Source organism: Heterocephalus glaber, unplaced genomic scaffold (genome assembly GCF_053883595.1).
Source record: "Heterocephalus glaber isolate CG9 unplaced genomic scaffold, H.glaber_assembly_v1.0 deba00000331, whole genome shotgun sequence".
Taxonomy (NCBI): domain Eukaryota; kingdom Metazoa; phylum Chordata; class Mammalia; order Rodentia; family Bathyergidae; genus Heterocephalus; species Heterocephalus glaber.
In genome coordinates, this window is record NW_028258142.1 from 51,617,820 (window position 1) to 51,901,403 (window position 283,584).

The window sequence follows — 283,584 nt, forward strand, 5'->3', positions numbered from 1 at the left end:
TTTTGAAAGTCTCATTGATCCCTGAGCTGAGATCCTAGGTTTAGTAATAAAATATGACATGATTTCTCACTCTAACACAGGGTAATTTACTGCAAAGAAAGAAATGCAAAGTCTTGCCTACTGCAGGGCTGAGACCTATTCAGGGAATTCATGAAGCTCATCACATCTGCCTTTTGTAACTCAGAACACTCTATTTTCAATTTCATTGTGACATGAGGCTAACAGAGTGCAGTTTAGTGGTTACAGAGCTGGAGAAGTAATGCAGTTGACAAGTGAAGCAAGTCTGCATAGGCATAGTGCAAGATGTAACTCTCTCTCTCTTTCTCTCTCTCTCTCCCTCTCCCTCTCTCCCTCTCCCTCTCCCTCTCTCTCCCTTTCTCTCTTTCTCTATCTCACATCATACATACACTCACAAGGTAGATTTCTCTTCATTCTATTATCAGCCTTGCTTCTACGTTAAATTGCACTGCACACAACACAGCTTGTGCACGGCCCAGTGCAAAGAACTTTCCCAAGCAGCACGTCTAGCAAAGTTCCTTGTCTGTTTTGCTTCTTCTAAAATTCAGCTGAACTTGGCCCTATCAGTAAAAACAAATGGTAATATTTTAAAAGGTGTAAAAGAAAAATATTCCAGACCAACTAAATGTAGCAACTGTTGTAATGTTAGAAAAATGTGCCAATGAATTGATTGCTAGAAGACAGAGAATAATAAAGAAAATCTCCACTAGACATAAACTACTGAGATTCTGAACTGGAGGAAAATTGCTACACATTGTTCATGGCTACATATGTGTGACATTTAAGGAGGCAGATTTCACTGTTGTGATAGAGAAAAAGTGGCTGTTGCTTTGGTACTAACACATCTGCTTCACTGGGTCATTCTATGTCACTTCCTCTTAGCTCACTGTGTGAGCAGTTGCATTATTGTGATCAGCTCTGCCAACATGATTTGGGGATGAAGAAGCTCATGGCTTGCTGCTCTGCCTTGTGTCATTACCAAACATTGTCGGGTAAGGAGGTAAGGGCATTGCTGCTCAGCATCTATCAATGATGGCTCACTAAGAATTCTACATTTATAAAAAAATTCTACATTTTTCTCACTCTTTCTCAGAGCCCCAAACCACAGCTAATTCCTCAGGTGTTAAGCTTAATGCAGAAACAGAATTATGAGAAAATCATACAATGTGTTTCTAGATAAGCCAACTCCAAATGGGAATTGCTGACAATGAAACATTTTGGGTCACTAAGATATTTCCAGATTCCCCTTATACTTTATAAAAGGCAAAAATAGTGAATGAATATCTGAGTCTTGAGATATTCTGGTACCTACCAAACTTCTAATCTGTAAAACAAACATGTTCATTTTCCTCCAGTCATTCACAACCAACTTTATACCAGTGATGTATGGGTTCCAACTTGGTATCCCATGACCCATCCCTCTGACACTTGACAAGTAGAATTTTTGTTTACTTTTGCTCTTTCCTTCTGGGGAATCTACAATAAAATATAAATTAGAAGGAGAGAAAAATGAGACTTTATGAAATATCCAATATTGCTTCTGAAATTTTGTCATCTTTTCAAGTGACAAGAAGGTAGCCTCCTTTTTCAATCCCCTGCTTTGCTGGCAGCTTTCCTAGGGCAGAGGCCAATGGATTCAAAGGAGACTGACTGTACATGAAATACAGACATCTTCAACCCCTGGGAGAAATGATCACTTATTTAATGGTACGACAGGAAGTATGCCCTAGCAGCCAGAGAAGCTTCTGGCTTTACTAATACAGACACTCAACCAACAGTAAGACTTTGTGCTTATAATTTCTACTTCAATTCTAACCGCTATACAAGCAGCTGTATGTACAGGGCCATTCCATTCTCTGAGATTATTTAGCGTGGATTTGGCAAAGTAAGCATTAATATAATAGGAGATATAAGGTGTCAGAAGATGTAACTCTCCGGTGTTAGATGAGCAGGTGTTTCTTTTCTACTCTTGCCCTCCCATAATAAGCTGCCATGGTCTCAGTTGGTTTCTCAGAAAGGAGGAAAAATTGGGAAACTGAGTGGTTCCCAGGAGCTCAGAGGTGCACTACGGGTTTCTCTGCTTTTCAGCTGCCACGTCCAGCATTGCCACCGATGCTGAGGGCACCCGTGTGGCATAAGGTTTTGCTCTGAGCTGTCGAAAGAGTTCATTGTTTTCTAAAATCTCTCAAGGGATAAAGCACCCTTACATCAATAGTACGGATTTTGACCACGTTGACCTCAAAGGGGTAGAGGTGGCTTGCAGAGGTGAAGAATGTGAAATTTGGTGACTTGATTCAAGCAAGTATTTTCCACATTTAGACAGAATGCTTGGATAAAATACCGACAAATCTGCCATATGTGACATTCTGTGTTGTCATTTTACCTGTCTCCTCTCTTATTTATGAAATTATAGACCAACTAGAAAAACTATAATGTAATTCTTTCAAAGTTAATGAAATAATCTTTAGAAATGTTGTAAGAAGCCTAATGACACAGAGAAATTTGTTATGTCTCCAGGAAGATTTCTCAAGGGTGGAAGTTAAAGGGTAACTCTAATTTTCCAAGAAGGGTGTACTCAATTACATTTGTCATCAACACTATACATAAATGCACATGTGTACATGTTGGCATATTAAATATATAGAAAGAGATATATAGGAATATTAAATATATTTATTACCACAGCAATCAGATACTAGCAATTTAAAAATATGTGTAATTTAACAGTTATAAACAGCATCTTATTTGATTCAATTTGTATTAATAGACAACTAAAATTCATCTTCTTAGTATGTTCATATCTTTTGCTATGAGTTATTACCTTATGCCTTTGATCCACTTGGCTCCCTTCTTACTGATTTTTGGTTTTCAGTTGTAAGGGTACACAAAGTACTCTACATTACAACTTCTAGATCCAGGGAAAATATTGCAAAAACTGGGGAAAATGTTCCAACACTTTTCCCTGAAGTTCAATAGCTATTTCCATATCACAGGCATAGCTTTTAAAATACACAAATTCACCGAAACTAATTGATAACATCTATCACTATATTTATTAATATCATACTGGCCGGGAAGAGGTAAATGCCCTTCTAGGGATCCCTAGCAAGTAATTTGGATGCTGAGATAATTGGGGTAATTATATATTTTTGCACAATGGAATTTTTGGTAGAAAATAAAATCAATTCAAGGTATTTTAGTCATTTGGGTGGTTTTTGTTACCAACTCATCTTAAATGCTCTTTCCTGAAGTTCCAATAGCTAAAATTCCGGGACAATGTTAAAATGAGTGAGGTATTCTCATTAAATGTTATGCAGTAGATATATAGCAATTGTATTATTATTATTATTATTATTATTATTATTATTATTTTGAGCAGGTCTCACCAAATTCCTCAGGTTGGCCTCAAACTTGTAATCCTACTGGCTCAGCCTCCCCAGAAGGTGAGATTACATATACACCCCAACAAGCTTCACACTATACTGATCTTGAAATTTATTGCTTTACTGTATTGGCAAGTGTCTATGCAATTCTCATAGAACCAGGATTTTCTTATCTTAATTTCCTTCAATATTGATTCTGAATATGTTTGGGCAGAATTATTTAAAATTTTTATCTCATAATACTGTCAGAGAAACACACATGTGTACACATACACACATTTATATTGTTATAGAGTTATTACACCATGAATTTATAAATATTAGCATTATTTTCAATAACAAAACCTAAAATAATTTTAACTATTTTTTAATCTACCAGAATAGGCAATACCACACATTTCCTTTCCAGTTTCTACAGATCAACTCCTAATTCAAGATTCAAGTTATAGGTATGAGTATATTTTGCTTCCATGAGAATTTGGTTTGAATGTTTTAATAATTACTGTGTCTCCATTAGTGATTATCATTTTACCTATATACTTCAGACAGGCTTATGTCATTTGAAGCTTAATTACAATTTGCACTTACAAAAACATGCCACCTCGTTTTTTGTAGAGCCAACCACCATGCATTTAATACCAAATTTAAATCTGCTTTGAAGGGAAAAATTAAATGTTCAGTATGGACTGTAAGAAAATCTATTTCTGATGGTGAATTTATATCAGTCCACAGGGAAGCTTATCAAGGCACCACTGACTAATGACAATCATTTCAGTTGATTTCATTAGTATTTAAGTTATATGTAAAGTACATTCCCTTTGGTGATCTGAAAGTCAATGATTTACATACTTTGGGGTGAAGTTTTGCTTGGGATAGTGCTTGAGATTTAGTAGCTGAGTTAAGGTTTTTCCTATGTCTACCTAGACCCATTTATTCAAAAATAAATATTAGTTTTTAATAAAATAGCTTTTAATGCATTATTGCCATCCATTAAAATAAAGCTAATGATGCTGTCATTTGATAGTCTTCATGCCCAGGTAACACTCTATTACAACCTTCTTTTTGTTGGAAGCATTTGGTAATTTTCCACCAAGAGTGTACTTTGTATGAGTTATATGCACTTTACTTATAAGTAAGCTGTTGGTACTCTGATCTACAGATTAAAGTAAACAGATGTTATGCAAATAAGAATAGATATCCTTCCCAACAGTTTCACATAAAAGAGATCTTTTTATTCTCTGGGTTTCAAAACAAAGGAAAAATTTGCAATACTTGGAATTTTGACCTCATATATGGCTCCAATTGTGATATATGAATTTTGTTTCTAAAAGATATTAAAGGTGGAAAGAGCAAGTTGTAGGATCAACTATTGCACACTAGATGCCTTTCTGTGTTATGAGGGTTCCAGAAGAATAAAATTTTTGTTCTTGGAATCAAGAAGGAGAACAGATAAAGCCTGAGTGTCTCCATAGGCAGGAATACAGGCTGGCTCAGGCCACAGGCCAAACAGCTAACACAATGAATCAGCATTGTAGGGTGGAGGGTGTTTAGAAAAGGTTATGCTTTAGTCACAGAAAAAAACAATGGATAAAATCAGAAGATTATATCAGATACTATCACACAGATTCTTTGAATATAAACATTCGTATGTGCAAAATTCTTGGTAAGAATTCTAAAAAATATTCAATATGCTTTTGAAAACATTTAAGTTTGCCCTCTAAGATCAATTACAAAGAAAAAATCAGTATGCTTCACTTTCTAAGTACTTGATACTTCTACCATCTTGTTTACTCCGGTGGAGATTTTTTTTTTCACAAAATTCCTCAAATGTAAAATTAATCCTATAAAACAGCCATTACTAATACTCAATCAAAATAATTTTATTTGGAAAAAATGTTTCACTTTAAATAGGTCATCCTCACTTTGTTTTCAGCCTAGAAGGTAACAGACAAGAAACTAACAAGTGCATAAAAACAGTCACCTAAATCAGTCACAAAACACTAAATGTTAGTCTCTATCTTTATTCTTCATGCAAATAAAAAATGAATTGGCCCAATTTGCTTTAATTTTCCTTTAATATCAACAACAACAACAACACACACACACACACACACACACACACACCAGACAGCATAGGATGTCACTATTTAAGTTCATTATTCATCCTCATCATAAGATGAGGATGAAACTTTACTAATCTCACTTCCTGGCTAGAGTGTAATTTGCTGATTTAAGTCCTTTCTGGACTAGCCTTTAAATACCTGTGTTTGTTTACAGTTTGTAATCAGATCCCTGGGGTAAAGTAGTTTTCTGTGAGAATTACCAAGGAAAACAATGGGCAAATTCTTTAGATGAAGAGAAAACTTAATTCAAAATTTAAGACATGAGAAGAACTTCTGTGATGAACTTGCCTTAGGATGCTTATATAAAGCTGTAAAGAATTTCTTACTATTCCTCCAATTAACTATCAATCAGTCTTATTCTATAATTCAAACATTTCTATAAGGCTACTCACTGTAAATGTCCTGAAACACGTACTCATAACTTTTCCCAAACTGTTTCAGAATAACACCTGCATCTAAAGTCACCACAAGTCAGAGTAAACTGGTTTGTATAACTTTGCAATAACAGAAGTGAACAATGTCTTTTGTGCTGCTGTTATCTATTAAACCCTCTCCAATTGAACCTTCAGCTCTGACTTGTCTAATGCAATCCACCTTTGTTCTGAACTACAGACAAATGCGCCTTCCAAAGAACAATTTTTAATCTGTTTTGCATGTAAAATTGATTGACTCCATACTGATTGAAATGTGGTTTAAATGCATGTTGTTCCTAGCCAGGAGAATATTGATGAATGCCTATTGGCATCCCACTTTATCACTTAGTCCAAATGTTTAAAGGCAAGAACAACAAGTATCTTTATTTCTGTCTAAACACAGGCGAATAGATAAAATTTTATTGAGTTTCTGATTAAATTAAGGTTTGAACTAGGAAAGAATTATTCACTGACTATAAAAATATAGACAACCAGGTTCTCAATACCACAAAATAAAAAATAAAAATAGTTTTAAAGTCTACAGTGGACTCTTGACTTATAAACTCAATTTGTTCATGAGGACTGGTTGTAACTCAAGTAGGTCATAAGCCAAGACTATTTTTCTGATAAGAAATAATGGAGACAGCAATTTAGCTCAGTGGTTCTACCTCCTGCCTGGCAAGCGCAAGGTCCCAAGTTCGATCCCCGGTACCAAAAAGAAAAGAAATAATGGAATATTTCTTTCTATTTCACAGTATCTATTGTATGTTTTGGTCATTATTTACACTTTCAGTTTCTCAGACCAGAGAGGCAATGTGATATTTACATATGTGTGTTCAATTTATTTCACTTAAGAGTATGGTCTCAAGGTACATCCATTCATCCATAAATGTCCTTCTTTATGACACCTAGGTATATAATAGTCAACATTCCAGAATTGCAACACAAGAACAAAATATTAAAACAGTTAGAGAAAAGAAACAAATCACATACAAAGGAAAGCCCATCAGAATCACAGCAGACTTCTCAACACAAACCCTCAAGTCAAGGAGAGCCTAGAGTGAAGAATTTCAAGCCCTAAAAGAAAAGAACCTCCAACCAAGATTGATGTATCCTGGAAAACTCTCCTTCAAAATTGATGGAGAAATAAGACACTTTCACAACAAAGAACACCTGAGGAACTTCATGAATATGAAACCAGCACTCAAAAATTTTCTAAACAATATACTAGAAAAAGACAATGAGGATTACAACTCCATGAACCCCAAAAGAATGAAGCCATCTGGCAAGGGAAGAAATTAAATGGAAAGGGAGAAAAAAAGAGCCAACAGCAGGAAAATATCATGACAAGGATAAGTCAATATATATCAGTTATAACCATTGATGTTAATGGTCTCAATTCACCAATCAAAAAGTATACTGGTAGAATGGATCAAGAAGTAAGATCCTACAAAATATTGCATACAAGAAACACACTTAATGCAAAAAGAAACTCATAGACTGAAAGTCAAAGGATGGAAAACAATACTCCATGTGACAGGAACCTGGAAAAAAGCAGGGGTAGCTATTCTATTTGCAGACAAAGTGGATTTCAAACCAAGACTGATTAAGAGAGACAAAGAAGGTCACTACATACTTGTAAGGGGACAATCCAAGAGGAAGAGATGACAATCCTAAATATCTATGCACCAAATACTAGTGAACCCAACTATATAAAACAATATTGATGGACATAAAAACTCAAATAAGCACTAGTATAATTGTAGTAGGGGAATTCAATATCCCACTGTCACAAATAGATCAACTAGACAAAAAATCCACAATGAATTACTAGGACTAAACCAAACTGTTGAACAAATGGACTTAATAGATGTCTACAGAATGTTTTACCCCACAAAATCAGAATATACTTTCTTCTCATCTGTACATGGTTCATTCTCCAAAATAGATTACATGCTAGCTCATAAACCATGCTTAAGTAAATGGAAAGCAATTGAAGTTATTCCCTGTGTATTACCAGAACATAGAGCAGTGAAATTAGAGATCAATAGCAAAAGAAACTACAAAAACTTCATAAACATATGGAAACTGAATAACACTCTCCTGAACAACAAATGAGTCACAGAGGAAATTAAAGAAGAAATTAGACCTCTTCTATAATCTAATGATAATGCCAGTACAGCATACCAGAATTTATGGGACACAGTGAAAGCAGTCCTAACAAGAAAATTCATAGCAGTGAATGTCCATATTAGGAAAAGAGAGAGAACTCAAATAAACAACCGAATGCCAATCCTCAAGTTTCTAGAAAAAGAAGAGCAAGACAAACCCAAAGGTCATAGAAGAGAGGAAATTATAAAGATTAGAGCAGAAATCAATGCAATGGAGACTAAGAGAACAATACAAAGAATCAACAAATCAAAGAGCTGATTCTTTGAAAGAATGAATAAAATTGACAAATTCTTAGCCAACCTTATCAAAAAAGGGAAGAAAAGGATCAAATCCATGAAATTAGGAATGGAAAGGGTAAAATTACAACAGATCCAGCAGAAATCCAGAGGTTCATCAATATTTACTTTGAAAATCTGTATTCCAATAAGATGGAATACAGAGAAGAAATGGAAATATTCCTAGATAAAAGTTGAATCAGGAAGATATAAAAATTTTAAACAACCCAATATCAATCAATGAAATTGAAAACATAATTAAAAACTTACTAACAAAGAAAAGCCCAGATCCTGATGGCTTCACTGTTGAATTCTACAAGAAATGTAGAGAAGCGTTAATGCCACTCATTCTCAAACTGTTTAATGAAATTGAAAAGGAAGCAATACTCCCAAATTCATTCCTGGGAGCACATATTACCTTGATTCCAAAGGCAGAGAAAGACCCAGTCAAAAAAGAGAACTACACACCAATCTCCCTGATGAACATAGATGCAACAATCTTCAATAAGATACTGGCAAACAGAATCCAGAAGAACATAAAGAAGATCATACACCCTGACAAAGTGAGATTCATGCCAGGGATGCAAGGATGTTTCAAAATATGTAAATCAATAAATGTAATACACTATATTAACAGAGTCAAGGACAAAAACCTACAGTCTCTCAATAGATTCAGAAAAATTGTTTGACAAAATGCAACACCCATTCATGATAAAAACTCTACAGAAAATTGGAATAGATGGTCTTTATGTCAACCTGATAGAAGCTATCTGTGAAAAACCAACAGCCAACATCATACTAAATGGTCAAAAACTGAGATCTTTCATGTTAAAACCATAAATGAGACACTGATGTCCACTATCATCACTCCTGTTCAATATAATTCTGGAAACATTAGCCAGAGCAATAAGACAAAAGAAAGACATAAAAGGAATAAAGATAAGAAACAAACAAATTAAACTGTCATTATTTTCAGATGACATGATTCTCCATGTAGAAGACCCCCAAAACCCCCATCAAAAGACATTTAGTCTTAATAACCAAATTCAGTAAAGTAGGTCAACACTTAAAAATCAATAGCTTTCCTTTACACAAATAACAGACTCAGTGAGAGAGGAATTGGAGAAACAACTCCTTTCACAATAGGATCCAAAAAATGGAATACCTAGGAATCAATGTAACAAAGGAAGTAGAAGACTTCTACTTCCTAAATTACAACACTCTGATAAAAGAGATTGAAGATGATATCAGAACATGGAAAGATATCCTTGGTTCTTGGGTAGGCAGAACTAATATAGTGACCATGGCCATACTTCCAGAACTGCTGTATAGATTCAATGCAATTCCAATTGAAATTCCAACAGCATATTTCCAGAACTAGAGAAAACAATCCAAAAATTCATTTGGAACCAGAAGAGGCCTAGAATAGCAAAAGAAATTCTAGGTAATAAAGACAAAGCAGGGGATGTCACAATTCCCAACTTGAAACTACATAAAAGCAGCATGATGCTGGCAAAAAACAGACCCAGGGGTCAGGGGAACAGATTAGAAGATGCGGAAACAATTCCAGATATACTCAGCCACCTCATCTTTGAAAAAGAAGTCAAACACCCTCACTGCACGAGAGATAGCCTCTTGAATAAATGGTGCAGAAAAACCGGATTTCAACTTGACGGAGATTAAAACTAGACCCACACCTTTCACATGCATTAAATTAAAATGGACAAAATGAATCAAAGATCTAAATTTTTTTTAAAGATCTAAATATTAAAATAGAAACTTTAAACCTGCTGGAAGATAGGTTAGGTGGAACTCTTGAAGACACTAGCATAGGAAAAGACTTTATGAACAAAATCTCAGTTGCATGTGAACTAGCACAAAGAATCAACAATTAGGATCTCATCTTATTAAAAAGCTTTTGCACAGCAAGAGAAATCACCAACAGACTGAAGAAACAACCCACAATGTGGGAAAATATTTTAGCAGCTATTCCTCAGACAAAGGACTACTACCTAGAATATATAAAGAACTTTAAAAAAAATCAAACCTCCCAAATTAAAGACCCAGTCCAAAAATGGGCATCTGGAATCAAAAGATATTTTTCAGATGAAGAAGTAAGAGTAGCAAATAAACATAGGAAAAAAGTTCAACATCACTGGTCATTCAAGAGATGCAAATGAAAACAATGCTGAGATTCTATCTCCAGAAAGAATGGCTGCTATCAAGAAATCACCCAATAACAAATGCTGGTGGGGTTGTCGGGGGAAAAGGAACCCTTCTCCACTGTTGGTGGGAGTGTAGACTGCTACAACCACTGTGGAAATCTGTGTGGAGATTCCTCAGAAAACTAGGATTAGAGGTCCCATTTGACCCAGCTATTCTCTTTCTGGGTATCTTCCCAAAATTATTGAAAGCATCATATGACAGGAAGATATTCACACCCATGTTTATAATGGCACAATTTGTAATAGCTAAATCTTTGAAACAGCAATTGGATTAAGATGTGATTTTTTTATAAAATGGAGTACTTCTCAGCCATAAAGAAAGATAAACTGGACATTTATAACTAAATAGGTGCACCTTGAGGCTATACATTTAAGCGAAATAAATAGGATATGCATGTGTAAATACCAAATTGTTTCTCTGGTGTGAGAAACTGAAAGTGTAAATGAGGACCAAAATATATAATAGATATCGTGAAATATGAGGGAAATGTTCAAAGAAGAAGGGGAACAAGGAAGGGGGAACAGGGGAAAGGAAGGAAGAGAAAGAAAATGTGAGTACAAAAGGAAAAAACCCCAGAAACAAAGCTTTTGTAAACAGTGAGGTGTGGAGAGGTTAAAAGGAGGGAACGGGGATGGGAAAAAAATAAGAATCAAGATATATCATGTACAGGTACAAATTCCCAAGGATGAATGTGAGCACAATGTATACCTAAAATGTACCAATAAACTTAATGAATAAAAAAAAGACCAAAATGTATAATAGATACTGTGAAATAGGAAGAAATTGTTCAAAAGGAAAGCAGAACTATGGAGGGGAGAGGAGGAAAGGAAGGAAGGAAAAAGAAAAAATGAGAAAAGAAAGTTAAAATGGAAACAAAGCTTTCTGAATAGGAGGGGAAAAGGGGTTGAGGGGACAGTAGGGGAAAGGGAAATAAATAGGACCCGAGATTATCATGAACAGGTACAAATCCTCTATGGTGAATGTAGACGTGTATACCTAAATGGTACCAGAGAATAATTACAAAAGAAACAAAGGAAATACCCTAATGCATTCTGAACCTCCAAAGAACCCCTTAACTAACCATTTCATAATAAAAAGAGTTGTTTAATGTGTGTAATATTCCAGAAACACCAATAATTTTCCTGCTGTGTTCACCAAAAAGTTATGAAATGTGCCTAGTTTATCAGAAACAACAATTTCATACTGTACTCACCATTGAAGTTGACATCTTTGGATTGCAGGAAAGGAGGATGAAATGGAAGGTGTTAAGTGTTTGGAAGGAGAGTCTCTTCCATAAGAACATCAGGAATCTTGCTCCCTGATGTCCTTTCTTGGGAGAGTCTGTAGCCCATGAGGACCAACTTCTGACTCACTAGGTCTCGACCTTTTCAGAACTAAAAACTTGTCTAAGGGTGTCTGTTTCTGTCTTTTCTCTAACACTATTCTGTAGTATGACACGACGTTGTCATTAAGCAAGTGAATGCAACGATTGGTATTTTTCTCTGGGTGAGTCTTTTTCTCTACAAATGTTTGTAGTTCTGTCTATTTTTTTCAGGATTTCCTTTATCTCAGAAGAACTTTGCTGCACTGATTGTTGATACTCCCCCTCCTCTTCAGAAAGCTCCTCAGCTGCCATTCTCTGTTGCTCAGCCAGAAGTTGCTCAAGTTCCTCTGTAGACAATTCCTGAGTGCTCCTCCACCAATTCCTCAACTTCACCACTGTCTACCTGCAAGCCTATGGACTCTGCTATAGTGACAGTGTCATCAACCACAGGGTCAATTGAAGGCTCAGACTCCTCTACACAGCCTTCAAAGTCTCTGTCCTGTATAATTACAGGCCACAGCTTCTTCCAGGCAGATTTTGCTGTCCTTAGAGAGATATTCATTGGTCCAGGATTTCTCAATTAACTCCACACAGTAAATATTGGCATTCCTGTCATAACTCAAGACTTTGGCTGTAAGTTAAAACTAAAATTCCGGTCATAACCCAAGTTGTTTGTAAGTGAGGCCCATCATAACTTGAGCGTCCAGTGTGTAGGATTTACAATAATAGTGAAAAATCCTAAGTAATTGCCTATGATCTTAACTAAGGTAACAAATTTTGTAAAAATAGATTTAATTTTATTTTTCTAATCCCCGCCATTTCTTCTAGTTCTATGATCTTCTAGGATCTCTGATATACAATGTTGTAATGATTTTGGTTTATTGAACAGAGTAGAAAAATTTATTTGTGGTTTTTTAAAAAACTTCAGATGATTTACATTAACTGTAAAAATTGTAGTTGGGCCAGGATTGATGCCATTTACAACAGACATAATGTGTTGATCTAAAATCACTTGGATTTAGTTAAGTAGTTCTGCCGCCTAGCTTGCAAGCATAAGGTCCTGAGTTCGATTCCAGTACCCTCTCCCCCCAAAAAACAATAAATAAAAATCACTTGGATGAAGTTATTTTGGATGAAGTAGTACCAAGGATGCTCATTTTTATAGAAACAACAACAAAAAATAAGAGATATGAAGAACTTACTTGGAAATGTCTTGAAATTGTTCAATTATATTCTAGCTAAAATCTTCAAGAGGTGAAGCAGCTGGAAGAACAAATAAAGGTATGTCATACAGAGGATTAAAATTAATGTTTAAAATTTCCTTTCAAGGGAACATCACAAATGATATTAAATTAAATACACTTCATGGTGCATCATTTTTCAGCTAATGAATTTCAAATTTAGGCATTTACTTCAATTTTTCCTCCATGACCTCCAAATATTTAATTCCTCTGAAAGTTCTCCCTTATTACTAAATGAAGTTGAAGATTTCGAAGGCAGTTATCATTTTGCAAAATTCACTTAACTGTCCATGGGAAATCTTTGGAATAGATATTAATTCAAGTAGCTATTAAAATTGATATTTTCCCATATGACACCTAAAAGTTCTCACAATAGTGAATAACAAAACTAGGATAATTGAAGACAGCATTTTGCTCTACCCATGCTGAAGAACATTTCATAAACCTGTGCAGTTAATATATGATGTTTTGAGAAAGAATATTAGTAATTGATTTCAAGCCATACTTTTCTATTGTTAGTTTTTTACTGTGATCATTTGGTTAGTTTTTATTGTGATCATTCTTCTAGGCCAATAAATGTTTTTAGAAAATATGGTCTAATGCACAGTTTTTTATTGAAAGGAGTATTGTATCTTAATTCATTATTCTACTATTGGTGGAAACAAATTCAGAGAAATAATTTTAATTAATTAATAAAACAAAGAGGAAATAGAAGAAAAACTTAGAAACAAAATATAAAATTATATCACTTCTAGTATGAATATGAAAGCTAATAAAATAGACTTCTGGTAGGGCAGTAAAAGTAATCAAAGTAATCGATGGTAGCATGAATATATATAAATGAGGATACTAAGTAATGTATCATGAACAAATTTATATGTTTTATCATAAAATTTTCAGTAGTTTTAAACACTTGTAAATCTCAGGGCTTCTCAACAATGATCACTTTGTTCTCAACATATAACAAAGAGTAGAATATATAATTTTTCTTTTAGCATTAAATCTAATAGAGCAATTGTGATCTTTCATTATTATATTTTATTCCTATAATGTAAATGTCAACTTTTAAGACTTAACAATTTGCCAGAAAAAGTAGAAAACAACAATCAAAGTAGGGCAAGAATGAGTTCAAAGAAGAGCACAACTGCTATAAAGCCATAGTTGACTTCAAGATTACTAATATCGAGTTCTTAGTGACATTTTAATATCTGAACTTTTAAAAAGTAAGACAGACAAATTATAAGTTTCAAAACTAAAATGAAAATTCAAGCCTAAAGGAGATGGTTGAAGTACCTTCTAAAAATTCTTTTAAATCTTGAGAGTGTATGATTTTATTAAAAATTTAACCAATAAGAAATTTGTATGCAATATTACTCAACTCCTACTATGTTGAAGCAAAGTTAAAAGAACGGAGGAAAGTACACCATCCCAGTAACACTTTCAATTGTGAGAAATAGAGCAAAAAAGTGGAGGAAAAGAATTTGCTAATTTTCTTTAAATCTAAATATTTTATACTGGCTAATGTTTCAACACAAAAATGGAGTCAAAAATGACCAAATTTACCCTCCTGCTTAAAACAACTAAAAAATCAGACAAAGTACATAAAACAATTGAAAAATCAGAAAAAATCTATGAATATAAAATATCAGGCCACAGATAGAAAAATACAGACATCAAGCAATAAAGGACAGTGATCATGAAAGATGAGGAGCAAATGAGACCGGCCCCAGGTCACCCCGGGGTGGGTCCGGGAGGAGGCTCTCAGCGTGTAGCCCCCAGAAGGGGAGGCTGGGTCCAGTCTGGTGATCACTCTCTTAGTCTTTTTCTACTTATTTTCACTATCTTAAGGGGATAGGTAAAAATCATTAATTTAAGGTTTGTCTTTTTATAGGGGTATTCACAGGTATCAATATTTTTTGATGTACTGTTTGAGCATAATTTTGCTCTATGTATCTTCATTTATATTCAACTCAAATATTTTCTAATTTCCCTTTTGGTTTCTTTCTTGATGGATAGTTTCCTAGAGGTGTGGTTAATTGCTGCATGTGTCAGGTTTTCCTGAATTTCTTCCTGTTACGGGTTTCTAATTTCATTCCTTTGGGGATTTCTTTATTTCTTTGAAGTTTTGTCCATTGACTCAATCATCTGTTTGTTCTCACAGGGATATTTTCTGTTGCCTGACTTTTCTTTCCCCATTGGATGGATCATACTTTCCTGTTTCTGTGAATGTCTGAGTCTTTTCTTAGAAACTGGATATTAATGTGATATGATGGCAATTTCAAGTGGTAGGACTCTTCCTCATCCCGTCACCCCTATCTTGTTACTGTTACCTGCTTGTAACATCATTAGTCATGGGGTGAATTATTTCAGCACAGTGTACTCCCTTTCACTTCTGTCTCCCACTTTGAAGCTAGCATTATCAATCCTCGGGATTATGCCAGAGTCATCCAAGCAAGAGGACATTCTTTGGCAGGACTCGTTCTGGTTTTTTATTATACTACAATCATCTAGTAACTCCAGTAACTTCAAACTGTTTGCTCTACAATTTTCATTCATTGGGACCTAAATTACTTCACTGACAAACTCAGTCAATCCTGGGCTCCTTTAAAGTGATGCTTCTATAGAGCTGTGTTTGAGATTTGTTCAGACTCCACTGAAATTCCTCCCCCCATTCACTCTGGCAAACTAGCCTGTATCTCCAACAAATCTGACCGTGTTTTTGCAATGTTTTCCCATTTTAAATTCTATTTTGGTTTTTGGATAGTTCCCTAGGGCTTCAAACTTCCCAAATTCTGTTGCAAAGTAAGTCATCAATTTCTGTGACTGTCAACTTGATTGGCATGACAATCAACCAGCGATTGGTAGAGCACGTTCTGCATGTGTCTGGGTGGTCATGGAGGTGTGACCTTGGGTACTATATCTAGTCCCTGACCTCTTCCTCTCTGGCACTGTTCCTCTGCCTCTCAGTCACCGTGAATGAAGTAGCTTTGCTCTGCCAAGTGTTACTCCCATGAAGTTTCTGCTTTGAAGTCAACTTATGATGGACTGAATCTCCTTAAAACATGAGCCAAATTAAACTTCTCCTCCTTAAATATGAGGTATTATGTACAGCAAAGAAAAAGTACAGTCCTGTAGGAGAGGGATTTGGAAGTCTCTCTCCTATGACAAACCTTCCCCCGACCAAAATCTCTGACCCATGGCTCTGGTGCTGAGACTGGAAAAACACTGAAATTCTGTCTGAGTGACATCCCAGTTTTAGGAGCTGAGCTCTCAGTAGGTGTGAGAAGGACAACATCAAATCTCTTTACTTGCGTCTCAACCATAAATAGACACAAGGGTGACAGTGACCCAGTATTATCTTTGGTACCCCATCCAAGGTAGCCTTGCCTCAATAGAGAAGTGTTAGTGAAGAGGAGCATCTCCTTCATCTCTCTGGTGCAACCACTCTGAACTTATCCTTGTAGAGCTAGGTGCACCCAACAAGAAAACACGTTGATGACCCTCCACTCTCAGCAGTACCTCCTCCCCGGGAAAGACGAGGAAAAGAGAAGAGTGCTTCTTCACTGTACCAATGAGAAGTAGACTTCCCACCTCAATGAGCTAGGAGGTCAGTGGTGGGAGAGTGTGTGCTTTGGCTCATACACCACAGACTTGTATTCCTTCATGAGCTGTGGTACATTTTCTCAATGCAGGCTTATTTGATTTCTGCAAATCATTTCCAAAAAAATTAAACGGTTATTTAAAAAAATAATAATTGTCAGCCTTTTCAAGATGAGAGAGTCTGAGAAGCTACACAAGCTTTCATGTCAGGAGTGGAACTCCCACCCTAGAATTCTACACCAGCAACAATGTCTTCAAAAATACAGAAATTTCCTGATGATCACCTATTTTGAACATCTTTTTATGTGCTTATTGGTACATATTCTGTACATATTCTTCAGAACTATTATTATTACTATCTATTCCATTCACTTGTCCATTTAAAATTTAGGTTGTCTTTTTAATTTTGATTTTTAAGTGTTATTTGTTTATTCTGAATACTAGACTTTTATTAAGTATGTAATTAACAAATTATTTTCTCCATTCTATAGTTTATCTTTTACTTTTCCTCCCTAAATTTATTGGTATATAGTTTTAGCCATATGCCTTTGTTTTCCAGTAATTACTCCAGAGTACATAATGGTCATATAATTTGCTTGAAATCACTGGAAAACTAATATTATACCACTCCAGCTGTAACATAAGAATTGTATGATATGAATATTCCCATTACTCCTCTCCATACTTCATGTTAATTTTGACATATACATTTCTTAAAACCACCCTAAAATAGTGGATATAATTTTGAATATTGTTTAAATAAATTCAGGGACAAGAAGAAACTTCTAAGAATAGATTTACCTTCATATTTACAATCTCTAGTGTTCCTCATTTCTTTATGTGTCTTCAAGTTCTTTTTTAGTATAATTTTCTTTAAGCTAAAGAACTTTAATATTTATTGTAGCACACATTTCCTAACAATATTTGGCTTATTAAAAATATTTTCTATTTAATGAAATTTTTGAAACATATTATGGCTAATTCTTTTTCAGTATTTGAAAATTCTGGTCCCATTGTCTTTTGGCACGCACTGTTTATGGTAACAAGTTAGCGATATTCATTATGATTTTCCCATTTTTAATATATTTTTAAAACTTTGTTTTTAAAATATCTTTCATTGCCTTATAAGCAATTGATTGTCACATTCTGAGCATAGTTTTCTTTATTCTTAATTGTGATTCATAGAACTTTGGATAATTTTTAAATCAAATTTGGAAAACATTTGACTCTTAGTCCTGTGTATGTGCATTTCCTTGTCCCCATCACTCTGTTCATTCCTGTGACATCATACTTGTGTGTTAGGCTTTCTGATCTTGCCCCAAAGTTTATTGAACCTTTTTTAACATCTTCTTCCTCTTTTTCATCCTAAATTTGTCTCTCTGTTGTTTTCTGCACAAAAGGATGATTTGACTTTGTTTTGGTTCTACTCCCTTGTGTTGAAGGCCACAAAGAGCTTTCGGCGAAAAATTAAAGTGCGGTGCACTTTGCTTCCTGATTTTCCTTCCTTCATGCATCACAGACAGGTACATCTCAATTTCATAACTAAAATTAAAAATTATACCTCACAGATAAATAAAAATTATGTATTATGATTATATATTATAATAAATATGTAACATGATGTGTATTATATGTGTTTTCAATTTAAAACCTATTTAGAGTCTGACAGTAATTTTTATGCCAGTTATACATTTATGGCCAAAAATTGAATTTCAGAGTGAAATTTTCTATTAAGAATATTCAAAATGTTTCACCACTATTTGTTTATTGGTGAACAAATTTATATTCCAAAAGTTAAAATAAAATTGTTTTTCATTCTTTGTCCTTTTGAAGCCTTGCATCATGTCAGTGTAGAAATAAAAATGCCAACTGAATTTCTTCAGCTTTGAGACTGAAATTACTCTCTACTGTAGTTTTTATTCCATAGCTTTAAATTCTACATCTACTCTGTTTTATCGTTAACTTCATTTAAAATCCTTTCTTCTCAAATACCCAAATAAATACAATTGGGACCATAATTTATAATCAAGTTTTACAAATAATATTTTAATATTAAAATAATACAGTGCCTTAATAGAATAGTGAGTAGAAATGTGAGACAATAAAATATAGTTTGAGCAGGAAAGGATAAAAAAAACCACATTTATGTGACAGGTTCAATAAATTAATTATTGCCACAATTAGCACATGGCAAGTTGGCTCTGTGATGTGTGGAAAGCATACAGATTTTGTTACACTGGCTAGCTTCTTCTTGAAAACTTACAATTAACCAGGGGAAGGCAAAAGAGTTCTGTTATTGCCACTGCTGGCCTAATTTTTACAGTGCAATAGGTTTTGGGGTCACTGAAAATTCGAGTTTAATGAGGGAGGATATCTCCCTTGTGACAATTTTTTCCTTCTCCAAAAAGATAAGTTTTTCCACATTTTCGGAACTTCTAAGAGAAATTACTAAAAGGACTAATAGCCTTGGGCCTTGGCTCCTTTGGTAGCAAAGCATATGGATTTTGTACCATGCTTTATATTTCTAGGCCTAAATAACTACACAATTATTTTGTAATTATAAGGCAATCATTTACTGGCAACTAGAAGTCTTTCATTTTTATGGTAATTCCAAGTATAACTACCATATAATTTGTAAGAAAGAAATAGCTGTGCAATTACTCTGTATTAACACAGTAATTACCAAACATGTCCAAGTTGATTTGTGTCTTATGAAATAGAGATTTTCACACCTGCATACTGCAGATTGCATAGCAGCTATCTATGCTTTTTTCATGTGATCTTTCATAAAACAAAAGGCTATAGGGTTGGCTTTTATCTCATTATATTGTATTAGGTTACCAATTGAACATTATTATTTGGTCACAGATGCTTCCCTGTAATTGCAATTGAATTGTTAAAAAGTAGAATTAGGGCTGGGGATTTAGCTCAGTGGTTCTGCCACCTGCCCTGCAAGCGCAAGGACCTGAGTTCGATTACTGGTACCAAAAAAAAAAATTGATTTCATAATTGCAAGAAAAAATGGCAGTTCCGCAGACAGAGCAGGAGTTTTGATGTCATACAGGTCTGTATTCAAATTCTATTTTTCCCCCTTTTTGGCAGAGTAATTTGAATATATTGCTTAATTTTCTTTGTAAAATAATATTTATGGATTTACAAATTTCTGGGATGCTGTAAGAATAGACAAGTAACATGTACAAACTATCTATCATGGTAGATATATTGACTCAACAATTCATTTCACAAATGTCTTTGAGCCAGGCATGTCTCAGTCAGAGGAGCTCTATCAGATAAATAAAGTGGCTTAAAACAGAATACATTTCTCATAGTTCTGGAGCTAGGAAGTCAGAAACCAGAATATCAGAGTGGTCAGGTTCTTGTGAAAGCCCTCTTCTTGGTAAGGGGATGGATGTTTACTTTTTGTGTCATCACATGGCAGAGAGCAGAGAAAGAGCTCTCTCATACCTCTTCTTAAAAGGAAACTAATCCCAACCATTAGGCCTCTACCTTCATGACTTTATTACCTCCCGAAGGCCCTAAATCCAGATACCATCACATGGGGGATTAAGCTGAGGCATATTAAATTGGCGTGAGAGGACTCCATCACTTCATAGCAGGACATTACATTAGACACTACAAGAACAGTGGTGATGGGGTTGGGGTTTCTCAGTGGCAAAGCTCTTGTCTAGCATGTGCAAGACCCTGGCTCCACCTCTTGTCCTTAAAAAAAAAAAAAGAAAGAAAGCAAAGCAATGATGAACAAAGCAGGCAGAATTTCTGGGCCTGTGAAACTTAAAATCTGGTGGAACATACTAACTGTGATTGAATTATCACATACATGTAAGTGTAAAATTTTAACCATGGTATATGTACCTTGAAGGAAGGATACACTGCCATGAAATCATAGTCTGCCTGCGAAGTAGGCCTTCTATGAAGAAGAGTTAAGAGTGGTCACCCAAAGACTTATACACAAATATTCACAGCAGCTGTATTTGCTGGAGCCAAAACTTGAGCAGGTCATGTGTCCTGCATACCATTCAATAATAAACATTGTTCAGCAATTAAAAAACATGAACTATTTGATACATGCCCAACCTTGAGGACTTCCCAATGAATTATTCTTCATGAAAAAGTCAATCCCAAAAGGTACTTACTATATGATTCTACTTATAGAATATTTTAAATAACAAAAAATATAGAAATTGAGAGATTTGGGGCTGTTAACAAAGAGGAGAAAGATGGCTGTGTTTTAAAACAGCAACAAAAAAGAAACCCATTGTTCGGGAAATATTCAGGATCTTGTCTGTGACAGCAGACACATGAACCTACACATGTAACACAACTAAGTACAAGTAAAACTAGGGAAGTATTAATAAGTAAGGTGAACTAACTAATATCAATTATTGGGTTATAGTTTACAAAATGTTATCATATGGGAAAAATGAGTACAGGGCACGGGACTCTCTGTATTGTTTCTATTACAACTCCATATAAATCTGTAATTATGTCAGCACAAATTTCAATTAAAAAGTAACTTTAAGCCTGGCATGGTGGTGCACATCTGTAATTTCAGCACTCAGGAGGCTGAGGTAGGAGGATTATCACAAGTCTGAGGCCAGCCTGGGCTACATAGTGAGTCCAAGACCAACCTGAACTTCACAGTGCGACTCTGTCTCAAAACACACACAAAAAAACTTTGCATTTGTAATGATTATTTTTGCCTCCCTTCACCAAATTGTGAATATAACACAAAAGTACTGGAAAATAAGAGCCATCTTCAGACAGAAAGATGCCTATCACAGGAGGAGAATAACATATTAAAGAGTCCCAAGACCTATGTGTGTGTGTGTGTGTAGTTTGTGTAAAATAAAGAGAATGAAGGATGGAAAGTTCTCAATGAGAGCAGAGATAACAACATTAAAAGACTCAGTAATTAACCTAAACAAATTGTCATCCATTTTCAGATTTGAGCTTTGAAAGCATTAGCACATAAGACTTACACTTGAAAGAAATTAAACATATAATTGTTCATCTCCTTTCTCTTCCAAAACTTCAAAATAATAAAAACAAAGGACTCCAAAAGGCACATATCCTTCAGAACTAACCAAGTTGGATAACAGACAGCAACCAATGGTATAGTTCACAGAATATTTGGAAAAACTGACTGATCACCAAAGCAATGAACAGAAGGAAGCTTTACCTTTAGGATCTTTCATACAGGTGCAGATCTGTTCTTCCTGAAAGGGTCATATCTTGTGTTTACCACAAGTCGTGAACCTGTACCTGGGTGGTAAGTGTGTATGCACAGTTATTGGCAAGAAATGCTTGGAAACTTGTATATAAAGAAATTGGTTGTATTGAATTCCATTTCCATCACACACAGCAAGGATGATTCTACACAGACAAAAGCCCATCTCCTTCAGAATACTCTTACTTTCTAACTTTTATCATAATTTCAATTGATTTTATTCCACTCATTGTCACTCCAGGATGATATTCAAAGAGCAAAATGGAGGTGTAAAAGGAGAGAAAGAAATGGTGGTGGTGGGGTGGGGAAGGGATTTGATTTAAAGCAACTTATAATAAAGAGAAGTAAATGATTTTAATTGAAATGAGTAAAATAAAGAGAAAATACACAAAATGCATATTATTCAAAGGATTTTTTGTGAAAATTTGAGAGGTGGTTGGTCAGGTTTCCTACTGCTGGAAGGAAGTACCTGACACTGACAAACAAAAGAAGAAGCAGTTTTAATTAATTTGGCTTACAGTCTCAGAGGTGTCAGTCCATGGTTAACTGGCTCCAAAGCAGAAACATCATGGAGGAATGTTGCTCGACTAGCAGCACCCAGGAAGCACAGACAGGAAAAGAGCACAGTGGGAGGGAGGCAGGGTTCAGGGACCAAAGAGAGTCTTCAAGGTCTCACTCACTAACCAGCCCAGAGATACAAAAATGTGCTTCACTCATTTCCCAGGTTTCTCTTAAACCAATCAAGTTAATAATCAAGAAAAACTGACATGGGGTAGGGATCAACTTAAAACTCTATTGGAAACATGCTCAAAGGGGAAGGAGAAGGGAAAGAGGGAGGGGTAGGGGAAAGGAAAGAAGGGAATGGAATTAATATGAGAAAAGGAAAAAATGGAAACAAAGTCTTTGTAAATAGGGAAAGATGGAGAGGTTGAAGGGAGGGCAGAAGAATGGGAAAAAAATAAGAACCAAGATATACTATGTAAAGGTACAAATCCCAAAGATGAATGGCATTATACCGTATACCTAAAATGTACCAATAAACATAATGAATGATAAAAAATACTCTATTGGAAACATTGATAGAAACAGCAAGAGAGAGAACATGAATTTTTGAAACACCACTTCGGTCATCTAAAATGCACAGAAACTACACATGCTGACTTTTTCTTCGGCTGAGCTGATTCCCACTGTAGCTAAATTACCACACTTGATTAGCATCCCTTTTACTTTCTATCTTTTTGGGTTAGATGATATACGATCATCAAAACTATGTTTCTAAAAATTCTTTAAATGTCATAAACATTCATATGACAATAAGATGAGTCCTCAACATATCTCAGTGAAATTATAATCTTTTATTGGCCAGAAACCAAATATTTATATGGACAATGTCAAATTATTAGCAAAAATGAATATAACATTTTAAATTTAAATTTTAATGATATTAATTTTTAAAATATATCTTGAAATATTGAATAAATCTGTTTTCCAGGATTTTCATAAAAAGGCCCAATAACAATGAAGATTTGAAAAACGTTTATTCAGTTTTCTCCTCTGTCTGTAACAACTCTGCTGAATGGGAAAAATGGGACTAATATTCAGATTTTAGAGATTTATTTTTAAAGCTCTCCACTCGTGCCTTTTATTGAGGTGTCAAGAGGTTTTTTTTGCCTAGCTGGCAGAATGAAGTCTCTCATAATTTATTGAAATTCACTTAATGCTCTGTCAATCATCAAAATTTACTGCAGTATTGTCCAGACAAGCCAGAATATAATAATAGGATACAATATGATATATTATAGAAAGAAAGAGCCTCAATTAGATGGAAAAAATAAATTGTTTTAGGGATATAAAACTAAAAATGTGTCTATGCTTTGTGACTTCTCAGCCCAAAGTAACCAGAAATTTTAAAAGAGAAGACAATAAATTCTTTAAACTATTCCATAATTTGGAGTCTGTTCTCATTTCCTTCAATAACTCAGTAATATTTGTTTCAAACTAATGAATTGATAAGTAGAAAGCATCGACTTCCTGGAGTGTAGGTTACTGTAACAATAATGTCATTCCATGGAGACCCATCACTATTAGCTAACCTTGCTAACCAGACTATTTCAAAAGTGATGTTGCGTTTTCAGAAGCATCTGAAAAATGTCAGTGCAGCCATAACAAGCATATTGTGGTGTCTAAAGCTTTTTTTTTGTCAGCTATAAATGGAAAAGGAAGACTCTGCCAGCTAGAAAAGTTAACTCATTTAAACAATAAGAAAAGTCACATTTTTGTAATTTGTTCAAAGGACACCTACAGGCAGTATCATGATACATTGTAGAGACTTTCCATTAGGGGTAACCTTATGTTACAAGAGATTTCCAGCCTAAAGAAAATTCAATTATCAGGATTATCCTCCCTTAAAACTTGTTCTTTGCCTTAAATATGATGAAATTAGTCTCATATTTCAAGTAATAAGAGGTGTAGAGGAAAATATATAGGAAAAGTTATTGATGTGTTAAAGAAAATTTTGAGTCATATGATAAATAATAATGACATTGTGAAAAGAACACTTTGGATATTATTCACTGAATGTAGAGTGATGTTTTTTATGTGTGTGTTTTTTGCCTAAAGACAAGTCCCTGAATCTGCATTTTGAGTGACATTTTTAGAAAGATAGTATATTAACAAACTCCCGATAAAATCCTTACATAGAACCTTGAGATAAATCATTTTGTATCATTACCAAATAAATGATTTGCTGAGTAAAAATACAGGTAATAATATTACAAAAAGAATAGGACTTTTATCATCTTACATCTGGACTCCAGATGTCATTCTTTAAAGTGGCAATTGAGTTTAGCTGTAGAGAAGAGTAAATGAATTTGCATACTTCAACATGTCCATCTGGGACCATGAAGTATTCAAAGCAGAAGCAAGAGTCACAAAAACGTGTTTCATAGAAAATGGCCTCTTCCTAGCAGATTTTCATCTCAACTTGTCTGTACATCCTCTAAAAATACACAGTGAAGTACTTCACTCAGAACACACCACTCCAGAATGTGTATTTCCCTGACAAACACAGTCTTATGCTTGGTCTTCCACTCCCACCTCACCTGTAAGGGTGTAATCTGGCTCTTTGATCATCTCTACACCTCAGCAATTTTACCACCCTCAGAATATAGCAGCTGCCTTCTTCAACTTGACTGCATTTCTCTGCTTCCAAGTTCAGAACTGAGTGTGGCCCTCATAATACCTTAAATGAAGATTATATTGGTGAAGGTGCTAAGAAACCTTTGTATTTTGAGAGTGAAGCTTTGAATAGCTTGATCAACATATGGAGAGGCAGACACTGGTGTGCACATCACCTCATCTCCACTGCTCAGATGCTATTTTCTGCTATTGCAATTACAGGACTCTGGGAGCTGTGAGTAATACCTATTGGCACCATAAAGTGCAGTTATTTGCAGATATTGTTGCAAGTTTTGGAATCATTTCTTGCCTGAATAGTAACTATATCTAAATTTATTTGATGAATGCAAAATCTTATTTCCACATATTCCTGGATTCGAGACTTGGTGTAGAAAGGAAACTTATTTAAAGTTGTAATATGAAAGCTATGATAACATTCATTGTTTTTCCATCCTATGAAGCTTTCCAATGGGATGGTTCAATAAAGGAAATTCAGGGAAAGAAAGAAAATTACACAACAGAAGCAGAGAAGCAGGAAAAAATGTTGAAAATGCAATAAATTCCTTAAGTCACCTTAATTCATTGTAGTGCAAACAGTAAGGTTCTTGTTTCCCCTAACATCTGCCTGAAACCTGCTGCTTCTGCTACTTCTTTATTTCACATTATATCCTGGCAGATATTATAGTTTTGTGATGATTTTTAGGTCCTGTTTTAGGGTTATCCAGAGGACTACAACCAATAAAATTCACACATAATTATAAAAGGAGATTTATTCTATTGGCTACCGCAATCAGAGGCTGGACTGTCCCACAATGGCCCTCTGCAAAGTGGAGAGCTGTCGTTGCCCCAGGCCAAGAAGATGGAAGCCTTGGAAAAAGGAAAAATGTCACAGCCCCAGTCTGAGGCTGAAGACTTGGAAGAGCTCTCTCTGCAGGGACACTGGTGTGAGAACACATTGGAAGATGGAATACTCTGGGCTCTGCTGTCTATGGGCATTGGCAGCAGCCAAACAATGCTGGAGAAGTGAGCTTCCTGTTTTCACTTTGTGTTCTGTTCAACCCTAGACTCTTGAACAGGGCTTCCCACATTCAGTGTCATTCTCCCCCTTCAATTTGCTGGCCCAAATGCTAATCTTTTCTGGAAAAAGCCTCACAGACACACCCAGAAAGGTGTTTAACCATTTTTGAAGAAGTTTCTCAGTTCTGTCAACAGAAAAGATTAACCATCAGAGCTCTTAAGATTAGCCCAATTTAAATTTTTAACCTCAAACTTTGTTACAATCATCTCTTTTCTGCCATTCTCTCAGTACAGCTGGAGTTGGAATCCTGAGCTCTTGGTGCAGAAAAGAACGAATTCATTTAATTTGGAGTAATGGGAAGTGGAAGAAGGTAGTTTCAGAAAAGCAACTAGCATCCTAAATCCCACATGCAAAAAATGAATCTACAGTAGGGGAATTTGAGGCATTCAAAAACACTCAATGTGCATGTGGGTCCTATATTTCCCCTCTCATTTGCCTTCTTTGTAACAATATGAATTTAAGAACACTTGTTTTTTAATTCTGCATTTTTAAACACAATGTTTTTGAAGCTACAGGTCAGTTTTGCAGTATTTCTCAACTTTTTAATTCAGTTTCCCACTAGGGAAACATTTCAAACATTTTTTTCCCATAATACTCCATCTGCATGAAATTTTAATGCTGGAATATACCTACTCATATGCGATGACCATTTGGAGGACCAGAAACCATTACACTAAGTTTTCTTTGCCCCCCTGTACCCATTTTTGCCCCCTGAACAACAATATCACCCTTATTGAAAATGCACAATTTAGAATATTTTTATTAGAATACTTTTTACATGAGTCTGAAAAAGAATAGAAAATATTAGGGTGTATCACAGTAGTACGTTTTGAAAATGTATTTCCAAAATTATATAATTCTGTATGTCTGTGTGTTTATATAAGTCACAATATAAAGTACATTTCTTACTTTGGGCTTCTGTCAGATGTTGAAAGTCACTGCTCCAGCAAATAACTGCTGAAATAAGAACATAAAATACATACCACACACACGCAGGCACACACATACAAACACAGCTGAAGTAATAAGTAGGAAAAGCTATTTTCCTAACAATTTTCAAAGCAGTGTTCTGGGTTGTTACTATAGGATAATGTTGCATAGCTATGCAGAACAGGAGTTAATTCCTGTCCTCTATTGCTTCAATTCCAGCTTGTTCCCCTGTAAGCCTAGTCAAGTTCTTAGAAGCAACACCTTTCCTGTCATGAATTTGTCACAGTTAACTCAAATCCTTAGTCAAGTGCCTTTGACCTCCTTAATAAATTTTTTAGTAAAAAAAGGGGTGATTTATTGTGCTTTTTATTTTTGTAGTGTTTTGCACATTAATCACTGACATAAATATTAAGTAATATTTTTATCATATTTATTTTGTCAAAATCTAGACTGCTACCTACTTGGTTATTATAGTTCTATAATGATTGAGCTGGAGCATTCTCTTAGAAAACCTGAAAAAGTGGGTGCAAACTCTATAACTTCTTTCCTGCCCTCTTAATAAGAGAGAATGAGCAGAAAATAATCCAGGCAGCAGCATCAGCTTCATGTCCTATGGCAGAAACAAAAAACCAGAGACACTTCACATGAAAAAGGGCTGCCATTTTTGTTGTTGATTTGTTGGTTGGTTATATTTGTTTGTGTATTTTGTTTGGGACAGGGATAATGGTGCAAAGAGATTATAAGGTAGATAAGAAGCAGTTCCCAATGATTCAGAAGGATTTCAAAAAACAAATGTTATAAAGGCAGCCAGTAATAAGAGCAGACAAGTAGACTGGATGGGTTGGGGCAACTGGTGGAATTTGAGCAATTTGGCAAGCTGCAGCCATGTGATCTTCCTAAAGGGAATGCTGAGACCTCTAGAAAATGACTGAGTTTTGCCAAATTTTTAAATAGCAACCAGACACTTAGATTTTTACTTGGAATAAGTGCACCATTGATAGACATTTTTGTAAACATAGAGTAGATCCCAGTGGAATGAGCTAAACATGACCTTAAATTTGTTACTTGGCAACTTCTAGAATAATGGAAACATTGTCTTTCTTTTTTCTTTTTTTTTTTTTTGGTACCGGGGATTGAACTTGGGAACTTGCGCTTTAGAGGCAGGCACCAGCACCACTGAGCTAAATCCCTGACCCAGGGAAGTAATGTCTTTAAAAAGAAAATAACCAAGAAATCATTTACACTTACTTCATAAACTATAAAATTACTAAATATACTATTTATTATATTGTATTGCAAGATTTTAATATAATTTTACAGTAGCATAAAAATAATCCAAAGCTATGGTTGGAGAACTAAGCTTAATGGGCTGGCTGCATGTTTTTGTAAATAAAGGTTTATAGGAACACAGCCTTGTCTATTCATGTACATATTGTCCATGGCAGTTTTTACATTACAATATCAGAATTGAATAGTTGTAATGAAGACTATGCAGCTTTCAAAACCTAAAATATTTAATACTTGGCCCTTTACAGAAAATGTTAGAAAAATCCCTAGATAACTAAAAATTTAAAAGTATTTTTATTAAAGGCTATATATATTTATTAATGTATAAAGTAAATGTGAAATATTAAGATTATTTTCAGACTTTTTAATCCAAAATATTGAAAATTATGATCAAAATTAAAAGTAAACAAATTCTTATGAATAATGTCAAAAATTAAAGAAACGTTTAATTAAAAGTGAATCATTCATTTTAAATGTTAATCTTACTGCGTATTTTTATTAAAATGAAATTGTTTGCATTTCTAGTTTTAAATGTCTGTTTGCCAGTGACTTTCATCATGTTAAATTTTGACTTTTGTATGCATATAAGTGTAAAAAAATGTGAATTTTTTAGTATCACAACTGTGTCTTCTATCACTTTGTGCAACCGTTAGGATTACTCCTATTCATGCTTAACACCAGAACTACAATTAGGTCACAGAAAGATTAAAAAGTAAAAAATATTCTCTATATTACTGCTGTGCAGTAATATTTTGGTTCGGGAACACCTCTGTTTGCAAACAATTCAGTTCTCAAATAGAAGCGTTTGACAAATCTTTGCTTCCGTTGGCACACTCCACATCCATGACAAAAAGGACCACTGCCATCTTCCCCACACAAACACAAATACAGCCATCTTCCCCCAGAGCACAAAACGAATTAAATTCGTAAACCAAGGTACCACTGTACTAGGAAAGGACTCTTCATTATGCAAATTACTCCTTCATAGCTGAGGAAAAAACTAGTGTTATTCTTTCCTCTTACCTATGCTTCTACCACTCCAATTCCTTCCTGATCTTAAAGTAGTACCTATCTCTCACATGTACACAAGCAAAACTACCAAGCTCCAAAAGGCTCAGACACAGGGCTATTGATTTCAGGACCACAGCAAAAATATAAAAATATATTTTCTGTGGACCTAACATTGGTAGTCATAGAGGAAGTACCTTACTGGTGATCACTGCTGAATTTGAAGTGACAGAAGTAGCAAGTATTATTTTTAATGACTATTTTTGTTACTTCTGTGTTTCTGGTAAATGGGACCTTTTTAAAGCACAGGTTCTGGAACAGGGCTCCTTTATACCTGGGTCTAAATGAAAGTACCTCTGCTGTTGGCAATCTGGTTCTCATTAGAGGATAAGGAAATCTGTGAGAGTGATAGATTTACTCAGATTTGTCTTCCAGGGTAAAGCAGTTGTATCTTCCTGCTATAGGCAAGTCCAGAAATCATGTTCAAATGGGGAAGTGGATAGTGCAGTAAAGAAACTATTTACAAAGGTATGAGCAAGATTCAGGGAAACCAACAAGAGCTGTGTAGAGAACCCTAGGGCCAGCATCATTGGAAAATAGTGGGAGACCATAGAAACTAGAACACATCAGCAGTTCTCAATTTAAAATGCAAGGAGAGGGAACAGTTTCCCAGTTATGAACAGAGCAGTAGTTGCCCTCTGTCCAGGATGGAGGGAGTTTGAGAACAAATTCTCCGCTATCACTCTTACCCCACTTCCAGGCTTTTCCCAATGCCTTTTATTAGGCAATTAAACAAACCCAGAGGGCAAAGGGCCCTTGATGTATTCCCAGCACACAAGGTGGAGAGAGGACCTGGGAGGGGGGCTGGACAGCTGATAGTGAATATCCAACACTAATTCCCTAGTTGTGCCCACAAGGATGAAGCAGCTAAAGCACTCACAGCCTGGATACCATCCCACCTTTAATCATTTGTTTTCCCCATTTTAATAGTCTGTTTCCCAGATTTTAAATGGATGTTTTTAGCCTTTATTTAAGGAACCCGCAATCCTGGCACAGTAATTATCATGCAGTCATTAATACCAATGATGATTATTTTTGAGATGTTATTTTATATTCTAAGTACATTCTTAATGGCTCTGCCTGCGACTTAAGGCTGCCATATCTGGATGGATGAGCTATTCAGCATCCCTTTTCACAATGAAATGAAGCTGATATACATGTATGGTTGATTGCCAGAAGTCACATCTCATTGTTGGATCAAATCATATGTACATATGTGCCTCTTTGCAGACTCTGCCCACTCTTTAACAGCTGCTTACTGCCCTGCCTGACTGCAATCATGCCCTGAATCTCTCTGGTGCAGTGGAGCACAGCAGAGCTGCGGCGAGGAGAGATGCTCACTGGAGATACAGGACTGTCATCAAATTCTGCTGCTTCAGTAACATACTCTCCAATTTGGAGCTGCCAAAGCAGATCACACAGGCAAACACAGGGCAGCAAAAGGAAACAGTCTATACATCCTCAAAAAGTCAGTGGGAAGAGAAAATAAATCAACGCTTGCCTGCTCCCAAAACAGTTGAAAATACTAATGGCACCCTGGATTCCCTACACCTCCCACCTCCGACATCACGGGAATTCTGGTAAAAACAGTAATAGGTATTTCAAAGTATCCTATTTAGAAGTAGAATTAACTTGTCTCAAAGGATGGCATTCAGGGCACTCTAAAAGCCAGCCTTGGCCCCATTGGCCCAAACTCCTTAGTGTGCCCTGCCTCCCTCTTCCAGTCCTGGCCTCAGTCTCCTCCCATCTCAAAGCTAGAAAGGCATATCTGTACTCCAAGACTATTCATGATCATTTGTGGCATTACCAACTTTAAGAATTTTTATGGAATCTTGGAAAATAAAATCTGTATTGCAAATCTACATAGTTTCATTTAAACCAGTATCTTTGTCAGTAGTCAATTTTCTGTCTACTAGATCCTATTGGGCTGTGTGTGTGTGTGTGTGTGTGTGTGTGTCTGTGTGTGTGTGTGTGTGTATCTTCTCTACCTTTGAAATACATTCATTTAAAGTTGCCTGTGAGATTCTATTCCTAGGCCTGTCCTCAGGCCACTAGAGCTGGTATCGCTGGGATCTGACAGCCCTTGGGTATGGAAACATGAATCCTACCTCTCTGACCTCAGGGTGGGTGACTTCCCCTTAAATATGGCACTGAGACTACAGTGACACTGGCAATTGTACCTTTGCTGATGTCTTAGTCAATTTGAGCTATTATAACAAAATCTCATAAATCAAGTAGTTTACAGACAGAAAAATCATTTTTAATAATTCTGGAGGCTAAGAAGTCTAAATTCAAGGCACTGGCAGGTTGGTGTCTGTTGAGGGTCCACTTCTGATTCACGTACAGTACTGAATCCCCAAGTGCTCTAATGGTGGACCTGAAAAGGGAGTCCACTGGGCTTCTTTTGCAAGGGCATGAATGTCATTCACGAGGGGAGAATCTTCATCATCTAATCACCTCCCAAAGATCCCATCCAAAAACCATCACATTGGGGATTAGTGTGCACTAAAAGTTTTGGGGGTACATAAATATTCATACATAGCATCCAGTCTGTCCTGTTTCAGCCTCACCATAGCCATGTCTCCAGGGAGGACATCTTCAATGTGTCCCTGTGGAATCCTCATCTCAAGATCTGTTTCTGAGGATCCCAACCTATGACACCATCTTCTACAGTGGTAAGCAACATCGCTAACGAGAACCTCCATTCATTCTTTCTATACTATTTTGTCTTACTGTTGTTGAACACCTACATAGGATTCAGCATGAGATGAAATGACAAATTTGCAGTAACAACACAAAATCGCATCTCTTTGGAGATAGGTCATGGGTATTATCTGCTTTATAATGTGGTTAGGAGAAGATAAAGTAGGGTAGGAACTGAACATTTAGTTCAAGCTGAAAACAAGCTCCCTGTTCCAGGCTGACATTGATGTGTTTTCACTATGGGGGCTTCTCAATGCTGCTCAGGCGGCTCTCTATCAGTGGTTAGCTGAGAGGACTACAGACAAAGGAAAGAAAATAACATTAATGCTCCGACCTCCTGCCTTGTCTGAAATTACTAGTAGTGAAGGCTGAGCTGGTAAGAGCTTTTAAAAGCATCTGTTCACCAAATCTTTTGAAAAGTTCTGTAGACTTCCAGCTCCGATCAACAAATGATCGCTCATTTGCACCCACTCCTAACATAAAATCCCTTGTGTGACTGCAGAAGCTTCTTCTCTTTGTACCCAGGCAGAGAGAAAGATTTTGTCAGCTCTGTCCTGAACGTGCTTTGTTTAACATCTTAATCTTCACAAATCTCACTTTTGATTGATTTCTGATTTCTCTTTTATTAAATAAAGGCTTGCGTATGGTGATATGCTTCCAGAAGGGAGCTCGCCACTTCCATCCAAATGTAATATGGCCTTTAATTACAGGAAGCTCTGTCAGTGCATAATAGACACAAGGAGCTCTAGGGAATTCCAAACTGCTTCTTATTCCTTGTCAGAGAGATAAGATAAATGAAGCATTCCCAGCTTGTGGCTTCCTCTTTAAAACTTTTCAGAGACCGAAGGGCAGTTTAAAAAATTAACTCTCAGACTCTGTCTTCATGATAGAAACTGCCTGGCTTCAGATATTTTACCATATTTGTCCTAGGTAATGAGGGCCTGTGGAAAGAATCCCAGAATTTGAGTCAGAAGATTAAGATTCAAGTTCTAGTTTTGTCATTTAATTGCTACGAAGGAAAAAAAACACAAAACTCAATTTTCTTACCTGTAAATGAACATAAAAAGAACCAGTTCTCCTTTAAAAAGGCATTTTGAGGAGAAAATAAAATGTGAAAAGAAAATTTATACTATAATAACTACAGAAATAGATGGTAGCAACAGAGCTGTTAATTTCAAAGGAATCAGAGACTAAATCCCTCCTTGCAGAGTTCAAGGCAGTTCCAATGTAACTTTACACTCATAAATTTTACCCCAGTATTTCAAACCTTTATACTTTTGTTTTGCCTGTTTCTTTTGATTTTCCTATTCTTGGCAGATAAGGAAAAATCACTTTCATGTTCACATAATAAGAAGCAATATAAAACAATGTGAGCACTTAAAGTAGATCCCGATCCCGTATCTCACTTAGTTGGCCCCAGTGCTCAGCATCCCAGGTAAATCTGACAGAGTATTCAGGAATTAAACTTTAAAGAAATACACTTCAGTTCACCCATTTTTTGAAACATCACAGCTATCTAAATCTTTTCTAATACATATATTTGCTTTTTCATCTATAAAGTATCAATAGTGTTCAAGTATCAGTTTTGTGGTGAGGGTTAAGTGTAAGCATATACATATCCAGAACTATTTTCAATACGATCATTACTTTGTCAGTAAGGAGCGCCTCATGGGGGATAATAAGAAAACATGTTTTTTAACCAAACACTCCTTTTCCTAAAAATCAGTAGCCCTCTCTTTAACTGTTCTTTCTTCTGGGACACCTATGCCTATATTTAATAAGTCATAAAATCCTTTTTGGTAACTGTCCTAGTTTTCTCTTTATTTTCTTTTCACTACCCTGGCCAGGCCTTCATAGTTTCTATTTTCTTTTCACATCTTTTCTTTCCTCTTCCCCAAGTTATCCTAATCTTTGCCAACTGTGTTCTTCATAAAGCATAGAATTGAACCCATCACTCTCCTTATAAACCTTTTATTAATTTGCATTTCCTGCATGATTAATTTCAAATCCCTTTAAATGGCTTGCTAACCCTCTGAATTCTGTGTCCCACATGATTTCATCCTTATAAGAGCTTGACTTGTCCAGCAAACTGGAATCACTTGCCATTTCCAATATCACACTTTTTCCTACTTTCATACACATATTCCTGTCATCTTTTCTCCCAGAATCCCTCCTTCCCCCTTCCCTGCCATTTAAGATCCTCCTGACTGCTTATGCAGAACATAAATGTGAGCTCCCCTCTGGATAGGGCACAATCCATCTGAGAGAGGATTGACCTCCTACTTCTTTGCTTATACACAAAACTTTGCTTAAATCTCTATGATGTCATTGCTAATATTTTTTGTATTACACATATATAGTATGAGTATATATAAATACATGTGGGCATGCATATCTATGTGTATATACATGTATATTTTAGCTATGTGTGTGTATCTCTATACATCAACCTATGTCTCTGAAGACAGCTTCCACAAATTAAATTATCTATTTTATCTCTTGTTACTACAAAATCTTGACTAGAGCAGACCATCAGTAAAGATATAGAAAGATGCCTGTAACATAGTTTAGTTACAAATAGAAGAAATGGAAAACTTATTTTCTATGTGCTCAGAAAGCTTTGCCTAAATTGGACCTCCCTAAAAAGGACATCATATTTCCATGGTCCTTTCATCTCCTAATCAAAACTTAATTTTTTTAGTGTCACTTTGTTACACTGGCAACCAGATAATGGGATAAATGGATTTATGTTTTGGTAGTGAGTATTAATTATCTGAGTAAAAATTAAGACATCAAGATAAAATGACCCCTAAAAAGGGGAACTAGAGGGGAAGAGAGGAGGAAATAGAAGAGATATTTGGAAAAGTAGGCTTTAAAGTTCCCTTATATGAGATGTTATTCAGCTAGTTACTCTGCTACTACTTAAAATATCCTGCTCTTGTGTACAGTGCAAGAAGAATGAGTCTGCAGAAGAAGAACTGAGCGATGGGAGATGTTAGTTTTCAGTGCCTGACTGACAGGCAGTATCTTCTAACTAAGAGTCAGAATATTTTTTACAAAAGCCGGTAATAGTCTATCCATCTGGACTGGGACTCCAGGGTGATGTAAAATTTGAATACAAAGATGAACTTTGACCTCAAGCTACCAAGGTATCACTTTTCTTTAGCACAACAGCCCACACCTAAATTGAGTCTATTTGCTAATAAGCTCTAACTCTTCAGTCCTGAATTTGCTATTACAAGTGAGTTATCTTCCACCTGAAAGGTTGCCCTTGCTGACCCTACTCTTGAATGAAGGTCAGTGGCATTATTTAAGAACATAAAATTCAAGCACCAAAGACTGGCCCTTGATGGTGGTACTTCCGACTCCTCACAGAGTTGAATGGGAGTTGTTAAAACAGGTTCAAAGGCAGATTTTTGGATTGCACTTTCAGGAATCCTTGATGTTTCTGGGCCTTTCTTCTAACCAGGGCTAACACTGCATTTAGATTTTCACATATACCCGCTGAGAAGGGACATTTTCCTCAAATGCACCTGGGACCAGTGTGAGACTTTTGAAATGCTGCTGAGCCAAGTCTCCAATTGATAGGTTTATTGAGACCATGTTATGTAGTAAGCTGCCACAGTCTGGCACTTTAAAACTCAATGATGTGTAAAGAATGCAAAGGCTGAGTGTCCTTTATATAAACCATTAGCAATCCCTGCTTGGAGGGCTCCTCAAGCTTGCTTCAAGTAGATGAAAGAAAACCCACTATAAATAGACTGCACAGAACACTTCAACAGGGGGTGCTTTCACTTGGGGAAATGTATGCACTGTGACTGTGCAGCAATGAAAATACCAATGGCAATGAGGCCACAGTAATAGTCAATATTACAGTGAGTCCCCACCTGTGCACAAAGATGCCTTCTAAGTACCTCCATCACCTGGACTCAATATCACCAAAACTTCTATTTCTTTCATCAGTAGAATGGATACGAATAATTGTCTTAGCTCAGGCTTCCATGGCAGAATATCATAGACTGGGTGGTTTATAAACAACAGAAATTTATTTCTCAGTCCTGAAGCCTAGGAAGTCCAAGATCAAGGCACCAGTAGATTTGAAGTCTGGATAGGACTATTTCCTGGTGCATACATGGCTGTCTTCTTTCTGTGTCCTCACATTAAACAAGAGGCTGTCTGTCTGACTGTCATCTGGCTGTCTGTCACCTCTTTTCTACTCTCACTCATGAGGGCTTGACTGTTGTGATTGAGTCACCTCCCAAGGACTCACCTCTGATGATAACACATTGAGGTTTAGGTTTCAGTATATGTATTTTGCAGAGATGTAAACATTCAGTCTATAGCAATAATACATTCCAGTTTTTCTCCAGAGAACATACATATGGCAATCATTTCTAAAAATTGTAAAAGTGGAGGATTGTGTTTACCTTAAGGGAACATTAATAATAACTTCTTTTCTAAGACAGCTTGTCACTGTGTCGCTATAACTGGCAGAAATAATAAGTGAACGAGGTGAACCAGCAACAACTATGACACCATGAGGCTGGGAGGAGGAAGAAAAGCACGAACCAGGAATTGGACAGGACTTTTGTTCACTTGATTTGTTATAACTTTTACAATTTATAAAACATTTTTCTTTTCTAGACTATAATGTTACCTTAAATGAAATGGGCCTAGCATTTCACAATTCCTAGAGATGTCTTGATAGCATTAGGACAGAATTTTGGTCTAGGTGGTTGAAAAACTGAACTTTGTGGTCTCTACAGAAGACAACTGCAGTAAATAGTTTTTCAACTCTTCTCTTGGCATGAGACCCCCTTTAGAAAATTACCTGAAAATTCTCACAAGCAGAAGAATTGTAAGTAAGTCACTTGAATAGTATCTTGGCTTTAGTCTACAGAAAATACAGAGTTTTACTGAAGGACACACACACACATATCCGATTCAGGCCAGAAAACTCAAATAAAAACAATTATCCACTCACAGTGACATACATTTTTCTTCTAGGTAGCCACTTTTGCAAGAGCTGTATTATTTTATTAATAACTAATGACACTGAGTAAATGACTTTCTTTCCTGAAATGAATGTGTTACATCATCGTACAAGTCCCCTCAATGTAACTCAACCATAAAAGGAAAACTGGAATCCACCTCTTCTCCCCATAGGACACAGGAATTTATAAACCCTTGGAGAATGTGTTCTGGGTAGTTCACCACTATTTTCAAACCAGAAGATGTGATACATCACGTGAGAAGGAGAAGGAGAATGAGAGCCTCCAGCCAGATGTGTTCCGGACAGGGTTTCCTCTATCCTATCAGCTCCATGCTGGGAGAGCTTGGTTGTCATAATTCTGTGCATCCTGTCCTGATACATCTGATTTCCTTCTTTAGAAAAATCAAACCAAACTGGACTGTTCCCAGCTTTCAAAATAGCACAATACAAAGCCTTTGATGTCCTTTATTATTGCTTTGGCTAGTTTGAATAATGTAATTTTTGAACATGGTTAATAACTCTTCTAAGACTAAGTACTTCTAGAAGCTCCTGGAAAGAATAAAAATACAAAGCACAAAAACTAAAGTAAAATGCCAGTGCAGTGATTTAAAATACATTAAATAAAACATAGGTGGCACTGTCATTTTGTTATGAATTCTTTTATATGAATACTATGTTGAAGAAACACAAAAGAGATGAATAATTATTTAATAAGAAAAATAAATATGATGTATTAAAATATGTAAATATTTGACATAAAATGAAAATATTTAGTAATATTACACATATTTGCTGATACCATGCATATTTAAATAGATTTATTTAATATGTGACCAGATTAAATATAGTTCATGTCCAGGTTAATTGCATTCTTCGAATTTTTATAAGCAGGCTGGAAATTTCTTAATTTTTTACAGTAGAAGTCTCCAGAGTTGTTAGGGTATTGTACTGCCACAATAGGCATAACACTGTCTGTTCCTGACTGTTAAATAGGTTCATTATAGTGTGATTTTGGAAATTCACAATTTGTGTTTCTGGTTACAAAAAACGAACAGTGTGAAGAAAAACAATTCAGTCACAGTGGTGAATACATGGAATCTCAGCTACTCTGGAAGCTGAGGCAGGAGCAACTTAGTTAGACCCTGTCTCAAAATAAAATGAAATGGGCTGGGGAAGTATTTTGCTCCCTGGGTTCAGTCCCCAGTATTCCACCCCATAAGAAAAGAAAAGAAAAATATATCATAGTAGTTATTTTGAAATAAAGTTTATTAAATTTATGTACGATAAATCTAATTAATGCAAAGTCTAACTAAAGAATTTGATTAATACAGAGCCAGTCAGTGCTTTTATGCTACAAAGTGTTTCAAATAATACCTTCCCTAAAAATTTTATAGATGTATAATAAATTTCATTTTAATGGATTTTGTTAATCAATAACTAAATAAACAAGAGCCTCTTCCTTCCTTCTTACTAGAAGGTGTTGATGGAAAAAAAATGAACTCTTCTATCTACATGTTCTGCTCTTCCAATTTTTTTATTAATTCTTATTATTCCTTCAAATATCCACTCACAATCTCACAAAAGAAGACTCTCTTAAAAGCCTTATTTCAAAAGTTCCTGGATGCCTCTCTTTCTCTATTCCTTATCCAATCTAACAGCCACCTCTGTTGCTGAGTCCTGAAATTGTACCCTGAACACAACTACTCATTACCACCAATATCTGAGAGTCCCCATTTGTGCGTAGATGTGGACTAGATGGCCCTTTGCTTTATGTGGCTCCATAAAGTCAGAGAGATCTTTCCAAGACACATCAGACTGTGTCACTTATCAAGCCTGCCATCACTGCTCATCTCAGTAGACTAAAAGCCAGTGCCTTTGAAACGGGCCACAGGATCCTACTTTTCGTGCCTGTTACCTCGACTCAGGATTGCTCTGATTGATCTTAAATGTTCCCATCCCTCACCACACATCAGACTGATACACTCTTCTCTAGAATGTATCTATTTCCTTATTACTTCTCCTAAAAGTAGAAAAATTTGCCTACTTCATTCAATAAAAACAAATTTTGGGGCCAGGGATTTAACTCAGTGGTTCCGGTGCCTGCCTCGCAAGCACAAGGTCCCAAGTTTGATCCCTGGTACCAAAAAAAAATAAAAATAAAAATAAAAATAAAAATAGAAACAAAATTTGCTCTATTTTGTTGACTGCTCCATGCCTCAAATGGGAAGAGGCACACAGAAGGTATTCAATAAACACTATTTGAGTAAATCAGTCATCATCCTTGTTTCTTGAGGCACTTGGCCAGGCATCCTGCTGCCTTCATAGTCCATGTGATTATTTGTTTAATGTTTGTATTCCTTGCACTATGGCTGACGTCATAGGCCACGGAGTTCAGGGTACATTTATTGTTATGTCTAGCTTGCATCCTCAACACCCAGGGCAAGTCAAAGCCATAACATATATAATGAATAAATGAACAGAAAAGAGTAGGCTATCTGCTTTTTTCAAATTTTCTAATGTGATATTATTTCAAAATAATATATTTCTATAATCAATAATGTACTTGCAATCTGATCTCTTTATAATACCTCCAGGAAATAATCCAAATTTTAAGTTCTCTCTCTTCCATATGTACCTTATTTAAAAGATAAGTATTTCTTCACAATAGATAAAAATCAATTCATTTATTTCTTACATAAGAGCAAAGTATAATTTCTTGTAATTTTGCAATCATATTAATCTGCTATGCCATACAGGCATCATATATGCAACACCTTCTTTTGTAGATTCAGATGACCAGCAAAAATGAAATGAGAGTAGTAGAATCAGTAAAAGAAGCAGGGACCATCTAGAAATTGGGAAAGTCAATGAAATCTGGCCTTGCCTAAATCTGTTCCCTTAGCAGCAGGTTTCTTACTCCAAACAATCAATTAAAAGAGAGTGTGTATTTTTTTCCTAACCCAAGGCAGATTCACTCAAGAGTATCTGATCAGGTCTGTGGTTGCCTGGATGAGGACTTTTTAACATGCATGGTCTTCTGCTATAGTACTACCATCCTTTCACTAATGATGTTTGGTTTAAGGGGACTCAAGGTGTCTCTTACGAAACTCCAGAAAGCAGCCTGCAGGTGCAAGAACAAGTGCAGTGATAACATAGAAGCAGGACATATTTTCAGATCTCTTCTACAGGAGCCCTGGGCTACATGTCTGCACGTGGTTATGGCCAATGCAGACAGCTGGTTTAGGCATATTCTTCTTGGCTTGCACTGGATAGGGCAAATGGGGAATTCTGTATTGTCTCCTTATACTGTGTAATTAAAATAGAGATTTTATGTTTCAGATTTGCTTACACTTTCAACTTCTGAATGTTTTAAGAAAGTCCATATTCAGTAGACCATCCTATTTCTGTGGATCATCAATTTGTATAAAAATTTTAGGACTGTCACCAAAATTAACACTATAGGTACACTGAGGAAGCTGTATGGAGACCCCAATATTCTTACTGAATTTTATCTTACAGGAATCAAGATTCTTAGTCTTAACCTTGATGCTTCCCTTAAAATGTGATTTTTTAATATGAAAGGTACAGCCATTTAACCTACATATGTCTCACTGAAATAATTGTGAAAACATATAAATTATCATTATAAAATCTATGGGCATAATGATAGGTTATTTTAATCACTAGTTGTTTCTTTGCTTCTTGAATCCTTCATTGGTTCTATGGTAACATTAATATCTTCTGAAATAACATTTGTACCCTAATAATTTATACCAGGTTACAAGATGATAGCTTTAAATAGATGCTTTTGTCAGACTTTCAACAAAAACATTTTGAATGAAAGAATAGTTGAATAAATTATTCAAAGAATTTAAGACATGTTTTTAGCCTTTATGCCTGAAACATGTAACTAAATATCTTTACCTTCCAATGCATACGTTCAGTCAACACATACTTTTGAAAATTTATTTTAAGCAACAAGGACACAGTAGTAAACAAGCAAATTTCATCCACTTATGTAAATCATATTAATAATGAGAAAGAAGTGCACACATACTCTTTTGTTTACTATAAAATAATAGGAATGGTAATAATAATAACACGCAGCACTTTGCCACATTTACACTATGTTAAAGATTTTAAGAGTTATGTGCTCTTTCTATGTATTATCTATTTTATGCTTCATCACAACCCTTTAAAGTTGCTCCGAGTGACCAATCTTACCTATGTGAAAATGCAGGCAAAAATAATTTATGTAAATTGCCCATGATTTTATTCTCTGTTGGTTGTAGACTTCAAATTTTAAATCAAACAGCTAGTCTCAGAGTTCATAGTCTTAATCTCATGTTATTGTCTCTTTAAAGAAATGCCATGAGTGATAAAGTGGCATAAAGATAAGCAGAATAGAGGGTTAGGCAGTTGTGGGAGGAGTTGTGTAGGGAGTAGTTTTCATTATGGCGTTTTAAAAAAAAAATGCTTTGATATTTCTTCTTTCAAAAAGGGGATCCTGATCCATCTCCTTTTGAATGGAGGTTGGGTTTTTTTATTCTAACAAATAAAGTTGTGCTGACTTGCATGATGAAGCTATCCATAGCACTAGCACTTCCTCTTTGTTCTCTCTTCAACCACTCATTCTAGGGAAAGCCAGCTGCCAGGCTGTAGACATCCAACCAGTCCTAGAGGGTTCCCTGAGAAGAGGAGACCTCCTCCAGACCAGCAGCATTTGCCTCCGAAGCCTGTGTTCGGGCCATCTTGGAAGTGCCTTCTCCAACACTAGACTGGGCTTCAGATGCTTACCTCCCTGGTCAGCAACTTGACTCCAATCTCCAACTGGCCAGAACCATCAAACTAAGCTGCTTTCAGTTTCTTGACCCACATAAATAGCATCATATAATAAGTGTTTATTGTTTTAAGGTACTTAGTTTAAGGGCACCCTTTACACAGAGCAGTAGAAAACAAATGTGGTAGTCAAGAAAAAGTTACTTGGTAAGGTGATGTTTGACCAGACACTTAAGGAACAGACAATGGGGGTGTTTTAGGGAAAAGAGATCCCTGAAGTGAGAAAAAAATTGTAAAAGAAAAAAAAGACAAAAAGAAGAACCAAGTTTGCTGTGCCCAAGGAACATTTTAACTGGCACAGAGACAGGAGAAGAATGGAGTGGTAGGGGCTAAGATGAGAAGCTAAGACTTCAATTATATGAAGCTTTACATGCTTCTACAGAAAAATTTCAATCTCTCAATATCTCTAATATGAATCTGTCAAATGGTTATAAGCAAGGAATGACTGATTTTCTGTGAAAAAATTACCATGGCTGTTGAGTGAAAATGGATGTTAGTAAGGCAAGGGTAGATTCTCTCAGAAAGAAAGCTGTTTTAATAATCCAGCTGAGACAGGGTGGTAGTGTGGATGAGGATAGTTGTGTGGGAAATGATAGAAGAGCAGATTGACAATTTGGAGGTGGAGATATCAGGCTAACACAGGGCTTAGATGAAGGTACACTACACAGATCTCTGGTAAATGAGCAATTTCAAGGTCCATAATCTCTGAGAGGAGAAAGTATTTTGGAGGGTCCAGAAAGTAGTAATCATATTTAAGATATGCTGGTGCCTTTTTTACCTTGGGCTTATCAGGAATAAAATTGGGTCATAAAGATAAATTGGAAGAAATGTGCATTTCATTTTCCTGTTCTATTCTTTCCAAGAATATAGTATTATATCTTTGGGTGAGATAAATGTCACTCTAAGTCATATTGTTATGAGATGTGAAATTAAAAGTCAAGAAAAAGATTGATAATAACATAAAATAATCCTCAGGGTGTTTATCCTATATAAAAAGTTGTAGAATTTTTCTTATGCCTTCTTCAGTGTCAGGAACTGTGGCACTGGCAATAGGACAGCCTTTGGAAAGGGACAGACACTATTTGGTGGTATTGAAGTTGTCTGGCCCAGGGGCATGAGCCCTTCCATTGCTCAGGTAACTGCAGATGATCACTGGAGAAGACCATGGCCACAGCTCGACTCTATGGCTGCTCACAACTACTTCATATGCAGTTAATTTTAAACAATTAACAATAATAAGAAAATTCCATCTAGCTAGACCAAAATAAGTGATGTTGAAAGGTAGTTCAGGAAAGTATTGCCTGAGCAAACATTTTAGATATTTTTGGAGAGCCTCTAGGAGCTTTGAGCAAGAAACATACACAGTCACCTGCCACCTGCTCCTTTGTTTAAGGAAGAGTCTGTAAAGTTGTCAATTTTTTAAAATATTACATATGGTTCTCAGGAACTTCATGATCCATATTCTTTGCTGTTAACCTGTCTTCTCCTAATTATTTAGAGAAGAGTACACTAGATGGTCAAAACTGACCCTTGGATGAGGTAGAGGAAGACTCTTAAAACAAACAAAAAAAAAGTATTTGGTTAGAAATCCAAGATGTCAGATTGTGGCTATTCCTCACTTCTTAGCATCTACCAGCTCTTCTAAGACTCCTATGTTTGTCCTCTCTTTTAGGACTATTGATACACATTCTGTTTCACATCTTTTTCCCATTCCACTTAAAATTTGTCAGTCACATAATTTCTTTTGGTGCATAAAAGGTAACTGCAAGTAACATTTGTTTATTCTAGACAGAAGTTTTATGAGCCAGTATATAATTACCACATTCTCTCTTCTATTCCTGGGCTGTATAAACTCATGTGTCAAGATAAAGGATCTTCCTTCAGCCTGAGTTCCTAGAGGATTATAAGTCTTCTAAACCCCTCTCTGCTGCACAAGTAACATTAAAAAAATACAAACTTTTATTGGGTTTAGCCTCTGAGAAGATCATTTGTTATTGTAGCAAAACACAGCTATAAGCTGACTGATATATTCAGACTTCATTAACAAATGCAAAGATGTAAGGAAAACTGTACAACTGGAGAAAGCCAACAGCAGGTTGTAAAATATCCAAAAATGAACCTCTGGAGACCAAGGACTCCAAGGAATAAAGAAGCAAGTTGTCTATTTTCTAAAATCCCTGTCTGGCCACATACAAGTATTTATCTCAAGAAGAGCTGCCTGGTATTTTAGGTTGCCAGAGCCGTCTCAGGAGAATTCCTTGAGAAATGAATTGCCACATATCTGAGTGTAAGTTAATGGGATCAGCAGGGCTCAGGAACAGGTTACCAAATAGAAATATCTTGATTGTTCTGACATGAAGCAGTTTCTACCATTTTTAAAAGAGGCAGAGAGAACATCATATGCTCTTTCATTCATCATTGTTAGAGTGATACACACTTTATACTATTCACATTGCTGGGTTTTGTCATTATGAAATACATACAGCTCCATAAACTAACCCTCCTCTCTCAAAGATTTAATTAACTAAATCACATGCCATGGCCCTCTTTCTATCTGCTTGATTAGTGTCCAGTGAAAAATTGATTGTTGTCATACCTCATGGTGATTTATTTTTCTCCAGGGTCTACAGAGTGCTCTATTTCCTCGTTCTCACTGTCTTTGTTGTTGGGGATGGTAGTATGTATTTGTGGAAGCAGAAATAAAGAATTTAAAATGTTTATCCCCAGTGATTTCCCTCTTGTTAAGCATCAGAATACATCATCTTACCTGTTACTAGCAGGAGTGTATCAAAACATATTTTTATTTTTCCTTTATTCCAAAGACACAACATGTGATAAGTAAACATACCAACTGCAAGGGTCAATTGTTTGGCACAACCACCCATAAGCTGTATAACTTTGGGCATGTTTCCTCGGCCTTTCTGTGTTCATTCATTGCATCAGTCCAAGCTTACTGGAGAAAGAGATTGAATGCAAGACATGCAAGTATATTTGTATTTATAAGCTTGGCTCACAATGGTTGCAGCAGTCAGGTGTGTAAAAGTGCACAAGTTCTGTTGGTTCACCAGATACCCGAAGGATCCAGTGGAAAGCCTGGAGCTCAGTGCTGTTTCCTGTGACAGTCTTATGAGAAAGCTGAAGGGTCTGCACTGGGAGGCTGAAGAGTGTGTGAAGAAGCCAGGAGACATGGCCAAGACAAAGGTGGAGCTTGTTTGAAAAAAACAGAAGGGAGCCTTCCCTCTACTTTTCCCTGTTATTCCATTCAGGCAACAAGCCTATTGGTTGGTGCCATTCATGCCCAGGGTAGGTCTTAGGTAAGTTTCTTTAGGTAAGTTTCTTAGGTAAATCCTTTCAGCTATACCCATAACTATGCTGATCCAATTTAGTTGGGTGTTTTTACTCAAGTTAACACAATCAATTAACTGTCACTTCATCTACTATAAAATGAGTGTAATGATAGTTTCTGTTTTCTAAGGTTGTTGTGAAGACTATATGTGATTACAAATAAAGTACTTAGTATAGGTGCCTTGAACAGCATGGGGACTTAATAAATGTTAACTCATTTTTAAATTTAACTTAATGTTTCCATATGAGGAATCTGTAAATTATATGAACTGTACTTCTCCTTAAAATAAGGTAGAAAAGAGAAAGAGTAGTTTGGGAATATTAATATACGCAGTTCATGGCTTTTCAAAAAGAAATAAATATGCACCATTTGATGCTTGAGGAAAAAATACACATCCATACAGCCCAATTTACATTATTATAGCCCTCTAGTGCTAACAAGAATACCTACTTGTGATCAGAAACCAGATTTTTTCAACTTTACATTCCCAGTAACAGACTAAATACTGTACTACATACATGGAAAAATAACTGTAAGTTGAACAAGCAGATGACTAGATAACTAAATAACTTCCCATGTACTATTCATCTCTTAAATTTTCATTACAGCATTGGACCTGATTGCCTGCAACTGAATTTTAATTTCCCAATTTAGCTGCTTGTCTCCTTGAAAGCTTGACAAACATATACACTTCCCAGCCAACCCTGCATTTTACTTAGAATCCAGGAATGAATGTATTCCCTGAACTCCCCATAAGATTCTGATCACCTTTTATGTTCAGAACCATTCTCACACTGTGTCCTCCAAATCCAACTCAGTATAAATCTAGGTTTAGCTGAATCTTGCCTCAAAAATGTGTGTGCAGGTTTTAAAAACTAACCAACTCATCAGTTTTATAAAGCTGCCCCAGCTGGTTAACATCAGAATTGGAAATTTAAACTACCTTCCATCTTTACAACTTTGAATTACAACACGTTGTTAGACCAGTGAGGAGTTAACTACAGAAGTCTCTCAGGCAGGCTTATTTTTTTCTTCCCAAAAAACTTTTAACAGATAGAACTATGTGTTCCACTTAATGAGCTCTCTATAAATTATCATCTGGCTAAAAATAGTTATAAAAATTCAGCAGCTCTTCCATATAGCAAGCAGAGAGAACAGTTTGAGTAGCAAAATGGCTGTTTAGATGACTTTCATCAAGAGTTTATTCTTTCACTAAAGAACAAATTAGTCCATAGATTCAGACATTTACCAGGATTCAGTATCTGAAAGGTTGTAACTTACAAAGTTGACATTTTCTTTGACACAAAATGTTGCTATGAATCACAGCAATCTATGACCAAGTCCCTTTTTCCCCCAACTTTTAAATATTTTACCTTTCCAAGCTGAATTAACTACTTAGTTTTGGACAAAGTCAAAGGCAAACTGACTCTAACATACATATGTATAAGTAGCAATGGACTATGTCATTGTAACTGAGCTATTAGAAATTTTTAACACAACAGCTACCATCCAAAGGCAAACAGCAGCTATGTCAGAATTGAAAGAAAAGGCAAAAACAAATCTATATTATTTTCCATACTACATTTAGAAAAATACTCCCTTAAATCTGTGTAATTCAGAAATAGTGACCTTTTGATAGCATGTGATAGAACCACCAAGCCAGCCTAAAACATACCACCTGCTGCCTCCGTCATAGCAGCTCTTCTGGTTGTCTTCATGAGATCATTACAGCTTATAACTATTTATATTCTCATTCTTTTTCCCAACCTTCCGACCACAACTGAGCTTGTACTTCTTTTCTGAAGAAAAATTTCCTTTTTGCTTTGCCCTCAACATTAAAAATAGCTCTTGACACATGCGAGCTATTCAAGAAATAGTCATTGGAAGAACATATACAAGTTTTATGAATGCAAATATGATCCTGGCACTGTACTAGGCATAGTAAGATATTTTATTATCCCAATGCATTTGTCAAATAGGCACTACCTTTATTTTGAAGGCATGGAAATTACATTCAAAACAATCATAATTTTTCCAATATATCCTGTCCTCCAAAATGGTGTCCTTTCCATTATTTCCCCCCTCTCCAATAAGAAAATTTGACATATGGCCTTTGCCTCAACTCTCAGAGAAGCACTTTCAAAGCACTTTCCTCCTCTTCTTATGAATCCATAATCCATTGTGAATTTAGCAGGCAGCAGTATTGCAAGCCAACACCATACCATAAAATTTAAACAGAAACAGATACTAATATAGTTAGTTTCTGTTTTATTAAATTACAAAATGACGATAGAAAAGCCCAGTATAAAAAATAGGAATAAACTCCTTATGTATTATTAACCCAGTGAGCATAAGACCTAGACACCTGGCTGAGATTCTGTTCCCAGCCCACCCTTCCAGGGTCACCCTGAGTGCACTCTCTAACTCTCACCCTCCAAAAGAGTCCTGCAAAGTCCTTGTGCTATGCTCACCCCAGGGACCCTGGGCTTGGTTTCTAGTTTCCACCTGGAAAGTAAGAGTGGGAAATCATTAAATTAAAATTGAAGAAAGGGTGTTAAAGTTTCTCAGTCATTTCCAGCCGTTTTCTCTACCCCATTAACAGCAATTCTTGTACCGCTCACGTTGTATGTCCTCCTCTGCTTGTACATTCCTTTTCATATCTAATTTAGACTTTCTTGCTTTCCTTTGTGGCGTTCTTTCTTCGTCTCTGCTCCTCTTCCAACCACTAGATGTTCCAACAATCCCAAAACAATAATAACCCTTCCCTACACTCGTCTCACATTTACCATGTGCCGGGTGCTATGCTCAGTGCTCTACATGAATGCTTTCCTAGGCTAAGCAGTCTCCGAGGTAGATATTCTAGCAACCCTATTTTACACAGGGGAAAGGTGTATTAGTCAAAGCTTACTAGAGTCAGATATAGAAGAGTGCAAGATGTCTGGAGACCCCAAGGATCCAGTGGAGGGCTTGGAGCCCCCTGCAATGTCCTGTGCAGCACGGTATCGGGCGAAGGATCCGTGATGGGAAACGAAGGATCTGCCCGAAAAGGCCCAAGGGCTGGGGCCGGAAGCGGAAGTGTCTGTGCTAAAAGGCCAAACTATCATCCCAGAAAGCTGAGCGATCTGCACCAGAAGCCAGGAAATGACCTCCAAGATGAAGGTGAAAATTGAAGCTCCTCTCAGAAAACAGCCAAAGCTCTTTAAAAGAAAACCGCTGAAAAAAAGCAGTTGCAACAAAGCTCCTCCAAGGAAGATTAGCTGAAATCCTTCCCTCCTTCTCCTTTTTATACCGGTCAGACAATGATCCTCCTTAAAGTTAGTCTTCCACACCCAGAACTACACTGACTCGATTCAGCTGCGCGCTCCCACTCAAGTTGACAATGAGTCAGTTAACCACTACGGAAGTAGACCCAGAAGGTAAGTTTGCCAAGTGCGCTACCATTCGGTGACTTTGTACCTCAAAAAGTGGGCTCTTCCTTGGAGGGAATCTGATGGAAACTAATAAAAATGTTATTTCTCATCCCAGGTAATACTTTACTTTTGCTTGCTAGCTTGGTTACGTTTCTAAACAAGACACCAGTAGAAAGATAATAACTGGCCTTGCAAAATCCAGCCCTATCCTCCTGAGAAGCCTCAGTGATTCAGTGCACACAGATACCACAGACAGAGCTCTGGTCTTGGCCTCTTCCTGTGTAAAATGAAGATTTCTAATTTCATTTCCCCTCTATGAACCTGTATCCCTCAAGAAGTACTGGATGTTCCAGCCACAGAAAGCTACTGAGCCTTTCACAACATTTAAGATTCACAAAGCCCTGGCTCTTCATATTGCTCATCTATCCTGAAACATTTTTGAACTCCTACATCTATTTGAAGCTCACCTTTGAAAATTCAACTTCCATATTACCAGTATCATATTTTCTTCCAGACATGTCTCAAATCTCTACATGCAAACTAACTTCTTCCTCCTGAGTCATCTAAATTGCTATTGTTTCATTTTTATTGGGCAACATTGTATTTGTTAATTGGTATGGCAGTATCTTCATAGAGGTTATAAACATTTTGGAAATAAAGACAATGCTTTACTCACTTCTCATTCCCACCTATTACAAAACTTCTAATTTGAACCTCAGAAGTATTTGATTCATTAAGAAAACATAAAAGGATGCCCTACTGAGGTCTTGAATCACACAGAACGTGCTGAATCAGCCCGCTGCAGACAGGCAGGTCTGCTCACGCCCTACCAAGGTCCTGAGTCCCATGGAAGACGACAAAACACCCTGCTGCAGACAGGCAGGTCTGCCCATGTCCTACCGACATCCTGAGTCTCACAGAACAGGCCGAATCACCCCACTGCAGACAGGCAGCCACCTGGTTCCACACTATAAAGACACAGAGGACACCACACCACCAGACCAAGGTACTGAGTCCCGCTGTTCCCGGCCCAGAGGTAGGGGCTTCTGAGCCGTCGTCCCACTGCTCCTGGGCCAGAGGAAGGGACTTCCCGGTCACCATCCCTCCTGCTGCTCCCAGCCCAGAGGAAAGGGCTTTTGGGCTACCTTCTGTCCCGCTGCTCCTAGCCCAGAGGGAGGGGCTTCCAGGCCACCATCCCTCCCACAGCTCCTGGCCCAGAGGGAGGGGCTTCTGAGCCACCATCCCACTGCTCCTGGTCAAGAGGAAGGGGCTTTTGGGTCACCATCCCTACCGCTGCTCCCGGCCGCTGTCCCAACTCATCCAGTTCAGAGGAGGTAATCTGTGCAGGTGCTAACAGCCGCCCGGCCCAGTCGAAATGAGAAAACATGTAAATAAATCTCAAAACCAGACTTCCAGATCACCTACAGCAACCACAAAGGGAAATGAGATGGACAATTCTGATACTCAACTGCCTGGACCCACTGAACTGGCAACAAAAGGGGATCTGGAAAAAATGAAATCAGAAATAATTTCTCAGATAACAGGAGAAATTGTGCTCCTAGTGCAAGATATGATTAATAAATCTAGAGAGGAGCTCAGGAACATGATGGAATCCCAACATAAGAAACAAATGGAATCCATAAAACAGATGCAAATAGATTTCCAGGACATGAAAAACTCTACTGAAAGTCTACACAGCAGAATGAGCCAATGTGAGGACAGAATTTCAGATAAAGAAGATAAGATTGCAATTAGTGACCAGGAAAAGAAAAATTGCTTTAAAATTATAAGGGAACATGAGAAATCAATCCAGCACCTGCTAGATGATGCAAAGAAGAATGACAGAAGACAGATTGGGCTCAATGAAGAAACAGGAGAGAGTGCAGATGACATAAAATACCTCTTCGCAGAAATAGTGGCAGAAAACTTCCCAAGCAAGGGAAAAGAGCTTGACATACAGATAAGTGAGGCATATAGGACTCCAAATAGCCTTGATCAAAAAAAGTCTACACATAGGCATATAATTGTTAAGATTCCAGAAACACAACAGAAGAACAAAGTTCTCCAAGCAGTCAGAGAAAAGAAGCAAATCACATACAAAGGAAAGCCCATCAGAATCACAGCAGACTTCTCAACACAAACTCTCAAGGCAAGAAGAGCTTGAAGTGACATATTCCAAGCCCTAAAAGAAAACAGCCTCCAACCCAGATTGATGTACCCTGCAAAACTAGCTTTCAAAATTGATGGAGAAATAAGATACTTTCATGACAAAGAGCACCTTAGGAACTTCGTGTATACCAAACCAGCACTCCAAAGAATTTTACACAATATCCTAGGAACAGACATTGAGGATCACAAACCCAGGAAGCAAAGCAGAATGAACCCACCTGGCATGATAAGAAATTTAATGTAAAGGGGGAGAACCCAACAAAAAGAAAAAGTCATGGCAATGACAAGTCAATACGTTTCAGTTATAACCATCAACAATAATGGTCTCAATTCACCAATCAAAAGAAATAGACTGGGAGAATGAGTCAAGAAGCAAAATCCAACAATATGCTGCATACAAGAAACACACTTGATTCAAAAGGAAACTCATAGACTGAAAGTTAAAGGGTGGAAAGCAATACTCCATGAGACAGGAACCCGAAAAAAAGCAGGAGTAGCTATCCTCTTTGCAGATCAAGTAGATTTCAAACCACACTGATGAAGAGAGATGAAGAAGGACACTACATAATTGTAAAGGGAAGAATCCAAGAGGAAGAGATGACAATCATAAATATCTATGCACCAAACACTAGTGCACCCAACTATATAAAAGAAATACTAACAGACATGAAAAGTCATATATGCACTAATACAATTGTAGTGGGGGACCTCAACACCCCACTGTCACAAATAAATAGATCAACTAGACTAAAAATAAGTAATGAAATGCAAGAACTCAATCAAACTCTTGAACAAATGAACTTAACAGATGTTTACAGAGTCTTCCACCCCACAACATCAGAATACACATTCTTCTCAGCTGCACATGGGTCATTCTCCAAAATAGACCACCTACTCACACATAGAACATGTTTAAGTGCAAAGGAATTGAAGTTATCCCCTGTATATTATCAGACCATAGTGCGATGAAATTGCAGATCCATAGCAAAAGAAACTCAAAGAATTTCATAAATAGGTGGAAATTGAACAACACACTTCTGAATAACCAATGAGTCACAGAGGAAATTAAAGAAGAAATCAGACAGTTCCTTTAATTAAACAACAATGAAAATACAACATATCAGAATCTATGGGACACAATGAAAGCAGTGTTACGAGGGAAATTTATAGCAGTGAATATGCATATTAGGAAAACAGAGTGAGCCCAATTAAACAACCTGATGCTGAACCTCAAGCTTCTAGAAAAAGAAGAGCAGGACAACCCCAAAGCTCATACAAGGGAGGAAATTATAAAGATCAGAGGAGAAATCAATGCAATGGAGACTAAGAGAATGATACAAAAAATCAATGAAGCCAAGAGTTGGTTCTTCGAAAGAATCAACAAAGTTGACAAAACTTTAGCCAACCTTGTCAGAAAAAAGGAAAGAAAAGGCCCAAATCCATGCAATTAGGAATGAAAAGGGTGAAAGTATAACAGACCTAGCAGAAATCCAGAGGATCATCAATGCTTATTTCCAGAACCTATATGCCAATAAGATGGACAACACAGAAGAAATGGACAGATTCCTAGATACATATAAATTACCAAAGTTGAACGAAGAAGACAAAAAATTCTGAACAACCAAATATCAACCAATGAAATTATAAATGTAACTAAAAACTTATCAACCAAGAAAATCCCGGGCCCTGATGGCTTCACTGCTGAATTCTACAAGACATTTAGAGAGGAACTGCTGCCACTACTGTTTAAACTCTTCAATGAAATTGAAAGGGAAGCAATACTCCCAAATTCATTCCTGGAAGCAAGCATCACCTTGATCCCCAAAGGAGAGAAAGACCCAACTGAAAAAGGGAACTTTGGGCCAATCTCACTAATGAACATAGATGCAAAAATCCTTAATAAGATAATGGCAAACAGAATGCAGAAGACCATCAAGAAGATCATACACCCTGATCAAGTGGGATTCATCTCAGGGATGCAGGGATGTTTCAATATACAAAAATCAATCAATGAAATACACTATATCAATAGAGCCAAGGACAAAAATCATGTGATTATCTCCATAGATGCAGAAAAAGCATTTGACAAAATCCAACATGCATTTATGATAAAAAACCTACAAAAAATTGGAATAGATGGTCTCTACCTCAAACTGATAGAAGCCATCTATGAAAAACCAACAGCCAATATCATACTAAATGGTCAAACACTGAAATCCTTCACACTCAAATCAGGAACAAGATAAGGATGTCCACTATCACCACTCCTGTGCAATATAGTTCTGGAAACATTAGCCACAACAATTAGACAAGAGAAAGAAATAAAAGGAATAAAGATAGGTAATGAAGAAGTCAAATTGTCATTATTTGCAGATGACATGATACTCTATGTAGAAGACCCCAAGAACTCCACCAAAAGTTCTAGACTTAATAACCAAATTCAGTCAAGTAGCTGGTTACAAGGTCAACACACAAAAGTCAATAGCTTTCCTCTACACAAATGACAGACTCACTGAGAGAGAAATAGGGCAAATAATTCCTTTCACAACAGCATCCAAAAAACTGAAATACCTAAGAATCAACCTAATGAAAGAAATCAAAGACCTCTTCTCTGAAAACTATGGCATTCTGAAAAGAGAGATTGAAGATGATATCAGAAAATGGACAGACATCCCCTGCTCCTGGCTAGGAAGGATTAATATAGTGAAAATGGCCATACTTCCAAAACTGCTATATAGATTTAATGCAATTCCAATTGAGATCCCAGCAGCATACTTCACAGACCTCGAAAAAGCAATCCAAAAATTCATTTGGAACAAGAAGAGACCCAGAATAGCAAAAGCAATTCTAGGTAACAGAGACATGGCAGGGGGCATCACATCTCCAACCTACAACTCTACTACAAAGCTACTGTGATGAAAACAGCATGGTACTGGCAAAGAAACAGATTGAGTACCAGTGGAACAGATTAGAAGATACAGAAATAACGCCAGACACACTCAGCCATCTTATCTTCGATAAAAGAGCCAAACACCCTCACTGGAGGAAAGATAGCCTCTTTAATAAATGGTGCTGGAAAAATTGGGCTTCAACTTGCCAAAGATTAAAACCTGAACTGTATCTCTCACCATGCACTAAACTAAAATCAAGATGGATTAAAGATCTAAATATTAAAATAGAAACTCTGAACCAGTTGGAACAGAGGTTAGGTGGAACTCTTGAAGACATCGGTGTAGGAAAAGATTTTATGAACAAAACCTCAGTTGCCCATGAAGTAGCACAAACAATCAACAAATGGAATCTCTTCTTATTAAAAGGCTTCTGCACAGGAAGAGAAACCACCAGCAGTGTGAAGAGACAACCCACCATGTGGGAAAAAGTCTTCACCTGCTCTTCCTCAGACAAAGGTCTACTCTCTCGAATCTATAAAGAACTTAAAAAGATCAGACCTGCCAAATTTAAAGACCCAATCCGAAAATGGGCATCTGAAATGAACAGACATTTCTCAGACAAAGAAGTAGAAATAGCAAATAAATACATGAAAAAATGTTCAACATCACTGGTCATTCGAGAGATGCAAATGAAAACAAAGCTGAGATTCCACCTCACTCCAGAAAGAATGGCTGCTATCATGAAATCAACCAATAACAAATGCTGGTGGGGCTGTGGGGAAAGAGGAACACTGCTCCACTGCTGGTGGAGTGTAGACTGGTGCAAGCACTGTGGAAATCAGTATGGAGATACCTCAAAGAACTAGGACTGGAAGTCCCATTTGACCCTGCTATTCCACTGCTGGGGATCTTCCCCAAAGAATTAAAAGAAACATACCACAGTGGTACATGTGCACCCATGTTCATAGCAGCACAGTTTGTAATAGCTAAAACTTGGAAACAGCCCAAATGCCATCAACTGGAGACTGGCTAAAGAAAATGTGGTTTTTAAATAAAATGGAGTACTACTCAGCCATAAAAAATGAGAAATTAGAGACATTTATAGCTAAGTTGATGTACATTGATGCAATACTCTTAAGTGAAATAAATAGGACACACATGTGTAAATACCAAATAGTTTCTCTGGTGTGAGAAACTGAAAGTGTAAATAAGGACTAAATGTATAACAGGTCATGTGAAATAGGAAGAAAAAGGGCAAAGGGGAAGGAAGTGGGAGGGCTAGGGGAAAGGATAGAAGGGAATGGGATTAATATGAGAAAATGGAAAAATAGGAACAAAATCTTTGTAAATAAGGAGGACTGGAGTGGTTGAAGGGAGGGCTGGGCAAGGATGAAAAGTAAGAACCAAGAGAGACTATGTAAAGGTGCAAATTTCCAATGATGAATGTCATTAGATTGTATACCTAAAATGTACCAATGATTAGAATGAATAATCGATAATGCAAAATAGGAAGAAAAGGTCCAAAGGGGTAGGGGTAGTGGGAGGGGCATGGGAAAGGAAAGAAGGGAAAGGAAAAATGCTGAGAAATGGAAAAAATGGAAATAAAGTCTTTGTAAATAGGGAAGGGTGGAGGGCGTGAAGGGAGGGCTAGGAATGGGGAAAAAATAAGAACCAAGATGCATTATGTAAAGGTACAATTCCCAATGAGAAATGTAATTGTGTTGTATACCTACAATGTACCAATAAAAGAATTTAATACATTTAAAAAAAAAAAAGGAAAAGAAACCATAAAAGGTTGTCTAGAAGCAGAATATATTTGTCTTCCTAATTTTTACATTTTAATATACAGAAATTCTACTGTTTATGCTAATTAAGGACAAAATATTCAGTTAGCTCAATGATTTCAAATCAACTGCTATTACAGGTGATTTTCTAGAAAAACCCCGAGTTAGGGCCTATGTCTATTAATTGAACCAAGGAAAGTGCTTTCTGCCAAATTGTTCTAACCGTTGTTTACCAATTATGAAAAAATGAATACTTGGTTCTTTTTGGTTAATTTTTTTCCATTTCCAATTGCATTTCATATATTTAAGATAGAATGCAAATTAAGAAATATTTAATTTGAATGACCTGTTGAGAGGATATAGATGTAAGCTCTTTTTTAAACCAACTTGTTTCAAGACACCTCCTGATTTATAGCTCTACAATTCTGCCTACAGCCGACAAATTAATCTAAGTTCACCACACTATTTCCTTTTTTACAAGCACACAGAAAGGCTACATTTACCAGTCTCCTTTGTAGTCAAGTGGGGATCTGTGACTAGATATGATCTATATAAGAAAGTGATGTAAATATCTTCTTTAAAAGTATCATAGGAAAATCTCTATCATCTTCCTTCTCTTTTTGCTGTTGTGATGTTGGAGGACATGGGCCCAAATGGTGTAGGGATGTTATCTGTCCTGAGTTGGACTTGATGTGATGAAGAAATTAACTTCTATTGTGTTGAAATTTGGACAAGTTTGGAATTCATATTGAACAATAGCCTAATACAGTCAGATGAATGGAAAAGTAAGGTAATGTCCTCTCTGGAGTAAGTCATGAGATTAGCTATGAAATCTAAAATCTTCCCATGGCACACATGGTTTCTGATGCTGTGAGTCTATATCTAAGGTGCTTCTTTGCTGTTCTTCATAGGGATAACGCGGAAGAATCCTGAGACTCGGAGCAGGTGTGTGGATCCAGAGATATTTTTCTTGACTTCATTTTGTGAATTAGATTCCCCTCTTACTTGTCCCCACAGGAAATTGTGCACTGTGCTTCTCATTAGTATAATTAGGTACTTGGGGGTACTTTGTGTGATTCTTATTTTCTATTCACCCACTTCTCCCAAAGTGTGAGGTCCTGGAAGACAGATAATGTGTGTTTTTATTCTTTTTTTCCCCAAATGCTTATCACAATGCTTGCCTCAATAAAACTTGTGGAAGAAAAGAAGAAAGAAAACATACTTAAACAAATATCCAAACATAAAGGTGTTTTCCCAGCAGGTCTATAGAGACTAATTCCCTTTCCCCAATCATATCCTTATAACAACACAGCCCACGTCTCCTCTTGCAGGAAAGGAAGGCTGATCCATTATCTTCCTGTTTCCACCTCTTACATCATTGTCTTAGCTTGAGGGTGTACAAGACTATGGGGAAATCAACAGGCAGGGCATACTGCAGCTCACAGAGACCACTGACACCCACACATAGGCAGGTGTGTGAGGAAGATGACAGCACAAAATTAGAGGGAATGGGTTGTGGATAAATAAGGCACACAAGCAGAGTTTAGTGTCACTTGAGTTATGTCCGCATGCTTTTAGGACATCAGTCATTAGTATAGGATATACAAAGTCCCAAAATGCAGTGTGAAACAAATTTCGATTTACAGAGAAAATATAACCATTTTATTAAAAGATTTAATCTCTCTAGCTCATTTTCATCACCTATAAAATTAGCAGAGCTAGTCCACTAAACTTCTAAAGTGTTATATAAAATTTCATTAAAATATATGTATTTTATACATAACTAATATACATTTTTAAAACAAGGAATTGAGAGAACTGTCCTGGCTATATTTGTTATGATGTTTATAATTTTAGGCAGATCATAAACGTTCCTATAATTGGTCAAAACATCATTTTCCCTAACTGTGTTATCATTCATCTCAAGGTTTAGATAGGTGAAATAGTTGTGAAAATCATATGATTTAGTAACTTTGATTGACAATTAAGTGCCCAAAACTATACCTGTCAAACATCCAAGATCAGGATCAATTTGCTCTTCAACTGATTATTTAGGATTCCTATATTTATCTATGAAAAGTAAAAATCTTATCAGTTCAAACAAGTGTTAATGCCTTGAAAATATGAGTATCCATCAGTACAGATCCATGCAAGATTTCAACAGCCATTATTGAAAGGAAATTGAAGTTGATGATAGTGTTAATACCAAGGAAAGGGACGTGGAAGGTTGATTTTCAAATAATAATTTGTGTGGTGGATGGAGGTAGGAGTAGAGGAGCAGAGCAGTGGTTCAGAAAATAAGCACCTGAACCATATCCTGGCTCAAGGGATGTGAAATAAAAACAAACCAACATCAACATAATGACAAAATGAAGGTATTTGACAATGATGTAATGTTTAAAGAATAAAAAAGCTATGAAGATAGGAAATAAAGAGGGTAAATGAGTAGTGACAGCCGTGGTTGCTGGATGTAGATGTGTGGAGCCAGCTGGCCCCTCTCACTGTAAATCTGTAAAATTGCTAAGAAGGCATTGGATAGTATGTGACTGGAGGCTGGCCAGAAACCAAAATGTTTGATTGACCCTCGAAAAATGTGTCACTTCCTGCTCCCAGACAATCTAAGATAAAACCCTTTGATGGAATAGATTGTGGGTCATATTTCCCTCCTTCTGCAGGCTTTAAGAGTGAGTATTATTGGCTTGGTATGCTTCAGTTTCTGTGATTTCATTGCAACTGTTAATCGTTCCCTGGAGATTTGGGTTTTGTGTGTGGAATTTTACTGATTTCCAACAAAGGTTTATATTAAATTTTCCAGTTAAGAATGCTATAAGGTTGATTTATACCACCATCTGTCATCACACTCCACGTGACAGAGTACTTTCACTTACATAATAGGTCTAATATCTCTTTTCTGATATAGCATTTCCTGCAGCTCTCTGTCACAAAGTTCTAATTTAATGCTAACAAGGAAAATCTATATTTTCTTTCTCTCTAAGTAACTACTGCTAGGTTTCTTTTTCCTTTCTGTAGGCACTTAAAAGGTAGCAGATGACGGATAAAATGTTTTCTTCCTTGACTTAAATTGCCATCCTGAAAAATCGTCCCATCTTCAAGTGCCTCCTTTCTTCACATATGTCTAAGTTATTCATTTATTTCTTTATCTCCTGCACATATATTAACACATTGTCCTCATTCCCAGGCATACTGAGGACCGACATACTGAGAATACTGGTAACCAAGCACCCTCAAAGTTGACAAGCAAGGACAAACAGATTAGACCTCTGTGGAGGTGATGCTCACCTAAAACTTCCAGGATGACAAGGATCAGCTATGAAAAAGAAAAGCTGAAAGGTTTCTGTGCCATTTTCATTCTCTGTACGTAGATGCAAAAAAATCCTTTAAATCTTATCAATTTTTTCTAGATGATGGTGCTTAAGTGGATTTAGATTAAATATATATTTAGATGAGTCAAAATATGGAATTATTTGTAGATCTTTCCTATAATTCCTGTCCCCATAAAATCATGCACAGCTATTATTTAATTCATGTCGTAAAATTGATTTTTCTTTAAATCTGTGATGAATATTATTCAATATATCTTGAGTACAATGAAATATCTTCAAATAATAAAAAGGTATTAAATGGTTGTCTTTCTGAAATAAGACCTTCTTCTTGTGTGATTGGTCACATATGTAATCTCTGTTGACAATGGCTATAGAGCCAGGATGATCTAAATTTTACCCGCAATCCATAGAACTATGGATTCAATTCAGGAAATTCATTGAAGAGGTACATAACTGAGTAGGTGAATAGTTCTATATTGTTTCATAACAACAATTTACTATGAATTATTCTTAGGCATATCATCATATCCACTAATAATAAGGCTGATTGAAAATCAACCTATCCTTTTGAAAAGCAATCATGGGCCTTGCAAAATAATAAGACCTTGACCTATGAAGACATTGTGTTCTACCAATTTTCCCTTAAAGTCTCCTGTACTGACCAACACAGATACCATGAAACAAACTTAGAAACAAAACAGAAACAAACTTATCTCCTCCATCTGCATCTCAGTCAAGTTGTCACTTTCCCTTCATTTACTCAGGGCTCTCTAACATATAAGCAGCCACTGACTGATGTCAATGCTCATCTCTACTTTGGATGACTTCTCTGGTATTCTAAGTGCTTCTCTGGTTTTGATTTGTTTTTGATAGCTCCAAAAAGTCTACTGAGAAAAGCGTTAGAATGGAAATCTGCTGGAAAGGGCTGCAGTCAGAGATGCCTTGAAGCTGCATTCATACAGGAGGCACAGGAAAACAAGCCCCAAGGGTACTTGCATCCTTTCTTTGCCTGGGGTGGAGGTTAGTGAATACTATTCCAGAAGACTCTATTCAGCAAAGCAGTTTCACTTTCTTCCTTTCTGAATCTGCTTTCTCTAATGACACCAAGTTGTTTTTCTGTAAAAACAGTTGGCAACTATTTTTCACTTTCTCGAAAATAGTGTCCAACATCCTTAAATGGTTGATATCCCTCCCAACATGTCTCCAGCTTGCCTTCCAGCTTACTGTCCACCACTCCCCCCTTGCTGCCCAGCATCTGAACCTTAGATGTTATAGCCCTGCTAAAACCCTGACAATTCCCGAGTAGCCCATCCTCTCTATTTTATTTCTGTAGGTCTGCCTTTAACTGAAGTACCTTTTACAGCCCTCAAATCTTGCAAACTGCTATTCACCTTCAAGATCATTTCGATGTCTCCTTGCTCTGTGAAGCCCCACACCTCCAATGTTCAGAGGTAGGGATGATCACAAATCTGCATTCCCATTGCACTGGCATCCATCTTTAAATAACACCTCTCCTAGGATTATGATTACTTCTATATTTTCTTGCCCCTTTAATTCTAAATTATTCAGTAGAATCATTCTTATTTACTTTTGGGTTTTCTATAATTCATCATACTGATTGTGGAACACATTGCATAGAAAATGAAAATACAACATTTAAATATGGCTACATAGTCACATGTTATAAATGGTACTGTGTTTTGTGAAGATGCATCTCTAAGTGAGCACTTCTTGCACAGTGGACACGAAGCAGAGCATTTAGCTGCTTGCCCATGTACAGCCTCTCTTGCGCACACGATGACCTCACTAGCAAGTGCCATGCCACCCTGACAAATACGCCCAATAGTGGCAGCCATCAGACCACTCTGTCTATCGATCATTTTGGTTTTTTGTTATCTCTGCTCATTTGTGATCTCTTTGAAAACTGTTCATTTTAAACTTTGGTGTCTGAGGTTAAGTATTTAAATCTGGAATTGTACTATAATAGCAGGAAGTATGGCTTTGAGAAGAACATTGTAGATGTTATAAAATGAATTTTGTTCTCTACCAAGTGTATTATATTTCATGGATGATATGTTCACAGAAGTACCTTCTATATTAACTAGTATTAAGTTGATGTTTATTGCTTCTCCCACTTTCATTAATTAACGTAGACTTTGTCCTACTAAATGTGGCAAATGGTAGCTATGAGGCTAGGATTCTGAAAATGTGGGTCATGACTTTATTTCTAAACAGAAGAAAATAATTTCATTTCTTTGCTTTACCACTTTTATAATAAAGGATTTTAATTGCAAAATCTTAACAATTGATTCCCACTGAAGAGAATTAAATACATTTTCCACAGAATTGTGTGTATATATGTCTGTACTTCACATGTTAATACATAGTTTCTTCTTCTGCCTTAATTATTCCTCTCTCTAATTTAACTTTTTATATCACTAGATTTTGGGTCCCTTGAGACATTATATCTCACACAACTCACTTTGCATAGTCCCTCCCTTTCTTCTAACTGTAGGCAATAATGTAAAGGCTTTTTAGAGGAAACTCTAAGATGATGCTTTAAAATATGCTTTGCAAGACAGATGTGTTTGTCTCACAGCAGAAACAACAAAGACATCAAGAATTTATTTCTATGAAATGTATTCAAACTACCCTGTTTCTGTAGCCCTCCATTATCAGAGACATGCTCCTGCTCCATCACCTTAGAAAATATATTTCATTTCAGAATCGAGCCCTTCCTGAGGGCCTTTTATTTTTATTTCTTTTTTTTTTTTTTTGGCTCACCTCAGAGACCTGCCCTCAATAAGTCTCTGCTCAATTCCCATTGCTGCCTGAGTGAACTCTGATTATCAATAAGCTTATAGATAATCGCTCAATTTGTTGATCAAATGAAGCAACACAGCATTCTCTTTGAAGAACAGCTCTATAAATGTGAGTGGTGTAAATAAAGATTTTCAGAAGAGAGCCATTGAATGATTCTCTGAATAACAAAACAACTATTGGATCTAAGTGGACATTTCTAGCTGTTGAGGATTCTACAAAGAATCAGAGGGACAGAAAAGTGTTCCTTCTTTAATTTTCTAAAAATTCTCAAAGTAGTATATCATATACACTAATAAAATGAGTGGCTAAATCCCCATAACATATTTTAAGAAGTAAAATTATGCATCCTCTAAGTCCCCATGAGTCTTCCCTCACTGCACATATCTTCTGACCAGCAATACATAGAGGTCAAAGAAGCAGACTCACTCAGCCAAAGTTAAAGATACAAATAGACAGAGGAACAAATACCACAGCTAGAAATAACAAAATAAGACCCGAGTTTTCAGATACCAGAATATCAGGCAAAATGCAAAACAAATACATTTGTTATGTTTAAATGAAAAACAGAAAGAATTAAAAATATATATGAGGGACAAGAGATTGTAAAATAGAGCTGAATAAAAGCCAAAGATATTATTTCATAGGAAAAAAATGCATAATAATCAAATTAAAAATTCACAGAGGGTTGGGAAGCAAATAAGATACAAATAAAAGATATAATGCATAAGAAGAATGATCAAAATACAGTATATAGAAACAGAGCAGTGGAATATATGAAAGAACCTGAGAGATTTAGAAATGGATTAGAAAGGTCTGGCATATATCTATTTGAAATTGCACATAAGACAAGGAGTATAATGGGAAAGGTCAAATATGGTCCAAGAAGACTTCTCTTTGTAATATCTAGGATCATGCGATGATTTCCTTAGGCAAGCAGCTACAAAATTTATGACACCATTTAAGCCTTGGTAGACTTTCTTTAATAAAAGCAGCACATCTGCAGTTATGTTGATGTTCTTCCTAAAGCTGAAATAGCTATGGCACATTGAAAAGCATGAAATCTTTCTCTATTATATTCTGTAGAAAGGCACTTCATTTTATACTAAATAACACCTACTTGCTAAAATTATTAATTTAGGAAGAATGTGATGGCACTAGCTTTGCTTTTATGAAGTCTAACCTGCAAGCCATATTAGTCTAGCATGCATCCCCAAAATAAAACAATATTTGGTGTGATTTCATAGCATTTATTCCAATGAAAAAAGTAGCCTAACAAAAATGCATTTCACTATTTTAGACATCAGCATCAAACCACTAACTGTAAGTAGTGTACAGAAGACTAATGTTTTGGCCACTAATGCTATTAGCAGGCTCAGATTTTCCTTTCCTGGGAATCTCAGCTCCAGAAAACTCCAGAGAAACATTCTGACCGAGAGTAAAAAGTACCCAGAGGACAGTAAGGAAATTGTAAGCTTAACTCATAAAGGCAAACATGGCTACCATGTGCCTCATCCAACTGCAGAGTATTATACCATTTTCAAATATGGAGAGAGTCTGTTCACTAAATCTTAAATGCTCTCTCTAATGGAAAGATGGCTTACAAATCCTTGGCTTTCACCCAGAATTTTATCACTTACAACTCTTCCGCTTAGCCCAGCACCTGGCCTAACTTTGGTAGCAATTCACATTGGTTAAACATGGCTCTCTGGAAGCCAGAAGCCCTCTTCCCTAGTTTCACTTGCCAGGATCTGCTTGCTCCTTAATTTCAACTCAAGGATGAACTCCTATGGGAAGATTTTCCTGATTATATCACATCATCTTGGCTAGAGTAAGTTTTCTTCATCTACGGTAAAATATCCATACCACTGTTAAGGCTGCTTACCACATTGTCCTGTAAGGGCTTGTTAGCATGTAGTTCCACCACTAATTTCAGATGTGAAATTGGGCTCTATTCATTCTATATTGACAGAACTAAGTTTACTTCCTGTCACCTAATAAACACCGAATATTGCACAAAAAGGCAAATGATATCTGAGTCATTCAATTAACATTGGTTGGCTAGATGAATAGAAGGATTAAGTGGATAGATGAATGTGTGGATAGATGGAAAGATAGAGAGAGAAACATGCATTCCTGTGTCTTTTTCAATGGAACATTTACAAAAAGAACAATCATGTTACCATTAGACTGGAGCCTGACGTAAAGCTCACTTGTTACTAGTTTACAAATTCTGTTAGAGTAATAAAAATGGCAATTGTTGGGATTTTTTTGAAGTTGAAATGATTAATGAAATTGTGGACCTCATCTCTGCCAAAGTTACTCCCTGGAAATACTTTAGGAACAGCAATGGGTTTTTCAAATCCTCATTTAGTTCTGCAGCTGGCTCATGCCAGGTCTGACACAATCACTTTCATCTGAGGAAGTAAAACCATCTTTTAAATTAGAGGACGCAGTGAACTGAACACCATACCCAGAGGACACAAATGGAAATCATTTAGAGTTGCCTGATCTTTTCCTTCACTCAAAACCAACAGAAAAACAAGCTAGTTCAGCAAATTGAGGCTATAAATAATGGGCAACACTTCATCATTTCAGTTACCTCTTCGTATAGCATCCAAGATGCCCACAGGCCTGGATAGAATAGCCTTATTAGAGCACCAAAGGGTGGAGTAGCCCTCACTGCCTAATCACAATACTGCCAAATTGCTATATCAAACAGCTATAATTCACTGAATAGGGCAGTTATTAAAATTCCAGACTCTCTCCATGATGTGACCAGAATGATAAGGGCAATACTTTATACTCTCTTGCAAACAGGGAAACACATTGGAAAAGGCATAGGGCCCACTATCTCCTCTATCAATTTCGTTAAAGCTACTCTCCAATAAATATAAACCACAATCAGTTCCTTGACTTCAGTGGTGTGACAGCATTTGTACAGAAAAAAATATCCCACTTCCACTGAAAGCACCAATAAAACTCAAATTCTTAATGTTCTGTAAATCGCAGCACAGAACTCTCCACTAAAATTACCTTTCACAATTAGGAAAAGCAACAGCAAATTGGCTAATTAGCATAAGGCTGTACAAACACTGTTGTCTCTTAAGTGCCATTATTAAGCATTCTAAATATAGTCATTTCAATTTTAAAATATACAAATTATGTTCCTTTTTCTTATAATAAATCTTGGCACCCTTGTGACAAATGCTATAATCCTCACTAGGCAGAAAAGCCCTAAGCTAAAATAAAATGGACTTTTTATGAAACCTATGACTCTAGAAGAGAAGCAATTGAATTAGTCTTGGCACCAGCCTAAAACACACTTAGATTAGAAAATTACCAAATTTAACCCAATGAAATTCTGTTATGGTTTAATAAAAAGCAGTTAAAACAAGTTTAGAATTAATCTTTCTTTCTGATTATGGAAGCAATACAATTACGGCAAACAGAAAACTCTATAACAATGATTAGAAAATTATTTTTTTCTGAAAACAAATTAGGTAGAATATTGCCACCTGAAACCACAATTTGTAACTTAATAATGATAAGTTAATAATGATGGTTTTCCATTCTGCATAGAAAGGCAGATTGCAAAATAAATAATCACAGTGCTGTGTTCATTCTTCCCTGTTCTAGCTACAAAAAAAAAGGCAATGATGTGAATTCTTGTTACTGAAAATATATCCAAACTGAATAAATTGAATGTCATTGCAAAAGTGGAAGTTGAATTTTCCTGTTTGTAAATTCTATAATATAGACAGATAGGCATTAGATATATGAAACATAAATACATATAAAGTAATTAACACCCAGATTTAGAAAGGCACTTTTCATTTAGAAATTCAAACAAGACTTGAGATAGATTAAACTATCCCCTAAACATGGCAAATCCTCCACCTCAGGTTCCTGGAGTTCTGAGATAACAGACATGTCCCACTCTGCCCAGCTTGACATTTTAACTTTTAATCGTCTTTTCCCAATGAAAAGGAGGTCAAGCCCTAGTTTTATTCTTCAAAGGATTTTAAAGAATTTTTTAGGTAGGTTGATAAAAAAAGAATGATTAAGAGAAAGCAATGAACTGTTCTTCTAAGTCAAAAGAGCTCATGGATGTAATTCTTCTTTCTGTAGAGCCAGGCGAGGCTCCCCCTACCACCATTTAACTGTATTCACAGCTCCACTTTCCTTTGAGGAATGTACTTGAAATGCAAGAAGTGAGAAGGGTACACATCTACAGGGATAAATCTTGTGGACACTGAGCAAAGGGTGGCATTTATGGACAAAAACATAAAAACAAAAATAAATAAATGCAGAAAAGAATAAAGAGAGGAAGAAAAGGTCAAATGGAAATTTATTTTGGTTAGCTGTTCTATGTATAACACACAAAGGTTGACACACAAAGATTTTATAAAACTTTATTCATTATATATTCTCTTTTGAAACGTGCTTTTTCACTTAAGGCAAAGAGGTACTGAAAGCTGATACTCACATATTACTCACAACATTCCCAAAGCTGAGCATTCATCTTTCACCACAAATCAGTCCCATTTCCTAACTCTGCTGTATCAATAATGGCCCAGCTTCTACTCAGTAGTACAAGCAAGAGAACTGGGTATCCTAATTGAGTTCTTTCTTCCTTAAATTCTGTTAATATCACTTTCTTAAAATTTCTGAACTTCATTCATTCATCACTATCACTTTAGATTAGGTCAGCAATGATCACTATCTATACTGAATGTAATTCACCTGGAACATTTGTCACTATCGATAGCTTGGTCCTTTGCTATCACTATTGAAATCTGAGTTGTACTTCTAAAATTTAAATCTCATTGTATTGATCAGCCTATTAATCCCTCAATGTTTGTGATATTTTACAAGCTCTATATTAGGATTTTAGAGCCCTTCATGATGTTGTCAGTCTGGTCTTCCTCCCTCCATGTTCCACACTCCAGTCAGACCAAATCACTAAGTATTCTCTCAATCACAGGCACTGATTTTTTTAAGAGTCTGCATTACTTATTCCCTCTGTTTAGAATGTGTTTCCCTCACTCACGATTCTAGGTTTCAGATTAGATGTCAGGGCCCCCATAAAGCATTTCTGACCCATTTTCCACTCTCTGTTTACAGAAATAGATGCCAGTATCATACATTTAATACAGTTGCCTGTTAGTTTTCCTGTCGTCTAAGGGCAAGTGTATGTTTTTAAGGGAGATATGGTATCTTTTCACAATTGTATGTTCCTAGAGTTTACTGAAATGTCTGGTTCCATGCTTAGGTACCCTATGAACAGTTGATGTTGTCCAGCTACCCAAAACGTTATGAGTAAAAGAAAAAAGACTTAAAATCTTAGGGGAAAGCATTAAGCCAGTCATGATAGATGTATAACAGAAAACTAATAACAAATCAAGAAGTGATGTTAGAAGAGATATTTGCATGTTTGGAGAGAGGTTATGCTGGAATCATCTAATTAACACAACTGGAAGTTTTTAACAGTGTTATAACTCATTATCATCACTATTCCCTATCAAATGGATAATGTTAGTGGCACTTTCTGCATGTATTCCCAGTAGTTTTGAAAAAAATGGAAAGAATAACCACATTTGTTTATAATGGTTTTGATTTTTCTTTAACTACCTAGTGGGTAATATAGCTTGAATATGTTCTGTTTACATTTAGTTTTGCAAAAGATTTAGAGCAGTGATTCTCAATTAAAGTTGGTATGTTACCAATTTGATTGGCTGAGAAAGGCAGCAGAATCATCTTCAAAAACCACCTTCCTAAGAAGAGATCTCATCCTTTACTACTGAGTATTTCTGTACAGAGAGACAATGTTAGGAGGGAAGCCACTAGATAACTAACATAAATGTCCGACTATACTGAGAATCACTTATTTAATTACATATGTTTATGGTCTGTAGCATGTGATGATTGCTAGTTATAGGAATCCAGAATATATTAACTTTTCTGCCTCTAAAATGTAAAAATAATACCCTCTAAAGTTCAAAATGTCAAAGAAAAATTATGATACAAAGCATATTATAAATTTTTCAAATTGTGGGTCCAGAATGTAGATAATAGTTATAATAATAACATCTAAATCTAATAAAGCACTTAGTATGAGCCAATCACAATTCTACAAGTTTTCCATATATTAATTTATTTCAATTTCAGGTCATCTCTAAGATCTAAGTTTTACATTTAGCCTCATTTTGCACACAGAAAGATCAGTCACAGAAATGTTATGCACAGATACACACTTAATAAGAGGCATAGTAAGGATTCATATCAGGAAACTTAGTACTGGCATCTCTGCCTTAACCAGTATTCTATTTTCTCCCCCATTTCCCATATGTTATATAATAAGAAACCAAAGTTGAGAAAATATAAGCAAATTCTTCAAGAACATTAATACCTGTGTTATTTATTTTATATATGTATGCCCTGTGCTTATTTTATTGGTTTATATTATTAACTCAAGATATGTTTCCAGTTTCTTTAGGGGCCCTTTAAAGGTGGATCAAAATAATGTGCATCTTAATATACATAAAGAGTTCAATCAAACCTAAACATAATATAGAACATAACAGTATGGCCTGGTATTTTGAGCTCTTTCCACAATTATGTGGAGAGCAATGGGAGGACTTTGTGATAATTCAATTTCTTTATGCAGCTAACCAAGCTTGCTAGGTTTCTATTTGTATTACAAAAGGAAAGATGACTGTTTTCTAGAATATGCTTTGGTAATTGAATTCCATAAAATCTATGTCAAGTGTCTTAATTTTATCCAGACTTCTGTTCTGGGTTAAAAAAGGCAACACTGAGAGGTCAGTTGCTAAGGTAGAAAGGTCACTGGGCAGAAAATGAAGAACCCAGGCCTGTAGGATCAACTCACTTATTAATAAACTCAGATGTGGCTTAAGCTCTTTTAGTTAGCTGAATCCTGGTTTTCTTGCTGGAAAAATGTGTGAGGCACTTGGAGTTCTATTAGAAGATTTAATAAACTCTGACCCTCCTCCTATTATGATGAGAGGTGAAGAGGACCACTGTCAGCTAATGCTACCATCACAAGGCCTACAGCACCTAGTGGAATTCCACATTAGGTCACAAGGTATCAATCCAACATCCAACACAGAAACTAAGTAACTGAGAGTAAAAGAAAGGTACGTACAAGGCTCCCCAAAGACTTGAACAGACATATAGGATAGAGACAGAGAGAGAGATAGACAGAGATAGGCAGAGATCTGCTGAATGGGTCCAAGGCCTATTCTGTAAGAAATCTTCACACTGCCCAGAGAAATTCTTTCTGTAGAAATTCTCTAGAGAGCCAAACCCGCTCTGCTAGAAGCTATTTCAGATGCACGAACCTGGTCTCCTTAGTCTTTCCTTCATCTTTTGTTTCAGAACTATGTGATTTTGGCAGTGATTTCATTTATCCCCTTGACATCTGCCACTTGCTTCAAATCAAACCTGCATTCTCTTCAACTTTATTACCTCAGCCTACTCTAATCCATATCTAGCTTCCCTTGACGAACTTCAAACTGCCCCATTCATCTCCATTCATATATTACCTGATCATTAAAATAACTGCACTCTTTCCCTGAATACCTGGCCTGATTTTGTATCTACCCTGACAAAGCAAAGCATTGAAATATATATATATATATATATATATATATATATATATATATACACACACAAATATATATGAGTCTATATAAAATATATATATATGAAAAGTGGATGTAGATTTAACAAAATATTGTTAATGTGAAAAGATACTATATAATTCATCAGTTCTTTAATAGCTAAACATGAAATTTAAATATGGATTCTTTCACGTGTCTTCTCCTTACTTTTTGAGAGTAATGTCTCAGCTAGTCCTCGTGGTTGTGTGATTGATTGTAACTTGTCTGTGGCCCTCTGGGACCTTCCTGGAAATGAAATCGACCATCTTTGAGTGATAATGTCAGTGGGATAGGATGTGTCACTGGATAATGGTCTCCTGCTGCTGCATAAATGCCAAAGCAAGCCAGAAGTATTTATGGGGGAAAAAGTTCATACTAAGATTTTTATGTTCAATGCAAAAGAAAATGAATCTCTGGCCAACTATTGCTATGATAGCTTATGCTGGATGTAAGTTAATGAATGCGCATAATGGATGTTGAAGGTAGATGATGATCAGATGATCAATTCTTATGTAAATCTAATCTGATCTGTTTAAAATTTTGAATTCCTGTGCATTTAAGCAAACTCCAAAAATGGAATACTTCTATAAATATGACTTTTGAACACTTACTTCTCCTATGTTATATTAGGCACTTTTGAAATCTATATATACATGACAGGAAGTTGGCTAGATAAAATTCAGACATCTAGAATCTATAATGGTAAATTCATCATTTAATGAAAGAAGGAAGAAATTAATATGCTATGGAATGCTACAATCTGTCAAACAAAATCTATATTACTTATGCTTTATCAAATGAAAGTACATATGTATTGCAAACATTTATTAGAAACTTTATATCTGTGATTTATTGAGAAGACATTCCAAATAAAAATATATTCAGAAGGAATATGTGTTATATGTAGGGTAGTGCAGTAGTGTTACCCAATTTTCTTTCCCTGAATCTGGCAAAAAACATTGTACTATTAGTTTTGCACTATACTACAACTTTCTAAGATTGGATTTGCTCTGTAGGGAAAGCAGTAAAATGAAATATAGATCTATAACATAGAATATATCAGCCAATGAGAAGTAATGCATAGGTCTTCGTAGCACATTTCTTCAGAACACCCCAGGAGAAGAAATTGCATTGAAATGAGTTGATATAGTAGCTCATTCTGGGTCTTTCACTGGTAGTAGTCATTAAAGAAATTGATATAATTTGTGAACAAAAATATATAGGCACATAGAACACTATTTTTTGAACTGTGTGAAATAGCTTAGTGGAAGTTAAAAATAATATTATCTATACACATGCACCCAGACCACTAAGTTGTTATATTTTAAACCACCAGAATTTTTGGTCTAGAAATTCAAGATATTTATCTTAACCCTCATGGTTTGAGGATGGTTAAAAATGTGAGAGTAAATGAAAGTTTCATTTTTGTTTGCAATTTTTTTTGGGGGGAAGGCCATTCTGTACGTGAATTCACTGATGCCTGAACAAAACACAAAACTCTCATTTAAAATATATTTTGCATACCTATCTCAATGTATTTGATGCTAAAGATTTCATTGACGTTTTAGATAAAGATACATCTCAATTTTTGAGCACAACTTTCAGAAAAGTTTTCAAATAATCCAAAATTATGGTAAAAATTGTCTAACACAGAGTGAATAAAAGTATTTTAACTTCAAATAACATAGAACTGTTAGGAGCTCTTTTACACTCTACCTTTCATTTTAGGCCAAAAGTAATTTAACATACTCCTCTAAAAAGCACAAAATTTCAATGCATTTTTAAAGCAAAAAACCAAAAGGTATGTTAAAACAACCTATCACCTGCTTTTGTCTTAGCTGAGCTGTCTTTCTGCAACACAGGACATGACTTGGACAGCATCCCAGCCTTCGCTGCCCCTTTTGAAAATGTCTTTGTCTTACTTTTCTAACACTCTGGTATCTTTTATTCTGAATATCAGAACTCCTAGTCATTACAAGTACATACTCTATTCTTTGACTGGTTATTACTTTGCTCTCAAGAAGGACTATTGGCATAAGAAAATTTCACAGAATCTGGATCAAAAATAATGTTACTGAGGAAAAGCTCTCTGCTTAATGCAGATAGAAACCAACATTTTGGCCAAAAAAAAAAAATGTTTATTGCATAGCCAACTTCTGAGGAGGCCAGAAGCTACAAGTTCAGACTTGCATCTCTGATCCATTGTTGGTGAGGTGGAGAAAGATTATAGAAAAAAAGAGAGGGAAGAGCTACTTGTTGGTTGGATGATAAGAAGGAACATCTTTATTTTCAGAGGGAGTTCTGGTCTGCCTAGGGGATTTTGAGCTAGTGACATCAATTGGAAAACTTGGCTCTTTCTGCCATTTCCATTCTTGATAAGCTAATTCCAAACCAAAGGAATCATTAGTGAATGACCTGGAGTCATTCTCTGAAAGGTAATTTAAGGAATTTATGTCCACGTGTGCCTAGACTGTAGCTGATATTTGTAGTCCATTAACTACGGTGGGGGAAGCTAGGGTTATAGTAGACCTAGTATTGATTCTAGTGACTCCAATGAGGAAAGCCCTTATTGGTAAGTTAACATAAGGAGATATAGGACTGTGGCATTTTAATAATACTGTGCTAAATTATCGACTTAGTGTGCAAAGCGGTAGAAAGGAAATAATTTGTCTGTGATTTAAATCTTATTTTATAGGATTGATATACCTAGAGCTGGTCTACCCAGTACCATCCCACCCTACCATTTATCTTTCATATCCAAATTGATCATTAATAATTGTTAGAGAGAAATCCTGTGAAGATGACTGTTTTTGCTAAATTTATTATATTGAAATTGTACCACTCTTTAATTTGAATGAGCAATTATTCATGTGAAACGAAGTGTCCAAATAGACAGTGAAAAGAATAATTATGTTTTTTTTTTTACAAACACCCACCCACTTTTATGGCACTGCACTATTAAATTATGAATCAAAATACACACATAATGTCAAAAGTACAGTTAACAACATAATCAAGTTCAATAGGATTCTGAAATAAGATGGAGTTTTATTGGTTTAAACAAAGATTTTCTGGTTGTAAGGTAAAGTTCTGAAAAGGTGCTTTGAAAGTAATATTTTAAAAGAATGAATGAGCAGACTTAAAGAATACACTATTTTATTGAAATGTACTGAATTATCATTCAGGTAACAGGGTTGGTATGAGGGCTACCACCCTGACTTAGCCGCAGGTAAAATAGTCACCAGTGTGAATGATATGAGTTGAAAAGTGTGGGGAGAAGCTCCACTGACCTGTTCCTGATGCTGGTGATTGATGAAGGCCAAACATTGCCCCTCTCTCCACATTTTTAAAAGCATACATAATCCTGTGGAGGGCAGTGTATTAAATTACTAAGGTTTCAGAACATTTTCAATTTCTCAGACATCTTATTTGTGGATATAAAAGATGGAGATAGCCCTAAAGTTTGATGTGGGAATTAGAAAGGAAATAAGCCAACAAAAAGAGCAGGATGGGTAAGGGTGGAAGAGGCATTGAGTAGCCAGGCAAGGTTCAAAGTTGAACCTCGCAACTGCAGACCTCACCTTAGCTGTCCTCTCAGATATTGAAGACACTCATTTTCAAACATGTACATATTGCAAAGAAAAAAAAAAAAGCACTCAAAAACTGCATTTAAGAATTGCTAGGTGCCACCCTCCTGAACAAACAATGGGTCACAGAGGAAATTAAAGAAGAAATTAGACAGTTTCTACAAGTAAATGATAATGCCAGTAAAACATACAGGAATCTGTGGGACACAATGAAAGCATTTCTATGCAGGAAATTCATAGCAGTGAATGCCCATATTAGGAAAACAGAGAGAACTCAGATAAATAATCTAATGCAGAACCTCAAACTCCTAGAAAAAGAAGAGAATAACAAACCCAAAGCCCATACAAGAGAGGAAATTATAAAGATCAGAGCAGAAATCAATGCAATGGAGACTAAGAGAACAATACAAAAAAATCAATGACTCGAAGAGCTGGTTTTTTTAAAGAATAAATAAAATCGATAAACCTTTAGCCAACCTTATCAAAAAAAGGAAAGAAATCCATGCAATTAAGAATGAAAAAGACAAGCACAAGGTCCCAAGTTCGATCCCCGGTACCAAAAAAAAAAAAAAAAAAAAAAGAATGAAAAAGGTGAAGCCACAACAGATCCAGCAGAAATTCAGAGGATCATCAATACCTACTTTGAGAACCTGTACTCTAATAAAATGGAAAACACAGAGGAAATGGACAGATTCCTAGATACATACAAATTGCCAAAGTTAAATGAAGAAGATATAGAAATTCTAAACACCCCAATAACAATGAGTGAAATTGAAAATGTAATAAAAAATTTACCAACAAAGAAAAGCCCAGGTCCTGATGGGTTCACTGCTGAATTCCAGAAGACACTTAAGGAGGAACTATCATCATTACTCTTTAAACTCATCAGTGGAATAGATTAGAAGATGCAGAAACAACTCCAGACATACTCAGCCACCTCATCTTTGACAAAGAAGCCAACCACCCTCATTGGAGAAAAGATAGCCTGTTCAATAAACGGTGTTGGAAAAACTGGATTTCAACCTGCCAAAGATTAAAACTAGACCCATACCTATCACCGTGCACTAAACTAAGATCAAAGTGGAATAAAGAGCTAAATATCAACACAGAAACAATAAACTTGCTGGAAAATAAGTTAGGATGAACTCTCAATGACATTGGCATAGGAAAAGACTTTATGAACAAGTCTTCAGTAGCATGGGAGCTAACACAAAGAATCAACAACTGGGATCTCATCGTATTAAAAAGCTTCTGCACTGCAAGAGAAACCACCAACAGAGCTAAGAGACAACCTATAATATGGGAAGAAATTTTTAGCAGCTGTACCTCAGACAAAGGTCTACTATCTAGAGTATATAAAGAATAGAAAAAAATCAGACCCCCCAAATTCAAAGACCCAATTCAAAAATGGGCATCCAAAATGAACAGACATTTCTCAGACAAAGAAGTAAAAACAGCAAATAAATATAAGAAAAACTGTTCAGCATCACTGGTCATTAGAGAGATGCAGATGAAAACAACACTGAGATTCCACCTCACCCCACAAAGAATGGCTGCTATCAAGAAATCAACCAATAACAAATGCTGGCAGGGATGTGGGGAGAAAGGAACCCTTCTCCATTGTTGGTGGGAGTGCAGACTGGTGCAACCACTGTGGAAATCCGTGTGGAGATACCTCAAAGAACTAGGACTAGAGGTCCCATTTGACCCAGCTAGTCCCCTGCTGGGTATCTTCCCCAAAGAATTAAAAGAATCATACCACAGTGATATGTGTGCACCTATGTTTATAGCGGCACAGTTTGTAATAGCTAAAGTTTGGAAACAGCCCAAGTGCCCATCAACTGGAAACTGGATAAAGAAGATGTGGGGTTTTTTTTTATGAAATGGAGTACTATTCAGCCATGAAGAACAAGAAACTAGAGTTATTTATAGCTAAATGGATGCATAGTGAGGCCATACTCTTAAGTGAAATAAATAGGACACACATGTGTAAATACCAAATAGTATCTCTAGTGTGAGAAACTGAAAGTGTAAATAAGGATGAAAATGATTAAAACAAATAATTGATAATTTGAAATAGGAAAAGGTCCAAAGGGGTAGGGGTGGTGGGAGGGGAAGGGGAAAGGGAAGAAGGGAAAGGAAAAATTATGAGAAAGAAAAAAAAAATGGAATCAAAGTCTATGTAAATAGAGAAGGTTGGTAAGGGTGAAGGGCGCAAGGTAATGGGGGAAAAAATAAGAACTAAGATACATCATGTTCAGGTACAAACACCCAATTATAAATGTAAATGTATTGTATACCTAAAATGTACCAATTAATATATAAATAAAAAAAAGAATTCCTAGGTGCTTTGTGTTTTCTAAAATTTCCTTATAAGAAAAACATGAGAGATAAATTCAAAATAATAACATTATACAGGACATCATTTCTAACAATAGAAATGATTATTCAGCAATTATTGTAGGATTTTTATTTTGCTCATCAAAAATAAAGAGCTCATTAGAATACGTCACACTGAAACATTTTTGGTGTCTATTCACAAAATACTTAATGTGCAATCATTTTTGCCTGGATAAAGAAATATTTAACTTATATATAATAAAAATAATAGCTAATGTTTAATATGCATTTTGTATCATGTATATTTTAAGTTATTTTTGTGTTTAAAATTATTTTCTTTTAAAAATTATTTTTATTAGTATACCTCTGTGCTGTATAATTAATATATTCACTGTGATATTGGTACATGTACAGATAGCATCTTGATTCTTTTTCCTTCCCCTCCCTAAAATGATTTTCTTGATGTATAAACAGCATTCTTTATTAATTTCATACAAAAATTATTTTGAAAATTAACACATCATGCCATAATTCCTCAATTACCTGGTGGAGGTACACTTGAAAGGTCTTTTACATGGTAAAAATTTTTTGTAGTTGAACCTTGTGGATTTCCACACTTAAGCTGCATATTCTAACACTTATGCTAAAGTCAAGCTGTTTCCATCTGTTTAGGCTACACATTGCATCACTTAGTGGTATAAAAAGAGCAGTTTTCTTACACTCCTGGGAAAAAAGCACACAGAATTCATAAGAGATCCTACACATAAAAACTCATTTCCTGATTGGAAGTACCACAATGCCATGTAGCAAAAAACTATTATTTCTCCATCCTGTTTATAATAAAGAAGTCAAACAACTATATCCTTCAGGACGTACACCTCGTCTCTTCAGTTGAGAGCCATCATAGTCAGCCAGAGCGTGTAGAGTTAAGTACTCTGGGCATTGTTCCACAGAGCACCAGGCGATCCTAGTTGTGACTCTGTCCATGTGCTATGCTGAAGTAAATCCTTTTCCTACATATACACTCAAGAGCTTTATGGGGAGCAGTGGTTCTGGCACAAGGAGGACAGCTATTCTGCCATCCCCCTGGGACACTTTGCTTCCCAGGAAACCTTCTTATGGGGGCTGACAGTAGTCACTCAGTTACTGTTATCCTTCCTGTTTAGTTGGCTTCAGAATCCAAAGGTTATGGCTCCAGCAAGAGTTTCAGCATTGTGATAGCTCCTCCAACACCTCATGGACTTGTCATCTATGAAGCTGGGTCATTCCAAGAGCAATTTCTACAAGAAATGTGCAGCCATGAGAACATGACTCTGTGCAGATCTGGATGCACAGCAATCCCAGGGACTCTTATCTGCTGCATTGCAGGAGCTCAGGCTTATTAAAATTCCCGGAAACCCTCACTGGCAAAGGGAACATTTAACTCTTTCAAAATCATTTTTCAAAACATAGTACTGTGATAAAATAATCTTTATGCTAAGACAGAATAAACACTATGGGAAGCTGAGGCGAAATATAAAGTAAGCAAAGTTTTTATTCGGCAAATTCTTTCTCTCACTTTTCCAGTCTCCATCTGATCCCTATTCTGGAATCATCTGCTATTGTTTCTGTGCCTCTGATCTCACAGAAGAGATAGTGTGAGGAACAAATTGACGTTCAAGTATCCATGATTTAATGTACCGTCAAGTATTAAGGGATATTATGTAACTATTTATAATGTTTGTGTCATTTGTTATTGAAAAATCTCTACTGTAATCAATAACTTATTTTTTTAAAGCAGAGAAGAAAGGAGAATAGGGCAAGAAGAAAATAAGAAAGGACTGGATCGAGGAAGGGAGAAGATAAGCAGTATACTATATGGGGCTAGTTATTTAGAACTAAAATGCCAGTTTGAGTTGTGCTTTGTTTTCTGCCTGTGGGCAAGTTACTTAATCTCGAAGACCTCAGTTCGTGTCCTTGTACATATAAATTTAAATGCTTATTCCAAATCTACTTGGAAAGCTTTTTGTCATATTCATTTGGAAAAATCTCAGCCAGGAGGACTGAGATTTTTATTTAGAAGGTAAATTTTATTATCTAGAAGGTAAATTTAATTTCCAAATAGAGCTTATTATAGATTATTCCAATTATATAACAAAAAAGGAAACTCATGCCTGCATTAGTATGTGATTTGGATTGCTATAACAATAATTATTTGTGATAATATTCGAAATTTGGAGAGAGTTAAATTAAAAATGATGACTTGCTTTTTTATTTTCAGTTATGCAAAAGGAATGACTAGGAAAATTAGAGAAGATAAATGTTAATATACATCCATTAAACCTAATACGATATAAGAACACAAAATATTTCATGTATTTTATAATTCATAATGACTAGTTATAAGAAGCTGCTTTAATCAAGAAGACATATAATTCAGTATCAGATTATGCAAGAGAAATGATTAGCAGGGCTTAAGGCACTTATTAAAACCATAAAGAATAATGGAGAAAGGAAGTGTATCAAGAAAGGGGTTGAGAAAAGGAAGATATATACTAATGCTTAGAATTTTCATCTCATGTCAACCAAAATTTTAGGATGTGAACTGTTACTATGGCGACCTCTGTTATTATCTGTCAACTACTCACCTCACCTCATTGGTAATGAACTTCATCATGTGGCTTCCTTTGGCCAGAGAACCTGTGTGTCATGTCCAAGGTTAAGCATAAGTACAACATCCCACCATCTGGGTAGGGATCTTGATTTTCAAATATTGAGAAGGCCTGAGGATTGTTTTCATTATATATCAATTAAGACAATCATGTCTGTATCTGAATATAACCTGGATTAATACATCAAATTTATGTTGAAATATAATCAGATCAGTTTTAGTGTCTTAGGAATGAGGAATAGTAAAGAAAACCCTCAGTGGGATATGTGGGAGGTGGAGATCCAATATGGTGAGTGCTTCTCCAAGTTCTTCTTTTTTCTGAACTGGGGATCAAACTCAGGACCTTGGGCTTCCCAGGCAGGTATGGAGTCACTGAGCTAAATCCCTAGCCTCCTCAAGGTTTGAGGAGTGAAAAGACAGACCTAGACACAGGATGTGTAATGAAATACAATTATCCTTATTTCATAGCATAGCTTTGCTATGATGTGATTTACTGGGCCAGAGAGATAAGCTACATATTAGTTATCTGTTACTATATAACAAATTGCTCCAAAATTTACTGGTTTTAAACAGTATCTTCTGATATATTATTGCAGCACATCTTTCAAGATCCATCTTCTTGTCAGGAAGGATTTATGCTGCTCAAATTCTTCCAATTGGCCTCAAATGATACATGCTTACTGTTGACTCCCATAGTTCACATGCACACATACACACAACAGTGTTGTTCTCCTTGTCATGCTCATCCTGGAAAGAACAACATTTAAAACACTGATAAGGTCTTGAGCAGTTCACTAACTATTGTCATTGTAGCTCTGAAAGAAAAATGAGTATCCAAACATAAAGTAAACAAGAAGAGGTCAGGCCTTGTTAGTCTGAAGAAGTCTTTTGGTAGAGTAATTTCCATAGGGGAAAGCAAAAATTGTGACTAGACCACTCCTACCTAATCCACAGGTCAAGTGACACAGGGATCAGTAATCATACTTTTCACTGCGGGTATTCAAACCAGATGCCTGCTACACAGCACCCATTATTTCCACGTCCTCAGGGAGCAATGAGCTAAACAATGTCAAGTTCAATTGTGTGGCAGATGTGTTCTCACTCATCAGAAGCTCTGTGGAACATTTTTTTTCAGCTTAACTATTTTTCTCTTTACTGCAATTTCAACTTTGCAACACCTCATGAGATTAGCAAGCTTTTTCTTAAGGGAAGAAAATTAACATGCTTACTGAGCAGGTTTTCTTGAGCTATCACAGAACTAAAAGGCAGCTGCCAACTCCCCTGAAATAAAGCAGCAGAATGAGGTAGAGAAAGTCACTTCAGAAAATCCTATGTTCTGCTAGCACCTTTCCTCTTAACCACAGAAACCTCAAGCATTGCCCCAGACAACCATGAAGGGGACACTTGAAGAAAACTAAAAGAGGTGAGATCTCAAGTAGTTTTGGTTCAATGGTCTGTTTAATCCACAGACTAAAAGGAAAATTACAAGTTACCCTGACACAATTTCCCAAGTTGCTTGAATTTAAGTTTTATATAGTGCTCAGCCATTTAAAAGGCAACTGTAATATTCAATATTTAACATTGGGATTAAAAGCATTATTTCTTACTAATCACGCAGCAAAAGAAAATAAAAACATATGTTTTGAAATAATGCCTCCTTTATTTTTACTCTTCAATCTTTCCTTAGTTGAGAAAGCTAAAGATTCAATACATTTATACTGGCATTTCTGTCTAAATATATTTTCTGGTCCTTTGTTTTCTCATAGTTTCCTAGACAAAGTAATTGTCATTAATCTCTCCAGACAGACGATCTGAAGGTCAGGTATAACTTCAATTAATATTGGTCACTATTTGCAAGACAGAAAATATATCTAGAACATTTATATCAATACATTTGCCCCAATTGATGACATAAATGGTAGAAGGAACTCTTTCATGTATTGTAGAGAACAGTTATAAGGCAAATTCTTTCAAGTACCTTTAAAGATTGAAATTTATCAATAATCTTTAAAAACCACACCATGTTCTGTGGTCACATGATATGCACACTAAATTCTCAGATATTCTGCCATGTGTAAAAATGACGTTTAAAAGCATAAACTTCCTTAACATGGTACTACTAATTCATTGACAAAGCTAAATTTTTCTTAATGTGGAGAAAATAAAACTAAAAATTTGAAAAATCTTCCATACTATTACTCTCTAAAACTATTATTTTCTTTACATACGCATGAGTGAAAATGTATTAGTGTGTTCATAAGCTTAACAAAAGCTGTTTGTACTTTTTTAACATGAGTGGACATTTTGTGCATGAGATCTGAAACTCCCTACAGAACTATTTCAATTTTTCTACACAGGACTACAAATGAGCATACTTTTTCTCTTTTCTCATAGGCAGGGGTTTATATGCAGTGTATTTTCAGCCAAAAAAATGAACACAACTTTAAAATAATCAAAACCAACTTGTTACTACTTTACTTTGAATGTCATTAAATGTTTTATTCGAAGCTAAATAGTTCAGGCTGTATATGATCATCCATACTTTATTTACAGTCATATTCTATAGGTATCCACGTTAAGACCACAAAGCATTATTGAGTTGAAATATTGTGATTCATAGCATGCTCAGCTGACAGTGAGTTTGACCTGATGTTATAACATGTAAGTATGGAAATATTTTTAAATATAGAGCAATTTACACTCATCTAACATTTAATATATAACTAATTTTGTCATATTTTTAAAAAGACTGAGTTTAACCCTGTTCCAGTTGTCTATTTATGCATAATAACTTATCTCTGAGCTAGTAACGTTTTTTGTACTGTTTTGTTGTTTTTGGTCCCGGGGATCAAACTCAGGACCTTGCACTTGCAAGGCAGGCACTGGAACCACTGAGCTAAATCCCTGGCCGCTGACCTAGTATCTTAATACAATGGAGAGAACTTATTTTGTTCACTAGTCTATAATTTGGGAAAGATTTACTGGGACAGTTCATCTGTGTTCCATCTTTGATCAACTAGATTAGCTGGAAGGCTGTGAACAAAATCATTGACTGGGATTAGAATGGTCTAATATATATACTGAAAAATTAGCAAATGTATGGCCAAATCTAGCCCATGGTCTGTTTATTGAGTAAAGTTTTATTGGAATACATTCTTGCTCATTTGATTATGTTTTATCATAAACACTTGTTTAAGTATAGCTACTTTTGCCCAACGGGAGAATTGAGTAATGTTGACAGAAAGTGTATAGTCCATAAGGAAAATATTTACTCTCTAGTTCCTTTTACAGGAAATAAAAGACAACTCACTGAATTCTGATATGAAGGTTTAATTCAGCTGTTTGGAGGTAAATGTTAGCTGGTAACTAGAACCTTAACTTTGTCTGGGATAAAGAATGCTACATGATCCTCGGAATGGAATAGTTGCTTTTCTCCTGATGTGGGTTAGTTTCCAAAAGTGAACATCCCAAGAAATAGGATCTGGAAATAGCTAGTTTCTGAATACCTAAATTAAAACGTAGATACAAGAAAGCACATAGAAACTCCATCTCTTGAAAGACCTGTGTCACTGACTTTAAATTGTGTTCGCAAATCACCACAAACTCATGTTCCAAACACTTATATCAAAGAAATGGCTTAAATATTCTTTGAATACTTACTAAGTCCTTATAATGTAGACTAAATATGTAAATAAAACAGATTTAGTCCATGTTTAAGGAGCATATATTTGTAGTATGAGTGAAACATGAACAGTAACCATGTAAACAAAAAAATGATAATGTTTTTGGAGAATAATAAATATCAAAACAAAGAAGGGCTGGGAATGGGACTACTTTTGGTCAGGGAAGACTTTGCTCTATAGATGACATTTTTGTTGACAAGAAATAGCTACCTATATCAGGGAGAAAGACAACAAATGCAACCGCTATTTTTTTTAAATTAAGTTTTTAATATTCAAAGGACAGAGGAAGATGAGAGTGACTACAACCTAATTGGTAAGGAACCAAAAAGACAGCCAGTCAGAAAGATGGATAAGACACAATTAAGAGCTTTATTAGGTAGCCTTACAGGGTCAGAATTGAAAGAGTCCACAAAGGCCATCTGCATGCTAGAAAGTCAGAGGGTCCTGTAGCTGCTCAATCCCAGAAGCTGGAAGCTGCAGAATAAGACAGATCAAGGATGTAGCACTGGTCCAAGGTTGCAAGTGTGGAAGCTCCCTGGAGATTTACTGGTATGAGTCCCCATTGGAAGCCTGAAGAAACTGGCATCTGATGTTCACAGCAGCAGCCAAAGATGCACTTGCTCAAGCAAAATAGAACTTCTAAAAATGTGCACCAACTTCCTCCTTCTTTTCCTTTTATTCTATCTAAGCTGTACGTTTATTGGATGATGCCAGCCACAATTTTGTTGGGTCTGTCTTTGTCACTTTGCTGGCCTATAGGCCAGTCATCTTGGTGAATACCCCACCCTACAGATCCACCCCAAAGAATGCTCTACTCATTGGCTAGGAATTTCTTAATCTGCCCAAGTTGACCTGTGATTATTGGTCACATTCTGATTTTATTCTAAGCCTAAAGGGAAGTCATTGCAGTTTTACAAGGAAATGGTGCTCTATGAACTTGTTTTTAAAATTTACACCACTATGGAGAAGGGATTATGGGATTAGAGTGGGACACGTGATGAGGGCAATTAATTGAGGCTGTGAAGATGGTGTCCAAGTAAAAGCAGAGTAATCAATTGAAAAGTAACTGCTGTAGCCAAGGAAAAAGAAAAGGAACTTCAGCAAGAATGTCAGCAGATGATATCCAAACAAATTGAAGTCTTTTTAAAGCAGAACCAGAAGGATTTAATGTGGGGGTAAGTCCCCTACAAGAGGAAATAATTAAGATTTTGTGGCCAATTACTACTGACACTCAGGTTTTCTTAGCTCTGACCTCCCCTGGAATTGAGGGCTATCTTTAGTAATTGGAATAGCGATGCTGATATGCACCTTCTTATTGGAAGGGACTTCCCGTCTCCAGCAATCCACATTCAGCAAAGCTGAACTGGTAGGCACAGGGGCACTTAGAACACTTCTTGATCCACTTGCATCTAAACTTATATTGTTTGGTGCCCAGACTCTGACTTTTATTTCTTACAAATGATGCTGTTCTCATGCTTGGCTCAGTGTATCATAGAAGAATGCAGGGGACCGTTATCTCAAAGTGGAATAATACTAGGACCATGGTGGCTTCTCAGTGAAATGGTGACAAATCAGAAGATTTTTTTAAAAACCTTTACCTTTAAATGTCTTCAATAAAATGTATCATTTATGGTATGACTCAGTGCTAACCTCACTAGGAACTGAAGAAAAGTGAGAAATCCAGGTATCTCCTTGGACAATTCCTGAGATGAAGAGGCAAAAGGTCAGCTGGTTTGATGTGCCTTTGAAGAGGGGGGAGGATGGTTATGATGAAGAATTCCACTGTGACAATGCCAAGTTTGAGGTAGTATTACCTATCAAAGTCGCTAATGGCAAGTAATACTGAATCACAGTGGCTTTAATATCATCACAAATTGTACAGTTAGTCATCAAATATCCTCTACTGATTGGAATAAGAATGAGTGGCTGGAATAGACAGGTGAAGTCAGCCAGAGGGAGCTCACTCCTGGACTTAGGCATTTCTGTTGGTCCCTGATAGAAAGGCAACAATGCTACCATTAAATTTTGAAAGTATAGCTGTGCAAAGTAAATAGATAAACAGAAAAGAATTAAGCTATTGGTCATGTTTTAATTATATTCTGCTCCAGAGACTGGGTTAGAGCATTTATCAATACGTGAAAGCTTTTTTTCTTTTTTAACCTTTGGTCCAGTTTGGTGACAAGCAGACTAACCTTGCAGACCTCAAGTTTGAAGGACAAAAATACAGAATTCCCTAAGAGCAGAAGCTGCTTCCAATCATTTCATGTTTTTCCAAGCATGGAAGGAAAGGCAATGAGGAAAGCCTGAAGAGACATTTGTCTTCTCCAGTGAATTCAGACTTAGCAAAAGGCAAGCCCAGCCAAGAATGAAAGAAACTGTGTTTTACTAAAACCTGCTCGGGAGAGTACAGAAAGGTGCTTTATAGCCCTTGTGTGGTTCCCTTCTGCTCATTATGGATTAAAAATCAGTGGGTAAATCCATGGCTTCTCCTAGGTTTCTCTTTCTTATGTCATAACAGAGTGGGGAGAATTATTGCAGAATGGGCATCCGAGTTCAAGTCCAGCAGTCTCTGAAATCCTCTCACCTTGAGCTAAGATAGTCATCTTCCTCAAAGGATAACCTCTAAGAAGTGAGACACACCTACCCATGGTGCAGAGTTTTATCAGTTTGTTATAAGATTAAAATGACTTAATGCATTGTCAGATGTTTGGAACAGTCCCAAGCACATAATCAATATGCAATAGCTGTTTGTTAATATTATTTCTATTTTAGAATTGCCAACATGCTTGCATTCTATTATCTTTTCTGTTAACTTTATTTCTTGACAATGAATTAAGTATTTACAATGTAAAATCTAGTCCCCTGGCCTGATAGAATGTAAGCTCTCCCTTCTACTTAAGAGCTGGACTAGCAAACTCTCACATTAAAAAAGTGCTCCAAGGCAAGGATTTATTTGGACAATGGAAGACAGTTTACACATTTCATTTCAGCTTTTCCTCATTTCACTAAAAATGGACACAAGTGCGGAAATAATGTGTTTGGAGCTTTACCCTGAATGCACTGTGAAAACATTTCAAGCATTTTCCAAAACACTCTTTTTCTGATTGAACATATAGCTCCAAATTTTGATGACAAACAGAAATGCCAGTTCACCTGCTAGAATTTTAGTCTTCACATTTGCTGAAACACAGATAAATGAGATTTAGGAAGACACAATACAAATAGCCTTGCTCTAAAGATTTCAAATCAAATGGCTCTGGTACCATATCCAGCTGTCTACATCTGTCTTTTTCCAGTTTTGTCAACTTCACTCTTCCTTTCATAAAAAGGAAGGGAGTTCAGCTGCCCTAATTGATAGTTTCTCATGCCTCACCCCAGGAATTTCTCTGCTCTGCCCAAGACAGAAAATGACTTCAGGGCCCTATAGGAGTAATCTATAAGCGTAAGTAATTACCTTGGAGATAACGTCTTCAGTAGCCCAGTGCCAGTAGGGCTTGCTTTACATGCAAGTGACATAGATGTTGGCACAGAGTATAGGATTTCAGAGAAAGTGCAAATTATCTTTTTAGAATTTATAAAATCTCCTCTACATATTTTTAGAACTTTGAGTTTTTTAAATAATTCTATATGGCTATTACAATATATTTGTTATTTAAATGGCCTCCAGTTTCTTCTACAAATTTTCTTTATTTTTTCTTTTTTATTCCCTACAGTACTAGAAATTGACCTGTAGCCTTCACAGTGAGCTACATCTCTAGTCCTTTTTGCAATTTTTATTTTAAGAAAAGGTGGCATTAAATTGCTAATTTAGCCAGGCTCAGCTAGAATTTTGGACCTCCTGCCTCAGCTGCCCAGTAGGCTAGGATTATATCTGTGTGCTACCATGCCTAGTTTCTTTTTTTTATATATTATTTTACTGGTACATTTCAAGTATACAATATAATGGCATTCATCATTGGAAATTTGCACCTTTACATAATCTCTCTTGGTTCTTATTTTTTTTTCCCCACTCCTTCCCCTCCCTTCAACCCCTCCATCCCTCCCTATTTACAAAGATTTTGTTTCCATTTTTCCATTTTCTCATATTAATTCCATTCCCTTCTTTCCTTTCCTTTACCCCTCCCACTTCCAATTCCCCTTTGCCCCTTTTCTTCCTATTTCACATTATCTATTATACCTTTTAGTCCTTATTTACACTTTCAGTTTCTCACACTAGAGAAACTATTTGGTATTTACACATGTGTGTCCTGTTTATTTCACTTAAGAGTATCACCTCAATATGCATCCATTTAGCTATAAATGTCTCTAAATTCACATCTTTTATAGCTGAGTAGTACTTCATTCTATTAAAAAACATTTTATTTATTCAGTCTCCAATTGATGGGTAATTGGGCTGCTTCCAAGTTTTAGCTATTACAAATTGTGCTGCTATGAACATGGGTGCACATATCACTGTGGTATGATTCTTTTAATTCTTTGGGGAAGATACCCAGCAGGGGAATAGCTGGGTCAAATGGGACTTCCAGTCCTAGTTCTTTGAGGTATCTCCATACTGATTTCCACAGTGCTTGCACCAGTCTACACTCCCACCAACAGTGGAGCAGTGTTCCTCTTTCCCCACTGCATTTGTTATTGGTTGATATCATGATAGCAGCCATTCTTTCTGGAGTGAGGTGGGTCCTTAGCGTTGTTTTCATTTGCATCTCTCGAATGACCAATGATGTTGAACATTTTTTCATATGTTTATTTGCTATTTCTACTCCTTTCAGAAATGTCTGTTCATTTCAGATGCCCATTTTCAGATTGGGTCTTTAAATGTGGGAGGTCTGATTTTTTAAAGTTATTTATAGATTTGAGATAGTAGACCTTTGTCTGAGGAAAAGCAAGTGAAGATTTTTACCCACATTTTGAATTGTCTCTTCACACTGCTGGTGGTTTCTCTTGCTGTGCAGAAGCTTTTTAATAAGAAGATATCCCACTTTTTGATTGTTTGTGCTAGTTCACGGGCAACTGAGCTTTTGTTCATAAAATCTTTTCATACACCAATGTTTGCAAGAGTTCTACCTCACCTCTGTTCCAGCTGGTTCAGTGTTTCTCTTTTAATATTTAGATCTTTAATCCATTTTGATTTTAGTTTAGTGCATGGTGAGAGATATAGGTCTAGTTTTAATCTTTGACAAGTTGAAACTCAATTTTTCCAGCACCATTTATTAAAGAGGCTATCTTTCCTCCAGTGAGGATGTTTGGCTCCTTTGTTGAAGATGAAGTGGCTGAGTGTGTCTGGAGTTGTTTCTGAATCTTCTAATCTGTTCCACTGGTCCTCAGGTGTGTTTCTTTGCCTGTACCATGCTGTTTTTATCACAGTAGCTTTGCAGTATAGTTTCAATTTGGGGATTGTGATACTGCCTACCTTGACTTTATTGCCTACTATTCCTTTTGGTATTCTAGGTCTCTTCTTGTTCCAAATGAATTTTTGGATTGTTTTCTCCAGGTCTGTGAAGTAGGCTGCTGGGATTTCAATTGGGATTGCACTGAATCTATATAGCAGTTTTGGAAGTATGGCCATTTTCACGATGTTGATCCTTCCTACCCAGGAGCAGGGGATGTCTTTCCATTTTCTGATATCATCTTCAATGTCTCTTTCCAGAGTGCTATAGTTTTCAGAGAAGAGGTCTTTGATTTCTTTTATTAGGTTGATTCCTAGGTATTTCAGTTTTTTGGATGCTATTGTGAAAGGAATTGTTTGCCCTATTTCTGTCTCAGTAAGACTGTTGTTCATGTAGAGGAAAGCTATTGATTTTTGTATGTTGATTTTGCATCCAGCTACTCGACTCAATTTGATTATTATTCCTAGAAGACTTTTGATGGCATTCCTGGGGTCTTCTATATAGAGTATCATGTCATCTGCAAATAATGACAATTTGACTTCTTCATTTCCTATCTTTATTTATTTTATTTCTTTCTTTTGTCTAATTGCTGTGGCTAATGTTTCCAAAACTATATTGCACAGGAGTGGTGATAGTGGACATCCTTGTCATGTTCCTGATTTTAGTGTGAAGGATTTCAGTTTTTGACCATTTAGTATCAAATTGGCTGTTGATTTTTCATAGATGGCTTTTATCAGATTGAGGTATAGACCATCTATTCCAATTTTTTGTAGGTTTTTTTTTTAATCATAAATGCATGTTGGATTTTGTCAAATGCTCTTTCTGCATCTGTGGAGATAATCATATGGTTTTTGTCCTTGGCTCTATGGATATAGTGTATTACATTGATTGATTTGCATATGCTGAACCATCCCTGCATCCCTGGGATGAATCCCACTTGGTCAGGGTGTATGATCTTCTTGATGATCTTCTGCATTCTATTTGCCAGTATCTTATTAAGGATTTTTGCATCTATGTTCATCAGTGAGATTGGCCTATAGTTCTCTTTTTTGGTTAGGTCTTTCTCTGCTTTGGGGATCAAGGTGATGCTTGCTTCCAGGAATGAATTTGGGAGTATTGCTTCCTTTTCAATTTGATTGAAGAGTTTAAACAGTAGTGGCAGTAGTAGAATTCAGCAGTGGAGCCATCAATTCCTGGGATTTTCTTTGTTGGTATGTTTTAAATTATGTTTTCAACTTCTTTGATTGATATTGGATCATTTAGAATTTTTAGGTCTTCTACATGCAATTTGCTAATTCATACATATCTAGGAATCTGTCCATTTCTTCTGTGTTTTCCATCTTATTGGCATATTGGTTCTGGAAGTAGGTATTGATGATCCTCTGGATTTCTGCTGGGTCTGTTGTCATTTCACCCTTTTCATTCCTAATTGCATGGATTTGGGCCTTTTCTTTCCTTTTTCTGACAAGGTTGGCTAAAGATTTGTCAATTTTGTTTATTCTTTCAAAGAACCACCTCTTGGCTTCATTGATTTTTTTTTTGTATTGTTCTCTTAGTCTGCATTGAAATGATTTCTGCTCTGATCTTTATAATTTCCTCCCTTGTATGAGCTTTGGGTTTGTTATGATCTTATTTTTCTAGAAGCTTGAGATTCAGTATCAGGTTGTTTAATTGGGCTTGCTCTGTTTTCCTAATATGTGTATTCACTTCTATGAATTTCCCTCATAAGACTGCTTTCATTGTGTTCCATAGATTCCCATATGTTGTATTATTGTTATCATTTAATTGAAGCAAATGTCTGATTTCTTCTTTAATTTCCTCTGTGACCCACTGGTTATTCAGAAGTGTGTTGTTCAATTTCCATGTGTTTATGAAATTTTTGCAGTTTCTTTTCCTATTGATCTCCAATTTCATTGCACTATGGTCTGATAATATACAGGGGATAACTTCAATTCTTTTGCAGTTACTTAAACAAGTTCTATCAATGAGTATGTGTTCTACTTTGGAGAATGACCTGTGTGCAGCTGAAAAGAATGTGTATTCTGACTTTGTGAGGTGGAACACACTGTAAACATCTGTTAAGCTCATTTGTTCAAGAGTTCGATTGAGTTCTAGTATTTCATTACCTACTTTTTGTCTTGTTGATCTGTTTGTGAAGGTGGGGTATTGAGATCCCCCACTACTTTTGTATTAGTGCATATATGACTTTTCATATCTGTTAGCATTTGTTTTATATAGTTGGGCACACTAGTGTTTGGTGCATAGATATTTATGATTGTCATCTCTTCCTCTTGTATTGTTCCCTTTACAATGATGTAGTGTCCTTCTTCATCTCTCTTAATCAGTATTTGTTTGAAATCTACTTGATCTGCAAAGGGGATAGCTACTCCTGCCTTTTTTCATGTTCCCATCACATGGACTATTGTTTTCCACCCTTTAACTTTCAAAGTATGAGTTTCTTTTTGAATTGTGTTTATTGTATGCAGCATATTGTTGGATTTTGCTTCTTGACCCATTCTTCCAGTCTATTTCTTTTGATTGGTGAATTGAGACCATTAACATTGATGGTAATAACTGATACATACTGACTTATCATTGTCATGACTTTTTTTGTTGTTGGGTTCTCTCCCTTTATGTTTAATTTATTGTCACACCTGATCTATTCATTCTGCTGTGCCTCTTGGGGTTGTGATCCTCATTGTCTTTTCCTAGGATATTTTCCAAAATGGTTTGGACTGCTGGTTTCATATTCATGAAGTTCCTAAGGTCCTCTTTGTCATGAAAGTATCTTATTTCTCCATCAATTTTGAAAGAGTTTGCAGGGTACATCGATCTGGGTTGGAGGCTGTTTTCCTTTAGGGCTAGAAATATGTCACTCCAAGCTCTTCTTGCCTTGAGGGTTTGCATTGAGAAGTCTGCTGTGATTCTGATGGGCTTTCCTTTGCATGTGATTTGTTTCTTTTCTCTAAGTGTTTGTAGAAGTTTGTTCTTCTGTTGGGTTTCAGGAGTCTTAACTACTTTGTGCCTATGTGAGGATTTTTTTCTGATCAAGGCTAGCTGGAGTCCTATATGCCTCACTTATCTGTATGTCAAGTTCTTTTCCCCTGCTTGGGAAGTTTTCTGCCATTACTTCTGTGAACAGTTTTTTATGTCATCTGTACTCTCTCCTGTTTCTTCATTGACTCCAATCAGTCTTACGTTATTCTTCTTTGCATCATCTAGAAGTTGCTGGATTGATTTGTCATGGTCCCTCACAATTTTGAAGCAATTTTTCGTTTCCTGGTCACTAATTGCAATCTTATCTTCTATATCTGAAATTCTGTCCTCACATTTGCTCATTCTGCTGTGTAGACTTTCAATGGAGTTTTTAATCTCCTGGAAATCTGTTTGTATTTGTTTTATGAATGTCATTTATTTCCTATGTTGGGATTCCATCATGCTCCTCAGCTTCTCTATTTTTTTTTATCTGTGTCCTCTCTAGATTTATTAATCATGTCTTGCACTACGGGGACAATCTCTGTTGTTACATGAGAAATTATTTCTGATTTCATTTTTTCCAGATCCTCTTTTTTTGCCAGTTCAGGAAATCCAGGTGGTTGAGTATCAGAGTGTTTCATCTCATTTCCCTTTGGGGTTGCTGTAGGTGATCTGGAAGTTTGGTTCTGAGACTTGTTTACGTGTCTTCTCATTTCCATGGGAGGAGGGGTCTGGTGGTGCCCTTGTGGCTCACCTCCTCTGTGCTAGGAGCAGTGGAGCAGTGGCCTGGAAACCCCTACCTCTGGGCTGGGAGTGGTGGAATAGTGGCCCCGAAACCCCTTCCTCTAGGCTCCATGCTTAGTTTCTTGTGCATATTTTCTGATCACAGAATTTTTTTCATAAATGAAGAGAAATTTAATGTTTATAACCAAGGAACTATGATGGGAAATAACCATACACTTAATTTCATATTATAGTCATATGGTAGTCGGCTTTTCATTATTGTGACAAAATACCTGACATAATAAACTTAACGAGGGAAAAGGTTTGTTGTAGTTCACAGTTTCAGAGGTGTCAGTCCATGGTAATTTGCCCCTATTTGCTTTGGACCTGTGGCGGTACAGTACATTATAGCGAGAGAGCATGTTGGAGGAGATCTGCTGTCACATAGCATCTGGCAGGCAAAAAGAGAGCCAGGAAGGATCTGGGGTCCCACAGTGCCCTTCAGGGGCACAGCCACAATAACCTAACTTCCTTGTGCAAGGCCCACTTGCAAAAGGTTGTACCACCTACCAGCAGTCCCACAAAATGACAGTTGAGTGTTTAACACATGGATCTTTGGGAAACATTCAAAAAATAAGCAATACAGTTTGTCATACATAAAATGTTATAAAAGTCTGCTATACATCACATGTGCTATACTGTATATTACGTTTCTTTAGTTGTGCTATTGTGGCTACATCAGTGTCCTGAATTGATTCAACACATTGTAATGTTTTTGTGAGCCTTCCTTTCCATTGGATGTCACTCAGCAGCACATATATATAAAGAAGCTATATGGAGGCTACTGGAAAATATATAGGCTCCCTCTGAAGAGTGTCCTGGTGGTAGAAATGGTGAAAAACATCTTGGAGCCAGGGCAAATGTGGGAAGAACAGCACATTCCACATTGCAGGCTGAGGAAAAGAAGAACAGAACACCAAGAGGAGCACTGGGGTCATAGAAAACAGACTTGAAATTGTCCTTTTTTTTTTTTACTAAAAGCAACTTTTATTGAGTGTCAGGCATTTTCATATCAGATATGCTATCTTAGATAATTTTCCTACAGTTCTATGAATTACGTGTATTATGCCTATTTTATGGAGTAGAAACTGAGGCACAAATGAATTGTTTTTATGGATCATAAATACAATATTTTCTGTCATTTATTTCATATTTTCATTGTATGAATGCTTTTCTACTACTTGCTAGGACAAATTCTGTGAGTGAGGAATTAAATTTTTATTTTCCTTGTGATCATACCAAAGCCTAAAATGTAAATAATTTTGCAAAGAAAAACTGCTAGTAAGTAGCAGATTTATGTTTATGCTCAAAGTTTGCTTGTGAATTGAATGTTCTTTCCTTTGTGGGAGAAACTCCTTTATACTCATCATATTTCCACAGAAGGAAATGCTCTTGCTTTTCAGTCCCTAGAAATGAGAATGACAGAGGAGAGCTGTCATGGTTTCTCCAGACTGGCTTCACTTCCTCTGGCAAGGAAAGGGGCTTCTGTTTAATGATCAGGGATAAAGGGCAAGAGCATAGTCAGGCCTTGGGACCTCTGTCTATATTTCAGAGCCAGGCTGAACCTTGTTTTCATGCCTTCTCTGCCTTCTTGCTCTAAGCTTACAGGGACAGAATCACTGGAGCAGAAGACTTGAGGGATTATGGTACAGGCCTATGTATGAGCTCCTCAGCTACAGGACAGAGAGGCAAACATCCCTTCTGACACTCATGGGTGGCTTAGTGCCCATGCAAACTGTGGCCCTTCTATATTGATATTGTTCCTTTAATGCAGAAGAAATCAGAAGAGAAAAATGTATACATTCTAAATAGACAAACATGTACAATGCAGAAGTTGCTATTTTACTTTCAGAGAGAAATAAAAATAGACGAGAAATCACTGCACTTAATCAATTCAACAAATTCAGAATCCACAAGAGAGGTGAATGTGTGGCTAATGTGCAATATATATCGATATGTTTACTCATTTTTACTCATTTGGATCTAGGTATAAAGCCATAAAGGAAACCTCACAATAAGAATAATAGTATCTATCAGAAGGGAGGCTCTTACTTTTTAAATCTTCCTCACCTGCAAAAGAGAAAGAAATTAACATCTTTGAAGATATCTAAAGATGTTTATAATATTTAGACCTGATCTAACATAAAGTATAATCTCAATATATATGGCTGAGTGCTATAACATTTCTTTCATAAATGATACCCTGATTGACAGGTCTCGGAAGTGGCTAGAGTGAAGGGAACTTGGAACAATGGAACCTCTAGACTATGGGTCACTTGAGGCAGATGAGAGTCAGCAGTGTGTCTCTGGTTCATGCTGTGGAAAAACCAACTTTACTCCCTCACTCCTTACCACTGGCAAAGGCAGACTTGGGTGCAATGGGCTCCAGTCCTCTGGTCTTAAAAAGAATCACTGTCACCAGGCATGCTGGTGCACACCTGTGATCTCAGCTACTTGCTTGGTTGAGGTGGGAGAACCACAAGTTCATTGTCTCTTTCAAAACTTATTCTGAGGGATCAAAAGCTCTTTTAATCAAGTGGTCATTCATTTCCCCTCATTGGCACAAAATACAACTGCCATATCTTTGAAAGATAAATTAGTGATTTCTTTTCTTTTCCCTTTCCTACTTGTAAATATAGATGCAACTAGATTATCACCATGACAAAGTTGAAGCCATATTAATCTCTCCCCCTAGCAAGGCATAAAATCTGGCTCACATCATTCATTTCACTGATACTTAATTGAAACATAAGCTGCTTGCTTCTGAGTAAATTCTCATTGTCAATTTCTTATGATATCAACAATAAAAACACATACAGTGGAACATATATAGTTAAACACAGACATACAAGGAAAATACAGTGGACCCTCAAGTTATGACTGGCCTGACATACGAACAACTTGGGTTACAACCAGAATTTCAGTTTTAACTGATGACCAAAGTCTTGAGTTATAACCCAAATGCTGCCTGTACTTCCAGATGGTCTCACATACAGATTTAACCCTTAAAGAGTTCAGAAAGGAACATTACAGCATCCTTTCCTGTGTGGGGTTCATTGAGAAAACCTGGTCCAGTGTCTCTCTAAGGACTACTGAGATCTGCCTGTGTTCAGGAGTGTCTTTGAAGGCTGTGTAGAGGAACCTGAGCCTTCATTGACCAACTTGAATTGCAACCAATCCTCACGAATGAATTGAGTTCATAAGTCAAGGGTCCACTGTAGTATTTTTGTTTTAAGAATTATTCCATCTACAAATCTCAAGTCACCATAGGCAATAAATTCCAAACAAATTGATGCCAAACTTGTTTGGACACTTACATTTTTAAAACAAACCTTCATTAGCTTGGCATTTCCTAAAGAATAGGGAATTCAGTGATTTTTCATTAATTTAAATGCTACCCTGTTAAATATTTCTGTGGCCCCTGTGAAACTTGAATGTATGCATTAGATCATAATGATTCTGGTGAACCACCAGCAAAACAGAATTGACCAAGAATTGTGTCATAGGTAAGAGAGTGACAAGCAGCCTCAGCCCCAGTACCGATCATGTTGAAGGGTGACTTGTAAAGCCAGGGACACAGCCCTGGCCCACAATGCATCTTTCACCATCTGTCAAAATAAGAGAATACACAAATCTCACTCTGAGATTAAGTTATTCAAGTTAACACCTATGATGATTTAATGTCTGCTTTTAAAAGGGCAAAAATAGAAAGCCTTACATTACACTTTAGGAAAAAAGAGTTTATTGAACACTGTCCTTTATGACATGAGAGACCCAGGTCAGCATATGGTCAACTGGCTGTCTCAGAAACATAAATAGATGTCAATAAAAGACAGTATAGCAACTGAGGATAAATTTTGCTAGATTCTCCATTTTCTCCAGGATAGTCCTATTCAGCGAAATTTGACTCTCAGTAAAAATCACAAACTATAAACTAAGTCTATTTTTCTTTCTTACAACCCTGTTCTGTCATGATTTCTGGACAACTTTATCTATGACTAAAAGTCCTAGTTGACTTTTAAATGTACCCTAGAGTTTGGGTCAGGCTAGAAAGATTTTTATACCAGCTTTGCTACCTGAAGATGGTGTGACTTTGAAAAAGGAATGTGGCCTTGCTGAACTCCAGTTTCCTTAGGGATAATAATATCATTCCCTCTGGATTGTTGTAAGGATTAAATCAAATGATGCCTATAAAGGGCTTACCAGAAGACCCAACTCAAAGCAAATGTTCACAAAGTGGATAATTACTACATTTGTCAAGGGTCCTGAACAGAGTTGGGAGCAAGACAATATAAGAGGTCAGGATGGTGACCTGTGAAATAAAGGAAAAGAAAGAAGTGGAAGAGATCCTTGAAAGGGCAGTAGCAACATAAATCAGACTTAATGTTTGTCTTGTCTGAGGTTCGTTTTCAGTACTGGAAATGTTCTGCCTGTCGTCAAATATCCAAGCATATCCCCGAAAATTCCTAACAATACAGAACATTAAAAAAGCTGACCTCAACATGACATGCAAGCTAATAGACCAACTGAAATGATTGTGTTACTGAGATATCTGTAGATACTGAAATAGTGTTTTCCTCACATCTTCTTCTTTTCACTATGGAAACAATTGTCCCAGAACAATAGATCCTCAACCCCTATCTCTCACCTCACTGCCAAAAGTATCATGCCAAACACCATTCTGAAATCACTTTTCCTGTAACTCAAAGAAAATGAATACAGAAGTAATTAGAAAGAAAAAACAAAAAACACCATGTCACAGCAAAGCCTTCACCCACTGAAATAATGAAATTCATTCATCTAAAATGCAGGAATTCAAACTTAAGGTAATCAAGATTAATTTATATTCATATGGATTAGAGATCTATGAACATAATACACTTCAAATCAACACATATTACACGTACTTATTTATATCAAACTAAAAATTTTAGTGAACCCACAGCATGGTGACCTAGTCATGCTGTTATTTCATATCTCTGGTTTGCTTTTTTAACATGTCAATACTAAAGAAAGATAATAAAACATTTTATGTAGATGGAATGAAATGAGTGATATCTGGTTTTGAGACTATAATGCATAACTCTAGAATAATAGTTTCCTGCCAGAAGCTGGAAAAGAGCTCATGGGATCAAGATGTATTCATTTCACAGGAAGATAATATCATAATTATGTATAAATTAACATTAATTGTGATGCTACTATTATTTTCCCTTGGACTTTATAATAACTTACTTCTTCCTTTCTCTACCTATTTAATGCCAACTTCACACCAAGACCATTTTATTTTTCTGAACAATGTATTTCAATTAATTTTATTTTCTCCTCAGAAAATCTTGAGTGTCATCTATGTAATATTATTTTGGTTTCAAATATCCAGCTATCAAAACAATTCAAATGACTCTTTTTTTTAATTGTGCCTCTTCATATTATAGGTTGCTCTCTCCAACTCCCACTTTCAGAGAGTAAAGTTGTATGAAAAAAACAAATAAGGAAAAGTAATTTGTACTGTGCCTTGTGGTGTTAGACAAGCTTGATATCAATGGAGATTTTCTACTTGGTTATCTACACTTTTCTTCTTGGAGACAAAATTACATAGTAGACTCTAGCATTCCCCAAAAGGATGAATTTTGGTAAGCTTTGCTACTTACCTACATATCTGAGAGAATAACTTTGACTGTATACAGGACTGTAAGAAAGCTCTTAGAATAGTCCCTGGCACATAGTAAGCTCTTTATAGATGATATTATTATTGCTTAATTCAAAGCCACAAGAATATCTTCTTCATTCATGACAACTAATTTATTTATACCAACCCCAAGGAGGTATGGGTATCAGGAGAGATTGATAAAGAAACTTGGTTATCAAATTGAAGAGTTTCAACTTTCCTTATGGTGAGTAATTGAAATTTGATGGTAAAGAAGGCCATAGTCAAATCTGTAATACTTAAGGACAATTCATATAGCAGAGTACAAAGTTTACGAGATCAGGGAGAGATAAGATGAAAGCGTGTGAGTTTAGAGATCATTAGAAAAGTAAAGGTAAAAGACAATTTATGTCTGTCAGAGTGACAGAAGACACAATAGAAGTAGATTAAATACACAAGTGAGACAAAGGAAAAATTAATTTCTATGTCTCAAGCTTGAATAGAAACAAACATTAGAATATAAGGTGCTGGGTATGTATTGCATTTTGTTAGATGTCAGGAATCCAAGATTATCAATAACAGATATCAAGTCACCAGTTAATAACAGGATTCTAGCCCAGAAGTCAGAAAGGAGCTCCCCTGCCACCATCCCAAGCTCCTAGGGCAGAGAAGCTGAGCTGTGCGGATGCCAGAAGCATCCCCCCACACCCATAGAAATGAGAAGACACATAAACAAGCCTCAAAAACAGACTTCTGGATCACGTACAGTAACCCCAAAGGGAAACGAGATGGAACAATCTGATACTCAACTACCTGGACTCTCTGAACTGGCAATAAAAGAGGATCTGGGAAAAATGAAATCAGAAATAATTACTCAGATAACTGCAAAGATTTTGCTCATGGTGCAAGAGAGGATTAATAAATCTAGAGAGGACACAGATAAATAAAATAAAGGATCTGAGGAACATGATGGAATCCCATCATAGGAAACAAATGGAATCCACAAAACAGATGCAAACAGATTTCCAGGAAATTAAAAACTCCATTGAAAGTCTGTACAGCAGAATGAACCAATGTGAGGATAGAATTTCACATATAGAAGAAAAGATTGTAATTAGTGACCAGGAAAAGAAAAATTGCTTTAAAATTGTAAAGGAACATGAGAAATCAATACAGCAGCTGCTAGACAATGCAAAGAAGAATGACATAAGACTGATTGGAGTCAATGAAGAAAGAGGAGAGAGTGCAGATGACCTAAAAAAACTCTTCACAGAAGTGATGGCAGAAATCTTTCCAAGGAGGGGAAAAGAACTTGACATACAGATAAGTGAGGCATATAGGACTCCAGCTAGCCTTGATCAAAGAAAATCTACACATAGGCATATAATAGTTAGTATTCCAGAAATCCAACAGAAGAACAAAATTCTACAAACAGTGAGAAAAAAGAAACAAATCACATACAAAGGAAAGCCCATCAGAATCACAGCAGACTTCTCAATGCAAACCCTCAAGGCAAGAAGAGGTTGGAGTGATGTATTTCAAGCCCTAAAGGAAAACAGCCTCCAAACCAGATTGATGTACCCTGAAATACTATCTTTCAAAATTGATGGAGAAATAAGATACTTTCATGACAAAGAGCACCTTAGGAACTTCATGAATACCAAACCGGCACTCCAAAAACTTTTACACAATACCCTAGGAACAGATAATGAGGATCACAACCCCAGAAAACCCAGCAGAATGAATTCACTGGGCATGACAAATTAAACGCAAAGGGGGAGAATCCAACAAAAAGAAAAAGTCATGACAAGGCTTTTAAAACTTTTAACTTCATCTCCCTAATGAGTGTATAATTCAGTCTTGTTATTGTACTGATTAGTATTTTTCTGATTCTAGAGTTGCACACCTTTCCTTGTCCTGTACTGGCTATTTATCATCTTCTTATGTCTACTTTTTAATTGGGTTGTCTATTAATGAGCTCTAAGAATTCTTTATATATTCTGCTCATAGGTTATATGCATTGTAAATATGGTCTGTTTAAGGACTACTTTCCATTTTAATGATGTCATTTAAAGTTCTAAATTTTGATGGAATCTCATTTATAATTTTTTCTTTTATACATCAAGTCTTTTGTATCCTAGGTAGTTCTTGCCTACCCTAAATTCATAAACATTTTGCCTTATAATTTCTTCTTAAAGTTTTATACTTTTAGGCTTTCTTATTTAGGTTCATAGATCCCTTCATGTATGGAAATAAAAGGTTGAGGTTAATTTTTTATATACGGATACCAGGTGTTCTAGTGCCATTTGCTGAAAACAATATCTCTTCCTCAGCTCTTGAATTGAGTTTATATTCTATTAAATGCTAATGTTAAATAATCTTTCAAAACTCAGTGGACTATATATGTGTGGTTCTATTTCTATATTCTCTGTTTATTCAAATGATCTATATGTCTTTCCTTACACCAACACTGCCTTGATTACTGTAGCTTTAGAAAAAGTCTTAAAATTAGGTACAAACATCTTCCAACACTGTTTTTTATTTAACTTTTCTAGGTCTTTTGTACTCCTACATAACTTTTAAATTTCAATATCCAATTCTTCATTTATAGCAAGTATACACAGACCTGAATTTTTTTATATATATAGCTTGTGTTTTCTTATCCTGCTAAATTCAAGTAGAAGTTCTAGGGGCTCCTAGAGATTTCTTAGTATTTTCTCTGTAGATGATCATTTCATCTACATATAAAGATTTTGCTTCTACCTTGCCAATCCTATCCTAATTGTGTCATTTTATTGCCAGACTATTTTGGTGGGGGCTAGGTTTCAAGTTTAATGGACAGATAAAGAGTAAGCATATCTGCCCTTGTTCCCCACCTTAAGGAGAAAGCATTGTATCTTCTCCATTCATATAAGGCGTTCTCGCTGGAAGTATGGAGTACATGTCTTTAATCTGTTGAGAAGTTTCTGTTCTACTTCTAGTCTCCTGATAACTTTTACCATGAGCAGCTGTAGAATTTAGTCCAATACTTTTTCTCCAACTAGTGACAGGATCTTATGGCTTTTTCCTTTTCTCTGTTAAAATGATGACTTTTGGGAGTGGATCTTCCAATGCTGAACCAACACTGCCATCCCTATAACAAAACCACTTTCTACATCCTACCAGATCTGACTTCCAATAGTTTGTTTTGTTAAACAAATTTCTATCTCTGTTCATACTTTTTTCTTCTATTATCTTTATCCAGTTTTAGGATTAGCATAATGTCGATTTCCTAAAATGAGGGGAGAAGTGTTCCTTCTTTTTTCTGCTTTAATTGTTTGATATAATTTATCAGTCAAAATGTATATGAGCCTGCTGTGGTAATATAGGTAGCTTTTCAAGCTAGGAATATTCTTTCTTTAATAGGTGCTATTCAAATTTTATATTTTCTCCTGAGTTAGTTTCATTAATTTGTCTTCCAAAGTACTTCTTAGAAGCTGTCAAATTTATTTCAAAACAAATTTTTTAATATGCTTTCTATATCCTTTTAAATTCTGTAAAATCTGTGGTAATGTCTCCTAGATCTTGATATTATAATTTGAAAAATGTATAATTTATATTGTGTAACCAGAAGTAAAGGTCTAAAGGAGCAGGGGAAATGGGAGGGGTAGGGGAAAGCACAAAAAGGAAAAGAAAAAATATGAGAAAAGGAAAAAAATGGAAACAAAGTCTTTGCAAATAGGGAAGAGTGGAGGGGTTAAAGGGAGGGCAAGGGTAGGGGAAAAAATAAGAACCAAGATACTCATGTAAAGGCACAAGATCCCAATGATGAATGTAACTGTATTTTATACCTAAACTGTACCAATAAAGTTAATGGGAAAAAAATAACAGGATTCTATCTTATAAGAAATAAATTAGTGTAGAGACAAAATTTCATGCATCCATATGATTTTGAAACCATAGAATTAAACAAACATATTGAAATAATATCATGTATCACTGATATAAAAAAACCAAGCACTGGTTAAGATCATCCAGTATATAAGAAAATTGTACAGAACAATAACAACAAAAATACAAAAGAGAAAAGTATCACAGATCCCCAGAGAAAAGATACTATGATTTAAGATGGTATGGTAGCAGTCTGTAGCTATCTCTCTAACTTGATGTTTCTTCTTCCTTGCCTCAAGATAGAGTTTATGCCCAGCTTCATCTTACTGTTAAATGCAACCCTAAACTGAGTCCTAACAAGGGCATAGGAGCCAAATGATGCTCACCACTTCTGCATCTGGGCCTCGAAGTTTCCCACCTGGTTCTTCATGTTCACCCAGGTGAATGATAACTTTTAGAGCAAACTTAATAGCTTGTGGAAGAAGCTAAATGTTGAAGATAGCGGAGCTGAACTCAGAATAAAAGGAGCCCATATACCCTTCTTTGCCAATCTCAAATTCCTAGTGGATCTCCAGTGGTCCACTGTGTGAGTGCAAATTACAGTTCCATGGTGGGAAATTGTAGGGCATGTCTGACCCAGAACTGAGCCTTTCTGAACTACTATTGAAAGGCGGTTTACAAATCCCTACTAAAAACGAGAAATGAGAGGTTTAAAGACCCAATTCAAAAATGGGCATCTGAAATGAACAGACATTTCTCAGACAAAGAAGTAAAAACAGCAAACAAATATATGAAAAAATGTTCAACATCACTGGTCATTCAAGAGATGCAGATAAAAACAACACTGAGATTCCACCTCACCCCAAAAAGAATGGCTGCTATCAAGAAATCAACCAATAACAAATGCTGGTGGGGGTGTCAGGAGAAAGGAACCCTTCTTCATTGTTGTTGGGAGTACAGACTGATGCAACCACTGTGGAAATCAGAATGGAGATACCTCAAAGAACTAGGACTAGAGGTCTCATTTGACCCAGCTATTACCCTGCTGGGTATCCTCCCAAAAGGATTAAAAGAATTATACCACAGCGATATATGAGATTTAACATTCTTCAGATAACAGTTTCGGGAAAGTGATGAAAAGGAAACCACGGTTTTAAAAGCTAAACAGTTACTGGGAAGTGTAGAAATGGAGACAATGTATTTTGAGAAGGAGAGGGAAGAGGGATTTTATGTGGGGTAAAAAGTAAAAAACAAAAGATGCATGTGTGGGAGGGATAATAACGTGATCAGAACATGGGATTTTAAAAGGCTTTCGCTAAGGCTGTGGAAAAGTAACAATATCTAAATGTCAGAATGGAGAAAGGAGTCAGTGGAAATGAAAAAACTGAAGGTGCAAGAAGGAGGAATATTGCCGAAATGAAAGAACGAATTAGAGAATTGTTGGAGCATTTAGTCTTCTAAAAGAAACAGAGCCTAGGGCCAGGGACCTAGCTCAGTGGTTTCGCCACCTGCTGCGAAAGCGCAAGGACTCGAGTTCGATCCCCGGTACCAAAAAAAAAAGAAAAGAAAAAGAAAAGAAATAGAGCCCATCTTATTCTTTAACAGGAAGGAAGATGAAAATTTAAGAAGAAAGACTATGAATAGACTGGAAAAGGGTTGGGATTCGCTGTGTAAATGTGCAGGCACAAATCCACCTATCCCTTGGGTGTCCAACCTTTGGGCTTACCTAGGCCACATTGAAGGAGAACTGTCGGGCTCGTATCAAATATGAGTTGTCATTGTATATAAGTTACAAGATGTTATTTATCTATTTATATTTTAACTTACTGAATTATTTTATGAAATAATACCACTCATTTAATAAATAAGAAACCTTGCATGTCTGCTTCATAACAACAAAACCTGTCTTCATAGTCACACACATATGCAGCTAGATGGAAATGCTTTGGTCTGTACCCACAGCATGTTACTCAGTAAGTCACACAAGCTCATGTAAAGCATGGTTTCCAATGGGTTGACTCTGTTAAGAGTTAAACAGGCAGAGGAGGTGGAGTCGGTATTGCACTCTGCCTTCCCCTACACAGCCTCATGCTGTTTCTGTAACCACCCATGCTCGAGCACCATGCAGTCATGTCATGATAACTATTGCTGAAAATCACATCATGACTCTAAAAGTTTATGATCTGAGAGGGCCACAATACTACCTATCCAGAGTATATAAATACCAATTTGCTCAGTGGCTTCAGGAGTTGTGGTAGAGGATGCATTCCTCTGCAAAAATAATAACTCTACATAGTGTGTGATTTTGTTGATTCTTTTGGAACATGTGTGTAGATAACACAAATTAGGTAACCCTACCTACTCTGAAGTCCATTTGGCTCTATTCATAAGGCACAGTTTGACAGATTTCACTTGGAACATCTTTAGTTACTCCATACATATTTCTTGAATGTCTACCAAGTGCTACGATTAGGAACACAGTACAGGAAGAGAAAGAGAAATTGAGTAAATAAATCATTAAAAATTATAAGTGATAGGAAGCAAAAAGGTTTTACCTGTATATTGGAAGATGATGAAAGAAGAATACTTTATTGAGGTAGGATTGATATTTAAAAACCCATATATACTGGCAGTACACAACTTGATGTGTTTAGCAATAACCCTCAAGGCCATAACTATCATTAAAATGTAAATATAGACTTGCATGTCCTCCCAACATGTCCTTGTACCCGCTCTATTATTGTTTGCATATCTTAACAGTATGATATTGAGGATAGCTTACTTTTGGAATTTTGTTTTGATAACACATATTAAAATTATTTGCATACATACATATGCATATATAATAAAAACATGAATATATTAACTTAATAATGAATATAAACAATATTACGTGAACTGTTGCTTAGACTGCTGTTTAGATTCTTTTGTTTATCTTTGTAAAAAATTTCTTTCAAGAATATGTCATAATAGTAACTCATTTGCAAGTACCTTGTTTTTATATACATGAGTTCCTGAAAAATCTCTTTAGAGAGCCCGGTTTACAATATATGTTTTTACTTCATTTGCTGAAATAAATTATAAGAGATAAATCACAACAAGGATAGAAAATTGGAAATAAATAATATTCTATGTATGATGGATTTGGTTTTTATCTCTAGGAACACTGTTTTTCCTTTATCTGCTGAGAAGCTTTAGTCAAATGGTCAGTAATATAAAGTGTTTATGATTTTCTGCATTGAAATTACAATTTCTTGACCTATCAGATTCAGACTAGATCCTTTTCACTGTTTTTCATTTTAATGAATAGAGAAACCTTTTGAAGATGCATAGATTTTGATTTCTTTTTTACACTGGAACCTCAGAGAGTTTGAAAAAACATTCCTTTCCCAAACACAACCACAATTTCACACAGATTGCATGCATATCTGTTAAGGAATAGAGTACATTTCAAAGTAGCATCCTGATTTTCAACGGAATTAAATCATGAGATCTGTTCAGAATATTTCCAGTTTTTAAACCATATACTTTAGCTTCTCTACCTGCTCTTCCAAAATACTAAAGAATTGAATATGTAAGAAACTGCATCTGCTCTTTCATTTTGTTGCAAGAATTTCTTCCCTGATTCTGAAATAATTATTTGGGGGTTTTCTTTGTTTGTTTTTTTTTTGGTTGTTTTTTTGTGTGGTTTTTTTTTTGGTACTGGGGATCAAACTTGGGTCCTTGCACTTGCGAGGCAGGCGGTCAAACCACTGAGCTAAATCCCCAGCCCATGAAATAGTTATTTGAAACAAATAAAATCATGCCAGAATTATTCGCTTTTACTATGTTCATTGTTTTCATTTTAATGAGTCCTTAAGTCATTTCACTTTGCTATTTTACTTGCTATAATTTCAGTCTCACCCAGGGCTAACTGTATATTTCACTAAATGACAAGTAATAGGAACAAATTTACGTAAGGGAAGATTGTTAAGAAGTCTTAGGTCATAAAAATGCTTTTATTCTTAACATATTTCACCTTTTCTACCCAGAAACCTTACTCTTATTCTTTGACTGAGATAAAAAGAATAAATAATAGTGAAAAAAAGAAGTCATAAATTTCAAATAAATATTATATACTTTCCAATGGTAACAAGTTAAATTTGTTTCAATTCTTATTACTCAGACTAGAAAATATTATATATATATATAGTATATATGTACTACATATATGAACTACGTATTATAATTTAGGTACATTATAGCAAGAGTAGGAACATAGCCATAACCATGGAAGTTATGAACAAAATTTGTAATCCCTCAATCAAATAATACAACCATAAGCTTTGCCAAAGTGAAGTTAGGAATTATTACACATAAAGATCTTCAAAAAGGATGGAGAAGGTTTTTATTATAATATCTATAATTTCAGGACCCAAACAGAATTTGAATTCAAGATTATCATACACACTGAAATTTATTTCTTCAACTTTTCCCCTTCCCTGTCCAGTTATCTTGTGTGATGTTTTCAAGTTGGAGTTCAAAAACATTTCATTAGCTGTTCAAAATATATATGACATATAGTTAAAATGCAGATTTTAAGGCAAAATACAAGAAACCTTTTTGAAATTTTCCATAGTCTAGATAACCTATAGAATAGAGTACGTCACTGTTAAGAAATGCTTACTCCACACTAACATGCATGTGTGCATGAACAAAGCCCAACCTCCACTCTCTCCTGCTTGTTTATTTAGAGCTGGGCCACGTGACCTATTTTAACCAGTCATATATTGCCAAGAGAGAAAGGAAATTGCATTGCTGCACTGACTGTTATCTTTCTTGCCATCTCTGGAGGTTCTCTATACCCCCCTTGATCCCAGAATATTGAAAGATAATGAAAGAAAATCTGCATTCCTTCCATAGCTCATAGCCAAGCCCAGCCTTGATCTGCTGGACCATGACCAATCCACAAACATGTGAATGAGAGAGAACTGATTCTGCATTACCATTGGGATTTTTCTGTTTGTTTTTATCCAGAAGTAGCTATTTGAAACAAGAACATTTCTTAAAAGGTGACTGAGTCATAAATTATAAAGAAGAAGAAAACAGGCAAAACTTATTATCATTGATCTTCTAAGCTCAGAAGTTTCCTTTCAAGTTATCCAAAAGAATGTTTTTGCTTCTTATACATATCACTGCTTCTATGAAACTGAGTAATGTTGTTACTCACGTTATCTTTAATCCTCACAAAAATACCATATATGAGATGGCATGACTCTTCCTCTGTAGAGGAGGAAATGCTTGGAAAAGGCAAATGGATTGCCCTTGTCTACCAGCTGATCCACCCCAAAATTGCTGTCTCCATGCATCTGGATCCCAATGGTTATGTATGTCAAGAGGCTGAAAAGAGATCTAAGTAATGTATGAGAATAATAAAAGAAGAACTCTTCTGGGTAATACTGTTAACACAGCATAGATAAGACAAGATTTGTAACAAGTGAGAATATTTGCTCAAATCACTTCAATGTTCATCATATAATCATAGCTCATGATATTTTTTGTATGGTATTTTTATTTTAGACAAATGAGAATCATGAAGTACATAATAAGAAAAATAATGTCATTGCAAAGATACAGAAGGGGCAGAAAGTCAAAAGCCAGTACTTGTGAGTGCTACTATCAGAGTCTCATTCTCTCTAATTGTGTATCTATTTCTCTCTCAAGTTTTGCTTTTTGTTCCTGACAAGACAGTCCATCTTGAATTATTTAGTCTAAATCATGGAAGAATGTATTATGTTTGGTTTAGCAGATTAGAATTATGGAATCAGGCTATTCAACCACACCCTATTGGATGAAGTCCACTCCAGTTAATTCAGTGTTTGCCACTGTGTGAACAGGACGCCGTGGGTGATATACCTTGCTAGGTACCGGGCAGCATGGCTGGTGCTATTACAGCCATAGTAAAGAAAACACCACCTGGATGAGGAACAGGTGACATTATTCCCTTGAGCCTAAGTGAGTTCATGTCCAAGGAGGGTCTTCTAGCATTGGCACACTCTTTATTTCTAAATAAATAGCCTTGGGGAAATCAGCAATCTAATGCCTTACTCCAATTAATTATGAACATAGAATGTATAAATCTGAGCTCTTGTAAAATTGAGATTTGTTACCAAAATAACTGTTTCTCCATTAAGATTTTCAACAGCTTCTAAATATGCATGCTTTTTCTCCAGAATAGAAATATCTTTCACTGGTACATTAAACAGAACATTTTGATGGACAGGATCATCAACATAAAAGGAAGAGTTTCTCCATAACAGTGATGTTGGTGCTGCTGCCGCCTATTTCTTTAAGTCTTCTGATTCCTGAAGATTAATTTGCCATCAGTGCAACTGACAAGAATTCATTTACCGAATAATGATTTTCTAAATTCATAATTTATCATGTTATATGATGTCACTAATTAGGTAAAGCTATAATTTACAAGGGTAGAAATTTCTTTCAGCTAATCACTGTCATTGGCTTCAGAAGTAGTAAAGAAAATAAATATTTCACTATTATCTTGAAGTTTAGGGGCTAGACAAAAAGTAAAGCCAGGGTCCTTTATATCCTGCTCATTGCCATATAAACTACATTTTAAAGAACTTATTTATAAATATAAAGCCACAAGGGGATATTAAAGAAAATATAAATGTGACCTATATGGGTGTTGGGTGAGAAAATACATAAATGTTGTGAAACATGCTCAAGGAAAACAAGATATATAAGAACAAAAATAATAAAACAAAATGTTATGAAAAACCAATTCAGAAAAGGAATTGAAGTGGTATTTTATCTAAAATGGTTTTAATATGTTCATAGCCTGTAGTTCATCATATTCATAGTGTTCCTTTTAAAACCTGAGAGAAAATGCAGTATGCTAAGAAATCTAATAACTAGTGTTATGAAGGTAAATCTCAAACCAGACTAAAGGTGGCCTGTTCATACTAAGAAAGTTCTCAGTTTTAGGAAGATTTGCTTTAAAATTTCAATTTTACTAATATTCTGGAAATAAAATCAAAAGATGCCACCTACAAAGAGCATACATGAAGCTTATGTTTTAGTCATAGTAGGAAGAAAATATTATATTAATATAGAACTGATGCTGGCTCTCTCTGGTGACACAGCAAAGCAATACTAAAAAATTTTTAAAACAGTTATAAAAACCAGTGAAAGAATATGATTAAGTTAACACAAATATTATTTCACTTATATGTGAGGTGTGATCAAAAACTACAATGAAGGCTTAAAAGTTTTTTTAAAAATTTTTTAAATTAAGAAAATTTTACAGTAAAAGGCACATTGCGACAAATCGACATCAAAATACACCCCTCACTTTGAACACACTCACCTCATCATTATTGCCTCTTCTAAGGCAGTTCTGGACATCTTCTTTTCCCAGTTTCTTTAGTTGCACTGCTGTGGCTCCTTTGATGTCCTGAATGGATTTAAAACATTTACCTTTCATGGTTATTTTGACTTTGTGAAAGAGCTATAATTCACATCATGTCTGATCTTGTGAATAAAGTGGATGAGAACACATCTGAATGTTTTTCTGTGGCAGAAGTTGCCATAAACATTTCAAATTAATTCAGGAAATCCAAGCAGCCATGAAAAGACACTCAAAAAAGAGAACTGCCAGAACTTCTTCAGAAAATAGCAAGAACTATGGGATAAGTGTATTGGAAGTGATGGGAAACATTTTGAGGGTGACTGATAGGAATCTGTTTCTTACTGTAATTTTCTAAAAAAATATTATTTAAATATTCACTGTGTCTCGTGACCACACTTCCTAAACCAAATCCTATGTAAAGAGTGTAAAGTTGCTACATATTCTTCTCCCAATTGTGAGCTCAAAAAAATATATTTTGTGTCTGCAGACATTTCCTAAATAATCAACTCTAAATCTGTGGCATTCATGTAAGTAAAATGCAGGTTGTTTAGTTTGATCGAATAGCTTATTTATTAAATTAATTTGATTCTTTAAGATTCTTTGTCATGCTCATAAGATTACTTAGTGGAATAGTTGGCAATTTTTTAATCATTACTTTTTTATGGAACCTTAATATGCTGCTAAAATGGACTACAGATTTATATTGTTATTTGTTACTCTTTTACAACCATGATTCCTTTCAAAATGTTTAAAAGGTAATTTACACATGTTAAGGACTGTGTTATACATAAGCACAGCAAAGATATTTTCTGTTTTAAAATTGTGTGTTTGTCTTTTACATTATCTAATTAGTATTCAGAAAACAATATTTCCCCCAAATATATGTTATCATAATAAGTTGCTCAAGCTGTACATATCACTAATATTCTGATATTCTTTTGTTTTCTCAAAGAAAGTGTAAAGTTGAAAATAACTGTTTGGAGCCGTGTACAATGCTAAAAGTTCCATCTAACTGAAGACCATTTAGACATATCACTTTAGATTTCTGGACATCTTTTTAGTCAAATTACAAAGCACTATTGAATCAATTAACCATAAGTTATTTCTGAGTGAATGTACAAAGTTCTATGAAGAAAATAAAAAATTCAGGGTTGTACATCATCTGCTAAATCTATTTAGACAGCTAAATAAATAATTCTAGCACAACAGAATGTATTTTAAAAAAAAGGTAGATATTAATGATTATAGCTTCCTCTTGAAGTTGAGCAAAGATTAAATGAGACAAAAAGTGTGAAATATTTGATTCTCATATCTAAATATGCTTTTCCTTCCCATGAAGGTACTGAAGTAAGTGCTGTGAATGGGTAACTACAGAAATTTCCAGAATAGTGTGTGTAGCATGCAAACTGAGTATCAGAATGGTAGCACTGATTTGGATATTTGTGGTAATGGATAGAAATGCTCACGAAAGACATCAATATGATAAGATTTCTGTTTTAGAAGTCTAATGTTGCTGACACATGGGAAAAATAGAAAAATTGAGGTGGATAAGTAAAGGAGAGAACATGATTGAAATTATAAGGGACATAAGCAAAGGAGGTACACATAAAAGCAGAGAGAGGTAGAGTCCTCACTGCCTTAATGAATGATTACCTAGGGGAGAGGAAAGAGGAAAGGGAAAATGATAGGGAGAGGAAGGTGTCCAGAACTCTCTAATGTGTGGCTTTAACATCTCCAGGATGTAAGGAACAGATAATTATATAAGAAATAGTACAATAGATTATAGATTATCAGAATGTGCTAACTCTGGAGGTGTGGGACCCAGTGATGAAGGGGGCTTGAGAAAATTGGAATGGTATATAAGAGGGATGATCTCACAGAAGATACTCCTGAGTTGAGTTTCACATGTCAATAAGATGCACATCGGTGACCAGTGAAATGAAGTCTGAGATGAATTCATACAGTAAATGGGTTAAGTTGTACTGACACAGCTTTATGGGATATGTCGTCAGATGTCCCCTTCTGTGTGTGATATCTATTTATTTATGCTGTACTAGATTCCGTAGAGTACTGGAGACAGCTCGTAGTTGTCACATCCAAGATCATATTTAAGAAGAGTTAAAGATAACTGAAAGTGCTGTGAAGAAAGGACAAATTAAATCACAAATTCAAATGCTACAACACAGAAGTCTAAAGCATCCCAAAGCTTAGAAAATACGTTGTTTGAGGCAGGACATTTGAGGCAATTAGGAAGCAACAAACCAGAGTCTACAGTCCTTGGATAGCAGGTGTATTTCATCAATAAATTAAAGTGATAGATCCTTTATCTCAAACAAAGTCATCTATAGGCACATTCTTTTCTCAAGTGCTTTATTAGACGTGACACTGGCCATTAAACCACTTTTTACAAGGAGTCATGAGTTAATTGTTTTTGCTATTCTTTCAGGCTAAATCTAGTTATATTTTACTGATGGGCAGCCTAGTTAGAAGTCTAGTACCTTTAAGTATCAACAGATCAAGTAAACATGTAATCCCATCAACAACAAAGAAACTATGACTTTAGTCTAAATTATGAAAACTGGAATGAGTAATTCAAGCAATAAGCTCTGAGGAACGATGGAGCAACCAGAGATACTATACCTAGGCGGAAAAAGATTTAGAAGAGAATAGGGTAATTATCCTCACATATTCAAATGATTTAGTCAGAAGCTGGCAATTAGGTGCATTAAATGACCCCAAAGAAAAAAATAAAGTTGTGGTTAGGGGTTATGAACTGGTTTGTTTAAATAAAACTTGATAAGAAAAATTTTTTAAATGATATGAATGGAATTATCTTTATCAGATGGCATTCCTCTGAAACTCAAAGGAAAGCTAGATGATCCCTTTTCTGGGGGTTGTAGAAAGAACACACTCCAACTTGACCCAGGTGGTTCTGCCACTCACCAGGAGATGCCTTTCCATGTTACAGTCCCTCTGAGCCTCTTATTCATTGTAAAACTCCACTAATACAATGGGTCCTGCAGGGGCATTGTGAAAACTTCATGTGATTAAAAAGTTAGAATGTACCTAACATATAATGGGCATTTAACATGTTAGTTGAAAATGAACCTGAAAAATTCTATTGGGTTTATGATAGGTATGTATAGTTAGAAAATAGCTCAAGGGATAAAGCATCCACCTATAAAAATACCTATTAAAAACAGATGAATCCAGATAGGCTTGCTTTTAGATTTTTCATACCTTTCATTATGATAGATATATAGATATAAGAATTGTAGTTACAGATATCTATACTGTCTATATTAGTCCTTACAATCTTACATGCCTTGCGTCAGAGGAAATCTATAGCAGAATGAGCATCGTATCAATCAATAAGCATTATGTGCATATGCATACAATTACAAGAACATCAGTCCACTAAATAAGTAGTGGCTTATTATACTGTCTTAGACAAAAGAAGTTCTGAAGAGAAAGTACAATTCTGACGTGGTGGTTCATGATCATCCGGGTGCCAGGTTCCTCTCTCTTTCTGTTCCAAGCACCTTTAGTGTGTTACCTTGTGGTGCAAGGTAAACACTGATTTTTCAGCCACAGATTTTGCATTATTTTATAGTGCCAAATCTCTTAGGACTCAAAAAGTAGCTATTTTAAAAGACACAACGCTTCCAGTTACATCTTACTGTCCAAAACTCAGTCATTGAATATATCCATCACCAAGTGATCCTAGAAAATACTCTTTTATGGGGCTGGCAGAATCCTCACTTAAAAATTGAGGATCTTGTGAGAATGAAAGAGACAATATTGGCTTAACACTTCTGCCACAGGTGAGTAACTCTAGCACCACATTCTTAAAGAAAAAACTCTGGACTTGTTTCACTACCTGAACAAATGCAGCCATAGATTCCCAGCATTTCATACTGTAAATTGTGGTAAAAACAATTTTTCCCTAGAGAACTTTGGAAACAATAGGGATGAGTAACCCAAAGAGATGCTATAAAATGTCAAAAGACTCCTTTTCTCAAGTGCTTAGAAATATGATTTCCTGTTATGCCCACAAAGATGAACTAGCTACAAATATCACACCCTCATTAAGAAACCCAAATTAATTGACTTGTTATATGGAGATATTAGATATAAATCATTTGAGGATTTGTAAACCATCTGTTAAATACAATTATCTTTGTCTCAGAAAGGTAAGATATATAACTAGCAGATGTAACTAGGAGTACTTAACAAAAAAATCAAATTTTTATTAGTAATCTATTCCATATTTTTAAAAACAGAAGTTTGCCATGAACTGACAGGAAATATTTATCCTTATACTTTTAGTTAGAAAGCAGCTTAATTCAAAATAAATTTAATTGAAGTATTTGCAGCATGAACGACTCCCCAAAATATAGCATCATTTTATAAGGTCAAGAAATCTATCAAATATATATATATATATATATATATATATATATATATATATATAATATTTCTTATTCTTTTATGGGACTCTTCTGCTAAGTGGTTAAGTTACAATGAAATCATATTCATGGTTATTAAAAATAATAATACTTTTAAGCTAGATCCTTAAAAAGCAACGCTTTTGTGATAAAAACCATCTAACTGTATTTTTTTGGAAATTCAATAAAATTTCTGTTAAAGGGAATTTTTAATAATTCATAATCATTCAGAAGATATCACTTGCCTAAAACTTTATTAATCATGAAGCCATCAACTCTATAACTGATGCTATAGTATAATTTCTCTTATTAAATATATTTTAAATATTCATGTAATACATAAGTATTTTATTTGATTATAAATATTTTAAAATTCACACAAATGATAAAGTAAAAAATAATCATTGATATTCCTGCATAAGGTTTTGATTATCCACTCAATTCTCTCTCTTATTATATGTTTAAAAATTTCTTTGGAATAGAAATTTTCATATTTTGAAGAATTGACTTTAGAAATGTTGGAAACATTCATTATCTGATATATAAAAATGAACAAAAGCATATTATAAAAAATGATTTCAAAATGTGCTTAACATAAGTTAAAGTTAAAACTGCATTGAATTCAGTGTCATTAGCAAATGATAAACCTCTAAAATTAGCTATATTGTCATCTACTTAAAATTGTGGAAGACTTAAGTGCTCCAAGCTTCCATTCTCTGACTCTAATGTAATACAGTGAGAACTTCATTATAATGTAATGTTCAAAACATTCACGATATTTAAAAAATTATCTCTAATTTTAAAAATAAAATTATTTTGCTATTACCGATATTATGCTTTATAAACAATTTCATATGGGAATTCTTGCAGTTTTCAATGGTATCCACCTTCAAATTAGCTCCTGTTTATTTCATTGAAAGTGAATTATGCTTCAATATCTAAAATTAACCAATTGAAAATATTTGCAATTTGCAACATAAATATACTTCCTTAATCAGAAGCTCATTGTTGTTCAAGACTTTAATAACAGCTCCTAATGGATCTCCCACCTTAAATTCTCATGCAACTTACAACAAATGTATGCTTTTAGGACAAAAATTTGGAATATTCTAAAGTGATTTTCATGTAAATATGTCAAATTAGCCAAAATAATTTTGACTTATGTAAAAGAGGTAATTTATTTCTCTGTGCATTTTTATTCATTACATGGAAATTTTAAGTAGAGAAAATAACACTTAAAATCAATTATCAAACATATACAAAATTCTATTTTCTGTATTAATCATTTTCTATACATTTTCTTGCCTTACTCACTTTAAAATCAGCATAACAAAGCCAATCTGTGAAAAAGGATCTTAGAAAGTTATTAATTTGCCCTGGGTGTCCTCTGTTGATAATTAGGAGCTGAGCTACAATTCAAAGCCAAATATATAATTCCAAATGCTATTTTTTAACCATTGTAATGTACTATTTTGCAGATATTCTTGACAAATGTAAAGAATAAACACCAATCATTTAAAAATACTTGCATATTTTGTTTGGTAACATGATTTTTATTGATGTTTCTTAGTAATGCAGAATAATGACATTCATTTGGTATATAGGTACAAGAATATAACAAATTTTGATTATTTTCATCTCTGTTACTCCTCTCTCTCCTCCTCCCTCTCCTGACCCTCTTGTGCTCATCTAAAAGTCTAACTTCGAGTTTCCTGTCATCTCTCTTTTATTAACTTATTTATTTTTAGATTGCTTATAAGAAAAAACATGACATTTTTAAATTTCTGATGCTACCATATTATGCAGATGATCTCAGTACCATCCATTTCCCTGAAAACAACATGATTCTATTCAATTTTATAAAGGAATAATATTACATTGTGTATATTTTCTTTATCCATTCCTCTATTGATGGTCATGTAGGATATTTCCACATCTTAGTTATTGTGAATTGCTCTACTATAAACATGGGTAGTTCTCTCTAGTATGCTTGTCTAAGGGTCTTGTAGCTGGATCAAATAGTAAACTTATTTTTAGATTTTGGGGAAATCTCCACGCTAATTTCTGTAGGGATTGTACTACTTTACATTTCCACCAAGAGAGGAGGGGAATTTTTTTTCTCCTCCATCCTCTCCAGCATTTATTATTTTTTGTGTTCTTGATAACATTTATTCTGAAGGGGGTAAGATAGAATCTAAACATAGTTTGATTTGTGTTTCCCTAATGGCTAATATAATGAGATATTTTATTTTGTTTTTAATTTTATATTTAATATTTCCAACCATTATAGACTTGTATGTGAAATGGAAGGGAATTTGAAGTTTTCATTCTTGAAACTACTTTGACTCACATAGTTAAGACCTAACGAATGCTTTCACAAAATAAGCTCTTAGAAAATATATTACACAAATTAAGAAACTATAAATTGTTAATCATCTGAATTTTACTTATTAAACATAGTTTCCTCTGACAAATATATTTCTTGCTCATACCCCACCTTCATAAGGTTCATTCACCCACAAACCAGGTGGCTGAAAGTGTACAAAACCAAGACTTAGACTCCTTGTAGGTTAGAAGCAGCACTGCCTCCCTCCACTCTCCGTATGGTCCTCAGCTTCCTTGTGTTGTGAGCTCTTTGCTGTTTGTCAGGATGTTTGTTAGTAATTTCCACTGGTATTGGCTAAGGAGCCTACTCACGACCAAAATTATACTCCATTTGCATGTCTCTTCATTTGAATTCTTGAGCAAGCAGCACAAATAAGATGCAAGGAACATTTGGGAGATAAAATACAAAATAATGAATAGTCAAGTGCACATAATATTCAATTCAAAGCTCTGTAATAAAGCTAAATATAACACACAACCTGGACTCAGCTAAGGAATATTAAAGCACAATGTATTACAATTTATCAATAAATTAACAACTCCCCATAAGTCTCCCTCTCTTCCCTCTCTCTCCTATCTCCCTCTCATTTTCCCTCTCTTCCATCCTCTCTCTTTTTGGAAACCAGGTGCTAGTAAGCTATGCAGATATTTGAATATTGGTTATTTTGCTTTGTTAATGCCCTTCTGCTTTTGATTCTCTGTTTTCTCAACATGTTTCCTTGAACAATTCACTTCTTTCTTTTTTGTGGAAGGATCCAATATTTACTTCTCTGGCCCTAAAGTTTTTCCTGGGCTATGATCTTGCCTTCTCTTGCCTTGTTGTCATTTCTTCTTTGATAAGTTTACTGTGCCCTGAATCCCATATGTTGAAAACTGAAATAATAATTGTCCACCAAAGGCAACTTCTCCAATAGGTGTTCTTGTTTCTATTGAGGACACCACTACAGTCACTGATCTAAGTTCAAAACATGAAAACTATTTCTATTTCATTCTCTCCTCTTCTTTTTTTGCTTTCCACTGATCCAATTATTGTTCAGATTTATGTCTTTCATTGAGTAATATTACCCCCCTCAATTGGCTTCCTTTCTTTCCTGTCCCCACTTTTCTCTATTCAACTGCCAACTTGTTGTCTCATTAATCTTTCTAAAAATTTAAATCAAATTACATCATGTAAAAGACTCAAAGAATTTCAGTTTTGACTTCTGTCAAAGCTCTGAAGAGTCCCTCCATCGATGCAAAATTTCTCTAAACTTCCATAATCTGAGCCCTGCCTCTTGTGGTCATGTTGCTTTTTTCCTTTGGTCTCAATTTTGTCCTCTTTCTTTAACACCTATCTCAACTTCATTTCAGCATTAAAAAGGTTTTCTTCATCTGAAAGTATGGACTCTCTCGTCTCCAAACTTCCACATCCCTTCAGAGAATACATATCCTAAACTACTTCCATATTCTATCCTATGATTTGCTTACTAAACTTTGTCTAAGTTTTCCAACAAATCTTATCATCTCACTTTCCATAATGCTTAATAAAACAGCCAGCAATAGAAATGTATTGACTGAAATTAAAATCCAAGATATAAATGATAATACACTAAATAGCAAATGTTGTTTAAACATGAGAAGAACATATACATATAATATAAGAGCCAAATATACTTTACAAATCAACAGTAAAACCCTATATTCCATTACTGAGGAACTTCAGACTCAAAAGATTGACTCTGTCACAAGTCACATAACCAACTAATAGTAGACCAACTTGAACCTAAGCCTGCTTTCTCTCAGGATAGTGATCAATACAGGAAGTAAAGGTTTTGCTTTAAAATAGCTAAACATGCAGAAATGCAATCTTAGTGTCTATGGTTCACCTTCTCCTCTTTCTTTATTACATGCAATATTAATTTTTCCCTTTAAATCATGTTCAGATATTAACAGACTTTCACATAAAGATGATGAAGACAAATTAAAGAATCTTCATCCAACTTCTTCCCAAATTAAGAATAGCCTAGGAAAGATACTTCAAAACTTAATTGTAAGAAGATGCATTTATTCTTCTCATAAATTTCAGGAGGGGAGGACAACAATAAACACAAATGTGTGGCAAGACCCCGGAGGACTCTAAACCCCCTCCAACCTACACATCCGAAGTGGTTAATCTATAAATCCTAGTCATTTTCATAACATTATGATAATGAAGAACAACAGATGGTATGGACATTCTCTTCCCATTTGGATGAAGTGAACATGATTTCGGGGGAGACAGGAGTAATACAGAAGATGAGAAGAATTATCATATGATGTATTTTCTTTAATTAAAAAAGAGTAAGGGGCTTACAGTTCTTCCTGACTTGGAGAAGTAAAAAAATCCCAAGAATACACCCCTAAGAGAACAGAAAGTCCTTTCCAGTAGATAAAGTAAACTCTGGTATGGATTATTTTGCTCCATTTTGGAAAGTAATGTCACACTAGTAGCTGTAAATAGGATTTCTCCTAGCTCATCCTACTCTACATAAGGTTGACTACAGCAAAATCAGTGAGAAAAAATTGGAGAGAGAGAGAGAGAGAGAGAGCATGCAAAAGGGTAAGGGTAGGGGAAAGGGAAAGAGAAAATTGGACAGAGAGAGAGAAAAAGAAAGAGACAGGGAGAGAGGAAGAGAGGAGAAATAACCACATGTAAAAATGAAGGGCAAAATGCAGCTTGGAAATTATATATAATATATAATTATAATTATTATACTGTAATCAAATATTATATATCACAATATAATTATATTTCACATATATCACATTTCTATGAATCCTTTGCACTAGAGAACATAGAGAAAATTTATTCAATAAAACAAACCTCAAAAGTAAAAGCAAATAACTAAAAGCTCAGATTTACAAGGTTAAGAAGATTATTAAAAGCAAAACAATATTAATAAATTAGAATTTAAGTTGATTTCCCTTCCAACATGACAATTTCATGATTAATCACACACTAAGTAAGCTCTACTCCTCTTTCCCTACTTCTTCTGGACACCATGTAAATTCACTCTTAGGTATGAACACACAGCTAAACATTAAAACAGCTTTTGAAAATCAGAGCCCCCAAATTCAAAGACCCAATTCAAAAATGGGCATCAGAAATGAACAGACATTTCTCAGACAAAGAAGTAAAAGCAGCAAATAAACATATGAAAAAATGTTCAACATCACATTCAAGAGATGGTCGTTTGAGAGATGCAGATGAAAACAACACTGAGATTCCACCTCACCCTAGAAAGAACAGCTGCTATCAAGAAATAAACCAATAACAAATGCTGGCAGGGGTGTGGAGAGAAAGAAACCCTTCTCCATTATTGGTGGGAGTGCAGACTGGTGCAACCACTATGGAAATCAGTGTGGAGATACCTCAAAGAACTAGAGCTGGAGGTCCCATATGACCCAGCTATTCCCCTACTGGGTATTTTCCCAAAAGAATTAAAAGACCCATACCACAGAGATATATGTGTACACATGTTGATTGCTGCACAGTTTGTAATAGCTAAAGCTTGGAAGCAGCCCAAGTGCCCATCAACTGGAAACTGGATAAAGAAGATGTGGTATTTTTATAAAATGGAGTACTACTCAGCCACAAAGAATGGGAAACTAGAGTCATTTATAGCTACATGGATGCATATTGAAGTCATACTCTTAAGTGAAGTAAATGAGACATACATGTGTAAATAACAAATAGTTTCTCTAGTGTGAGAAACTGAGAGTGTAAATATGGACTAAAAGGATTTAATAACTAATAATTGATACTTTGAAATAGGAAAAGGTCCAAAGAGGTAGGTGTGGTGGGAGGAGATGGGGAAAGGAAAGAATGGAAAGGAAAAATTATGAGAAAAGAAAGAAAAATGGAAACGAAGCCTATGTAAATAGGGAAGGATGGAGGGGTGAAGGGTGCACAGGTAATGGGGAAAAAATAAGAACCAAGATACATCATGTACAGGTACAAGCACCCAATGATAAATGTAAATGTATTGTATACCTAAAATGTACCAATAAAAGAATTTAAGCAAAAAAAAAAAAGAAATAAAAAAAGATGAGATCCCTCCCCCCAAAAAATAGAGCTTTTGAGAAAAAGTTCCAACATGAAAGCTAGAGATCAATATAAACAAAAGAAAATCAAATGAAAGAAATAGTGTAGTGTGGCAAAGAAATTGAATAGACATTTCCTCAAAGATAATACACATGCTCTGCAAACGTACGAAAACATGCTCAACATCACTACTTATCAGGGAATGTAAATCAAACTTCAATGAGATATCATGCCATATCACTAAAATGACTGTTACAATAAAAATAAAGAAAAAAAAGAAAGAAAATGCAGAGTGCTGACAATGTGAAGAAATTGAAACAATGGTACCAGGTTTATACAATTATGAGTTATTTTACCTGCTATAAAAATAATCTGTATTTTCTCAAAAAATCTAAGAATAGAGTTACCATCTGATCCAACAATTGCTGATGTGTGTACATATGCAAAATTGAAAGCATAGTTTTAAAGAGAAGTTTGGAAACCCATGTACAGAACAGCATTATTCACAATAGCCAAGCTAGGAAAACAATCCAAATGTTTTTCAATAAATTTAATGATAATGTGCTATATAAATAGAGTGGAATATCATTCAGTCTCAAAGGGGAAGGAAATTCTGACAGATGCTACATTATCCTTAAACAGTGTGCTAAGTGAAATAATTCAGTCATAGAAAGAAAAATATAGTATTGAATTTACCAAGTTAAACAGAGTAGTCAAATTTTTACAGTTTTAGCTTGTCAACCTGAAAAAGTTCTGGAAAGAGACTGTATATGAATTTGAACATACTAAACACTTCTGAACTTCACATTTTTTAATATGACAAATTTTATGCTAATATATATTTTACCAAAAGAAAAGAGAGATAGGAGAAAATATTCCCATCTCCATGAGCCAAAACTCATGGTTAAAATAAAAGTAATGCTTAGAAAGCAAGAAAGAGGTCTGAAAAGTCAAATATTTGATAGCAGAAACAAAAATTCAGCAAAAGTGTAGGAGAATAAAATTGAAGAAATCTTAAAGAAAGGAAAAAAATCACAAAAGAAAAACTTTAAAAATGAAAAGGAAGGGAAATTGGGAAAAAATAAGAACCAAGATACACCATGTAAAGGTGCAAATCCCCAATGATGAATGCCATCATATTGTATACCTAAAATGTACCAATATACTTAATGAATAAAAAAATGAAAAGGAGATCAGGTTACTCTTCAAACTGAAAACATGAGTAACGGAAAGTAAAAAAAAGGGGGGGGGGGGTAAATTGTCACAGAAATAATTCATATGACCTCACCTGACCAAAGAATATGGAATTTAGAGTGAAATCTCCACATGTGAATGAGGAAAATGAAAACTCACTATGATGTGGCAGTATTACAGAATTTTAGAAATTCAGAAATGAAATGAAGTCCTTAACAGCATTGAAAGAGTGAAGAGTAGAAAAACAAACAACAAAGAAACAACTAGGATATGGTATTTCAATAGACTTTTTGTCACAATGACTATAATCTATAGCAATGGAATAATGCCTTTAAAATCATGAGGGCAGATATTTAAAACTTAAAGTTTTCTACACAAATTGTCAGTCAAATGGGAAAAGTGAATAATGGCACTGTCTGATCTGTAAGGTCTCCAAAAATTTTCACTTCAATTTGTAGTATTATCAGTATGAACAACTGGAAGATTGATACAGTTAAAATAATTAAACTAAAGAAGACAGAGACACATGACACAAATAATATAGAATTCAATACAGTGGATACATAAAGGGGAATGACAGCACCATGAAAGAAGATCCTACAGCAGCACTTGCTAAACAGACTTAGAAACAATCAGTTCAGAATAAAGCAGAAGAGGGATGGCTCCAGGCATGATGCTATCAATAAGAAAATGATGATAGAATAATTGATGTGTTTCAGTGGGCTCCCCAGATACCAGCAATGTCAAGGAACTTGGTGGCTGATGAATTATACAGGATACTGAGCCAATGAAAGATCAAAATAATCATTAATTCCATGACTATTTCACAAGAAAAGACAATATAATCATAGCACAATACTGTACTCAGCTATAAATAATATTTATATTGTCATAAGTTGATGACAAAATTTAATTCACACAAAAAAGAGTACTACATAAACAATATTAGGAAAACGAGGTGAAAGATAATATAGACATCAAAAAGAGCTAAATAGGCACATTTCATAATAGAAAGTTACTAAATAATATCTAAAACAAGGAGACCAAGATAGTTTTTTATATATATGGAGGCAACTAACAGAAGAAACAACATAATGAGTTTAAACTGTGACCTCAATAGATCAGAAATCAATAAAGGGGCAATGTAAAGTACTAAGCTTTTATTGCAAGGTTTTCTAGTGTAACAATTCAACTTTCTAAATGACATACATGTGTAATTTTATTTAAGTAAACAATTAAAAAAGGAAAGTTTCTTCATGCTTCCATGAAGACAATAACTAATACTGACTGGTAGAAAAAAAAAGACTAAAATCTGTAAAGGATTAAGGAATGAAATTGTGATCTCACACTGGTACATAGCCAAGTCTTAATTCTGTTTAAGTAAACATCCAGGCATTCTGAAACACTCCAACTTCCAAGGAATTCACCATATATGGGAGCATCTTTGAAAAACATAAATAAATAAAAACAGTGAAACTGCACATATAATGGAATCGATAAAAAAAATATTTTAAAAAGCATGCAGGCATTAGATTTAAAGAACAAAATAAAATATTATATACTTGGACTGTTAGAATAGAAAATAATTTTTAAAAATTGAAATGTATAGGAGTGAGAAGTAAAAGAATATGTGTATTAAATGTCTTTCGAAGTCTGTTTCAAATTGAAATTTGTGTCCCAAAAAATAAAACCCAATAATTCCAACTTTTTAATCTTTCCTGTAGGTTTTCCATAAATTTAGAAGGAACTATAGGCAATATTTATCAAAATGTTTAAAATTCCTTCAGATTTCTTGTAAGTTTTATAATTAAGTGAAAGTAATTTGAATAATAAGTTAGCATTCAAAATGCTATCCCACTTCACAACATTTTGTTTGTTATGAAATCATCTTATGTATGTTATTTTCTAACTTCATATGTACAGAGAAGGGATATAAATACTGTTAGCCTTACATTAATAATGGTTACTTTAAGAGTGTTGGGGGTTTTTTCCTTCTTTGTGTTCTAGTTCATTGTTGAATTGTTTACAATAAGACTAAATATTTAAATTTTTTATTTTAAAAGAGATAAAAATAAAAAGGAAAAGAAGAAACGCAGCTACCCACGAATGTCAATGCGGAATCCCAGTCCAAATTTTCTGTTACAGATAGGTTGCCAGAAGTTCTTCAGAACACCTAGACCCCATGTCTATCACAGGTGCATCTGAGGAAGTCCTCAGGCAGTTGTGCATCCTTAATGTTACCACCTTTACCTCCTTGTGCCCATCCTCTGCAAGCCTGGGGACTGTACAGGTCTCACAGAACACCGTATCCCTCTCTATACACACAGAATTCCATTTTATGTAGATATTTTAAGCCCATTTCTCCTTCATTGCTTCCCAGTATTATCCCACAAGGCTAAATCTGAGCAGGTTCAGACGCTTTGGATTTATATACGGTGATTCCCCATGCTTATACAGACAAGCTCATCATGCCCTTTCCAATCTACCATTTATTTTCCCTATTCTTTCCACCTCTTACCCTACACCTCACTCTCAGCATGCTAACCTGCTTGTGGTTAGTATGCTAAAATGGTGCTTGTCCTTTGCCCTGAATAGCAAGTTGATTTGCTTCCTGGCGAATACCAAAAACTCAATCTGATGTTTTGTCTTGTTCATGTGTAGTGGGGAAGCTAGGAGCACCCCCATGGCTCCTTGATGTTCTCTCCTGTGTAAGGAACAGGAGGGAGATTCCTAAGGAGTCTGTGAGCCTGATAAACCAAGCAAAATGGTTCCCAAAAGACTATCTATAGATCTATAGAATTAATAATTTTAAAACAGCAGTCTATCAAAAAGGGACTAGAACAGGAGGATAGAGAAAGATGAAAAACAATCAGAGTAAAAAGACATCCAAAGGAAATAAGTAACTATAGCTTTCATCCATTTCCTTTTTTGTTTTTTTCAGTACCGGGAATTGAACTCAGGGCCTTGTGCTTGCAAGGCAGGCAAGGTGCCACTGAGCTACATATGTCTTTTAGAAGAAACACTTCATTTGATGATGATGACAGAGCTGATGAAAGAAACTACAATGATTTCCAAAGTGGTTAAGATCCAGGTGGTGGGCCAGGGATTTAGCTCAGTGGTGCCACGGCCTGCCTTGAGAGTGCAAGGTCCTGAGTTCGATCCCCAGTATCAAAAAAAAAAAAAAAAAGATCTAGGTAATGAAGAATCTAAACTGAGGCTGTGTTAAGGAGGTGAACCCTAAAATGAGGTAAATCTGTAAATCTGTGCTTAAAGGAGTATACAATCACTCCCACGTTAAGATGAACTGTTTGAACAAGCTGTAATGTATGGCTCCTGCAGCTCCAGGCAAAGTGCATAAGATAGCTGATTTAGAAAGAAGTGTATTAAAATAAACATGATATTTAACTTTCAGGCCTTATCTGTGTAGTGAGGATCTCAGAACCTCTGTGCCATCTAAAAAGGAGCAGCTGAGGATCAAATTCCAATTGTAGTATTTGGCTTATTCTTTTAAGGTACATGATGAAGCTATTTAAGAACATTCTGGAAAAGTACAGTGGTCCTCTCAGCTTTTTCTCTAGATGGGACCACGTGTAAGGAGACTGGCTCCATAGACCACCATGTATCCCCTTCACTGCCCTTTGGCTCTGCTCACCCTTGGTTCCTGACACATCTGAGCTCCTTTTCAAATAAAAAGACCTTTGCCTAATGTCTAAGGTGATCTGAGATGACAGTCAAGAAAGTGGGCAGGTCTTCCTTCCTCACACAAGGCTGTGCAGTCTTCCCTTGACAGCACCTCTGAATCTCTCTCAAAGATGCTCTGAGCCCAGTCAGTGGAGGTGTTTGTCCATCTCTCTGCCTCCCTCTCTGAATGCAGGCAAACTGAAAAAAAGGGTGTCAACTGCCAGGTGGCTTGCAAACAACTGCCCCTGAGAGAAATGAGAATTTTTGTGGGATAGTTTCTAGCTTTCCTGTGTGGATGTGATTTTCTTCTTTTTCCATGCAAGGCTGCTGCATCCCCAGTCGCTGTTGAGGACAAAGCCCCAGTGACCAGCTCCTAAGGGTTTCAGCACTTCCCAGTAACATGGAAGGATCAACCTTGACATGTGGTTCTTTGAGAGACTATCTGTATTCAAACGTTAGCCTCTGAAGATTCAAGTCTGTTCACAATGCAACATGAGTTCATTCCCAGGAGTTCCAAGACCCCAAAGCCTCAAGTGTTCCAGCATCATTCAAAAGTGCAAAGATCCCTCTAAGACTCAAAGGAAACTCATCTGTGAGTCCCTGTTTTGTTTTGTTTTGTTTTTGGTAATAAATATCATGGGTAAAAATGATAGGACAGGCACAGAGTAAACATTCTCAGTCTAAAATGGGGAAGTAGAGAAAGAAAAAGGGAAGAATCAGCTGCGAGCAAGAAAAAAATTCAGCAGGACAAACAAAATTCTGTATATGTAGCATATAGGCAGACAGTGGGCTCCTAAGGGCCTGAGCAGCCCTTTGTGAACTTTGCTGATGACAAGCCACACAAGTGCTGTTTTAGGGTCATTTTGTACATTTCCTGCCACTTTGTCCTGTGGAAATTGCACATTTCTGGTACCTGTGTCATCCAGGGGTCCCCACTGCAGCTTCACTTCCATGGCTCCACGGTATATCACCCAAGGGGAGACTCCCTGCAGTGCCTTGGATCCTATATCACACTGTCTGGCCTTCTAGTCTTTCTTTTGAAATCTCTGGGGAAGCCACCATGCCACCATAACTTTGAAACAAATTTGCTCTTCTCTATCTCTGAGCCTGCCTTGGGATTCTGAGATCCCCTTCAGGAATGTTTCCTATTCCTGATGCAAGAAATTTGGCTTCTTTTTATGCCTTTACTTGATGATAATCTCTTTAGCAACCACACCTTCCTTAGTTGCATCATTACAGGGTTGTTGTTTTTTTTTTCAATCTTTCCCTGGCCAAGCTGCAAATTTTCCAAATCTTTTTACTCTGCTCACTTTTGTCTCTGTTTTAAAATGGCTAATGACATCTATGGCACACTCTAAATGCTTTGATATCTTGGTATCTCTTCTACCAAATAAATTAGTCTACCACCTGTGGGGAGCAATGCTACATAATTTTGGGGAAAAATAATTTGATTAGGCCTAGTTCTCCTGCCCGCAGGCCAGCTACAGCATTTGGAAACATGGTTCCAGTTTGGTCTCTGGTCACAACTGAGACCTCAAGGATTCCATGGTGCTGTGATGCTCTAAGGCAAGACCACACCTTTGGGAGGCATCCTGGGAGGAACCAAATCTTGATCTGCATAGTTCCTCATTGATCCAGGAATTCCTTCACTCCCCAGTCATCTGTTACATGTTTTTCTCCTGATGTACTGAATAAAAGGTGCGGCAAGCTCCCAGGCTTTCCTCTTTGCCGCCCAGAGCAGCACTGATCAGCCCCAAAGCTCAGCTTCTTCTCCAAGTCTCATATTTTCTACCTTTCCTGTATAATAAGTTAATTCGCCTTGGGCTGTCGTGGCTCACAGGAGACTAGGACTTACTGCAGAGGTTCTAGTAACATCCCCTTTCCCTGTTTCCTACAACCACCTTTAAGTTTCTTCTTCTGTAACATTTTCCATAAAGTTTCAGGGCATGGATAATATACATTCCAATTCTTTGCCTTGGTGTAACAAGGATGGCCTTTTCTATGATTCCCACTAGAATCCACATTTCCCTATGAAATCTTATTACCTTTACCTTCACTGTCCACATTTCTTTCAGCATTCTTGTCTTCAAAGCCTTCACTAGAACTGTCCATAATGCTCTGATTACAGTGTGCACTTCTTCTAGACTCCTCTTGCAAACTCTTCCTATAAGCGAATTCCAAAGCTCTTCCACATTTGCAGATATAGTGACAGTAATGCCTCTACTTCTTAATAACAATGTTTTGTATTACTAGCCTTGCATTACTGCAATGCAATACCACAAGAGGCAACTAATTTTATAAAGAGAAAAGATTTAATTAGTTTGCAGTTTTAAAGATTCAATATCTAAAATAAAGAACCCCAGTTGTTTGGCTTCTGGGGAATGTAGATGGCAACACATCTTTTGGGGAGAGAACATGTAGCAGGTGGCGCAGTCTCCTATCAGAAATAAGAAAGGATAGTCAGGGTCTCACAATCCCTTTTTGAGTGCACACCCACAAAGGCCTGAGGTCCTCTCAGCAGGACCGCCCTGTGGGTCTGTTAAATCCCAACTGTGCCACAAACCCTTAGCAAACGGGCCTTTGTCAGGCACTTTGCCTATTTAAATCATAAGCCCTATATTTTTTGTGTGTTCCACAGTTTCCATCTCCACTCGCTTTCTAAATGACTTGCCTCAAACACTGTCCTCAATCTCTACATCACTTCCATTGATACAAATGCATACTGCAACTTTGCTGACACTAAACAGATTCTGATTCCACATCCCTATCTACCTCTGACATATATCTGCTTTCAATCGGGTGTGGTGGTGTACACCTGTAATCACAGGACTATGGAGGCTGAGGCAGGGAGATTGCCAGGAGTTCAAAACCAGAATGGGATACATAGTGAGTTCAGGGCCAAGTTGAACTACATAATGAGTCCCTGCCTCAAAAAAAAAAGACACACATATATGTATGTATATATATTATATTATGTTTATACAGTATATATATATATAAAATAAGTAACATATATTATTTATATATAATAGATAGTATGTATTATGTAATATATATTATGTATTATCAGTCAGTCCTCACTAGAGAAACGTTAATACAAGATATATAAATTTGCAATAATTTACAAGGTAGGGTTACAATGACCGCCCACAGAGTCAGATATGGAAAAGTGCAAGAGGCCTGTCTGTGGGTGGGAGATATGAAGGACCAAGTACGAGGCCTCCCTGTGGAGTACCATGCAAATCTGTATTGAGAGGCTGAGGGGTCTGAGACGGAAGCCAGGAGAAAATGACCCAGATAAAGGTGAAGACTGGAGCTTCTCCAAAGAAATAGAAGTGAGCCTTCCTTCTTTGTTTCCCTTTTATACCATTCAGGCGACAAGCTACCCAGGCTTAGTCTTCTGTTTTCAGTAAATGCCTTCAGCCACACACAGAACTATGCTGATCCAATAGTTTAGTTGGGTGTTTCTTACTAAAGTTAACACAATCAGTTAATTATCATATGTATCTACTTTTTCAGCTAGTAAGCTGCCTCACAAGAATTGTTTGCAAAGACAATTTCAATTTCTCATCTTCAACTTTTCCATGAATCTAAACTCATCAGCCGTTTGTCTCCAAAATCCTTGGAAAACATGTTTATTAATGTCCTCAATACCTTCATATTGGTAAATACAGTGGCTAATGTACTCAGTTACCCACAAGTCATCCAGTGGTTACTTCCATATGAAATGTAATAAAAATGGTATCCTCAGAATATGTAAGTATAGATCCTGCTATAATTTCCTAAGACTTAATTTTAGAATAAATGTTATTCATGGCTCATCCATATTGCTACATATAACTAGGGGGATGAATTAGTCTGTTCTTATTTGCTATTACAAAATGTCTGAGGCTGGAGAATTAGCTCATGGTTCTGAAAGTCTACCAGCATGTCACCAGTATCTTCGTGGTTTTCAGTGAGGGCACTGTGCTGTCTTAAACACATTGTAGAAAAACATCACAGAAGCCAGTGCATATGAAAGCACACATGCAAGAGTAAGATGGAGAGAAGGCTGACTTGCTCTATAAAAATCTACTCTCATAATAACTAATCTAGTGCCTCAAAACTTAATTTCTGAGAGAACTAGACCAGTCTCCTGGGGAAGACATTAATCCACGCATAAGAGTGGAACCCCGTAATCTAAACATATCCCATTAGGCCCCACCATGACTCAACACAGTTACACTAAAGACTAAGTTTCCAGAATACGAACCTTTCAAGCTAGCTATAGACAATCCAGAGCAGTGTAGCTCATTTATTTCACTATTGAATGATATTTTAGTATAAATGGATTTTATTCATAATTGTATTGATTACATTTTTCTTGGTTTTCTATTAAAGATATTTCTTTAGGTTTAAATTTCTAGTAAACATCCTTATACATAACTGCTGGTATGTATGTACGATATTTTCTCTAGGGCATATCTAAGGAAATTGATTCTATAATCATTTTTCATGTGAATGTTCATTTTTACAAAGTAATGTCAAAATATTTTCAAAAATGATTACTTACAGCAATTTATAAGAATTTTTAATACGTATCTTCTCCAACATTTCATTGTATCAAATTAATCAATTTTACAACTGGGCCAGATATAAAGTAGTGTCAATTTACAGTCTTGAATTACATTTTTCTAATATCAAATGAGGTGGAATATCTCCCTACATGTTCTCTGAAAGAATATTATTCATTTTCTATAGAATGAATGTTCACATATACCCCCATTTTTCAAGTGAGCTGTTGGATTTTTCCTATTAAGTTAAAGATTTAATATAGTTTTTACTTAATATTTTGTCAAGGATCAAGTTGAAAATATATTATTTCAGATCATAAATTTTTTTTTAATTTCCTTTAAGATTAAGTTGTTATGATACTATCCAATGTTCGGAAAAGAAACAAAATGGTAGGTCGCATAATCTTCAGTATTACTCAAAAAGACCACTGGTGATTATTTAGATAAATATACTTACTCAAACCCTCTGTTTACTACAATTTAAAGGCCCTACATTTTGAGGTATTTCCTGTTAACTTGTAGATGTTGATCTCCTACAGATAAAAATAATCTAAACCTGGCTAACATAGTAACAATAAAAATTATACTTTATTTTCTCACTGGCTATACTAGTTTTGTATATAGTGATTCAGTCTTATCCTAACATGTGTATTAGACTGGTCAGGTTCAACCAGAAGAGAACAAGTATGAGATTCTAAATCTATACATATTGTAATATATTATATATTGCATATTTAATATATATGCATATTTAATATCTATTTAATATATTTCTGAATATTTAGAAGGAATGTTGTTATGCAATTGTAGAGGATAGTTAAGCAAGTCCAACATCTGTAGGACAGGTAGAGGGGACAAGATCACAAGCAAGTGTGACCTCAGTGGGCAAGGGCTGAAGGTGGAGTGGAAGTTTATGAGAAGGCAAGAACCAAAGATTCATGAACTGATTTATTGTTCACAGGCAGCAGTCAGAAAGGAAGGTCCAGCAGGAAGGGAAAGTAATTGCAGGCTCAAGTGTTCTCTGTGGAAAGCTGCGGGTTCAGAGGTTAACATCCTCTTCTGAATCTTCCAAGCTGGTTGAGAAGTCTTCTTCTGAAGTCTTCTTCTGAATTCTTCCAAACTGGCTATGAGGTTTAGACCTCATAAATTTATTTTCTCTTTTAATAAACTTAATATCATCTGATATAAAGACCTTTAATTACATCTGAAAAATTCCTTTAGAGGAGACCTAGACCTAGAATTGTATTTGATTACATAACTGAAAAGCATGTCTTCCAGAAATGGTCCCTGGCTCCTGTCCTGATACTCTCTCTCACACCCAGGACCCTCATAATCCACATTAACAGGAAATATACTATCAAGGGATCTCTGGGGCCTGAGGTTTAGTCAAGTTGACATTTCAAAACACCTTCATATATACAGATAGAGACATAAATGTAGAAGTAGGTTTGTATGAAAATATGCTAACATGCACACATTCTGCATAGACTCATATACAAACATATGCTTCGTTTCTTGAATACCTTTTTGATTGGTTCTCACATTACACTGTTTCCTTCATTCACATTTTTGAATTATCTTCATCTTATATCTTATTCCTATAAAATTCATAATTTTATCATTTTAGAAATTATACTTTACTGGTGTTTGGAACTTCCACAGAGATTTGAATGTGGACACACTTGGTCAAACCAAGTAAACATCTTGCTAAAAGTATTTATGTACCTAATCCAGGTAGGCATTTTCTTATATTCTGGAGTAAACTTCAACAGCAAAAGAAACCTTGAAGTTTGTCTATCTAGTTTTGTTTTTGTTTTTAGTAGATCTTATTTATATGTTGGTTTACAAAGGCAATAAATTGCTCCCTATTCATGGCAGCAGTAAGTACCGATTTAATTTCACAAACGATCACTTGGCGATTTCTATAGTGATGGTTGGTTCTGTATTCCTTGGAAAAAGAGATGACAGAGAATTCATTTAGTCACTTTGTGTGTCATCTTATGATCTCAAATCAATTAACAATTTATGTTCAGTGGGAATGATGATCTTTGAGAGTGAGCCTTGAGAGTTTCTATATCTCTTATTGATGACTAAAGCTGTAGAACTTAATATATAAGATCTTTCCTGATATTCAGAAAAGTCTTTCTATTTTATTGAGTGTAAGTATTTTTGTCTATCTGGACGGTATTAGTAAATTAGATTATTTATAACATTTCCTAAATTAAAAGAACTGTTTTTGAAATTACTTTATAAAAATAAATAGATACTTTTATAAATCAAATACAGAAAACTGCACAGAAACATAAGGAATGTGCCATTACATTAGATGTCATACTAGACAAAAATCTTCAAGGAAACAGAACCAGTGGAATATAAGAAGTTATACAAGAGGACATCTATTATTGGAATTTTCCCACATGATCATGGAAGCTAACAAGGCCCACCCTCTATGCACTGGAAACCTAGGAAAGCTGGTGTTACAACTCTATATTAATTTCAAATATTGAGAACCAAGAAAACTGATGAATAATGGCCGGCCTAAGGCCAAAGGCCTGAGAAAGGGGAGGGGCACTTCTGGTGAACATTCTGGAATCTAAAGGCCAGAGAGCCAGGAGCTCCAATGTCTGAGGGCAGAAGAAAATTGATGTCCAGCTCTGGGGGAAAAATAGATAAATCACTCTCACTCCTCTTTATTTTTCCATTGTGCCCTCAAACTATTGGATGTTTTTCATCTACATAGGCAAGAATGAATTTTCTTCAATTTACCAATTGAAATAGTGTTTGTTGCTGGTTTGTTCCATGATATTAAAAAAAAAACTGCTAAAAAACAAAACCTTAGGAATAAGTGAAAACAATAAAAAATTTAAGCAAAGGAAAATTCTATGTCCCTTAATTTATATTTGCTGAGCCAGAGAAGAAGCTATAAGAGAAAACTCAGAAAAATTGTTTCCAAATTAACTGTTCATTTATAAGATAATATTTTAAGGGGAACTCATAAATCTGTAATGTCAAATAATATGATCACACAAAATTAGAATTTGCGTTTTTCTTTGTTAAAAGAATAAATTGGCTTTAGTAGTCTTAGTGAGGGATAGTAAAACATTAATTTTGCCTCCTATGTAATCAACTCAGAAAGCAAAGATCCCATATTTCATCAAAATAATCTTTGTTCTTTTTATTGACTTTATCATGTACTTAATTAATTAAAAATAAATACTTTCTTAGCCATGCAAAAGCTAAAATTCCTTACAAGTGTGTTTTCTTTTTCTGTGTTTAATTTTAAAATTTACTGCCCTTTCATTAATCATTAAGTATCATTTCTCTGAAATTCATAATTTTAATCTAATCTAGTAACAAAGTCAACTTGTTGACAACTCTAGATTTTCCTTTTTTAAGATTAGATCAAGGAAAAAGAAAGCACTAGAGTTTCTTCCACATCTCAAAACAATTTTGAGATTTCCAAAGCTGCCACTAAAAAATATTGTGAAGATATGTTGTTAAAAGTGATGTTAGAAAAAAAATAGAGTTCTTTCTCCACATTTGTAATTAGTTTCATATTATTGTATGAGCTACATGGAAAGATTTCAAAACAACATGTTCAGATTTCCAGAGGTCAAGTTTGAATACTCCATGGGGAGGCCTTGAAGATTATCCCTGCCCTGGTGACTATATGTCTTTACCTTCATGATACATATTGATCAAACTATAATGAAATAGTGGAATAATGTAATCCAATAGAAAATTTATTCTCCTGAATTCTAGTATTATTGGTAACTATAAGAAATTACTAGGTATTCAGTCTCATAAAATACATCTGCTTCCCTCTGATGTCCACCTGAAGAATCTGCTAAAAGCTATGGATTAAAATTGTGCCACAAACCTTGTAAAAAGAATTATCTAAGGTACTGTGAATTACTGGTACTTCAAAAAATAGATTTTTGGTAAAAACTTATAATATGACATCCCTTAGATAACTTCCAGACCCAAAACAATAGACCGATTGAAAATTACAAATTCTTTTAGATCTAGAAGAGATGTCATTCATGAATGGAAATGGTTGATTCAAAATCCATCAGAACAAAAATTAAGTACTTAGACTATACTGATGACAGAAGTTTTATTGTGTATATTGTGTTTATTTGGAATGATGTTGATATTTTAAAATTTCTAGTTTATTTTTATTAACAATTCTGGTGTAATATGCCTGCATAATAAACTTGAATAGATTTAAAGTCTACAAATAAATAAGTTTTGACATACCCTGATATTATCATCACAATCAAGATTACAAATGTATTCATCACCTCCAAAAACAGTTTCCTGGTAAAGGTTTATAATTCTTCTCTCCTGCACCAACTCTAACCCAACCTATCCCCGGGAAATCACTTTTTGTCATCATAGATTAATTTGTATTACATAGAATTTCATAAAATTGAAATCAAACTGCATATTTCCTTTTGTGATCTCATATCTTTCACCCAGCACAATTATTTTGAGATCCATTCATGTTAGTGTGTATCAATAATTACTTTCTTCTTATTGTTGCGTACTATTAGGGATACAACATGTTTTCTTTATCCCTTAGGCTATTGATAGACATTTGGGTTGCTTACCATTTGGGGTTATTACAGATAAACCTAATATGAGATTCATGTATGGTCATTGCTTAGGTATATGCTTTTCTTTTTCTTGGGTGAATGCCTACAGGTGGCATGACTGGGTTATACAGCAGGTGTATACTGAAGGTTTTAAAAAACTGCCAAAATACTTTTAATGCTGTTACAATATTTTTATTTTAATCTCTAGTATTTTTTCATTTCTTAGAATTTCCATCCCTCTGCTTACATTATCCACCTGTGCTTTCATAGTTTATATTTTCTATTAAAACCTTTACTTAGTTATTAATCATAGGTTTTTAATATTTTCCTCGTCTAATAAATCCAATATTTCTGCCATTTCTGACTCCTATTTTAAGGCTTATTTAGTTCCCTAAAACTATATTTTTTTGCATTTTAGAATACTTCAAAAATTTTTTCTTATTGATAAACAGTGGCCATGATATGTTAAAGAAAAGCAACTATTTTATCTCATAATACAATAGTCAGTTGTGGGATAAGGAAAACATTTTATTGCTCCATGAGTAAATCTTAGTTTTATGGTGAGCCAGTATCCCTAGCTTGTGAACTCTATTGACACTTCTCATTAACCTCCTACACACACGCACACACACACACACACACACACACACACACACACACATTAGGTAAGATGGTATTGCTGGGCTAGAGATGCATGCATGTTTCTTTTTCCCCAGGGAAGTTAGGTTCTCATAAATCCCCCGCAATTTGAGACCCCTAAAGATACAAAACAATTTCTCCTAGTTATGAATAGACCTATATGATATGTTTTTAAATTGTTTCTTTTTTTCCCAGTCTCCATTAGAATCATGCAAGAATTTTTTTTCTAATATTGACTTTAAGGAACTGGTAGAGTTATTGGAGACAGAAGTCAAAACACTGGGGGCTTCTTATAATTGAGTCTCCTAGAATTTTTAAATCACATATTTATCTATCCTGAACCTCCAGCAATCTGTCAGCTTAGGTTTTTGTGCTCAGCCTGGGCTCTTTCTGAGATATCTGCTGATAAGTTCCTGCTCCTGGGAGTTGTAATTCTCAGTCACCACCCATCTGTTTTTCTGGTTTGGAAGACATTAGTTGCCACTTGAATTCATTTCTCTGACAGATCTAAGGTAACTTCCTGATTTTTCACTTTGTTCAGCTTTTTCTTTTTTGTTAGACTGGAATGACAAATTTCCAACCTCTTTACATGTCAAACAAAAACCCAGCAGCTTGTATTATAATTTTAATATTCATATTGTCTGTAGTGATGTCATCTCTTATTTTTGACACATAATTTTTGTCTTACTTTTCCAAATAAGTTTGGCTAGGAATTTGTTGATCATATTAATATTCTGAAAGAGCTAGCTTTTTATTTTCTTAATTTCTCTTTCTTTGATTTCTACTCTGATCTCTATTATTTACATGTATCTGCTCGCATTAGGTTTAGTTTGGTATTTTTCTTACTTCTTAAGGTGGTCTTGTCTGCTTTTTTAGAACACTACTTAGCCAAATGTTTGTTCTAAATCTGTGTCATTCTAATTCAATCCGTCTATCTCCACGTGAATGTTCTTCAGGTTTCAAATCAACTTAGATGTAACTAGAAAACAAAGTAATTCCCATGTGAAGTCTATGCATTCTCAATTTGGAATGTAGACATCTCTTCCCTGTAAATGGATTTAAAACCTTAGAAAAATTTCTTCTCAATTGAAATGATGGTGAAAAAATGTTAAATACCTTCTAGTACAATGTATCATCTTTTTGACCTTGAAAGTACTCACTAATAAATAATTTATTTTTCAGTTGACCTTTTAAAAGTACTTAACTCAATATTAATTTTTGCTTTCCAGGATCTCGTTTCCTTAATGAACTTAAGTAAATAATTTAGAAATCTGGTATCTAATTTCTAAATTACTTTAATTTTATATAACCAAACAAAGCAGAAATACTTATGCAGGTGCATTAAACTAAAAAGTGTGAAACTATATTATTAATAAATTAAAACTCAAAAATATGATTCTCAGAAAAGTTATTAAATAGTGAGGAGATTAAAATACTAATTCCTCAGTCTTTCAAAAGGAACATCTGTGAATAAAAAAAAAATCAACAAGGAAGTGTTTTCTTCTAAGTAGATGTGTATTTGTTTTCACATTCTATCCAGATAATTTTGTTTCATCAAAAATATCATTTGATTTTAAATTCATTGGGAACTTTACCATTTCTTACTTTGTTATTCCTTTTCCCACTCATTCCTTCTTTCTTACAAGAGCTCAATAAATGAAGGTTGTGGAGCCCAGTTTTAATAACTCCCAACAATTATTTTCTCTCACAATGTTAAAAATGCTACTCCTGAAATATCACACCTGACGTCAAATAGTACATATTTTTCCCTCGTCCTTGACTGTGAACTGGCCTCAAAATTTGCTTTGACAAATAAAACATTTTGAGACTTTCAAGAATAACCCTTATAAGGGCTTGAAATTTATATTACATTGTTGTCTTTTGAAACTCATCTTGCAACTGCGAGACTATCCCCTTCTCCTGGGGGAGTGCCACAGGAAGAAAAATCAAAGTGCTTCTAATGACAAACCCAGCTAAGCATACAGCACCAACTGCAAACTGTGAGAAGAGTCATATTTTACCCTTCACAGACTGCCAGATGCCTTGAAGCAGAGTCATCCAGCTGAGTTCAGTCAGCCCACAGAGCTGGAAGAAGAGACCGGTGGTTACTTTCAGACAGCTGACCATTTAGAATAGTTATGCAAGAATGGAAAACTAAAATAAGGCTGGCAGAATATATGATTTTTAAATGTTTTGTTATGGTGAGCAGAAATTAAAATTCTAAAATTTCTGCTTCCTCTCTGAAGTAAATTAAGTATGAGAGGTATCCTGATATATTTGAGGGGAAAAAACATGGGAATGAACAGGTTAATATCTGTTATAATTACCTATGCATTAGCAGACCTGAAGGACATTTACAAAAGAAAGTTCAAGGGAAAAGTCCTTGAAATAAGATACAAATTTTTAGCTGCAGTGAAAATAGTTTTGTTAAATAGGAAAGTACATAAAATATGTTTATAGGGTTTGATGTTTTTTCTGTTATAATTAACAAACTTATCACTATGATTAATTAAGATTTCATGTCAAAATTCAAAATTATTCCTTCTCTTTTGTCAAGGAATTGGGGAAAAAAACTTAGATTATTAGAATATCATGAATTTTGGCCAAAAATGTCATATACAAATAAAGTATTATTCAAAATTTATAAGGAGCAGTGGCTAAATAAAATAGAAAGCATGCCTCACATTCTAACAAAATGTGTATGACAATATAATATAAAACACCTCTGAAAATTCCTTTGTGATGGTTTAAGAGCTCAAGAGTTTCAATATTAATAACAAATTCATAGAAAGGAGAGTCAAAATTACCTTAGAATCATTATTCTTCGATTTTCTGTTTACATTGTATTTACTTACTTAAACAGCTTGCCAGCTCATAGATTTCATTTGTGGCATAAACTGTCTGTATATGGGCATTAAACATCTAAGATCTTTTGGTTCGTAGATCTGAGGGACATGAAAGTAAAGGTTATCAAAGCAGTAAATTATCATTACGCCAGAGAGGATACTCAGCTAAACGAAGATTCACAGTGAACATAGCAAAGTGTTTTATGATATAGTGAGAAGTTGGGAAAAACAAGCAGCATGCCTCTCCATTTGGACAATATTACAATAAAATATTTTTATATTATATATTTTATATATTTTATATTATATATTTTATATATTTATATTTTATATTTATATATTTATATTATATAGGTCAAAGAGCTTGTAAGTAAAATAGGGCTATACAAAGTGCCTCCAAACCACTGTTCAGCTTAAGTCTAAAATCAAAGACTTTTTTGTTTTAGCTCTAACAATGAAACTAAAAAATGCAAGTATACTTTGACCTATGCAGTCCATTTCAAGGAATGACAAAAGTTTAATACATATCTACCTAAGACAGTTATTAAATACAATTTGTAGTAACATTTAAAAATACCTTAACAAAATATCTGTCAGTTAGAGACTTTATAATTTATAGTATGTACGTACATGCGATGGAATAAGATGTATTCGTAAAGACAATAAGGTAGAGTTATACTGATATGAAAAGGTATCTAAGATATTAATGTTAAGAAACAAAACGAAATACAGGAACAAAATCTTGGGGAAATCATGAAGAATATATGAGGAGCTGTACATAAGTGGGTATATGGATTGGGGTTCTCTAGAGGAACAGAATATAATTATGCCAGGGAACTTGTTTGATAGACATACAGGATCACAGGTGGGATTCCACAATGACTGCCTGTACCTAGGACAGCCAGAGAATCCTGTAGCTGCTCAGTGCAAGAAGCTGGAAGCTGCAGAACAAGAGCAATCAAAAATGCAGCACAAGTCTGAGATTGCAGACCTAGAAACTCCGTGGAGTGAAGCTGGTGGTGTTCCACCTGCAAAAGCTGAAGAAGTTGGACTCTGATGTCCACAAGTGAAGGAACAGCAAAGACACCCCTACTCTAGCAGAATGGAGCTCGTGAAATGCAAGTCAACCTCCTTCTTCTTTCCCCTTCATTCCTTCTGAGCTGCAAGCTAACTGGGTGGTGCCCCTCACAGTCAGCGTAGATCTTTCTCCCTTAGTTTGCTGGTCTACATGATAATCACCTCCGGAAATATCCCCCAGACACACCATTTATCAGTATAATCTGGTAGGGTCTTTTGATTCAGTCAACCTGATGATCATGATTGTTGCCACAAGTCAGCCCTTGTCAACTCGACAATAAACACAAATTAAACATACTTAATCTTCAAATATAGACAGTAACAAGTTCATAATTCCACCTACTAGGATGCAATTATCATGTATACAACTGGAAATGCTGATTCCCTCACAAGAATACGAGGCAAAGTTTTTCATTGGGTGATCCCTACTCTTCCCCTGACATTCCATAACTTAAATATTATAATGTGGACTTAACAATACTTAAGTACTTACATTATCAATCAACATTATGTTATGTGGTATAGGAATACAAAGGAAAAAAATGAAAATATCTGCTTGGATATGTGTGTATGTGCACAAGTATTTTCTTAAGAAGACCTGTACTCATGACAGATACAATCCTTGTATCTGTAACTGGTCATGCAGTTGTAATTGGTTTTTATAACTAACTTCTTCTTTTACCTGTTGTGTATTTCCTTGGCATTTAGCAAGAACTTCAGCAGGTTTTGGTTCTTATCTGGCGTGGTGACATATACTTTCATTCCTGAAGGTTCTGGGATATTTGTCATCTAGTTTTCCACTGACATTAATAATAGGGCACAGTAATACTAGGAGACACATTAAGGCAATGATGGAGAACTTTCAGAGTTCTAAATGATACATACAGCCTGCGGAGGCACGTGTGCCATAGGCTCACCACCACTGCCCTAAGGGATCTCCTGCACTCTAAATATACTCTGCTTTACTTCCATTGTGAAAGAGTAGTCCAATTTCCCCTTGGTAGAATGGACCAATCTTTCTTATCAACAATGTGACTAGATTTATACTGATACAGAAAGATATCTAAGATATTATTCTAAGAGGAAAAACAAAACGTAGCAACACAGAGCATAATTCTCTTGAGGGACAATATGAAAGAATATAGATGTAGGAATATACTTATCTTTTGAGGAGGAGGATGAAACAGGATTAAAAACACAGATGGAGAGGAGTAGCAATCACCTATCATTCTGGACTTCCATATATTGGTTCAATATTTTAAACTTTTATTAAGTTTTACACAATAAAAGCTATGCATTGGGAAATTGGGTCCACTTTTCTTCTTTGGCATTATATTTTTACAATTCTGTTCTAAATATCCAGCTAATGCTTCACAGTTTAAAAGTCATCTCAAAATATTGCACCTTCAATTCTCATTTTTCTTAGGAAAATAGTATGTGTTTTAGCTAAGCTGACCCTAGAACGTATGATTTGCTCAGGTTGTCTTCATTTGACATGGCTCCTTCAGAAAAGTTGGAGAAATCTTCAATATAATATTCTTCCACCTTTCAAAAAGCATTTATTAAATAGCTAATATGAACAGAGCACAAAAAGGTGATTAACATAGTATTTAATGTAGGTTTTCAGGACACAAATGCATTTTCCAGGAAGGGCAATAATTCTATAGAGAAGGAATGTGTATCTACAAAATCTGTATCACAAAGAGGAATTACATGTTCAAAGAACAATGTACTCAGTATACTTTGGGGGCAGAATCACAAGCGGGAACATCAGTAAGTAGTGTAAGGTCACATTGTCAAGTTTTTTACAAGACAACTTAGGAAACATTTTCACTTTTTCATTTGGTTATTGATTCATTCAATTAATATTTATTGTACTTATCTCAGGATTGATTTCTCAAAAAGTAGACTTTAAAACATAGATTTAGGTAAAAATAGGTTGCCTGAGATGTCATCCCAAAGAGTGCCGTTTTCACAGGGAAACTGGACAGGGAGGAATGGAGAGCCAGTAAAGCGCATGGTAATCTTCAAGTTAAGACTGAACGACCAGAGCACATCTCTCAGGAACCTTCAGAAAGACTGTGGGACACACCTCAGAAACGTTTCACTGAGGAGCTCCAAACTATGTAACTTAATCAAATTTTCTCATTTCATTTGAAACAGAAGATATAAATGGAAATGGCCAATATAATAAGCCAATGCACCGGAATTACATGTATTTTGTGAAAAACAGAGGAATAAAAATAAAAGAACTAATAATAGAATTCCGGGAAATATTCAAATCCCAGGTTTATTTTGAGGAGATTTATTACTGAAAAGATAAAGATGATAATAAATATGAAAGAATATGGACAAAGTAGTGTTCTGAGATTCTGGAGCAATTTTAAGAAGAATGTGATCAATAACCATCAATTTAAAAAATACTTGTTATGATTTAGATCTAAAATGTCTCCCCAAAATCTCATGTATTGATGATGATTGGAGCATGAGAAAACTATACACATCAGTATATTCATCCCTTGATGGGTTCAATTGTTGAATGTGCTTTTAGGAGTTGGGGCCTGGTTGAAGGTGGGTTACTGGTGTGTGACTTGAAGAAATGTATTCTTGTGTTTGGCTTCTCCTTTTCCCCTCTGCTTCCTGCCTGCCACTGGTTGAACTCCTTTATTCCTTCATGCCCTTCCTCTATGCCCTTTTGCCTTGGAGCTGGCCAACTACGGATTGAAACCATAAACCAAAATAAACCTCTCCTCCTTTAAGCTGTGGATGTTATTTTGTCCCAGTAACCAGAAAGTGTCTAAGACACTTATTAAATAGCCACTATGTCCTAGGCATTGTTGCAGGAAATATGAACACAATTAAAAAAAAATCATAGCCCTTTCATTTAGGTTTTTCTGCAGAGATATACCAGAAATATACACATAGAAGGGAACACAGACCTGGAGGTACAGTATCTCAAAAGACCATATGCAGAATCCAGCTGCTGTAGGGAAAGTTAATGATCAGTAAGGACCAATAGTTTAAGGCAAAAGGAGGGATCATAATTCTAGATATTTTTGTGACATTGAACAGCAGTCAGATTTTGAATACTGAGTTAGAAGATAGCAAGCAGAAAATAATTTCACTCTTTTTGTTGTGCAGATAATTGAATATCTTCTACAAACCAGGCACCATATCAAACAGTGAGAACAACAACAATGAAATGAAGTGGACAGAGATAATTCCTGGCCTTAGAATGTATTCAGAGACCAACTATTAGAATTATGACCATTAATCATCATACAATAATCATTTAGCTGTTACACAAATTCTTAATGGTTATTTACTGCCTACAGAAAAATTTTCAAACCATGTACTATAACTTTTATTGATCAATATAGCCTTCCTCATGAAGATCAGCTACTTATTCTCAAGTATTCATGAATATTTTAAATGTCATGCATCGCATATAATCCTTGACATGTTTTTTTAATGGTTGAGTATCTATTCTGTCTCTAAAGGTGTGTTAAACACTGAAAATTCCAAGCGATAAAGTAAAATATATTTTTAAAGTATTTAGACATCACACAGCAATATGTAGCTTTATGCCTCAAAAAAATCTTTCTAAACTTCATCTGTGAATATGAAACTACTTCCACTAAAAGTGTTGGAGCCTCTCTTTTAAATAAACTGCAAGAAGTAAAGGAGGGAAAACAAGAGAAAGAGAGCTTGGTGAAACTAAAGAGCTAATGACAGAGATGCTTGTAAGGTACTGTATATCTAATATGTGGGAAGATAATGGAGTTTTAACGAAATGAGGCCAGAAAATAATATTAAAATATGTTGGGACAAAAAAAAATCTCATCTGTAACTAGGTATACAGAAAAAAATCTTACAAGATTAAAGGTAAAATAAACACATTTTGGACATATCAAAACTGCATTTACGGTGTGGAAATTTCAAAATTTTACTTCAAAAAGTTAATAAATGGCATGAAAGAAAACCTGAGACTCAAAAACTCATAAGGAAGGAAGATGGGAAACAGGTTTGTGAGCCTAGAGAAAAGAGACTGCATAAACAACAGTAATGACATAAAATTCATAAAATTTGTTTGGTTTGGAGTTAAGACTTGGTAAAGCAAGAAAATGTCTCCTGATAGAAAGTGATTAAAATTACTGTGTTTGATGGCTCTGGATTATATTATAATTTAAGACAACAGAGTACAATTAACACTTAAGGGAACCTAACAAAATAATATAAATGAAACATTTAGCATGAAAAAGTAATATAATTGAATGAGCAATTTTTCATTTAGTGAAAAGTAAAAAGTCCAAAACAAGTGTATCAAAGTAATTTCAAATATGTTACTAATCACATTGAAGGTAGCAGAGCCAAACTGGGTTACATACCCTTTATAGGATGGATTAAAATTAAAGCAAATTTTTAATTTTATGGTATTGCAAAAAGGCATATAAAAATTTAGGAAAAATAAAGATTATACCTACACAATAAAACTGTTATCTAAAAATCATATATGTAGAAATATAAAAACTCACATAGTAATTTCTGGAATAGGAAAAAAATCATAAAAAATTAAATTAAATTAAATTAAGAGGAAGCAAAAAGAAAAAAGAGAACAGAAGGAAAAAGTGGAAAAAAATTTATAAATAAGGAGGGAAAGAAGGGTTAAAGGGAGTGGAAGAGAATAAGGAAAAAATAAGAATCAAGATATAGTGAGGGCACAGAAGCTAAGCCGGTCCCAGCACCCAAAAGGAAGCTCCCCTGCTGCCATCCCAAGCTCCTAGGGCAGAGAAGGTGAGCCATGTGGGCACCAGAAACACCCCCACCCCATAGAAATGAGAAGACACATAAACAAGTCTCAAAAACAGACTTCTGGATCACCTACAGTAACCCCAAAGGGAAACGACATGGAACAATCTGATACTCAACTACCTGGACTCTCTGAACTGGCAATAAAAGAGGATCTGGGAAAAATGAAATCAGAAATAATTACTCAGATAACTGCAAAGATTTTGCTCATGGTGAAAGACATGATTAATAAATCTAGAGAGGACACAGATAAAAAAATAGAGGATCTGAGGAACATGATGGAATCCCATCATAGGAAACAAATGGAATCCATAAAACAGATGCAAACAGATTTCCAGGAGATTAAAAACTCCATCGAAAGTCTGCGCAGCAGAATGAACCAATGTGAAGATAGAATTTCAGATACAGAAGAAAAGATGGCAATTAGTGACAAGGAAAAGAAAAACTGCTTTAAAATTGTAAAGGAACATGAGAAATCAATACAGCAGCTGCTAGACAATGCAAAGAAGAATAACATAAGACTGATTGGAGTCAATGAAGAAAGAGGAGAGAGTGCAGATGACATAAAAAAACTGTTCACAGAAGTGATGGCAGAAAACTTTCCAAGGAGGGGAAAAGAATTTGACATACAGATAAGTGAGGCATATAGGACTCCAGCTAGCCTTGATCAAAAAAAATCTACACATAGGCATATAATAATTAGGATTCCAGAAACCCAACAGAAGAACAAAATTCTACAAGCAATGAGAGAAAAGAAACAAATCACATACAAAGGAAAGCCCATCAGAATCACAGCAGACTTCTCAATGCAAACCCTCAAGACAAGAAGAGCTTGGTGTGATGTATTTCAAGCCCTAAAGGAAAACAGCCTCCAACCCAGACTGATGTACCCTGCAAAACTATCTTTCAAAATTGATGGAGAAATAAGATACTTTCATGCTAAAGAGCACCTCAGGAACTTCGTGAATATCAAACCAGCAATCCAAAACATTTTAGACAATACCCTAGGAAAAGACAATAAGGATCACAACCCCAGTAAAACCAGCAGAATGAATCCATTGGGCATGACAAATTAAATGCAAAAGGCGAGAATCCAACAAAAAGAAAAAGTCATGACAAGGCTTTTAAAACTTTTAACTTCATCTCCCTAGTGAGTTTATAATTCAATCTTGCTATTGCTGATTAGAATTTTTCTTATTCTAGAGTTGCACACCTTTCCTTGTGCTGTACTGGCTATTTATCAACTTCTTATGTCTGCATTTTAATGGAGTTGTCTATTAATGAACTCTAAGAATTCTTTATATATTCTGCTCATAGGTTATATGCATTGTAAATATGGTCTGTTTAAGGACTACTTTTCATTTTAATGATGTCATTTAAAGTTCTAAATTTTGATGGAATCTCATTTATCAATTTTTTTCTTTTATACATCATGTTTTTTGTATCCTAGGTAGTTCTTGCCTACCCTAAATTCATAAACATTTTCCCTTATAATTTCTTCTTAAAGTTTTATAATTTTAGGCTTTCATATTTAGGTTCATAGATCCCTTCAAGTTATTTTCATGTATGGAAATAAAGGGTTGAGGTTAAATTTTATATATGGATACCAGGTGTTCTACTGCTGTTTGCTGAAAACACTATCTCTTCCTCAGCTCTTGAATTGAGTTTATATTCTATAAAATGCTAATGTTAAATAATCTTTCAAAATTCAGTGGACCATATATGCGTGGTTCTATTTCTAGATTCTCTGTTTTATTCCAATGACCTATATCTTTCCTTACACCAACACTGCCTTGATTACTGCAGCTTTAGAAGAAGTCTTAAAATTAGGTACTAAACATCTTCCAACACTGTTTTGGGGTTTGTTTTTTTTGTTTGTTTGTTTTCTGGTTTGTTTTTTTTTTAACTTTTCTAGGTCCTTTGTACTCCTACATAACTTTTAAATTTCAATATCCAATTCTTCATTTATAGGAAGTATACACAGACCTGAATTTTTATATATATCTTGTGTTTTCTTTTTTGTTTGTTTGTTTTGTTTTGTTTTGTTTTTTTGGTACCAGGGATCGAACTCAAGACTTTGTGCTTGCTAGGCAGGTGGCGGAACCACTGAGCTAAATCCCTGGCTTTGCCTTGTGTTTTCTAATCCTGCTAAATTGAAATACAAGTTCTAGGGGCTCCTAGAGATTTCTTAGTATTTTCTCTGTAGATGATCATTTCATCTACGTATAAAGATTTTGCTTCTACCTTGCCAATCCTATCCTAATTGTGTCATTTTATTGCCAGACTATTTTGGTGGGGACTAGGTTTCAAAGTTTAATGGACAGATAAAGAGTAAGCATATCTGCCCTTGTTCCCCACCTTAAGGAGAAAGCATTGTATCTTCTCCATTCATATAAGGCTTTCTCGTTGGAAGTATGGAGGACATGTCTTTAATCTGTTCAGAAGGTTCTGTTCTACTTGTAGCCTCCTGATAGCTTTTACCTTAAGAGCTGTAGAATTTAGTCCAATACTTTTTCTCCAACTAGTGACAGGATCATATGGCTTTTTCCTTTTCTCTGTTAAAATGATGACTTTTGGGGGTGGATGTTCCAATGCTGAACCAACACTCCCATCCCTATAACAAAACCACTTTCTACATACTGCCAGATCTGACTTCTAATAGATTGTTTTGTTAAACAAATTTATATCTCTGTTCATACTTTTTTCTTCTATTATCTTTATCCAGTTTTAGGATTAGTACAATGTTGATTTCCTAAAATGAGGGGAGAAGTGTTCCTTCTTTTTTCTGCTTTAATTGTTTGATATAATTTGTCAGTTAAAATGGCTATGAGCCTGCTGTGGTAATATAGGTAGGTTTTCAAGCTAGGAATATACTTTCTTTAATAGGTGCTATTCAAATTTTATATTTCCTCCAGAGTTAGTTTCATTAATTTGTCTTCCAAGGTACTTCTTAGAAGTTGTCACATTTATTTCAAAAAGGATTTTTTTAATATGCTTTCTATATCCTTTTAAATTCTGTAAAATCTGTGGTAATGTCTCCTAGATCTTGATATTGTAATTTAAAAAATGTATAATTGATATTGTTTAACAGGAAGAAAAGGTCTAAAGGAGCAGGGGAAGTGGGAGGGGGAGGGGAAAGGAAAAAAGGGAAAAGTAAATATATGAGAAAAGGAAAAAAATGGAAACAGTCTTTGCAAATAGGGAAGAGTGGAGGGGGTGAAGGGTGGGCAGGGGAAGGGGAAAAAAATAAGAACCAAGATACTCATGTAATGGTACAAGATCCCAGTGATGAATGTAACTATTTTATACCTAAAATGTACCAATTAACTTAATGGGAAAAAAAAAGAATCAAGATATATTATGCACAGGTACAAATTCCCTATGATGAATGTGAGCATTATGTATATCAAAAGTGTATCAAAAATTAACTTTAAAATGTCCCCCACAAAATAAAACAAAATTATGCTTAACATAATACATAATCAATGATATAAAAAGTAGCATTTTTTTAGTCTTACAGAAAAAAATATAGCCATAGAGCTTATACTAGAAAACAGAAAAGGCTAGATATTAATGTGATAAACATTCCAGTTAAAGTATAATAAAATGGCCCCAGCTTGGTGGTGCATGTCTGTAATTCCAGCACTCAGGAGGCTGAGGCAGGAATGTTCCTGTGAGTTTGAGGTCACCCTGAGGTACATAGTGAGACCCTGTCTCCAAAAAACCAAAATAAAGAAATAATAAAATAGGATAAAACTAAATACAGGAAAATGTTTTTAAAATAAAGATAAGGTTAACAAGAGATATAAAGTAGATGATTCAGAAAAACTGGAAGTCACATTTGGAAAAAAAGAATGAAATCAAAAAAAATTGATAAGATTTTCAACAATAAGCACATAGGCAAAAAATAAAAAAAACAGAAGGACATGGAAATAAAATAAAACAGTGTTATGAAAACTTTACTCTTACAAAAGCATTATATAAGGTGCGTAATTCCTTAGGAAAATATATTTTAAAACATTATTTTGTATTGTAAACCTATTTAAGATTAAATTCAAAACTTATTTTTAATTGTTCCAATCCTATTTTTCTAACATTTTTATCAAGGTACAATTCACACATCATAAAATATACCCACAAGAAGTGTAAAATTTAAGTTTCTAATATAGTCAAAGGGAACTAATGATATTGAGAACCTTTCAACTCATTTACTAGTTATTTCTATTTTCTTCTTTGTGTGGGAATAGACTTTAGGCCAATGATCCATGATTAAAGAATTTTTGTGCCCTCAATAAAGTTAGTATCATGTACATATGCATATCCATTATTCCCCACATTAGTTGTTGTGAAGCATATTATTTAGTCAGTAAGTACCATCACCTTTGTTAAAAATCAACTGACCATAAATGTCAGATCAAAGTTCTACACTTTTGTTCCATTACATTGATCCAAATGTCTGTACTTGTGTCAGCATCACATAACTTGATTACTGTAGCTCTGAAGTAATTTTCATAATAGGAAATAATGACTTTTCCAAATGCATTCCTCACATTTCTGTATAAAATTTAGAATCAGCTTTCCAATTTCTCCAAAAAAAGTAAATGAGATTTTGATCAAACTAAATGTTATTCAATCGATTCCAGGAAGGTCACCATATCAACAATGTTCAGTGATATGATGAATGAATGTGAAGTGTTTTACACCTTAATAAGATCTTCTTTATTTCAATACTATTTGTAATAATCAGTGTAAAAGTCTTGTACTTCTTTAGTTAGTTTATTCTTAAGTATTTTATTCTTCCTGATATTATTTCCCTTTCTCATTCAAATACATTTTATTTCATTTTCTTCCTCAATTTTCCAGGTGAGAATTTACAAAAAGTTGAACAGAAGTAATGAAAATGGCATTCTTGCCTTCTAACATTTGGAGGAAATTTTGTTCTTTCACCAGGGAATATAATATTAGCTGTCAAGTTTTCTTAAATGTCCTTTCCAAGATTTGGGATATATTTTTAGTTATACTCCTTCAGCATCTTCATCATGAAAGAATTCTGTATGTTATCCAAACTTGTTTATAATTACTATTTTATTTTTTATTCTACTAATGTGAAATATTGTGTTAATTGACTCGAGTATTACAAAAGGCTTGTTTTTCTATAATGAATCACATTTAATCATGCTATGTAATACTTTACATATGTTGTTGAATTTGGTTTGCTGGAATTTTGTTGAAGAATTTTATGTTTACAAATATACCCGTTGTCTTTTTTTAGGTTCAACCTACCAAATACAAATGAAAATTCTTTCTGTTTCATTCATATCATTCCATTAAATCAATATAAATTTTCTTAGTGATTTCAGAAGCCTAGGATAACCTTATCAAAATTAACAATAATAGTAACAGAAATAAAATAGCAAGACAATCTTGAATACATATTCATATATATGTGATTATATGATTCATATATATATATATATATATATATATATGAATTTAGAGTAAAAACTTAGTAAATAAAACCCAGGAATGTAAAACATATTAATATAATGTAATTAAATTGTTTATTGCAAGAATGCAAAAGCAGTTTTGCTTTTCAAACATTTTTTTTATTCCTGGTGTTTGCCAAGATGAAGTACACCAATTCCACTCAGATATTATTTCCCACAAATAAAATATATTGGAAATAAGTAGACTACAACTTTCAAAAAATACTCAAATTATGAAAGTTACAATAGAAGGCCACTTACCACACCAAGAACCAGAACAATAAATTACAAAAGAAAATCAACAGACACCAATAATGAGATGAATCAAATGTTGAGATAATCTGACAAAGATTTTGCAGTAGGCATCATAGAAGTAATTACAAGTATTTGGAATTAAATGAAAAAATCAGAAGTCCACCAAAGACATAGACAAATTTTAAAAGACTGAAGAAAATTTATAAACTGTAAAATATAACTGAATTTTAAAAGAAAGGACAAAATTTAATATAAAAATGAAACTGATAGAGAAAAGACTCAGTGAACTTGAAGATAAACAAATGATTGGAGGTGAATAACAGAAATTAGACTTTAAAAATGTATGAGATTGACAAAGTATTTAACTTTCAAAAGGTGGAAAATGAAAATGAAAAGACAGTGTGAGGCTCAAAAGGTATTTGAATAAATAATGACTGAAAATTTCTCAACTTACTGGAAGCTGTAAATTGTAGATTCAAAAATCTGAGTAAATCCAAACAGTCCAAGACAAATGTGATTTAATTCAGTTAAGTTCAAACACAGGCAAAATTAAAGTTTTGTTTTCAGGCAGGTGTATGTAGGTAGTAAGGTTGTTAGGAAGGTATAGGGATAAAGAGCACAGCTTTGGGGTTGCAGCATTTCTTGAAGAAAAAGACATTATTTAGTTAACTAATGACATGCAAATTTCTCTGCCATTAATGATGGTTTATTTCTTGAGATGGTTCATAGGCATGTGACTGTTCATTTTATTATTCTCTAAATTTTGTAAACTCTTTGGAGTTCACATATTCTTTTGTACATAAGGCATATTTAAATATTTTTCGAAGAAGTGCAGAGAATTTATTATAGCCTCAATTTATGATTATATATATTTATTGCTTATTTTTTACAACAAAACTGCTTCAAATTGCTGATCAGTTTTCATGACCAAAGTCACATTGAGTATTCATTTCATTTTCCTAGCATTATGTCAATTATCTCATTTTAACTCACACTATTTTATGAGGTAGAAAGTATAAAATCCTTGTATTAATGAAAACAATAAGACAGAATGGGAGTAATTTGCTCAAAGTCACTCAGTAAGTTGTTTGTATTTAGTTAAAGGTCTTTTTGACTTCAATATCTAATATATTAAGCATAGGAGTGGCTGCCCTGCAAAAAATAATGCACAAAATGATTCCATTTTGATACTTTGAACTTACTCTTTGTTGCTTCATAGATCCCACATCTGCTTAATCCTATCATCTGTCATGAAAAATTATCCATAATTGTATCAATCACAATTTGGCAGTTAACCAAGATAACATTATGTAAATAGCAAACATTTAGCAATCAAAGTACTAAATAAAATGTTAGAACCTGAAATAGAATTAAGAAATTATGTTTTAAATTTCAGCCTAAAGCCCTGGATCATCAAAAACTAAGATCATATTTTGATTTTTTCAGTGAAGCATTTAAAAGAATGTATTAAATGATATTATTGAGAAAAATACATAAAGTGTTATTTGTTTTACCATTCATAGGATTTCATACACCAGACCTCTATTTTTTCCTAAGCATTTTATCTTCTTTTCTCATCCACCATCTGATAGTTTTTTATTCAATTCATTGGACAAAAATTTCTGGACTATCAATTCATGCTCTCTGTTTCCTCGGGGCCAGAGAAGCCTGTACATCCCATTGGAGGTCAAGTTTACTCATTTGTGTATAAAGGACAGCACATATCTGACCTAGGACACCACTCGCCAGCTAATCGATGCTGAGTGTTTACCTTGCGATCAATCTCATGTATTTGCTCGGGCCTCCTCCGAGTCCTGCAGCCCACACTGCTCTCCATGGGGTCCAGGACTCAGCTTCCAGTCTGGGCAGTTGGCTGTCACTCTCTGGCATAGGAGCCATATGCTCTCAGCAAAATGCAAATCCATCTCCAGAGACTAGGGATGTAGCTCAGTGGCAGAGCACTTGCCATGCATGTGAAAGCCTCTGGGTTCCAAACCTAGTACTGCCAAAAAACAAAAACAAAAAAATCCATCTCCAAGGGGAATTCACTTTAAATGTGAATTCCAAACTTCAACATGTCCAAGTATTGTTTTGCCTGGTTCACTGTATTTTTTGCTTTATAAATTTCTGTGTAAAACACAAAGTATCTGTAGGTGAAGAAGTTAAAGAAAAGACTGACTCAAATCGTGACCTAGTGACCTTTCCTTAATGCACAGGTATTGTGGAGACCAACTAGTTATTTTACCTACCTTAACAAGCAGTCCAAGGTCCTCATGATTGCTGTGACCTTAACAATTACAAGAGATTCTGAAAAGAGCTGAGATTTTTCAGTCATTCTGCATGTAACCTACTCCCAGACTTTCACAAATAACCCACTGTTTCTCCAGGAGCAAATATTTATGATGGTCAGATAGTGAGACTAGCCAGTGTCTGAGTGCAGTGCTATATAGAACACCACAGAGAAAAACACTATGCAACTCTGAGAGAGATAGATGGGTGAGAAAAATAGGGCAGGCACACGATTGCCATTCTTTAGGATCTCACAGTATCAGCTCACTGATAACTGGTTCTATCAGTATATTTTCAAGCTAGCCTAAAAACATCTTATTTTTTATGTCATTTCATTATTCCAAAGCTTCAACTATTCCATTTATCTAAATCTGAAAAGACAGCATCCGTGACTGGAGTCATTATGTATTCTCCGTGTGTGTGTGTGTGTGTGTGTGTGTGTGTGTATTTATATACTTGTTCATATATACCTAAATGATCTGTGGTTGTACCACTTTTATGTTTTCTATTTTTTGAAATTTAAAGTTGAACAGTTCGTACCATACCATTAAAAATCAGATTGACTTAAATGTGGATGATGTACACCTACTTTTTGCTTCTGAGTTTTGACAGTTTCAAGTTTTATGAGGCTTATGTCTTAGTCAGTTCTCACTTTGCTGAGACAAAATACTTGACATCAAAAGGTTTGTTGTAGCTCATAGTTTGTAGAGGTTTCAGTTCATACTTGCCTGGCTTCAAGGCAGGGTGACATGACAGAGAGGCATCACAGAGGAGAAACAGTCCATGGCAGGCAGTTGTCAAAAGACAGCAAGGCTCAGTGGCAACAGCAGCAACAACAAGAGCAGCAGCCTGCCTCTCCCTATTATTCCTTCCAGGATACCCTCCCTTTGGATAGTACCGCCCACACCCAGGGTGGGCCTTCCCATTATCCACACCCACAACTATGCCAGAATGATCAGTGGACTTATTTAGTAATCACACATTTTTAATCTCAGCTTTACACACCCAAGATTTAGCCACCTCTGAAAAACCCCACTTATGATCACATGAGGCTTTAGGGGGACATCTAGATACAAGCCATAACAGCTTGTTTTTATGATAGACCTTTAAGACATCCAAGTTAACTAAATAAAATATCTTATTTAACTTCAATTAAATTTACTGATTAATTTCATTAAACAACAGGCTAATAGTTGTAAAGATTAGGTAAGTAACGAGGTTAGATTTGATGGGAGTTTAGGTCTTACTGGTTTACCAACTCTTACGTGGTAAACATTTAGAGCAAACTTAATAATTCACAGATGGAATGAAATACAGGGTCCAGTAGTAGACTTAATTTGGCTTAGACTTACATATTGATTGCAAAGCTAGGATTATATATGCATACATTGCTCAAGTTTTCTTAGAAGCTATTTTTAATATATGTGTGGCCTATTTGTTTCAAATACAACTTTGTGGGCCTGGGATTTAGCTCAGTGGTACAGCGCCTGCCTGCCAAGCACAACATCCTGAGTTCATTTTATGGTACCAAAAAAAAAAAAAATCAAATACAATTTTGTTTAAAAAAAACCAAAGAATTAACTGGAGCTAAAGGACAATAAAGAGGATATTTGAATTCATTTTACTCCCACTTAGTCTAGTGTGAATGGTAAGGATAAACCAAGGAAAAGTAATTTGCAATAATCTGAGTATTTATGTTATGAAAGCCATTTTCTCAGGCTCCAACAAAGAAGATAACTAAATTTAGAACATTGTAAATCCTGTTCCTATGATTAGATTCTCTTACCTTTTTTTTTTTTTTCCTACCAAAGCAGGAGTTTGGGCCAAACAAGAATAAGTAACACTATCTCCCAAGAACTGCCCTGTCATTGTCACAGAGCTAATTCTATCTCTGAGATCTCAGGGCCCAAAAGACACTGAAGATGCTGTAAAGTATCACTGGGTCTAAAGGGGCCATCAGTCACAGAGAGAAGATTACTGAAATTTTCAACTGTAATAGAAGATTCATCCATTTTTCTTTGTAGTTCTATTCATTTTGGCCTCAGTTATTTTGATATGTTGTTGTTGGGGCACGCATACATGTTAGGGCACGCACACATGTTAGGGATTGTTGAGTCTTCTTGGAGAATTGAGCCCTTTGTCATTCAGCAATTCTTTTCTTTATCCATGATGATTTTCCATTTTCTCAGATTGACTTTTTCATAAATCAATACAGCTACTCCAGCTTTCTTTCCATTAAGGACTAGCATGGTGCCTTTGTTTCCATTTTCTGCCTTCTCTGATTTTAACTGAGCATGTTTATGAATCCATTTTCTTTCTTCTTAGGATAATTATATTTTTGAGTTGTTTTTAGTGCTTACCCTAGGTTTTGCAATATGAATTAATAACTAATCCAAATTTGCTTCTACATGCCACTTCCCAGCAAGGTTCACATACCTTATGATAGGGTATTCTAACTCTTCTATTCCATCCTTTATAATATGTTGTAATTCATTTCATTTGTCCATGTGCTATAATTATGCATTTTTACTATGATTATTTTAAGCAGAAATTTGTTAGATCACATACGAAATATAAGAATTTTAGTCTAACTTTATTTGTCCATTCTCTGACTCTTCTTTTCTTGTACAGGTCCTAGTTTTCAATTTATATCATTTTCTTAAACTCGGGACTTATTTTAACATTTATTTCAAGGTAGGAGTATTACAACAAATTTCATTAGTTTTTTTAATGAGAAACTCCATTTCACTTTGAAGAATAATTTTAATGAATACAAAATTCTGGATTGAGAATTTCTTCTTTCATCAATTTAAATTTTTTATTCCAGGGCCAGGGATTTAGCTCAGTTGTGCCACTGGCTGCCTCACAAGCACAACATCCTGAGTTCAATCCCCGGTACAAAAAAAAAAAATATATATATATATATATATCTTGCTTTCATGGTTTCTATCAAGAAGTTTGATATAATTTTTGTCCTTATTTCTCTATGAGTAAGTTGTTTGACATTTGGATTCAAGAATTGCTTTTATATTTGCTTTGGTTTCTGTCATTAATTTTGGAAAATCCTCAGCCACTATTATTTTAAATATTTTTCTATTTATTTCTTCCTATTAATATTCTTAATGATATTCTTATTCACCATATGTTGTATCTTTGGTAGCTATTCCATGCTTCTTGGATAGTTTTAGAGTTTTTCTTTCCATTCTTTCCTCTCTTTGCCTTACAGTTTTACAAGTTTTTATTGGCAAAGTTTCAAATTTCTTTCCTTGGCTGTGTCCAGTCTACTGAGAAATTCATCAAAGGCATTTTTCATATCTGTTAATGTTCTTAAATTTAGCTTTTCCTTTTGATTATCTATTAGGGATTCCACCTGTCTCTTTATATTACCCATCATGTATTCCACTTTTCCATTAGTGATCTTAGCATATTAAGAATAGCTTGTTTTAAATTCCCACTTTGATAATTCCAACATATATACCATGTTTGATCTGATTCTGACACTTCATTTATTGCTTAAGATTGTGTTTTTCTTGCATTTTATGATGCTCAAATACTAAATATCAAAGATCAGTTTGATCAAAAGGAAGGAGAGCAATAAAAAAAGCTTGTTATCCTAAATAGAGAAACTGTGAACACCAAAGAAAATGATGATTTAATTTTATAAAGGCACATTAAATGTATTTGAAAAGCTATAAATTAATCAGAAATGAAAGAAATCCAATGGAGCAAGGGGCTAAGGGAAAGAGAGAAAAATGGAACAACTAAATTGGAGATTATTAATAGCACCACCTCATTAATCTGAATATTTGTAGCAAAATGAATAAATGTAATCATCTATGTTCTCTTCTCAAGATTCACAATATTTTAGATTAAAATAACAATTCCAGTAGACAAAATAAATTTCTCCTATGCAGAATATTTAAGGTAATAAACAAAGACAAAAAAGTACCATTTTGCTACTTCTAATGAAATAACTGCTTCAGGGATCCAAACAATGGCAATGAAGAGATAGCAAACCATTGGGGAAAGTTGTTGGGAAACAACCACATAAACCATTGTAATCACAGAACCCTGCAAAGCAGTACTTTTAATAGTTGAAGTATACAGGTAAAATTGCTTCAACGTGGTATGAAGTCTAGGCTCTAGATTCCTATGTCTTTTACCCAGTTAAATTGTGCCACCATATGCAAGGAGAGGTTTGGAGTCAGATCCTTGTTTTAGCCCTGGTGCAAGTAGCACTTTCACAAGAATGGCTCCATGTACTCTCAACCTCCCTCATCAGTGGACCCAAATACATTTTTATCCAATATTCCTAAATGACTACATGTGTAGATACAAATGGAGCTGGTAGAGTTTGTGTTTTATGCATGTACAACAACTGTACCTTGAAATGATAAAGACATTTTCAAAAAGTTCAGGAATTATGCTTACTAATATAGTTCTTATAAAACATAGGAGGGCAGATCCTCTTTGTTGTGCAAGGTTACTACTATCACTCTGTTACTACAGTGACTTGTGTAATTGTGGGGCTAAGTGTAATTTGGAAGAGTCTAATGGAGATACTGCAAACCTTTCAGAGCAGAAATTGTTTTACCTAAATTTTTACAATTTATTCTGCTGATAAGATTTTTGTGAAATTTAGGGGAAGAGGAAGGTCATTTTAAAAATACTAATGTATCCAATCTTTACTGAACACTCGGTAGCCTTTTTTACTTAGGACAATAATGGGTAAAATGTACATATAAACAACACATCAACACTCCTATTTCAGAAAAATATTGCCATGCTGCTCAAATAAATGAATATTCCCATTTATGTGATAGTGCATTTTCGCTAGCAAAATATAGTTTTATATGATCATTTAAATAGCTCTATTATCCATAATCATAACTTATGTCTATATTTCTACCCTGGGCCCCCATTACCTGTGCCAGCAGCCTTTTATCAAGAGGACATCACACCCTTCATCCTAATTTTCCCATGCTAGGATTAGAAATATCAGAGAAGAAAGGGAATAGTGGGATAGCAAGAAAGCTTAATGTTCGACTACTCATTTCTCCTACTTTTGATACATTGTTGCCCAAGAGAACTAAGTTCATATATAAATGCTGTGCATAGTAGATGTGCATTAACGAGTGAGAAAGGGAGATAATAAGTTAGTTTAAAAAAGAATTATCCTTTTAGACTATCCTTCCAATTTTCACAAATTTTAGCAATAGAAATAGGTCACTTTATTTTTAATCATTATCAGTCTGTACTGTAGCCAAATTATGTTTCTGATGAACTTGCAAAAAAACAGTAAGAAACATGTAAATATTTCAGAGCAAAACTAGGTTTCTCTTTGTCACTTCTACTACAATACGGTGACATGACATTCTTGTTACATAGTGGATGCTGCTTTTAAAACTGTTAGTCATTATATGGAAGCATCAACCCCTTTTAATATAGATATAGCAAAATTTTGCAAATTCTATTATTTATGTGGATGGTATAATTCCCTGCAACTAGTTCAATATGTAAATAGCTTTAAAGTAGCTTATCTAAAGAGTTATTAATAAGAAAATATAATTTCATGGGGAAGAACAGAATTTTTTCCCCCAAAAAAGGTAATATTTTCCTTTACAATGTAAAAATCCATATCCGATTAATTCAGTTGTTTATTAGAATTTTCAATATACAATAAGATAATTAGTAAATGCTACAATTTATTCACTATTATTCACTATTAGCGTGTAATGGTTTTCTGGTTCTCTATGAGATATCAAATACCTAGTTTTAAATGGTGTAATGACAGTTTTATAAAATACTCTAATGGCACTAATCAGCTTTGTGTGTTCTAGTTGACTTATTTTGAGAACTACTGTAAATATACATAAAGTGATAATTTAGGTAAAAGAAGCTTATAACATGAAAGCCTATAAAAATCTTTAAAAAGACATGTTATTATGATATAAGCCCAAAGTTCTGGGCATCTCTGTATTTCAGCTCTTCTAATAATGATATTTTGAATTGACTTTGTAATGATGTGAAGTCAAAAATATTTTTCTTCAACTATTTTTTCCAAAATATTTGCTATATCACTTAGAATTTGATATTCTGTGCTTTTTACTTAGAGCCACATACTATCAATGAATACAACTTAATTTACCTGAGACAAAAAGGAAATGTCTTATTGACTAACATATATATATATATATGTCAAATCTTCTTGCTTTCATTTATGAAGAGATCCAATAAATTAAAATTTGAGTTTACCCATTTTTACATAACTTGGAGCATTAACAGTTGGACCTCATGACATGAATCAAGTATGCCTAAGAACTATTAACCATAGAAATGGCATATCTTGCTCATGAAACATTAGCAAACTTAGCAGCTATTAACTGAACACTTTTAACAGAAATGCTCATGTTAAATGGTGGAATAAGTTCTGTCACATTTTTATTTTCATGTTTTCGACATAATTCATTTCACTTGTATAAGTAATATAATATAAGCACCTGGTAAAAACACTCAGGATTTGGAAACAGGCAGATACACAATTTCTGATCATTCCTAAATAATCATCTTGGTCAAAAAATAACTTCTCTCAGATTCAGTTTACTCACCAGTAAAATGGGCTTTTTAACAATACCTCCTCCTACTATGGCTGTAATGAGAATTATTGACATATCCGTGACATATATGTATATTAAAGAGCACAGTGTCTGACATGTAATAAGGTCAGTTATTTATCTGTTGGGTGATTTTGACTCTATTATGTTTAACCACTTTCTAAAGAGCAGGACAAATGGCGTATGAGTATAAGTAACAGTGAAGCAGATGTAATGTACCATGCAATTTTTAGCCAATTTTATCAGCATTATATAGAGGAGGATCAAGTGGGAAACTGCACAATTGAATCCTCACTTACTTGTTTCATTATACCCTTATGTGGACCTTTTATTTCACTTGTTGGGGAAAATGATTAAGTTCATGCCCAGGATCCAATAAGAGAACAATGAATGCACTCCTACTATGAACTGAGATGCACAGCCACTGTAAAGACGCCTCCTATCTCTTCATGTTTCCACACAATGAGAGCTCAGGTGACTTTCAAGTTTCAACATGCTTCCTGAGGATCTCACTCAGCAGTCCCGGGCAGAATACTGTGTGGCTAAACATACTATGGGAGAATGTTGGAAAGATACATTAATTTCAATTGGATAGTTGATGAAATGCTGCCTAAAGGAGTGGGCACATGTCACACCTTGAACAATTGTAGGAATTAAAAAGAAGGTAATGGGAGGAAGAGAAAAATTCACATAGGAAAGGTATTGTGAGTAAAGGAAAGAATGTAGTATGCATACCAAATACGGCAAACATATGGAAAGAACTTCAGCCTAGCTGAAATCTTAAAATGGGTACACACTGGCATAATGAAGACTAGAAAAATAGAGTTTGAGGAGCTTTGATTGTCCTTACATTTGAGAAAATGTGTTTTGATTGACAGTGAGCTACACTGGAAAAATTTCCATCTGCAATAACAAGTGACCAGAGTTCTTTCAACTACTAGGGGGACCTGAATCGTCTGTTCTCCCTCAGAACTTACTTTTTAAAACAATAAAAAATAATTAATTTGTTCACTATCTCAGAGTGAATTAACTCAACATATTACTTTTCCTTTGGGAAGACAAAGGTTCTACTTTTCTAATATTAAATATAATTACAGGAGAAATTTAGTTTACTCAAAGACTTTCACCAATGAAGAGAAACTATGTGTGAATTTTGTATGTAATTTATGAATTCTCTAATGGTAGGAATATTTTACACATATAATCTTATTTATTCCTTACAATCACCTTAAGAAATAAGTCAAATTTTTATTCTATCAACAACCAGAATGAGGAGAGGTAAATAACTCTCCAAAATCAGTGAAAGGTGGCAAAGCCATAGGATAAAATTTAGCTCAACATAGGACAGAACCATTTACTCATTATGTTTACTAACTTCAATCTGGTAGATATTTTTTTACTAGTGATATTCTTACCAGAGAGTTGAATAATTTGACTCTAGGAACACTAAACTCTTGTATTAGAACCATCTAATAATTTTCATCCACTGGCATTTATTATAAGAATGATTTACCATAATCCAGGTTCTTCTTTCCATAGTACATACAATATATAGCTGTATTTCACATGTAAAGAATATTGTCACAGTTCTGACCTAATTTAAGAGTAGACTTTTTTAAAAAGCTCCTTCCAAAAAGAAATTACTAAGTGAGGTATGTTTTTCTCTGATAACAATATACATTTTCCACTAAAGGCAAATAATAACTTTAAAAGTATGAAAAGATTTGAATATCATGAAAAGGCAATTTCAATTGGTTAAATTTAGGACACAGAATAATATACTGTATGAGCACATTTCTTAAGACTGGAGTATTTTCATTTGAATTGGAATGAAGTAAATTTCCATTCATTTTAAGCCTTTTTCTTTTTTGTAATATGCAAGTATCAAATAGTCATGTTAAGGTGTGTCCCTCTTTTAAATTGTTCTTGTGTTCTAATATTTACTGTGCTTCATGTGCAAGAACATACTTTGTGTAAATGCTGGGAAGGAAATATTTATTTTACAATAACTTTAATCTGGCTGCTTTCTCAGATTCTCTGATATTGCCTCCCATCCTCATCTACGATGCCCTTTTCTACTAAATATGAACAAGTACGTTTTTAGGAGTAGCTAATCACAAGTTTTAGAAAGTTTTAGGAGTAGCTAATCACAACACAAAAGGAGGAAGATTGAGTGTTTATCTGACTGTTAACAATGCTGCCAAAGTCTTAAAACTTCTCCAATTAAAGAATTTAAAAATGTATTTATTGCTACTATTTGCTAGAGTATTTCCTCATAGACCTCCAACACTTTATCTTTAAAATCTACTGAGCTTTATATGCCCTCTTTCAAAATGAAAAACATACATTAAGTGCATTATTAGAAATAATTAAACTTACAGAAAAGTTGAAAAAGGGTACAAAGAGCCCTTTATCAACCTTGCCTAGATTCTTCTACTGTAAATATTTCATTTCATTTCATTTGTTCTTTCTCTCCCTTTCCTTATTTTCTGTTATTATTATTATCAATCTTTCCGTGAACCAAATGACAGCAAGCTAGAGATATGATGTGCTAGCCCTCCACTGCCAAAATACTCCAATGGATACTTTCCAAAAATAAAGATTTTCTTCTTAATCCTCACATAACCTTCAGGTCATGGAACCAACACTGATACATTACCATCTAATCCTTAGAACCCATTCCAGTTTTAACAACTTTCAAGAAAATGTGCTTGTTTCCTTTTTGTTCTGAGAGCCACTCCAAGAAAACACATATCACACTGACTTTGTTTCCTCTAATTTTCCATTTTGGTCTCACAGTCTCTCCCTATCTTTCTTGTCCTTGACAGTTTTAAAGAGCACCAGCCATACATTTTATACGATGACTTCTATCCCATACCTTTCGGAACATCCTATAAATGTAACAGTTCTCAGCGGGAAACATTTGCTCTCCAGGGGTCATTTGGCTCCTGATGGTGAGCATCAGGGGAGATGCTACTGACATTTAGTAAGAAGGGGCCCGAAATGCTAGTAAACTTCTACAATGCACAGGGCAGCACCCAGCCCACGAAGAATTACCCAGCGCAAACATCAGTAGCGCTGAGGTTGAGAAGTCGCCTTTAGTATAATATTCCCATACAGACTTTCAAGGACAAGAGGAGAAAAAGATGACAGTGCAATCCTACTATGAACATAGATGTGACATTTAAAGCAAAATGGCAGTGAGTCAAATCCAAGAGGAAATAAAATCTATATGTCATTTCTGATTTGAGTTTCTCCCAAGGAAATTTTAGGACATATATAACTTCACATTTATGAAGCATGAAAAAATAGGATGTCATTAACAGATTAAGATCTACTTCAAGAAAGTAGTACTAAACTTTAATATAATTTGGTAGCAATTATCCAGAACCAGTCTACAGAGAGAGAAAAAGCTAACAAATATTAAAATATGTTAAGAAATATAAAGACCGGAATGATCATTTCACATATCGCATCAAAGTTTCAGAAGGAGAGGGAAGTTTATGATTGAAAACTTAGTGAGTGAAATTTTTCCAGAAATGAGGAAAAATATCTAGATTTAAGAAGCCAAACAAATCTGAAGAAGGAAAACTGGAAATTCACAGCTGAGACGTGCAGAACATCAAATAAAAGATCTCTAATGGCATCCTAAGAGGGAAAAGAGGAACTATAATAAGACTAACTTCTGACTTCTTAACAATGAGAGAAGCCAGATGCCTTCCTCAGACTGAAAGGAAATGCCGGTCAACCAAGAATTCAATAGCTCCGGGAAGAAATCTTTTAACTACAAGAGAAAAATAGGGACATTTTCAGTCACACAAAACACTGGGAAAGTTTGCCACTCCAACTGAAATGGTAAATAAACATAAAGAGATGCTGAGTATCATTAGTAATCAGGAAACTATAAACCAAGAACAAGAAAAGATACTGTTATATCTGTATCAATTGAAGAAAAATTAAAAATATCTGAGTGAAACTACATCAGTGAAAGTAGAAAGAAAAGAAAAACCAGAACACATTTATGCACATTTGGGAAATATTAAGTGTATAAAACATTTTGGAAAACAACATCATTTCACATGTGAAGGTGTACATAAGACGTGGCCCAACAATTGAATTTTATATTGATAAAATGAAGAACAGTTTGCTTCTGAACACAAGTAGGGAGGTATAAATGTTCACAGCTGTGCTGGTGATAAGAGCAAGCCTAGAAATTCTGTGGCACATGAATAAATGAATGAATGAATAAATAATTTGGGGCTATCCCTTACTGAAATAACAAACTAGTTAAAATGACCGAGGAATTGCTACAGATATGACTAAGTCTCAGTGAAGTCTTATGGGGAAAATACATACATGTGATTCCATTTGGGTACACTTCAGAATCATTCAAAATTATCCCACATGTTACTATGGAGTAAAAACATGTGGAAAAACTGTAAAGTATAGCAAAACTATAACAAAGATAAAATTCAGGATAGTAGTTAGCTCTGAGCAAGATGAGGAATATTGAGCCAGGAAGAGCACACTGACAACTTCAGAGTAAATGCTAACTTTCATTAGAATGCTTTCTATGTGAGTATTCATTATAGTACTTATACCATATATATATATAATAGCATAAATATTATTTGTATCTGATTAGTATCTTCTTTATTGCCTCTCTTTCCCACTTTGAGTTTGGCAACTTTATTGTGTATTGCAAATTATTGTACTATTTAGTCTCTTTCTACCATTAACCATTTATAATCTATTGGCTTTGTCAGATTGCAAAAGTTGGGTCCTGAATTTCATCAGCATAACTATTATCACTGCATGACTATTCCTCATATTATGCTTGACATGTATTGATGTTGTATTGTTTTAAAAATAATAATTAATGATGGAATAGGAAGAAACTGTTCAAAAGGAAAGGGAAACTGTGAAAGGGGGAACATGGAAGGAAAAAAATTGACAAAAGAAGAAAAAAATGGAATCAAAGCTTTTGTAAATAAGGGGGAGGAGAGATTGAAAGAAGGGAGGAGGAATGGGAGAAAAAGAGGAAGCAAGGTATATCACGGACAGGTACAATTCCCTTTGATGAATATGATCATTATGAATACATTGAATTTGCACCAATAAAATTAATCAATTTTACAAAATAATTGATGATGGATAAATTGGTGATTGGTGATTATAATAATTACTAGTATGACTATAACTGTCTTATTTGATATTTTCCCTACAATTTTTACTTTTCCCAAATTAATATTTCTGACATTTTTCTTATCTATTAGTGTATATTGTTTATTATAAACTACATACAGCTAGATATTCTTTTCCCAAATATGAGAATCTTCATCTTTTCATGAGGAAATGCATTATTATATATATTTTCATTCTGGATATGTTTAGTGTAATTTCTGTATCTGTAATTTTACTGCAATATGTTTTCAGATGATTATTTTGAAGTCCTTTTCAAGTTCCTTCCCAAAAACATGTTGTCAAACTAGGATAAGTTTCCTCATTATACGTTAATTAATATTGTGAACCATCAAGAAGGAAAACAGAGATGTTCTCATCTCAAAAACACATCTTGAAATAGAATGACATTTTTAATTAACCAGAGAGCTCAAGTATCAATAATCCCCCAGAAACTCCTTCAGTCAGAATGATTCCTACCAAGAGAGTAGCTACCATTGCTTAGGTCAGTTCTAGAACTTTGGCAGCCATCTCAAAGCAAAGAGTAGCTCCTCACAAGATTTCTTATTTTTTTAATCAATATAAACTTTCAACGACATGTGATTGAATATAGTTTTCACAGCTCCTCTAATGCAGTGATGTCCCTAACATCTGAATTATAATAGTGCATACATTTGAAGGACATTGTTGCTCCTTTGAGCTTTCTCAAAGTTTTATGTGGAATCTATATTCTGAGTCTCCCACCACATCTCTTCTGTGAATGTGGGGTTAATCTCATTGTTCTCTGTAGATGTATTATAACTGGCAGTATGAATCATATATTTAATCCTTTGACCCAACAGTATTAATTAGCATTTTATTTTAATGCATACATAAAGAAAATATCGGTGTTGTGCTAATCTATTATGCCTGGTATATGGACATTTATCCTTCAGAAATGAAAACTAAGTCTAATTCAATACTGCAAGAGTTTTTCCTTATAACCCTATGAATGTATTGCAATGTATGTAGTTTATTTATTTATTTATTTGTACCGGGGATCAAACTCAGGTCCTTGCACTTGCGAGGCAAGCAGCAGAACCACTGAGCTAAATCCCTGGCCCACGTATGTAGTTTATTATTGTTACATTTCCATGCACCCCTTGTGCTAAGAATTTATATTTTCTAACAGTAAACTGTGTGGCAGACATTCTGACATTTCGGCCCCGTGGCTATTGGATAACAAAGTGGCCTTGGGAAGCCATGACAGTTGATGGCACCTACTCACATCTCTAAAATATATTGATTCTTCAAGTGGTATTAAGGTTTGCCAGAACTTTCCCTTGCCAAAACTTTCAGGCAGGCTGTTTCTCCACCTTTACCTCTTACCAAGCTGGATAACTCTTACTTATCTCCAGAGCCTCTGCTCAAATGTTTATCTCCCCACTGAAACCTGTCCTTGCTCCTGCAGGAGTGCTTGATTGACAGCATATTGCTTCTGTAAAACTGGAAGCTCCTTTCCAGTAAGTCTTAAGGATTCTCACTTGGACATCAATAAGTCCTAGCTTGGTACTTAAACAGAGTAGATACTAAAAAGCATTTATTTAATGATAAATCAATCAATAAATGAAAAGACATATATACACAAACACTGTGCATTAGAGCACGTGACTAGTTAAGTTTAATCCCTTTTCCCATATATGAAAAAGGTCAGCCAATAGGAAGTCAAAGTTCATTTTACATTTATGAAACAGCAAGAGAACACCCCATTGGATCTTCAAACACTAGATTTATAATTATTACCTGAGCATTAAGCTAGTGCTAAGGAGAGAAAACATTGAACTTTAAATTACATGGTGGAGGATACAGCATTTAGAAAACTGGAGAGAAGATTATGCTACCATCTATACATTCAAAGGCCCTCTTTCTTTTATCTTATAGCAAACATAAAGAGTGGCTATTTTTTTTGCCAATCTCTGATAAAATGTGAAGATAAATTACCTTGTTTATTGTTAGGAGATTAAGATGAAGGTATTTTTATAGCAAAATGACATAGAGCCTTCAATATCAAAAATTAATGACTTCTTAATGAAAAAATTATTATTTTCTGTGCAGGAACTTCTGAGAAATACTGCACAGTTGAATAGAGAACCTAGCTGGCTCATTTCAGTGTGCTTTCCAAGCCAAACTCTGGGAGCCATTTTCTGTGTCTTAGGAACTCTTTAGAGAGAAAAATATCCAAAGTGTATTTGACAATGATATGATATAATGGATTTCCTAGGTGTAATGTTTATGTTTATAACAAGAAGTAACCGCCCAAAGACAAACTATTTTACCCAAATAAAATCTTTCTTAGTTTTGTTATTCTTATTGATGCTATCTTTCTTAATGAGCTATATTGCAACTGAACCGCATAATGGGTAATTAAAATAATTTACAAGCATCTCATTTGGCGATAACTTTCAGTTCAGGTATGCAATTTTAATTAGTAGGGATGGATTCAATTTACTTGATATTTATAATATGTTAAAAGATAAAAGTGATATGTTGAGAGTACTTTTTCAGATTATGATATAACATTTTGCATAGTAAACAGCTCATTACACAAATGTATATCAATGAAGATACTGATAGTAATTTTCAGCTTTCCTGACACAATACCAGACACCAGCAACTTAAAGGAGGACAGGTTTAATAGGGTTCACTGTTTCGGGAGATTTAATCCATGGTCAGCTAGCTCCAAAGCAAAATTATTGTGGTAGAAGGGTGTGATAGAATGAAGTTGCTTAGTTCACAGAGACTGGGAAGCAGAGCAGAGTAACAGTATCAGAGGGGACCCTATAAAATACCCAAGGTCAAGGCTGGAGGATCCACCCAAGCACACCCTGCCTGGGGCTTTACTAATCCCATGGTGGACCCCAAGCCAATTGAGTTGATACAGTAAAGATAACCATTACAACCATAAACTGAGAAAAGCATGTGATATCCAAAGAATATGTGATTTTCAGTGTTGACAGATGTAACATAGGTGATCCTATGTGTGTGAATAGCATTGTGAAGTCTAATTTTATTTTGAGGCATATTAATGTTGTTATGAGTAATCACAATCTAAAAGTACTAGGAGATGAGGAAATTTTACAGACTAACAGTAAGTGATAGAAATAATCATTGTCAGGTTGATATCAATGATACCATCAAATTAAAGTTAGTTCTAGAATTTGTGATTAGCACATTGCTCACCTTTTTTGTCAGTAAGAATTCCAATTAACTCATGGTAACAATTTAATACTGAAATAATCAACAGGCTACTAATTACAACCTCAGAACTCAAATCATACATTGAGTGGCACATTGAAAGAAAAAATTAATGACTTTATATTTTGAAAGGATAAAATTGGTGTTGCACAGGAGTTTTTATCCTGAATTTTACATTTGCTGTCTTAAGAATTTTTTCTTCCAATTCTAGCAAGGTATTTGGGTAGCTAGCTAAAAATACGAGTTAAAGAATAAACACCAACTGGCTCTCTGTTGTTCCGACTATATTGGGATTATGGGTTTCTTTATGTCCTTTACTTATTTTTGAGAACTCATCTTTTTTCCACAACAGCCATATATTGTCTTACCGTATGAAGAAGACCTTTTAAAATTGCTTTCAGAAACCTTAATGTGTTTTTGCAGCCCTCTCCTAGTTTTGTTGTGTGTAGGGAGGGGTGCAGAATGTTACTTTCTAGTCATCTCATTAAAAAGCTGGCAGAAGATACCACGGTTCTGTTCAACAGTGCTTGTCTGCACTTACTTCATATTACATTTTAATTAGCAACACTTTACATATGTTCCTACTCATACATGAGACCCCAAATAAAACCATATATTTGTCATTGCTTTGCTTCCTACCTAGTAGGTCCTCACTTGATCAAGGCAACAGTTTTACTGTTGCTCTTGTCAGAACATAAAGAAGTGTAGCAAAAATGGGGGATTTGGTCCTTTTTCCAGGTGGGAGTGCTGTAGTCATAGTCCATGATTTAAGAAAGTCTTGGGAGCTACTCTTTTGTAGCTCCAGGCTTTTAGGGACAACTGCAAATTATGACTATGAGGAAAAGTCAAATGTTTACTTAAGAATAAATTAAAGGAAGCCATTTTGATAAAGTAAAGGTAAGAAATTTTCAGATGGAGAACAGGAAAAGATCTGGAATCACTGGAGAAATCTAATATGTCAGGTGTAAAATATGAGAGGCACCAGGAGCTCTTTCTTGCTACATGCTGACCTCATTCTTGGAAGGAGAGTTTCATGTCTACAGGTATAGAATCAGGCAGAAAATAGATGATTTAGCACAAATCCATCTCCATCCCTGGAGCTGATCAAATCACTTTCCATAATGGTTTTCTTATCAGTATAAAAATCTCAACACTTAATTATGTAGACTTTCAGATCAGTCTATTACAACATCTTAAGTCATCTATTCTGCAATCCCATTATATGGATTAAATGTATTTAAGAACTGGTATAAGCATAAGAAATAAGACATTGGTTAATCAGAAAAATGGACATCTAATCTCAAATCCATTCATTAATATTATACATTACTTTTGCAATTAGTCAAAACTCATGTACATGTTGGTGAATATTTTGAGTAACAATAAAAAAACATACTTTGGAGAAATTTAAGAAAAACATGGAAGTGTGTAAAATTGGGTGGTATTTACCAGTATCTACATAAACAGTATGCACAGATGCATGTGTCACTTATGCAAAGGCTCTGCTCCTTGGGAGGAAAACTTAGAGAAACATCCTTTCTACCAGGTGGGATATGAGGCACTGAGCCAGCAATGTGTTCCATGATAACTGGAGAATCCTGGTTTGTGCTGCTTTTCCTGGTTAGTTGGCTACAAACCCTTCTCTTTCATTATATTTTCTGCATCAGTGTTTGTGGTTCCTAGTTACAAAGATTATTCGTGGCAAGTGAATATGGAACAACATGATGCACCTGTACTGTCTTTGTTTGCTGTGATTGCATTTGTTTGAGGGACAAAATAGATATGATTAACCTCCTGCTTCCAGCCAACACAGATTGCATCCTGACAGAGGCAATTTTGGTGAGTTTGTCCTAAGCCTCAGCATAAGTAAATAAAAATGTAATCTATTTTCATGTTATTTATTACTTACTAATACAATCACAAGTGAAATAAAATGCCTTGGCATTTCTCACATTGGGATATTTTAAAGTTACCATTTACTCAATTATGGGATTGAGATCTGAGCAGGATCAATCTCTGATATTCTTTTCTCAGAAGCGTTTTGTTTTCTTCCCCTCTCCTTTGGTAATAACCTCTGATTCTATTTCATAATGTGATTGAAAGGAAGCAACTATATAAGCTAAGAGAGAATAATTGTATTCTTTAAATAAGCCCATTGAAATTTCAGGGCTGGGACATTATCAATCTTTTTTACTCGGATATATATTGAGTTTTTATAGGCTTAAGTTTGTGAAATGCTATGCCATATTACCTTTTTCAGAATTCCACTGAGGGCTACCAGAGTAATAGTAATCACAATAATTATAGGCACAGATAGCAGCTATCTTCTAATCAGTCCGCTGTCTCTAAGCAACCAGGTTTAACAAGGCAAGCAATTGCCACTTCATATATTCATGAAAAAGTGAAATTCTCAGAATTTAGTCATGATGGAACTAATGCCACAAACCCTCTGACCTTTAGAGGATTTATTATTTATCTCCAATACCCAGAGTTAAAACTAGCTCTTCCAATTCATCATGGTAACTGTTTATTTCCTTTGTGCCAAATGCTTGATGGTCAATTCAAATGTAATATTCACTAACATCATAAGTGAAATTTATTAAATTCATAACAAATTATTCTCACCCACTGTAAAGATCGCTACAGGGAGTTAGAATGCACATAGTCATATGTTGTAGCCTAGATGTTATAGATACAAGTTGTGCCTTGTGATTTCAAGCATGGGGGTTACTTTAGACAATATCTCTAAATAACTCCAATGGCAGCTTAGACTAAATTAATAGGACAACCAATAAAACATTTTAAAACAATGCCATTTTAGAGAGACTGTGAAAAAGTTTCCAGCATATGACTGATCAATAACCTCTTCTCTTAAAAACCAAAGATCAGAGTAATTAACCCTAGAGACCACAAGCATACTTTTTAATATCAACTGAACCTGCTGCATTTTCATACTCTTTTCTTTCTTTTCATGGCTTTTTGAGTGCAGAAAATCATTGTTAATCAAAAAATTGTTAATCAAAAACTAAGCAGGATGAAATTGTAATCTGAAATTTCAGATAAGACAAAGGAGACACTAAAAGATCATTTAGCTCATCCACGGTTACCATGGTAGACCTGGGACAAGCGTCCATGGTCCCTGATTCCAGGTCCATTCCTCTTCTGGAAACATAACATTATTTTAATTGTTACATGATCAGGGGTCAAGATGGAGAGGGAAGATATTAAAGCCTGCGCTCTCTGAATTCACAAGGCAGTATTCCTCTTTGTCTTAGTGTTCATGTGTAATCTGACATGGTCCCAGCAACTCTGCGTCCAATCGGAAGACTCGTGTTTCTGTCAGTACTATGCCTGTAAAAGCCTTCCCCTTTGGCTACAGGAAGTCTATTCGGTATTGTATTAGATAGTGTCTGTGAAATCTTTCTTTATTTAGTTAATTTGGACAAGACTGCAGGGACCTAGTTTCTTATTACAAGGCTCACTCACTGGGAAACTATGTCTGTCGATTGTGCTGCAGTGTTCATGGTCTATTTAAGTAATAGTGACATTTGGTCGAAAGAAAAGCACTCCCTTGGACCACTCTTCTTTCTGCCAACACAACTGTGCATACACAAGGGAAGGAAAACTGTGGGATTTATGCTCTCTTCTGCTGTCCCTTTTTACTGTTTGAACCATCTCAAATCTCTCTGGAGTGGTCATAAATCTATTTGGACTGGGTACAACAGAAATGTACTGAGGCTCAACTTCATGTTAGTAAATATACAGTGAGTCCCAGGTCAGGCCACAACTATGACAGACACATAGTTTATTGGGTAGTTTTCCTTTTTGAACCTTGTATTCAGCTTAAACAGGGCTTCCTCGGCAGCTGATGCCTTTGGGTATCTCCTAACCTACAATGGAACATGAAAGACTCTCAAAGGAATTTATACATGTCTACTAGCTTGACTGATTCTCACTGAAATGTTAATGATATCTTGCATAAAAAATTAGAATTTTGATAGAGGTTTTTGAGCTAAATCCAAAAATATAGCCCCCAATGATAGCACTGTTACTAATCAGCCCTTATAGAAGTCACATATACTGGTACAATCTAGACATTAATCTCTCACACAATATCATGGAGGTATCCCCTTAAAACCCCTTAGGTAAGAGTGAAATTAAAACTTTATATTATTATGAAAGAAAAAGTTCAAATGGCATTAGAATAGAAGCACATATGTTGTAGCTTAGTATTGAATCAGGAAATTATATAGAAGCCACGTAATATTTTTCCTAATGAAACTTTAAAGTTGTATATCTACTTCCTAATTTAAACTCTTTGGCAAAGTTTTGGCAAATTTAAACTCTTCTATTTTCCTACCCAGCCTTTATATCTCAGTCATAGGCATATTTTGTAGTTGAAGCACATTTTCTTTGAAATGAATATTCAAATGCCTCCAAAAAACCACATGTAGAGCAAGTCATAGCACATGTAGCTCTGTGTCAGGTTTGTGACCCTCAGGAACACAACTATTGTGACATAAAAGCAGCCTGAAATTTCTTTTTACATATGAAGCCTTATATGACTTCATCTCAGATGTTGCATTTTGCATTCAATCTCCTTCCATTGTATCTTCTCCAGATTAACGAATCCCACAATTCAGTAATGATTATTCAGTAACTATCTGAAATACTTATACTAATAAAATATGTAGAAAATATGAACCTGATCTTCTAATGGTTTATAATATTCAGTGTTCACACCAAGCATCCATAAAAATTATGACAAGTTGTGCATTCCTGTTGTCCTAGATCATGGAAGAGAAGAGTTTGAAACAGGAGATACCTAAAGTTCACCATAAGGAGAAAACAAATGAGAAAAACAGAGAGAGAGAGAACATAGTTAAGTAAAAAATGGATATGAGGAAAGGCATTAAAAGTGCAATGGCCCCTAAACCTGGAATCCATTAAAAATACCCAGAGAGCTTTATAAAATTTATATTTATTGGCTCTACTCAAAAAATAGTGCATGCCAAGCTTAAGAATAAAAAGTCCAAAAATTCATATATAATAGGTAGTTTTAAAGAACCAGAAATATAGACTGTTGGGTGGATTCACTCTTTCAAAATTTATTTATTGACTACTGTGCATCAGACATAATTTTAAACAGTTGAATAAAGTAAACAAAGATTCTACTGCTGCACAGGATACATCCTGGCAGTGTGAGACAGATATTTTTCTTCTTTCCGTACATGGATTACCCAGATTCTTCTGCATTAAAACCCTATCAAGTGCTCATTTCCCATGTGAGGAAAGCTAAAGTACAAAGAGTTTAAATAATTAATCTAAGGTTTCATAAGTAGTAGGGGAGGAACCTGGACTTCTCAAATATGATCTAATTCCAGAGTTCTCATGCATAGCTGGATACTTAATTCTCAAGGCCTACTGCAAAATGAAAATATAGAGCCCTTTGTTCAAAACACAAGAAACAATGTTGCTAAAGATACTGGAATTTAAGGTGCAATTCTTTATTCTTTGGTCTCTATCAACTTTCGACTTTATTCTATTAAATTTTAAATGATTAACATGGCTTCTGCAGTTCAACTTTATACTGTACAATGCCAGTATCAAATGCAAATGTTAGAGCATTTCACTTGATGAATCAGTGAAATTACACATTTTGTGTTACATAGCTTGTCCATGCATGTTTTCTAGTCTTATCAGAACAATGGAATCACTGCATTCAGATAACACAATTGTTTTTATTTTCTTTTTGAAAATAATTTATGACCAATATATTTGAAAATAATATTTGACCAAAAATAATATATGACCAGTACTCTAACTTTGATTTACATACTAATAAGGAAGAAGTATAAGAAAATAAAAACTATGTGTTGCATTTTCTTTCTCTTGCCTTCCATATCATTTGCAGTGTAAGAAGTGGTCAGCTAACCCAGGGCAAGTAATATGAGGATATGATGGGACTCTCTTCTCAGGAACATGTATTTCCGTCATTGCCTTCATTCTATTTTTAAAGTGTTCACCTCAGATGGACAGTATGGCCTCTCTTGCCTATAGGCACTCATACTTCCATAGTTGCAGACGTAAGTCACACACTGCTGTTACACTCCCTGTACGTGTAGCTGAACTTCTGCACATTGTGCATCTACTCCATGAGGCCTGTGCTCATGGCATATGAACACGTAATAGATAAGGGTGGAAAAGAAGAACAGACACAAATATTATGCATATGTTCTGTGCTCACATACATTTCCTGCTGTACCACAGAACTTCAATAAAGAGGAAATGATTTAGAATTTTAAGATGGCTACAAAAGAGCATAAATCCAAGCATGAAGTCATTCTGATCCCTTCTTAATAACTACACACATCCCATGCCCAAGACGTTAACACTCCCCTTATACTTAACCATTGCTCCATACTATATCCCATCTGTAGTGGTTTTCTGTTGACCCTGTCATTTTTGTCTAGGTTCACCCTTGATTATCAATAGCAATTTTATCACATAGTGATTCTAATCAATCTAATCTAGCTCTGGCATTCTTAGATGAGAAAGAATTTTTTCCTCACTCAGACACTCACACTGTGTGTGTTCTAAGCACCCTAACTTGGGTAGCTGCAATGTCAAAATTAAACCTTTCAGTAGACATCACTCCTACTTACCATAATACTATGAGTATTACTATGTGCCAAGCATTCTTCCAAGTGCCTTACCCAGTGCTTCATTTAATCCTTCCAGAAATACCAAAAAGTATATGCTATTTGTACAAGGCAGAATAATGTCCCTCTAATGATGTCCATATTGCTACCCCTGGAACCTGCGAATGGTTCATTACATGGCAAGAGGAGATTAAAGTAATAGGTCTAATAAATAAAGTAATCCTAAAATAGAGAATTTACTCCAGGTTATCTTAGTGGGCTATATGTAATCACAAGGAACCTTAAAAGTGGAAAAGGAAGACAGAAGTGGAAATTGAACTGATCTGTGGGAAGAAAGACTCAACTAATCTTAACTGGCTTTGTAGATGGAGGGAGCCATGAGGCAAAAACTATAAGCAGCCTCTGCAAATTGGAAATTCAAGAACATAGACTCTCCTCTGGCATTTCCAGAAAGGCCCCACTCATGGCATTACCAAGATTTAATTTGTGGAGGCCAGTCATGTGTGATCCTCCTATTCTTTCTGGATAGATCTAATATAGCACATTGTAAGTATTGATTTATAAATATTTTCAAGAAAATGATCACTTTCAGCAAATAGCAGTCTCTCCTGTGAACCATCTACAATGTAATAAATTATCTCAATATTTAACAAACATCTCTGCTTCCACTAAAGAAATGTAACAGGGAGAACATATCAAATCATATACTGTAAAAGGCAAAGAACCCAACAGTAACCTCAGATAAGCAGCTTTCTTGGACATTTGCATTCTCCATCTGTCAAGTTTTCACAGATTATGCCCCAGGAAGATGTTGCATTCATCATTACAAAGCATGAAAAAATATATGACAAAACTACTGTCAAGAGAGCCTATAAGTCTTTTTTTTTTTTGAGCCCATAAGTCTTGAAGACTTTTTTGCCGATGTGTGACACAGTATTGCCTTTCTGATACATTGCTGTCAGATTGTTTTGTAAAAAAAAAAAAAATCTAACATTTCTAATATTTGCAAAGGAAAGAATCAACTTAGAGCCAACTTTGTTATGGATCAAGCAATTAGCTAAAGTTGACAATTATTTTTCAGAAGCGTACTATACCTATCAATATGATAGCCCAGTTCCCAGGTTAAATGAAATGCATATCTTCTTTCAATCTGGTTCTCAGAGTGCGGGGATAGATTTCACAGTCTTCCAGTATGTGGCACAATCCGTCAGATTTTTATGTCCCTGGTTCCTTCGTTGCTTGCCCTCTGATTCTTCTCAGCACTCCTCTCACTTCTGCCAGGCCTGGAAGCAAAAAGGCAGTTTTCACTACAAAGAAGCTACCAATCCAATATTCTTTGCATAATTTATATGTGCAGCAGGGGGAAATTACCAGCATAATTCCAGCGTGTCATTTAAACAGTTATACTCAATTGCTTTTCCCTAAAGGCAGTACCATTTTTATTTTCCAGCATTGCCCTTTCTGCCTGTGTCTTTCGCTCTCTTCTTATTATTGGGCTGGGTCCCCACATCCAGGAGGTCAATCCTAAAGTCTTCTCCACTGCTCCTTCATCTTCAGTCTCTCCATGTGTGGCAACATCACTGACTAGCATGCAACACAAAAGAAAACATGATGGCCCTGCCTTCAGTCTTTGTCATTATGAAGAATCAGAAAATATGCAAGTTTTGAATTGTGTTATGAGAGTTGGTTCTATTTTTACTCATCATTTATAGCTATGACTTTACGTATTGATTTTTCGAAATGAAATCCCCTTGGTTAATTATCAGGTCATGATTAAATTTAAATGAAACCTAATCTGCATAGAACTGATTACATTGTCCCTGCCTGCTGAAATCTTCCCAATCTAAATGTTCTGTGTGCTGTTCTGGTACTCCCAAACCTTGTCATGTATCTTCCCAATGCCTTTTCATTGCCCTTCAGTCTTTCTTTCTTTTCCTCACCAAAACCATTATATATATATATATATATATATATATATATATATATATATATAATGATATGTGTATATATATCATATTATATATGTATATATATTATATACATATATAATATATATTGAGGAGGCTCAACTCTGTTCATATACATGAAATTGAATTGCTTATTCTTGTAGTTCAACAGAGCATACCTCTACCAAATTCCCTTCTTTCATTAATTAGTGGGATTGTTAAGTATGTTTTTACAAGATTCTATATATTTTCAGTTATTGTCATGAATTCCGAACACGGGCTCATTTTGGAATTAAAAATTCAGTTCTGTTCTCTTATATAATAAAGCTTCTACTTTAAACAATATTGAAGTTCATTTTCTCATTCCACAACCAAAAGTAATGCACCAAGTCTCATTTTCTCATGGATGGGAAGGAATGGGCATGGTTTGGCCCTGAGGAGAAGCCTCCCCCTTTCCTGTCCCAGGCAGCAATCCTTTTAGAGTTGGAGACTAGGTGTCAGGGTAGGGGCAGCAGGAAGGTATTTACTTGGCTATAGAACTAACTAGATGAAGGCAAGTGGCCTAACTCTGGTTCCGGCAAGCTCAGTTACATACTGGTGGCTTTTTACCGGTGTAGAAGCCTCTGACAGGGGTGCAGTCGCCTTTTCCAGCCATAATGACCCACTACCCACTCTGGGTTGGGCATTCTGTCAGTTGGCCTGAATAGCCCTAAGGTTATTGTCCCTTGTTGTCCCTTATATAAGGTTTCCTCTGACAGCCATCACCAATATGAGACAGATGATCGAGGGCATCTCTCATCTACCAACAGTCAACTGCTTCCATTTCAGTGACCTCAACATCAGTAGCCTTATTTTTCTGTAATTGTCCTGCAGTTTTCCAATAATTGGAGTTAAAAGGCCACTGGAAAATGAGTTTTTGTGAATTGTTAGGACCTTCTTCTTGACTTCCAGTGGAAGGTTTTTACCTTTGGTTCTTAACCTTCCCATCTTCCTTTTTGGGAAACAAATGACATTTTAAACATGGATTTTAGATTGTGTAATTTTCGATGTATATCCTCTTCAAACAAGATTTCCATAGGTGGATTTTAGAAAAAGTTCTTGACTCTTTCAAACAACTTGTAGAATAATAGAGTTTATTTATCATTTGCTGAGAAAATATCTACAAATATCCAATAAGTAAAACAGATTAGATTGAGTGTTAAAAATAAAATAATAATAAATTAAAAACTAAAATCTTTTAAAACTTGATTCTTTTTATTTTTTTTTTTGTACCGGGGATCAAACTCAAGTCCTCAGCTTGCGAGGCAGGTGCCAGAACCACTGAGCTAAATCCCCGACCCTAAAAACTTGATTCTAATGAGTAGCTATCACAGTAATTTCCAAGTTATTTGTTTCTCATTTTCACATTCAACCATATGAAAGAAGAATCTAATCAAGTTGTCATCTGGTAATTAAATAAGTGTTTCTGATAGAACTTTTATATGATGTTTGACATATAAGTAGCAAGTAATTTAAGTAATCTGAGCCCAGTCCAATTTACTGATCCATAATCATGAGTGCATAAAGTGTTTTTTACAACACTATATTTTAATATAGTACTTTGATTTTCAAAATATTCTTCAATTTTTCTTGTTACTCTGTTATCTGTTCTACTCTGACCTAAAATACATTTCTTTTATTATTAGTCTTCCAGAGTCCAATTTTTTCCCTTACAATAAAATAATTCTGGGGTACACTTAGGTCGGAAAACATTCCTTCCTGTATTCTTTAGCTGAAAATCCAGAATTCTTTTCACATACTTACTGCTGATTTCCAAAACATATCACAAGTTCTGCAGAAATCAAATGCATATCAATGAAAATGCTTTGGGGACAAAGGGAGAAGTCAGTCAGAATGGAGAGAGGAGCAAATTAAAATAACTCAGAGATGTACTATGTAGGTCCTCCTGTCAACAGGAGAACCCACAGGAATCCTTTATTTCCCCTGGAGCTGGTACTCTGGGATGTTTTGGGAAGACATATACAAAACAAATATATATGAAAATATGATGTCTAGAAAGGTTGAGAAATTAGAAGTAATATGCTCCTGAGATGTCTACAAGACAACTGTTCAGTTATATCTGTGCGTTCTGTGTCACAACTTCAGGAAAATTAAGGTTATGCCACAGAAAATCTCATTACTTCAGACTGAGTAGCCTTTAGGCTACAAACTAAAGAGAGAACACTTTATTAGTATTGACCATCCATAGCACAAGTTTCATGACTACACAGACATGCCCTTCTCATTGCATCTTTTTATCTCTAAAATGATGAATATGTAAGGTATATGAGTTGAATAAATAAGTCGATGAACTAATTCATTAACTAATGGCAATTGCTGACACATAAATGGGCACAGAATAAACTCAGTGTTTTATTTTGGTTTTTCATAAATAAAAGAAAAATAAACAGGAATAGTGAATGAGACAAGAAGGCGAGAGAAAAACTGCACATAGAAATGTACGGTTCCTCCTTAGAAAGGGTGAGGAGCTTCTTCTAACCATTTTGCGCAGGATATTGATTCAGGATGGCATGCATCGTTTTCTAAAATGTCATTCTTTATGTTTATGCCTGGAAATATGGCCTTTGTACAACGATTAAACATATTACAGAAAATCGTGGGAAAATCTCCAAAGAACTGACAGACCAAATTTCTGGTTATTCAGAACAAATGTTTATACTGATTTTTTTCAATCACAAAGTTGCTCCTAAATTTACATTAGAGTTTTTCCAATTTCTGCTATACCTGTCGACGGACTAAGTATCTCAGTAGGAAAACACCTTATGTGGTTGCTTATAACACGCAAGTGAAGAAAAGTGGTTCGATACAATTACTTGCGTGGTCAAAACACCACTATTTTAAGACAGCCATTTATCAAAGGGAACAACCCAGGCTCCTAAGTCAATGGTTCACTTGCTGTTTTGCAAAGTTTTAGCTGCTCACTTTTACAAGTGGTTTGCTAAACATAGAATGTAGTAACGCCTATAATACAAATATTGATTTATATATTTCATTTTCCATGTGTATTTTGTCACTTAAACTTTATGAACTATATTATGGTATTTTACTTAGTGAAATTCTGCAAGATGTATACATCCTTTCGATTAATAGCATAGGTTTTATTTAAGGTAGTTGTGAGCTAAACTTCCTGTGAATGCTATAGCCGTATTTTTCTAAGGCATTGTCATTTCTATCATACAAGCATTTTATGTCTAGCTTTTATGGAGAAACATAAGCCATCAAGCTCTGAAAAGACCTCTGCAAAGTACAGTTTTAACCCACAACTGAGATGCTCCAAACAGAACTTCTTTAGATCTGACATCACCGATATCTTCAATATTATTTTAGTTTTTTATCAATGACTGCTTCTGTGGTGTGAAATGTTACATTTAATCTCTCTTCCTCTAAATTATTCCTTACCAGTTTATTTGAAGCATCATAGATTCAAGGTAAAAATAATATCTTAAATTTTTTACTTAAATCTAGAAGAAAGTTTTTGAATGGAAAAAGTTGTCAATATACTGTGTGAAACTATCCTTTCTGTATCCTCAAATGTGTTGTAAAAATTGGAATACAAATCCTGTAATATTCTGGAATATCCCCCAGATTTCATATTCACCCTGGTCTTGAATATAACAAGAATATAAAATAAAATGAAAAGACCATAGAATTTCCATCCAGAAGTAAGGGGAATAAAAATGAAGATATATAGATAAAATATTTAAATAATCTAAATATATTTTCTGAATCTAGGCATAGACACTTACGTTTTTCTTTAATTTTTTAAAGATTTCAAGTTGTCTAGAGTTTTACAAAGTAAAAAGATGAATACATTCGAACAGGCCAATGAGCATCATCAAATCTTAGGTTTTTAAATCATAAAATATTACAGATTTAATTTAAGTTCCCCGATAACCCTCCCTGATCTAATGCAGTATTTCCTCCTTGTATATGGCAAGCACTCTTCTTGAGTCTTACGGGAACAATTCCCTTGCTTTTAGTTCACAGCTATTGTTTAAAACCTCATGCAAACAATATTTGCCGAGTGCTAACAGAATAATGTTTCCTCACAATCCATAAAAAGGTTACCTATGAAAATATATTTTAATGTTTTTGTCGTTGACATATTGGACAAGTAATTTCAGACCTTTCTGTTTTCATTGAGTATTGTGCTGTTGAGATCAATACATGCCAATAACATATTCTTCTATTCCACATGTCTGAATGGTGTACAGTATGAATATAGGACAATTTATTGTGTAAATATATGACAATTTATATATTCTCTCTTGATAAGGAAGTCATTTTTAACATTATGTTATAGAAAATTTTGCAATAAACACTCCTTTACATTTCTTCTTTTTCACGTGTGCTAAAGATATGTACCTCGAATCAGAATGTCTAGAAATATATACACCCTGAAATGTAACAGCCACAACCAATTTGCTCCTCAGAGTAGATCTCCACAATTTGCACACCAAAAATGGTGTCTCAGCATTTCTCAGCAAAATTTACTAGAATGGAGTCTATTTGCCAAAATGTTGTGAAATGTAATTTGCTGTTTTCACATATTTTTTCATTGCTAGCAAAGATGAGTAGAGATTATACCTAAATAAATTATTCCCTATATATTTTTTCTAAGTTCCTTTATGACCATTTTGCCATATTTGCCAGCTGTATTAGGATTTTTGTTTCCATTATTTATACTAGTTTTATAGGTTTGTAAGTATTGAATTTTAACATAATTACTTTATATTAATGTATGTGAAAAATATTTTGCTTTATTTGATCAATTATTGTACTTACGGTGTTTTCTGTTTAATGTAAAATTTGATATTAACTTAAATGATTATCAAAATACTTCTTTCTGCTTTCCATAGTGTGTTTAATATTTCTTTTCATATAGGGTACTTATTAACAAATTATGTTAAATTTTCTTCTAAAGATTTTAACAGTTAGGTTTTCACATGTGGATCTTTAATTCACCTGGATTGATTATTGTGAAGAATGCTGACTTATTATTAAGTACTCAATTTTTCCATCAAAATCTATGTTGTTTTACATGTCAAGTTGCCATATAAATGTATCTGTCATTAGTCCTCTTCTGTATACACATCTCCGCATCAAAGACACAGTATCATAATTAGATTTTTTTTTCTAATTTTTAGTTTCTGTGCTGGGGATTGAACCCATGGTAAAAACCTGCTCTATCAGTAAATTACACTCCTTCTCTTAAATTTACTTTTTTTCACTAATCTTAATACATGTTAGGGAAACCTCCTGGCCTTCTTCAATAAATATATATATTTAATTTTAGTAGCTGGCCCTTTGTTCTCACACAGGAAATTTAGAATTGGGCTGCCGCCAAATTTACAAAATGTATAGTTACAACGTTGTTTGAAAACTTGCTGAACTTGTAAGTTAATTTTGGAAATTTTCATTTTTGTAATATTGTCTTCTCATCCATGAACATTGTTTATTACGTGTTTTATTAAGGTCCTCTCTAAATAAAAAGTTAGTAATTTTGTTACACACAGACTGCACATCCATTGCTAGGTTTATTCCTGAAAATAATCTAGAGCTTTTAATCACTTTAGTTGCTTTTATTAAATTGTCATATATGTACTAAATATTTTATTATCTCATGTCATTCATAATCATATAATCATCATATAAAGACAATTTCATCTTTATTTTTAATTCATATAGCTTCATTCTTTTTTTTAAATTTTATTTTGCTAAGATCTCCTGAACAACACAGAAAAGCAGTGTATCTTTTTACATGTCAGGTTTCCATACAAATGGATTTGTCATTACTCATTTTCTATATATTTCTCTATGTATTTCTGCATCACAAGATCACTATGGTCTTTTTGCTGAATACAGTGCTTCTAATGTTACTCCATGATTTGATGTGTGTGTAGTATTTTCAAAAATTGACTCCTTATTACAGTATGGGACAGTCATTTTTCCTACGTTTTGTAAATCTTATTAATATTTTTGAGACTTTCATTGTTTCTATACATGATTTTATGTTACACTACCACCTTATCTTTAACTATGAGATTAAGCAAGCAATGACACCAGCTCAATCCTAATGTTATCTACAAAGATAACAGTATCAGGATTGATAATTATCACTGAGTCTATAAGAGAGAGTGCATCCTAATTATTCACTACTTATTATAATGATAAGAATGCTGTCATAGGACATAAGGAAAGAACATGGCAATCTATAAATTAAATAAATGTGATCTTTTACACTATTAGTACAGTTTTTTTTATTGTCAGAAAAGTTTGTTTTCAACTTGCTTCCAGTCACATTACTTTCTTTATGTTGATTAGTGAAACAATACACATTTTTTTTTCCAACTTGGGATTCATGTTGCCTTAGAAAGTATTGTGGCAATAATGACTTAAAATTTAATTCACTAAGTCAAAATATTTATGCATCTCATTCACCAAAAGAACTTAGAAATAAAAATTTAGCATATGTAATAACTATAATTTATTATATAAGTAACTCAGAATATAATGATTGGCTTTATAAAAAGCTAATGAAAACAACACACTAGGAGACGTTCATGGAATTATCCTTTATATTCCTATAAACAATATTGGCAACATAGAAGTTTCTTATCTTAGTCAAGCTAAGATGTTAATTTATATTTCATGAATGAAAGGGGTAATTTGATTCCTTGGATTAATAAAGGGATTTAACATTTCTGGTTAATACCGCTGTGCAATATTGCTTTTAGGAAACTCTCTGCAGACTGCTAAAAGGACCTTGTTTTAGTAAACTGAGTATGTGAATGCCCTAAAGAACAATTACAGAGAAAGAGGTAATTTTCCTTTGCCCTTTTCCACTACTCTTTTTTATTATGGCTTTATGGAATGCTATAATATTCCTAAAGATAGAGAATGATACTTTGCATAGCTTGAATTACTGAGCACATAAAGATTTAAAGGTTAGCCTTGAGGGACATTATTACAGTCAGGTCAATGATACCTACTAACCTTCCCCATATCTATTAGAAATAAATAAAAGTTCTATAATACTGAATTTTACACTAACTTAAAATTTCTAGAAAGGCTTTTTTGAGGAAAGGAGTTTGGGAAAGAGTTCCCCGAGGATTTTATATAAGGAGATCAAGAACATATGGGAAGCCAGCAGTTTCTCCCACAATGTCTGTCTTTAATTTAGAAAGAAAGTGTTGATGGAGCTTTTTCTTCCCAATGAAATTTTCCAGAATAGCTCAGCTGCCAAACTGGTTCCTGTTGTCTTCTAAAGTGGTCCTCTTTGGAACAGGATGTTGATGAAGTTGCTCATTTTATGGCTTTTTTAAAAGATAGGTATAATAAAAAGGAATGTTATTATACCTCTGATAAACTACTCTGTCCTCTGTTCCAAGAAGCCAAAAATCAAAGTATATTCCACTTTGAGAACAATAAGACTTACCCTACTAATTATTATGTCATTTTCCCCAAATGTGAGCTGTTAATGTTACACAAGATGGAAGCCCTTGATGCCATTCAAAGGCAGCAACACTTGCTAGAGGGAAAGTCTGAGACTCTGACTCTATCTGCCTTCCAGTTGGTCTCTAACTTTGGAACACTTGGGATCTTAATGTCTCCACTGGTAACCTGTGGTTTCTGAAGTGTCTGATCAGATCTTCATAAACCATGGGCTAGTTTTGCCAACTATGAGCTCTACACGGTTCTTGGTCAAGGTCAAGAACCAACTGCTGTCCAAATGTCACCCTCATCAGCAGCTGGAAGGAGGAACTTATATTGGCCATGACATTCAAAAGAGTCTGAAGGATGGGATTATCTTATGCATGCATACACAAAGCAGCAACAACCAGGCTCAGTCCCCCAGATCAAGTGTTCCATGCAGAATTGGCAGCAGCTAGAAAACTTCTCCAATTTCATGGGCATCTGTTCAAGGCCAAGGACTTACCTGAGAGCAGGAAGATGATGCAGAACAGGTGAAGTATGCCTTCTGGTGCTTACCAGGAAGGCTATGGCCAAGGTGCTGCAAGGCAGCATGGATATCAGTGTCCAGTCCTTGGAAAATAAGCAGTAGAACTTTGATGACACTACAACAAAGGGTGACCAGTAACTCCTCAGGTTGTAGATTGGCACCAACACATGTGCAACACAGTCATGACCATGTTAGGGCATGGCTGTAACTATGATCCCAAAAAGCATGGGCTGTGGCCCATGGACCACCCCACAATCACCTCAGGTAGATATAATGGCTCCAGGATCAAGAGGAACAGCCTCCCAAGCTCTGCCTATGAGATGGCTCCATCCAGCTCTGGTGACTGCCAAGAGTAGGGAAAAGCACTGAGGGGACCATGTGTTGTCTCCCCATATTGTTGCTCAGCTAAGATTTGCTGTTATCTGTGTTTTGTTTTGTTTTGTTTTTCCCAACAGAGGGTCATGAGGCTGGGCACTGGGTGGAGTCAGGCATCAAGGAATGCTATTCGCTATCCTGCCTTCCCTCACATGACTGAGCCTGCATCAGGCTGAGGGAAGGGGGTAGGGAGGCCATATCAGGGGCCCGAGGGATCCGGGTCTCTGCCACTACATTTAGGCAGCAAATGTCCAACTTAGCTCTGAGCTAATCTGTGTGGGGCTCCAAAGGCAACTCTCCCTAAGGTCTTCCAGTTTCCTCTTCTCTTCTCCATCAGTTTATGGTCTCTCTACCCATAAATGTTTTGAACAGTTTTGAGGAAAGAAAAAACTCTTAAACTTTTTCTCAGAAACGAGGTGGAAAGAGTGGAGTGGGTGCTGGAAAATGGGCACCCTCAGAGAGGGCCAGACCACAGTACTAAAATAGTTCAGGTGTTAGGAGGGACTAGACCTTCTGACTGAAGCAACCCTGATCCATCCCCGTGGTGGAGTGCAGAAATTAAGGCTTTGAGAGGTGACAGAATTCTGAGCTGTTGAGGCACAGGCAGACCCCTGTTCCATACTCCCCTTAACCCTCTGGGCCAGCTGTAGGCTTTGAAATTCTCCCAGCTCTCTCTTTCTCCCAGCTGTATCACTGTCCCACTCTGATTCCACAGCCAAGTACTGGGCACTGACCCCAGCCTGGGGCCCAGGATATAACGTGAAATATTGAGTGTGGACCAAGAGCAACAAAACCTTCCATTTTTAAAGAAAAAAGTATGATTTCTGAACAAGAAGCAATTTGGGGAGAAAAAAAACATTTTTCTTGATTTATGAATATGTGCCAACATGTATTCACTATGTAATGGCTTGTATCTAGATGTCCCCGCAAACCCTCATGCCATCATAGATAGAACTTTTTGGAGGCAACTGGATGTAGAGTGTGTGATGCTGGGATTAAAGATGTGATTCTGGGATTCATTCTTGGTGCAATGATAGAATTAGGGGTGCTCTAGGCTGTGTGTGAATGCTACCCTCCATAAGGTTGGGTAGCCTGGATAAAATATAAGGGACAGAAAGAGGGTTGCTATTGTCACTTGTAATTTGCTGCTTGCTTCCTTGCTGCCTTCTACCTTCTGCCAGCCATGAACTGTTTCTCCGCTCCAATGTCCCTCTGCCATGCTGTCCTGCCTTGGAGCCAGACAATAATAGACTAAAACCTCTACAAACTGCGTGCCAAATAAACCTGTCCTTTAAATTTAGGTGTCAAGTATTTTGTCTCAGCAACAAGAAAAGTAACTAACACACCCTATTTTTTCAAGGTTTAGTATTCTTATGTGCACTCCTGTTGTTAATATGTTAAAAAGTGATTAAAGATACACACATATACATATTCTGTATAAAAATCACATGTGGGCCACAAAGTGGTGTTATATTTATCATCTGACCATTTATAAGAGAAGTTTAATGACCTTTACTAGGATATAATTGCTTAGTTGCACTTCGATTTGTCCATTTATGCCTTCCTATTTTTTGGCCAACTTGTAATATTTAGATTTTTCTTCACAGTGGAAGGGGGTATATTGCCCACTATCTGTCTTTCCTGTTTTAGTCCTCCTTTCTTCATGTCTCTTAGTGAACAAAATATATGACACACTATAAGTTTCCTTTATTGTTCTCACTTTTTTGTCTCCATTATGGAATGTTGTTGACCTAACATAATAAAATCATTTTGCCATATAATCTTCTAAAATATTTATACTTTCACTTTTTATACTTAAGTTCTTAATACTCCTTGAATTGATATTTGTTTTTGATGTAAATAAAACCGGAGATTTCAATTTTTTTTCTTTTCTCTCTGTGGATAACCAGTTACTTGGAATTGATCTGAAAAGCCATCACTCTCATAAATCAAGTTCCTCCCTTAACATATGTTTCTAGATTTTCTGTTCAATTTGTCTATTTGCGAATCCTATGCCAATACCAAAGCTTTTTAAGTAATATTGCTCTATACAAATTCAAATTGCCCTAGTCATGTTGGATTCTAATATGGTTTTATCTCCTAAATCTGGAAATGTAGATAATGTAAATCTCAGCAATTTCAGTAATAGAAGTAGATCCTAGGGAAATTTGTTTGTGTGTGGGTGTATGTGAATGCATGTGTGTACATGTATGCAGGTACAAACAGAGACATGCTTGTTACACTGTTTGGTGCTCCAAGAATTTGTAAACATCAAAAAGTTCCACAATGGAGAAAACAATAAAAACATCATCTGTTATACAATATGGTAAAAACTAAAATTTCTTATATTTAATAAAAATTATATTAAGCAAAGTCTTGGAAGGATACATACAGTATGCTTCCATATATTTAAAGTATAAAAACATGAAAACAAAATGCAATGGGTAGAGAAGCATTTATATGTATTTAAAATAAAGCTGAAAAGCACAGAAATGATGAGCAAAAAATTTAGAATTATGGTTACCTCTGAGGATGACAAATTACTATGGCTTCCCTCAGAGCCACGTGGAGGTTTTTAAGGAATTACTAACATTCTATAAATTAGAAATTTTGTCTGCATATTTTAAATGCAGTATAAATAAATAGACAATAAGTTGATTATAGGTAGACAGATGAAAGTTCAGTGACTGAAATCCAGTGCATTCACCATTATCCTAGATTCATTTGATAGTATATTGAATTTCCATACATATTATTCCATAATAATGTTGTTTTACCATTCCTTGAGTCTCTGTTATGCACCAGACAGGTTGGATATGGTTTTGTAAATAGTACCTATAATCTGAATATCAAAACTGTAAGGCCAGAATTACAATTTCATTGAATGAAGTTTGATTCAGTCATCACAGCTTTTAAGTGATATAATTGTATTCTAAACCTAAATTTGTCGGTTCTAAATAATGTGTCATTTCAAATGTATAATTCTAGTGTTTTATAAAAGACAAGGGCCAGGTTTACTTAACACTGTCATCCTTCCTTTGAAACATCAGTGCGGCATAGAAGTGGAAAAAAATTGGATTGAGATTGGAGCCCAAAACTTGGCTGAATTTGTCATCTCAGTTTGTTCTTTCTAAAGGATTTCTTAATTATCTCTATTAGCCCAAGTGAAAAACTGCAAACAATCTGAAATAATTAATGTTTGGTTGTTGAATATAACCCTGATTTGTAGTCATGTCAGCCTTTAATGGATTCTTTCTAACTATCAACTTCAATCTTAAATTAAATGTAGCTGAGAACATTTGCACTTTCATATTCCCACAACACTTCAACCAGTCATGGTGATCCAAACCATAATATAAACTTAGAATGAAATATAAAATTCATGAAGCTTGGTGTGGGGTTTTTTTTCCCAAAATTTTCTTGGAAAAGTCTTGGAGGTTAAGTGTTCTTTTCACTAAGAATCTCATAATAACATTAAACCAGTGTAGATGAGAAAAATACTTTTGCCCTATCTAGATTCTCTTTGCATTCACAAAGTATTCTCTTGCCACTCCACAGATATCTTTATTGGCACATAATATGTAAAGTGAAACAGATATAAAGAGAGAAAAGGGACCTGCTTTTTTCTGTACACTATTTAACATTTTTCTACAGGTCTGCTATTACTAACAAAATGCATATCTGTATATTAAATACCAATTCTGAGTCATGTAAACAGAATCATGAGAAAATCTTGGTTGTAAGAGTCAAATGAAACAATCATGGTTCTTGAAATTTAACATATATTGTTCATATTTAAACCCTCATTCTGTGAGAATTTCCATATATACATTTTAGCATGGTCTTCACAATATAAATTTCACAATTTATACTGTGGATTCTGATATGTATTAATCTATTCATTTTTTTCTCAAGAAGTTCATAATAACATTAAACTTGTGTAGCTAAGTGATAAAATACTCCTGATCTGTTCTACATCCTCTTTTCAGTCCCACTGAAAATTCCTACTTCGAACTCTGCAGCTAATTGCAGGTTTTCTGGACAGCCAAGAGATGATCATTAAGAGTGAGCCCTACCCAGTCGATGGTTGCTATGGAAGCCTTTGGTTTCCACCAATAAGCTCCACTGAATGCTCTAACCCAATTTTTGTATTATCCAAACACACAGAGGATTCTTCAAGATGCTTCCTCTAACCCAAGCACTTTGCATGTGCATTCTTTCAGATGAGATCAGCATATAGTGCTACTGGGATGCTCAGTGAAATATTTTAAGCAATTTTTGGCATGGGAAGTCACTTGAGGATCCAAAACTGAGCTGAAAGTGATTTGCCATTGCACACATGTGGACTGTGTGATGCTTCCCAAAAAATCTCTGCTCTGAAGCTGCTCAGGAACATCAGCATCTGATCTCTCTGTCTAATGTTGTGAATGGTACATTTGCAAACCACTTTTTCAAGAAACAATAATGATTATTCATAGACCCCAAATTATTTCTGCATAGTTTCTTTTCTCTGGGCTTATGAAAGCACTGTTCTCCACTCCCTATTCACAGGTTTGCACACCAGTGCAGAATGACTGTCCCACCGGATTTGATGCTCTGCCCAAGCCTCGTTTCTTTTCACTAAAAATGGATGTTATATATGTGTACATTTTAAAACTACATATGTGTATTTTTTTAAAAAAACACGACATATGTGTGTATATATATGGCCTGGAAAATGTTCACTTCTCCAAGAAACTCCCCTGACAGCCAGTACCTTGGCTGTTTCGGCCTGCTCTCTTCTTCCTCAGTGGGAAGCAAGGATGATTCTAATTTGGCATGAATCCCCAAGACTAATACCACAGTGCGCTCCGCCTCCTCCCTGAGGATATAGGATTCCTTTGGAACACGCCAAGGATGTAACAATGACTTATCTCTTAAAAGAAGCAGGTGGCCCTTGCCACTGCTACGTCTATCATTGCCTGAGTTCCCCTTGCATCTCTGCCAGTTGCTCGCCTGTCACATTTGGCAGAAGCCCAGAATTTGGCTCACTTTGTTATCTTCGTGATTCTTTTTAGTGCCCATCTTTTCTCATGTTGTTTTTCATTGTCAATATTCCCCCTAAAAAGAAAAACCCTTAAATCTGAGTTCAGTTTTGAACAACATGTCTTATGGATTTTTTTCTGTTTTTCTTTTACTAGACCAACCTTGGCTCAGTGCCTGCATTCTGTCTCTCATGGGCAATTGAAATACTACCATGAGACAGATGCTAGCATCACTCCCAAATCTGCTTTCGTCCACATTCAGATGTACTTTTTTCCTATATGTAAAGTCAAACAACCACACTGATCTGCCAAACAAAAGCCAGAGTTCTTGTTTTTCACTTGAATTGAGAATATATTATGACGAGAAGACATATTCAATTTCAAAGTCTAACAATTGTTTTTGCACTATTAAAAAAGGTGAATTCTAAAAATAATAAATTCCTTCAAGTAACATTCCTTCACTATCATAAAAAGTAGTCAAATTGGAATTTATTTTTCTTCCTGCTTCAGCTCCTTGTTGTAAACTCTACCTGAATACCTATAGTCATAATCTATAGCTTTCTTCCAGAGCTTATTATAACAGGCAGAACAACATGAACTGTAATTTTCCACAAGGAAAATGCACTGTAGGAGACATACTTCATTCGCATTTTACTTGAGAAATATCAGTCAATACCCAAAACCCAGCAGAAATTGATTGACTGTTTTGTTGATAAGTAGGAATTAAATGGATCATCTCATATGCACACATTTATTTCATTTATATCCGGAAAGGCATTGAAATATCAGAACTAAGTAAATGGGGAAATATTTTGTTAAAGAATGTCAAATACACCATCAGCCACCCTGGCTTCATTTTAGGAAGTAATATTCCAGGACGGTAATGTTAAAAGATTACATGTGTACATCCGTCTTCCTATGGCTGGCATACTTATGTTAACCCCTTTGTTTATGAGATCAAGTATGATTTTGAAAGATGTTCCAATGGAACACTGCACAGAGAATCTAATTTAGTGGTAATCACTCTGCGAAATATTCTAGGAAGAAGTCAATATGCAATGCTTTGACCCCTATCTTTTAGTAGGCTTCTCGAATTTACAGGATGTTTCTCATCCTTGTACAAAATTTAAAAGATCACCTAGCATAAAGAACTTGTCCAACAAAGGTTCTAATCTATTCTAAATACCAAAGAAAAGAACTGTCATTGGGGCTAGGGATTTAGCTCAGTGGTTTTGTCGCCTGCTGCGCAAGCGCAAGAACCTGAGTTCGATCCCCAGTACCAAAAAAAAAAAAAAAAAGAACAGCCATTGGAAAGCTTTTCAAGTAGTATGTAACACAAATAAAATAGACAGGTACTAAGACCTGAATAAATAACAGTAACCAACCTTAAGTTTAAGCTACTAAATAATATGTGTGGCAGACCAGAGAAATGCACTGAGGGGAATAGAAAGAATACATCCATATGTTATTTTTTGTTTTATGATAATATTATAAATAAATTTGAAATATTACTTCTTCCCTCCCTGATCCAATTTTCCTCTGCCTTACACTCCCTGATTTTCTCACTTCCAAGGTGCACAACATGGATTTCACAGATTATTTTTTTCCCAGTTTATATTTCCTACATATAGGAAAGCAGATATACCTTATTTCTTTCAGTTATCTATTCTTTTCTTCTGTTTCCTTTTGTTACAATTAACACTGAAATTAAACATAACTTTCATGTGCCTTCCTGAATGCATTGTGCTAGAGATTTCTGAGTTGTTACCTATGACAAAAGTGTAGGGTCACATGGCATATATATTTCCTAGATATTACCATGACTAATTGACAAGACTTGCATCCCCACCGTTAATTTCTTCATCTTTACCAATAGTTAATACTGTCAGTCTTTTGAATTTTTATCAAGAGAGTGGATCTAAAGTGATATTGTTTTTGTAAGCATAGTTTTGACAGTGGTACTATTAATAAGGTTTTTTTCTTTTCTTTCTTCCTTTACATACATTTCTAACTTTTAAGATTATCTATACATGGGTGTTTTGAAAACTTAAATAATTTTATAAACATGCATTTTCATTTTTTACTCTTTCGATTTAATTCATTCATTCCACTTTAACATTGTGTTGATCACTCTGAATATCATGATAAATAAATTTTTAAAAAGTTAAATTATAGCTATCACAGAGCTTGAAATCTAATCAGGTGGGTAAATACATTTAAAAATGACATCTTAGTTTAGTAACTATAAAAATAAAAGAATGTGGGCTTTAAGAAGTAACAGAGAATCAGGAGGGGTTGGCTGTAAGGGAGGAATTTCCAGACAATCCTTCTGGAGATGACAGGTGAACTCATATCACCCCTCCTTTGAGGATGCTATAGGCTGCAATTTATGATCTGGCTTAACCACACTGGTAAAAATGACAATATATAAACATAAAAATATTAAATAATGGCAGAATAATGTAAAGATAAATTGACACTAAGATTTTTATAAGACACAGGGTAAAAATAAAGTCATGTAGGTAGGTGGAATCAGTATGCTCCCAATTTCAATATCTCACTATATCAGATCCTGGCCAGAGATTCTGAGTCCAGGATGTAGAAGGAGAGTGGAGAAGGAAAAAGAAGCTGTCACAGCCTCTTCCATGCCCCGGCTTCTGATCTGGGAATCACAACAGAGACAGCCATGTGCCCGGATGGCAATGGTGGATGACATCTGTCTTATGACACTGCAGTAGTTCGATCAGTGCTTTATGGCTCACTGTCATTGATTTAACATTATTTATCATCAATTAATGAGGGAAATAAGTTTCAGAAAACCTTTTGTCCCAATTCCCTCATATCAGTCTGTTTTGCATTATTATAACAAAATATCTGGGGTTGATATTTTATAAAGAAAAAAATTTATGTAGCTTACAGTTCTGAGGTTCAAAGACCTGTATCTGGTGATGACTTTCTTATTGGCAGTCCCAAGGTAATGCAGGGAATCACATGGGGAGAGCCAAGGAGAGAGAGAGAGAGAGAGAGAGAGAGAGAGAGAGAGAGAGTACGTATGTGTGTGTGTGTTTAGAGGGGTTTTCTAATCTGTTTCCTTCTTAAAAGCCAACAGCATCTAAACAAGAATCTTCTTCCCCATAGACTTATTTGATCATAATCACCGCTTAAAGCTTCCACCTCCAACACCATAGTAAGATTAAATTCCTACTGTCTTAGTACCTCTTAATGAGCATTCAATTTCATAGTGAACCCAAGACTAACCAAACCATAGCAATACAGACTAACATAATTTAATTGAAATGAAAATACAGAACTTTGAACTCTAAATTCAGCCATCATAGAAATCTTTTCATTTTTTCTCTTCTAAAATTTAACACTGAATGGAGATATTTAGACACAATTATAAGAGATTCTGGTGTATCTATTTTATCTGGAAACATGTTTAGTAGTATGAAGAGTGTAGACCTTCAGTAATGCACCCTTATGCACATTATTCTGTCCCCTAAATTATTTTTTTCAGTTTGGAATTTGTGGTCAGTGATTGGAATTAAGTACTTTTAATTAAATTGATGATTAACCCAAAACATTTAAGCTTGTAAGGGCTGGTGTCAAGTTAACAAAGATGATCTTAAAGAAAAAAATGTTATTTTCTTTTATCCTTGTAATAAAAAATGATTAAGTGATATAATCAAAAAGGAACATCCTTCCATCCATCCATTCAATAAACATTTTGTGAGCACTCACTGTAGGATAGCAAAAGTTAAGTATTTTACATAATTTATATTAATCCTCATAACAGCTCTCTGATATTGAAATTATTAATTTTATTTTTAGATAATGAAACTGGAAGGAAAGAAATTAACCAATTTAAGCAAGGTCATACATCTTTTAATCTAGCACCAATGTTTAGTTCTGCTTAAACAAACTATCACTATATTTTGGTATATTCAAACACTTATTTTCAGGTCTATAGACTTGACTATCATATTTCTCCAGAGAATCACAGAAGATTTTCAAATTTCTACACTTCCAAAATATAAAATCCTAAGTGATCTCATACAAAATACTTACAAAGTGTAATTAATTTGTTTAAACACAATGTTAGAAACTGACACAGTTTTAGATGTAAGAATGTTTTTTATATGCACGATAATGTTTGTTGTCAAGTCAATTATCATAGTACTTTTTTTTTCAAAAAAAGCCAAAGCAATTGTAAATTCATACAGAAAATGAAACAGTACTGACACTGGGATATGGTACAACTATTACTATGTGCCCATCTTCATGAAATCCAACTTATATGATGAAATGGAAATATGTTCTAAAACTGCATAATCATACTCTAAAATAGTGTTTATTTGACTTCTTTGTTTATTTGTAATGTTCCACATATATGGCCTTACAATTTTTGCATTGAAAGAATAATAAAGTCCCTGGTTATTGTGAAAGGTCACCTTTCTAATTGGTATAATGAGGCCCAGCTGGTGAGCCAGTGTCTGGAATAACTCAGGACCAGCACAGCAGGGGCAGAAGGGAAAGCATAGCCATTAAGAGGGAAGTGATTCAGCATATGTCCTTTATTCCTTGTATTTGTGACTACAGTCACCAATATCTAATTTTATCTAAGTAAGGCATCTTTGAATGTTCAAATGACTTAAACTAGAACCTGTGTCCTTATGCTAAATGAAAAAAAAGGAAAACATCATGATGAATATAAAAGCAAGTAATTGATTCATTGGTCTGAATTTTCTTCTCACTTAATAAATTTCCCTTTAGCAACAACCAGGCAAAATAATAAGGACGCATGAGAGATAACGTAAGCACAGCCGGCATTGGTACTGCTAGTCACGGAAAGCTTATCTAGCACTTCCAGCACCCTTCATGAACACTCCTTCAACTCTGTGTTTAGAATAATAAAAGCCTTTTAGCTCCATAATTTTAACTTGGCGAAAAAAACATAATAAATACAAATTTGCTGTAGTTCAGGAATTTCTATGTCGCTTCTTGATATTTATGAAATTTATTATATAGATACTTATTCCAAAAGAGATGTGATGGCTTTCTCAACTTACTTTGAAATTGTAATAAAGCTTAACAATTATAAATATAATTGCATATCAAATGCAATCTATAATTTTCCAATCATAATATATTTTAAAACAGCATCACGGAATTTTTATGATTTCTTCAACCTTGAAATTAATGCAAATTATTTAGACAATGTCCTACATGCTCCAAGATAACATCACAACCTTTTTATGTAAAAGTTTTGTTTTTTATAATTTGAAATTTTGTTTTTACTACCTCAATATTGTATAGACCAAATGAGTATGTCCATAAATACATTTATAACCCAATAAAACTGAAAATGTAATTCAAATTTTGATATGAATACAGTCATTCAGAAAAAAATTTTTCATTCATTGGATATTGGCTATATTATATTCATCTCAATTTATGTAAAACTATAAGCAGCATCATATCACAAAGGTATGGAAGTTCAGTGGGAACTTAGTTTACTACTGATATAAAAAATAGACACTACAAGATTAATTTTGAAGTTATTTTAATTCTCTTAAATATTTCAGCTATAATTGTTCTCTGCTCCTCTACCTGTTAATCACTTAACAAGTATCTGCATCTCTGATCTGATTCATTTTCCACAAAATCTCTATTTTAGCATAGAATGATGACAGCTATTTTCCATAACGTCTATCAGAATGGAGTACACTGTAAATTATAAGTACACAAATGAAATCCTACATTAATTAGTGTACACACACACATACACATATGCACACACACAAATGGAAGCTAACAGTTTTGGAAGATCCAAAGACTCTATCAAGCTAGAGAAGAGAGACCTTGCTGAAAATCCTGACTCTGAGTCTCTAGAGAAGCCACACTTTAAGAGGAACTGATTATTCTACCCTTAAAAGAAGGGATAGTGGGGCCGGGGATTTAGCTCAGTGGTTCTGGCGCCTACTGCGCAAGCGCGAAGTCCCGAGTTCGATCCCTGGTACCAAAAAAAAAAAAAAAAGAACAATAAAAGAAGGGATAATGATGCTGACCTCCCCTACAAAGTTTGAAAACATTTTGATGAGATAAAATTTACCCAACAGTAAGGTGACTGCCTTTAAAAACAGAACTTAATAATATTCACAGAAAATAAAATGAGATTTGGACAGGTGGACATTTTCATATCCAGCATTCATACAAAACTCATTAGACATGTGCAGTAGGTAGCCCTTTACATGGCCCTCGATGATCCCGACATGCTGGTTGGTATCCACACCATTTGTGTAATCACCTCCCCTTGAGTGTGGCCTAAACATAACAACTTGTTTTGTTTTTTTTTTCAGCTTTGAACACATTTTATTAAACATATTTCAGTGTTGTTTCCTGTCTTTTAACAATAAAAAATGTGTTTCAATAAAAGCAAATATACACTGAAGTCATTTTCCTATGTGTGAAGAAATATGAGTGAAATGAGCATTAATGTTTAAAAGCAAAGTATTCACTGCCCAAACTTTAAATATCTCAAGAGCACAACAAATCCTAAACACTCTAAGATTATGTAGCTCTCTCAATATGCTCAGGAATGATGAGCAATTAACCTGCTACGGCTTAGCATCCGCTTCTATGCTTGTTTCGTGAGATTCTTCTACTTCCGAGAGCTTTTCATCATTCTCCAGTGTCTGCTGAAGTTCGTGGATGGTGCTAAGAAGAACGTGAAACTGTTTCTGTCTCAGTGCCAGCTTATCTTCCACACTTTCTTTGATATGTGAAAGGTGCTCCAATTCTTTTCCCAGAGCCTCTAGTTCCTTTAAGGTCTCATGCCTGTCTGGGTGATGCTGGATCACCTTTGCCAAAGCATCGTATTCTTGACGATTTTTTAGTATTCGTTTTGCTTGAAGAATCTGCTTTTTGCACTCAGCAATTTTTTCATGTGCTCCTGCAATGCTGCATTCTATTTCTTTGTAAATTTTTTCGTAGTTTTCCATTTCCCTGAGATTCATGTCATACACCAGCAATGTTTTGCCCATGGAGAACTCACACTGGGCCAGTGCGCTCAGCATGCGCTGGTACTGGCTGTATCCCTCTTCTTGGGATCCAGAATTGCACCACTTGATGAAACTCTTCACTAGCAGATTAATTCTGCGGTCATCTCCAGCACCATCCCCGTCAATGAGGAGACGCTTCCTTAGACTTCGTAGTCAGTCACGACTCCCACGGCGTGCGCGGCGGCGGCGGCGGGCGGCGCGGAGGTCAAACTCCCACAATGCAGCCGGGTAAACAGCCATGGAGGAGGAGGAGGCGGTGCCCGCGGCCGCCCTCTCCGCCGCCTGAGTCGCGCCGCCCCAACTTGTTTTTAATAAACAGAAAATGGCAGAATGAGAGGTTCATCAGAGATGAAATTAGCTTATGAAAAATGTATTTTTTCTCTCTTTTCCCTCCTCCATTTTTTCCATCCCTTCTTCTTAATCACTGGATCTAGGTCATCAGCTGAAATACTGTGGTGGTAGATACACAGGACATATGATCAACAACTCAAGTGTCCTGCTAGCAGCGAAGACAATGAACTTGAAAGTTTTTCTTTGGTGTCTTTAGATGGCTATACTTCTGCCTGACAACTTGACTGCAACCATGTGAGATACTATGAGCCCCAAACACTCAACTAAACTACATGCAGATTCCTGACCTTCAGAGTCTACGTGAAATAACATCTATTCACTGTTTTAAGGTCCTAAATTTTGGAACAATTTCTTAAAGTGTAATAGACCATTAATATGTAAAGAAATGATAGAATGTGCTCTATAACTAAGATAAAATAAATGAACCGAAACAGATGCGAAGATAGCCCAGATTTTGGAATTAGTAAACAAATACTCTTAAATAGATTTTGGGAATGTGTACAGCATAAAAGATCTAGAGAAAATAGATACAATGAAATAACACAAAATATTTCAACCAAAAATGTAAGCTTAATTAAAAATCAACTCTTTTTATCATCACTGTGTATGTACTCATATATATAGAGAGAGAGAGAGAACAATTTTCAATTAATGTCAGATACGTTTTATCTTTATAATAAAATGTGGTGATTAAATTGTCTTTGAAATTTTGTATAATTTTTATAATTCTTGTGTTTATATTTTTAAATAATGCTCCTAGAGTTTTATATCTTCCCAGTACTTCCAGAACTCAAGGTGGTAGCTTCTGAATGTTCCAATGATAATAGTAGGAAATTTCAAAAAGTAATTTTCATGATGAAGGCAAAGATATAAATTTTTATTGTTTAACAACACAAACAGAAAGTATTAAGACTTGTAGCACATACTCAAGTGAGTGAAAAATGGAGATCTCTATTTCTGATAAAATTGGAGGATTTTATAGTGATCCTAGTCCTTTGCTGGTATAATATTTTATGAATCTCTAAATTACACCTTATGCAACATATATCTACAATAAATAGTGATGTAACAGTGATTGGAAATTCATGTGTAACATAATGAGAGACATTGTAAAAACAGATTTCTGTATTGGCAAGCAGGGTAAGCTCAGACAAAAATGCAGAGGCGTCAGTTGATCATTGCTGATCATAACCTCTCTTTTATACTCACTCTGCTGCCTCCCACATACTCAGAGACTTTTCTATTGAAAGCATGAGATCATCATCTGTACATCTCATCCCCAGATATTCATTCAGGATATGATCATCGAAGGCTGTGCTGCGATATGCTGTAAAATGATGAGTAGAGTCTTCTTGGTGCGTTTACAAATATTTTCACAATATTGAATGATGAATATAATTTCTTCACCACAAATGACAATTATGTTACATTCTGGTGACTTCCCTAGGAAGAAACCCAGTGGCAGGAATGGTCTAGACACCAGTCCTAGACAGCAGGTTACAGAGTCATTCTATGGAAGATGGAGAGCCATCCCCCCTTCATTTCCATAAGCTCCCTTCCTGAATTAGCACCTAGCCTCCTTCTGGTCACCTGCAATAGACCCAAAGAAACAACGTCTACTTTTAAGAATTGTGATGTAGATCGCTATGTAACATTTCTCCAAAATAATTTTCTGTGCAATTTTAATTTATCAAAAGGTGAAACCACCAAAACAAAACCTCTCCTTTGTTTCATATGAAAATTTCACACTTTTAAATTTTATACTATTAGCAGGAATAGAAATGGAAAATGGAGTGGAAATGGTATAGGAAACCTAACTCTAGTTCTGAAGGCTTCTATTCTTATAATTATACAATTTCCAAAACTATATTATGGTCACAACCCTCTTGCATTTTTCATAAAAATAATTATTTAAGTAAATTATAGCAATCTAAATTGACAGATTTATCACATGTCCAAATATATTGAGTGTTTGAGCATATAGCATAGCAGTGGTCCCAGTATAACTGATACAACAATAATAGAATGAGAATAATGCTGATTATAAAGGAAGACAAGGTGGAGTTGGCAGTATAGTTCAGTAGTAGGGGATGTGCTTGTCATTCGTAAGACCCTGGGCTTCATTCTCAGCACTCCCGCAAAATCAGTTCATTAATTAAAAAGGAAAGCAGGGGAGAAAGAAGGGTCTCAAGAAGTTTACTGCTGCCCAGAAGTGTAAACTTGTTGACAGATAAGTATTTTAATCCTTAGCTTGCTACATTTATGTTTGGAAATTCTAGTCAGAATCTGATAGCTTCCTTGACTTTACTAGTAGGCTTGCCACATAATACAAACTCAAGAAACTTCATTATTAAGGCTGAGCAATGTGGATTAGCAGAGAGATCATGGGCTTTGATGTCAGAGACTTTTATTCAAAAATCTAGCTCACTCTTTATTTTTAAATTTCCTCTATATTATAACTGCATAAAACATAAATAGCATAGATTGCTCAATTGTCTGCTCTAAAATAATTTTGGTAAAACTGCTTAGCCTTGTGCTTAGTACAAAGAAAACTCTGAGTAAAGAATTCAATATTATGATTGTTTTCTTGGTGACTGTGTAGCTGATTCTCATTAAGCATGACAATTATGTTCTATAAAGTCACTGCAAACATTGAGGTAATAATGACTAATTACTGCCCCGTGTGGAAAGACAGGCATAGGTTTCTGTGAGTTCGTATTCAGAATACTTTCGTCAGCCAAAGGCCATTTACATTGTAGCTCATTTGCCGATGTCCTCTTAAAACAATCTGTTAGCATCCTCATGGATCTCTGGTGCTTTCTCATAACCCTCTTCCTGTATAGCACCTCATAGATGCAGTCTGAACTTATCCCGCAAGGATTCTATATTTGAAAATTTATCGATTCACTAAAATGTATTCATAATCCCCCAAATTAGTCATCCCAAGCCATTCACAGTCATGCAGGCCATGTGCACAGTGGCAATAAACTTTGTGTTCCCTCATAACATAGGTTCTCAGCTGAGGCCAAAAGAAGTAACGCTCTTCCTCTTGTTGCAGTTCTCATGCTATATGCAAGTGCTTTTATTCCAGTCCATATAGGGTCAGATTGCCACATTTTTTGCCTTTTTGTTAGCAATTTCAGTATTTCAGATAAGAGTGAGATGTTGGTGAGTGGAAGCAGGCTTTGAAGTTTCTTATGGAGATGATGCATCCATGTGTTAGTCTCTCTCCTTTGATGGGCTGCTTGAGCAATTGCTTTTGTTCATTTATTTTCTGTTTGGTTTTGAATTTTTATTTTTATTAGTATATGTTTGCAGTACATAATGATTACATTCATCACGAGGAGTTGATACATGTACCTAATACATATTAACTCATTTTATGTTCCCTTCACCCCCACCCTCCCAATCTCTTGGTTCCTTCTTTTTTGGACAAAATCAATCTCCCTGTTTCCTATTTTCTATCTTTTATTTTGCTCTTTAGTTTATATACGCATTGGGGTTTTCTAAGAGAAACCATGCAATAGTTTGCTTTAGGCTTGTGTGTCTGATTTATTTCACTTTACATTGGCCTCAAGGTGCATCTATTTTCCTACAGTGATTAAAATATATCCCTCTTTATAGAAGAGTAGAATCCCATTGTGTACAGATGTCACATTCTCTTGTGGTATTGAGGAATGTACTTTAGTTGGTCCAGTTGGAAACACTAGGAAAAACTCACACAGGTTCAATCTGCTCCTAGAAATTTACAAGAAACTTGAAAGAACTAGAAGTAATTCAGTCTTTTGAGGTGGTATGTTCAAAGTGACAATTTCAGTCTCTGGATAAAGGCTATTCTAACTATAAAGGGAATAACCATGAATAATTTCACTTCATGAAGTTTGCCTACAACTAGTCAGGATTTCAAATACTAAGTTAGATGGTTGTTAGTCTGGGAGATCTTGGTAATTACCTTGTTCAGTTATCTGCCCCAATCAAGATTGCTTTTCTACATTCTCCCTGATATATACCATATTTTCCATTATTAGTCAAATAACTACATTGAGAAGAAACATTACAAATTTATTCAATTTTTTAAGTCACATATTTAACAGCTATTTTGAGTTGAATGAAAAGTGTTAATCTCAACTATTTATCCCAACTTAATTTTTAAAGAGAAAATATAACCTCGTTCTTTCTTTTACCTCACCATTCTTTTCATGTTGTAGCAGCTTCTAAATTCTTCCCTACTTCAATCTCAGACCATGCTACTCATTAGAAATAACAATGCCACAGAATTGTAAAATCTTGATAATTTTAACAAATATCCTTGTAATAATCATGTATCTGTATTAGGTTTCAGCAGTAAGCCAGAAGATTCATCAAAATGATTTGTTAGTGAAAAAAATTTCAACAGTATTATTTTCAGTTTTCTCCTATAAAAATTAATCTAGACTATAAGATTGATAAATAAATTAAAGTTTTAGTCTAGAAGATGCCTAAAATAGTTGACTAGGGCTGGGGATTTAGCTCAGTGGTTTCGCCACCTGCTGCACAAGTGCAAGGACCGAAGTTGGATCCCTGGTACCAAAAAATAAAATAAAATAAAATAGTTGACTAATAACAGAAGGAAAGAGAAAAAGGAAGGAAGGGAGGAAGGTGGTGGAAAGAAGAGAGAGGCTTGGAAATGTTTCAAGATTTCTTCATTTTTCTATACATCACACTCTGGATTCTATCCATTCCATGTGACAACCAGGAATAAAAAGTAAAAATCTTAGATTCAAGCTTCATGTCTACCTCTTATTAGCTTTACAAGCTTGTACACAATTTTTTAGCCTTAGCTCTGTTTTCTACAAAGTGAATACAGGATTCACAGTGTTATGCATAAAGTAATAAAAGTGATTGAGATAATGTACATGAAAATGTACTTTAAATTGCAAAGCAATATGAAAATAAGGTGTTATTATCTTTTGAGTTCTCATCTTCCAAACTACTATTGGCTCTAGGATTAGACCATGATCAGTGAAGGTAAGCAGAGTGCTTTTACCCTCCACTGAGTTACAACTTTAATCAGTAACTGTTCTTGAGTGATCCTAATTTTGAGTGAGCAGAGAACCCTAAGATTCATGAAAGCTTAAATGCATCCAGGCAGAGAGTGCTTTTTACTCAAAATAAGCCTTATCCTGTATGGATCACAGTCAGATTTATCCTAGAATCCTAGAGATAAATACATCAGTAAATTGCAACTTTTAAAGGACAGTCACACATACTTGCATCAATATCCAAGTACATATTTGATCTTCACCACAATCCTATTAAAGGTAAGGATCATTTTGTTTTAATTTGAAAATGGGAGTACTTGAGAATTAAGTAAATTTCTGTTACATTCCTATAAAATTGAACTAAAGAACTATCAATTCTAGGCCAGTGTTCTTTTATAATAGTATATATAACTAAATAATCAGAGCAACTCTATATTCAAAAATAGAAGGTTGGGTAAATTATGATGCATGAATAAAGTAGAGTATTGTCACCATCCAAAAAGATAATAAAGAATGAAACAGTCAATTGCAGGTTAGGTACATTTATGTGTATTTTATAATCATTATAGTTATTCCTTTAGGAAGCCAGCGGCAGGGCCAAAAGACTGAGACTTTTAAAAGGCAACCATAGCATTTACACTTTCTTTTCTTTCTTTTTCTTTCTCGGTATTAATACAATAGCCTGATATTTATACTTATAACTTTCCAAATTAAATGTTTTCAAAAAATGTCTATTCTTGGCCCACTTTAAATTTTAGTAAAACATCAACTTATTCCACCTGTGCTTTGGCATTTAGAAAGAACATTTTTTACAGAATAATCCTCACAGGATATATTTCTTCAAGACAGCACGGTTGCCAGAAAGATGACGTGAAATCAGTCTTCTGAGAAAATGTCTATGGAAGGATAATATTAGAGGGGAAGCGTTGTTCTTATGGTTAATCAAGTTGTTTCAACAGCTGAATATAATGCATATTTCACTGAAGAAATCTAAAATCTTGTTCATAAACATCTATTATTTGATTTCCCAACAGATTGTTCTTAATGATTCTGTATTTTCCTTTGAAGGGCTATCCTGTTCACAATGAGATATATTTCTGATACATCTAATTAAAAGATATCTCTTCTTTGCACCTTTGCCATCCTTTCCTCTCTGAAGGGCAATTTCCCCACCTAAAAATTCACAGTTGAAAGAATAAACAGCTGTCAGCTTTAAAATGTGGTTGATTGGTTCAGTAAAATTTCTGGATTAAAAAATGAAAGGCTTTTGAGTGAGTGCGGATGAGTTCTATCTGTACCCTGTATTACAGATGTTTATTTCATTATATATCCTTGGATATTTCACCTATCTGCATGGGATGGTGATTTAGCTAAAGTAAGGAAGAAGCAAGCATAGACAGCTGCATGTGTTCTTGAAATTGATACTACTTGTTTTCGCAGATCACAGAATAATGGATAGCAGAGAACACTCAGGGTTTGAATTAAAATTTTTTAAATGAAGCAAATCTTTAAAAAAAACTCTGGATATAAACTCTTCACCCAATTAAGAAAGTGCATTCACTTTCATTTGACTATGTAGAAAGGGACAGATAATTGCAACTGTCTATGTCAACCTTGTAAAGCACTTTCCAAAATCATTAAGCGTTCAAAAATTTTATTTGGCCTGCAAAATTTTTCTGAACTGTACTCACACTTATTAAAACCACTCCCTGACTATTTTCACCCACGGTTAGAGCCATCCATGTCATTAATCTGATGCCCAGCAACCATTTTCCTGAAACAGATAATGATATTTTTTTTCTCATGAACATAAATTTCCATCAAAATCAAAATGAAGGACACTAGAAAACTGTCCTGGTGAATGTTAAATTTCCCTCAGGACTGTATCAAGACGAAAGTAAAATAGCCATCCTTTTAGTATTTTCTTTCATTCTGTACTACATGTGCCATGTAATTGGTTTTATATGGTTTTTTGAAGAAATGATACCTTGCTTTGGTGTCCTACAGATACACTGCATATTTAATATAAGATTTTTTTTCTAAGTTCTGTTTTACCACTGCTCTGCTTGTCCATATGGTCTAGAGTTTATTTTTCATGGTTAAGCCCTACAGAGGATGCACTAGGAAGAAGACATAAATAAATAACTAAAGAAAAACTAGCTTCCCATATTGCCTGATGTGCTCTTTCCTCTCCACTCTGACATCCCATGCCAACTGGAGAATTTCCACAGTGGTAGCCTTGGTCAGTTGCATCAGTGACTCTTCCTTTTATATTTGCTATGCTGAGGTGTTTTCTTGTCATGGGAGTTTCATGGATTTTCTTCTTCCAGCAATAATACTACATTGAGGTTGAAAAATATCTTTTGTTAAAATCAGGAATTGCAGACTTCAATTTAATGTCAGCTGTTATTTCCTTCCTAATGCTACTATCTTAATTTGTATTCCCCATATCAGTTTGGTAATTAAACCCAGCCAAAAACACTGGAATTCCTCTTACTGCAAATTATGAACTTTTAAAACAATCAAGACACTTCCTAGTGGTCTCCAAACTGCTCTGGGTTCAGTTGTCACTGTATGCAGCTTTATCCTCCAACACTAAATGCCAAGCTGCCTCCTGCTGGGCCTGGCTGAGTCCTCTGCATGTCCCCATGAGGGATGACACTTAAAATTCACTCTGTACTACCCGGTAAGGGCCATGGCTGGAGACTGTTCTCAGACTCAAAATGTAGCACACTAAAATAATGGAGCATACTCTTTTTTAATGGGATCAGCTTTTTAAAAATTATTGTTGGTATATATTTGGGATACACAGTAAGTACATTTATCTTGGGAAACTGGTTCCAACACGTAACATGTCTTGATCACGTTTTCTCCCCTCCCACTCTTCCATCCTCCCCTTTCTCTTACCCCCTTCCCATTTCTACAAAGTCTAAGCTCCTTGCCTCCTGCCATCTCTCTTTTATTTTGCTCATGAAATTATTTATATTTTGGTTTTCTTTTATAAAAACACACTGTTTTCCTCTCTTTCTGAACTGGCAGTGAAATCGGAAAAGAACCAGGCACTTCTAAAACTTCTTAGCAATTCACCTCATTAGAAGCAAAGCCATGACTGCAGCTGAAAACCATCCCAGTGCAGTATCTTTGTGAATTGCTGAAATGATGATATAGCAGTGGGGGGTCACAGAGCTGATGGAGGTGAGCTGTTTCTCCATATTCATTTCTGGAAATTGTGGGTAAGCACAGAACAGTTTTATTTAACAAAAGGTCAGAATTCCATCTACATGAATTCCAGAGAATGCAACTTGTTCTATACCTTTTTTTTTCTGTAAGGTAATCTGTCTTTGTTTGTTGTTGTTGGTATTGTTTTTGTTTTTTGAGACAGGTTCTCACTGTATAGTTTAGACTGGCCTTGAGCTCACTGTATAGCCCAGGCTAACCTTGAACTCACAGTGATCCTCCCGCCTCAGCCTCCCAAGTGCTAGGATTACAAGCATGCACCACCATGCCCAGCTAGGTAGTCTGTTTTGAGGTAGAAAGTTTTCATGAATCACTTTCTGTGGTAGCTATGTAGCATCTTGCAAAATAACTCGTAAACCTCATAAGATAAACCAAAGAGAACTTTGAAAGAGATGAGAATAAAAAGTGGTCAATGTGTTTAAAAGATGACAAACCATTGGCCTTTTGGTTCTTTATTAAAAAATCCCATTGCCTAAATGCCCATTGGAAAGGTCTAGGGCATTAAAGTTACATGACAGAGTCATGAAGCCAAAAGTTCTCCAATCTTTCCTCATGTAAATAATTTCCATGTCTCTTTTATAATAAACTAATGATATCTGAACTTAAAAAAAGATTTAAACAAACATCTCTCACCTCCCCTTCACAATAAACACATTCTCTTTGAAGACTATTTCTTACCTGGAGATAAGTAAAAATTAAAATTCCTCAGCCTGATTTCATCTTCACTGTAACCCATAGGAATGTTTATAGGTGAATTATAGTTGGAGCACATTGACACTTCCTGGGGCCAAGAGGAGGCCAAAATGACTCTTGAAAGGGTTCTGAGGACCATTCTCAGTTGTTTAGGCTTTGGGCCAAGCACAGTTTTGCAGTACTGTATATCCTAAGCCATTCCTGCACAACCAGAGGCTGGCAAAGTGATGTCTCCTACCTGCAGAATAGATGTCACATTACAAGATCATCAGCAGCCTATTCCTTAGAGACCAGCTGTTGAGTGGGCTATTTCTGGTAGCAGCATGGAACAGGAGGCAGGCAGTGCCAGAGATGATTAAAGAAAGGAACTGCCAAGAGAAGCAGTACACAACAGCTGGAAAATGTGGGCGAGGTTGTTAGATACGGTATGGAAGTCCTTTGAGAAGGTGCCTTCCTAAAAAAATGCATAGCTGAACTTTGAACCCTAAAAAAATGAAGGAATAAAAGGCCATGACAACTCAACTGTTAAAACTCCCTTTCAAGAATCCTGTCCAAAAAAACCACATTAGGAGATAGGAGGTATTTGAAGAGGTTTGGGATATTTTTTGGTCCTTGCAATTTCTCCTATCATTTTAAATTTAATATTTTCACACTGTTGAGGGAGAACCTCATTGTCTCCCTCAAGCAGGAGTGAAGGCTGCTTCCATTAAGGTGTAAAAGCAGCAGGCAGCCTAGAACCTTAGGAGAAGGAGCTGGTGAAGGGTCACATGCATACACACACATATCCACCAGAAATGAAAAGTACAGTGTGGCTGCATCCCCACTACCCCAGTCCAGCAGTGGGGTAGGAATCCCAGTGCATCTCTGGTCTTCAGCCTGAGATAGCATCCCTACAAAGACATGAGTGAGGAAATACATACACACACACACACACACACTCACCCACACACGTGTGCACACATGCACACACCCCTAAGATAACTTAATATAATTCTAATTTGCTTTTAAAGTTTTATTTACTTGTTCTTTGCTTGAAACATGGCCTCAACGTTGTCCAAGTGTGAGATGTTTCTTTCAGTGTTTTTGTTTCCTTCTGACTGGTTTTTTGTTGCTGCTTTAATAGACCAGGTGCTTATACTTGGAACACCAACTGTAGCCCAAGGTAAACACCTCAGGACACTTTAGGTTCACAGTGAAGTTGAACGTAATCTCATTTTCCAATCTATAGGTGCAAACAGTAAAAGTTTGTGAACAAAATATTCTTCTAATTCAATGGTTTAATATCCTGTTACAGAAATCTCCAGTGTCAGGGTCCATGTCTGTTTATCTCGGCCTGAAGCTGTTTTGCTTGCATCTAATACTTCCTGAGTAGAAAGTGACAATAAAAACATGTGTCCTGAAACATACCTACCCGCCTGACTGTCCATTTGTAGCCTATAGAACTTGTTGATGGAGGGATCACTAAGGCCAAAAAGTTATTACTATTTTCTTAACATTCATTCTTCCTTAGCTTGGTGGCCCAAAGTTCAAAGCCAAGGCAGCAGGGCTATGTTTCCTCTGAAGGCCCCAAGGCCAGGTCCTTCTCACTTCTCCCAGTTCCTGGTGGCACCACTTGGTTTCCCTGACTTGTAGCACCTGAGTCACTCTAACCTCTGCCTCCGACTTTAGCAGGCTTTCTAACTTCTGTGCATGTCTGTCTCTGTGTCCCATATCCAAATTTCTCTCTTCTTAGAAGGTCACTAGTCATTAGTTTGAGAGGCCATCCTAAGTCAACACTATCTCATTTTAACTTTATTACATCTGCCAAAAACCCCATTTCCAAAAAAGCTCACAAGTTAGTAACTAACCCGTGTGGTAGCTAGTTTGCAAAGTTGCCTAAGCCAGGCACAGGAGTGAAAATGTTAATATTCTCAACCAGAAAAAAAAGAAAACCTGAATGTAATTAGTCAGGAGAAGGAAAGCTAAGGATAGGTTCTGTGACTCAGATGGTATCCTCTGAGTAATACACAACTCACCATGTTTTTAATACAAATGATAACAATAGCTTTTCCTTTATTTTTGTAGTATGCCAAGCTGTTGATTCAGGTGCTAAGGATGTGTTTCAATTGAATGTCAGAATTCTTCCTTGCTAAATTTTGCTCATTACCAAAACAATTGGACATTCAGAGGTGGAAATATCATCTACCATGCAGCTTGAATTCTAGAAAAGTATTTCTTCAATCTGTCCCTGTTTGGCGCATACTCATTTTTCATTAAAAGAAGTAGCATGTACCCTGAGCTAACAATTATAGACAACAGCCTTTTCCTTTATCATTTCTGATAATAGGAAATTTTCAATTTCTGGAAACAGACAAACACTATAAGGCAATGAACAGAAGGACAAATAAAGATTCATTGGGTAATACTGTTCCATGTTTCTTTTTCTTTAATAATAGAGGTAGTCATGGCAGGTACGCAGGGTGTAGACCAGCTGGTCGCCAAAAGAATGAAAGATGGGCTCTGAGAACGATCTGTGGGAATGGAAACCTAGACTTAGCCTTAGATTTATGTGCATATGCAATAAAAGGTGGTTTCAGCCATTTTCTCATCTTCAGGATTACATCTAATGCAATTTCTACTTACTCATGGGAGAAACAACCACAACTCAAGGACATTTTGTGACATGAATCTAAGCAGAGACTTCACTTACCACCTCAACTCAGAAAAATGAAAAGTTTTAAGTTTTATAGGCCACACTCCTCAAATAAATGAAATTGGGTATGCTAGAGTTAGAAAGTTAATATTTAAGCTTGAGCATTCAGTGTCCTATTGGTGCTTCAGTGAGGCTTAATTTGAAAAAAGCCAATCCCCCCAATTATAGTTGATGAAAAAAATTAATAGTGTAATTTTAGTATAGGCAGAGATAAAAGTGTCACCTTTGGAAGAGACAAAGAGTCCTGAACAAAGTTCTAATTTTTTTAGCAAAAATTTTGCTTACATATCCTGATATATATTGCCTATAAAGTTAGTCAGGTATTTTTATGCAAAATGCTGTGTTCTGAGACTTTTCAGTAAGCTTGGTCAAGAGCATCAAATATGAAAATAAAGAAAAAACCATTTAATATTGCTGAAAAGTAATTAAAAATATAATTCTCCATATGTTCCTCCATCATTAGTTAGCTTCAGCAAAACAAATTCCTGAAGCATTTATCATCCCCCATCATTTTTTAGAGACCTAATGCTCACATATGTGTGGTACTAAAGCTATGCAGATAAAATACATCAGCTCTAAAAGAATTGCAGGCAATTCACCATTCTGAATTCAACAGATTACATGAAACGAATCAATGTAGCTGTTCTTTCCCTTTTCATAAGAAAATTTGGAATCTTTCATCTCCTCAAGTGGAATGCTCAGGGCCTACTGGTTTGATGTGGACTACTATGGACTAACTCAGTAGCCTCAATCTCTAAGTGATGGTCCTTGGAGACATGGCCTTTGGGAGGCTATTATAGCAACATGAGGTCAGGGTGCTGGGGCCCTATGGGTAATGTGAGAGTGTTTGGGGATGGGAAGAGAGGGAAGGAAGGGAGATGTCCCAAAAGTAAAAATGATTAATATTTGATATGTGTATTACTAATTCCCCAAGATGAATGTAATAATTATGTACCACAAATATATACCAATAAAGTTTAAAAATGAGAGAAGGATATCAGAGTTGTTTTTCTTTCTGTCTTATAAGGGTACAGCAGGAATAGCATTGCGACACAGAGAAGGGTCCTCACCAGTAACCCAGCCATGGTAGCATTCTGGTTTTGGACTTCCAGCCTCCAAAACTGTGATATATAAATGTTTATTTAAGGAGTTCTGTCTGTATAACTTGTTATAGCAGCCTGAGCTGACTAATACAGTCATTTAGAAAGCAGTAAAACTTTAATGATGTGAAACAGAAGAGTTTTCTGTTTAATTAAAAGTGGTAAATCAAACACAGTTTTCACTTAAAATCTTGCAATGTCTCTAAAGAGATGTTCATATTAGGAGTTTCTTTAACATGATTTACAATTTCATGGAGAATATTCAAAAGAATCATTTTTCTTTAGGTGACAATAAAGCTTCACATTGGCAGAATATGAAGTTTGCAAAATAAAACAGAGAGGAAATAATGAGTAATTTGTTTCACAAATAATAACATAATCCAAAGATCTTTGACTGGAAATAACATTAGTGATATGGTAAGAACCAATACCCCATAAGAAAAATCAAGGTCCTGTTGGCACTCTTCCTGGATTGCCCACTGCTATGGCTATAAAATGGGCTGTTGTCCGACTTCTCTTCTCTTCTTAAGATTGACTCCTGGACTGTAGTTACAAGAAGTGGTCGAATTAATAGACACAAGAGAGAAGGGGAAATTTTCTTGTAGAAATGTGGAGCAGGTAACTATTTCCTCAAAGTATATTTACTGAGGTTTTCTAAAAACTATTCAACAATAAATTAGTAAATTACTAATATGCCATTTTGGACATAAAATATTAATACATACAATCAATTTAACAATATCCTTTATAAACAAAGTATTTTTTCTAGTCATTTCTTTTTATGAGTTCTCCTTATAGAACTCTATATTCCTCACACTTAAGTGGACAATTTAAAAATTTGGCACCATTGTGGAAGGAAAAAGGATTCTCAGGTAGATGTGGTGGTCAACACCTATAATTCCAGTATTCTGAGAGGTTGAGGTAGAAGGATCAGTTCGAGCCCAGCTTGGACAATTGAGTGGCTTAATGAGACACTGTCTCAAAATAAAAATGGCCCGGGAAGTAGCTTAGTGCAAAGGTCCTAGGATCAATCTGCAGTACCATGAAAGAAAAAAAGAAAGAAGAAGAAAGAGAGAGAGAGAGAGAGAGAGAGAGAGAGAGAGAGAGAGAGAGAGAGAGAAAAGGAAAGAAAGAAAGAAAGAAAGAAAGAAAGAAAGAAAGAAAGAAAGAGAAAGAACAAAAGAGAGAGAGAGAAAGGAAGAGAGAAAGAAAGAAAGGGACAGAAAGGCCTTCCACCTGCTGAATCATAGAGCAGTTTGGCATAAGTTCTGCCTGGGTTTTGCCATCCCTTACTCCCTCACACCAAGTGTTTTTGTTTCTTTTTAAAAATTTTGTCTTTTGTTCAATGCACAATACTCTGAGGCAATGATGGATGAATGGATGGATATATGGATGGATAAAAAATAGGTAGTTAGTTGAATATAAAATTATGTATATCTTAAGGAAATTTTAAAAGAAATGATTAAAAATAGGGGCTGGGGTTATAGCTCAGTGGTTCTGCTGGCTGCCTCACAAGCAGAAGGACCGGAGTTCAATCCCTGGTACCAAAAAAAAAGAAAGAAAAAAAGAAAAAGAAAAAAGAAAAGAAAGAAATGAATAAAGAGAGAAAAAGTTTTGATAAACTTTTATATAAAAAAGAAAATATAACCTCAAGTGATGTCATTCTGGGAAGTCAAATCATCAAAAATAAATCTTTACTTCCATGTAATTAGCAGTCCAATCATTCACCTAATTGCTCTGACTTAACAAGCCTTTCTCTCACACACAACATTGGCAAGATGGATTGGAATAAAGCTAGAATAGAAAACAAAAAGAAAAAGTAGCTCTACTTCTTAATGTATCTGAAACCTGATCCCCTCTCAACAATTCCTATGCTAATCCAAGGGACCGATGCTACTCCCCTGGACTATTGCAGAAGGTTCCTAATGGCTTTCTTTCTTCAATTGTACTTCCCTACATTCTGTTCTCAAACTAACAACCACATCATCCATTTAAAATGCAAATTATGGGCTTCTGAGCCACCATCCTACTGCTTCTAGTCCAGAGGAAAAGGCTTCATGGTCACCATCCCTCCCGCTGCTCCCAGCCCACAGGAAAGGGCTTTTGGGCCACCATCCTTACCGCTGCTCCCGGCCCCTGTCCCACCTCTCCCAGCTCAGAGGAGGTAATCCATGCAGGCACTAACAGCTGAAATGAGAAAACACAGAAAGAAGTCTCAAAACCAGACTTCCAGATCACCTACAGCAACCCCAAAGGGAAATGAGATGGAACACTCTGATACTCAACCACCTAGACCCACTGAACTGGCAACAAAAGGGGATCTGGAAAAAAGGAAATCAGAAATAATTTCTCAGATAACAGGAGAAATTGTGCCCCTAGTGCAAGACATGATTAATAAATCTAGAGAGGAGCTCAGGAACATGATGAAATCCCAACATAAGAAACAAATGGAATCCATAAAATAGATGCAAATAGATTTCCAGGACATGAAAAACTCCATTGAAAGTCTTCATAGCAGAATGAGCCAATGTGAGGACAGAATTTCAGATATAGAAGATAAGATTGCAATCAGTGACCAGGAAAAGAAAAATTGCTTCAAAATTATAAGGGAACATGAGAAATCAATCCAGCAGCTGCTAGATGATGCAAAGAAGAATAACACAAGACTGATTGGGCTCAATGAAGAAACAGGAGAGAGTACAGATGACATAAAAAATCTCTTCACAGAAATAATGGCAGAAAACTTCCCAAGCAGGGGAAAAGAACTTGACATACAGATAAGTGAGACATATAGGACTCCAAGTAGCTTTGATCAAAAAAATCTACACATAGGCATATAATTGTTAAGATTCTGAAACACAACAGAAGAACAAAGTTCTACAAGCAGTCAGAGAAAAGAAACAAATCACATACAAAGGAAAGCCCATCAGAATCACAGCAGACTTCTCAACACAAACTCTCAAGGCAAGAAGAGCTTGGAGTGACATATTCCAAGCCCTAAAAGAAAACAGCCTCCAACCAAGATTGATGTACCCTGCAAAACTATCTTTCAAAATGGATGGAGAAATAAGATACTTTCATGACAAAGAGCACCTTAGGAACTTCGAGAATACCAAACCAGCACTCCAAAGAATTGTACACAATATCCTAGGGACAGACAATGAGGATCACAACCCCAGGAAGCAAAGCAGAATGAACCCATCTGGCATGACAAGAAATTAAATGTAAAGGGGGAGAACCCATCAAAAAGAAAAAGTCATGGCAATGACAAGTCAATACGTTTCAGTTATAACCATCAATGTTAATGGTCTCAATTCACCAATCAAAAGAAATAGACTGGCAAAATGGGTCAAGAAGCAAAATCCAACAATATGCTGCATACAAGAAACACACTTAATTCAAAAGGAAACTCATAGACTGAAAGTTAAAGGGTGGAAAACAATACTCCATGTGACAGGAACCCGAAAAAAAGCAGGAGTAGCTATCCTCTTTGCAGATCAAGTAGATTTCAAACCAACACTGATTAAGAAAGACAAAGAAGGACACTACATCCTTGTAAAGGGAAGAATCCAAAAGGAAGAGATGACAATCATAAATATCTATGCACCAAACACTAGTGCACCCAACTATATAAAAGAAATACTAATGGACATGAAAAGTCATATATGCACTAATACAATTGTAGTGGGGGACCTCAATACCCCACTGTCACAGATAGATCAACTAGACTAAAAATAATTAATGAAACACTAGAACTCAATCGAACTCTTGAACAAATGAACTGAACAGATGTTTACAGAGTCTTCCACCCCACAAAATCAGAATACACATTCTTCTCAGCTGCACATGGATCATTCTCAAAAATAGACCACATACTCATGCATAGAACATGTTTAAGTAAGTGCAAAGGAATTGAAGTTATCCCCTGTATATTATCAGACCAGAGTGTGATGAAATTGGAGATCCATACCAAAGAAACTCAAAGAATTTCATAAACAGGTGGAAATTGAACAACACACTTCTGAATAACAAATGGGTCACAGAGGAAATTAAAGAAGAAATCAGACAGTTCCTTCAATTAAATGACAATGACAATACAACATATCGGAATCTATGGGACACAATGAAAGCAGTCTTACGAGGGAAATTCATAGCAGTGAATACACATATTAGAAAAACAGAATGAGCCGAATTAAACAACCTGATGTTGAACCTCAAGCTTCTAGAAAAAGAAGAGCAGGACAACCCCAAAGCTCATACAAGGGAGGAAATTATAAAGATCAGAGGAGAAATCAATGCAATGGAGACTAAGAGAATGATACAAAAAATTAATGAAGCCAAGAGTTGGTTCTTCGAAAGAATCAACAAAATTGACAAACCTTTAGCCAACCTTGTCAGAAAAAGGAAAGAGAAGGCCCAAATCCATGCAATTAGGAATGAAAAGGGTGAAATGACAACAGACCCAGCAGAAATCCAGAGGATCATCAATACCTACTTCCAGAACCTACATGCCAATAAGATGGAAAACACAGAAGAAATGGACAGATTCCTAGATACATATGAATTACCAAAGTTGAACGAAGAAGACCTAAAAATTCTGAACAACCCAATATCAACCAATGAAATTGAAAATGTAATTAAAAACTTATCAACTAAGAAAAGCCTGGGCCCTGATGGCTTCACTCCTGAATTCTACAAGACATTCAGAGAGGAACTACTGCTACTACTGTTTAAACTCTTCAAAGATATTGAAAGGGAAGCAATACTCCCAAATTCATTCCTGGAAGCAAGCATCATTATGATCCCCAAAGCAGAGGAAAACCCAATTGAAAAAGAGAACCGTAGGCCAATCTCACTAATAAACATAGATGCAAAAATCCTTAATAAGATACTGGCAAACAGAATTCAGAAGATCATCAAGCAGATCATACACCCTGATCAAGTGGGATTCATCCCAGGGATGCAGGGATGGTTCAATGTATGCAAATCAATCAATGTAATACACTATATCAATAGAGCCAAGGAAAAAAACCATATCATTATCTCCATAGATGCAGAAAAAGCATTTGACACAATCCAACATGCATTTATGATAAAAACCCTACAAAAAAATTGGAATAGATGGTCTCTACCTCAAACTGATAAAAGCCATCTATGAAAATCCAACAGCCAATATCATACTAAATGGTCAAACACTGAAATCCTTCACACTAAAATCAGGAACAAGACAAGGATGTCCACTATCACCACTCTTGTTCAATATAGTTCTGGAAACATTAGCCATGGAAATTAGACAAGAGAAAGAAATAAAAGGAATAAAGATAGGTAATGAAGAAGTCAAATTGTCATTATTTGCAGATGACATGATACTGTATATAGAAGACCCCAAGAACTCCACCAAAAGTCTTCTAGACTTAATAACCAAATTCAGTCAAGTAGCTGGTTACAAGGTCAACACACAAAAATCAATAGCTTTCCTCTACACAAATGACAGACTCACTGAGAGAGAAATGGGGCAAATAATTCCTTTCACAATAGCATCCAAAAAACTGAAATACATAGGAATCAACCTAACAAAAGAAATCAAAGACCTCTTCTCTGAAAACTATGGCACTCTGAAAAGAGAGATTGAAGATGATATCAGAAAATGGACAGATATCCCCTGCTCCTGGGTAGGAAGGATTAATATAGTGAAAATGGCCGTACTTCCAAAACTGCTGTATAGATTTATTGCCATTCCAATTGAGATCCCAGTAGCATACTTCATGGACCTTGAGAAAACAATCCAAAAATTCATTTGGAGCAAAAAGAGACCCAGAATAGCAAAAGCAATTCTAGGTAACAGAGACATGGCAGGGGCTATCACAATCCCCAACCTGCGACTGTACTACAAAGCTACTGTGATAAAAACAGCATGGTACTGGCAAAGAAACAGACTTGAGGACCAGTGGAACAGATTAGAAGATGCAGAAATACCAGACACACTCAGTCATCTCACCTTCGATAAAGGAGCCAAACACCCTCACTGGAGGAAAGATAGCCTCTTTAATAAATGGTGCTGGAAAAATTGGGCTTCAACTTGCCAAAGATTAAAACTAGAATTGTATCTCTCACCAGGCACTAAACTAAAATCAAAATGGATTAAAGATCTAAATATTAAAATAGAAACTCCGAACCAGTTGGGACAGAGGTTAGGTAGAAATCTTGAAGACATAGGTGTAGGAAAAGATTTTATGAACAAAACCTCAGTTGCCTGTGAACTAGCACAAACAATCAACAAGTGGGATCTCTTCTTATTAAAAGAGTTCTGCACAGCAAGAGAAACCACCAGCAGTGTGAAGAGACAACACACAATGTGGGAAAAAATCTTCACTTGCTTTTCCTCAGACAAAGGTCTACTATCTCGAATCTATAAAGAACTTAAAAAGATCAGACCTCCCAAATTTAAAGACCCAATCCAAAGATGGGCATCTGAAATGAATAGACATTTCTCAGACAAGGAAGTAGAAATAGCAAATAAATACATGAAAAAATGTTCAACATCACTGGTCATTCGAGAGATGCAAATGAAAACAATGCTGAGATTCCACTTCCCTCCAGAAAGAATGGCTGCTATCATGAAATCCACCAATAACAAATGCTGGTGGGGCTGTGGGGAAAGAGGAGCCCTGCTCTACTGCTGGTGGGAGTGTAGACTGGTGCATCCACTGTGGAAATCAGTATGGAGATACCTCAAAGAACTAGGACTGGAAGTCCCATTTTACCCATCTATTCCACTGCTGGGGATCTTCCCCAAAGAATTAAAAGAATCATACCAAAGTGATATATGTGTGCTCATGTTCATAGCAGCACAGTTTGTAATAGCTAAAACTTGGAAACAGCCCAAATGCCCATCAACTGGAGACTGGATAAAGAAAATGTGTTTTTTTAATAAAATGGAGTACTACTCAGCCATAAAAATGAGAAATTAGAGACATTTATAGCTAAGTGGATGCACATTGAGGTGTTACTTTTAAGTGAAATAAATAGGACACATATGTATAAATACCGAATAGTTTCTCTGGTGTGAGAAACTGAAAGTGTAAATAAGGACTAAATGTATAGTAGGTAATGTGAAATAGGAAGAAAAGAGGCAAAGGGGAAGGAAGTGGGAGGGCTAGGGGAAAGGATAGAAGGGAATGGGATTAATATGAGAAAATGGAAAAATAGGAACAAAATCTTTGTAAAAAGGCAGGAATGGAGGGGTTGAAGGGAAGGCTGGGCAAGGATGAAAAATAAGAACCAAGAGAGACTATGTAAAGGTGCAAATTTCCAATGATGAATGTCATTATATTGTATATCCTAAATGTACCAATGATCAGAATGAATAATCGATAATGTAAAATAGGAAGAAAAGGTCCAAAGGGGTAGGGGTAGTGGGAGGGTCAGGGGAAAGGAAAGAAGGGAAAGGAAAAATGCTGAGAAATGGACAAAATGGAAATAAAGTCTTTGTAAATAGGAAAGGGTGGAGGGGGTGAAGGGAGGGCTAGGAATGGGGATAAAATAAGAACCAAGATGCTTTATGTAAAGGTACAATTCCCAATGAGAAATGTAATTGTGTTGTATACCTACAATGTACCAATAAAAGAATTTAATTTAAAAAAATGCAAATTATGGTGTCACTCCTGGGCCACACACACACACACACACACAAGACCTTCTGCAACATATTGGAGACACTCCACAAATTTTTAATATGGCTTATCAAACTTAGTCTGGCTACTGGCTTCATCTTCTTATCATACAGGCATTCATTCTTCCTTCTCTCTGACCCAATCACACTGTCCTATTGGCCAACTTGACTCAAGGTTTGTTCACATGGCCCGAGACACTTCTTCACTTCATTCTCTTTACTCAGGTCTCTGCTTCAAGGTCACTTTTTCACAGTATCTTTGATCAATCTGTTTAAATCATATCCCCTCACTCTTTCTCTGCTTTATTTTTTAAAGCATATAATCATATTTTCTTGCTTAGGCTTTTTGCCTCCAACCACAGAATGTGAGTTCCATGAGTGAATAGAAACCCATTTTTCTGACACCGTATCAGCTGGAATCATGACTTGTTTATAAGTACTTTGAATAAGTGACTGAAAAAGATATTCCAACATATGGAATTATGAGAACTTCTTACTTATTTCCACTAACAATGCATATTATTCCACCCTCAAAATATAGTTTTTACCCACAGTATATAAGCAAATAATAGTGGATAAAAAATGACAAAAGCTTATTTTTAGAAAAACACTATGAGTATCTAACATATTCTTTTTAGTGATTTTACTGGATAGAGCTAGAGGGATGGGAATACAAATTTGGGAATATTCACAAAGTATTTCAAATGTTCCAATGAAAATTGTTTCACTCATACTCAGTGTCTCTCTTTTTTCCAATTAAAAAAATAAATAAAAATGATGATAAAATGTTCAATCTGAGGAAGTGAGGGGACAAGGAGCAATGAAGACTCTATTTGATCACATACTCAGTAAAACCTTAAAAATGAGAAGACATTATGGACGATAGATCCAACAACTCCTAGATGATTCCCTCCAGAAAACCTTCAGAATTATAGAAATGAATGAAAAGTCAAAAATGACTCAAAAAGTATAGAGAATATATTCATTGAAATCATAGCAGAAAATTTTACAAATCTAGGAAAATAACTCAATATTCAAGTAGTAGAAGAATCATGCAGAACACCAAAGTATGACCAAGATGGTTTCATCCCAGGAATGCAAGGATGATTCAACATATGAATATCAATAAAAATAATACATAATATAAGCAGAAACATGGGCCAAAAATCCCATGATCACCTAAATAGATGCAGAAAAAAGCCTTTGACAAAGTCCAACAGCTATTCATGCTAAAATCCAGAGGAAAATAGGTCTAGGAAAACCTCATATCAAACTGATAGAAACCATTTATGTCAAAACCCCTGCCAGCAACATAGAAATTGAGGAAAACTTAAACTTCCTCTAAAGTCAGGAGCAAAGCACAGTGTTACTCTCACCACTCCTATTCAATATAGTATTGGAAACTTTAGTCAGAGCAATCAAGTGAGAGAAAGAACTGTAAACAGTACATGTAGGAAAGGAAGTCAAGCTCTTCCTTTTTTTTTTCTAACTCTTCTTATTCATAGAGAACATGATCTTTTTCATAAAAGACTGAAAAACTCCACCAAAAGACTCTTGCAAATAATAAACAAATTCAGCAACATGGCAGAATGCAAAATTAGTGCACGAAAATTAAGTTTTTCTGTATACCAACAAGTAAGTTACCAAGAAAGAAATCAGAAAGACAATCCCATTTACATTACCTTCAAAAAATTAAATATCTAGGAGTTAACCTCACCAATAAAGTGAAAGACCTCTGTAATGAAACTATAGTACTTTAAAAAAATAGATTAAAGGGACATAAAAAATGAAAAGATATCACCTGTTCCCAAATAGGCAGAGCCAATATTATCAAAATGGCCAGATTACCAAAAGTAATGTATAAATTTAATTAAATCTCAATCGAAATACCAACAGCATTCTTCTTGTAATTAGAAAATCAATCCTACAATTTATATGGAACCAGAAGAGACACAGCAAAGCAAGAAGCATCGCAATTCGGGACTTTAATTTATACTACAAAGCTACAGTGATTAGCAAAAGCATTTTACTGGCACAAAAGCAGATATGTTGATAAATGGAAAAGAATTGAGAATGCATAAACAACCCCAGGCACCTTCAGCTATGTGATCGTCAACAAAGAGGCCGTAAAAGTACACGGAGAAATGATAGCATCTTTAACAAAACTGGCTACAGACTTCCAGAAAAATTACTACAGACTCATATCTCTCACCCTGTGCTAACATTAAATAAAAGTTGATCAAAGATCTAGATATAAGAACAGAAACATTAAATCTGCCAGAAGATAAAGTAGATTTGTGGGGATTTAGCTCAGTGGTTCTGCCGCCTGCTTTGCAAGTGCAAGGATCCAAGTTTGATCCCTGGCACCAAAAAAAAAACAAAAAAACAAAAAAACAAAATTAGATAAAATCTTGAAGACATAGGCATAGGTAAGAATTTTCTGAGCAGAACCTCAGTTGCACAATAATACCAACAATCATCAAATGGAATTTTATCAAATTAAAGAGCTACTGCCCAGCAAAGGAATCAAACAACAGAATAAAGAGGCAACCTACAAAGTGAGAAAGTATTAGTAGCTACTCCTCAACCAGAGAACTAATGTTTAGAATATATATAAAGAACCCGCAAATATACAATAATGAAAGACTGAATCCAAAATGAGCAATTTAAATGAGTAGATAATTCTCCGAAGAAAGAAGTGCAAATGGATCATAGGTACATGAAAAAATGTTAAGCATTTTTGATCATCAGAGAAATACAAATTAAAACACAGAGGTTCCATCTTACTGCACAAAAAATAGCTATCATCATGAACTCAAAAACAACATATGCTGGCTAGGCTTCAGGGAAAAAGAAACACTTCTACAGTGTTGATGGAAATATAAACTACTACAACCACTACGGAAAACTGTATGGAGATTCCACATAAAACTAAAGCTAAAAATTCCATTTTACCTAGCTATACTTTTGCATATTTTTCTGAAAAAGTTAAAAGACATCATATTATAGCACAAATACCCATGCTTATAACAGCCCAAATGGTAAAAGCTAGGTCTTGGAAGTAACCTATATGCCCATCAATAGATGAAGAGATTAAAAAGATTCCATATATTAAGAATAGATTAAAATAGAGTGCATTCAGCCTTAAAGAAGGGTATATTTTAGTCATCTGTAGAAAAAATGGATGTACCTTGACTCCATAATGCTAAGTGAAATAATCCAACCTGAACGTTAAATATAGCGTGATTTCTCTTATATGACAAACCTAAAGTATAAACAATGTGAAGAGCAAAATAAAAGAAAGATGACAGGAAACAGGAAAGTAGACTTTGTGGAGATGGTAAGGGAATCTGAAGATGAAGGGAGATGGAGAGGAAGGAAAAGAAGGAGAAATAAAAAATGATCAAGATGCAATACATATATGTACTGATATCTCATGATGAATGTATTTATTAGGTATTGCAAGTATATACTAAGAAACTATTTTTATAGTGGATTGGAAACCTCCCAAGGAGTTTTAATTAAACTAGGACAACAATTTGAATATAATCAAAGGAAAACTCTTCTTTGAAGCCTTACTTAAAATGAACACTGTTGGAACCTTCCATCACTACTACATTGATGTCTAATGTGTATCTTGTATATGCATTAAACTACAGAAATGGCCCCTGCACAAAGGTTTCTATTTTTTTCAACTATGGGTAACAACCTGATTTTACTCTTCTTCAATTCTTACGATTATCTCAATAAAGGCTTAATCCTGCAAGTTCCATGTGTCTCAAAGCTTACCAAATTTACTAAAAATGGTAATTGTTGATTCACAAAAATGTGCAAAATATATCCACACATATATACAGGGTGAAGAAAATATACTGTGAATGTTTAAATTAAAACAATTATTAAGGAAAGAGATGCATTGCTGTTAATCTCCCTCAAAATATTCTCCCTAGCTTAGAACATATTCCAATGTTTTCACCACTTTCTGAAGCAATTATGGAATTCCTCTTTTGTATTTTTACAAGGTGTGATTAAAACAGTGAATGCTGCTGCCAAGTGCCATCCAACAGAAAGGCAAATTCGTAAAAAATTACGATATGTTCTTATACACCTTATTTATTGAATCTAGCCCCGTGAAACTTTCTGGTTCTTCCCCAAAGTCAAAATGTCTACAAGACGTAGCCATTTTAAATCCATTTAGGACACCGAGGCAGCCATGACAGTTCAACTTTAGTTCAGATATTCATAAAAGAGGACTTTCAGAACTGCATAAAACTGGAAAGAATGATAGTACAAGTGTGTTCTAAGTAAGAGGAGTGAGGGTTTTTTGGAGATTCATAGCAATGTCCTACTGTAGTACATTTTTTTAAATTAAATTCTTTTATTGGTACATTGTAGGTATACAACACCATTACATTTCTCATTGGGAATTGTACCTTTACGTAATGCACCCTGGTTCTTATTTTTTCCCATTCCTAGCCCTCCCTTCACCCCCCCACCCTTCCCTATTTACAAAGACTTTATTTCCATTTTTTCCATTTCTCAGCATTTTTCCTTTCCCTTCTTTCCTTTCTCCTGCCCCTCCCACTACCCCTACCCCTTTGGACCTTTTCTTCCTATTTAGCATTATCGATTATTCATTCTAATCATTGGTACATTTTAGGTATACAATATAGTGACATTCATCATTGGAAATTTGCACCTTTCTAAATTCAAAAATTCACTGTAGTTTTTGATCACACCATCTCATTCATCACACACACGTACAAACACACACACGTAGGTATAATAAGTACACTTTTAAAATACAATGTTTACGGGCCAGGGATTTAGCTGAGTGGTTCCGGCTCCTGCCTCGAAAGCGCAAGGTCCCGAGTTCAATCCCCAGTACCAAAAAAAACCCCTAAAATACAATGTTTAAATTCAATTTCCATATATTTATCTCCTCACAAATAGGCTTTCTTGCAAAGCCTATTTTCTCAAGTTCTTTGAAGAGTGATCAAATTGCAATAAACTGGACATTATTAAAATTCACTATTTGGTAAATATTGACATATGAAAACATTTTGAAAATGAACAAAGTTATCCTCTAAAGTTAGTTCACAACCATGTGTTTTCCACTCATCCTTCTAAACCCACTCCCCAAAATATGTGTTTGCTTCATATCACTAGTTTATTTATAGAAATTTAAATAAAAAGAATCATATCATATATATTTCTTGTTGCCTAACTTCTTTTCCTCAGTGTCATACAAAGGCATACAAAGAAACTGGAAAGTATGCCTCATTGAAAAAAGTAATAATACATTTATAGACACTACTCATGAGAATGTCCAGACACCAGAATTACCAAAGATATTGAAAACAATTGCATTAAATATGTTCAAACAGATAAAGAAAAATGAACAAAGAACTAAAAGAACATGGAGTATGAAAATATCAATGAGAAATGTTATTTTGAAAAAAGAACAAATTAGGAATTATGAAGGTCAAAAATATAATTATAGTAGTGAAAACATCACCAGAGTTCAAAAGCAGAATGGAGCAGACAGCAGAAAATTTCAACAAACTTGAAAAGAGGGCAATTAATGTTTTAGTCAAAGCAGAAGAAAGATAAAAGAAGAAAAGGAAAAAAGTTAACAGTACCTAAGGAACCTGTAGAAAACAATCATATAGATCATCCTATGATAATGGACTTCCAGGGGGATGAAAAGAAAGAAAGGAACAAAAAGAATATTTCAAAAAACAGGCTGAAACTTGTTAAACTTGATGAAATGCATATGTCTACTAATTCAAGTACCTCAAACAACAGCAGGTAGGTAAAATTTAAAGACATCCACACTCAAAGCACATTATTTTCAAACTGTCAGAAATGAGACAGAGAGAGAGAGAGAGAGAGGGAGAGAGAGAGAGAGGTGGAAAGGAGGGACAAGTAGATAGGCAGCAAGAGAGGAGGCAGCAAGAGAGAAGTGAGCATCAAATGATTGATAGTCTTATGGAGAAAAGCAGGCAGTGGGACAACATATTTTAAAACACAGGGAGGACTATCAAGCAAGCATTCTATATACAACAAAACTAAATAAATGAGGGAGAAAGGAAAATATTCCAAAAAATGTAAAAACTGGGGGAGTTTATTTTCATTACAACCACTCTAAAGGCTAAGGGATTCATTTATTTTTTCCATCAGAAATTTTTGGGTATCAAAGAACATTATCAACAAAGTGAAAAGACAACTAACATAATGAGAAAATACATATACCATACAACAGAAGAATAAACAATTCATTTTTTTTAAAAAAAAGCACTGGCCAGAATAGACATTTCAAAGAAAATAGACAAATGACCACTAACCCACAAGGAAAATGCTCAATATCATTAGACATTTGGGAAAGGCAAACCAGAAGCACAGTGACGGACCATTCCATGCCTATAAGAATGGCTGTCACCAAAATATCAGAAAATTACAGGTGTTGATGATAATACAGAGACACTGAAACACGTATGCGTTATTGGTGGGATGTAAAACAATTCATTGGTGTCCAGAAAAGTTTGTCAATTTGTAGAAAAACTAAAACAGAATTACTACATGGCACAATCATTCTACTCCTAAGTATATATATCCAAAATAATTAAAGATAAGTACTCAAAAAATTCTTGTATGTTGATATTCATTACAGCATTGTACCTGTAGGTTTAGAAACAGCTCAAGTGTTTATCAATAGATGAAGATAGGTGAGATGTGACATATAAATAGACAAGGGAATATTATTTACCATTAAAAGGAATGAAGACTGGTACATGCTACTGTATGAATAAGACTTAAAACTAATGTGCTAAGTGAAATATGCCACACACAATAGAAAAAATAAGGTATATCACAAGTATATGAACTATTAAAATAGGCAAATTTATAGAGATAAAAGGTTAGAGATTATCACGGGCTGAGGAAACAGTTTATGGAAAGTTATTGTTCAATAGTTTCAAACTTATTTGGGAAAATGAAAAATCTTAAGAAATATAGAGTGATGATGATTATACTACACTGTAATTATAATTAATTTCACTGAATTTTCACTTAAAACAATTAATATGACAAATTTTGTTACATTTTACAGATAAAAATAAAAATAAAACCCAATATCAAATAGGTCAATTATACTTTCACATGCTTATTTTTTAAAACATTCTTATAATAAGCTTAACATCAGAAACCATATTTTAACTAAAATTACCATCGATATAGAACATTACAAATGATCCTCAATTTAGAATGGGATTAAATCTTGATAAACCTATCATAAATTAAAATTATAGTAAATCAAAAATGTATTAAATACATCTAACATACAGAACACTATAGTTAGCAAATACAGCCCACTATGACAACCAGAGATTTCTCCTATGTTATCACGGCTTGCTGGGAGATATGGCCTAGCAGCCCGAGAGGACTAGTCCACTTACTACCTCTCACCATCATGAGGACAAATGATTGTAAGTTGAACCATCATTAAGTTGAACCATCATATCATTAAGTTGAAGACCATATTTGTACAGCTCCAAAATTATTTTTTCTAATTCTTTGCTATGCGGATGAACAGTTGTTATATGACATACAAATTATAAAGCAAAGGAATCTTGCAATGCACATTAAGGAAAATCAGTAGTCAAAGCAACACTTGCATATTTGGTCACTATGTTTCCAGCTGCTCCCTATGTAATACACAGAAATACAGAGCAGAGTGAGGCCTCTAGAATGCATTGATTACTTGGTGTTGCATTTATGTGACCCATTTCCAGGATTACACTTATTTCATGGTACATTTTTACACAATGATACCTATATGCATTCTCATTGTAAGAAATTGGGACCCAATGCAAAGTAAATACTCTGTTCCTGACAAGCACATATCCCAGTGCCACTTCTCAGAGAAAAATCTCTATTTTCACATTTCTGTTTACTTTTCCAGATGTCAAAGCATTGTGCCATATTAGGAAAGGGGGAGTTAAATTATATTAATTAAGTTTACACAATGATATGCAAAGGCAGCCAATGGACCGATCATGTTCTGAAGGCCTGCTGTACATACTAGATATCTGATACGCTCTGGGTGGGGGTGCTGGGGATCAAACCCAGGACCTCACACGTGTTAGGCAAGTGCTAGAGCATTAAGCTACATTCCCAGTCCTACATGAGTATTTTTATCTAGCACACAAAACTCAAAGGCATAGACTGCCATGTCCATTTTAGACATGTGGAGACTGAGGCCATGCAGTGGTTTTTCCATGACTACATGGCTAGTAAGTACCAAAGTCAAACATTTCTAATCAGAAGACACTTGTTGAACTGACCTCACAGTAATCTGAAGGGCATCCTAAAGCAAGCAGCTCTCTCCTAGGAACTGATTCTGCCATAGTAAGAACCAAACAGGATCTCAAGACAAGAAGGCTTCATTTGGTTCATGCAATAGTTCTACATCTACAAATGCCTTTCAAGGTATTCACTGATGTTTTCTTTCTTTTTTTTTTTTTTTCAGACAGATTTTTGTTGGACATAGTTTTCTGCAGCATGAACACTGGTGACTATGGAGTGGACATCTATAAATCTAGCTTCTTCATTAGAGTATGGTGAAAAAATAAGACAGGGATAGGAGAAAGCAGTTTTAGCAATTTTACAATCTCAGTAGACTAAGGAAACTGTAGAAATATTTTTCACTTGACTTGAGCTGGCTAAGCCATTTAATCATGCTTATTTAACAGACAAGATGGCATCTGAGCTAGTCAATGAGAAAATAGAAAAGCTTGAACCAAATTGATTCCACAACAATTTCCCCAATCTACACTCTTCCTTTCTCCATGTCAGAAGCCAGTGGCATTCTTTTGAATGATGGAAATGATGATGCAGGACACTCAGAATAGCCTGACTTCAGCAAATCTACCTTTCGATTTTTTGAAAAGGTCACTAACAGGACCGGCATAGCAGGACCTATTCAGTTTCAAATACCCTATTCACCTCCAGTAGAGTAATATCAAATCTCCTGGCTGGAAAAAAAAGTATTTCACTAAGACTTGAAGCAACAGTGTTCTCTCTTTTCAAATAGCTCCTCCAATGGAGGCACAGTTTACTTCTGACCTCTCTTGAGTGCCTCTCAGTGCTGCACTGCACAGGGGCTGCCCTCCTGGAAGAAGGCATTGTGACTTTAAGTAGATGGCATTAGACTGACTGGGTTAGTGTAATTTATTCAGTGACGAATGCTTGGAAGGCACTGTGCACTTCTTAGGAAAACTATACTAACAAGCTTCAGTTATTCTGGTAACCAGAGTGAATTTATTTGCATTTCAGATTAGACCTGACTTTGAGAGGTTAGGAGGATAGTTAGGGTTAGGAAGGGTAGTTAGGTTAGGAAGATAGCTCTTCTATCTTCAGAGCTCGGTTAATGTATATTTTAACAAGAGGAGAAAATTGACTGAGATGAAAAGAAAATTTCAATCTGCAGCAGTTCTTAAGGAGTGTATAATATTCTCTAGAACTATAGGCAGTTCCTAGTTTTTGCTTTTCTTTGCTTAGGTATGTTGTCATTTTCAATGGTTTAAATATAGTTACCTTAAAAATGCAATGTTCTCTGAATAGATCTCCTAACTCAACTGACTTCCAAGTCTCTGAGATGTCAAAAGAAAAATTTTAAAATAGACACTAAAAGAAAAATTTTAAAAATCAAACATTTCTTTGTAAAGGTGGAAGTGTACATCTCTTCTACATATCTGATTCTAGTCTGAAATTCTGAAGCAGGATATAGGACATTGATATTAATCATGTTAATGTTAATAGCTGCAATGATATGTCTTTTGAAAAAACTTTTCTTTTCCTTTATTGTATATGAAAAGAGAATTTTACCTTCTCTTTTGGTTCTAATAGCCAGGAATAATCTAACCACATTTAACAGTTAATTGTACAGACTATTTTATCTTACAACATAACATTTTCTCTAACTGTTATATTTCACTAGTTTTTTTACTTGAATATTGTTATTGTATATTTATTAATTATTGTTTTATTTTCTATTATGTTATTTCAAAAGATATTGTTGAAGCAGTTGAATTATAAGTAATAAATGCAGTAAATCTCTTAATATGTCATAGTCTTAAAAAGGAAACGTATACACAATATTTAATCATCTGCATTAACTTTAAACTTGAAATAATAGATTACTATGGGTAGGTTGAACAAGTAATGCCTCCTTGACAAGCATAGCTATCCTCTGTGTCTGCCTTAAACTAAAATTATTTTAAAACATCATCAATTTCTTGCCCTCTGCTGGACACAACTCTTCAATTTTCTATGTCGAAAGGCTCAAACCAAAGTACCTGGAAATAGGCAGAGCTAGGTCAAAGAGCAAACTTTGAGTACACTAGCAAGTAATGCTTATTAAAAGGAGTTTGCCTTCATGAATGGTAATTATCATGAAATAAATGAGAGCAATAAAACATTTCCATGACTTAATTTAGTGTGCTAATCTCCCCATTATTTGGCAGCTATTCGAACACTTCATTAAAAAATACTAAAATAAAAAAAATTGTACCATAAAAATATTTCTTCATAAAACCCATAATGTAACATTATTCAAATAATTATCCTAGAATATATTTTAAAGAAGTCTTTCCCCACAATACTGAAGGGATTTGCACAGAGTTACTTGTTTCATTTTCCTTAAAAGATCCTGGTGGTCTGGCTTCTCTTCTTTTTCCCAGTTATTTGGAGTCTGGGAGCAAGGAGTAAGGGAGAAACTGACCTGGGGCCTCTGGTCTCAGTGCACACCCAGAAATCCTCTTCTACGCTTTAAAGCAAGCTACGTACAGTACAAAGAAGGCCCTTGTTCCCTTTTGCCCCTGTTCATTGCTGCTTCCTGGAGCAGCAGACACTGGACAGCCATTCAGTCTCATTATGGGCCAAGTCCAGATTGCTGCTTCCAGCAGAAGGAAGAAGAGGACATTTGAAAATGCTTTCTGATGACAGGGCTTTACTTCCTCACGCCATCATTTAAAAACCTTTTAAAACAGCAGTCTGGGCCTCTTATAGTAATGCCCAGCCTAGCAATTAGTGGTGGAGGTGTGGAGCTTTAAAAGGCTTTTAAATTATGTTATGAAAGGGTTCTTCTACAATGGGCTTTCATTAGGCAGCAGAAAGTCTATGCACTCCGCCCATTTCTGGGGCACAACTACTAAGCTCTTAGTAGGGAGTCATTCACAAAGATTGACAGCTGGAAATTTGTTAGACACAAGATTCAGTATTGACTGTGAAATGATACCCAATTTCATATGGAAATTGCCTTTTTGCTTTTCCTTTGAGTGAACTAATGAGCAAACTTCAAAAGTTTCTTAGATTTGATCCGTGCTTATCTGAAGTATATCCAAAGGCATCCATAAGACTGAACCAAAAACAGCAAAATCTTTTGCCTCAGTAATGGGCTCAGACAGCTGTAAACCTCAAAACTGTTCCAAATGCAACACTGTAAATGGAGTGGTTGGAACAGAGACCTGCACCAATTTAGAGCTGCCCCTGCACATTGAATAAAAAAGGGAATACCTTACACACGCCACCCAAGAAGAGAAGCAGCAAAGCATGACTAGATTGTTCTCGACCAAAAACAATTGTTTTTATGGATTGTTGGAGATTCCTTGTCCCACTGGGAAGGTACAATGAACACAGTAATACTGATAAAATAGATCAGTTAACTCTCAGGTAGCTGGCAAGGGCAACAGGGAGGTTTACAAACCAGACAGTCCTCTGGATCTCTTATTTTCACCAGCAGTGTTTTCCCTGTCCAACAGACTAAGCAAACAACATTCTGAGGAAATGGAAATGTTAAAAAAAAAAAACAGTATGAAAATGGGCTTTGCAGGCTAAATGCAACGATGCCCTTAATTCTCTTAAATTTGTCAATGACAGTGAATTTGATTGCAAAGAGAAATGCATGTCCAGACTGACACACACTCAGCTGAGCAGCTCAGAGAAAGAACGGTAAAAAATCGAAGTCTCCAGGCTGTTGGAACCAAAGAATTTTCCCCCAAGAGAATCAATCATAGAATCCAGTCTTCATCTGGCCACAGACTCCTAAAATCAAACCCAAATGGTCATCATTTCCCTTCCTCAGAAGATCTCTGAGTGCTCAGAGTAGTACAATACCATTTCCCTTCTGATGTCACCCTCCCAAGGTTTATTTCAGGAGAATTTTTCTAGTCCTAACTGATTTTCCAGACCTGCCTGAGAATGTCTGACTTTTATTTGCTTTATTGGGTTTATATTCTAGGTCCAGTTAACATTCCTCATTAACATTTCAGGAAATAAAATTTTCCTTCTGAATTGGAGTAAATTAGAAGTCAGAAAACCTGAGAGGTTTTTGTCTTTTCCAGGTTCATTACTGATTCATTGGTTAACTTGATATTTTCTAGAACTCTGTTTCACTTTGTAGTTATGATTAAATCAAAATTATTACTGTGGTGTTATTTCCTACTAATATAATCTTGATAATGGGCTTTATTGTCCAGTTGGGAGAATATCTTATAGAAAAAAAATACAACATCTTTTTTTTTCAAAACCAACAAAAATAAATATTACAATGTGAATTATATTCCTTCCCTCACACCCTGCAATATACATGCACATCCAACATTTACTCTTCTTTCACTGCCCGAGTAAAAGTAATACCAAAAAAACCCTTTACTATTTTATAATTTTAACAGGAATGTCAGAAAACCAATCATTTATTTCAGTTATTCCTAGGAGAGTTTGGCTCAATTGATCTCCTAGATATCTTTGGTGGCCAAGCATTTGATGGTCATTGCTCAGAAGTGGTATAAGTACGAGGTAGGATGAGCTGATCTCCCAGGAAGCTCGGTCCACACAGACAAAATCTGGAAGTAAACACATTATCCACTGAGGAATCACCACAGAGGAAGAGACAGGACACTTCTAAATTTCCATGAAAAAATATTTCCTGTTCCTTTTTATTGATGGAAATGAAATATTTCTATGAGGCTTATATCCGTTACTCACAAACTGTGTCAGCAGCTCAGCCTCATGTTTCTGCCTGAAAGAAAGTAGACTATTAGGCACTGGATGGAGAGTCAGTGCCATGGATTTCTGGTCCTGAGAAAGATACTAATCATCTACATGGACTTAGCTGAGACACTTGAACTTCTTTTGTATTAGTTTTCACATTTGTAAATTAGATATATACTTTATTCTAAACTACTCACAATGCTTCTTGAAAATTCTACTTTCAAATTATTTTTTTAAATAATGCAAAAACTTTTATTGTATGATATGTATGACTCATATGCAGCAGAATACTAAAAAATCTGAGGTACACTAAAAATCTGATGTATTCTAAGAAATCTGATGTATATCTGGTGAATAATTAATGAAACATTAAATTTATTCTCTTGACACTTTATTGTCAAGGTTAATCAATTGTTAATTTGAGAAGATATAGTCTCAGTTATACCTGTGCAAGCACATAAAAATAGTGACCTAAACTGGGTTTCTGTATTTAAATTTAAAGAAAATGTAAAAATTCTTATGAAATTTAAGAATATTATTTTTGACTCTTTAAGCTGTTAAATCTCTAATTAAAGGAAAAGAGCATGTTCAAATTATAGCACTGAAATAGAGTTCCTAATACAGTCTAAGAATAACGTCATTTTATTTGCTATGGTTGCAAATAGCTAGAGTTGATCTTACCAACTAAGGAATTTTCCCCACAGTAAGTGAATTCATTGTGCTGTTAATACTCTGTCCTCCTTAAATTCTTACTTCTTTAAAGAGTTGAACTTTTATTGGAAAGTAACTGAAAATTTTAAAATAATTCCAGCATAGTTCCTTATAAATTATTCACGATGTTGAGTACTGCATGGGAGTATTATAGATGTTTGCATTCATTTAACACAAGTATGCAAGAAGGATCCCAAAGTGTGACAATACAATAAAAGAAATACATTGCTAAAATTGAAGAATTCCTAATTCACATGCGTTTGCTTTTGTTCCTCACAAAATTTTGTGGCCTACCTTGAATTTGTCCTCCCAATAAAATAACTGTCTTTCTTCAGCTCATCTGTTTCCAAGGATGTCACATTGAGCTCTCCCAAAGCAGTTGTTCCTTAGCAGGTGCTGCTTCGGAAGGTGCTCACTCACCATGGCAAGAACTGAGTCTTGAAGCAAGATGACAGCAAAGGTGATGCCCAAGGAGAGCATTTTGTAAAAGTCACTTTGCTTCTGCCAACATCAGAGAAAGCAATGAATATCAGACACAGAAAAGAAAGAGATACAAAAAAATAAGTCTTAGAATCAAAAAATATGAAAAATTCTCCATTTGCAACTACACCTTTACTTCCACACAAATGTAACAACTCCAATGTGACTAACATTTCTGGAAACATCCTACCTGAGATTTTATTTAATTCTGAGAATCATAAATGAATAATACTGCAATGTGTCCTCTACCTCCCCAATGTAGTGCTTACACGCTGCTTACAAATGTCATTTCCTGTAAATAAATAAATAAATCTACTCGTTATTTTCTAAATAAGTATGGTAGTTGTTAGGATCACTTTGAAAACATTCATAGAGAACATACTATCAGCAAGTCACTGCAAAATGCTTGATGTGTACTACTTTATTAACAAAACATCTTTAAAATGTGATTTGAAGTATCCTTACCTCTTCAGCATTTACGATATATCCTAATGTTTTAAAGGAATGCTGTCTATTTATCCTCCCTAGAATTCTGCAAACTTTCTGAAAACTCACTCTTAAAATATGAGATCACTGTAGTCACAGGAAGAACACTGTTAAAATAGCCCTGAAGGAATGAACAAAACTACTATGACTGCCAGAGGTGCCACTGTGTCTTAGGGGACATCTAGCAGTAACCTACTTCTCCAAGAAAGGACTCAGAAAGCCTTGAAGTGTTTCAGATACACTCAGTCCCTTGCCCACCAGGAGGAAGTTTTGTCACAGTGGTTTCTGAGAGACAGAGCATTTCTTGGGCCGGGAATTTAGTTCAGTGGTTCTGCCACCTGCCTCACAAGTACAAGGTCCCGAGTTTGATCCCCAGTACAAAAAAAAAAAAAAAAAAAAAGACAGAGCATCTCTTGCATGAGACAATGAAGTAGTCCAGGATTTGCTTCAGGCTTGATAATGTGATACAGAAGAGTTCAAAGTATCACCTCTGGGCTGGGAATTTAGTTCAGTGGTTTCACCTGCTGTCCAAGCACAAGGACCCAAGTTCAATCCTCAGTACAAAAAAATAAATGTTGCAAAGTGTCACCTCTGATTTGTGACTATCATAGAAACTTTACTGGAATGATTTATCTCCTAATCTCCAATGAGACAAACCATTGGAAGTCCTCCTACGGAGTTATGTCCTAGATTAGACTGTACACATGCATTAATCATCACAAAACCCTAGATTATCAAAACTCAGCACTATTTCACACTTTGGCAGATATATTAACCTAAACCCAACATAATCTGTTCCAGGGGTCTAGATGTCTTCATCTAAACCCTAAGTCTAGACCAGAAATTATAAAGTTACAACCTACATTCCAAATCTGGTTTGTTGCCCATTACTTGTTAGAGATTTAGAGAAAAATGTGCTAACTTCCATGCCAAACTCTCAGGAAAAACTTAGTATCAAAGTCCAAGAAGGAGCAATAGAAGAGTTTAATAGAATGATCAACCATCCAAAAAAGAGACCTTATGTACGTTCAGTTCCCCTCTACTGCCAAATTACTGGATCAGGATTTTCCTAAGCAATTTTGCACTTTTAATCAATTTTTGTATTATATTCTCTCATTCCTCAGTCACTACTATATGCTGGTTTTGTAACTTCAGGGACAGTAAAACACAGATCCTCAAGAACTTCAGTGGAAAATGCTAACAACACAATGTTCTAGGTACTGAAATATTTACAGGAAGAAGTATTAAGTCAGCATGGTAGAAAGAGCAAAAACTATTCACATGGAATACAAGAAATGTCCTGATATTTGTAGAATGAATAGAAATTATTCAAATCCATGCAGTTGTGTGTGATTCCTGGTAGAGGGAACAGTATATGGAAGGCATCTATGCTGTGGCTTGGAAAAACCAAAGAGGAAGTAAGAAGGACTAAGAGAGAACACCAAAAGTCATTACTGGAGTACAATGGAATCAAATAAGAAAAATATGTTGCATTATATGCTATGGGTTTGGACTATACTCCAGAGCAGTATTTCTCAGCTGGCCATCACATCATCAATATTATTCCTTGTGTGAAGAAAGTTGATATTATACTTCTACCTATACTGTGTAAGGTTTATTTTTGTTTCTTGGTTTCTAAAGACAGCTTTTCCCTAGGTAATACAGGCTGGCCTCAAGCTCAGGACCCTCCTGCCTCAGTCTCCCTGGTGCTGAGATTACAGGCATGAACCATCAGGCCCGGCTTTCAAATTTGACTTCTCATTTTTGTGCCATGGCTGCTCCAGTTCAGGATCTTAGCAATGTTTGTCTAAAATAATTATTTTCTTAACTTCCAAAAACCTCCCTCCAGTCCTGTTTCCCTCAAACTCATGCTTCATAATGTTTCTTCTCTAAATAAATCTTATTCATCCCATCAGAGTCAGGTCTAGGGTAATTGTGACTTAGTCCTTCTGACTCGAGCTGAGCTAAGTACTGTTCCACAGTACACCAAAAACACCTGCAGGAAGCTGTTGCCACACTTACTGGTTTATGTCTAAACATTCTCTATATCTCTCCAGTGGTATGGCATAACTGTTCTTCATATAAGCTTGTATGGTTTATTGGTCTTTACGTGGGAAGTAAAAATACTATTTTAAGCATAAGCAGATTTCTTCTAGGGAAGAGAATGATTTGAGTTTAGTAAAACACATTTATGTTAGACGATTTTAAGAAAAATAATACCTAATATTGCATTTTCCATTTTTATTGTGCTGCCCAATGATATATTGCCTTCTATTGTGTTAAATCTTTAGTAAACCATATAAACACACAGTCTTGTGCTGGTAAATTTGAAATAAGTTTCTCAGAAGCTGTTGAGAGTAGCACTGGATGGAGAAAAGGATATGCCCAAGAGTGGTAAAATACAGAGAAGGCATCAAAAATTCACTAGACGCAGGAATTGATGGTCCTGGAGAAAAATAAACACTTAAGGAATTTCCAGAAATATAGAGAGCATTTGCTAGATTGCCTACTGTAAGTAATTTGATGTGCTTGATCCTATTTTAACTTGAAAGACAAGGAAAAGGATGGCACATTAGAAGATATGGGCAAAGTATGTTTTATAATATAGGGGGCCAGGAATTTAGCTCAGTGGTTCCACCACTGCCTCACAAGCGCAAGGACCTGATTTCAATCCCTGGTACCAAAAAAAAAACCTTAAATAATATAGGAAAGTAAAACTTTCAATGAAAAATAGCAGAAAAGAAACAGCATGCGAAAAATGTCCTCTTTTCTGTAAAAATAGTTCACATTTAAAAAGTAATACCACAAAAATTTTAAAGTGGTTGTTACTGGCAGCTATTTACTTTTTACTATTCTATAGTTGACATATTTAATAAAATGACTAAATACTGCTTTTCATCTCAAGGGAAATTTTAAGTAAGAACTTTTAAAATGATACTACCACTGATATCAAGAAGATCAGATAACAAGTACCAATTTTTTTTATGTTTACTTCACCAGTTTTTTTCCCTCTCACAGGAAAAAAAAATAGATTACTTTTTCTGAGTAACATAAATATTAGTGAACAAAATTGAGGGATTGTTTACCATTTTACTTCTCCCAGATTCTTTGGCCTGTGTTGAAATGCGACTGTAGGCAGATTAGACAGGTGCTTCTGGTGCCAGCCTCAGCTCTTGCTTTGAAATCTGTCTCCTCTTGGGTCAAAGCCCCTATAAGTGCTGTGTGCCTCCATTCTGGATCCTCAGATTTCATCTTTGTTATGGCCAGTGGCATTTCTTCCTCTCCACTGCAACAACTCTATTCCTATTTGCCTCTAGTGGAAAACTATTTCCAGTAGCATCTCCGTTCTCAGCATTTCATACTCCTTGTGGACACAAGGTAAGTTGGACAAACAAATCCATGATAGCTTGTTACTCCTCTTTAAGACATTTTAAATGGACTTTTGCTCTGCCTCACTATCTCCATAGTGACTGTATGCTGCATTTTGCCTAAGGAATGTCTCAAACCTATGACCTATTCCCCTATGGGCTCTGATTTGTCCTAATTTGGGGCCCAGCTCTTGTTTCTGTTAGTGCTTCCAAAGATTGGCTACTTGGTATTTTCTATAAATGTTTCCCCCCAAATTACATTATCCAAACAGCCCTTAAAATTATCTTTATCAATGTATGCTGTGTACATGTGCAAATCTGCCAAAATGAAACCCACTAATCTTTATAACCAATATCCTCTAATTTAAAACAATATAGGAGAAAATGAAAATAGAAAGAGATTGAATTTGAAAATAGCTAGAGAGGTAAGATTAGTAATTCTTGCTAAATGAAGGAACCTTCAGAAAGAATTTACAGAAGACAACTGCTGGCTGGCAGAATAAAGTTGATAAAATATTGGTCAATTTTCTTTCTTCATCAACAGACTCCAAAACTGGCCTAAAAGATGCTCTCTTTTGCTTCTATCTAGGATGCTAAGAACAATTTTAGTTATTTATAATCCCTACACTAGATTCTGAAGCTCTTTTCAACCATTTTAAAAGACGTTTCTCACTTAATGTGAGATTCAAATGGAAAAAGAAAAATACTTTCAACATTTGAAATGATGGGGGTAGGCATGGAAAGAGTATCTACGTTTTTCTGTGGACTTTCATATTTAACCCTGACTATTTCTGTGATACCACATGTCGTTCATGCTGCGAGGCATCCTAGGGCTGACCCAATATAGTTAAAATACTTTCGTTCTATGCTGGCTTTTATCACCTCTAATGGGGTGCTAACTTACATATTCCCTTTCATTCTCTGTTATTTTTCCAGAAGAAGATAGGCCTGAAGCACTCTCTGTGCTCATACAATCTCTTCTTTGCCAACTTTATATCTCTCTGAGAAAGAACTTTTATAAACTAGGTTATATAAGAATATCTGAGATGTAAATGTCAATAGAGAAGGCAGGTGCAGTACCTTGGGAAAACAGCCCAAAAATGCCCATTGTGGTTTCTTTCTTTGCAAACATGGACTTGATAGCAGATTCTGGGGTAATTACTCAACAAATGAAACAAAGAGTTTCATGAAACAAAACTATTTAACCCTAAATAGCACATACACAAAATGCTGAAAATCTACAATTTTTTGAAAAGTGCAAATTAAGACAGAAAGATTGTCTTGCTGGAAAATATTAGGGAAATTAAATACGCCAAGAAAAGATAGGAATTTTTAACTTTAGGAGATGTCCTGTCCTGCTGAAAGTGCAGGGGCAATGTGCTGAGCAACAAGCTGGTGTACAATATGGGCAGGAACTTATGACCCTGCATTCATAGAAAATGTGCATTTCCCAAAGTTATACCACAAATTATTCTGCTGATTACCCAGCACCATTTGTGCTGGTAAGAAATTTAGAGTAATCTGGATATTCAAAACTAGAATGAAATGTGGAGTGTTTTATATTGCAATTAGAAGAAAAATAGATACACACATAGTACTCAGATGAATCTTAAGAACATAGAATTTTAGTGTAAAATGTAAGAAGAAAATGGTACATCACAATAATGTTTACATAAAATAAGTTATATGTAATATAAAACATTATACATTTTATAAGAATACATAAAATGCAGACAAATTGAACATACTAAATACCCTAGTCATAAAATTTGAATTGGGATAGAAAATAATAAACATACTTTATGTCAAAACTGTCATTTTTCTGACCCTTCCTATTTTTCTGTCTTGGGCTTCTGACCACCCCTCACTTTTGTTTCTTTTTCTTATATATTCTAGAAATAGTTTCTCTCAAATCAAGAAATAAAACTTTTAAGAAAATAAGTGATCAGAATGTAGAAATAGAAGTAAGTTAAAGTCATAGACTGTGGTCATTGTTGTCTGTATTAGAGTAACAATAGAAGCATATTTGTGATTCATTCTGTGGCTGAACATTTCATACACACTAGTACTTCTTTCCAAGGCATGTTGAGCATAGGAACAACCCAAGGTGTTCATTAAATATATATTCCAAACATTCCTCCCTATTGCTTAATAGTCAGACTCAGCAAGTCCAGTGCATGGCCAAAAATCTATACTTTCAGTAAACATCTACAGCAGTCATGCAATCAGGCAAATTTTGATTGGTAAAACCTATCAAAAACTGTACAAAGTAATTTCACTAGCAGCAAATAGTTACTGGTTCTACCATGAAAATCCTAATATAAATATAGCTTCCTTCTATATTGATTATAGATTATGTAATAGGACATACATTTTTTTCACTGGCACATTGCAGCAACTTTGTGGAGTTTGCAGTATCATCATCTACACCCTAAAACAGAGGATGCATGGCTTACATGAATAAAGATAACTGACCTAATTCATCTAATAAACTAGTGGTAGAAATATGTCTTAAAACTGAGTTCACCAGGTTCCCAAGTGTCTGTTAACCACGACAGCAGGATATAATCACTTCTTTATTTTTACAGATACATGGTAGACTAAATATGTAGTGTTGGTTTGAATTTTTTAATTTTCTGTCAAATATCAGTAAGATTCTAGTTTTCATCAAAAAGTAATTAATTGCACCTCAAGTTAATTTATGTGGGTCAGAGTCCTCTTCCCCAAACACACACCATACATGGTTTAATCTCTTCTGCCTTGTGATTGGTTATTACCCAATTGTTTTATACAGGATTGCCAAAGTTATCCCACAAGTTTTCTATGAGCTTTCTTTATTACTAGGCTGTAATTCTCTCTAAAATTCTAAATTCAAAGCTGATGGACTGACTGTCTTTTGGCAGAAAAAAGAACATTGTTATCAGGTTGTGTCTAGATTAAGCTGAGCAAAGCTCTCAAGGTGAAAATGGGTTCTCTATTCTTCAGCAATTCTCTTGAGATTCTGTTGCCAGAAAGACTTTCAATGAAATTTTTGAAAGAGTTGAGTCAGTTATTATTGTATTATTCTACATACTGAAGACCAATTAGCCCAACTAACTAGGCACAGAAAAAATAAACAGTATCTTACAATTGTCATTTAACAAGAATCTATAACTGTTGTTTTAATAAGTACTGAAGTTCTAAAAAAGACCATTTTCTTATATCTTTCTCTTTTTATGTGTTAAGTAAAAAGGTAACAAGTATAATACTAATTCTTTATTGTAGCTGATGGATTACAAACCATAAACTGTGATTCAAAGAAAGTTATTTGGAAATATAAATAAAAGATGGATATTATAGGGGTGTTTATTAACATTGAGACTTAAAATTAAGACTGCTTGTATGTTATCTATCAGCACTGGTTACAGTTTTTAAAAAGTAAACAATATTTTTAAAGATCCACCCTGCCACTCCCAGCCCAGAAGAAAGGGCTTGTGGTCCACCATCCATCCCGCCACTGCCGGCCCAGGGCTAGGGGCTTCCAAGCTGCCTTTCCACTGCTCCTGGTCCAGAGGAAGGAGATTCCCAGCCATCATCCCTCCCTCTGCTCCCAGTGCAGAGGAAGGGGCTTCAAGGCCACCATCCCTACTGCCACTCCCGGCCCCTGTCCCACCTCTCCAGCTCAGAGGAGGTGAGACCTGTGGGTGCCAACAGCACCCCCACCTGACTCCCCAGTCGAAATGAGAAAACACATAAAGAAGTCTCAAAACCAGACTTCCAGATCACCTACAGCAACCCCAAAGGGAAATGAGATGGAACACTCTGATACTCAACCACCTAGACCCACTGAACTGGCAACAAAAGGAGATCTGGAAAAAATGAAATCAGAAATAATTTCTCAGATAACAGGAGAAATTGTGCTCCTAGTGCAAGACATGATTAATAAATCTAGAGAAGAGCTGAGGAACATGATGGAATCCCAACATAGGAAACAAATGGAATCTATAAAACAGATGCGAATAGATTTCCAGGACATGAAAAACTCCATTGAAAGTCTACACAGCAGAATGAGCCAACGTGAGGACAGAATTTCAGATATAGAAGATAAGATTGCAATTAATGACCAGGAAAAGAAAAATTGCTTCAAAATTATAAGGGAACATGAGAAATCAATCCAGCAACTGCTAGACGATGCAAAGAAGAATAACATAAGACTGGTTGGAGTCAATGAAGAAACAGGAGAGAGTACAGATGACATAAAAAAAACTCTTTACAGAAATAATGGCAGAAAACTTCCCAAGCAGGGGAAAAGAACTTGACATACAGATAAATGAGACATATAGGACTCCAAATAGCCTTGATCAAAAAAAATCTACACATAGATATATAATTGTTAAGATTCCAGAAGCTCAACAAAAGAATAAAATTATACAAGCAGTTAGAGAAAAGAAACAAATCACATACAAAGGAAAGCCCATCAGAATCACAGCAGACTTCTCAACACAAACCATCAAGGCAAGAACAGCTTGGAGTGACATATTCCAAGCCCTAAAGGAAAACAGCCTCCAACCAAGATTGTTGGACCCTGCAAAACTAACTTTCAAAATTGATGGAGAAATAAGATACTTTCATGACAAAGAGCACCTTAGGAACTTCATGAATACCAAACCAGCAATCCAAAAAATTTTACACAATACCCTAGGAACAGACAATGAGGATCACAACCCCAGGAAGCAAAGCAGAATGAACCCATCTGGCATGACAAGAAATTAAATGTAAATGGGGAGAACCCAACAAAAAGAAAAAGTCATGGCAATAACAAGTCAATGCGTTTCAGTTATAACCATCAACCTTAATGGTCTCAATTCACCAATCAAAAGAAATAGACTGGCAGAATGGGTCAAGAAGCAAAATCCAACAATATGCTGCATACAAGAAACACACTTAATTCAAAAGGAAACTCTAGACTGAAAGTTAGAGGGTGGAAAACAATACTCTATGTGACGGGAACCCAAAAAAAAAGCAGAAGTAGCTAATTTCTTTGCAGATCAACTAGATTTCAAACCAACACTAATTAAGAGAGATGAAGAAGGACACTAAATCCTTGTAAAGGGAACAATCCAAGAGGAAGAGATGATAATCATAAATATCTATGCACCAAACACTAGTGTATCCAACTATATAAAACATACACTAACAGATATGAAAAGTCATATATGCACTAATACACTTGTAGTGGGGGACCTCAACACCCCACTGTCACAAATAGATAGATCAACTAGACAAAAAATAAGTAACAAAATACTAGAACTCAATCGAACTCTTGAACAAATGAACTTAACAGATGTTTACAGAGTCTTCCACCCCACAAAATCAGAATACACATTCTTCTCAGCTGCACATGGGTCATTCTCCAAAACAGACCACATACTCACACATAGAACATGTTTAAGTAAGTGCAAAGAAATTAAAGTTATCCCCTCTATATTATCAGACCATAGTGTGATGAAATTGGAGATCCACAGCAAAAGACACTGGAAAAATTTCATAAACACTTGGAAATTGAACAACACACTACTGAATAATCAATGGGTCACAGAGGAAATTAAAGAAGAAATCAGACAGTTCCTTCAATTAAATGACAATGACAATACAACATATCTGAATCTATGGGAAACAAGGAAAGCAGTCTTACGAGAGAAATTCATAGCAGTGAATACGCGTATTAGGAAAACAGAACGATCCCAATTAAACAACCTGATGCTGAACCTCAAGCTTCTAGAAAACGAAGAGCAGGACAACCCCAAAGCTCATACAAGGGAGGAAATCATAAAGATCAGAGGAGAAATCAATGCAATGGAGACTAAGAGAATGATACAAAAAAATCAATGAAGCCAAGAGTTGGTTCTTAGAAAGAATCAACAAAATTGACAAACCCTTAGCCAGCCTTATCAGAAAAAGGAAAGAAAATGCCCAAATCCATGCAATTGGGAAGGAAAAGGGTGAAATTACAACAGACTCAGCAGAAATCCAGAGGATCATCAATACCTACTTCCAGAACCAATATGCCAATAAGATGGAAAACACAGAAGAAATGGACAGAATCCTAGATATATATGCATTACCAAAGTTGAACGAAGAAGACCTAAAAATTCTAAACAAACCAATATCAACCAATGAAATTGAAAATGTAATTAAAACCTTATCAACTAAGAAAATCCAGGGCCCTGATGGCTTCACTGCTGAATTCTACAAGACATTTAGAGAGGAACTGCTGCCACTACTGTTTAAACTCTTCAATGAAATTGAAAGGGAAGCAATACTCCCAAATTCATTCCTGGAAGCAAGCATCACCTTGATCCCCAAAGCAGAGAAAGACCCAGCTGAAAAGGAGAACTAAGTAGGCCAATCTCACTAATGAACATAGATGCAAAAATCCTTAATAAGATACTGGCAAATAGAATGCCGAAGACCATCAAGAAGATCATACACCCTGATCAAGTGGGACTCATCCCAGGGATGCAGGGATGCTTCAACATACATAACTCAATCAATGAAATACACTATATCAATAGAATCAAGGAAAAAAACCATATGATTATCTCCATAGATGCAGAAAAAGCATTTGACACAATCCAACATGCATTTATGATAAAAACCCTACAAAAAATTGGAATAGATGGTCTCTACCTCAAACTGATAAAAGCCATCTATGAAAAATCAACAGCCAATATCATACTAAATGGTCAAACACTGAAATCCTTCACACTAAAATCAGGAACAAGACAAGGATGTCCACTATCACTATTCTTGTTCAATATAGTTTTGGAAACCTTAGCCACGGAAATTAGACAAGAGAAAGAAATAAAAGGAATAAAGATAGGTAATGAAGAAGTCAAATTGTCATTATTTGCAGATGATATGATACTCTATATAGAAGACCCCAAGAACTCCACCAAAAGTCTTCTAGACTTAATAACCAAATTCAGTCAAGTAGCTGGTTACAAGGTCAACACACAAAAATCAATAGCTTTCCTTTACACAAATGACAGACTCACTGAGAGAGAAATAGGGCAAATAATTCCTTTCACAACAGCATCCAAAAAACTGAAATACCTAGGAATCAACCTAATGAAAGAAATCAAAGACCTCTTCTCTGAAAACTCTGGCACTCTGAAAAGAGAGATTGAAGATGATATCCGAAAATGGACAGACATCTCCTGCTCCTGGGTAGGAAGGATTGATAGAGTGAAAATGGCCATACTTCCAAAACTGCTATATAGATTTAATGCAGTTCCAATGGAGATCCCAGTAGCATACTTCATGGACCTAGAGAAAACAGTGCAAAAATTCATTTGGAACAAGAAGAGACCCAGAATAGCAAAAGCAATTTTAGGTAACAGAGACATGGCAGGGGGTATCAAAATCCCTAACCTGCAACTATATTACAAAGCTACTATGATAAAAACAGCTTGGTAGTGGCAAAGAAACAGACCTGAGGACCAGTGGAACAGATTAGAAGATGGAAAAACAATGCCAGGCACACTTAGCCATCTTATTTTCAATAAAGAAGCCAGACGCCCTCACTGGAGGAAAGATAGCCTCTTTAATAAATGGTGCTGGAAAAATTGAGTTTCGACTTGCGAAGATTAAAACTAGACCTATATCTGTCACCATGCACTAAACTAAAATCAAAATGGATTAAAGATCTAAATATTAAAATAGAAACTCTGAACCAGTTGGAACAGAAGTTAGGTAGAACTCTTAAAGGCATCAATGTAGGAAAAGATTTTATGAACAAAACCACAGTTGCCTGTGAACTAGCACAAACAATCAACAAGTGGGATCTCTTCTTATTAAAAAGCTGCTGCAGAGCAAGAGAAACCACCAGCAGTGTGAAGAGACAACCCACAATGTGGAAAAAAAATCTTCACCTGCTTTTCCTCAGACAAAGGTCTACTCTCTCGAATCTATAAAGAACTTAAAAAGATCAGACATGCCAAATTTAAAGACCCAATCTGAACATGGACATCTGAAATGAACAGACATTTCTCAGACAAAAAAATAGAAATAGCTAATAAATACATGATAAAAATGTTCAACATCACTGGTCATTTGAGAGATGCAAATGAAAACAATGCTGAGATTCCACTTCACTCCAGAAAGAATGGCTGCTATCATGAAATCAACCAATAACAAATGCTGGCAGGGCTGTGGGGAAAGAGGAACGCTACTCCACCGCTGGTGGGAGTGTAGACTGATGCAACCACTGTGGAAATCAGTATGGAGATACCTCAAAGAACTAGGACTGGAAGTCCCATTGAACCCCACTCCTCCACTGCTGGGGATCTTCCCCAAAGAATTAAAAGTATCATACCACAGTGATATATGTGCACCCATGTTCATAGCAGCACAGTTTGTGATAGGTAAAACTTGGAAACAGCCCAATTGTCCATCAACTGGATACTGGATTAAAAAAATGTGTTTTTTTAATAAAATGGAATACTACTCAGCCATAAAGAATGAGTAACTAGAGACATTTATGGGTAAATTGATGCACATTGAGGCTATACTCTTAAGTGAAATAAATAGGACACACATGTATAAATACCAAATAGTTTCTCTGGTATGAGAAACTGAAAGTATAAATAAGGACTAAAAGGTATAATAGGTAATGTGAAATAGGAAGAAAAAGGGCAAAGGGGAAGGAAGTGGGAGGGCTAGGGGAAAGGAAAGAAGGGAATGGGATTAATATGAGAAAATGGAAAAATAGGAACAAAATCTTTGTAAATAGGGAGGACTGGAGGGGTTGAAGGGAGGGCTGGGCAAGGGTGAAAAATAAGAACCAAGAGAGACTATGTAAAGGTGCAAATTTCCAAGGATGAATATCATTATATTGTATACCTAAAATGTACCAATGATTAGAATGAATAATGGATAATGCAAAATAGGAAGAAAAGGTCCAAAGGGGTAGGGGTAGTGGGAGGGACAGAGGAAAGGAAAGAAGGGAAAGGAAAAATGCTGAGAAATAGAAAAAATGGAAATAAAGTCTTTGTAAATAGGGAAGGGAGGGCTAGGAATGGGGAAAAAATAAGAACCAAGATGCATCATGTAAAGGTACAAGTTCCCAATGAGAAATATATCTGTGTTGTGTTGTTTACCTAAAATGTACCAATAAAAGAATTTAAGAAAAAAAAACAATATTTTTAAAACATAAAATTAACCTCCACATAGGAATTTTTACTTAAACATGCATCAAAATCCTATTTTCATCCATGTCTTTGCCAATTGAAATGGTTAAAAGACTATGAAAATAAGAATCCTTTCGTGGACTCAGGAAACTAAGAATATTTTTTCAACTTATGAAATGTGATACAGAGAGGAACAAACTGAAGAAAGTCAAAAACTTACTGAAATGGCCATTTAAAATAGAACAACAGGGCCAGGGATTTAGCTCAGTGGTACGGCTGCCTGCCTTGCAAGTACAAGGACCCGAGTTCGATCCCCGGTATCAAAACAAAACAAAACAAAAAATAAATAAAATAGAACAGCAGCATGGTGACTTGGTAAGGGAAGGGTATCCTGGTACAAAGAACTTACATCCCCTACTTGCAAGCTTCATCAACTTCCACCATTTTCTTTATTATAGAATGATGGTCATTGAATGGGTTATTTTAGTATATTTGCAAACTGGTGATTTTTTTTTTCATCCTATCAAATTCTTTCTGCTATTATTGGCTGGAGTTTTCTGCTTTGTATTTTCCTTCATCCTCAAAGCTATGATTAATCATGAAATGTATTTCTTATAGGAAATTCATGTTCTTCTTCTCAACTCATTAGTTGGTGCAATCTCCAAAATGTAAAGTAAGTGTTTTGTGTATGTGTGTTTCTGTCTTGTCTTCTTATGATTTTTAGGGTATAATATGATGTAGTCAGCTGGTCATTCTGATGCCCAAGTGGCCCACTTCGGACCAGGGAAAGCTCTTTTAAGCAGGCTCTAGTGCCTTCTCGGCACAAGACAACCAGTGTCCTAATGCTTGTTTGGTTTCTAGTGTGACCACCTACCCAGGCATGGCTTGTTCTGTTTTCCTTTTTTCTTTTTTTTTTCCATTAAGTTTATTGGTACATTTTAAGTGTAGAGTACAGTTACATTCTTCATTGGGATCTTGTACCTTTACATGAGTATCTTGGTTCTTATTTTTTCCCCTTCCCCTGCCCTCCCTTCACCCCCTCCACCTTCCCTATTTGCAAAAGCTGTTCCCATTTTTTTTTCTTTTTTCATATTTTTTCTTTTCTTTCCTTTCCCCTACCCTCCCACTTCCCCTACTCCTTTAGACATTTTCTTCCTTTTTCACAATGTTGTTCTGTTTTCTGTTTTAAACCTGGTAGTAAGTTAATCCAGATTTACCAGAAGCTATTATAAAATATGAAGTTGTTCATTAAGAAAAAATTTGAGCTGTGGATTTAGGTTCTGTTGCCTGCCTTACAAGTCCAAGGTCCCGAGTTCAATTCCCTGGTACCAAAAAAAAAATTTGAAATTGTGATTAAAAATGAGGTACATTCTGTATATTCATATAGCAATAAAATATAGCCTAATTGGGATAAATGTTTATATAGAATGTCCAATAAATCACAACAAACTATATTATCCCTAAAGTAAACATATAAATATCAAAAATTCAGTTAGGCTTAAAATATTTACTAATTGTTGAAATACTTCTGAAATACTTTTTGTGCATTTTCTCCCAAATTTCCTTCATATAACAACAGTTTCATATCTTCTAAATAGAGGATTGAATAGATTTAATTTCATTTTTTATCTGTAACAGTTAATTGAAATGACTTATTAATACTTATTATGAAATTGGAAGAAACTATTTTCTTTCAAAATTACACTGTAACATTTGAAAGAATTTTCACAGTAAGCAAATAATCTCAAACTTGGTTATCCTCATGCTGTAATGAAGATTTGAACATTTTCATATTCTCATATGAACTCAGTCTTCTTCAGGTGTTCATTCTAAATCGGGACAAAATGTCACTATTCTTGTAAGGAATGTTGAACTATAAGAGTTTATTCCAATAAATCTATCCCAAATCAAATTTCCTTTAGCCTTGTCTCCAAAGTCCCAATGGCTAATCCAGAATGACCAAACAAGAGTTGTGCCAAAGGGAAAATCAAAGTACAACTAGGTTACAGTGAAAAATATTTTAACTTTGAGCATCTTGGGGAGTGAAAGTATGACCATGTGAGCACAAAGTTAGGGCCTGGGGCTCAAGCAAGTGTGGAGCCCCGAAATGTGCAATTCACTCTGCTCACAGGTATTCCACTTCAGCCTGGAATCAGCCTCGCAACACAAGGGCTGAGGGTCCCGTTTCCTGTGATGAATTCACTGCTATCAAGTTGTCATCACTTTCAAATGTTTTCACCACCATAAAACATTACTTTTAGAAGGGAAATATGTCATGCATTTACATTAATATTTCCAATTCCAATTTAAAATAATATAATTTTAACTTGAATTATTTCATACACGTATGCCTTTTGTTTGTTGCTGAAAATCTTACTCCCCCAAGATAACTTTCAAGATAACTTACTTGCAGAAAAAAAGAAGATAACTTACTTGCTCTTTTTCTACAATATACATACATTCCAAATAAAAATACCAATATAATTGACAATAATAAGTTGAATGGTGTTTAAATGAATCAATAGAATTAAGCAAGTTATATTCCAGAGGCAGAGTAGAAATCATAGAAAATAAGCAGTATGTAACTGTTCAATGTAATCGCAATAAAAAATGTATTTGTAAGCGAACACATGATACCAATTGTGAAATTTGCACGAAACCAAGCTGCACAGCATTTATGTTACTGCGAATACTCTTAAGAGAAAATACTTGTTTTGATTGGGAGAATAAAATGATTTGATTTGCATTTTTAAAAAGACTCTGGATGGGAGGGGAGGCAGAGGAGTGATAAATATGTGTGGCATGGAGAATACAATTGGGGAAAAGGCTGAGTGGCCCTGGAAATTGGAAAGCAACCCGGTCACTGTGAATGCATCGTCGCACTCCACTGTAATGAAGATCAAAGCGACAATGAACATCAGCTGGCAAAAACAACTAGATTTATTCTCAAACATAGGTTATTATGGAAAAATTATCCAAAATGAGAAAGGAGAGAAAAATGGCATTCCTCATTTCATCTCACTGATATTAGTCAATAAATATTATTGAGCTGCTTCTACATGCCAGAAACTGGTAGGAATGTAGCACTGAACAAAACAAACACTGTCCTGCAGTTGTGAAGCTTACAGTCTTGGAAGAAAAACGAGTAAATTTACAAAATCGATGAGGTTCCAAAAGAAACTGTATGTTGGATATTTTTGATGGTGTGGTGGTGACTGTGATGCTGTCTTCCATGTCACCAGGCAAAACAATCAAACCATGAAAACATCCTTTTCTTTTTCCATATGCCTGCTCACTTCTCAAAATTGTACAATGTTACTACCCTAAAACCGGCCACCTTCTCTCTTTTTCTTAGACCCATCATAAAAAATGATTAAAACGATCACTAACCAAACCCAGTAAACTAATTTGTACAATGCTTATTGTACTTGTATTGTAATTATATTTTAGAAATGACAGCTCTAGTAAAAATGTTCCCTAGCCTGCCCTCAAATGCCCCTTACTAGGATAGAATTTCACACCTTGGGCTGCAAGAGTTATTTGGAGTAAAGTGGCATGTTTCATTGCCCCTCATTTTAAAACAACATAAAAGACCATCTTCACCTGTATTTTCGGGTTAGCCTGACTACATTGTGTGGTAAAGGTAAAAGTCAATCTTTGTATCTTTTGTTGTTACTTCAGAGATCTACCTTTAGAAGATACCTTTCCTCATGGTTGCTTATTTTCTAATAAGGCATAAATAAAAATTGCTGAGTTTGCTTTATAAAAATAAATATCCATATTAAAATTGAATCACGAGATGATGAAAAATACTTTCTGAAGATCTCCCACTTGACATACCTTAAAACTAGAATAAATAAAGAAATCCGTAGGGCATTGCTTAGCATTTTCTGTAAAACAGGGATAAAATTAATTCCTTAGGGATATAGAATTTAGAGATTTAAGAAGGAGGAAATGTAGATCAGCTGTTTAAGAAAGTGAGCTACAGTAGCAGCCATGAATGCATTTATTACAGTAACCATGAAAGATTAGGGTCCTTGACATGGAATGGGAAGTGTTAGGAAGGCAGAGATTCAATTGTGAGTTGAGGAACCTGGTAGGTAGTAGTAACTGCTAGCATTTGTTGAGTCTCCATCTGTGTGAAACCCTGTACTAAGGGCTCCTACATTACCTACCACATTCCTCATAACAAATCAGTATGATAGGTATTAAGATTATGTACAATTTTCAGCAGAGAGTTTAGTTACCCAAGGCCACACAATTTGCCAGTGGCATATCATGGACGCAATTGACCTCTGCGTGTCATCAAATTTCATCATGCTAACTGCTCCACTCTCCATCCTTGTTCTCTGTTGGGCTATTCAGTACATTATACTGAGCTAGGAGCTCTTGGTCAAAATAAGGCATGAAAAATGGAAGTTCCTAAAATAAGCTGCACCCGGGAGAAAGAAGTTGAGTGGACAGTGCACGATGCAAAACTAGTCATGAGTTTGTTGTCATATAAATCAGTTAACAAATACATGTTGGACAACAACCTCTCATGACCCAAATGAAGACCCAAAAGAAAGAAGGATTTCAGAGTCACAAAGAATCCTTATAAAAGAATGTTTAACAGCTAGCTTATGAAAAAATACAAGTGAATTGAGGCATAGCCCATTCAAAACCAAAACATTAAACAATTGGTTCATGCAAATAGGCATGCGAAGAGAAAATCATGCCACATAGAGTATCAGCATTTGGATAGAATGAGATTGGGGAAGAGCTGGATATGTTAGACATTTCCTTTTTTGGCTTGGCCTTTCAACCCTTTTGTATGTTTTCTTTGTTCAAAATGTTTTGATTTTCCTCTTTTTAAGATTAATTTATTTTATAAATTTCATCCCATGAATTTTTTTGACTTATGATGTATTTAATATTTTTAACTCTATATGAATTTTATGCTATTTTATTTCTTGAAAGTGAGAATGTTAATCAATACATCTATGTTAAATTGTAATTTGTCAAGTTCTATCCAAAGCCTTAAAATATGCAAAGACATTAATATTGCAATTCTACTTCTATAATCCTCCTTTCACCTAGAAATAAGCATAGATACAAAATTTTAAGAGTATTAAAAACTACATTTATAGTAATGAACTATAAGAAACTGTTTAACTGTCCAATGGGGAATGATTAAAGAAACAACTAATATCCACGCCTTACCAAACAGATTTCCAAAAATGCCACTCTTCCCAAAGGAAGGCCTATCATATTCCCTAGGTCTCGGATGGGACTTTTTCCATTTAGAAATCTGCCTAATTCCCTCAAGTGGGCTGATCAACCCCTCTTCAACAATCATCTAACTCTACCCAAATGTTGACACTTTCTGCACCATGATTTTTCTCTGTATGCCTATTTTTCCTAGATTATAAGATAATGGACAGTAGGAATCATGTCTCACTCATCTTTTTACCACCTTACCTACTAGTATGATCAGCGTAGAGCTCACAGTCAAAAACTCATTAATGGATGATTGAGTGAAGAAATAAGTGGTGACTAACATTTTTTGTGCATTGTAAAACAGCACAATAATAAGTTATTAGAAACTTACTTTATTCTCACTCTTAGTTTGATGAGATAAATGTTGTCTTTTCAGAATTAAATAAGTAAAATGGGCTTATCTGAAAAAAGATAGAAAATAGATTCACAATAGCAAAGAATATCCTGTAAGTTCAAAAAGACAGTTCCTGATTTTCTTCTTTCCAGCATTCTTTTCTAAGAAAAAAATAAGTAATGAGATGTTGATTGAATGGATAGACAGATAGGTAAACAGATGGATAATAGATAGATGAAAACACGTGAACAAGTACAAATAGACACTTTTCTGTATTTGAATGATTCTTAAAATATCTATGAAATATTCCCAGAATTTTGCATCATCATTTTAATATTTGCAAATGGATATTTAAGTTGAAAATATTTACAAATATCTCTTTTTTATTTTGCACTTCAAATAATTTGCAGTATAAAAATATTTTCACAGTATAGAAATTATGTAACTATTTATCTAAGAGAAAAATTTTCAAAAATGTGGTTTGATGACTAAATCACACTTTAGGTAATTTCCCAACTGCATCTGCAATCAGCTGTTTAATTCCATAGGCCTCTTTCTTACAAAATGTAAGCAGTGCCTAAACCTTAATAGCAGTAATCTATGTAATAATGGAGAGTTTTCAGGGGAGCAGGTAAGATTAAACTTATTAGTATGCATCCATTTATAAATTATATATTTCATTGAAATTTAATCAGAAAGTCAATGGAAGCCCCATTTATCCTTTGGTTTATAGAGTGAATAATGTCAATGGCTAAAATCAAAATCAAAATCCTCACTGTAATTTCCATGATTGCCTCACGATTTAGATTTTCAGCTTCCCTAAGGCTTCCAAATACTGTACCCAAGAACTATTGGCATTTTTACTTAGTTTAGTCCAAACACTAAATCCTATGGTTTTACTCAATGCTGAAATAAAGTCAGTTATACAAAGCATTTTCATGACTATATATTTTATTTAAATATTGGCAAGGGAGGCGACACAGTAGAGTATGGTCAGACAACTGTTGCTAAAGATGGACTGGAAATTTAGACAGATAGCAAGTCATGGAAGCTAACAGCTTGTGGGTATATTCAGATTGCTCAGGAGTCTTGTCAAACAAAACAGGAGTCTTGGGCCCACTCCAGATTTCCTATCAAGGCAGAGGATCTTGGAGTCCACGTTTTAAGATGAAAAACAATTTATCCGTATGCATGTTTAATCTATAAGTGGGCTAAGAAATGCTTGCCTTTGACCAAAACAAGAGTAGAAGAAGAGTTGGCTTCATGAGAGATAGGATGGACACATTCTGTAAAACTTGTGAGATAAATGACAGAAATCCAAGTTCAGGTTCGCAGTAACAGTTTGGAAATATCCCTCACTATGGAAAATGTGCAGACTATGGAGAAATGGGAACTGGGGACCAAATCAGACATGAAAAATAGCATGAGTAAGTCAAGGCAACTGTTAAGACCCCAGTATACCTTAAAAAGTCCACAAAAGGATATTGAAGCCAACTACAGACATGCTTTCTCTACACTTTATGAATACAGAATAAAATATGATTTGGAGAGCATTACACACAGAAGCTAGGGTCAACAGAAAGGAGTTGTTTGATTTCTGGGTAGTATCATGAGATTTTTCAAATAAAAATAAGGGTCAGAGAGTTGAATTTCAGCGTCAAATAAACAAGTCCAATTTTGATATTATGCCCCAAATATTGTGTTGGAAATACACTAGAAAAGCATCGTTTATCTGAAATTCAAATTTAACTGACTATCCCATCTTATTTGTGGTAGCCCTACATCTAAGTCATCTTTGCCTTTTACCACCAATCTGGACACACACTAACTGTGATTTAAATGTTTGATCTTGAGGTAAAATTTCCAAATAATTGGCATCATTTGATAAATTGATTTTGAATTAACTGACCAATGACCCAAGGAAAAGCTCTAAGTTTCAGAAAATATTTTTTACATTCTTACAGTAAAATTAGTTAACTGACCAATAACCTTGAAAAGAACTACAAGTTTCAGAAAATACATTTTTACATTACCAGCAAGCGTTTGAAAAGAAAAATAAAAGGTTTCCTCCTCATATTGGTATTATAATTGCAAAATGAGCCTAATATCTACTATAGCTTAAATTGTTCTAACATCAAAACCCCATAAAAATGGCAATAAAAGTGCCTGCTCTTTCTGAAAAAGACATTGTAAATGATAGAGCATTTCCAAGCAATATGGTAGGCACAGCGTGGGATTTGGCAGAGAGTACTCAGATGGAAGTTGCAATGCAAGAGAGAATGTGCATTTTATTGATGAACTTCCTGAACTTGCTATAAAGAAGGAATTTCCTAGGACAGCTCAGGAAGGATTTGAAAGCAAATTTTTCAGAAGTGGCAGGAATGTGCACCATACAAAAGAAACGATCTCTTCTCCTTTATATAGAAACTCCTCTAGAGCTTATGATTATTCTTCACATTGAATCTCCATCTTTAGAAATGAACTTTGGAGGCTTTGAAGAGAAATCATAGTAGAATTAGTACCCAACCTTAATATTAACCACAGTTCACACAAATCAGTGCAAGGTAGCTTCTCCACTATCCATATTCCACTTCAGAAATAAAAATTTTCCTCGTCTGCCAGGACTCATGCAGAAGGCATTCTCCTAGCTGTCACTCTGGGGACTGCTTCAGCTTAAGAAAATTATTTTGAACAAGATTGCATCGATTTCCACAGGCATCCCCTAGGAAATTATTGGTTTCTAAGCACAAATTTAAGACAACTCTTGGTCCATCTTAGCTTCCAAAAATCCCCACGCAATCATGTAGGGATGGCCTCGGAGCTCAAATTCTCCCTCAAACAAATTCTGCTGATCTTCTCCCTTGCACAAATATCTATCGTGAGAGTGCTTCCTATTAGCTGCCCTACATAATAACCTCTATCTCTGACTGTATTCCAGAAAACCCAACCTGTGACAATGTGGTCTGGGAAATAGGACAATTTGTTCATAATTTGGAGGCACATGAAGACTGAAGAAAAGAACACAATGCATGATCCATACTGAAGTGTCTCACTATTTGGCTAGATGTTTTCACCAGTATTTAGAGAAGATACATTGGCAGTTCATGCCTGCAGCAGTTTGGATCTGGAATATACCCAAAGACCCACAAATGGAAGGATTATCACCTGCCTGTCATGGTGGAACCATCAGGAGGTGAGGCTTATTTGGAGGACTTCAAGTCACTGGAGAGTGCCCTTTAAGGGGAAATTGGAACTATGCCAACTTCCTCTCTTTTTTCTTTCCAGTTGCCATGAGGTTAACAGGCCTCCTCCATGACTTACTCCCACAATGATATAAAAGGCCCAAACCAAGAGACATAAACTTAAACCTCTAGAAATCTGAGCCAAAACAAACGTTTCTCACTTATTGATTATCTCAGGTATTTCGAAACAGTGGCAGAAAACAGATTAACATAATACCAGGTCCCACTGTAGCATTACTTTATATTAGGATTTTACATTTATATATGGGAATATTTAAAGGATTAACTAATGTTATTTAATTGAGATGTCACTTTAAAGCAGGAACAAAGAAAACCTATTATTTCTTTCGTTCATCACAAGAAATGATCTAGTCTCATTATCTATAACTTTAAAAATTCTCAGAATGGAAAGCATGATATAAATTATGTATTTATTTAATCTATTTCCTGGGGACTTAGTTAACATTTGAAGTATTAATCAGGTGTCAGACCACAGAAACAATGAATAAAGATTTGAGAGACCCAAATCTTGATTCATATAGCAGAAGCCAGAGGCAACTTAGAATAACCCTTCACATTTCTCTAAGTACTTAGTAGAGATTCTGTTCATTAACATAAGAGGTGTTTGGGGCCAGGGATTTAGCTCAGTGGTTCTGCTGCCTGCCTTGCAATGCAAGGTCCCAAGTTCAATCCCTGGTACCAAAAAAAAAAACCACAAGATGTGTTCACATATTTTTTCATTGGTATATAATTTTCAGAAAATGCAGTTTTCTAGAATTATCATATAGATGCCTCTACTCTGGGAATAAAACTTTACTAAACCTGGTACCCTAAACCCTAACAAATAGGAAACTTGATTCTTTCTGTACTGTTCCAGTGAATGGAAAATACCTTTGCTTATACTAGAAAGTTAGCAGGAGGCTTGCATGAGTACATAAAGGCATAGTTTTAGTGTTGACTAAAATAAGCCTCCTCATTAGCCTTTGTTTTTAAACTCCTGTTGACTGTCTTTAGCTAATTTTTCTTCAATGTATTGAATATGTCCCTCATGGGAATCCATATATTTATATATTACTTGCATTCACATATTATATTCATACAAAATTTTTAATTTTTTTTGTGCCATTAAGTCATCTTATTCAATATACATTATGTTTCTAGGTAAATATTGAGAGTTGAGATTGTCATAGTGTTAAGTCTTCTCACTCAAGATGAAGGATCCGCCATTAAGTCAAACAGAAGCCATGTAGTTTAGTATTAAGGACATGAGCTGTGCGCCACAGCACCTGGAGACTGGATCTTGCTCTGACCTTTCTGACCCATGTGATTCTGGGCAGGTTATTTGGAATATCTGTATTTTTACTGCCCTTTCTTTAAAACAGAAATCATAATGTCATCTAATCACAGGATTCCATGAGATTCAAGCAATATATATAAAAATTGCCCTATAGTTAGCACCATGGAAGCATTTGCTACTTTATTTTGTGTGTCAAGAGGACTTAGTAGCTTGCCTTCATAATTATACTGCATAATTCTTTTCCAATTTGTTCATAAATAGCTTTTCATTTATTATTGGTATTTGAACCAGGGCCTTCACACATTGAGCTGCATCCCCAGCTCATCCCCTTGTTTATTTGTTTGTTTGCTCAGATTGGGTCTTACTAAGTCATTAAGTTCCCCAGGCTGGGCTCGAACTTGCCATCAGCTTACCACAGTGTTGGGATTACAGGCACATGCCACCAAGCCTAGCTCATAAATATCTTACAGCTTTCATTGTCAATATAGGTGAAATAATTTTCCACTGTTTATTATTTTCAGTGAATTCCAATATGGAGGGAGGTTCTTGACTTTTTTTATTATTCTCATGTCCTTCCTTTTCCTCAAATTCTTTGATAATTTTAGATAAATTTGGTTTAGTTCTGTGGACTTTTGTGTGCATAGGTGGGGGGCGGCAAGGGAGAGAAACACAGAAAGAGAAATATGCAATATGAACATTTCTTCCCTGCTTGTTATTTCAATCACCAAAAAACAATATTGAATGGTATTAGTGATATTATTCATGTTCTTTTCTGGCTTTAATGGAATGATTTCATCATTTTATTTTTACTTTTTTTTTTTTTTTTTTGGTACTGGGGATTGAACTCAGGACCTTGCACTTGCAAGGCAGGTGCCAGAACCACTGAGCTAAATCCCCGCCCCCTATTTCATCATTTTAGAATAATATTTACTATAGGAATTTTGGTAAACAGTGTACATTATATTTTAGGAGTGTATTTTTTCTTACAGATTTTATTAAGAATATTTTCTGATTGCTGTTCAATGTCTTTTGAGTATAATTGTCATCATTCTATAATTTTCTCTGTAATACTTTGATTAACAAATATTGACTTTTTCTTCATAAATGAATTTCTGAAATAAATCCTTCTTGGTCATAGTCTTTTGATACATTATGAGATTCTGCTGGTGAGTATTTAACTTAGAATTTTTGTATATCTATTGGTAAGATTGAGCTACAGTTTCTGTTCCTCTAGTATCTTCTTTTTCATGATACATTATTAGGGGAAAATAATTATAAAAGCCACCTCTATTATTTCAAGTAATTCTTAATTTTAATTAAATAATATTCAGGTTTTATCCCTTATATTTCACTTGAATATGTTCTTCAACCAAAACCTGACAAAATACTCAAAGTAGCATGAACAAAGATAAATCTTGGGTCCACTTTGGGGTCATTGTTCTTGCATGAGGCATATTCACATAAGCTTGTCTGGATGAAGATGTAGAGCTGAAAAAAGGAAATTGAGAGTTTCTGTTTGGCGCCTTTTCATGGACTAATTCTTTTCTGTGCTTGAAATTCATGCTTTACATTGCTTTAGCTCAGCTAGCTTTCTATTAGTGTCTTCTGTAGACATGGTGATCATTTTGTTTATTAGAATCATCATCTTTTGAGTTATAGCTTCTTTGAACCTGACAAGCAACTTATAAATCTGTTTTTTAAAATCTCCTCTGTTATCCTTTAAAATAATTTGGCTGTGTTTTTTTTTTTTTTAATTTCTTCTCCTTCAATCCCCCATGGATAGGCTCCAAGGGATTTGGGAGTTTGGGGGTGCATATTTTTTGGCCCTGTCTTCTCATGTTTCTATTTTTGTTTGCTTGTTTTCTGTGCTGAGCCTTGTAAGTTGATTATAATGGAAGACATGGTTGCTAGGATGAAAACCTTTAGTTAGTTTCTGCTTTTCAACGCTGCCTTCTGAGCATAGCTAACTATAGGCCTTTGCTTCTGTCCCAGAATTCCCCCATCTCTATTTATTTGGAAGAGGAGGCTGCCATGTATTTGGCTCAGGACCCAGTTCTTTGGGAATTGTCCACGTTATTAATAACATCAAGGCAATGCAGATACTAGCATACAGAGAAAACCAACTGACAGCAACAACTATGTCTCTTTGGCTATAGTAATACAATCAGCAACTTTAATAGGATCAAAACTGGATATTGACATGCCCTAAGACCCAATAATGTCCCAGCCATAGAAAAGAGATCTCAGATTATATTATAAACATTAAGGCAAACCAAACACTGACCTACAGTAAATATCTACTAAATGGAACAACTTTACCTCCACTAACAATAAAACAATATTCAACAGCAATATCATAGAGTTACCTATCTATATGTTCAATAGCTTAATGGTGATATGACTAAAGATAGAAGATGTGGAGAACAAGAGCATGAAAATGTAAAATTTGAAAGATTAAGTAATAGAAGATGAGAAGGAGATGAGAAACAAGAAGTAAAGGTTCCTATTCAGGAGTATAAAGAAATTTATGTTATTGGATAAAAATAACATAATGAACAAACAAGATAAAGGAGGATTATGAAAAAGAGAGAGCAAACTAAAGGGAAATAATGAAAAATAATAAGGAAAAAATAAGTACAGTAACAGAAAAAAAACAAAAAGAGGTCGGAAAAAAAGATAAAAGAAGTAAAATTCCAAACACATGCACCAAAAAAAAAAAAAAAAAAAAAAAAAAGAGAGAAAAAGAATTGAAAGGAAAAATAATTCCCTTGTACTGCCAAATGAATGATTTTCTTCCAGGACCTACAGTCTTGGAATCCAAAACATCACAGGTCTCTCCATCCAGCTTTATAACCTATGGGTTTGTGAGCTGCCGCTCTTCTCTTGAGGTCTCTACATCCACAAACCCCAGACAGCGGCAATTGTCCAAGTGGAAGCACATCCCCTCTCATGTTGGTAAACTATAAGTCAGTCAAACCACTGGTATATGCTGGATGTAGTCAGTGTGACAGGGCTCAACAGGTGGCTGGACTCAATGCCATCAACTTCAGATGGAGCCATCTATAAAACCCAACCCAACAGTCCTGGCCTCCCACCACGGAGATTTATGAGTAGCCCTCACCCTCTCCACACTTGTCTCCTGTGACTATCTCTCAGTTACTGTGGTAGAGTAACACTGAAATTCCTGGAATAAAGCTATAGTGTAGTTTATTTGTGACTCAGTCCCACACAAACAACCCCTTCCCAAAATGGTGCCTGATTAAAGTTTCTTTGGCATTATGGCAGGTACTGAATTGAATTTCTATTCCAACTCTAAGCCAACATGAAGAAGTCACTCTCAGAGTAAAACTTCACACTGTTTTAGCAATTTACAACAGTGGTGGGATGTTTTGGAGGCTAGTACTGCTGACCCCTCCATTATTTCTCTCTGAATCTGTTGACTTTCGGGGGTTAATTTATCTCCTGGGGCATTGGCATCTTCCACAATCAGGTCAGTCAGCTCGTAGGCACTTCTCAGGACCTGTGTGTAGGGAAACAAAATGCAGAATTGGCTAGGAGTTGCAGGTTTGATGCAGTCAGAATATGGAATACATGAAGCAGAACTGGCTGGGTGTTATCCCATGGTACTGGCACTTAGCAGCTTCTGTCTCATTCCATTGGAGCCCATATTATGATTCTTGAGTTTTCTCTTTTCCTTTCCTCTTTTTTCCCCCTTGACCCTGGGGTTCTAGCCACAAAGATGTCTTCTCATTTCCTTGAATGTACTGATATGCATCCTGACCTGGAATTTTGGTACAGGTATGCTTTTCCTGGTATGTTTGCTACTTCATTGTGACTTCGATTGCCTATCAGATTGCCTATCAGATATCTTATTATCACAGTTTGGTGATAAGATATTTTAATTTACAGTTGAATATCAAAAGTCTTGTTCACTGTTTGTAATGTTTTTGAGAACAGGAATAATGACAGTTGGATTTATCACTATATAACCATAGAGTTACTAGAATTAGCAAGTCATTACAGAACATCTATTTCTTTTCCATCTTCAAGTAGCACGAAAGTCCAATAACTATATTAAAAAACTATTAATCACTTTTTTAATGTCAGCAAATGAAAAACTTTCTGAATACACATTAACCTGGATGGGATGCACTTAGGCTAAATTTTTTTTTATTTTTCTTTTGAAATTCAAATTTAATTGAACAACTTATATATATGTAATAAGTCTCTCCATATCCAGGTCAGTGCCTACAATATTGTAGATGCTCAATAATATATACTGAGTGACTGAATTTAGTAATATATTTTATGTCCTGAAATCTGTCATTCATGTTTTTATTATTTTTATGATATATCAAATAAAGACATTTGCAGATATGTTTAAGAATGACTACAAAACTGGCAAAATTTCGAAGTAATTGGACTCAAGATACTGATAACTACTCAAGATATGGAAGAACTAACAAACCAAGTTAGTCGTACACCTTCATAATGGACCTGGATGAATCTTGATCAATTTAGCATTGATCCCCATTACATAATTAAAAACTAACTCAGTGCCCAACCAAATCTAAATTTCCTTTTATCTTGTTAATATAAACAAAAAAAACAATTTCCCACGCAGAACACGATATGCATGGTAAGCTTGAGCACAGAATCATGGGTAAGAGAGTGAGTCAAATGCAAGTTATTATTCAGATGCAGAATTGTCTTTTCAGGAATTACATGGTGCTACTAAAATTTCTCAAATATTTTATCTTATTTCTTTACTCTTGAATGAATTAAAATATTTACAAACATTCTACCTACAATGAAAAATAATAAGAAGGCTAATAATAGAAGCTCACGTGTAATAACAAAAGCAGCTAATATCTGACTAAAAGAAGAACCATGTGAGTTGTTCTCAGTCTTGGGCTGTAGCTACTCCTCAGTGTCCTGCTTCATTCTGTAGAGTGGAGGGGAATGTTAACCTCTGAACTGCATCAGACAGTGGCCCTGTTACTCTCACCTAGCTTAGGTGAGAAGAACCATCAAGCCACAGGAGGATTCCTGCAACCATAGCAGTTTGGGTGGCTGAGGCAGGATGCCTGCAAGTTCCAGTTCAGTGTGGGCAACTAAGCAAGAACCTGTCTCAAAAATAAAAATTAAAAAAAAAAAAATCTGGGGATATACCTCAGTGCAAAGGTTCTGGGTTCAATCCCCAGTGAAAAAGAGAAATGATGAGAGAGTGAAGTATTTACTCCTTCCTCCTCCTTCTTTCCACACTGTGGTTCTAACAGAATTTCATTGTATATAGCAAAAGTCCTCTAGGGTGGGACCTTTTGAGTGACACTGGCTCTCACACAGGCTTTAGTGATGTTTGCCTGGTTCTCTTTAGTCTCAGGGGTGGGAATGACTGCCTCTTTTTACTTGTTTGATACTTTCACATTCTTGTTGATGATCAAATAAAAACAAATGCAGACTTGGTAAGAAGATTTTACTAGAAATGACCCCTGCAATAAGAGGAAGGGGACATTGCAATAAGGAGGATGTTCTGGTGCAAGGTCTCCCAGCTAAACAAGGCTGGAAAGGACCCAGTGCAGAGGACAAGGATGAACCACAGGTGCGGGCAGAGCTAAGTGAGATTTATCTTCCCCTGGGTTCTGAAAAGGATGGGTTGTTTCACATTTCATTCTGATGCTGGCTGTGAATCAAAGTTAAAAGGAGGGAGATAAGAGAGAAGTTTGATTAAACTTGGTCAAGTCAGGCAAGCAGGTATTTTCTTCAGATATATCGGTGAGTACCAACAGGGCTTGTATTAATTATGGGGGAAATGTCCTTCCCTGATGAGGAGGAAAGATTTTTAGTTCAAAGTCTGAGTAAAATTTGTCATGTTGTGAATGAGGGGCAATGTTGTTTCTTTCAAAGCAATCTTTTTCAGTTCAAAATAAAATTCATTTTTATTCTCTTAGAAATACTAATTGCTGTCTAGAACTTCTGTTTACTAGAATTACAACATGCATGGCTTCTCTGGTTTGATTTTTTTAAATAAAAATTATTGGATATTTTGAATGCCCTTGGCTGGTGAAGAACTAATTCACTTTTATATCTCAAGAACTAAGATTAAAGAAAATTTATAGATAGAGATGACCTTATCCTGCTTAGATAAAAGAGAACACTACTATATTAAAAGTGGCACCTTTCAGAAGAGAGCAGATTCACATTCGTTACAGTCTGAAAAAGTTGAAAAGATGAGAACAAAAGACAGTTAACTTTATGATGCAGCATCACACAGAAGGAATTTTAAAGTCAAAATTCCAGTTCCTCTCCCCACACTTATTAACTATAGGGATGTAGCTGAATTCATTTAAATACTCTGGTATCTGTTTTATTTCTTGGAAAAAGTAAGGATAATAATTTATGCCATATCAATGCTTATGGTTCTTGTGAAGATTAAAAGAGATAATGGAATTGAGACTCTTACAAGCTATAAAACTGGAATACTGATGCAATGAGTTATTACAGATACCCAAAGAGTCCTAGCAAGATGTGAAATGAGTTACCTGAGGATACCTACCCTCAGCAAGTCTGATCCGACTGAAATGTTTCTGCCTTCATCTGTTTTTGAGACCCTACAGAATGAGGAAGGAATTATTGTATTCTGTTGGAATTTGAACACAGAATGGAATCTTGAATTCCTCAATATTTGAAATGTAACTCCTCCTTCTAAAAACTCATTGTTTGACAACATTTGTAGAAATCAAGGAGTATCATTGTTAATGCACAAAGATGTAATGTAAAGTACATTAGTAACCTGCATATGGAGGTACTCACATTATATAAACCATATAAAAATGGAAGTCAGGTTTATTAATTGGCTTATTTTGAGTTAACTGCAATTTATATGGGATTGTAATAGACAATATGATGATGAGATCCTGTGTGTGCTTCATCTGATTTCTCCCAGTGATTAAATCTACACTTGATCTTAGCAAAAGGCCGAGAAGCAATTCCCAGTGATTAAATCTAGCAAAACTAGACTAAAATTTCATCCCCATCATGAAATTTCGTCCCCAGGTTCTGGTGCAATCATAGTGCTGATCATTCCCATCAATACAAGAATCCCATGCACTGCTCTTTCCAGTCATACCTACTTCCCTTCCACCCACCTGCCATCCCTTAAGCCTTAAGGCTTCATTCCCGCTGCAATGCATGGATGTTCTAGCTTTTCTGCATTTTCTCCACCATTGTTTTTATTTCTTTTTGGAAAATTAGCTACTATGAGAGATACATAATCATACATTGATTTGGTTTTAATTTACATCTCCTCATGACTGAGTAATGTTAAGTATGTTCTCATGTGCTTATGTACCACCCACAGAACTTCCATGTAATGTTTTTTTATGTGTTTTGTGTGGTCTGTAGTTGCCTTGCTTTGATTTTTTTTCCTTTGCACTGCTGAGTTTTGAGAATCCTTTCTAAATTTCTAAATGCTAGTCCTTTGACAGATAAGTAGGTTAAAAATATTTTCTCCTTTGTAGCTTCTTTTTTTATCTTTGTAATAGTATGTTTTCCAAAGGAAAAACTTTTAACTTCAATGAGATTCAATTTATCAGTCTTTCCTTTCATAGATTCTACTTTTCAAGATTAAAGACACTTTACCTAGTTCTAAATCCTATAATGTACTGTGTTTTTTATCAAACTTTTTCTGGTTTTCCATTATACATTAAGTCAGTGATACATTTTGAGCAAGCATTGTATAATTTGTGAGATTTTTTAGGTCAAAGTTTAAACTACGTATGAATGTCCAATTGTTCCAGTATCATGTGTTAAATTGACAGTCATTTCTACATTGGATTTGTTTTGTACTTCTGTGCAAAAGTCAGCTGGGCAAACTTCTGTGGGTGTTTTTCTGGTTTTCTTTCCTGTTCCATTGATCAGTCCATCTGACCCTCAACCAATACTACACAGTCATGATTACTGTAACTATGTAGTCTTGAAATCAAATCAACTCTTTCTTCTCACTTTATTCTTTTCTAAATTTATTCATTCTATTCTTTCCCCTTTCCATATAAATTTAAGGATAATCTTGCACGTATTACCTACCAAATGTCTTACTGGGATTTTGACAAAAATTGAGGTATATATCTGTTTGGGGATAACTGACATTTTCAATGCTGAGATTTCCAGTCTAGGAACAAGATATGCATCTCTGTTTATCAAGTAGGGTTCCTTCTTTCATCAAAATTTTGTAGTTTTTAGTATACAAGTCCTATACATATTTTGTTAGATGTGCACCTAAATATTTATTTTTCAGTGGTTACAAATTATGTTTTTCATTTCTGTGTCCACATTTTCACTGATAGTACATAGAAATACATTCTTGTATATTTATCTTATCTCTTGTGACAGTAATGAACTCATTTGCTATTTGTTATGAAAAATCCTGTATATTCAGGTTTTTCCATGTAGACAATATTGTCACCTGTAAATTTGGACAGCTTGATTCTTTCCTTTTCAGCTACAATGTCCTTATTCCCTTTTCCTGTTTTAGTGCATGTTTTAATGTTTTCCTGGGTTTTTTTTAATTTCCAGTGTTACATTGAATAAGAGTAGTGATGGAAAACAAACTCACCTGGCTTTTGATCTTTTGAGAAAATCCTTCAGCCTTTCATTATTATGTATAAGGCTACCTCTTACCTTTTCTGTAAATGTTCTTATGAAATTGAAAAAAATTTTCTCACTCATGTTTTGTTGAGAATTGTAGTATTTTATAAATTTGTGTTAAATTTTGTCAAATACTTTTTCTATATCTATTAATCTCAGCATGTGTCTTTTCACATAAGACCTGTGATTGTGATAGATCATATTAATTGATCTTCTAATCTTGAACCAGCTTTGAATATCTTGAATAAACCCTACTTAGCAATAGTGTTTGATTTTCTTATATTGTTGAATTCTATTTATTAATATTTTGTTAAGAATGTTTGAATCTAAATTTATCAGAATTATCGGCCGATACTCTCTCAAACACACAATCACACAGGTGTACAAACACACACATTTTCTTTGGTTTGGTAGCAAGAAAATGCTAGCTTCATAAAACAAACTGGGAAGAATGCATTCCTCTTCTAATTTAGAAGCAGGCTGTATAAAGTTGGTGCTTATTTTTCTTTGCATAATTGTCAGTATTCACCATTGAAACCAGCCAGACATTGTTGCGGAGTTAAAAGTTTTGAAATTATGATTTCATTTCTTTCAAATATTTTTAGTTCCTTTGTTTGGTGTGTCCACATTTAGGATTGCTATGTTGGCTTAGAGGATTCACACTTTTTATCAATTTATAATGTCTATGTCTGTAGCAATTTTCTTTGATACTTTGATTTTGACATAGCTCTTCCTGGTTTGTTTTCATTTATATTTGGAAGATACATGTTTTTCCTTCATTTTACTTTCCTCCCACTTACATTTTATATGATTTGTTAAGTTCAGTTTTCCAATCTGTCTTTTCATTTTAAATTTAAAATGTTTACATTTAATGTAATTATTGATATGATAGAAGTAAAATATGCCGTATTATATTTTGGATTTTGTTGTTATTGTTGTTCTTTCTGTGTTTTAATTCCACTTTCTTTATTCTACCTTCCTGTGCATTACTTAATCTTTTTTTTTTTTGAGACAAGGTCTTGCTATGTAGTTCAGCGTGTCCTTGAACTCACTATGTAGCCTAGGCTGAGCTCCAACTTGCAGCAATCCTCCTGCCTCAGCCTTCCAAATGCTGGGATTACAGGAGTGCACCACCAAGGCCAGCTCTTAGTCATTTTTAGAACTTCACTTTCATATAGTTTCACTATTTCTTTATAGATTTTAGTGATTGTCTGAGGGATTATTATACCCTCACATTTCATCACTATTCATTGGCGTCGTCATTTTACCAACTCCTGTCGTGATATCTCCTTTCATATCTACTTGCCCTCCTTTTCATAGTTATCTTAAGTATTTCTACTATAAGCATCTACAACCACATCTAATTGTGCTATAATTCATGTTGAGCCATCCAATATGATTTTAAATTTTAAGAGAAGAAATATCTAGTGTATATACTCATACTTTTGCCCATAATACTTTTTCTTTCTTTCCAGTCTTCTAAGACTTATTTTTCATAATTCCTTTTTACTTTAGAGAACAACCTTAACCATTTTTCAAGAGTAGGTCTGCTAACAGCAAATTCTCTTGGCTTTCTTTCATCTGAAAAAAAAAAAAATCTTAATTTTCCCATCATTTCTGAATGGGATTTTCACTGTGCATATTTCTGGATGGATGACCTTTCTTCTTTCTTTCTTTCTTTCTTTCTTTCTTTCTTTCTTTCTTTCTTCCTCTCTTTCTTTCTTTCATTCCTTCCTTCCTCCCTTCTTTCTTTTCTTTTCTTTCTTTTTTTTCAGGTGTTGGGTATTGAATTCAGGACCTTCACACTGAGTTACATCCCCAGCCTTTTTCATTTTTTTATTTTGAGGCAGGATCTCACTAAATTCCCCATATAGGACTCAAATTTGCGATTCTAATGCCTCAGTCCCCCAGAGTACTGGGATTACTAGGGTTACAGGCATGCACCACCTCGCCTGGCTTGATAATTTCTTCTAGCATTTGACACATGCTGTCTCACTCCTTGTTTGAGTTGTTTCACCCTCTATGTAAATTTTGGTTTTTTCTTACTGCTTTTCAGACTTTTTCTCTGTGTTCTGTTTTCAGTTTTCTTATGATGAACTATGAATTGGATTTCTTTGGGTTCCTTATATTTGCACCTCATTCAGCTTCATGAATCGTTACGTTTATGTATTTTGTTTAACCTGAGAAATTTTAGTTTTTACTTCTTTAGTCCTTTTTCATTTCTATCCTCTTCTCTCCATGAAATGAGTGGTCTTTCACTGGGCTCCCTGTAGGTTCTGGGAGTCTCATGAGCTTCTGTCTGCAAGCTGGAGAACCAGGAAAGGCAGTGACAAAATAGAGCTTAAGCTTGAAGGACTGCGGACAGTGGCACTGACAGTGTAAACACTGTTCTGCACTAAAAGCCTGAGAATCAGGAACACCAGTGTCCAATGGCAGGAGTAGGTGGACGTCTCAGCCAAACAAGAGAAAGCAAATCTGCCCCTCTTGTGATTTTTTGTTCTACTGAGGCCCTGAGGGAATTGAATGATGCCCACCTACATTAGTTAGATTCAGCCAACCATCATTTGCATGGTTTTCAAATATGTTATTGATCTGCCAAAAAAGTCCTGTTTAGCTGTTGGTCTTCCCCTTTGGTTTTGGCAGAAGAAAGATTTTGATGAATGTTTCAGAGTGTATCTCAGCAAATAAGTCTGAAATAAAGCAATGAACTGAGGGCAAAGTATAAAACACTTCTGAGACAATGAATGTCACTTTGATACTAGAGAGCTAACAAATAGGCTTCAAATAATAAGAAGGTCGCAGGCCTGTATGTCAGGGACATATCAGCAAAAGAAGTACAGGTAGCTTCCTGTTCTTTTTATAGTCTTCATTTTTCAAAAACAACAAAATGTATCTTCCTGCTCTTAGTTTGTAGGATAATATAGCTAAAATCACATTTCTTTACAATTAGATTTTTTGTAACTTTTTAACTTTAGCAAATTCACAACATTGTTATTAATAAATTCAATATTTGGCATCTGTCTTTTGAACTTATATTTTTCAAGTACTTAGATTACATCAAAATAAATAATGTTAAAAGCTCATAATTTTATAACCACTCGACTTCTTTTCATCATTTACTGTCATATAGTTATTCCTTTTTAAAATTAGGTCTTAAAAGTGTGTTTAGCTGGCACAAACAAATTATGTTTTTTCTCACAAAGACTTTGTCCTTTCAACAAAGGAATTTTATTTGTGAGTTGTCTAAATAGGACTTAATCTTTATTTATGTTCTACTCTGGAACTTTGAAGTACCATGCTTCTAAATAAAAAGAGAGGCCACTTATTAAAATTCATGTTGAAAAAACTCTACAAGCTGGAATACATAAAATGACTACACTAAAGCATTTATGCATTCACTTATAAAACTTGCAGTTAGTCAGATAATACCTGTTTGCCTGTCACCTTTCTGCCATACTGATAGATTAGGATCTTGAAGAACAAGTAATGGGAGAACATCAGGTAATCCCTGATGTGAAAAGCCATCCCAGAGGGCATGCCAAGGCCAGCTTCAGCAATCCTATCTAGCATTACTCGTGTTATTTCTGATGACATTAACTGGTCACTGCTCATTTAAGGAACATCTAAAGGCAGCATAGAGCTCCTCAGAACTTCTAAATAACCGAGAGATGAATTCTGATATAGTTATCTTTTGCTGCATGACAACATTTCCTAAAATGGAAAGACTTAAAGAAAAAATGATCATTTCTTTTTCTCTCACAGATCCTGTGAGTCAGGAATTCTGTTGAGGGACTCTGGCTTGATGTCTTTCATGAGACCACAAGCAAAGGAGTGATAGGGCTGCAGTCACCTGAAGAAAGGTTTGCATCTGAGGTGTCTCAGCTAATGGCCAGAGAGTTGGTGCTTCCTGTGGGCTGTGGCCAGGCTCCTGCCAATCTGTGCTCCCTCCCGGCTGTGTGAGTGGCTTTGTTATACAGGTGTTCTCTTCTCTCACCTACACTTGTGCTCCAAGAGTCCAAGGAGGAAGCTGTGAGGCCTTTTGTGATTAATCTTGCTCCAATGTCACATTCACAGTGTTCTGTCACCCCAGCCACCTCTGGTTCAACGTGAGGGGAGACTGCCCAAAGGTTTAAACATCCCTGGGAGAGAATCGTAGGGAGATCTAATAGAGCTGACTAAGATTATGTAAGGTTTGAAAGACTTCATAATTTTTTAATTTAAAGCTTTTAACCGAGGATGTAGAACTGTCTGGAGAGCTAAAAATTTCTACCACACCCACTCTTCTACGTTGATTAGAAGGAATACATCTTTCAAGGCTACCCTCTCTATCCTTGTACTAACAAGACAAAGAGCGAGAAAAATAAAAATTCACTAAAGAAATCACACAGTGCACGCTGTTTTGCAACAAATGCTTTATTTTTACTTAGAAAATAATATAACAACATTATAAAAATCTAATAGAAATCTGAAGAAAGCCACCACTCACAATACTATGCAACACAACTTACCATTTTATATGCTTGTGGATTTGTTTATACTAGTAAATACATTATTTACATGTTCACCCCAAGTTTACATTCTAATCTTCACTTAATATTTTGTATTGCACAATTCTTATTATAGTAGTTGTATAAATCTCTGATGATAATGGAAAAGTTTAGTTCAGCCAAATTAAGGGGGTGCTTGGATTGATTTAAATTATTAACCAACAGAAATTCATTTGACCATCAAACTATCTCACTAGCTTCTCCTTTAATAAGATAGAATTTTAATGTTAAACAGAAATACTTTTACTGCCTTTAAATATATAATCCAATAGGTAGTATCCTGACTGTGGTGCAATACAATTCTCTCAAATTATTGCTCCTGAACATCCTCCCTTATTTTCAGTCATTGAAAAGTTCATGAAATGTGGCAATGTTTGCTTAATAGTATTCATACATATTTTTATGCAAACAAGAATTTTAAAACCTAAATTCATAGTTAATTTGCTGACTGAAAAACATAAGGTAGTTTTAATTTAAAAGAGATACCACATACTGCAGACAAGTAACAGAGAGATGACACTTAGGCTGGTAGAGAAAAAATAATAAAGAAAACCCCCAACTTGATCTAATTTAGAGCCCAGAGTGCCCTTAGGAATGCATAAGAATGAATATTTCTATTTGTCCAAAGTTAATGGAAACAATTAAATTTAAAGAAAATAAAATGTAAATAAACATATTTTTATTTTTTCTAGGTAATATTGTAACTAGTTTTCTAATAACTGAAGGTTTATAAAGTCAAATTTAACATTATAAGATTTTATATTTCTTTCTCATGTAAGGATGAAAAGGTGATTTGAGGCTGCATATTGAACTTTAGACATTAAAATGATGTCTAAAAGTAAACAACATAATGTTCAACCTCAAGCTTCTAGCAAAAGAAGAGAAAGTCACCCCCAAAGCTCATACAAGGGAGGAAATTATAAAGATCAGAACAGAAATTAATGCATTGGAGCCTAAGAAAACAATACAAAGATTCAATGAATCAAAGAGTTGGTTCTTTGTAAGATTAAATAAAACTGACAAATCCTTACCCAACCTTATCCAAAAAAAAGGAAAGACTCAAATCCATGTAATTAGGTATGAAAATGGTGAAATCACAACAGATCCTGCAGAATCCAGAGGATCATCAATACCTACTTTGAGAATCTATATTCTAATAAGATGGAAAACATGGAATAAATGGACATATTCCTAATACATGTGAATTACCAAAGCTGAATTAAAAAGATATAAAAATTCTAAACAAACTAATATTAGTTGATGAAATTGAAGATGTAATTAAAGCCTACCAACACAGAAAATACCAGACCCTGATGGACACACTGCTGAATTTTCCAAAACTTTAGAGAAGACCTAACACCACTACTTCTCAAACTTTTTAATGAAATTGAAGGGGGAGCAATACTCCCAAATTCATTCCTGGAAGCAAGCATTTCCCTGATACCAAAACCAAAGAAGGATCAAACTAAAAAGTGGACCTATAGACCAATCTCTCTAATGAACATAGATGCAAAAATCCTCAGTAAGGTACTGACAAACATAATGCACCAGGTCATCAAGAATATTATACACCATGACCAAGTGGGATTCATCGCAGGGATGTGGGGATGGTTCAACATATGAAAATCAATAAATATAATATACCATATTAACAGAGCCAAGGACAAAAACCATATGATCATCTCAATAGATGCAGAAAAAGTGTTCGACAAAGTCCAACACCCATTCATTATAAAAAAAAATCCCTACAGAATTGGAATAGAAGGTCTATCTCAATCTGATAAAAGCCATCTATGACAAACTGATAGCTAATACCATACTAAATGGGTAAAAACTGAAAGCTTTCACTCTAAAATCAGGATCAAGACGGTGATGTTCATTGTCATCATTCTTATTCAGTGTAATACTGGAAACATTAGCCAGAGCAATTAGACAAGAGAAAGAGATAAAAGGGATAAAGATAGGAAAGGAAGAAGTTAAATTAAAATTATTTGCAGATGACATGATACTCTATGTAGAAGACCCCAAAAATTCCACCAAAAGACTTCTAGATTTAATAACAAAACTCAGTAGCATAGCTTGATAAAAAATTCAAAACTCAGGCTGGGGATTTAGCTCAATGGTTCCAGCACCTACCTCCCAAGTGGAAGGACCTGAGTTCGATCCCCAGTACCAAAAAGAAAAAAAAAAAAAAAAGGAAAAAAGTCAAAACTCAAAAATCAATAGCATTTGTCTACACAAACAACAAACTCACTGAGAAAGAAATTAAGGAAACAACACCTCTCATGATATCATACCAAAACATTAAATACCTAGGAATAAATCTAGCAAAGGAAGTAAAAGATCATTGAAAACTACAGTACTCTAAAAAAGGAGATCAAAGAGGTTATCAGAAAATAGAAAATTATCCCTTGTTCTTGGGTAGAAAAAAATCAATATAGTGAAAATGGCCATACTTCCAAAATTGTTATACAGATTTAATGCAATCCCAATCAAAATACCAACAACATATCCCACAAAATTAGAGAAAATACTTCCAAAATTAATTTAGAACCAGAGGAGACCTATAATAGCAAAAGAAATTCTAGGCAACAAAGGCAAGGAAAGGGGTATCACAATTTCTGACTTGAAATAATACTACAAAGCTTCTGTGATAAAAACAGCATGGTACTGGGGGAAAAAAAAGACCTGAGGATCAATGGAACAGATTAGAAAATGCAGAAACAACTCCAAATAAAGTCAGCCACCATATCTTTGACAAAGGAGCCAAAAACCTTCAACGGAGAAAAAATAGCCTCTTTAATAAATGGTGCTGGAAAAAAATGGCTCTCCACATGCCAAAGATTAAAACTTGACCCGTGTCTTTCACAATGCACTACACTAAAATGGAAATGGAACAAAGTTCTAAATATTAAAACAGAAACAGAAACACTAAATCTGATGGAAGATAGAATAGGTACAACTCTTGAAGATATTGATGTAGAAAAGATTTTATGAACAATCCTCAATCCTACAGGAAATATCACAAAGAATTAAAAACTGTGATCTCATTTTACTAAAAAGATTTTGCACAACAAAAGAAATCACCAACAGAGTGAAGAGTCAATGCATACATGGGAAAAAATTTTGCTAGCTTTTCCTCAGGCAAAAGACTAATATCTAGAATATATAAAGAACTCAAAAAACTAAGACTCCCCCAGATTTAAAGACCTGATCCAAAAATAAGCACCAAATCCAAAAAAGAATAGACATTTTCTAGATAAAGTAGAAATGGCAAATAAATATAGGAAAAAAATGTTCAACATCACTGAGTAATCACTGAATAATCATTTGAGTAATGTAAATTAAATCAACTATGAAATTCCATCTCACTCCAGAGAGAATGGGTGTTATCAAGAAATAAACCAATCACAAATGCTGCTGGGGCTGTGGGGAAAAAGGAACTCTTTTACACTGTTGGTGGGGGTGCAGTCTGGTGCATGCATTGTTGAGATCAATGCGGAGATTTCTCAAAAAACTAAAACTAGAGGTTCCATTTGACCCAGCTATTCTCCTTCTTGGAATTAAAAGCATCATACCACAACAACATATGCATAAATAAATACTGGAAACAGCCCAAATGCCCATCAACTGATGAATGGATAGAGAAGATGTGAATATATATATATATACATATATATATATATATATATATGCCATAAAGAAGGATAAGTTTGAGACATTTCTAGCTAAATGGATGCACCTTGAGACCATATTCTCTTTTTTTCCATTAAATTTATTGGTACATTTTAGGTATAAAATACAGTTACATTCATCATTGGGATCTTGTACCTTTACATGAGTATCTTGGTTCTTATTTTGTCCCCCTTCCCCTGCCCTCCCTTCACCCCCTCCACCATTCCCTACTTGGAAAGATTTTGTTTCTATTTTTTTCCTTTTCTCATATTTTTTCTTTTCCATTCTTTCTTTCCCCTACTCCTCCCACTTCCCCTACTTCTTTAGACCTTTTCTTCCTATTACACAATATCAATTATGCATTTTTAAATTATAATATCAAAATTTGGAGGACATTACCACAGATTTTACAGAATTTTAAAGGATAGAGAAAGCATATTACAAAAATCTTTCTTAAAATAAATTTGACAACTTCTAAGAAGTACCTTGGAAGGCAAATTAATGAAACTGACTCTGGAGGAAATATAAAATTTGAATAGCACCTATTAAAGAAAGTATAGTCCTAGCTTAAAAACCTACCTATGTGACAACATCAGGCTCACATACATTTTAATTGATAAATTATATCAAATATTTAAAGCAGAAGAAAGAAGAAACACTTCTCTCATTTTAGGAAATCAACATTGTGCTAATACTAAAACTGGATAAAGATAATAGAATAAAAAAGTATGAACATAGATAAAAATTTGTTTTTACAAAACAAACTATTAGGAGTCATATCTGGCAGTATGTAGAAAGTAGTTTTATTACAAGGATGGCAGTGTTGGTTCAGCATTGGAAGATCCACCCCTAACAGCCATCATTTTAACAGAGGAAAGGAAAAAGCCATATGATCCTGTTAGTAGTTTCAGAAAAAGTATTGGACTAAATTCTACAGCTGTTCACGGTAAAAGCTATCAGGAGACTAGAAGTAGAACAGAACCTTTTCAACAGATAAGCCGTGTACTCCATACTTTCAGCAAAAAGGCCTTATATGAATGGAAAAGACAATGCTTTCTCCCTAAGGGGGGGAACAAGGGCAGATATGCCTACTATTCATCTGTCCATTAAACTTTGAAACATAGACCCAAATGAAAATAGTTTGGCAATAAAAATAAACAATTAGCATAGGATTGGCAAGGTAGAAGTAAAATCTTTATATGTAGATGAAATGATCATCTACAGAGAAAATACTAAGAAATCTCTAGAACTTGTATTTGAATTTAGCAGGATTAGAAAACACAAGGAATATATAAAAATTCAGGTCTATGTATACTTGCTATAAATGAAGAATTGGATATTGAAATTTAAAAGTTATGCAGGAATACAAAGGACCTAGAAAAGTAAAAAGAAAAAATTAACAGTGTTGAAGGACATTTATTACATAATTTTAAGACTTCATCTAAAGCTACAGTAATCAAGGCAATGTTGGCATGAGGAAAGGCATATAGGTCAATGGAATAAAACAGAGAATCTAGAAATAGAACCACACATATATAGTCCATTGAGTTTTGAAAGAACATTTAACATTAACATTTTGTAGAACATAAACTCAATTCAAGAGCAGAGGAAATATAGTATTTTCAGCAAATAGTACTAGAATACCTGGTATCCGTATGTAAAAAATTAACCTCAACCCTTTATTTCCATACATAAAAATAACTTGAAAGGATCTATGAACCTAAATATGAAAGACTAAAACTATAAAACTTTACGAAGAAATTATAAGGGAAAATGTTCATGAGTTTAGGGTAGGCAAGAATTTCCTAGGGCACAAAAAACTTGATGCAGAAAAAAAAGAAATTGATAAATGAGATTTTATCAAAATTTAGAACTTTAAATGACATCATTAAGAAAATGAAAAGTAGTCCTTAAACAGACCAAATTTGTAATATATATATATATAACCTAAGACCAGAATATATAAAGAACTCTTTCAGCTCATTAATAGACAACCCAATTAAAAAGTAGACACAAGAAGATGATAAATAGCCAGCACAGCTCAAGGAAAGGTGTGCAACACTAGAATCAGAAAAATACTAAGCCATACAATAACAAGATCATATTATACACTCATTAGGGAGATGCAGTTAAAAGCTTTAAAAAAACAAATGTCAGCTTAGGTGTGAACCAGTTAGAACTGTCTTAATATTGCTAATGTGAATGTAATATGACAAAACCATTTTGGAAAACAATATAGAAATTTCTTATATTACTGTTAAGAACCAACAGAAATCTTTCTGTTCTTAAGATTTCACTTAAGAGGAATGAGAACACATGTTTACAATAGATTTGTACATACAAGTTGACTATCTCTTATCTGAAATTCTTAAAACCAGAAGTGTTTCAGATTTTGGTTTGAAATCCACTTGATCTGCAAAGAGGATAGCTACTTCTGCTTTTTTTCAGGTTCCTGTCACATGAAGTATTGTTTTCCACCCTTTAACTTTCAGTTCTTCTGTTGGGTTTCTGGAATCCTAATTATTATATGCCTATGTGTAGAGTCCTATATGCCTCACTTATCTGTATGTCAAATTCTTTTCCCCTCCTTGGAAAGTTTTCTGCCATCACTTCTGTGAACAGTTTTTGTTTTTTTATGTCATCTACACTCTCTCCTGTTTCTTCATTGACTCCAGTCAGTCTTACATTATTCTTCTTTGCATCCTGTAGCAGCTGCTGGATTGATTTCTCAAGGTCCTTTACAATTTTAAATAAATTTTTCTTTTCCTGGTCACTAACTGCAATCTTTTCTTCTATATCTGAGATTCTGTCCTCACATTGGCTTATTCTGCTGCGTAGACTTTCAATGGAGATTTTAATCTCCTGGAAATCTGTTTACATCTGTTTTATGGATTCCATTTGTTTCCTATGTTGGGATTCCATCTTGTTCCTCAGCTCCTCTATTTTTTTTAATTTGTTTCCTCTCTAGATTTATTAATCATGTCTTGCACTATGGGCACAATCTCTGCTGTTATCTGAGAAATTATTTCTGATTTCATATTTTCCAGATCCTCTTTTGTTGCTAGTTCAGGGAGTAAAGGTGGTTGAATATCAGAGTATTTCATCTCATTTCCCTTTGGGGTTGCTTTAGGTGATCTGGAAGTCTGGTTTTGAGACTTATTTATGTGTCTTCTCTTTTGGAAGGGGGGAGGGTGTTTGCGCCCGTGTAGCTCACCTCCTCTGTGCTGGAGGTGGTGGTGGTACAGCGGTCCAGAAGCCTCCTCCTGGGCACTGGGAGCGACTCACCTCCTCTGTGCTGCGAGACCATATTCTTAAGTGAAATAAATCAGACACACATGTGTATCACTTGGTTTGTCTGATATGAGAAACCAAAACTGTACAAAGGATCAAAATGTATAATAGATATTGGAACGTGGGAAGAAAATGTTCAAATGAGAAAGGGAACAAGAGAAGGGAAAGGAGAAAGGAAAGAAGGTACAAGGGAAAAAAAAGAATGGAAGGGAAAAAATGGAAACAAGGCTTTTATAGACAAAGAGGAGAGGGAGGTTAAAGGGAGGGGAAGGAAATGAAAAAAAGTACAAGCAAGATATGTCCTGTACATAAACAAATTCCATGTGATGAATATTATCATTACATGTATCTAAAAGTTACCAGTTGGGCTGAGGGTGTGACTCAGAAGTAAAATACTTGCTTCTAGTGCATGAAGCCCTTGGTTCAATCCTCAGCCCTGCAAGTAAAATAAAGCTTAAAAAATGTGCCAGTAAAATAAAAAGTAAAAAAAATATGATGTTTAAAATACAAATGGATAATTGTTAAAAATGTCAAACTTGGGCCAGTGATTTAGCTCAGTGGTTTTGCCTCCTGTTGCACAAGTGCAAGGACCCGAGTTCAATCCCCGGTCCAAAAAAAAAAAAGTCAAATTTAAAAATTTAATATTAAAACTTACATGATGTATTATCATTATTATTTCACATGCCTTTTTTCCCCTATTAACCTGGGAATTCCATGAGAGAATGATTCACTTTATATTCCTGTCTCCAAGAATATTGTCTAGAACATAATCACTCAAGAAACCTTTGCTAAATTAATTTTTTAATTGTTTTGTAATTTGCATGACAGTAGAGTCTCAGACAAAACTCAGTTTTCTTTCCTAAACTATGTTTCATTCTGTTAACTTCAACATCTTGAATCTTCTAACTTTGGTTTAAACAGGAATAATGGTCTCTTGTAATTGATTAGATAACACAAAGGGTGTCTGTGAGGATATTTCCAGAGAAGACTGGTGTGTGTGTGTGTGCGTGTGTGTGTGTTTAGTGCACATTGGGGTAATATCTACTCTGAATGTGAGAAGGCACCATTCAATGGATAAAGTAAAGGCCAAGATAGCAAAAAAATAAGAAAAAAATTTTCTCCTTTTTCTTTCTTCCTGTCTTGCTCGCTCGCTCTCTCTTTCTTCTACTGGAGATGGCAGAACACCATGTTCCCTGGACTTTGGACTCTGCAATTCACAGCAGTGGCTCTCTCCAGCCATTGGCTTCAGATGAAGGATTACATCATTGGCTGCCTTGGTTCTGAGGGCTTCAGACTTGGACTGAACTATGCTATCAGATTTCCTGGTATTGCTGCTTGCACAAAGACTGTCACAAGATTTCTCAGAATCCATAATCAAGGACTCAATTTCTCAAATAAATCTCTTCATTTATCTCTCTGGAATCTTGGGTCTTCTGAGCATGTCTGTGAAATAGTATAGTAGCAAGCAAACTTAACTTAGATGTAGGGTAAAATCTAATGACAAACTCAACATTGCAATCTATTTATGTTTCTGTAAGATATGACTAATTTCCCTGTCCTTTCCTCAATTTCTTTCAACTGAACTCCAGCCTCCAGGCATACATTCTACCTCAGTCAGCTATGATCTAACTTTTATATTATCAAGGTTTTAAACATTTATTTCCCTTTGTAACACTTTAATTAAACTTTCTGTGCTTAGTCCTAAATTGACAGTGTAATCCAAAATCCAATCAACAGCTTGCATTATTAATAACCATTATATGTTAATGCTCTAGAATGTTATGTCTTTCTTTATGGGTCTGCTCTCCCATTCTTGAGACACCATAAAAAGACAGTTTATTGCAGTAAGAGTCCTTCCAATGTGAAGAGTTGTGGCCTTACCCTCTTATCTCCCTCTCTTCTTCCATTTTCTGTGTTCTCTCTTTCTGTATTACTTTTAGTTGACTGCTACCATTATTCACCTCTTTCCCAATTTTCTCCTTCAGTTTTTGCCCTACATTCTTGTGATTTTTCTGAATTTATGCTCTATAATTTTAACTGAATTGTATGTTTATGTTGAACCTGTAGCAAGTCTTTCTTTTTCTAATTGTAGCTGTTTTAATTACTTCTATTTTCAAAATTATTCCTTTTTTCAGAAAATAGTTTCATTTTACTATTTAAATCTTTCTCTTTCCTGACTTTACCCTAATACATCTGTGATTTAGTGTGTGCTAAGGTAAGATACCAACATTCCTTCTTCAAATGGGAGGAGCCACACCCAGCTGCTGGGATTATTGTCACTGACCACTCTTAGCCATCTGTGCACTGCTTTAATTGCTCCAGGTAGGACTTCACCAAGAAAGATCAGGTGCTTTTTCTGAGCCAGTTCACATCTAGAATCTGGTCAGTGCTGGAACAGCAAGAATCAGAACTCTTGCTCTAAAACCTTGGAAGGATCATGCTAGCATTAGAGTTACCTACAGTGTCAACTGAGTTCCTGTTGCATCACAGTACCTCTTAACACTTTAAAGAATCCTGTCACATTTTCTTACCCTATAGTTCACAAGTACTGATACCATGACCATTCTTTTAAATTTTCTGCAAGACATTCTGTCTCAGTCAGCTTCATGAGACAACCAAGTTTCAAAAGCTACTTATTGTCCCCCAATGTTTAAGAATTCAAAGTGAGAATTTGTACAAGCTCCTTTTGCTAACTACATAAAAGGCAGGTGTGTCTACAATCCTTTACAGGGAGAAGAAACATTTCTGAAAATGTTTCTCACTGGCAGGCTTCAACTTGGGAGAGAGGGCTTAGAGCTCTTTCTCAGATGTATTTACCTTCAGATGTCAGAACTAGAAGGGCATACTTTGAACCTAATAACTTCCATAGATGTCTTAGCTCTTTCCCAAGTTATCTTTAGATAAGTATTGTTTTGAGTTTCCTGGTGTCACGTCTTTGGTCTTTGACAGATACAGGAAAAGCATTACTATGTAAAGAACTTCAATTATTTCCTTTATTTTCAACTCAATTTTTTCAGCTTTCTCTACCATAATTATTTATGAAGACCTTAGTTACTTTTCTGGTTGCTGAGAAAAAAATGCCCAACACCCACAAGTTAAGGAAGGAAAGGTTTATCTAGTTCACAGTTTGCAGAGGTTTCAGTCCATAGTTGGCTGGCTCTAAGGCAGGATGACATGGCAGAGGGGCATCACAAGGGAGAAACAGTCCATGGTGTGGCAAGGCAGACAGAAGGTAGCAAGCAGCAAGAAACAGCATCAGCAGCATAGCAGCAGGCTTGCCCTCTTTCTGTCTCTTTTATCCCTTCTTAGCTACCCATCTTTTGGGTGTTCTACTCACACTGTTAATCCCATTATCATAGCCTTACTACCAGCATCACACACCCTAATCCAAAAAGCCCCAACCATGATCTCATGAGGCTTTGGGTGGATATCCAGATATGAACCATAACAAAAGATGTTCCATACTTCTATTAACAGATCGGTTTCCACTGATGCCTGAGTCCTCTCTGAATATTCTAGAATCTAGTATTCACTGCTCTATTTTCTCTGCTCACCCTCTCCCATCCTCTAACTTCCAGAAACATGTTGAACTATCCCAGTTTCTGATAGTGCCCACTTAATATTCACTTCAATGTATTTAGTTTAGATTTCTAAATTTATATTTCAGTGGATTCTAAAAATGGTTTAGAAGTGAAAAAGTACCAAACTGTTATCTTAAGCTGGAACTGCTTACTCATTTTATACACTATTCTATTTAAATGCTATTTAAACTTTTTTCTATAAATTAGATGACATATATGGTATATGGTAGCAATAATACTCTCTAGAAAATTAGGAGAGTGAGTTCTAGTTCATATTTCAAATAACTAGCCATGTGGTATTGGGCCAGTAACTTCACATATTCTTATTTTTCTTATCAAAATGTTTGCTCAACAATAGCTATTTAAAACTTGAGGTGTGCCTTTTAATATTCAAGATGACTCCAAATATAGATACAAAGCAATAGTGAAAAGGATAAACAATAAAGTAATTTTTTAAATTTCCCTAACAACTGAAGACTGGTGTTCCATTTCAATATCTAATATGGTTTCTAGGTTTGACTCTCATTTAGATGCCAACTAGGAGTATTTAATTCTAACAGCTTGAACATGTAAATTATAATTGGTCAATTTTGAGAAAAATCACTCATATGTGTTGAGCCTTTAAATTATACCTGTAGTTTTCTGTTTCACATGTATTCATAAGTCAGTAAGAGAGATGTCCCTAGGAACTTGAACTTTGTCTATCGGCACATCTGTTTTTTATTCACAAGTGAACTAATGCATCCATGTGAGATTGGTATAGAGAGGGACATTCCATAAGCCTCATTTCCTTGGAACTTGAGCATCTCAAAAGTGTTCTGTTATACATTTTGGTCCTCATTTAAACATTCAGTTTCTCACACCAGAGAAACTATTCAGTATTTACACATGTGTGTCCTATTTATTTCACTTACAAGTATAGCCTCAATGTGCATCCATTTAGCTATAAATGTCTCTAGTTTATCATTCCTTATGGGTGAGTAGTACTCCATTTTATTTAAAAAAAAAAAAAAAGCCCACATCTTCTTTATCTAGTCATCAGTTGATAGGCATTTGGGCTGTTTCCAAGATTTAGCTATAACAAACTGTGCTGCTGTAAACATGTGTGCCTATATATCACTATGGTATAATAGGAAGAAAAAGTCCAAAGGGGAAGGGGAAGGGGAAGTGCGGGGCAAGGGAAAGGAAAAATATTAGGAAAGGAAAAAATGGAAACAAAGTCTTTGTAAATGGGGGTAGGAGGAAGGGGTGAAGGGAGGGCAAGGGAATGGGGAAAAAATAAGAACCAAGATATATCATGCACAGGCACAAATTTCCAATGATTAATGTCATCATACCGAATACTTAAAATGTACCAAAACACTTAATGAATTTAAAAAAGTGTTCTGGCCGGATTCCTTAATATGGGCCAATTAAGTTTATTTTGATGAATGCAAGTAATCTGAAATTTAAGGAACATAACATGGAACATAACAAATTATTTTAAAATGACTAAAATTGGTTCATAGGGCAGATATGAATGAGAATTTTATCATCTTTCTTTGAATAATTTTGTCATTTAAAAATTAAAATGTCTAATACAATTCCAACATTTTAAACAATAATCTTCTATGTTGCATCTGGGATGGAAATACAAATTTTCTGCTCTGGTATATTTGCTAACAATATTAAAGCTGTAAGTTTTAGTGTGAATAAATAGGACTTCCCTACAACTAGAAACATTTCAAAATTCCATCAAATAGAAATAAATGGATAGGGTTTAATAATGACCTCTAACTCTGTAACAGAAGTGAGCATTTTGAGCTTTCAAATTTACTTCACAGGAATATCTTTGCATAGTCAATGTGATAATTACTTTTGTAAAATAATGAAATAGGAAATATGCAGAAACATTAAGTGCTTTAATTTTAAGGAAACTATAAGACATGGATAATCTTAAAACTGTAGGCCTGAACGAGATTTTCTGGTTGTCTTCAGATCTCTTACCAGGAGTTGCCTATGTGCATCCAATATATATCTAACTCCTTAACTGTTCCAGTTTGTTGAATTTCTTTCATTATGTGATTGACTCTGGAACCTGCACTGTGTTTGGAAACTGGCTTCCCTGTTTCGTGTGTGGCCATGCATGAGGTCACTGTCCCCCACTGTATTCAGTTTCTCATCTGTAAGATGGAGGTAGTGAGACTCCTACCTCTCAGGGTTGATGTCAAAATTAACAGAATTTTTTACACCTTAAGTAGTCACAAAATACCTGACCTATAGCATACAACATGTGTTTATTATAACAATAGCAATGATTATTGTTATGGCAATAAAGAACACATGTCTTCATTTACTTTATAATTTTAGTTGTTCCTTAAATCACTGCAACTTTTTCACTTTGAAATTAATACTCTGGTATCTGAAAACTTTCATAAAATGCTAGTAGTTTTCACATATCTAGTCATCTTATTTTTATGCCAAGTAGCATTCCTGTAGTGAATTCCACATGCCAAAATTTACATGAAACAATATAGTAAAAGTAGTGCTTAATATGAAACTTCTTGCCCCAAAAGAGCTTCCAAGTAGTTGCTACCTTTGGTATAAAGACTTAAGAGCACAAAGAATAAAGGGGTAAAATTCCACCCAACTAATGAGAAAGGAAAGATGACATTTGGACTGGTCTTGAAGGATATGTAAGATTTCAAGAGATAGGGATTAAAGACAGACTATTCAGCTAGAATTTTTCAAAATACATATAAATTAGAAAACACAGGTACACTGTGGTTAAGAGAAGTCATCTAGTGATCGAATCAGACTTGAATTCTGAAATATTTAAATGGAAGAGTCCTAGTCATATTACCTACTTCCTGTTATTTTAATATGATCAATACTATGTATATTACCAGTTTGAGTATTACCTGTTATAGCTCTTATCCAACTAAAACATCAAAATTTTACAAATTAAATTAAAATAAACTTACAAAACTAGTAAAATCCATATCAATAATATCAGTGTGCTCTATGATGAATATTATAACCTTAAGTAAATCACTTCACATAAGTAAGCGGTTAAAAACTAGATATTTTCAGATTTACCCTGTATATATTTTACTGCATGCCTTATAAAAGCTCAGATCTGCCATTCTTTATACCAAAACAGTTATAATACTCTTTTTGATAGCACATGAGGGTAGCATTTAGCCATCATTGATATTATTACTACATTACATTGGTATTAAGCCAATTTCTCTTTCTAATTTCCTCTCAATATTTCAACTAGTATCATTTGGTGCCAATATAATTACAAACACAAATGCAAATAAAGCATGAAAATAATGGTAGATGTCCCTAACTATGATTACACATACACACACACATTTATATATAGATATGTTTAGAGGGATAGATATAGATATAGATATATAGAAATACATATACATGTAGAACCAGAGAGTGGAAAAAGAAGCCCTGACAGCTGTCAGTCAGCTGGGAACATCCACAGCTAGGCAATGCCTTCTCACGTTGACTGTAAACAATCTCACAGAACACATGAGAAAAGACAATGTGTAAGAATAATGGAGCAAAACAAAAAAGAGCAATTCATAATCATGTCTAAGTACATATAAAACAAAGTAAAAGTAGACATACTCAGATAAACCACAAAATCCTTCAATGTGGACCTGTCACAGCTAACATCAGTGACTACTACTTCCTTCCCAAATAGTTTTGTTTCTTTCTCAGCTACTTCTGCATCCCATATAAAACTTATAAGAGACCAAATCACAGAATTGCCTCTCTTTCTGGAAGCACCTAATCCAAAATTTCATTAGATCCCTCCAAAACAATCTTAATGCAGCCCTACCCATATCTTAAACCTATCCCAATACCCATTTACTGTTTCCCCTGTTGTTTGGTCTCTCTTATTGTACACAATATGTGGGGGGTTTTGCTTTGGTTGTCTTTGAGTAGAATGCATTAAATATATAGATAGGTACATAAGTGAGTAAGTTACACATACACATAAGTAAATATCTACACGCATATATCTTGTTGTTTTATATGAACATTTTGATTCTTTCCAAATTCCAAATAATAAAGGATAAGAACACAAATACTTAGAGATGTTAATTTGACATTTTGATGTGGTTGTGGATAAAGATCTGGTCAAAAACTTTATTCTAGAAACAATAAGCAGTCAATCCCAAAAGAGAAGAGGCAGAGACAAGTGTTAGAAAAAAAATTAATGTTTGATTTAAACTGTTTGTGCAAACTTTGTCTCCCATAATGCTTTCCTATAGGTATTTACATTTCAATTTTAAGTAATATTTTTCCTTTTTTTCAAAAGCTATTTCAACATTTAGGTTGTAGAATGCTTGCCATGCAAAGTAGTTTTTAAATATTTTGGGTCAAAAATGTGTGTCAATATTTTATTAAAGATATGACCTATGTGATATTTTTATCTGATAGGAAGCAAACTACTACCCCTATATGAAAAAGAAATGTGGGCATAATCCTCTTTAATTTAATTATATGAAAACAAGCATAGATTTTTGAAAGATGTTCGACTCATGGAAATCATATTTTATCACTCTCTCCATCCCCCTACTCGTAACAGGCAGTAACCAATTCTGATCCATAATTGATGATGACTGTGAGGTCTTTTTCAACTCTTTTCATTCATTATCTATAATTTGGATTGTAAATTGTGTCAATTATGCTATGTATATTAATATTTTTAAACTATTAAATTCAAGATTTAAAATCTTCTGCTCTATACAAGATCTAACTAAATTCTAAGTCAGCAGAGAACGATGTTTCAAGTTTGGCAGTATATTAAAATAATTAACATTAACAATTTGGAAAGTATACACTATTTGTAAAAACTTGTAGGATTTTCCAAATGGCCTACTAAATTGGTCAAAGGCTAGGTGTCAGAAAATGAGATAAAAGACATGAATCGAACCCAGAAAGTCTAAAAATACAACAGGAAACCCCAAATATCTATGTATAGGAAAAACAGAAGACAAAATAATTCTATTTCCCAAAATTGGTGTTAAGACCAAAAGCCAATATTCTGACTCCAAACAAGGAATGAGCTCGTGATTACAAAGATTGAGGTGTCAGCAAGCTGCAGTAAAATTCAGGTAAACTTTTGCATCTCAAAGTTAGTACAGGTGTGAAGCAATGGAGGAAAAAAAAAAAAATGATGCCTCCAAGGGAGGAGAAACCTTAATCTAACAAGATCAGCATGACAGAAACAATGCTAAATCACAAATTTACTGAATGATCCTGTCATAGGCACCTTGATCTTTGAGTCAGTATTGGTTTAATAGTCTAACTTAGAGCTCAACCTCTAAGTACATCCAAAAGATGAATGTGGTTTTAACCACAAGAAACAAGGAGTATGAGAGTAGAAACAGGCCCACCTACAAAATACACTTAGGAAATTTTATATTACAACTATACACAATAAATCTGTGCTATAAGTGTTCTTGTTCAAGTGGAAACACCAGAGATTAATCTAGTAATTCAGAATTACAGGATTTTCTGACATGTCTCCTAATTAAGATTGCCACTTGATCTACCTGGATTCACTTCAAAGTAAGTTGTTATAGTACAGATTTTCACTGTCTTATGTCTCCTAATAGCAGTGACACAAATTTGGAAAAGACTAATTAGCTGAGGCATCAACATATATCTCAGAAGAATAAACTTACCGTTTCATTTTCTCAGCCATATGGCTGAGAGATCACTCTAGGCATGACCTCTCCAACAGCGAGGTCAGGATTCCGTTTATAAATAGGTAATTGGAAATTCATCCGAGGTTCTATGGTACTGAAGAACTAAATTTTTCAGAGAGAGCTATTTAAAGAACAGAAGGATTTAAAAAAAATACGTTCTTTCAGCACCATATAAGCAGGCTTGGAGAATCTGAAATACTTAAGTAAAAATTACATGAAAGTGTGTGTGTGTGTGTTTATTCCTTTGACTATGAAAACTAGCTATAGAAAAACCAAATAAAATATGTCACGAAGAGATATTTTGTCATAAATTACTTTCTCAACAACTCACATAGCTTTTCAAATAATACAAATATAAAGGCTTCACTTCCCCCTCCTTATTTTTTGGAAGTTCAAAAAATTTACCTATATCCTCAAGATTGCTGTTAATTAGCGACTCTCAATCCTGGTTACACATTGGTGTCACCTTCAAGATTTCATTAAAATATTCATGTTATGCTCTTAGAGATTTAATTTAGATTAGACTGGGGTAGCATCCTGGTACTGGTATTTTTCAAAAGCTACTAACAGGATTCTAATGTATAGTTTAAAATGAAAATTGGTCTGAAATGACATGTGTGATAGAGGTGTGCCCCTACCCTAGATCTCCCTCTTAGAAAGTTTCTACATCTGGCTGCAAAAGTTGAAATCAGCAGACAGCCTTGAGCTGTCTACTCCTTCCGGGTCTGCCTCAGCTGCTAACCGTCACCTTGACTGAGGTCATTCCCTCTGAGGCAGCCTGTGCCAATGGATGACTGATAATACAACCCACCTTCCTCTAGTTGATTATGTTTGTTAAATTAGTATCAAAATTTGGCTTTTTCTGCCCAATTTTTCTCCATTTTCCTGCTTTTTACACATGATCTCTAATGTTTGTATTAAACCCTAACCATCATAATACATGATTACATACTAGGGCCAGGACATAAATACAAGACAGAAATAGGCAAGGTGGTGAGGTTTTTCTCCTGGGTCTGGCAGACATTGTCTTCATGCAGTAGATTGAGGAACAGGCTCCAAGGTCAAAAGCTGGCTTGAGGTTCAAGGAAGAAGTGAAGTGTCCTACACCTCCCCAAAGCCTATCAGTATTATGTATTATAAAAAGTGGTTTTAGTGCCTGAAATACCAGAGGCACAGTATCTACCAATTGACAACTATTTAAAATCCAGATATAGATCTTTAGTGAATGTCTTAAAATTTTATTTGTACTTCATGAGCTTTTGATCCTAAGCCTTTTTGTGGCCATATTCTTAGTATATGACATTTGTTATGTGCTGATATATGAAAAAGGTGTTATTCAACCTTCACAACGGCACACTAAAATCCCAATGATCCTCTTACCATCTGCCATATACAGCATTATATAATGTTTTTTAGTCCTTTTACTGGTTATCACAGCCAGCTTTAATTGACTTTGGAATATAAGACATTTAAATTCATACCTTATTTTTCTACCTGACTGTAGATAAATTAAGGATTTTGAAAGGCTATGGCATTCAAAATTTGGAGCCATTTTTGTCACCGGAGAATGTTTGGAAATGTCTGGATTTTGTTTTTTGTGTAGCCATAACTAAGGAATAAGTAGCTATTGA

The 283,584-nt window shown here is 35.1% G+C and overlaps 1 long non-coding RNA gene and 1 pseudogene across 1 annotated transcript; both read right to left on the minus strand.

Moving 5' to 3' along the window:
* Window positions 1–107,791: 107,791 nt before the first annotated feature.
* LOC147830135 (uncharacterized) lies at window positions 107,792–232,608 on the minus strand. The gene is made up of 3 exons (XR_015442366.1): window positions 229,149–232,608; window positions 172,990–173,178; window positions 107,792–107,926 (listed from the first exon to the last, which is right to left on the minus strand). It is a non-coding gene; the product is annotated as an uncharacterized LOC147830135 (long non-coding RNA).
* Window positions 193,603–194,445, minus strand: LOC101707015 (THO complex subunit 7 homolog pseudogene; annotated as a pseudogene).
* Window positions 232,609–283,584: the final 50,976 nt, after the last annotated feature.